Source organism: Typopeltis vanoorti, chromosome 24 (assembly GCF_054136105.1).
Source record: "Typopeltis vanoorti isolate ZY-2024b chromosome 24, IOZ_Tvanoo_1.0, whole genome shotgun sequence".
NCBI classification, from domain to species: domain Eukaryota; kingdom Metazoa; phylum Arthropoda; class Arachnida; order Uropygi; family Thelyphonidae; genus Typopeltis; species Typopeltis vanoorti.
In genome coordinates this window covers 52,920,782-53,180,794 of record NC_143572.1, presented here as the reverse complement: position 1 = coordinate 53,180,794, position 260,013 = coordinate 52,920,782, and the positions used below count along the sequence as shown (strand labels likewise).

Here is a 260,013-nt window from a genome sequence, read left to right as displayed (position 1 = left end):
GAGAGTTTTACGTTTGATGACGATACGACCATCAATTCATTACAGAAATTCATTGGAGCGTTTGCCAAAGGCGCCTGTGTTAGAAGGGTCCAAGTTGTAAGATATCCAATTATCGAAATTGTCACACTATAAAAGGCGTGGTCAAGTTAACTCGGGTTTTCGTCAGCAAAATAGGCAACCAGCCAGAAAAACATTCTCAGTTAACAAATATAATGCACTGGCCTTGTATCCTTAAATGTTTCTGGCGTAATTCAAAAACAACGCAACGTGATGAAATATCAATTTCTCGCCAGTAAACAAACCAAGTATGGTTTTGTGGTAAGCAAGAGCGGCTCGTGCATAGGCACTGCGGAACTGCAGCACCCCCAATTTTTCTCGATATATAAATATATTTATTAATTTATTTATATTTGCTTGTAATATTTCATTTTATCATCAACAATCCTATACAATTCTCTTATTTTGTATAAAAAATAATAAAATCCCATCTTGTAGCACTTAGGAAGGCGAAGGACGCTAGCAGCACTCTGTTTACCATAGTGTCATATTGCTACGCGCGCAAGCATATGCACGTCATGGTGAGATGCGAGCTATTAGCGTAATGCGACACTGTCCGTCGCACAGTTCCACTGTTGTTTATATGCAGTTTGTGCCAGTAGTAGAGTGTTCGTAGTGCTTATCGTGTTAACTCCGTCTCTTTAAATATTTGGACATTACAATTAAAGGATTTAATTGTAATATCCGAAAATTGTAAATCCATTCTTTTAATTACAATTAAAGGAATGGATTTTAATTTTAAGTAATTTTGAATTATATCAAACTGTATAATTTTATCGATAATAAACAATATTTTTTCATGTTTAATTTTTTTTTAATTTTTACCCATAATTTTGATACTTTATCCAAACACACTGTACTTATAGTGTGTATGTATGTTTCGACCGTTGCAGCACCCTTAATTTCAAGCCATGAGCCGCCACTGATACTGTTGCTAGTGGCAGTGCTGTGAAAAGAACCGCGTTACTGCATTAAAACAGCTGATACCATTTAATCTGTTATTTCATGATAATGCGAACGGTATCAGCTGTTTTAATGCAATGCGAATTGAGCTCCTCAGTTATTTATAAACGGAAAATTATCATGACACTTGCAAGGAATCTGACAACTTATCACAGGTTAGCACTACGTCTTCACTACTTAAATCCTCCATCTACTGCCCACCAATAATATTTTTGTGTAACTTGCGCGTGTTCTCTGGTCAATTTGTCTGTATATTGAATAAAAGGCATTGCTATGTCTGTACGAAATCCTAACTCACCTTTGGTTGTAAAAGTCCATATAAAGATTCCTCTTACGAGGAATCTTTATATGGACTTTATATGAAACGAGAATCGAACTCATCTCTCCCATTTGAAGAGCACAATGTCCCATCATTCTTCCAGTTGTGCTACGATGGAGCTTAATATCTAAATATTATATTATAAATGCATACCCAAACCAATAAAAATAATTTTAAAAATTTGAATAATCAGAGTATGCAGTTAAAGATTAATCAAATTCTACAAGTGGACAATAGCATAGTAAAACAATACACATAGTAGTGCCTACGTTGTGCAATTGGAAGGATAAAGCAATACTTTCTCAGACCGTCAAGTTTCGATCTCGTCATCACAAGAGGAATCGTATTTTTTTTTTTTATAATATATACAGGGTGTCCCAAAATTCACGCAAGAAGTAATTTTGATAGAAAACACAAGTTTTTAATTAAAAATTGTAATTTCTTATTAATTCATAACGTATACAGTATAGGGTTATGCATGGAATAGCATATAGGGTAAATGGCCTCCAAGGCTTTGCTGGCACATACGCACGCTTTTGTCGAAATTTTCCATGACCGTTTTGCATAAATGTGGCTGAATTTTGTTGATACAGCGCTCAATTTCCTCCTTCAAGGCGTGTGTGTGGTCGTGGGCTTGTTGGTATAAACCTTAGACTTCAAAAAAACCCAAAGAAAAAAGTCTAACGGCATTAAGTCACATGATCTGGGCGGCCAATTCTGATCACCAAAACGGGAAATTACACGACCAGGAAATGACTCATGCAGTAATTGAATTGTTTCTCGGGCTGTATGGCATGTGGCACCGTCTTGTCGAAACAACATGTCGTCCACACCCATATCTTGCAATTTAGGCACAAAAAACTGGATTATCATGTCGCGATAGCGAGCACCATTAACTGTTATTGCCTTACCAGCCGCATTTTCGAAGAAGAATGGACCGATGATGCCTCCAGCCCAAAATCCGCATCAAACAGTGACATGTTGTGGATGCATTTGTTTCTCAACAATCACTCGTGGATTTTGTGAAGCCCAAATGCGACAATTTTGTCGATTAACGAAGCCATCAAGATGAAAATGAGCCTCATCGCTGAAGATGATTTTGTTCGAAAAATAAGCATCCACTTGTTGTTGTTCCATAATCCATTCAACGAACTCTCTTCGCTGTGTGTGGTCAGTAGGCTTCAGTTCTTGAGTCAATTGAACTTTGTAAGCATAAAGATGCAAATCTTTCGCGAGAATACGCTGTAGAGAGCTTCTCGAAATGCCAAATTCAAGACCATGGTGCGGAATTGATGTTCCTGGACTCTCAGCAACACTCTCACGAACTAATTCGATTTTTTCTGTTGAACGAGTTGTCGAAGGACGGCCAGAGTGTATAAGATCACCAATTGATCCGGTTTCCTTGAATTTTTTAATTAATCTTTTCACAGAACTGATACAGAAGCAGCATTTTTTTTTATCTTGGACACATCAGCCAGAGAATACACGTAATTTACAGAGAAAAATACTATTTATGGTGGGCAGTAGATGCCGTTATATATGAATGGTACCATTGCAGCTGCGTAAATATCGAAACTCAATAGGTCGTATTAATTCTTGTATACTAAAAAAATCTGAACTGGCACTAATAAACGGTATTATCTCAGAAATGTAAAAGTTTTACACACCTGTTTCTCTTAAAGTTGGACAAGTAGAAAAGGGTCACACATTTCTTTTAGAAATTGTCATATAAAAATTTGCTTCTACAAACCCTTTATCCACAGCTCATTGTAGAGCACGTTTTCAGTGGTGTTATATCCATAAATATTGGACAAGAGTGTATATAAAGAGTGCACCTTATTTTATACAATTGTGTGTGTGTGTGTGTGTGTGTGTCATTAAGCTTGTTTTTCTAGGCTTGAACATTCTGGGTCATGATAACAGATACATCTTTTATGCTATTTTATGGGAATTTCTGTGGACCTTTCAGCCTGATGTAAAAAAATACAGTAACAAGCACTGAAATGCATTAATTAGCGACCTAAGACAATGGATGTCATTTGTCTTTATAAATGTAAGGAGTAAATATAATTTTAATATTGGTTAGAATATACTACATAAGTTGGTGTTTCTTCTAATTCTAGTGGATCGTTCTGAGAAACCACGAACCTAACATAATGAGATAAGTCGAAAGCCATATTTTCTTGAACAGTGTTCATTACTAATTACTATTAATTTCATTTAAAAACCCTAATTTCAAGGTCATTGGACTCGAGTTACCTTCATTGCCTTACGATAACGTTCATGATGGCTACATCGTCAGGAAAAAAAAACTTTATATGATCGACTGTAGCCAAAGACTAGAAAATCTTCTTCTGGTTAAGAACTTTTTAGCTAGTTCTCTAGTTGTTCGACTTTTGGGATATGTAAATAGTGTTCACCCCAGAAACTCAGGTTTGTAACCCTACAACTTCGAAAATAAAACTAGAATTTATACCGTTTCAAACAAGAATGCCAATTAGGATTAAGGACAAAATCGCGTCAGTTGTCTGTCGTATCATCCTACTCTTTCGCTAATGGCTATGGATCTCATGAATCTTTGCGGAGATTAAATCCTGTAACACCAATTTCCACAAATAGTTACGATCATAGAGTGCTGCTATCGCTTTGAGTTATAAAAAATAGGCATAAAGGGTTTATGGTTATTTATTTATCTATTGGCTCTGAGCTCTTACAACTGCATAGCATGCATTAACAAGCTATATGTATCATTAGTGTTATTTTATCCTCAATCACCACTGTTTACCTTCAAATTGAATATTGCCGAAGTGAATGAATAAATGATTTTTTATTTTATTTTATTTTTATTTTCAGTATTCGTAGAAATTAGGAGTGATGATGATTCACTCGGAGATAAGCCGATTGAATTGAATGTTGCTTAAAAAATAAATAAAATAAATTTAAAAAATGTTAACCTCCGCTTTCTATAACAGGTCTTATAATTTTAAGGAATTGGATTGTGGTTATTTGTAATAAGGCTATAGTACTAGTGTATTAAGTTAATTGTCTTCTTTTGGCCAGTTTGCCTGTTTTTCGCGATTTAAAATTACAGTTTTTCTAGAAGAAGAACAGACCAACTAATTTATGCTCAGATTAAAAAACAAAAACAAAAAATTATACCCCTGCCACAGCCAGCAACATCCTACAAAGGTATTTCCGAATTATTCCTTCTATATATATTCTTCATATATCTGTCTATATAAAACATCAGTAATGCCCTAAAATTTGAGTAAAAAGCCAATGACATTATAAAAGGGGAACTCCTAAACAAAAATAGGCTAAATAGCCATAAAAATAATATTTGCTTAGAGGAGTAACATGGGAATTTTCCCAGAATAATACTTTTGTAAAGATTCTTCGAACGGAATTGGATCCCAGGTATTTCCATTTAAAGGGCATCGTTTTTCATTTACTTTTGATAATGTTAGGAGATAATGACTTTATTTCATTTAAATGAATATTTAATGGTAACGCCTCCATACATGGCCTCTTAGCATGGCATCAATTAGAAAATGACGAAATTTGTAAATATGTATTCTTTTAATAAAATCGAAATTGTATACCTTTGATAACAAATAAATATTATACATGAACTCCAAATCACTTATACATTTATGTTATTTCATAGCATTAATTAAATCAATAAAAATCAAATAATTTTCCAATTAAAAGCACGTAATCATTGGTACGAGATGAATCACGCAGTGTGATTAGAGGGCGCTAATATGCAAGCATCTGCGGGGAAAAAAAAAACACTTAAACTTTATTAACAATGGGATTTATGTCTTTTGTACCTCGTTGCATTTAAGAAGTATACAATATTCAGGTGGGTAAATATTACATACTTCATTATTAAGCAGTCTTTTGCAGACCCCCCCCCCCCCCACACTCCCTCTCATAATCCAGAATAAACAACATATTTTTGATCGCGAACTAAAGGAAAATGCCCAACTTTTCATAAAAAAAGTGATAAAAGCCAGCATACATGTGCATATGTTTAAATATTAATTCTTATGATTAGTGACAGCAATAACTGATTTATAGCAGAGTAAATTATAATAATAATAATATAACGTGCACCTTTCTTATTAATGACTGAGAGTTTTTTTATGTCTCTTAGACAAAACTGAGTATAATATCTTTTTTAGCAACCTAAATATGACGTGACAAACATTGGAAATGGAAAATAGTTCGGCAAGTCATTGGTTAACAACACCAGTCTTAGCCTGTTTGGGAACCTTTATTCTCGGAAGTGATAATAACCATACCAATAACACCCCGAGAGCTAGGTGGGTCCAGCGATGCCTTTCAAGTGATTCCAACAAAAATTTTCAATCTCAAATGCATTGGAGTTGGAAAAGAATAACATAATGATATACTGCAGATTATAATTTACTAAGAATATCTCAAGGAAATACCCTTCCCCCCCCCCTTTCGCTGCTGTTGAAACTTTTACGAATCGTTTCCAGCAACTAAACATTTTTTTTTAAATCGAAGGATTATTACTCAAGCACATATGGTCAACTCTGATAATTTATCAGCTATATCAATAATGACTCTTGCATTTGACATCGCTAATGTAGTTTAATTGTCGTTATTCCTTAAGCTATTTGTAATGCACTGTATGTCGGGCATAATTTTATTTTTATTTTTTGTAAACTTTTATAAAAGAAACAGTCCAAACGGGTCTGTGAAACGATTGGTTTAATTTTATATAGCTTATGTAGATATGTTAATTATATTTGAAACAGGAAGATAACCACAGAAGCTTACAAATGACACACATTTTACCGAACTGTATTTATTTATATAACACACTGTAGTAATTATAACATGCGAACTTTAGAACATTGAACGGCAAATGATTATTATCATTTTAAAAAAGTCATCATAAGATGTTTGCATTTTATAAACTTCGAAAACATTTTTATGCGAAATAATAAATGACTTAGCACTTGTGTTATTTTATTTATTTATTTTTTTTTTCTATAGAGTCACTCAAATGTGTAAGTGAGCACACTCCATTTAATGATATTAATTTTTAACTTTTCAGAACGTTATAACATTCTGAAATACACTTTACTTTGATAATATATTTTTCTGAATAACTTTATTTTTTTATTTTTATTATTTATTTATTCTTTTGTCCCGCAGATGCCAGAAATAAAAATTTTGCTTTGATCTTTTGTTAACACTTCAAAGCCTCTGTTATTAGCAGTGGAGTATAATAGAGGTATCACGCATGCGTAACTAAGTACTGTTCCGTTGTTTACTTTTCGCTTCCTTCAGCTAATAAAACCGGATGTAGACAGAGTTGAAAACAACTTGATATTGAATTGGCAGCTTATACTGCATGCTCCAAGTGTCAACAAGGCAGCAAATATGTAGAGCTATTTGTCCAAAAGGGGAGAACCGCTGATACTGTACAAGGAGCCATTGTAAAGAGGGTAGAGCGTATTAAGGAAATCACTGTCATCTCTAATTACGATCGTATGCAGACTTCATTACGTTCTTCTCTTAATGCTACATTTAAAACAGCAGCAATTTTGGAAAAAATGCTCCACCTTCTGGGAGTGTCCAATCAGGCCTCAAATAAGACATTTACAATTTTGGAAGATTTTGCTGTACAAAATGAATTAATGAAACAAAATGAATTTAGGTTCTAAATCGTACAAAATTTTTGTATGATTTAGAACCATCGGTTATAACCTAGTCTGTAACCTTCATTTTGTGCTTACTGATTTGTATTCCCTGAGGATGCCAATAGAAACAGATTGACGAAACATGTAGGAGGATAAAAATAAAGCTACTTGATAAAGATTTTATAAAAAAGTGTAATAGTCTTAAAAAAGTTTCGTATCAATAACAATGACAAGTGCAAACGAATATCGTCATTAGATCGCAGTGCATTTGTTTCGTGTAACGATAATTGAAAAAATATAATTCTTTTCATATTTTCAACAGTGACACTCGTCATAATTCAGTCTTGTGTCTATAATAAATAAATAATTATATGTTATTTTAACAAAATAAAATAAGATTTACAAAAAAAAAAAGTTCACCACGAACATGCGCCAATAATAAACGTTTCATATCTCACAGAAATAACGAGTGCAGGCATAAGATACACTGCCCAAGCGGCAGTGTATCTAATGACGTAACGTGCAACTACAAGCCAAACGAATATCAGCGTTAGATCGCAGTGCATTTGTTTCCTGTAACGATAATTGAAAAAATATTATTATTTTCAACAGTGACACTCGTCATAATTCAGCCTTGTATCTATAATAAATAAATAATTATGTTATTTTAACAAAATAAAATAAGATTTACAAAAAATAGTTCACCACGCACACGCACTGCTGTTTGAGGAGTTACAGTTGGGAATGATGTAACCTACAATGACAAGAGCAAACGAATATCGGAGTTAGATCGCAGTGCATTTGTTTCGTAATCTGAAGCGTTAATCGAACAATTGCAATTATTAACTATTCAATCAATGTCAAAACATAAGCTGTAATAACCTTTAACATGTTGTATTGCATTTATATAATGTTGTAAGCATTGTTATTATTTATAAACACAAACAAAATTGAATTTTTTCATTTTTTCCTTGGGGTGCTGCAGTGTCGCAGTGCTTATGTACGGGCCGCCACTGATAGAAATAGAAGACACGATACAACATAAATAAAAAAAAAAAGGAATTTTAATTAGGAAAAGATTTTTCTATTTTCTAATAGAAAATAGGGAAAAAATTTCCTATTTTTTTTCTTTTTCTTTAGGGGGGGGGGACAAGTCCCCTGTCTTTCCCTCTATGTGCTCCACTGATATGAATCGTTACATAACTAAAAATACTGAATGCGTAGTAACCGTTACACAAAAATACAAGTAAAACAGAAACACGTGGAGCGTGGAAGCTGAATTAACATCCATTCTTTACTCAAAACTGAAGGAACTTTGGGGAAGAGATTAAATTGGAATAGCGATAGTTTGGGCTTCAACGCGATGCATTCTATAGTGAAGGAGTGATGAAAATGTTTGGTCTAAAAAAGTCACGAAACTATAGATTGCAGGCGTGATTATATTGAGGAATAATTGGGTAAAATTTCAGAATCAATTCAAAGTAAGTATCCATTTTTGTTTTCATCAAATACTTACTCTCAACACCGGAAAGCAATAGGCATTCTCCAAAATAATCACAAAGTAAATAAATAAAAAAATGGTTGAAGACAATCATAAAATGATGCGTTTCACAATTGTGTTTTTTGTATTATCATAATTTTGATGCAACTTTTTCCAGATTTTACAAATGCAGTGTTCTGATTGAATATCGTTCATTTCTTGTAATCTTTTCAAGTACCGAATTTCAACCTTCTCTAGCCAGAGTCGAGGAATAAGTTGTTTTCCGGATGGACGGACTAATAATCAAATAAATAATATGCATGACAGTTGATGAACACATGAATCCATACAGAAATGCACGTCCATGAATGAATTTCTAATTATTTATTATTATTACGTGACACCTCCAAGGGCTCATCGTGGAAGGACGATCCATTCCACCCCGCCACACACACATCTAATCTTTCCTACTACTAATTAATTTTCCTATTATACACGACTGTGTACTATCAACGCCATCTACCGCCCTATTTAGTTAGTGCGTTTGGTAAACTACTAGATTCATCTTTGACCATTCGTCTGTACGTAAATTATTTTTTGGAATTCTACCCGAATGGAATTTTTTTTTTTTTTTTTTTTGAGAAAATTTTGAGAAAAATTCAATTTTAGTTTCAGTCGGATCATTTTTTATTGGCAATACGACTCCATTCGATATTAATAATTTCAATGTGGCTATATACAATTTAATAAAATTTGGTATTTATGATCATGGGCACGCCAAGGGTATTTGCCGCCCTGGTGCAAACTTTTATCGGCCGCCGTATAATTGTACCGCGACAACCTCGGGTTGGCGCGGCCCTGTTTATGATCTCTATTAAAATTTGTTGAGTCGTTTCAAATCAACCATTTAAATCAGAAAATTAGACGAAATTACTATTACTTTAGTAATCATGCCCATTACTTCATTATGTCTACAATCCTTTCCTTATTTGTTTGTAAAAAGAGTGGGTATTAGACAGTGGTTCTTATCAATAGCATTTTAAAACGATTCTACTAGTAAAGATTAGAATTATGAGACGGCTCAGTTGCAGATATTAGCATATCAGCGTTGTATAATTACGTCAGCTAGAACGACAGTGAAATGGTTTCTGCAAGAACAAAGGGTGGAGATGAGAGATTAATATATTGCCAAGCGTTAGAGCTAAACAAAAAACAAAAGTCGTTAGAGTGTTTTTTTTTTTTTGCTTTTTTTTAATTTTTATTTTTATAAATGACTACGAAATTATTACATTATTAAATCTCCACTTCGCTTACTATTAGGTCGAGTGACTTGTTATAAAACTTATGATTAGAAATTGGGGGAATGTTAATTCTTTTCTCCATAATCTGATATGATTTCCATTTGCGTATATTCTCCGGTCGGTTTTTCATTTTTGTTTCTATGCGAATGAGAAAATAAGGAAACGTGAGTTTCCAGGAAGAAACCTTGGCTTTCCTATTAGATTCAAATCTACGCCTTCCTAACTAAAGGGCAATATTTATTCCCACTGTGCACCGGACACGGTTAAATTCTTGACAGCAATAATTAATTGCTTCTCCATCCTTCAATAATTAATTGGATTACATTTCACCACATAGTGTCGCTAGTGGTCTGTAGATCTAGACGTTTAATGTATCAGTCAGACAGACATTATCTATGAAATTATCCTTCTATAGATACAGAAGGCTGAAATAGAATACAACCGATATTTTAGTATTCCACAATTGTTTCTATACATCTAAACTGAATGGAGTAGTTGCTTCGATTTTAACGGTATGATATATTATTTTGTTGCATTTTCAACATTAAACATCTGTGGAAAACAAGAGCGAAATATCCTTACTATAATCAATAGTACAACTAATGACCATAATATGAAGTAGGAGCGAAATAAGAGAGGAGTTGGAGATTAATTGAATACGAATTGGATTCCCGAAAGCGTTGTGAGGTAATTCCTTCTCATTAGCATTTGTTTTGTACGAAATCCGAAGGCTGTGAACAGAGAAACCGAGGAAGTTATAAGGCACGTATTGTAGAAGCTTGGCGTCACACGCTGGGGATCGCACTGCAGAAGGTAACCTTGAAAGAGAAAAAAAAATGCTGTTTCAGTAATCGGTGTTTCAGTAAGGTATTTTATTGGTAATCCTTGAAAGATAGAGACAATAATGAATGGGTAATGATTCACTGTTATAAACGGATAAAGTGGGCGAAAGCTGATTTTTGTGCAACGCCCTCATAAGATGAATCGACGCTTGGGCTAAAGCGTTGAATCAGTTATTGTGAAATTTGGACAAGAGCTTTGAGAAGAAATTACGTAATATTTAGATAGCAAAACAACTCATTCACTGATATATATCTATGATGTATCTAGTTTCTTCATCCATTATTTGGAAAAAAAAAAAGCAACCCGTGTGTTTGAAATCTCGTTTCTAATGACTATTTTGTGTTTGGTAATGTAAAAATAATGGTTGAGCCACAAATTCTTTTGAAAGTTTCTTTGTGAAAAGTTCTAATTGTTTAGAATTTTGTAAACGAAAGTTACCAAAAAGTATACGATCAGAGCTAATAATCAGTGAAATAATAATAAATAACTATTTATTTGTGGTGCCATATGAAGTAATCTAAGAAGAAGAAGAAGAAGAATGAAGGAAAACGATAATGAAAAATCGACAGTGGGTGAAAAATACGAATTTTCAGTTATCATTGCTATAATTGATGTACAATTTCTTTTGAATAAGAGTTCATATTTATTTCCTAAAGAAATTTGTATTTCTGATGGAATTAGTGTAAGATATGCAGTGACAAAATCACCGTGTAGTTGGAAAGAATTACCTGAAAGAGTTAAAAAACAGAATTCTTGGTTAATAAAATATAACCATCAGCTGAAGTGGGAAATTGGTTCACTATCTTTGGACAAACTAAGAAATTGGATGATAGAATCAACGTGGAAATATCATATATTACTTGCTAAAGGAAGAGAAAAATAAAAAACATTAATGATGTTAATAGGGAGGCCTGTTCTTGATTTAAATGAAATTGGATGCCCGAAACGTGAAAACATAACGTGTACTTTTAAATGCTTTTGGAGACATAACGAAAGATTCTGTGCTTTTAATAATTCTCAGAAGTATATGTATTGGATTCGATAATATAAATATGCAACCCTTAATTTTACTACAGTAATAAATTCCCAACGTTCACCAAATGAAAAATTAACTTTCAGATGAGAGTCACATTGTCAAAACCATATGATGGCAATTCCACAAACATGGAAGAACCTTTGATGTATTTTTCAATTTATTTATTTTCTGTATTGTTAGATTCAGTTAATACAATTTGTAAAAAATATTTTATTCAAATAAAATGTGTAAATTTAAATGAACACTTGGGTGTCGTTGATGTGTTATATACAACTTTAAGAAGGAGGATAACATTTTTTTTTCCTTGTGAAATTTCATGCCACAAAGTAACCAGAGGATTTTTTTTTGATTCATTGAATTAAAAGTCTTATTTGTTCATGCAAGCCCTCAAATATTTCAAGAAACTAACAAATCTTGGAAGCAAAAGGAATAATCGGGTATTAAATTAATAGCTAGAATTTTAGTGGTGAAGATTTCACCTGAAAAGTCACAATACTGTTAGAGTTTGGTTATTTTACAGAGCCATTAGATATTTAAAACCAACGACACGTTACAAAAACTCTTAAAAGATTGCTGTAGAAAAACGCTGCGGAGAGTTCAAAACCTTGTTTGTCTCATATCAGTTACTTAAAATTTACTAATACTAAAGAAAAAAAATAAATCAAATAAATAAATTCCACTTACAGAAATAGGTTAAAAGCACAAGGAATCGAAGGTAAAATTAATAGTTATATTGGTAATTTCCCAACGGAAACCACGAGTTCAAACCAAAACACACGATTTCTCACCTACGTGCAACAAATGGCGACCGGATAAGAGAGATATCTTTAAGATAAAACTTAATGAGAAATATAGTGTTGGAAAATAAATTCACATGCACTTTATATATTTATTAATTCTGCTCAGTTATTCTGTTAGAATATGACCTTTAAAAGTAAAATACAGAAAATAACGAATCAATTTGAAAAAAAAAAAAATTTCTCTTGTCAGAATTCCATACTCTAACAGCAATCGGAATTGGAAACCGGAAATAACACTTACCCTAAACAAAACGGCGCATAGACTTTCCCACCAAGCTTGGGCAACAGTGGGAAAGAATTAATACAGAGAACCAATCAGATAGTAATCTAAATTAAAATTAAATGTAAGCATTAATTTACTACACCAATAAATGCCAACGGTAACGAAGAATGAATAATTTAGGATGTGTGTCATCCAAACATGTGAATACTAATCCCTTAGTCATATGTAAGTATTTGAGAAATATCCAAACTTAAGGAAATGTTACCTTTTGAACAATACCACAATTTACGGATGTGACTCATGTCATCTTCATGAAAGACCCCTTTGAAGAAAACCGCTCGCTGGGGGATATTGCAAATGACGAAACCACAGCATCTACGGTCTGTAATCTAAAGGATGAAGTACTTAACTAGCTCAGGTTACAGTATTTACAGAAATTTCATTCTTTGTGGTTTTGTGTTTGTGTTGTGTTGTGGATATAAAATTCAACTCTTTTGGAATATTCGTATTTAGAAGAGTCATCTGGAAAGCTGTAAGTACTTTTTTAACTTAAACATAACTGCTCGTATGTTTTTGGTAAGCGTAATTCTAATACTGAATAGTTTTTTTTCCCATAAGAATAATCATAGGGTATATATTAGAGTATCAACATGGATACATTAGTGATTTTTTTATGTCTAATGTGTATGTGTGTGTGTGTTTAAGGGACACCAGTACATAATTAATTATTCAGAAAAATTCGAAACACGACAGCCATCACGACTTTCTCTAAGAATTCCCACACTTTAACAGGAAAGAAATACCCAAAATGTATTGGAAAATTAGTACAGCCATCTATAGAAGAAAAAAAAAAAGTGCGTGTGTTTAAGTGACATAGCATATAATTAAATTATTCAGAAAACCTCAAAACTGTGAATTTCCAATCTCTAATATATCTTCCTTTCCATTCAAAACAATAACGTCACTTATTTACAACTAACAACAAACATTCACATTACGATTCCTTATCTTATCTTGATCTTGTTTAAAGTGTCCATCAATCACGACACGATTCCTTATTCACTAATATATCTCCCTTTCCTTTCAAAACAAAAACGTCATTTATTTGCAACTAACAATGACGTCACTGATATTCATCTGACAACAAACATTCACGTCACGATTCCTTATCTTATCTTGATCTGGTTTAAAGTGTCCTACCAATGACGACACGATTCTTTATCTCTAATATATCTCTCTTTTCCATTCAAAACAATAACGTCACTTATTTGCAACTAACAAATGACGTCACTTATCTACTTCTGAAAACAACACACACTCACGATACAATTCCTTATTTTATCTTGATCTTCATCTTGTCACTAGTGCACCATCAATCACAACACGAATCCTTATCTCTACCATTACCCATAATTCCATACGCTAACCAAAACACAAGAACTGAAGCCATTGACACATATGCCCACAGGGAAATTCCAAACATCCCATACCCATGATGTCACACGCAATGACGTCATCAACCAACACGTCACGATTCCTTATCTTATCTTGATCTCAGAGAAGTGCCACCCTACTACTTACGTAGAAGATACACAATGCAGAAAATAATCGTCTATGGGAAAGTGGCTGAAAAGAGTCTGTAAGAGAAGTGTCATTGATCCTGGAGACGTTTTTGCAAAGAATCGGCCCGTCCTAAATATTTCAATGTAATATGAATTGTTTATTCTGGAAAATCTTTGTACTGCTGCTATCGAAGGGGGCAATTAATTCTCTTGTTGATTTGGGACTAAGTAATACAAAAAGAAAAAAAAACATAGCTTTTTATTTCAAATAGTCTTTTACACGCTGAAAAACAATACGATGTAAAAACTGCCACACCACTTACCTCAGATAATGCAGAATTCCGCGACGAAGTCCTGTCTGAAAAGCTTTTCAAGTTTATCATACAGATATTATTTATAGATGGTAATATTATTTAATGAATGGTGTTTATCAGTCCAATTCCTAACACATTACAGGAACTACAAACAAACAGCTAATAGACGTGATGGGTTTAATATTTCATGTTACATGCTATAGATCAACGGTGATTTACATCAAATTACTGCGACGTTTTTTCTGTGATTTCACAAGTTTTAAAATTTTTTGCTATTTCTATGTTCATAACCACATTTTAAATGACCATCAATCATTCTGTGTAGTGTATTAAGCGAAATGTAGGATATACTAATGAGAAAATGGTTCGGTGGTATTGTGAGTGCTTTGGCAGAGAGTAATGTTTGCAATTTCCACGGACTATTCTGCTCAATTAGTGTTAATTAATCTTGCTAATGATAATCGGAATAAGGGGCAGTGCTACATTCAGTGCAGGCTGAGGCTAAGATGAGGACGAATTTATAAATATGAAATTTAGGCTTATGAGATTATTAGCAGATTTAGCAGTCACTTACGGAACACCTCAATGAGGCTTATGAGATTATTAGCAGTAATCGGAAATGGTTGAGATGGTTGTAGTTCAAGAATAAAGACGTTTTTTTTTTAAATATATATATATATATATATATATATATTCTTGAACTGCAACCATCTCATTATTTCCATTATATTCCTATATATATGATGTTCCGTAACAATACTTACGGAACACCTCAATGGAGTCGACTTATCATGAAAAGGCACTGCACTACGCATATCTCACTTTTATCCGTACTTAATCCTCCAATTATCAAGAACACCATTACCATCAACATCTACCGTCCACCAAGAGAATGTTTTGTCTGTAAATGTCGTGTGTAGGCCTCAGTAGCTCAGTCAGTCTAGACCAGTGTTTCTCAACGTTTTTTGGATCATGCCCCACCTCAACGTCTCAAAGATTTGGATACCCTCGCCCCCCTCTAGCAGCCAAGTTCTGAAAAAGTATAATATTAATATGTATAAATATGTGCATGTACATTTTCTAATTGCTCCCCAAAATATTCAAATTGTCCCCCTGTGGGGCCGTTGAGAAACACTGGTCTAAACGAAGCCCTTTGGTCGGAAAGACCTGGGTTCGATTCCCGTCCATGACGTGAGGAACCTTTACTGGTCTCTTTCAACTAAAGGTGAGTTAACTGGTCTCATACGGAGGTAGAAGTTTTTTCACCCAGAAACTCGGATTTTTCGTCTCTTAGAACAGGCAAACCGGCCCCGTGAACATACGCATCTACAGGCATAGGGCCAATCACCTCATCCTCGAGACGGTCGCGATTGTGAAGTCCACAATCGCGACAACAAAGAACTTCAATGGTTCGTGAAAAGCTTAAGACAAGATTTCGGCCTATTTGCCTGTATATGAAAAAAAAAAAAAAAAAAAACCGGATGGAACGATTTTCTGGGAGAAATTTGCGCGTTGTAGAGTCAATTTTGACTCTACAACGCGCAACTTTGAGTTGAAAAAAAAAAAAACTCCATAATAATGAAAATAAAACCTGCTGTCTGTACCTAACTTAGCTTTGTTTGAAAAAATAAATAAATAAAAATAAATAAAGAGTTATTTAGTCATGGACAGAATTTGAGCGCGTCTGTTTTTTTTAGAGAAGTGATGACTGACAATATAACTCAACCGTGGAGATGTCATAAAATGCTACCGACGATGGAGCCCTAGTAATACAATATAAATGTTTCTAGGAACTCGATTCCGTCGGCGTTTGATCTCCAGTCCTGCAGACAATCAAGAAATTCGTTATTGACTTCTAGTGGGGATTATGCTTAAAAAAAAAAAAAAAAAAAAAAAAAAAAAAAAAACATCTTCAACAATTTTTCGTTAAAGGAAAAATATAACTTATTTTTTTTAGGAAATTCAGAATTGTTTGGCTGCTATGCACGCTGAAAAATTTCGAGTTTTTGTATATTTCCTATTCGCGATACCAAAAACTACATCTTTGTGCAAAATTTTCGATTCCTTCAATGCGAAGTTGCTGAACATTTTGATCGTTCAGCTAGTCACCATTCCCCACCCTCACCTACACTCACTCATACATAAAGGAACTGTAAATTGATTCCAAATGTGATTGAATATTCGGTTTTTATTTATTTTTTTATGGTACTATCTATGTTATTTGTGTTTTAGTAACTTTAAATGTGTTTTATGTTATTTAATATATGATCTAGTGAAATCATACATTATATAACATAAAACTTCTCTCCCCTAACTTCCAGTGATTTCGTTTCAAGGACGCAAATAATTTTGAAGAAAGTAACTATACTTCGTATATATTCGATATTAACCTCATTAACTGCTGAAAATAACCACCTTTTCATTATTCTTAGATGCGTTTTGTTTAAACTTATGCAGCTTTCCATTTTTTTTTTAAAATTCATTTTCTGATATAAAAGCTCAGATGCCAAAAGACAGCAGCTGCAGTGGAAAGCCAGTAGTGAAAGTTGTTGATGACATCGCTATGCCGTAAGTGAATGAATTTCTTCATGATCTGGGAGACGCTGTCATCTTCGGTTTAACTGCAAGGTTATTAGATTTGGTCCATAAAAATTCGGCGATAACCAATAAGCAAATATCTCGCTCTGTGATCTTTCGTAAATATGCATGATAAATCTTGCACTTTTTCTCTACTTAATGATAGGGAACTTTTGGCATTTAATGAAAAGAAAAATTATGCCACTCAATTTATATAGCAAGGACTTGAAACTGTGTGTCGCTAAAGTTGCTTATTTCAGATTTCTAATTTACGTCGTCATTTCAGTATCATCTATTTCAAGTCTTTTTTTTTTAAAATAAATAAATAAAAGTTTTAATTGAAAATAAATAGTCTGGATTAGTAAAATAATCAGCAAAATTTAAAATTCAGAAGGATTCAAAAAATAAATAAATAAATAAAATAAAAATAAAATAAAATGACACATACACATTATGTGCCTTATTTCATTAATTATTATTTATTATTAATTCTTCATTCATTGTCTGCATGATATTCCGTAGAATACTTTTAGCTGTATAGTATATCGTTCTCAAGTTAAAAACTTTATGTGAATACTCTGATAGTTCGTTTTGTATTCATTTTTAATTGGGAGAACTGGTATGACAACTGTATCGAAGTCGTTCATAAGCAGCTACTGATTAACTTCCCTTCAGCACAAAATTAACTGATCTTAAGTATGTAGCTGCGTATAACTGAAAGGAATATTTATATATTTATATTCATAAAAGCAGACGAGAAGAATAGATATGCCAACAAGTTATCATTTCATTTCTCTCGGAAATATATGCCAATATAATTGAAAGATATGTTGCAGGAGAATATCGATATTCCATTCGGGAAAAAAAAAAAAAAGTTAACATACTTTCAAAACCAACTGTAGTTTAAATATAATACTGAATTACATTGTTTTATGTTGGAAAAAATTAACCATCTTTTTAGAAATGTTGTAAGTGTATTTCCCCCCCCCCTCAATATCATCACAGTTTGTGTATATTTTCCAGCAGTGTGCAAGGTGAAGAAGGCAGATATTTTTTGTTTGTTTGCTATTATTGCTTTCTAAAAGGTTTTTTGCATTGCTACTCGAACAGTTTGCATTTCTTCCCCCTAAGAATTCGCTGAAATTATTTTAAATATTGAAATAACATAAGCAATGGTAAATATTATACGGTGCCGCCCATAAAATATTGTATACAATCTAATAATAACTAGATACTAAGCTGACTTCTTCATTCAGCGCTAATAATTTTATCAGTATGTAATTATTATTATTATTATATGATACTTTCATGCAGTCTAAGAATCATTGCAGAAGATCACTCAACAATTCACGATCTAACATCCCCCGTAACACTGCATACTTCACCGCCTGACTACGCCATCTAACGGCCATGCGGTAATTTTGTATTAATTGCAGTATTCTCTGGCCAATTTGCATGTTTTGTGGTACGAAAAACTCAACTATAATCCAATTTTAAAAAGTATAGAAATGACAGGATTATAAAGCGTCTTTATTTATTGTTACTGCTTGGCATTTCCATGGAGTTGAGAGCTCAAACAAAATTAATTTTAGAAGCAAACAGATAGCACATCACTGTAACAAATTTGCAAACTGCTATCAATCCAAATATTACACAAACGGCTAAAACAATACGTAAATCTTCTCTCACTAGTAATACTTGTAATTTCGTTTATTATTAAGCCAAGGGTTTCGAGTAAAGTCTATTTCAAAACAATATACATAGCGAATATCAACTCCAGAATCTCTAAAACATTAAAGAAGAGTTCATCAACTCAGATAAATTCCAGCCGGCTTCAACGGTAACATGGTTCTTATGTCATTTGAGAACATTTCACCAGCTCCAACTTGAACTTGTTTCCGAAAGTAGGAAAACATCACATTCCAGGATATCCACCACTAATGGTTACTCTGGAGAGAACGCAAGGAAATTATCCCAGCAATGACCACACGCTCATCTGAGCGTTCTCACAAAGTTAGAAAAAAAGTTGGAGCCTTCATAAACAAACTTAATGGAAACCGATCAAGTCGCAAAAGGCAAGCATGGTGACCAAAGGTGAAGGTGTAAAACATCTCGAAGCACAAAAACATACTGAAAGGATATTTGTGATTAAATGAACTAAATAGATGAGCTAAATGGTTGGTTTAGCATGAAACGATTTAAGCTTATTAGTAATTTCTTTGATACAAGAATTTTAATTAAATAATTTTTAACATAATATAGTTTTTGCTATATTTTATTTGATTCATTATTGCTGGATCACTACTCTTATTTTGCTTTGGTTACGAAAAATCTTTTCATTGCTGTATAAATTTTCAAGAGATATAATTTCTCTTTCTGTAATCTGTAATATTGACTTGAGTCTTGGAGAATGTTAGCCACCTCCAAAGAATGTTGTTAGCAAAAGTAGATAGGAGGTAATTTGGAAATTCTTGTTCCTATTTCTTTTGTTCTTATATAGTGTTGCGAGTTATTACAGTTATTTTTTATTTTATTTTATATAAGACCTACAAACGAATGGTCGCAAGACCTATAGTACATCAGTACCAAGAGTGGTTAAGAAGGAAAGAATTTGCTGTCATGTTTTTTTTTTTTTTAATAGTTAAGGCTTGTGGTCTTTGGGAAAAACAGATGAGGTTGTTACAAAGGATAGAAGGAATGAAAGAGGAGAAGTCAGTTCAATAAGTTTGGAGGTTGATGGTAGATGGAGGATGACTGGCAGCTACTCTTAGTTTTGGAATAACATGGCAGAATGATAGTAGCCAATTCAGCAGAGCATTCACCATGAAAATACCTCTAGAAAATGAATAAGGTAAAAACAACGCGTGTGTGTGTGTACATGAGAGAGTGAGGTCATCAGTTAATCTGCTTGCCCTCTCTTTAGGCTATGTCTGAAGCTTTGGATATACTATACCAAATGTGTGAACAATATTACATGTTTGGGCGGATTGGCCGTTTATATATAGGATGAATAGTTGTGTAGAAAAGTAGTGCTGATGCATTATGTGGAAGAGTACATCGAGTTTTCGGCAGGGGTAGGAACTACAGCTGAGATGTTTGTTCCTGGAGAAATTTAATCGTGTGAAAGTAAGAGGAAGATTACTTTCTTGAGGGAAATTATATAGGGTTGTATTTGGTAAGATTGAAGTTGACAAGATTATCCTCATCCCAACTGAAATATAGTGAGATCAGAATTCGAAGAGTTCATTATAGGAGATCTTGAGGCTTCTAATGATTGGGCACTATATGATTTGTCAAAATGAGAAGGAACAATAGTGTGTCATCAACATAGCTATGGATAGGATTTGATGTAAGTGAGAATATTTGTACACAGGAGAAAGACAGTGGATGAAGTACAGGCACCTGGGATATACTCAATGGTATGCTGCAGCTGGCTCTCACGAGTCGGTTTTTAAACCGACAATGTCTATAAAGTGTAGAGCAGCACTCCCTTCAGACCACAATGGCTAGTAGAATTTGGGCGACATGGGAAAATTCAGTAGGGTGCGCTTATTGCAGCGGCTTTTGTGCTACTTTTTCTGTTTCTTTCCCTACCCAGCACCCTGTATAGGGATTATTTCTAATAATTTTACAATAATGTTATTTTTCAACAAACATTCACTTAATTTTGCCTGGGCTGCTGCTTCTTAAGGCAATAACATTCCCATGCTCAATATCTATCAAAAATATCGCACTTCTAGAATTGCTATAAATCTTATTACCCTAAGAAGCCCAGATAAAATTATGTGGATGCTTGCTGATAATGGAATTCATTTATACTTTCAGGGGGAAGTTGGAATTTTCACAAAGGGAGGTTTTTATTGTTATTATTATTATAGCGAGTCAGTTGTCAAAAATTACCAGCGTGCCACTGGTTACACTCCTGCTTTGGTAGGGAAATCTGAGGAGAGGAAAATTAAAAGCATGATGGGTATTGAAAAACTGGGCAGGAAGTTGGTGACCCAATTTGCAAATGTCGAGAGCGACCAAGTGGATTTCTCCAAACCTTTTCATGGCTTGTCCAGAGGTGGGGTGTATTTCTAGTAGATGAGCTGTGGTTGAGAGATGGAATCCATATTGCTGGTCACTAATTACCTGATGGGTCTCTAGGTGATGCAGATGACTTCCAGTAAAGTGGGAGCAACTGGATGATAGTTTGTTCACTTGATTTTATCTCTATTCTTTAGAATAGACTGGATGTTACAAACATCAAAAAGGAAAGACTGGAGAGGTGATATAGAATAGGTGCTGATTTAAAAAAAAATAGCATAATAGGTGATATGGCTCAGGATGCCATGTTCAAGTTATTTAGGATTCTTCTGATTTCTTTCTGGTAGGCAACTAGAGGAGACATGGAGTGAGTAGTTCTCGATAGAATGAAGGATACTCTGTCACTGATGAACAAATTAACAGAGAATAACGATGCCAATAGGTCAGTTGTCTCTTTGGGTAATTTTATAATAGTACCATCTGGATGTGAGAATGATGAAAGCATAGGTGAAAAAAAAGTTGCACTCGATGACCCTGGATAAAAACCAGAAATCTCGACTACCATTTGTCGAAAATGAGATTTAGGAATCGTCAAATGCCACATTATCTCACCCGGCCTATATATTTATTTTTTCTGTTGCTAACTGCGATATAGGCTAAGTGTGATGCTGAAGTTTTAATTTCAACGATTTGTGATGTGCCTGAATTTTTGTTCATGGACTCCCTTGGAACATTTGGAGAACCAAATGCTTGTCTGATTGAGAATCTTGGGTGGAATGAGGGATGAAAGTCAATTGTAATCATTTTTTCTGAGCAGGTGTTTGGTTCAGGAGAACTGCAGCAGTAATCAATGGAAAGGAATAAAGTCAGTTGTCCAATTTGGTACCTTTGTAACACCGTAGGACACAATACCGATAATGGCTAGGTGTAAGTTGTGCTAAAGTGTAGGAAAATTGAATCAGGTTGTGGTCTCAGTTCCCAAGCACAGAACTAATATCCATAGTGTATTTGGAAGGAGAGCTTGTTAGGAACAGGTCAACACCCTTGACCTGTTCCAAGGGTCAACACCCTTGACCCTTACCATACACTGTATGGTATTCTGCTAGGAAGGGTGACTGTGTTGAGTCATTGCTAAGGGGAAGCCAACTTGAGTGGTGGATATTGAAGTTCCCAACGTAGATGATTTCGCTCCGAGTATTTTGACTTCAGAAAATGAAGCTTTTCAGTCTTTGAACTGATCACAGTGGTTCAGAATTTGAGATGGGATAGACAGAAGTGAATGCAACAGGTAGTTGGTAAGGTAATTTTGAGCCAAAACAAATGAGAGGATATTACATTGTATCTCCTTGTGATCGTTGATTCCCTTTCTTGTACTCTTCCATTTCTATGAATTCTTAGCAGAGTCCAATAACAATCTGCCAAGAAATTTCATATTAATTTTGCAATCTTTACTAAAAAATGTGCCTAATTAGCTGAAATACTTTGCTTCTTCTATAGGTTTTCCATTTAGGAAGCAGTGGATGTTTTCAATATATGCCAAAAGTGTCATACTTGATGTTCAATTTAGTCATGAAAAATCCTTCGGACTTGTGCTGAATTTAAGCCTAACATTTTTCTGTATAGAGTTAAGATTAGCATCGCAAATTTTGATATCAAATTTAATGCCACTTTCATCCACAATGTGAACTATATAAATAAATAAGAGTGGAGATAGGGTGCACTTTCCTCTTACACCCGATCTGTCAATTTTATTTCACACTAGATCAGTTTCTCAAAGTACACAACAATTTTATGTTTGTTGCCGTATTTTTGTATAAGTGCATAATATCTGTTTTCTATTTAAGTTCTCAATAACTAAAAAAATTGAAGTTTTAAATAGAATGTGTCTTGGCACATATCGACGGATGTCTCTTAGGACAGTGTCTGGCACAGGGTACGATCGCATTTGAACTGCTTGGTTCACATTGTTTGCATTAAAGACTTAAATTCAAAATACACTATTTCTGAAGATTACAAATTCAGACGAATTAGCTTTTGGTAATTTGTATAACTGAGAATTTTCAGTAGAAAGCAGGTATACATTCAAATTTTCGAATCGCGCGCAATGGGATCACGTCTTAGCACTCAATCAGAATGTTCTTGAATTGTGTTTGAAGAAGTTCGTTTTGTGAAGGAATCAAGTCGCAAACCTGAATGTCTTGTCTCAAAGACATCATCTAGATGATTTCACACGGGGAAATTATTGGAAAGCTTTAAAGCTACAGAATTACTGATACTGTCAGAGAGATCGAATCTTACATAGCGTTGCAAACCAATGGAAGGTGTACCATTTACGTTTGTTAAGGTGTTGCTCTCGCTCTACCACGGAGTCTAAAGACCGATGTTTGGTTATAACAGCAAAACGTAATCGATGCACCATGGCAGGTCGGTTCCATTCAAGCACAGGTATGTGGATATCTCAACAAACTGTGGCAAGACGTCCACGACAAGTAGGCCTATATGCCCAAAGTCCTGTAGTCTGTGTCCCTTTATCCACAACTCATCATAGAGCACGTTTTCAGTGTTGTATCCATAAAAATTGGACAAGACACCAATAGGTTAATGTACTCTTTACAGATGACAGTCGTTTTAGTCTTTCCTCCGATTCTAGATGACACTTTATCTGGCGGAAAGTGGTACTGCTTACCATTGTGAGAATGTTCTTGAAAGGGATAGATAGGGTGGTGGGGGTCATGGTGTGGAGAGGCATTATGTTTAATGGATGCAGCAAGTGCTGGGAAAAGGGACTGACTGGTGAGCAATATTGTAATGAAGTTCTTCAATGTCATGTTCGATTGTTCCGTGGGGCTGTAGGAGAATTCATTTTTATGGATGACAATGTCATACCGCATCGTACATGAGCAGTGGAGATACTTCTGTAGATCGATATTAATAGAATTGAGTGGCCAATACGCTCCCCATATCTCAATCTCATACAGGGATGCAATAGGGAGGCGCATTGCTACTCGAAATTCCCCTCCAGAAAACAAACAAGGCCTTATCCTTACTCTGACGGAGGAGTGGGCAGTTTGCCTCAAGAATTCCTGAATCACTTGGTGCTAAGCATGATACGTCATGAGAGCTGCATCTCAGTTCGGGATGGACATATTCCACACTGAAATGTTTCTCTGCATAGTTTTCTGGAAGCAATGTACATTAAATCCCTTAACTATATATCCATTGTAACTTTTGGCAAAAACGTATTGCAATTTAATTTATACGAATTTTATAACACATTTTTGTGTAATATGTCTTATCGGTATGCTAGCAATGAATTTATGTCCCCATTTGGTTATAGTCATTAAAAGTTTTTTTCATATACAGGTAAACATGTAGTTCATCCTTAGCTTTGGTTTGCTTGCTTACTGTTTAGAAAGATCTAACTTAACCTTTATCATAGTAGCATCATTAATGTTGAATAGATATTTTGATGTTCTTTTGCGATCCCTTCCTGCTTTCAGAAACGAAGAATGCACCGAAAGATGTTTTGTTGATAATTAGATGCACACTGATAGGCCAGCAATGTAGGGAAGTCTGAGTTTGAAAGAGGTTCTCAGTTGTCTCACCATATAGTGAATGTATCTGAACTAAGGACAAATAAAACTTACAAATTCATGTTGCATACTGTGATGTAATCTGAAGCATTAGAAGACTAAGTTAATGTTGAAGGTTTTCAAGTTTGTTGATCCAAACATATTTGCAACAACAAAAGATTAGGTGATGCTTAGAGCAACTGCAAAATTTCAGGGGCAGTTTATAAAAGTAAAAGAATTGTTAAAGCACTGACTAATTGATGGGGAAAGTATGTTGATTTTCATAAATAAATTAAAAAAAAAAAAAAAAAAAAAAAAAAAAAAAAAAAATTCAGCCAAGAAATTTTTTCCGATGCAATAAATTAAGATCAATGGCTGGCTGACCTGGAAAACTATATTATACAAACCTCTACCTATACATACTGTTGAGGAGGTAATAACAGAAAACCAGACTTAACCACTTCAAATTTCGTTACCTCTCAATTTCCTAAATGAAAAAAGGTGTGTAACCCATAGACATACAAGAATGAAACTTAGATTACCTGGAGCTTTTGACAGCTGTTTTAATCACTGCTGCACATTACTGAAAAAAAATTGCTTCCAATTTTTTTTCAGTAATATTTGCATAGTTGAGTCTACAGTTTACCTGTAGACCCAACTGCTTTTTATGTAAAACAGTACGTAAAAATTCAAAAACGTTTTACATAATGTGATATTCAGTTTTTTCCTGCTTAAAACTAAGTGGTCACTTTCAATTTCAAATCCTCTGTACATTGCATCTTGAACCAGCATGATAAACAATAACATACTTAATGAGGCTTTTCTTATTTCTTGTGTCTTCTATCCACATGAACTTGTGCACATCTTTATATCAGAGCATGGTGTTAGTAATGACTAGTCCATATCCTGAGCAGAAATCAGGATATGGACTAGTCATTGTAATAATGGTAATCCAGCGGTTACCATTATTATTATTCTTTCCCTTCTCTCCAAATTTCCCCAAAACATTTCTATATGGCTAGTGGGATTCACCTTCTTACTGTGCTATTTAGTCCTCCAACAAGTACCACTTTTTCTATTTTCTTTAGTCACTAGAGCAGTCAGCTGCCTGTTCTAGGTGACCCAAATTCCTCCACTTCTTTCTAGAACCTTCTGTGGCCATAGGCACAAATAAGTTTCTGTCCACTTCTCCACTTGGAAGTTTGACCACATAACTGTACTTGAACTGCCTTCCATTTATCTTCATGTTTGCTATTGTTACTCCTTCCTTTTCTGATCATCATTGTCCAAATATAACATCATATACATATATTGTTTGGTAAGATTTCACCTTCCCCCCACTTCATTTCAGTGATGACAATTATGTTGACATGGTACTTTTCCAGTTTTTTGCAAGCTAGATTTCCTTTCCATTAATACTCCTTATAGTGTTTTTCTTCTGCTCTTCTAGATGTTGAGCCTGAGTCTGTTTCCATTAGCTGATTTTTCACTGCCTCATGGAACTGTAGGGAACTAGGGCCTTGTTTAATAAATAAGGCCCTAGCCTGTGATGCCCCAGCCAGCATGAAATCTCATGTTGCACCATGTTATTTGTGGTTTAAGCCAATAGAGTACAGTTTTGTCAGCTAAGTCTCATCCTCATTTGTTTGGTACCCAGTGGATGCCTATTAATGGTGCACACCACATGAAGATGTGGATTGGTCATTAGGTCAGAAGCCCCAGTTGGTTCTCCACATTCCTTAAAAGTGATATGGAGGTCTCTTCCCAGTAATTTGGTTTTGACCCTTAAGTGATCCCCAAGAAAATAAACATCTATACTGTTAAGAATTTAGCATGAAAATCAGCATCAAAAAAGAAAAACTATGAAAAGATAAGAAAACACAAAACATGAACTAAATTATTAGTCATAATGAGCAACATTTTTAACTATTACAATTCTTTAGTATAGATGGCAAATTAAAACATGGGAATACATTAAATTACAGAATAAGTAAGGTTAGTACTGTGTACAGCACAGCCATAATAAATAAATAAACTGAATAAATAAATAAATACATATATGTATATTATTTCTGGGAAAACTCCCATGTTACTCCTCTTTATAAACTATTATAATTACAGCTATTTTGCCTGCTTCAGTTTAGGAGTACCCCTGTTTAAATGTCATTGGCTATTTACTCATGGATTCTTAGGGCATTCTGAGTGTAGATGTACTAAAAAGTATATGTAGCCTAAGGAATAGAAAATTGCACATACCTTTTTCTGGGTGTTGTGGCTTTTCCTCAGTCTGCAATGTCAAAAACTGCAGAATGTGTGTGTGTGGGGGGGGGGGGGTAGGCAGTTTGGTAGAATAAGTTAGAATGTTAGAACGTGTTTTTTATCATGAAGTTAGACGTTGTGGTTAAAGGTTTGAGGAGTTTCGCTATGAATTTTGATAAAGGGGCTGTGGTGGTATTTTTGTAGGAGGATTCTAACTTATTCTACCAAACTGCCTAACCCCCCCCCCCCACACACACTGCAGTTTTCGACATCGCAGACTGAGGAAAAGCCACAACACCCAGAAAAAGGTATGTGCAATTTTCTATTCCTTAGGCTACATATACTTTTTAGTACATCTACACTCAGAATGCCCTAAGAATCTATGAGTAAATAGCCAATGACATTTAAACAGGGGTACTCCTAAACTGAAGCAGGCAAAATAGCTGTAATTATAATAAATACATATATATATTATATAGGACATGAAGGAAATCAGTCCAGAATTCATAGATTTTAAAACAGGACCTCAGGAGCAGACTTAAAAATAAAACTGCTCAGCAAAAACTAGACTAGTTATTCAATTACAGCTGAAGCAGTCAAGGCAATGGGATCAGTGTTTTATGTCAGTGCATTGCAGATGTTCTGATTTGTTTGAGTGCTCTGTGGGTAGATAAACCTGAATTTCCAGGAGGGAAAACATTTTCATATGAAGTCAAGACTGAATATTAAAGATAACAAAGTTTATTAGGAAAATTAGGAGTTAACAGGTGGAATGAATGGCAGTACCATATTACAGTTTAAAATATTAAAAGATACCAATGGTATACAATTGAAGAATGTGTAAACAGAAGTAACTTAAGATATAGTCACAAACAAAATAAGAGATGAATGATTATAAAAAAAAAAGTGAAGTAAGAGACTTCACAAATAATATAATAGACAAATTTGGTGGTTGTATGCACACACACACATACAACTATTATTTAAAAATCAATCATTCAACCCTGCCAAGTGGTACTCATATGGTAAAAGCACTATACATGATATTGAAGATGTTGAGATGTTAATTTGAAGGTTTCTAATCAACATAGGTAAAGAATGTCACCTGACAGAATGCAAAAAAAAAGTATAATTATAGGGAACCAATTGAAGAATGGCAGTATTCCAAGAGTAAAAAGATAAAAGGAACAGCACTTACCAGCCAATGGTAGGTGTCCACACCTCATCAATACTCATGGTGAAATAAAGGTGGTTGTGCCTTGCAAAATTCCATAAATGAAAACTGTGGAATGGCTGATCGTGGAATTTAAGCAGGGAACAAATGGCAATGTTTCCCAGACTATAATCCATGCCTATCATTGATGACTGTCTACAAATTTTCATTTGAGCAGTATCACTGGACAAGTGAAGATAGGAAAACATTTGCCTTTTCAGATTAATACTACTTCTAGCTATGCTGTATGGATGGCAGGTTAGGTGAAAATCTGGAGGGAGAGAGAGAGGAATAATGCCAATGTCATGGTCCAGCAGAAAAAGGTAAAAGGTGGCAGCATAATGGTATGGGAAATTTTCTCTGAAAATCTCTTGGGGATCTGATATTCATAACCCATACTATGAGTGCTACAATGTACCTATCCATTGTTGCTAATCAGGTACACAACTTCATGATAAATGTCTTCCCAGATGGCACAAGATGTGTTTCAATAGGATAATGCATCATGCCACCAGTACCGTTCAGAGTGGTTTGTGGCACATGACAGCAACTTCGTATTATATAGATTGAGCAAACTGGCATATGAATCCTTCTTGAAAACTAACAAATCTATGGGAAGCAATGAGAACACGACACAACATGCTTCCTGCAATGTTTCAAGGTTTTACAAAGACCATGCCACATCACATAACAGCAATTCTGGCAGCAAGCCTAAAAGGACAGCGGTCATAATAGTTTAACTGGACTGTGTGTGTAATATCATAGTTAAGTAAACCATAACCCACACTTCATTTCCAATTTCTGTTCTCTCTAAACTGCAATGCTCTTTCCTTCTAATACTGCATGCAGCAGCAGCCTAAACAGTTAGAATTGTATCTCATGCATTTCCATTCATTTGGCTTTTAAACGTAATACTTTCAAATTGTATTCACCCCGAGGATGCTTGTATGCTGAACAGAATATCAGTATGCATTATATCCCCCCCCCCCCCCACTACAGCCATAGTGGCACTTTGCAATACACACTGCTACATTATGGCCCCTCAAGGCTTAGATAAAGTCTAGGCAGGGGAACTTGGTATATGTAGCAGTCCTTATATAAGAGTGCTATTTATGTCTAGTAAAACACATTTATTCCAAGTCTAAAGACTTGAGAATAGTTTTAACTTTTATTCTTTACAAAACTTCTGATTGCAGGTTAAAAATATTTTATTTTTTTATAGTAAATAAAATACATTTTTTAATAAACAGCTCATTAAATTAAATTAACAAGCTGGAATATATATATATACACATATAAAATATTTTATTTTGGAAGTGAGAACAAAAAATGAAAAACAATAAAATTTACTATGAATATGCAAACAATTTTTTTTTTCCATGAAATATTTATAAATATTAATATTTACATTTACCTGTAAAATTGATTTAACAAAATATACTGCTGAGATATTGGCAAATAGAACCTTTTATAAGCAATTCTCACTTTGGAGGGAAGGGGAGAGCCCACTCATCACATACTTTAACTATCAAAAGTCTCAGAGATCACTGTTTCTAGACATGCTTCTGGATCTCCCTCTCTTCATTTTTGTGAATAATAAATTGTATCGACTACAACTTATTAAAAAGAGGTAATTACAAATAAACAAGGGGCAAAAAAAACTCTCATTTGATATTATATACACATTTCACCCAGAACAGATGATAGATAAAAGCTACTTTATTTTTTTGATTGATTAATTTAAACAAATTAAAAAATTAATTATCACAAAGAAGCATGATTACTTTGTGATTCACAATCTGCATATATGACACAGCTATAGAAATTTGTCTGATATTGCTTTTGTAATCACAAAAATTTACAAAAAAAAGTTTGCATATATGAAAAATTATATTAAATAAGACTTCTAAATTTCAAAAAAGCATTTAGGAGGCCAAACTCAACATAAATCAATAATTTATAACTTTACTTATCTGAAAAATCCAATGCTTATTATATAAAAAGAAATATATAAAATATCTCTTGGCAGTAGTGCTCGGTAATTCTACTATTCAGGAATGAAATTCATATTTTAGATTGTAAGCAGGTTTGACAATTACTGTAATTGCATAATACATAGCATTCTCTTTTTACTGCATAACCTGCAATCAATACATGCAGCAAGTGGATATTGTATGTATCTAACATGCCATTAAATTTGTAGTTCAAGAAGGAAAGTAAACATCCAAATTGGCAGCTGCTATTTTCTATCAACTAACATGCTTAAAAGTAACATAAAACATTTGTAATTTCCATGACAGACAAAAATTCTGCAGAATTACATATTTCAATTTAACAGCAAAATTGTAATAAAGAGTTCTCAATGATAAGACCTTAATCCTACATATCCAAGCTGCAAGCACAAATTTGTCTAAAAATTACTAATAAAATTATATTCAAACTTTTTTAATAACTATAAAGAAGCAAGCAATATTCTAAAAATTATATTTAATGTTTCAAAAATCAAACGTCTCAAAAAAAAAAAAAAGCAACAAGTTTGTTATGCATGAATCTTGTCATATCAAATCTGTTCACTAGAAATTATACCAGTGCCAGTAAAAATACACCAGTCATTATGAGACATACTAGGTGAAAGTACATTATAGTTAACTGAGGTAGAAACATTCTTTTGCTCTGCATTTATTCCCAATTATCACAAAAATTCAAATAACAAAACAAGGCAAAAACAATCTTAACAGTTAAAACAATCCAATTATGAATTCTTCAGAAGCAGTTAGTATCAATCTAAATCACTGCCAGAGTCAGCTTAAAAACTTAATGCCTGCAAGCAGTATTCTTTTCTTGTTGTAATAGAAACTGCATAACACAATGTGTAAAGAAAAATATTCTGATAAAAAACAAAACCACAATTCACAATAAAAAGCACTGCTAATAACAAGGCTTTTACAGCTAATGTCAATAACATTTTATCTTTCTGAAGGAGTGCAGAAATAATCTGAGCACTGGAATGTATGAGTGAAAAAACACTTCAAAATGATAATTCAGAATTTTGCATATAAATAATTTTCCATTTAATGATAATCGTGACATTTTTTTTTTTATCCTCATTAATTTGAAGTTTTCAGCCTATCAGATACTTAGAGAATGGAAATTGAACATTAGGCCTGAGCTTTGAGAAGAAAAGAGGAACATGGATAGCTAACAATTTTTATAAGCCCTAGGATAAGAAATAAATATCAGGAAATATATATAGTGCAATAATCTAACAATGGAAGAAAAGAGAGAGAAAGAGAAATTGCAAATATTAATACCTGTGGTTCTAGGTATTCTGGGATATCCTTACACCTCCAAAAATACACAAACCTCCCCAAGATGTGCTTAATGAAAGCAAAGTAATAATAATAATACAAAAGATGAATAGCTAGGAAGAGGATGAAAGTATAATGTGTATTATGAAATGAAATGTTTTATGAAAAGTATTATGAAATGTTACATAATAACTACTGCATTTACAGTGATAGTGCTTAGAAATGGATATTAGTCACATTTCTCAAACTGTGATCTCATAAGACATTTAAATTTCATGGAAGTAATAACAAATGTCATGGTTTTTCTAAAAATTTTAATAATACAAAATAAATCACATTTTTAAACAAAAAAAAAATGCGTAACAAATAATGAAATAAGTGCCTGCTAATGTATGTTGATTTATAATAGTTTTTAAAACAGAATTTTTCCCCTCTCTTCAAATTAAAATGAAGACTGTTTATTTGGAAGTAGTTATCTATGAGAAGACAGGTTCAAGAACTAAATACCGATATAATGATGAAATAAAATGAAATTAAAATAAAGCTATTCTGAAATGCATGTAAAATTTACTTTGAAACTGCTCTTTGTATGATACACATTAATATACATACAGTAAACTCTCATTACAGCAAAACTGCAGGGACCCGAAAAATAATTGATGATGGTTACTATAGTAAATTTCCTTTAAAAAAGCACTTACACCTATGGAAATTTGATAAGGATTTATTTAGTAGTTGGTTCCTAGTTGCCAAGAAATAATTTAATAAAATTATTTCATTTATAACCAAGGGAAAAAACTTTCTACAATATAGATTTGTTTGTTTTGTTTCACAGTGCAACCAATGAAATATTAAAGATCAACTTAACTTTCCATTAGAACCCTTTTAAATGAACAATTCTGAAAGGAATATGATTCCAATTTATTTATGAACTGAAGGTAATTTGTGATCAAATATCAAATTAAAAATATAGAAGAAAAATAAATAAAAAAGTTGCAAGTCTTCTGGAAAAGCAGACTCTTCTTTCATTTGATAATTATAAGAAATAAGGAAAAATGGAATAACAGAGAATTCCAGAAGTGAAGACATTCATGAAAAATATGCTATTCATTTAGAGTAAGATGAAATGTGTGACTGAATTTGAAAGATACAGTTTATTGGAGACCAAAATGTTTATTTTTGTCAGCCAAGGGAGTAAAAGATGCATATTTTACTGGAGAAAAAGAGAACAGAACAAAATAGATATTTTTAACAGAAATGCTGATACTACATTCACATATATAAAGTGGATATGACTTGAAGCCAAAATGAGATAAATCCAAATAATTACTGTGACACATAATTACTTGCGACATGCAAGTGTTTGTTTGGTCCTGTATGTATGTGTGTGTGTGTGTGTTTATATATCAGAGGCATATATTCTGGGTGTGCTAGGTGTGCAGTGCACACACCCACAGTGTAGCAATATCACCTATATTATATTTTTGCATTTATTCCTGTTAAAGACTTCTAATTGTTTCCTGGCTTCGCGCAATTCCTAAATTTAAACGCAATATACTAATGCTTCATGAAGAGGACACTTTGACCCGTAAACATTGCATCACATTCACATTAATATCCCGAGTGTGTGTGGGGTCAAAATATGGACACCTTTGAGTCCTTTGAACAGACATACAGATGGCGCAGCAGGTGAAATTCTTGACGTTCCAGTGGTTTTAAATTTGTAGTATTGTGATCCACCCAGAAGGCAAGGCAGGGTTTGCACTGAGACAACAGCACCCAGAAATCAGTGGCTGTGTCCACCAATCCAATTGAACGTTGTCATTTGTCATGAGTTACTGTTTTTGTTTTCTGAGTTTCATCTGTTTTGCATGTGTGAACTGATGTGTTTAGGACACAGATATAGCCAACTTATAATTTTCTATATATAATTTAGAACTTTTTTTGTCCATATTTACAATGAGAAACAGTGTTGATGATCTACTGAATGTCCCATTTTCTGCCAGAGCTTTTGTGGATTGTATGATTGTAAATGAAGGAAATAAGCTTCATCCTCCTCTTCCAAATTTTACAACTTGGAGTAATTCAAATATACCAACCAAATATAGCATTCTCATTCATTATTGTTTTCTAATATATCCTAAAACAAACACAGCCATCCCCCATGCAGATTTGATTACAATTAATTGATAAATTAAAGTATTCAAAGTTATCTTACAATTAATTACATTGGACCAATTAAGATGAGAGCTTATACGCTGTACACTCTTAAATCTTTCGTCCATCAATAAAAATGCAACCATGCAGTACAACTGATGTGAATTTTGTACTGCGGGTTTCCTAAGCCACATGACAGCACATCCAACCGAAATTGGCATGCGATGCCACTGATATATCAGTGCAATATATTATATATATATCTTGCAAAAATATTTTTTTTTTTTTTTTTGCAAGAGAAAATGTTACAACCTGGACTGACATGAAAATGCATATATTTTTTTCCTGTGCACAAAGCATGATAAAACTAATATCACAGAGTAGTTAGTTCTTGTGTTAGTTCAACAAAAATGGAATAATCTTTGGATAAGCAATCTGTGGAATGAGAAGGAAAAAAAAAAAAATTCTGATTAATGAAAGAAGTTAGTCTTTCATTAATCAGATATTAAATACATTATTTAATATTTTTTTTATTTATGATCTGAATTAATTGAAAATTCCTTAATTGACTATATTTCTACCAATACTTTATTTGAACATTCTTATAATATCATGATTTATGGGATATTTCATTCCTACATCACAAAAATAGAAAAATATTCAAATATGATAATCACAAAAAAAAAGGAATGTAGGAGTCATACAGCTAAACATAAGTAATCTCAAAAAATATCACTTACATTCAGTTCTAAGTAACCAAAACTGAAAAAGTTCATTAACTGAATACCATGATATAAAATTTTGAATCATATAAAAATGCAACAAATTTACTGGATTAAGACTTAATGCATAAATAATCATCATCATCAAATTCCTGACATGTACCCTCAAGGGGTGTACAGGATATGAAATAATAGAATGCAAAATGTGCCAACTTTCATGACCAGGACAAAGGAAATATATTCTGATAATAATTAAACTGGTAGAAACTGAATTCATAAAAAAAAAAAAAAAAAAAAAAGTAAATATAATTTGGAGTGCAGAGAGACTAAGATTGATTTTCAGAGAAGTCAATATTTAAATCTTCTGGACAGATCATTATAGCTCAATGAAAAGAATCATTCTAAAGAATGGTTCATTTAGCTATTCAGCCTATTTAAATGAAGCTATGAGGACCATGCATTATGTCTGTTAATTATAGGTGTTTTTCTAGCCAGTTTGTGTTTTGCAATGGAACTTTACTTCAGCAATTTCTTGCATAAAAACCTCAGTGATAAATTTCGAATAAAAGGACATTATAATTGGAAGCTCCTACACTGGATTTTAATTGAATGTAATTTTTTAAATATACATTTATTTTATATTCAGTGATCTCCACACAAAAACTTGTAATGCTTATACTGATTCAACTACCTTAGACTACTAAACAGTTTAGGTGATAGATGATTTTTACCATCTGAAAAGATCATCATCACTTAATGGAAACTTGATGCTGCATGAAAAAAGTCCCTTGTTTGTTCTCTAGAGTGGAATTCCCAAATTACTTAACCCATAAGCCTGCCCACAGTACTATACTGATTCTTTCATGAGTTTTTACTGATATTAAAAAAAAAAAAAAAAAAAAAAATCAGCAATTCAAAAATAATTCAATCGGCTAATAATTAACACTTATTATTTTGAGTAAGTACTTGCATAAGATTTTTTGTGAATGTAAATTAGAGTGAACATGGATTTAGTGACAGAAGACGAGAGAGAGAGAGGAGTATGGCACCATTTTTTTTTTGTTCCCCCCTGCCACTTCAGTGTTTACAAGGTAGTATAATAAGCAGTTGAAAATTCAAAATCAGTACCATGAATAAAAGATATATTACGATGCTTCACTTTATGACAATCCACTTACACGATGCTGCATTTGCTCATATGACACTTTTCAATTCTTATCAAATGCTCATTAATACAATGCTGCATTGATTCATACAGCAGTCTTAGCAACTGGACACTCCCACGAATCAAATGATGCAGTTTTCATGATATGTTTGTTTACAATATTAATGCTCACTACATATCCCATGTTTTGCTGTGAATTATAAACTGTTTTATAACTATTACTTTATTTCACTGTTGTTAATAATGGCAGATAAAATTCAAATTAAGGGTGCTGAAAAGAAGACTGGTAGACCTATTACATTACATACTATGATTAAAATTATTAAATTTTGTGAAGATAAAGTATCGAACACTGAGACAAGCTGGATCTTCAAAAATCTTTGCTGAAATGGAAAAAAAATTTTGATGGTGTAAACTGATGAACCAAACTGGTTGGCATGTTCCCTTAAGCCAAGCTATTGGGTAACAATTTGTTTGTGAAAATTATTCTAAATTTTTCATCTGCATATCTGACATAAATAAATTCATTTAATAATGTTTAAAAACATTATTAAACCATTACATGTACCTATAAGTTAAAAAAAGTGGGGGCAATATTTGCTATATAATAGTGGACTGGAATCTGATGTGCCAATACGACTAGGGTATGACTGTATATATATCTTATAGGTATAATGAAAATAATGATGACCCCCAAGTGATTAAGAGTGGTAAATACTGAGTGTAATCTCAGTATTACTTGTTTGGATTAAAGATTAGATTTAGTTCAGTTTGCATTGTGAACTGTTTCACACCAAAAATGATTCATATAGCACATTGTGACAAACTGTTTTATACTAATCAGTCCAATTATTGACCACTAATCAGGTATATACAACCTCTTGAGATTCAACTACCTGGGAACAGTTCAATGTTTCTGATAGACAACAGGGATCTATCCACAACACTATACAGGCTAACTTTCAAGTGTCCCAATTAAAAATATTTAAAATATTGTCACTTTGATTTTTTAAATAAAAACTGGTTAACTCCTCCCCCTCCTGCCAAAAAAAAAAAAAAAAAGTGATAAGGAGTAAGATGCTGTTCAAACGTGTAGAATAAAGTGAGACATAAGATGAGCAAATGCCATGCTTTTTCAAGCTAATGGTCTCAGTAATTCTAATATTCTTCATCAGATCCATGCTATAAACTCCTAGCAGTGCAAACCATGAATAATCATTATGTTGAATAGCTATTCAAAGTCATTTGCATAAAAATTTTATTAAGATGGAAAAGTTAAAAGGCTATATTTGTTTATTTTTAAGCTGTCAAAAATTTTAGCAGAAAATTAAAAAAAACTTGTAAATTAAATGAAATTTACTTAACAAAGCCATTAGCTATTTAGTTTTCTTGTTTCTAAAGCTCTAAGAAGCTCGATTTTTATTTTTTATTTTTTTAAATTTCTGAAATGCCGATACTGTTGTAACAAAATATATGCAAGTATTAATCTTCTTCTTCTTCCTGTCATGGATTTTAGGCCAGGTGGCCTGTTCTGGTCTCATGCCATCTCTTATTAATTACACTACTAATTAATATTTCATGTTATATATTAATATATTTTATTTATTTATTTTTACAGTTAAGCCTGTTCTGAATAACAGGTCCATTTGATTTGTGTTTAGTGTACTTTTATGTAAGAAAACAATCATGTCAAATTACCATGTTGTTGGTCAATTTTGCATACTCCTGCTCCCAATAACTTCCAAATCTGCAAACTATCTTTATGAAACTTTGTATCTTGCTACAAAGGAACACCCTCATGAAATGTTGGATGAATATCACACCAACCTATAGAGGCCATTACAATGCTATATACATCTTCATTCTTTATAGTCACTGTCAATGAAGAATTGAAATTTGAATTCAGTACACATAACAGCTTCAGAAAAAACATTAAATTCTGTAAAAATAGTTATGAGGAATACTGCATGCTTACCTATTTGTTATAATATTTCCAGTTGAACCAGAGATCTGAAATCTGTATACAAAAAAGATAGTACAACAGCACTTAAAAATATGCTAAAACTTCAAACATTGGCATGATGCCAAAAATAGTATCTGGTCCACTTTTCAAAAAGTCTGTAGGCATCTGTTTTCATCGATTCATTATTATCCAACTTGCAGTCATTTAATCAATGTCAAAATGCTTGCTACTATTGCTGAAATAGTATATGACACTGCAGTTACAGGCTACTTATATTTTTTTAAAAATGGCTATACATTAAAATAGCTTTATTTAAATTAAGGGGATATTAAATCCCACATTGTTTTAAAACCGAATAAGAAACTCAAAGATCGGAATCAGAGAGTTTCATGTTGAATATAGTAAACTATAAAAGTATCAGCGATTACTAGTGTGAGCTAATGCAAGTAGTCCTAGTACGCAGTACAAACTCGGGCAACACGCAGCAAAGGTAAAGTTCTGATCGCTATTCTTGATATTTTCCATAATGTAAAAACACATTTCCTAGGAAATGCATGCTGTTATTACATTATGGTGGGAGGTCACTACCCAGACCGGTTTCAGCCTTCATTGAGGCTTCATCAGTGAGTAGCTAGACCAAAATTAATACCAAAGGGTGTAGCGAAAAGAGCTTATGTACTCTGCTATACGAGTTGTCAAAAAGGTGCAACCCATTAAGTTACTTAAATATAGAGAGCCAATATAAACATTATTTAAATTAAGGGGATATTAAATCCCACATTGTCTTAAAACCAAATAAGAAACTCAAAGATCGGAATCAGAGAGTTTCATGCCGAATATAGTAAACTATAAAAGTATCGGCGATTACTAGCATGAGCTAATGCAAGTAGTCCTAGTACGTAGTACAAACACATTTTCCACAATCCATAATGTAGAAACACATTTCCTAGGAAATGTGTTTCTACATTATGGAAAATACCAAGAATAGCGATCAGAACTTTACCACCTTTGCCTGCGTGTTGCCCGAGTTTGTACTACGTACTAGGACTACTTGCATTAGCTCACGTTAGTAATCGCTGATACTTTTATAGTTTGCTATATTCAGCATGAAACTCTCCGATTCCGATCTTTGAGTTTCTTATTCAGTTTTAAAACAATGTGGGATTTAATATCCCCTTAACTTAAATAATGTTTATATCGCTGAAATGAAGCCTGTTGGCTCTTTATATTTAAGTAACTTAATGGGTTGCACCTTTTCGACAACTCGTATAGCAGAGTATGTAAGCTCTTTTCGCTATACCCTTTGGTATTAATTTTGGTCTAGCTACTCACTGATGAAGCCTCAATAAAGGCTGAAACTGGTGCAATTGCTAATATGAGTTAGCTCTCTTAAGGTTTTCCTTAAGGGAGCAATTTGAGTCTCCGGGGAAAGTGTTTTCTGGCACGGCCCGTGAGGGGCTTTGTCGGTGAATGCTTTTCTTTGGAGTTTGAGTGGTTCTGATCGGTGGTGGTGGGTGGAAGGTCATCACTGAGTGAAGCCAACGCTGAGATGGACGGTCTTTCGTCCACAATTGAGTGGCCTAGGGATCGTCCGAATTTTTAGAGACGGTTTTACTTATTCATAAGGCTGAAAACGGTCTGGGTAGTGACCTCCCACCATAATGTAATAACAGCATACATTTCCTAGGAAATGTGTTTTTACATTATGGAAAATACCAAGAATAGCAACCAGCCACTTTACCACTAAACAACTTTACCACCTTTGCTGTGTGTTGCCCAAGTTTGTACTACGTACTAGGACTACTTGCATTAGCTTACGTTAGTAATCGCCGATACTTTTATAGTTTGCTATATTCGGCATGAAACTCTCTGGTTCCGATCTTTGAGTTTCTTATTCAGTTTGAAAACAATGTGGGATTTAATATCCCCTTAATTTAAATAATGTTTATATCGCTGAAGTGAAGCCTGTTGGCTCTTTATATTTAAGTAATAAAATAGCTTTATGAGAAACATCTGTGTTACTCACACATCCTAGAAATTAAATAATATAATGCCAACACTGATTTAATTTTTTTCTCTTTTTCCTAAAATTTACTATTAAAAATTATTTAGCTATTAAAGCACATTTTATGGCTTTGATGTTTCACTAGCATAGTACTAACTTATTTAGAGATTAACAATAAAACATATAGAATTAATAAGATTAATGTATGCACTTGTAAAAAAAATGAGTAAGATTAGATAATGAAGAATGTGCATACAATAATTCAACCTGGTTGCTTATGGTTTTGTGCTGATCTGTTTTTTCAATTCTTAAGTTTTTCAAATCCTGAAAGTAGGATAGCAGTCACAGGTGGCTTTGTGGGTATGCAACATGCGTTTAGGAGGACTCCATGCACAACACAGAATATATATATGAAAAATTCATGAATGCCATTGTGCTAAATTATGTTTTTTTTTTTTTTTACAAAGCAAACAAAAGAAGTTAAGAGCTATTCATTTTCAAATTCCAGAATTTTTAAAAGTGCCGAAAGACCTCAATGAAACAGTTTCCGATGCAAATGGAAATATATTCTATATATGAATACATACGCATTTGAATTTATTCCTATCTTAGTAGCATGGCATGCACTTTTGCTAAAATTAAACATCATAAGTAAATTATAACAAAATAAAAGCATATTCAAGGAAAACTAATAAAACATATCATATCAGAGTTTGTATTTGCTCTCACTCAATTATATCAAGTGAAAATGAAGTAACTAAAAATGTAAATTTTGAGGATGCAATAACTGATTATGCAAAAAAAAAAAAAAAAAAAAAAAAAATGAGTAAGACTAAGTAAAACCATTTAACTCTTTTCAAGCTAACACACCTAGAAGAAAATGCAACTTTTTTGGTCCATAAAATTTCGAGAGCTTCACAAAATATGCAGCTGGTACTGGCAGTCACTTTTCTTCAGAACCAAATAAGGTGGTTTAAGGAAATCATAAAGAACTTTATGATTTCCTTAATCCTTAAAAAGGGCCTTGTCAATTAAAACTCATCCCGGAAGCATTCTGGCCTTCAGTTGTTTTAGACTGTGAAATTACTGCTAATCAACAAATCAAATGGAAGAACATAACATGCTTTGCAGATGTCAGAGTTAAACAATTTTATTAATCCTTAACTCTGGACAAAAACGAATGACGTCATATTTTCAAGTATTGAGACACCTCTCAAAATGAGAGGTGTTCACACAATTTATGTGCAGTGATTAAACTATCAAGAAGTTTATTTATACATTCTTCCTTGTTGTTTAGGTCTACCAACTGTGCATGCAATTACCTTGATAATGCTAAGTTTTTCATGGTTAATCTTTGAGGATGCTAGTAATATGTTGATGAGACAATGGAGCCATTAACCCCTTCTTTCATATGACTTAAAACTTTAGTCTAAAAATATGCAAGTGAATAGAATGCTTTGCTATTTAATCAGCATGACAAAGATCAACATGAATCTTTATTTACTCCCACCCTTTTTTTTTAAAGTCTGAAATCTTTTTTTTTCCCTTATCAGTGTTCCAAAATGCAAAATGATAAAATAGGAGGAGACAGCAAAAATTCAAAGCAAGAAACCACACTTATATGAAATGTATAACATTAAGAATGGTTTTCAGGAATAAGAGCTATGAACACATGGTAGTTTCTCAGTATACCTTTTCCTAAAATGCAGGTAAATTTTAGATTTTCAATAAACCATTTTTATCTATCTTATCCCTTTTCACCTCTTTTAGTTTTATTATATAGCTAAAAGGTTCTTGATATGTCCTAGATAAAACTTAATGAAGTTTTATATACTTCATACAGGCAAGTATAATGGAAGACATTGTGCTTTTTCTATTTAAAAAAGCATTTAACTATATCAAAGTTTTTTTTTTCCCACATGAAAGGAGACAGACTAAAATGATCCTCTTTTCATGGATGCAACAAAATATATGTTTGAAGCATGACACTTTCAAAAATTAAGCCAAGGACAATTATACATTTAAAATATTTCACAGACCATAATATATATCTCTTAACAATAATAATGAATTAGTTGCTACACACAACTTCACAAAACTACCTTTTAAGAAAATACTGGCAAAGGAAGAGTCTCAACATAGACAATATAGTTAATTCCTAACTGTTGCTACAATGGAAAAGAATTACATTTTTGAGGTTTGAACATCAAAGCTGCAGAAATCTTTTTTGTCTTTTATATGAATTATTTAACGCACACAATTCAAACAGAATTCCATATCTTATCTATGTTTTGCAAAATATTAATAACAGCATTCAAGAGAGGAACCACAAGATGATACACATATTAGGAAATAATTATAGACAAACATTTGTCACCTGTTAAAGACAGAGTATTTTTACATCACCATAAAACATTCTAGACTAATGATCTATTATTCTTGACAGTGCTGCTAAGTATTCTATTTAAATGTAAAACTAAAATACATTTACATATGAAATAGTGATAATTTAATTCCATATAGATGGCCCAATATCTAAAATTATCCAAAAAAATTTAAAGAAACTAAATAATTCCGAAGAGTAGTTTGCTTAATAATTAATGTAAATCACCAGAAAACTTATTTTAACAGTGTTGCAAATCTAAAAATGTAAACAATAAAAGCAAGTAACTTCTCTCTCTCTCTCTCTTTTTTTTTTTTTTTTCAAATTAGTTTTTAAATCGCATGAAATGAGAGGTGCAAAACTGAATGAAAACTGAAAGGAAAATAATCCAGAAGTTCCAATTTTAATTCAGAATTACACTATCAAATTATTATCTGACTGAAAATGAAAATAATGATATTCCATTTAAAAAGAAAAAAAAATTACAAAAATCAATGTACTAGGTAGTTATCTAGATTATATGTATAAAGAAAACACAAAGTTTTATTGCAGGTATCACCTATTTTTTTCTTTAACATTGTAAAAAAAATTAAGATTAAAAAATTAAGTGCAGTTTTTTAATGGTTAATCAGTTGCTTATATCAATTTCAGTCAAACAGAGGATCAACAGAGAATGGTACTTATTGTTCTAAAAAGTATGTGAGTATACCAACATCTTTAAAATGCAACTTTACATAATTATACTAAAATATTCCATTATAATTAAATTACATAATATTTATAAAAATGAATAATGTTTCAAAGAACTCAAAATAGTTTTTCTCTTTCATCTCAGCGTTCTTGTTTAACTGACTGATAATTACTTAAAATATAATCTATCCTTAAATTTACCCAGTGGGTTAATATAAAACATGAGCACTGTTTTATACTGTCCTGAAATGTTAAATCATCATCTAAAGTATGATATAAAATTTCTCAGATCAAATTTGACTTATTAACCATAAGAAAATGGAATACCCTAAATAAAGTAATGTAATTTAAAAACACTCTTAACTAAGGTAAATATCAGAAGCTGAGTGATTATCACAAATATTAATAATAATCTTAAATTAGAAACCACACAAGCAATATTTGTCTAACTTACAAACATTCTAAAAGCATTAAAGAGAATGGCTGATTTATCATTTTTTTTTAATGCAGGACATTCTATTAATTACTAATATTAAATGATCTTGTATTTGTTTTTATCCACGATCCCTTTAAAATAATCATGTAATCATTGCATTTTCATGCTTGATGTTTATTTCTGCAATGAACTACATAAATATAGAATGAAAGGTTCTAGTATATAATAATTTCAATAGTTCTATAAAAATATTTAATTTATTCATTGTTTATCAATATTTGCTGTGACTCACAGTATGTAATAGCATAAAATATATATGAAGTATATGTAAATTTCAAATAAACATGATAAAAAAAATTAACTACTATTTGCATTCCAAAAATTCGATAATTAAATTTCTCCCAGCATATACACGAATTCAAATTGCCTAAAGTTACATATTTTAAATACATAGACATACATATTCAGCTAAACTGAGTGCAAATATCACATCTCTAATTCTATTTTTCCAGCTTTTTTTTGGTAAAATAATAACAAACAATTTAATGAACTTTAAATTTAGCTATACAAATCTAGCATACAGCTCTATTTCAAGCAACATTGCATGTCTGAATTAAATTTATGCTACATTTATACACATCTTGCATTCCATATATTACATTGCCAGTGTCCTTAAAGTATTTGATTTCCATAAATTATGACAATTCAATATAATTTTTATGCTAAAACCGTTTTAAACTTAAAAAAATTACAAAAAGAGCATTATATACATCCTAAGTTTGTTATTTATTATTTTTATTTTGAAACACAAATGTAAGTAGCATTTCTCAACCTTTTATAGTAATATGAACTAGGTTATCCACAAGAACACTTTCATGATCCCTCAAAACCATAAAAAATTTTCACAACTGATAAGTTATACACTTAACAAAACATCCCAATATTGCAAAAAACGGAATTTTTAAGTATTAAATGTTCAGGTTTAGAAGAAAGAGCAACAGAATTATAAATACTGTAAAAATGGGAAAAAATATAGAATCTATGTTTATTAGAATTAGTCTTATCCCCCACTCTTTAAAATGTCTAGGCTTTGCTTTAAATGCTCGAAGAGTGGAATGAGAAACCCCAGCCTAAAGATATTAAACAAAAACACAAGAACTGACCTGAAGTCAAACATTAGGAATTTTGACGAATACATATGTAGAATTGATTTTCTCCATTTCAAACATCATCCACAATGTGAGAAAGAAATTCAATTGTCTGATTAACATTAAATGTTTAAAGTGATCACTGATATTATAACCAAAAAGAGAAGCAGTATAAAATTAGTATTTAAGCATTATAAAAAAAAAAAAAAGAAGTAAATAACACTGAACATTATTTCAATTTCTTCAAACTATTAATATTTTATCATATTAATAGTTTGAATTATACATTTTGTTGAAAAACAAAAGGAGAAAGGGTGGGAGGGAGGAAAAAATCCCACTCTAAAATGAAAACAAACATAACAACATGCCTTCAAACAATTTTTTCTAATTTATATATAACCATTAAAGAGGAATATTTGCATGTTTTTTCCATGGATTGGAAAGTTTTTTGTTTTGTAGAACATCAAGATCTCGGCACATACGATATCTAGTGGTCCTGGGTTCGATAATATCATCCACAAATCCTATTAAAATAAAAAATTTCATTAGTGGTTTAAAATTATTTAAAACAAAAAAAAAATTTTTTTAATATCTTCTTATAATACATTATAAAAGGTTCATTTTTTATAAATATAAATTAGAACTAAGTCAGTAAACTCACTGGGATCAAAGGAATACTTTGATATAATGGAAGGCTCACTATAATGAATTTCCTTTCACACAGAATTTAAGCTATGACACTGTAAAAATTTTTTACAGTGTCATAGCTTTGGTCAATTGCTGTTTGACAAGGAAGTACTATTTTTGTCTGTACAAGTCATCTCCAACGATCTCATTCCTGAAAGACTGTCTTAGGACCACATTTATGCCTCTGAGACAAACAATGTGGGTTATTTTTTCACTAATTAAACACCAGGGATATCTCACCTTTTGAAAAAACAGTCAGTTCTGCTGTTTTTCAAAATCGTGGCTCCAGCCAAACGGCATCCATGATAAGTTCTTTATCAAACTCCAAAAGATCCTTTGTTTTTCCCATTGTGATCAAATACTATTGACGATTACTGGCCAGCAGCATTCTTAAATAGTTGTCTAGAACACATGGTGGCACATGTGACCAAGTATTTTGCATATGCACTGCATAAATAATGTTTACATACATCTGAATAAAGGTTTCTAATTCACTGGCCAGTATGTGTACTAATTTAGCAATTTGTTCGCTGTTTAATATAGCAGAGAGTCCACAGTACTAATGCACTATAAAACTAAACCATTCATAAGTGGGATTCATAAAATAAATAAATAAATGGTTTGAAAATTCAATACAGTTGTGACAGTTTACTGTGAAATTACATCATGAGGTAGTTAAAATCGCTTATTTAACTACCTACTTATTTAACTTTACTCTTGCAAAGCAAGAATGTATTTCATTATGTCATGTCATCTTCCTTATACCCTCTTTTACCTTGCGGTGTCGAGGGTCCATTGATCATTGGACCTCACTCCGTTTACAGTATAAGGTGGTCAGCCTTATGCCCCGGTGTATCCTATGGCCTGTAGTGTTGAGTTCTCAAGGCCAGTTTGCCTGCTTTGTGGGATGAAAAACTCCAGAATAAACTGGGGGAAAAAACCCTGCTGTCCACGCCCAAGACTGGCTAACTTGGCTATGGCTGAGGAAGATCCTTCAGCTCCTCACGTCACTGACGGGAATCGAACCTAGGACACTCCTTCCCCAGGCATATGGTTGTGAAGCGCATAGCCACTAGGCTAACCGCGCGGACCGTATTTCATTATATATATATATATATATATAATAAAATTAAACCCAATATATTTAAATGTAGGGTTGCTCAAGGGTCAAAGTTAAATAACTGGGAAGAGACCTCTATATAGCCATAAAGCAATGCAGAGAAATCCACTAGTGCTTCTGATTAAAAATCCAATATAACTTTCTTGTGGCATGCTCCATCATTAGGTATCTACGTGGATATAAATGAATGAATGAGGATAGACATGAGATTTGGGACTGAGCTGGATAAACTGTATTCTATATTAGCTTAAACCAAAAACAAAATGTGATGAAATGTCATGCTGGTTGGGGTATCACCTGGTTACACAAGACCCTTATTGTTTTTGTCCAAGAACTGGGCAAACATCAGAATTAAAGAAAGGTGCTATCAAAGTATCAAAGAAAAAGAAGTGGAACTAGAGAAGTATTAGAGAAGCACCATACCGAAATAATGCATATTACTAAGATAAAGACTAAAACAGATGAGATACTGCTAAATAATAACAATAAGATATATTTGAGCAATTATGATTAGGGAAAGGAAGCAGCAGTATAGCATTCACATTAAACATCAAGATAAGTTTCTTGAAGAATAGAAGGAGAAATGGACAAAAACTTATTTGTTCTTATGATTCTGCAAAACTTTCTCCTAAGAAAGAAACACATGAATTTTTTCAGGCCATTTAGAAAAGGTTGTTGTTGGAAATCTAAACAGCAAAGCAGAAAACGAATACAAGACAACTGTTTTGGGAAAATTTGGAACAACAAAAGCTAATAATAATAATGTAAGTACTTGCTGGATTTCTGTTCAATACATGGACTAGTCATCACCATGTTTCAACATAAGTTATGCACAAATTCATGTGGAAAGATAATACACGAAATAATTAGAAGTCTTCTGGATAAAAGTTAACCTTTTTGATAAAAATGAATATTATAAAAAAAAATAATAATAATAAATACAAAAGTTTTACAAAGAATCAGAGTCGAGCAGCTTTCAGAAGCAAGTTGTAGACTTGCTTTTGAAAGCTGTTTAAATCTGATTAACTCATTCAATTTGCACAATCTCATTTATAGTTTTGACCACTAGAATATATTGCAATCACATGTGCAACTTTTGAGGTGGGTGACAGCAGTTTTCGTGTGGCAACCATTGAAGCATGTGGGTAGAGTGTGTCAGAAGTTATGTCATGGAGCAAAGAGCTGTGATAAAATTTTACTGTAAATTAAAAAAATTGCTACAGAAATGTACCAGGACCTAAAATAAATAGTTTATGGTGATGACTGTCTGAGCCGTGCACGGATTTTTCGCTGGTTTTCAACATTTAAAGAAGGGAGGGAGTCCCTGGAGGATGAACCATGCTGTGGATGGCCAGTTTATGCATAGACAAATGAAAATATGGTTCAAGCTAGGGAAATAGTTGCCCATGACAGGTGAATAACCACTAGGCTACTCGCTGTACAGCTTGGTATTGGTAAGGAAATGGCCAGATTTTTAGAAAGAGATTTTGCACAAGAGAAAGATTTGTCCGAGGTTTGTGCCACACACACATTGACACATGAACAGAAAGAGCACTGGGTTGCATACTATCAAAATTTCATCCATGCAGTCGATCAAGATTGTGATCTGTTGCAAAGAACTGCTACCAGTGATGAAAGTTGGTGTTTTCAGTTTGATCCAGAAACAAAATGCAAGAGCATGGAATGGCACAAGAAAGTCAGGTTGCAAAAAAAATCGGTCAAAACAATGGTCATTGTTTTTTTTAATGCTGCTGGAATTATCCACTGCAAATTTGTTCCTGAGGACACCACAGTGAACGGTCAGTATTATTTAGGAGTAATGCAACGTCTGTAGGCCCGAATGCAATGTGTCAGGACAGAACTGTTCCACAACAACTGGTTTCTGTTGTGCACGGGCATGTGCCGTGCACTGCCTGTTAAGTACTTTCTGGCTTTGAAGTCGATCTGTGTGATTGAACATCTTCTCTCTCCTTTCCTAGATTTGGCTCCGGCAGACTTTTTTCCTCTTCTCAAAGAAGAAGTGTGTCTTGAAAGGGGGAGCACTTCAGCGACACTGACATCTAATGCTGTGTGACTCAGACACTGAAGGAGGTTCCCATTCAGGACTTCCATCCATGCCTTCAAACACCTGTACAACAGATGTAAATGTTGTGTAGTTGGAGTGAGATTTTGAATGTGTGTAATTGACAATTCCAAATGTAGTTCTTTGTTTTGATATAATAATTGTTGTTGAAAGAATCCCCTATCATTCATCATATTTTCTAAAAGATGCCATGTAGCTTTAGCAATTTATATTATTTGGTTAATAAACTCTTGTAGATAATTTTAATATACAAAGATAGAGATCTATGTGCCATAAGATAAAAATGGAATCCAACAATAAAGAAAATAAATATTCGAACCATCCACATGAATTGTCGAAGTTGCTTTAAATGCCACAGGCACAATGTCTGACAATAAACAAATACATCTTTCACATCAGTATGCAAGAATTATTCTTGCTTTTGAAATTTAGCATGAAAATGGCTAAATGAGAGTTTATTTAGCCATTTTCATGTTGCATACAAATGGAGACAAGTGATTCTACATTAACTTGAACTTGAAGAATAATTTGTCTCCCACCACCAGAGAGAGAGAATAAAAGTAGAGGATGAGAAGTTGGTTTGATAAGTTTGGAAAAAAAAACTGTATGAATGTTGACCAACATTGCTCAGGTTTGTACATGATTAGAAGAAAGCAGAAGAATGGTGATGTGCCAATTCAGTGGAGCAGTATTCCATGGAAATATGTATAAAAAAAGACAATCAAAAACAGAGCATCTGCTAAGGAGGGAGTTGTCTTCTAGATACAATCAGGCATTTTGAGGGAGTTTTGGGGGCATCCCAAATGTGATAACAATATTCTAAAGTTGGTAAGATTTGTGATTTATAAAGTATCACAAATTGAGCAGAAGAAAAGCAATGTTTAAAATGAAAATACTCAGTTTTTTGGAGACTGAAGAGACTAGAGGTTACATGTTTGTGCCAGAATAAGCTAGATGTGAAAGTCAACCCAGGAAGGAAAATGTTGAAAGGATTAAACTAAATTTATTATACCAGGAAGGAAAAAAACTGACCCTGGTTGACAATGGAATATTATCAGAAATAAGGGAAAGTTACCCATGATCTTTCTTTTGAGAAATAAGAATTATGTTTTGGTAGCACTGAAATTCATCAGATTGCCTTCACTCCATTTGAGAATAGCAAAGAGATCAGTTTAATTGTGAAGATTAAAGAATTTGAGCATTACAAGGTTTGTTTTGTGCATGAATAAGAAGACTGGAGTGTACTGTCATCAGCAAAATTATGAATAGGATTTAATGTAAGTGAAAGTCATTGATTAGAGGAGTAAGATTCTAGGTGAAAACACAAAGTCATGGTAGATCAGCACTGAGAAAAAATCTGATGAAAGGAAAATGAAGTAGAGAGGAAACTGGCAACCCACTTGCAAAGGCAGTTTGAGGGAGACCATACAACATCAGCTAGGTAAGAAGAGTACGATACCAGACATAATCAAATGCCTTGAAAATATTGGATAATCAAATCATGTGAGTTTCTCCAAACTTTTCCATGGCTTGCATCCAAAGGCAGGTAAGCTAAAAGGTCTGCTGCAGAGTGAGTGGCAAAATCTATATTGGTGATCACTAATTAACAGGTGGGTCTCTAAGTAGCAAAGCAGTTGGTCATTAATGACCTTTTTGTTTTCGAGGGTATTGAGGTGAAAGCATTTAATGGCTGTCAATTTTATCTCCCTTTCTAAGAATGAACACTCTGCATAAAAGCTTACGTCCATACCACCAAGTAAATGCTGAATGAGTGTAAAGCAGTGGCGGCCCATGAAGGTTTAAGCGGGGGTGCTGCCTATACAAAATAATTTTTAAAAAATTCTTTTTTCCTAATTAGTAACCAATTTATTAATAAACAAATGTACAGATTTATTAATTAATCAATTGGTTACTAATTAAGAAAAAAAGAATTTTTTTAATTATTTTGTATAGGCAGTACCCTCACTTAAAACTTCACGGGCTGCCACTGGTGTAAAGGCAATACAGGATGGATGTTTATTCTGGAGTACAAGCTTTGTACAACTGGAGAAATACCATCTGGACAAGATGACTTTTTAATATCAAGACTGAGTAGTTTTCTGATGTCCTTTTGATGATAGATCAGAGGCATGCTGTGGATATTTGTGGTATAGTGGAAGGAGATTTGCCTTGATCATTTAGCAAGAGTTGTAGGAAAAGACTGATGCAAAGAGATCTGTCTTATCTTTAGGTGATGTTACCATTGTACCATCGGGATAGCAGAAACTTCTCACAAAATTATGAAGAAGCAGAAGATTCTCACATCCCAATGTGAAAAGGGCAGAAGTTGCACCCAACAGCTTTGGCAAGAGACCAGAAAGCTAGAGTGTCATTTGAACAAGAAGTAACCATTTTGCATTTGGCACTTATGAATCTGATCGAATTTGTTGTTTTTTGTTTTTTTGCGGTTTTCTGAACTGTAGCATAATATGAGTGAGAAGCTGGAGTTTGATATTAAAAGGTGAATCCTGCCACTTGAATCCCCTCCCCAAAAAAATAAACAAATAAATCAAGTACCTAGAAGCCTTTGGCTCTTCATATAATTAATAATCAAATACTAATTTATTTCAAGTGACACTACTAATTAAATTAAGACTTTTCCATTAAAATTCAAAAACGAAGAAACTATGACCCCAAGAAGTATGCATTAAACTTTTAATATTATTATTATTTTGTTGCAGTAACATTCAGAAATTTATAGCATACCATATTATATTATATTTACCTCTAACAGCTGCAGGAAAAGGATTACCAAATTTATCCATGTATTCCTGAACATATTTCTCTACATCTTGTTTCCCTCTATAAATAATAGAAACGGCTCCTTTAGCTCCCATCACTGCTATTTCAGCAGTTGGCCAGGCATAATTTATATCCCCTCTTAAATGCTTAGAACTCATTACATCATATGCTCCACCATATGCCTAAAAGTGAAATAAAGTCATTTTAAGCAAAAAGTGTTATTCATCAGGTAGAGAATAAACTTAAGTCTATAGTTTTATCTGTCATCACCTGTACATGTGCTAGCATTATTTTTCTTTCTCCTCCCTTTCATGCAGTGGGCCTAATGTCCTATCACAGCCAAGTCATAATTCCAAGTTTTGATAGAAACAGGCTAATACATAACCAATTACTGAGATGAGGTCAACAATTGTGTGAATTTTTAGACAAACTGCCTGAGAATACAAGTGTACGACAACATCCTATCCCTAGCAGATTATATTGGCCTGACTTAACAAAAAAAAAAAAATTCTCATGTCACAAGGATCTGAAACTAGATTTTTTTCATAACCAAAGTGATATACTATAACTGCAAAATTACTCTGAAATAGAGATGTCTCATTATTCAAAGGTTCAAATGCTCCAGATTTTTCTATGGGCTGGAAAGAAGATGATTTCCAACAAGTCTCTCCTTAACTACATGATGAAGACATTTTTTAAAAATGTGTACTTAGCTAAGGCTAATTCTAGTCATACAATTCAAATGCTATTAAGTTTTATTTATTTAGCATGTGGCATAATAAAGACACATGACATCAGAACATATAAATACATATTTGTGCAGACAATAAAAATGAGACAAATAATGCACATGTACAAATATCAGGTAAAAAAAAAAGTCTAAAATTTTAAGTCTAGTTCAGATAGCCAATCAAGAGCTGAAGGATCTGCCTCAAAAAAGTCTCTCAGGTCACCAGGGTAGGCTCTTATGCTGCAGTCCTGCACAATGTGCCGGATGGTTTGGTTTATGGCCCCACAGTCGCATTGGGGCATAGGTGATCTTCCCCACTTGTGTAAGCTGTCTGCGTAGATACCATGCTATTAAGAAACTTTCTATAGCTCAGAATGACATGAAATTTTTAAAAAAGTTCCTCAACCTCTAGATATGCCTTTTAAAAAAATATAGACACTTCCTTTACTTACAGATTCAAGGCTTTATCTTAATTTTTGAGATGTGCTGAATATGACATTGAAGCAATTTCAATGATAGATTTTCACTTAAAGGTAGAGAGGCAAGGACAAAACTGCAAAAACTCATGTGGCTACTGTTAATAGATTGTTTTTAAAAAAACATGGTAAATTTTATATATTTACCATGTTTTTTTAAATATTTTAAAGATATTTTTAGTTTTTTTTAGATATTTTTTTAATATAAAAACAAATACAATATGAAACCATGAGTCTGAGTGAATCTTTTATGTTGGCTGATTTATAAATCATTAAATTCATGGCTCAGTCAGAAATAAAATCTGACTTATTCAGTTTGTTTGAATAATAAAGATGAAAAGTATAAATACACTAGCATTTAAGAAAAACACTTCAATGGAAATATTTAATAAAAATAAATTACAAATTGTGTATATCTGACAGATACTAGAAGAGTAACAATTAGATACTATTTTTTTCTATAATTAGAATTAGCAAAAATAACATTATACCCCCCCGCCCATTAAAAAGGAGATGCCGCCCAAGGGCCAAACCTAGATAACTAAAATAGAATTCCTATAGACTAGAAAAGAATGATGATTTCTTCTAGATATATTCAAGAATGACGAAGTGACTAAAGCTTCCTAACTCAACGCACGATCTTACATAACCGATGCCTTATTCTTATTCCTTTGATATTATTCAGTGGGTGAAGTAACCTTTGAACTTTAATGCCACCAAAACAGAAGCCTGTCTTATTTCTCACAAGAAAGATCTCTTTTCACTTCCTCTTAATTTTTGATAATACTGAGATCTCCAAACATAATCAAATTTGTCTTCTTGGGCTGAGTGACATACTTCATGCCTTTCCTGGCACAACACATTGCAACCATAGCATAGTGTTGGTACAACTGCTAACACTATTATCAAATCTGCCTAACCTTGAAATACTATTTACACATTTGGAAAGGTGAACCTAAAATCTCTCTATCTCATACACACTCAATTCACTCTCCAATAGAATGCTCTTACAAAAAGAGCATGTTTTTTCTAAGGGTATTTGCATGAACAATGTTCTGCTGAATTGAGCCCTATCATTCCTTCATTTTCTCTGAAGATTTAAAGAACATGACCAGCTGCTGGTTAACAACTATTTACTGCCTAGCTTCAAAAGCTACCAAATCAGCTTCTCTTCTTTCCCTTGCTCTATATTTTCCTAAAGACTACAACTTTCATCTCTTCAAGAAATTCCTTCCTTCTTCTTGCCCACATAACAATAATGTGATTTAGGTTTTGCAACCTTTCATGTATGGAAATGATAAATAAGAAGAAAAATTATTAATTACCTTTAAGAAATATTTATCTGGTCATTCAAATTATGATGTAAAAAAAAAAAACATACAAGTATTATGAGTTTTTACAAAACCACCTTAAAATACTTATGCAGTAAGATGTATGCCTACCTTTCTTGTTATAACAGTTATTTTTGGAACTGTGGCTTCTGCAAAAGCATAGAGCAACTTGGCACCATGGCGTATGATGCCTCCATATTCTTGAGCAGTACCTACAAAAAACATCAAGATCTCAGAATTCAAATGCACATCAAATTAGGTAATTTTAAAAGCAATACAAGGAGAAAAAAAAAGTTTCTTACAGCACTAACCAGTCAGTATTGTAAGGTCAAATAAAAAAAAGATGATTCTACATAAAAACAATGTTTATGCACTCAAGTGTAAAAACCTAACTGGCATGCTCCTTTTCCCATAGCATGAAACTATGTATTTAAATGCCCTCTAGTCATACTTGATTTTTGGTGGTAAATGTGAACACTCTCCATCTCAATCTTATTTCTTCTTTCAGCAGCTGTAATTTCATACTGATAATTTCCAGACAATTTGTCTGCTACCATCCTTGCCTTTTCATGCTGATAATATGGTCTAATAAAACATCATCTATACTAAATAATATCTGCTTTAAATCATGGTTCATTCCCAACCAATACAACCATATCATCAGCAAGGCACATCACATGTATCTACACTCCACCTACAGTTACCCCCTTCATTCCTTCTTATATTGCTTTTGTTGCATTTTCTATATACAGATTAAAAAGTAAGTGTGCACAATCTTGTCTTACATTCTTTTTTACTCTTATTTTTTTTTTTTTTACATTACTCTCACACACAAGAGGCAGAAGGGCCTATAGCAAATAAATACCACATGTAGACAGAGGTAAGGAACAGGGTATTCTGTTGACATTTTTCTTAAACTGCTGGAGGTTGGAGTACTTTGGAAACGCTTCATAGGGGAATATAGGGAAATATTAATAGAATGGACTCAATAAATAACAGTTAAATTAGCAAGAAACCAAATACGAAAAGATCAGTTGGTAGACCAAGAAAATGATGAACTGACTACCTGCACTGAATATTGTAGAAATAACATGCTAAAGCTTAAAGCAAGAAGGAATGAAAGATGACTGGGAGTAGCAGGTTTGGTGAGCATGCAGTTTAACTGCAAAGGGATATCAAGCAGCTGTTGCTTGAGTTTCTGCAAATTTGGCAGAAATGGGAGGTATAATGGATGCTAGTTTTGCTGAACAGTGGCCATGGAAATATCTGTAGAACAGACACAAATCAGAAACTGATCTTTTATAAGAAAGCAGCTGAAGAGAGTCTGTAAGAGATATGTCATTAATCAATCCAACTGCCCTTTCTTGAACATCAAGAGATTTCTGCAGTCACTTCATTTCCCTGTATTTGTACCTTTCTTTTCTGAGCAGTTAGCCTAGTGGCTATGCACTTCGCAACCATATGCTTGGGGAAGGAGAGTCCTAGGTTCGATTCCCATCGGAGACGTGAGGAGCTCAAGGATCTTCCTCAGCCACAGCCAAGTTAGCCTGTCTTGGGCATAGACAGTAGGGTTTTTCACCCAGTTTATTCTGGGGGTTTTCATTACACAAACAGCAAACCAGATCCATGAATACACACACACAGGATACAGCCATAGGATATAGTATGGCAAGGAAGGCAACAGGAAACCACCTTGCTCATAGTCACTTCCCTAGTATGGTAGCATAGCTGCCCCTACCATCCGTATGGATAAAAGGAAACTAATCATCATCATATTTTGATTAAGATTCAATTAAGAAAAAATTGCTAGTGGAACTGTGCAGTATCCCAAAAGAAGCATTCCAAAAATGTTTTAAAGGATGGAAGAAACACTGGCAGCATTGTATACAAAGTGGAGGAAAGTACTTTGAAGGTGACAAGGCCAAATAGCTTCTAAGTTAGACAGGAAAATTTTTATCTCAAAAGTTTGGGAATTTCCCAGACAACCCTTGTAATCTCAAATTGACTCAACCCTAAAATACTGTTCTTGCATTTGGTCTGGTGCCAAGAATCTTCCTTAGAATGCTTGACTATACTTAGGAGAAGCTATTTGCTTAATTGGCAACCTGGCTGGCTGAATGGTTAGTGCGTCTGGTTTTGAATCCTTCCATGGGCATGCATGTTTGTGATTGTCCATAGATGGGAAGATTAATTTCTTCACTTTGCGTGAGGCCGCTACTACTACCATCACCACCACCAGCCTGCTTATTGGATGCCTGAAGTGGCTCGAAAAAGAATAAAATTAATAAGAACAGGAAAAAAAAATTCTTAGTCCACTCATGGTACTTTTGTACTATAGGTTTACAAAAAACCTTTTATGGAGTGTCATATATATATATATACTGTATTTAGAGGTGTATAAGATGCAGCCCCTTTTTGTACACATTTTTTAGGAAAAAAAACTTTATCCAAGTTCTTATCATTTTCCCAGTTGGGGGTGGCCCGAAATGCCTCTCTGCAGTCCTGTTTCAATGTTCTTTAGCATACGCAATCACATGTAGCTTGTATGCAATAATGTAGCAATGCCGACATTTTTCAGCCATAATTTGCCAAGAAATTTAGAGAAAATTTAATGGCAGAAATTCATCACTGCTCACAACAACTGGAAAGTTTAAACGAACAGGAACACACCTGTGATCATCGATGACAGCACATGCGCATCCACTGAACTCTATGTAACTGGAATGCTCTCACACACACACACACGCACCACAAGAAAGAAATCGCATAACTCAGAACAGAGAAAATTTCCAGAAATGAAAGTAATAAAAAACTGAGTACAGCCATATAAGATGCACCCTCTTTTTCAGACCTATTTTCAAAGGAAAAAACTGTGTCTTACAAGTTGGCAAATACAGTATATATAAAATAAACCCTTCTCTCACCAATTCTCTCAGTCATTTTTTCACAGATGTTCTGTTTTTGCATTTTGTTTTCTATAGGCATTTCCATGGATGCTGTTTGACTGAACTGGCCAGCTGCTGGTTAACATCCATATATGGTTCAGCTCCAAACTCAGAGAACCAATTTCTCATCCTTTTCCTTCATTGTACATACCTTTGACCACTGGAATAGTCTTCTCCATACTGTTTTCTTCTAATGAATACCACTCTTTCTCTTCAAGAAACACATTAACAGATGTCTTTCCTTTCTGTAATCACTTGCTCATGCACACACCACTGTTGTGTTACAGGTCATGAGCAAGTTTAACACACACACACACACACACACACACACACACACACACACACACACACACACACACACACACACACACACACACACACACACACACACACACACACACACACACACACACAAGTTATTCTGTAATAAATAATTTAAAACAAGCACTTAAAATTCTATTATTTGTTTTTATAAGAAAGATTGATTATTTTTTTTTGGTTAAATTTTTAAAAATTTCTATGACAACTTACCAGGCAGAAATCCAGGAACATCAACAAATGTTATGATGGGTATATTGAATGCATCACAAAAACGGACAAACCGAGCACCTTTTACTGATGCATTTATATCAAGACAACCTTAAAAATAATTTATATATGATACTAAACATTTACACTGCACAATGAAAACTTTGGTGATAAATGAATGCAAATCAAAACATTGCAAGACAATAAAATAATGCACATTTTGAGCTTATTAACAAATTATAAGCAATTATTTATTTAAGAGGGGAAAAAAAAGATCAATTTGTTAAACTTAATTCATTATTCTTAGATAGGCTTATACGGTAACACATGACTATTACATTATTTCAGGAATTTACAATGTATACTGGAATATTAATTAAAAGAAACTTTAATAAATACTTCTTATATTTCAGCAATGTCACATTGTCATCTTCATGGGAACATACAACTATGTTCCTACCTGGAGTATACCAGGTCTCTTGCAGCTTAAACTGTCCTACTTTGACCAAACAGGCATGACAGCAAATGTCAGGATATTGAAACACAAAGACTACATACATCCGGTTTCACCAATACAGCCACTCTGGGCTTGCAGACCATGCTCTGGATAGCTGGCACAGAATAAGTTGGAAGAAAGCCACGTTATTGCACCACAGAAAATTTAAATACGAAAGATTGTTCATGGAATCAGCCTCAGGTTCTAAAAAAAATTTCCAAACCTCAACAAATTTGGGAAGCTTGCATCTTGAGAAATTCAGCCTAACAGTCAAGACAACCTAATACAGTCATACCCCGATTTACGCGAATCCGATTTCTTATATGTATTCCCGCCCTGCTTCACGCCTCACCACTAGTCGTATCTTTTCGGCACTGGCTGCATTCGCCAGTAATCCAAAAGCTCTAAAAAATAAATCTAAAGCTGGCTTGCCAGCGATATTTGGAAGTCAAATTCTAAAGCTTGGGTGACAGCTTCTATTTTTGAAGACTGGTTTGGTCACCACTTCATACCTGAAGTTGAAGGTTATTGCCAGTTAAAAAAAATTCCATTTAAAGTTATGCTCATTATTGATAATGCACCTGGTCACCCTTCTGCAACTTTAATTGATTTTGATCCACATGTAAAAGTTATTTTCTTGCCTCCAAATACAACCTGCTTATTTCAACCGATTGACCAAGGAATCAATCGGTTGAAATATTCAAAGTGTACTACACACGGCGTTCATTTGCGAGTCTGAATGAACCTATGAGGCAAAATGAACAACTGTCTGTTAAAGAGTTTTGGAAACAGTTTAATGTTTTAGATGCTGTAAGGATTATCGGAGATTCTTGGGATGAAATTTCCCAATAAACCTTGAATGGTGTCTGGAAAAAATTTTGTCCATCCTTTTTTAAATGCGAAACAGAAATGTTGCCAGAAACTGATCAAGTTGCTGAGGCAATAGAAGAAGTTGTCAACCTTGCAAGGCAATTAGATTTAGAAGTCGACAGTGAAGATGTCAGCGAGCTGTTAGACTCACATGGAGCTTACAATTGACAAGCTCATAGAGATGCGTGAGCAAAGCGCTACTGAAGAGACCAAAACCTCAGATCCAGTTCTACCAGAAAAGCACATGACAATTGCAAAATTAACAGAAGGTCTCAGCTTAATTAAAAAAGGTTTACAGATTTTGGATGACATAAATTCTAACGGGGAAAGAATTGTAGCCACAAGGGAAGGAATAAAAAAATCATTGGCTTGCTATGAAGAAATTTTGCTTCACAAGAAAAAGACATTATGCCGTCAGACGAATCTATAAGATTTCATGAAACCATCAACATCGAAATAACTTTCTTTTTTTTATGTATGAAAAACTATAATTATGATTATATTTCTTAAAAAATATAGGTGTTTTTGTAAACCTTTGGTCCCAATTAACTAATATTTTGTATATATAAATTGTGTATATATATATATATATATATATATGTGCAAAATTATACCCAGAGTTACACGAATTCGACTTACGCGCTTTTTGTTGGTCCCACCTACTGCATAACTTCGGTGTATGACTGTATAGCCTGCTAAGGGGCACCTTTAGGACTCTAGAAACAACGTTAGTTATCTCTCTTCTGCCTCATTTGCTTTTTGTAGTGCCTGTATGCACATGTCATAGTTGTATGCTCCCATGAAGATGGCAATGTGACATTGCCAAAATATAGGAAGTATTTATTAAAGTTTCTTTTAATTAATATTCCAGTATACGTTGTAAATTCCTGAAATAATTTAATTAATTATAATTACAACGTAATAATTACATTGTTTATTGTAATTATTATTATTATTCACCTCCAGGGAGTGTCCAAAGACTCATCGAGAGAGGGCATCTGCTCTACAACTCTGCTTCCACCACTCACAATTCATCAACTGATCGCACCTACACCAACGCCATCTACTGCCGACCACCACCACTGGTATTTCCACAGACAATCATAAACATCCATGTCCACGGTGGGATTCGAACCTGCAGCCTCTTGACTGGAGAGCGGACACACTAACCACTCAGCCAGCCAGGCTAGCTATATATATTATAATGAATTAAATTATTCCAGGAATTTACAATGTATACTGGAATATTAATTAAAAGAAACTTTAATAAATACTTCCTATATTTTGGCAATGTCACATCGTATAATAAAATATTTTTTATTATACATGAAAAGAAATATAAAAACGGAGAAAATTCCTGTAATAAATTATTTTAATGTAGAATTTTATCATAGGCATGAATACAGGATCACAGAACAGCAATTAAACAATAACAGAAAAATTATTTTACATCTACTGTGATCAACCCATCACTTAAATTACTAAAAGTTCAACTACGAAACTGCTCTATGAACATTAAACTTCGAATGACTATGCTTGTTACTGAGGGAAAAAAAAAAAAAAGTATTACTTTTTCTAGAGCAACAAATGCCACAACTGCAGTTCATCATGCACATTGGACTAAATACCCAATTAAAACAATCCAGAAGGGGATGATCATTCATTGGCATTCAATGTCCATGTGGCTGGGTGAGTGGATAGCATCTCTGTTTTACAACCAAATGGAAGTTTGGTTGCAAAACAGATGTGAGATGTTATCCATTCAAAACAAAAACTTCCACAACATGCATTTGTTGTGGAAGTTTGTAGGTTGAAGACAAGTTACAACACCCAGTAAGATCACCACTCTGCCTCACTGAACACATCTGAAGTGGCTTGAAAAAGTGCAATGTTTGGTCACTAGATAAGGGTTCCCACCCACTGTACTAATTAAGCTCTAGGTTACCAACCTTTAACCACGCTACTGGCCAGGACGTATATATATGTCCAAGTAAACATGGATGTGAAGTGCATATTAAAATTGTAATACCACTGATATTACATTGAAATATATGATGGATACAAAGCGTATTTGATCAATAATGGCCAGTAAGGTGGTTAACCGACGAATCTCAAAAACTCATTTAGTATATCAAAACAGTAAGTATTACCATTACAAGAGTGAATTGCAGTTGCATCAGTAGAACTTATTGTGGAACTATAGGTACAAATAATCTCAATGTCCAATTTCCCATTATGAAATCTGCTCGCATCATTATACTTGAATGGGAACATAACTGGCAAAAAGATTTCCCAATTAGTTATTTTGAATGTGTACAGTTAGAGTGATTTCTCTTGGAATAAGGTTTATATGCTAACCAATCCTAGGACCAGTTATATGTGGGTTTGGTTATCTGAAGGTCAGATAATTAGATAGATAGATATATCACTGTATAAAGCTTGAATAATAAATTTTTGAACAGGAAAATTGTTTCAGTTGCCCATTAAAGCCGTTTGATAAGCATAGCTAATGAGCACTGCTAATGCTTTTAGCATTAACGTAAATATTTTCCAGCACTTTCATAAATTTGTTGTGCATGTTTATCATGTATCTAACGTAGGAATTAAATTTGACATATGACTTTCATGTTTCATGAAGTTTATTTAGAACACTTTTTTAATTGATAACATCTGAATTTTGCTAATTATTATTATAATTATGATTCAGGCCTCCATGGAGTTGAGACTCATCGTGGGAGGGCCTAGAATTAAATGTTTTCTTTTAATATCTTTTTCTACCAGTTATGATGAAAAATTTAAAAATTATCTGCCAGTCTGGTTGGCTAAGTGGATAACATCAGTGCTCTCCAACTAATAGCAACCTATCGGTTGGAGAGCAAATGCTATCTTCTGCTTCTTTTTTTCTTCTAGGGATAATTCAAGTATGATGCTTGTTTTTATGTAATAGCATTTCAAATGTTTTCATACCAAATTAAATTTTTTTTAAATTTGGTATAAAATTTTAAGTAGCTGCATTCTTAATAATTTTTTACAATATTTTCCCCATTCATTTTCAGATCATTTTAGTATTTTCCCTTCTAAAATTTATTATTTTCTTCGTTGGTCAATGTTTCTAATGTTATCTTCTTTCTTTCTTTCTTTTTTTTTTTTTTTTTTGGTAGGAGTTCTTCTTGGTGCTAATTTCTTTCATCTTGTCAACATTTTTATTTTTGAGTCTACTAAGAAGTGATCAGACAAATATCATCTTGTTTAATTACCATATTATCCAACTTTTTTTTTTTTTTTTAAACAAATAACATACTTAAACACGGAATCACCCAATCTAATCAAACTTTCCTTCAGATGGCATTCCATCACTTTCTTCCTTCTGCTTAAAGCAACCAAACTGCAAATAGGCAAGTCTAGTTTTGTGCTAGGGTTGCAAATTCACATAAACTTACCAACTTTTTAAACAACCCTTTCTTTGTTTTTATTTACTACTTGCCACATTTTTGCTCAACCTTAAAGCAATCACTACCAGACTTGTTTAAGTTTTCATCATGGGTCGACTCCCACTACAGTATGATATTTTTGAATAGTATTAGGTATGAGATAAATTCATTGCCCGATATTAGCCATTCACACTGCATATTTGAAGGCCTGATGTTTTATATTTTTTTATAAAAACATAAAATATAAATAAAATTATTATTATTATACAGTTATCTCCACGGTGTCAGAAGACTCACTGCAAAAAAATTATGTAAATATTAAATATTTATATAATTAGCAAAAAACTCATGGGTATAAATACTACCCATTTTATTGGAAGTTTATTTTCCACTTGGTTAGACTATAATAAATTTAGTTTAATCCTTTACCCAAGTGTAGGCAAAAAAAGTTTGCACCTGAAGTAGTTCAGGACTGAGGCAACTCGTATAGAGGTATCTCCCATAATGCAAAGCACATCTCCTTGCAGACGTCTGCAAGTAGATGTGCTTTGCATTATGGGAGATACTGAGACAAGGAATGATGAGAGCTTGGTCCACCTTTACTACGAGTTGCCTCAATCCTGAACTACTTCAGGCGCAAACTTTGTTTGCCTACACTTGGGTAAAGGATTAAACTAAATTTATTATACTACAGGTTTATATAAATTGTATATAAGTGTAAGTCATATTAAAAACTATTTTAACCTGCATCAATTCCAAAATATCCAACTAACAACTATGGAATGTTTAATTAAGTTTAGTAATAAACAGTAATTCATAATAATTCATAGATGGTGATAGTATGCATAAACAAATTGATGAAATGAGTGGAAGGAGGGTAATTATTATAGGGGATTTCAACTATGATAATATTGATTGGAAGGAGGAGAGGACACATGTGAGGAAGGAAATGGATTTTATTCAATTATTAAGGGATAACTATCTGAGACAGCATGTAATTGAAAATACTAGGAGTGTGAGAGTGCTTGACCTGGTAATAGCATCTCAGAATTTGACTGTAATGAATATGACCATGTTGCCACCTATTGGTGAGAGCAATCATAAGGTCTTAACCTGGGAGGTGGCTAAAGGTGTAGAATTTTCGATTAACACAGCGTGTATGTGGAATTACCATGCTGGCAAGTATGACAAGATTAGGAGATTGCTTGGATCAGTGCCATGGCATGTACAACTGCAAGGGCTGGATGTCCATAGAGCATAGGAAGTGGTCAAGGAGCATTTACAGAAGGTTATGGCTGATTGTATACCCAGGATCCAAATAGTAAAACAAGTAGGGGTTAAATGGATGAATAACACCATTAAGCTTGAGCCGTAAAAAAAGAAACAACTGTGGAGGGAATTTAAAGAAAGGGGTGACCTGCAGGCACATGAACGGTATAAAGTGCAGGCCAGAAGGGTAACGAGTGTGGTAAAAAAAAGCAAAAGTGGATTATGAAAGGAAACTAACTATGCAAGCTAAAGAGAATCCCAAACAGTTCTTTCAATATGCTGCAAGCAAGAAAAAACTGTACACGGCAAAATGATTTTAAGGAATGATGATAGTAAGGAGGTCACTGAATCAGTCGATATAGTGGAGTTACTGAGCGTGCACTTTGCAAAAGTATATCATCCAGGTGGTGACATTGAAAAAATGAAGGAACATTAATTTATACGAGAATTGTGATGAATGAAGTGGAGGTGAATAGTATATTACAGAACCTTAATGTGAATACATCTGTGGGATTGGATAGTATACCGGCACGGGTCTTGCGTGAAGCAGCTAAGGAATTATCAGTGCCCTTGACCATGTTGTTTAATCTGAGTCTCAGGTCTGGTTTAGTCCCAAAGGTGTGGAAAGAGGAGAAAATAGTTTCACTGTATAAAGGAGGATCCAAGACTATGGTTGCAAATTACCAACCGATCAGCATATCAGGAGTCGTTGTTAAGGTCTTGGAGAAAGTAGTCAAGGGAAAAATACAGGAATGGATTGATGAAAATGAGATACTGTACAGGGGACAGCATGGTTTTGTGAAGGGTAGATCATGCTTCAGTAACTTGCTCAAGTTTTATAACAAGGTGACGGCTGAACTGGATAAGGGTAATGGGTTTACAGTGATACTGTTGGACCTGGCAAAGGAGTTTGACAGGATACCACATGGAATTCTAATCTGTAAACTACAACATATGGGAATGGATATAGGTTTGGTGAGTGGATAGGTGGATGGTTGATGGAGAGATATCAAAGAGTAGTTTATTCAGGAGTAGAGTCCAAAAGACGGCCTGTGACTAGTGGTGTGCCACAGGGTTCTGTTCTTGGACCACTGCTGTTTAATCTGTTCATTAACGATATAGGGAAGGATCTAAGAAGAACAGTTCTATTTGTTCGCTGATGATGCAAAGTTGGGTAGGGCGATAGTGAATGCAGAAGATGTCAAAATCTTGCAGGATGACTTGGACAGATTGGAGTTCTGGGCTAAGAAGAATGATGTCAATTTAATGTGACAAAATGTAAGGTTATGCATTTTGGGGTGAAAAGATTAGCAGCAGTATACCACATTGCAGAACTGTGCTCCAGGAGATTGATGAGGCCAGGGACTTGGGAGTGTTGGTGGATAGGGAAATGAAGTTTAGGGAGCACATTTCAAAAGTAGCTAAATCAGCTCATCAACTCACTTGGTTGTGGAAAAATACCTTGACGAGCAGAGACAAGCAAGTTATTGTACCTCTGTACCGAGCCTTGATAAGACCTCATCTCGACTACTGTGCCCAGATTTGGACACCTCGGTTCTTTCTTGATGGGGAGGAGGCGGAGAGGATCCAGAGGAGAGTGACTAAGATGATAGCGGGTCTATGGAATGAACCATATGAGAACAGGTTGAAGATTTGTGGGTTGCAGAAATTAGTTGATAGCTGGAAAAGGTGAGATATGAAGGTGAGATTCAAACTGCTAAAGGGATTCTATAGGATTAATTCAGAGGATATTTTTGAGATAAGGACTGGTGGTGGGAGAAAAAGGGGACACCTATGAAAGCTGGGCAAGAGTGTGGTTAGCAGGGGTGTTAGAGCTGGGTTCTTTACTTTTAGAGTGGTAAATGAGTGGAATAAGCTGCCAGAGTCTGTTGTGGGTGCTATGATGGTGAGTGAGTTCAAGGCAAGATATGATAGATACTGTGAGAATATCGTATAGTTGTGTGGACATGATGTTTGGGGCCTCCCTTGATGAGTCTAAGGACTCCCTGGAGTCGCCCGTAATAATAATAATAAAACATACTAAAATTAGAAACTTCTATACAACTACATAGCAAGCTTAATATTTTACAGAGTAATTATGTAATTTTCCTTAAGGCTACTTTCAAATATACATCATTAAAGGCATAAGGTTATAGTTGAGTATTAATAAGTATTCATGGTTAGAAAAGTTGAAGTTGAATCATTGATACATACATACATACACATATTGAAGGATAATATAAAAGAAAGGACCCACCTTCAAGGATTGTAGTTAGTAAGTGTGGTCAAGCCTTTGCTTCTTTTGTTTATAGTTACATGAGAATGGAGAACCATACAATTATAGTTTAAAAATCGAGATGTAAATGAAAGAATTCATCATAAAATATTATTACCAGAATCACTTACATTTATTTATTTTTTTTTGTAAAATTTTTAGCTAAGTTTCAAAGCCATTGTCAATACAGCTATAGGAAAACTAAAAAGAACAACAATTTAATTGAAAGCACGTGATATTATATGCACTGCTCTGCATTAATAGATATTCAAAATAAATTACAATAAATTAATTTAGTTAATTATTTTTAAATATAAACAAAATGTAATTATAATTAAGGAACACATGAATGGTGAGTATTAATTAATATAACTTCCCAAAATTAAGAATGTATTAACTAATATTTATATTAACTTTAAGATAATTAAATAGTTTATACTTTAATTAATACTTTAATATTGACTAATACTCACCATTCATGTGTTCCTTAATTATAATTACATTTTGTTCATATTTAAAAATAATTAACTAAATTAATTTATTGTAATTTATTTGGAATATCTATTCTCCTGCAGCCAATAGCGCACATAATATCATGTGCTTTCAATTAAATTCTTGTTCTTTTAAGCGTTTTCCTATAACTGTATTGACAATAATATTGTCAATACAGTTAAAGAAAGGGGTGACCTGCAGGCACATGAACGGTATAAAGTGCAGGCCAGAAGGGTAACGAGTGTGGTAAAAACAACAAAAGTCGATTATGAAAGGAAACTAGCTATGCAAGCAAAAGAGAATCCCAAACAGTTCTTTCAATATGCTGCAAGCAAGAAAAAAACTGTACATGGCAAAATGATTTTAAGGAATGACGATGGTAAGGAGGTCACTGAATCAGTCGATATAGTGGAGTTATTGAGCGTGCACTTTGCAAAAGTATATCATCCAGGTGGTGACATTGAAAAAACGAAGGAACCATTAGTTTATACGAGAATTGTGATGAATGAAGTGGAGGTGAATAGTATATTACAGAACCTTAATGTGAATACATCTGTGGGATTGGATGGTATACCGGCACGGGTCTTGCGTGAAGCGGCTAAGGAATTATCAGTGGTGCCCTTGACCATGTTGTGTAATCTGAGTCTCAGGTCTGGTTTAGTGCCAAAGGTGTGGAAAGAGGGGAAAATAGTTTCACTGCATAAACGAGGATCCAAGACTATGGTTGCAAATTACCGACCGATCAGCATATCAGGAGTCGTTGTCAAGGTCTTGGAGAAAGTAGTCAAGGGAAAAATACAGGAATGGATTGATGAAAATGAGATATTGTACAGGGGACAGCATGGCTTTGTGAAGGGTAGATCATGTTTCAGTAACTTGCTCAAGTTTTATAACAAGGTGACGGCTGAACTGGATAAGGGAAATGGGTTTACAGTGATACTGCTGGACCTGGCAAAGGCGTTTGACAGGATACCACATGGAATTCTAATCCGTAAACTACAACATATGGGAATGGATATAGGGTTGGTGAGATGGATAGGTGGGTGGTTGATGGAGAGATATCAAAGAGTAGTTTATTTAGGAGTAGAGTCCAAAAGACGGCCTGTGACTAGTGGTGTGCCACAGGGTTCTGTTCTTGGACCACTGCTGTTTAATCTGTTCATTAACGATATAAGGAAGGATCTAAGAAGAACAGTTCATTTGTTCGCTGATGATGATGCAAAGTTGGGTAGGGCGATAGTGAATGCAGAAGGTGTCAAAGTCTTGCAGGATGACTTAGATAGATTGGAGTTCTGGGCTAAGGAGAATGGATGTCAATTTAATGTGACAAAATGTAAGGTTATGCATTTTGGGGTGAAAAGATTAGCAGCAGTATACCACATTGGTGGAACTGTACTCCAATAGATTGATGAGGCTAGGGACTTGGGAGTATTGTTGGATAGGGAGATGAAGTTTAGGGAGCACATTGCGAAAGTAGCTAAATCAGCTCATCAACTCACTTGGTTGTTGAAATATACCTTGATGAGCAGAGACAAGCAAGTTATTGTACCTCTGTACCGAGCCTTGATAAGACCTCATCTCGACTACTGTGCCCAGATTTGGTCACCTCGGTTCCTTCTTGATGGGGAGGAGGTGGAGAGGATCCAGAGGCGAGTGACTAAGATGATAGCAGGTCTATGGAATGAACCATATGAGAACAGGTTGAAGATTTGTGGGTTGCAGAAACTACTTGATAGGCGGAAAAGGGGAGATATGATTGAGACATTCAAATTGCTAAAGGGATTCTATAGGATTAATTCAGAGGATATTTTTGAGATTAGGACTGGTGGTGGGAGAACTAGGGGACACCTATGGAAGCTGGGCAAGAGTGTGGTTAGCAGGGGTGTTAGAGCTGGGTTCTTTACTTTTAGAGTGGTAAATGAGTGGAATAAGCTGCCAGAGTCTGTTGTGGGTGCTATGACGGTGAGTGAGTTCAAGGCAAGGTATGATAGATACTGTGAGAATGTCGTATAGTTGTGTGGACGTGATGTTTAGGGCCTCCCTTGATGAGTCTAAGGACTCCCTGGAGTAGCCCGAAAAAAAAATAATAATAACAACAAAGGCTTTGAATGAATTCACTAATTTCTGGTTGGTTGTAAACATGTCTTTAAAATATGTATGCTTGAAGTTATATTTTAATGCTCTACAGAAAAAGTTTCTTTGTTATAAGGGGAAGTTGCAAAAGTGTTTACTAAGGTATTAACATAATTGATTAGTTGTTGTGGATATAATCAGTTTAGGAAGATCTTTTTTTAAGTACAGTAGATTCTGGTTAATTGGACCACATGGAGAATAGCATAATTTGGCCAAATTAAGCAGATGCCCCAATTAAATGAAATTACACATCATGAGTTTAAAGGATGCATGTACATAAGACAAATTACAGGTTAAGACAAGTTTTTCATTAATAGTACAAAATTATTGACTTATAGATGAACTTAAACAATTAGCTTTAACTGAAATAAAATATTTGCTATAAAAATAATTTTAGTTATATACAATATACGTATTAAACATACGCGGGTCTCAGCAGTTAACCCTGAGGAGGTCGAAGTTAAAAAAATTGCAGTGTAGGTCGCGTGTACCTGAGAGATATATTCATTACTAGTATGTGTTAAAATGCGATAAAAAAATATATATATATATTAAAAAAAAAAAACCACTGCAAATATAATACATAATGGTATATTTATTTTCATTTACAATCAAAAAATTATTGAACAAATAAACAAAGAAAACAACAACTAAACCAATACTATACTGACATCAGAGTTTGCAGCATCTCTCAGATACAATTTACTATCAAATATCACTTTCACTTTTGCATTTGACTCAATCATTCTCATCATCGGACTTGAGTAACATTCGCTGAATCTCTTCAAAATCTGATGGATTATCCAATTGATATATTTTTCCATCCATTTTCAACAGTAAATAAAAAAAAAACTAAAAACCAACAATATACTGACATCAGAGTTCGAGGTATCTCTCAGATACAATTTTACTATCAAATATCACACCTTTACATAAAATGTGTTAAACCAAAACTGACTGCATAAACAGTGTGGAATATCACTCGTAATATATATCCATACGCAGCTAGTCAGTGATGACCTCTAGGCTATACACTGGATATGTGTAAGATATTTATATTAAACAATTTGTTTGCATCTGTCTGATCAGCCATGACCTCCACAGGATTAATGGTGTCTCCTAGGAATTAAAGTGTAATCTATTGTTTTTGACTGACTGAAATGAAACAAAATCCACATGAGTATTTAGTGAAGATAGTATTGTCTTTCTGCATGAAACAGAGTCATAATCCTTTATGACTCTGTTTCATGCAGAGTCAAATATTTAAACTTGCTGCGAAAATACGAAAGATTATTCAAGGAATCTTCAGCAGCTCTAAAAAATGTTCCTAACCTCAACAAATTTGGGTGCATGAAACTACCCTAAATTTGGGAGACTTACATTTTGAGAACTTCAGCCCAACTGCCAAGACAACCGAATTATCCTGCCAGAGGGCACCATTAGGACTTTAGGAACAATATTAGTTTCTTGCTTTCTTCCTCATTTGCTTGTGTTAGTGCCTGCGTGCACATACCATATCTTTATGTTCCTGAAGATGGCAACGTGACGTTGCCGAAATATAGAAGTTATTTATTAGTTTCCTTTAATTAATATACTTTATATGCGTTGTTAATTCCGTAAACTAATTACCAGTTATGTATGACCAACGTATAAGCCTTGCTACTAGAACCAATCACTTATTGTTTATCATAGGTAATTTTATACTTTTATTTAATCTTTTATTCTACGATAAACAACTGGTATAGGTTTTAAATACTGTTCAATGACATGTGGGTTATTCTACATGGTCTATTTTATTTTACCTTATTTATATACCTGCAGTTTTTATGTTCATAATTGTCTATTACCACCTAATTTTACATAGAAGTAATAAAAGTCATTAACCATACTTACTCATTACTATCTGAAGGTAGGGCCACTCGTTCTATTATCCTTTGATATACATATATCAATGATTCAACCATTCCTACCTTGAATGCTTATTAACACTCAGCTAAAATTCTATGCCTTAATCATGTCTATTTGAAAGCAGCCATAAGGAAAATGATTTAGAAGTACCCTGTAAGATATTAAAGCTTGCTATCATTGTATAGAGCTACCAAATATACTATATTTGGTATAGAGTACCAAATAGAAGCTACATGAACTTTATATTCAAAAAATAAAATATCTATCAAAAACTTCTTTCTACTTGCCTGCAGCATACTTTGGATTATTGCCCACTATTCCTACAGTACGACCATTCATTCTAGCAAACCCAACAGTGAGATTTTTGGCATAAGTTGGCATAATTTCAAAATAGTCTCGCTCATCAACAATCTAAAAGAAGGTAGCAGCTTATTTAATGTATATAATTTCAGGACAAAAATTAAGAAATATTTGACAAAACATATGTAACAGTCTTTAGATAAAGTAGATTTCATTTACATTATCTAAAGACTACTGCACCATTTAAGAGTAACATTATCAACTCAAATAGCAATGTCTTAGCTTCATTTTGATTAATTTGAACATAAATGAATTTCTCTCTCACACAAATATATTTATTCCATTGACTATTGTTGAAGATCAAAACAGCAAAGCAGGAATTGAATTCCACCAAGCATACAAACATTTTGAGAAAATTTGGAGAAAAAGGGCAAGGCTAATAATTATAAGTATCTACTGGATTTTTGCTCAGGATACAGACTGGTCATTACTAATACCATTTTCTAACATAAAGATGTGCACAAGTTCAAGTGGAGAGGAAACAAGAAATAAGAAGGCCTCATTGACTATGTTATTGTTGATAGCGATAACTTCACACTAGTTCAAGATACAAAAGTATATACAAAGGATTTGAAATTGGAAGTGACGATCACCTCATTTTAAGTGGGATAAAAATGAATATCACACTGAAAAGAGCAATATGTAAGAGTTTTAAAAATAATTAAACTTCAGTGGCTTTTACAGGTAAATTGTAGACCCAACTGAACAGACATTATCTGAGGAAAAATGAAACAATTTGAAAACAGGAACCAATCTCGAAGTCCTAGTGGCAAACCGAAGAAAACAAAAAATTGATCAATTCAGCTAGGGAGGCACATGGTGAAGTTGTCAGCAAGGATAGGAAAATAAGAATGCCATGATGGACACAAGAAGTTGAAAAAAAGCAGTTCCTAGAAAAGAAGAAAGCATACCAAAAACTTAGAAAATAAGTCATCAGATGTCCTAAAAGAGCACAGAGAAAAAAATGTAAGAGAGCTTTTCTATATGTAAAGATAGCAAAAAAAAAAGTCATGGGAAGACTGGTAAGTATATAAAAGATAAATATCAGGAAGGTGGCAAAATGTTCTGGAGATTATTGAAAAAGCTTAGAAATGGAAGAAAGAATAATGTAAAAGGAATCAAAGATGATTGACATGAAAACTGAAGATAAGAATATCTTTCATGTTTGGAGTAAATTACTTTGAAAGACTTAACTGAAACAGGTGGTGACAGAACAGCAGTACAAAATATTCAAGAAGAATGCAAAGAGGAGTACTACTTGGGGTAGTACTCCTCTTTGCTATCAAAAACCTGAAATGTAGAAAGATAACTGAAGCATGATATTCAACCCAAAATGCTCAAATATGGAAGTATAAAAGTTCAGTGGCTCAGAAGGTAAAATTCCAGATGATTGGAGTAGAGCTCTCGTATTTCCTATCTACACAAAAAGGAAAATAAAGCTGAGTGTGAGAATTACAGAGAATTTTCTCTACTATGCATTCCAAGCGAGATTCATGTAAACATACTTGAGAAAAGGCTTAAGAGTAAAATTCTGGAAGAAATTTTTGGAGAACAAGCTTTAGGCCAAATAGGTTGTCAAGATCAGATTTTCACTTTACAAACAAATAGTTATTATATTCCAATGAGAAATCTTCAGAATATAACAAGGATCTGTACTAAAGTTTTGCAGAACTGGAAAAGGCATGTGACAAGATGTCCAGAGAAAAGCTTTTAAACTCTAGTTATATGGGATAAATGAAAGAACTGTATACAGAGCAATACATAATCTATATTTAAGCTGTAAGTCAGCAGTTAGAATTAAAGGAAATATATTTGATGTAAAATCAGGTGTAAGACAAGGATGCAACACTATCTCCACTCTTATTCATATGGATCACGTTATGAAAGAAAGTGACATTACACGTGATACTGGAATTAGAAATATTAAACTTAGTGCTTTGCTTTATGCATATGAGTTGTACTCTTAAAACGTATCCAGTGCAAGTCTTCAAGATTATCTGACTAAATTGAATAACATCTGTAACAAAGCTGTGACAGTGTTCAAACTAATTTAAACTTGTGGATCTGAAAACTGGGTTAGAAATAAAACTCTTGATCAAAGACTGGAAACCTCAGATATGAGTCCTGAGAAAAATTCAAGGACGGAACAGATGGCATCATGCAGAATCATATTAAAAGCAAAAATATTTGGAAGGAAGTTGGCACTGTTAGCATTCAAGAATGTGTGAGGAGGCTAATCTAAGGCTGTTTGGTCACTTAAACAGAATGGGAGTGGAAAAGTTAGTGAAACAAGTTGATGTCAAAATGGTAGGTAAAAGACCCTGAGGAAGACCAAGTTCTAGACTGAACTAATTCAGTTAGAAGTGCTTTAGAAGGCTGAAGTGTTAGGCATGATAATATTGAAGTGCTGACAAGTAACAGGCTAATTTGGAGGAAAACTGTTAACAGAGATTAGTAATAATGCAAACTTAATATTGTCACAGTAGCCTACATCCCTTGAGGGGCCCAATTCAAATGCACAGCAATAAAATGTAAGAGAAACATTTGATTGCTTTAATACTGAATGAGAGTTGTTGCTCTATTAAGGTTTCTGTCTGGTCTCTGAGGAGAACCAACCAGTTCGAAACAGGTGTCAGGCCAGTGAAAACTTTATCAAATGCACTAATAAAAGTGCGAATATACAAATGCTTGGGCAGCAGTCAGATTCTTTTAAGTAGTATAAGCTAAGGCAATTCTGATGCTGAGGGGGTTGTATTCTCATAAGCTCTCTGGTCAAAATTACAAAATTTTCATAGGTTCTACATACATTCAGTTTTGAAATAATGTAGGATCTTTAATATTCACTATTTCCATATAATTTACATTGTCTAAATTTATTTATTTATTCATATGGCCAAATACATCAAAATAGGGCTATTTACATATATTACAAATCAAGTTTTAAATTGGACAACCTTTAAACTGCTTCCTCTGTAGCCTGATGAGTTCCACTATTCCTCTCAGGAAATGGGAAATTGGACAGGATTCCACTATATGAGACATGGTTTGCAGATAAGACCATTCAAAATTTAGCTAATTGGCAATTTTAGATTTATGATGTAGATATTTATATCTTCCATGGCCCATCCTAATCCTGTTTATGGAGGACCACTCTTTGTGTGGCAGATCAAATCCAGGAGGCTCAGAACAGGGATCATCAATAAGTAATCAATTGGTAATGTTAGAATTGTTCCAACGATCCCTCCATTCATCCTCAGGAGTAAAGTTGTGAATTTTCAATAACTGTCCCTTAGACCAAAAGGGAGTACGTGATCAGAATCAGGTTGGTGGCAGGTCGTTTATAGTATATTTGAGATTGGTAGTAGAGGATCAGATTTAAGTTTTTTATATTTTTTCAAAGTTGCAGTCTGTCTTCTAAGATCTGGTGGAGTGAAATTTGTTATGATTTTAGAGTACCTAATAAGCAAGGCTTGGTTCAATTTTATATCTATTAACTTAGCATGAGTACTTCTATTCCAAACCAGAGCAGACACCCTAAGTGTGGAGGCACTGCATCCCCAGCCAGTTTAGAGATAATATTGTTTCTAGCCTTCAATCTGGTTTCCTAGTTGTTGTATATGCTTTTTGTAGGTTGAGTTCTGTCTAGAGTGAATCCTAGATATTTTGGGTAAACTTTATGGTTTATGACTTTATTACAAAAATTAAAGTTTAGTGTGCAGTTGGCTTCAGAATTGAGCAGGTGGAATGCAGATGAGACAGATTTTGTTGGATTAGGTCTTAGATACACCAGGAGTTGACATACTTTTCTGGTTGTATTAGGTCATTATCAATGGATTTCTCCACTTTGCCAAAAGTAGGCATGTGACTAAATAGTTAGGTTATCTGCATCCATAAACTTGTGGGAGTCTATGGAAGGTAAGTCAAATATATAAACAATGAAGAGAGCAGGAGACAAGACATCTCTGGGGTAGGCAATTTTGGAGGAATGTTGTCCTACTTTTTCTTGCATCAAGTTGCACATGAATGAGTTTAGAAGATTACTGTATATGTCGGCGTATAAAACTGATGTATAAAACCTAAAAATAGCCTAAATTTAGGCTATTTTTAGGTTTTAAGCTTATGTCGGTTGTATAAGATGACCCCAATTTCTTCTTTCTTGTATTAATACAACGTTAGGTATTGTTGTTATATCCATTATTTTTATATCTATGCATATCCATTATTTTTTTGAATAGATAGATTTAGTATTTATGCAAATTACCCTAATTAAAAGTGATTAGTCCCAATTTTAATTAATATTAATTTTGTATTTTTTTTTAATTTTAGGATTATTAAAATTGTTATTTAAAATCATGGAACCAGGGACAAAACAAAGAAAGTATGAAGCTCGATTTAAAATAAGGGTAATTGAAATGGCAACGCAAACTAATAACTGTGCTGCTGCAAGAAAGTTTGACATAACCGAAAAGATGTTGAGAAAATGAAGGAAGAAAGAAGATATTTTAAAAAAATTGCCAAAGAAAAATGTGCGATGAGAATGGAGATCACCCGCTAGCTGCAACTGGAAAATCATGTTGCAGAATGGGTATTTGAACAAAGGCAGAATGATTATCTTGTTACAAGAAATATGATTAGAGCATATGCACTAAAATAGTCAAGACTGAATCTAGATGAAAGTATAGAATTTCAAACTACTTCAGGATGGTGTAATCGTTTTATGAACAAACAAAATCTGGTAATACGACAAAAAACAAAAATTGCTCAAAAACTACCAGCAGATCCTCAGCACAAACTTACCAGTTTCCATAAATTTATTATTCAGTTGAGACAAGAACATAAATTTCTATTGTCAAATATTGGAAATATGGATGAAACTCCTACGAGCTTTGATATGATAAGCAATAAAACGGTGGCGTCTAAAGGTAATCAGAGTGTGCTAGTTCGAAGTACAGGTAATGAAAAAACAAGGTTTATGGTTGTATTGTCATGTTTTGCTGATGGAACCAAGTTAAAACCAATGATCATCTTCAAACATAAAACTAAACATAAGATAAAATTTCCTTCAGGTGTTTTTGTACATTTTCAAGAAAAAGGATGGATGGACGAAAATGGTGTGAAATTATGGATAAATAATGTGTGGAACACACGACAATGAAGAAACGCAGTTTATTGGTGTTGAAAGTTTATTTTTCACTTGGTCAGAGAATAATAAATTTAGTTTAATCCTTTATCCAAGTGTGTGCAAACAAAGTTTGTGCCTGAAAGTATCTTCAGGACTGGGATAAAGGATTAAACTAAATTTATTATAGTCTAACCAAGTGAAAAATAAACTTTCAACATCTTTCTCTAAATCCAGAGTAATTTATTAAAAAGGTGGCACACCGTTTGGCAGCTCCTATAGGAGGAGATGACCTTGCTAATACTTCTGCATGGTATCTCCACTTGGGTCTGGCTCCCACTGAAGAGACCTCAATAAAGGTCAAAACTAGTTTGGGTAGTGCACTTCCCTTAATGCATAACATTATACATATCCGCAAGGAGATGTGTTTTGCAATATGGGAGATACTGAGATAGGAGTGTTGGTGGCTTGCTCCACCATTGCAAGGAGTTGCACCACTTTACCCCAGTCCTGAAGATACTTTCAGGCACAAACTTTGTTTGCACACCTTGGATAAAGGATTAAACTAAATTTATTACAGTTTATTAGTATGGGATATGTTTCATAGTCATTTAACTGAGAATACTAAAAGTCTTCTAGAAAAAAATAACACAAAAATTGCTGTTATACCAGGTGGTCTTACTTCTATATTGCAACCACTAGATGTCTGTTTGAACAAACCATTTAAAGATCACATGCAAGAAAAGTGGAACAATTGGATGTTGACTGGTATAAAATCATTTACAAATGGTGGATCTATGTGTGCTGCATCACTTGATATTGTACAATTTTGTGATCAAAGCATGGAATAAAGTAAAAGTAGAGACTATAATAAAATCATTTAAAAAGTGTGGTATCTTTAATCTTATGGATGGTACGGAAGAGGATCTGTTGTGGGACACTGATGACGATGAAAACGAAATCAATTCACCGGATTCGAACTAGGATCCATATGACGATCATTTAAATAATGAATCTCAAGAACAATTTTCAACAGATGATGAAGAAAATTAACATGAAAATTGAGGTTAATAATTATTATTTGTTTACATCTATTATAATATTTTAAATAAATTTATGTAACAAAAAATTAATCTGATTTGTTTATAAACACTGCTTACTTTCTTATATAACAATGTATTGTAACAAATGTTCATCAAAGAAATTAAGCTTCCCTTTTTATACTCGCCGTATAAGACGACCCATGATTTAGAGGGTTTTTCTGTAATATTTGAGAGTAGTCTTATATGCCGACATATATGGTAATTATCTTTCTGCATTGGAGAATATTTACTAATTTAAATAAAAGTCCTTTTTTTCCATACAGTATCATAGGCAGATGTAAGATAAAGACAGCTCCTGTTTTCTGGTTTTCCTGGAACGCTTTTTCAATATGTGCTGTAATTGAAAGGACCTGGTCACAGCATTCTCGTCCAGGTCTGAAACCCGCCTGTTCTTTCCTGGGGGTAATTCTTCTGAGGATTACTCTTTTAAAGAGTTTGTAAGAAGTGCAAAGAAGAGAAATAGGTTGGAAGTTCTTTGGATCGAATCGTTAGGCTTTTTCCCAGGTTTTAAAATGGCCAGGATATTTCATTCTTTCCACTGTTTAGAAAGTTTACCAGACTGAATTATTGTGGAATAAAGCGCTGCAAATCAGCCCTGTGCATGTTCACCCAGGTTTTTTTAGGAACTCTGGGAAGATACCATCAATATCAGAGGCACAGCTATTTTTTGTTAATTTTAATGCTTCTTTTATTTCTTTTGTTGTGATCTGATCAGCTAGGTGAGATGATTCTTGACTAGAGGCTAACATACTCCTCAGGACTTATTTCTCTTTTGGAGTTTTTACTGGGCTTTATTTATGAGGTTTTCAGTAAACATGAAGCTATACTATTTGCTGTGACTTCAGATTCGTGAGGTGCAGTCATAGAGGCTGGCCCCAGTTTTCTAACAAGGTTCCAGCTTTTCCTACTGGATTTTGTGAAATCTAAATTCTCCACAGTTTTGTTCCATCTTCGATTTCTTCTTCTTCTTGCATCGAGTGGCCCTAACAACTGTTGCACTATTTGAAGGTCTAGGCGTTCTTCATGTTTAAGGAGGTCAATCACATTCCTTATTCCAGCATGGAATGTATTCTTTACAGTACCTGCAAGGGATACTCTACTCTTTTTAGCAGTTGAAATTAGTAGTTTGGTAATTATTTGGTAATTATCCCAGTCCTGTAGTTTTCAGGTATGGGATATATATTAACTATTTCTTCCTCTATTATATTCCTATGTTTTCCCCAGTCTTCCTTGCTTGAAAGTGAGAGGATGACACCTATTTCAAGTATAATGAAGAAATGTTGGCTTTCCAGAAACTGCTTCAAAACTGTTATAGTGGCAGGAATTGGAAAATCCTGATTGTCCCTTGTTAAAAAGCAAATCAGGAGCGTAACTCCTATTCCATCTGGCCGAGTTGAAAGTACTTGGCTGTTTTGCATCAAACACCAGATGCAGTCCAGCTCTCTCTCTCCCTCATATTGTTTAAATGAAGTCGTATGACTCTTTATTAATAAATAACTATTATGGTAACTGTTTAAACCTTTGGTGTAGCTAGGAATTAATAGCTATTTTATTTATTTATTAACAGGAAGGTTAAAGGGGAACTTCAGCAAAACTTGTTAACCTCTTCATAGCACTCCTAGAACAAACATGCTTCATGTACATTCTAGAGTAGCTCACCAATCTCCTACTATGGTCACTATGCTGATGACATACTTGATCAACAAATAAAAACATCTCTTTGACAGTAGCATTTTTTGTTCAAAACTGACACTAACAGCCCAATTAAGTTCCTTATGCTTACCAATACCTTCCATAACCAAGTCCTCAGCTTCCATTGCCACAAAAAACTACTGACATTGGCAATTACTTCTACTAGGATTCCATCCATTCCTCTGTCATCTACAATCAGTGAAGTCTCAATCTCACAACACCTTCAACACAAAACTAAAATAGTGGTTTCTTCCACACACACGAGTTACACAGCATACTCAATACTTTCCATAACACTGAATACTCCAATGTCTTCTCCATGAAATACATCTAAACACCTCATAACAAGCAGGTCCCAATCCACTCTCATGGAATAATAAATTTAGTTTAATCCTTTATCCAAGTGTGAGCAAACAAAGTTTGCGCCTGAAAGTATCTTCAGGACTGGGGTAAGGTGGTACAACACCAGGACAACTCGTTGTAAAGGTGGAGCAAGCTACCAACACTCCTGTCTCGGTATCTCCTATAATGCAAAACACATCTCCTTGTGCATATGTCTAATGTTATGCATTAAAGGAAGGGCCACTACCCAGACTAGTTTCGACCTTTATTGAGGTCTCTTCAGTGGAAGCCAGGCCCAAGAGACCTCAATAAAGGTCGAAATTGAAGAGGCCTCAATAAAGGTTGAAACTAGTCTGGGTAGTGGCCCTTCCCTTAATGCATAACATTAGACATATCCGCAAGGAGATGTGTTTTGCATTATAGGAGATACCGAGACAGGAGTGTTGGTAGCTTGCTCCACCTTTACAACGAGTTTCCCTGGTGTTGTACCACCTTACCCCAGTCCTGAAGATACTTTCAGGCGCAAACTTTGAACTTTGTTTGCTCACACTTGGATAAAGGATTAAACTAAATTTATTATACTCTAACCAAGTGAAAAATAAACTTTCAACACTCTCATGGAAACAAACATCTACTGCAACAATGCCATTTATAAAATAAGTTTCTGAGAAAGGCTCTCATATACATTGGCTCAACTCAACAGGCATTTTTTTTTCTGAGTCACAGAGCTCTTTATGGAATCCATAACAATTAAGTAAGAATCAGAATCCAGAAACATCAGATGCCCCATTTCAAATAATGACAATATCAGTAGGCAATCCCCAAAGTAGAAGAAGAATAACCCATCTTTCCTCCATACCTAGTGTCCTCTTCTCAGTTACCAAGTTACAGAGATTATCCAATTCCTTTTCCAATTATGCCTAGGTCTGATGTAGTTAAAATGCAAAGGAATCCCTCTCACCAAGTCCTATATTTTCATGCAACAACATTCTGCTTTTCCTCCTCCTCTTATTTTTGCCTATACCACTTCCAATCTCTTCAATACTACCTTCCAATTAATGTATAACCAGTCTCTCACCTCAGTTGCTGCTGAAATAAGCTGGCAGGAAATGTCCAATTTAAAGCAAGATATCACTTTCACTCCTCTTTTACTGATGTTCTACTTTAGTGATTAGACTTGGTGCTGAGGAGTCAGCTATTGTATACAAAAATAGTATAAATAAATTTCAGGAACTTTTTCATTTATTAACAGTTTACCAAACACACATGCTCATTAATTAACTAAATAAAGAAAGGAAAATAAAGGGGGGGGGGAAATGCTAACCAAGTAATAGGGATAAAAATGTTCCCACAAAACAATTCTTTAGGTTGCAGGCGTAAACTTCTGTGGCTAATTGGTTCAAAAGACATATTTCGGTGATTACACCACATTTTTTTATTATTATTCAGTTCTATAAAACACTGAAATAATAGTTCCCGACAAGTTTCGTAAATCGTAGGATTTACATCTTCAGGGGTAAATAGTATAACTTAAAGTTTAAACAAGAGAATTAATAAATACAAATCATAACCGCCTGGCTATTCATAAAACTCAAATAACAGAATGCAGATATATAACGTTATTCACTTTGAACAATACTGGCCGATGTCACGTGTGCTTGTTCTCGTTCATACAGTCCGAGCTCAGATTGAGGTAGATTTTTTATTAGAGCTGACCACACTTGATGGAGAATTAAACCTTGATTTTTATTGCATTGGGTTGGGTTTTTTTAGCATATTAGCAGCTTCTTTAAATTTTCTTATATAACTGTTGTTTTCTATGTATGACATCATCGTTTTTTACCAGAGTACATCGTGTCCAGTGGAAGTGGTATGGAAAGCAAGACCCGTTTTTTTGTTCTCTTTTGTATTTTTCAAATCCCTAGGATGTGAAGAATGCTTATCAACTGAAGGCAAGTAAGACAGTCTAACATTGAGGTGGCAGGGTTTTCCCCTCTTAGAAACTCAGGTTTTCCATTTAGCAAAAAGACGTACAATACAAAAGAGAACAAAAAATTCGCCTTGCTTTCCATACCACTTCCACTGGACACGATGTACTCTGGCAAAAAACGACGATGTCATACATAGAAAACAACAGTTATATAAGAAAATTTAAAGAAGCTGCTAATATGCTAAAAAAACCCAACCCAATGCAATAAAAATCAAGGTTTAATTCTCCATCAAGTGTGGTCAGCTCTAATAAAAAATCTACCTCAATCTGAGCTCGGACTGTATGAACGAGAACAAGCACACGTGACATCGGCCAGTATTGTTCAAAGTGAATAACGTTATATATCTGCATTCTGCTATTTGAGTTTTATGAATAGCCAGGCGGTTATGATTTGTATTTATTAATTCTCTTGTTTAAACTTTAAGTTATACTATTTACCCCTGAAGATGTAAATCCTACGATTTACGAAACTTGTCGGGAACTATTATTTCAGTGTTTTATAGAACTGAATAATAATAAAAAAATGTGGTGTAATCACCGAAATATGTCTTTTGAATTCTTTAGGTTATTAATAGTATTAACATTTACTAAATTTCATACGTTAAAGTCCTCAACATAGACAACTCTTCATGACCTTTGTTACTCAGTCAGTATAGACAAAGCCATCTGACTGGAAAGACCTGGGTTTAAATCCCTAGGATGTGAAGAATGCTTATCAACTGAATTAATAGTATCAACATTTACTAAATTTTATACGTTAAAGTCCTCAACATAGACAACTCTTCATGACTTTTGTTACTCAGTCAGTATAGACAAAGCCATCTGACTGGAAAGACCTGGGTTTAAATCCCTAGGATGTGAAGAATGCTTATCAACTGAAGGCAAGTAAGACAGTCTAACATTGAGGTGGCAGGGTTTTCCCTCTTAGAAACTCAGGTTTTCCATTTAGTAACCAGTCAAACTGGCCAGCAGAAAGCACGTAATTTACAAACAAAAATACATTACAACTAATATGTGACTGTAGGAAGAAGAGGCAAACCAAAAACCCTTGATTGAAACCAAATGCAGACATCAACCAAGACATCCTCCTTCTCCATACTTTGACATTTTAATTTTATATGCTCTCTCAAATGGACAAAGACAGAGAGGAAGACCAACTAAACAATTCTTGCAGTATATTAACCACCTTAACAGCACAAATTCTCTCTCTCTCCATGAGAAATAACTCAACTAATATTGGTTTCAAAAGATGGTGACGGATGTGGGTATTCTGACCATTGTATCATCATACAATAAATAAATAATACTCTATGTTTCTCTGAAAATAAACAAATTTGCAGTATATCAAATGATAGCTACAGAAATAATCCAAGATCATTATAAAAAGAGTACACTTCATGCTTAAGCTTGAACTCGTTATCTCTTTGCTTATTGATTTTCTTCAATATTCTATACCATATTTTTTAAAAATAAATTTAACCAAAAATTATGGCATGCAGCTTATTCATGATTTACATTTTTATTAGCTCATGCTCTTATCATTAGATCTTCCTTCTATGTGCCAACACAGCAGATTACCATCCACTCAAACAACTGTGGTGTGCAAGTGAATGTTAATCTGTGAGGTTTTATGTAATATGCTCACCATAACTACTTAGAGGATGCATTTACCATCCTTCCCCAACAGAAAAAAACTGAAGATAATTAAAGCAGAAACAAATAGAAAATGTGTTACTGATAAGAAGTATGATGCCAGTGAAATCTGAATATGAGACTGTAGGAAGAAGAGGCAAACCAAAAACCCTTGATTGAAACTAAATGCAGACATCAACCAAGACATCCTCCTTCTCCATACTTTGACATTTTAATTTTATATGCTCTCTCAAATGGACAAAGACAGAGAGGAAGACCAACTAAACAATTCTGGCAGTATATTAACCACCTTAACAGCACAAATTCTCTCTCTCTCCATGAGAAATAACTCAACTGGCTCAAAACATAGAAGGCTGAAAAGCTACATATAATAATTAACCTTTTCTTATTCCTATGTATTTAGTTTGTTTCCCTACTTACAAATTGTAAAAATTGTAAATAAACTATGATGAGGAAGAAAAAGAATTCTTATTGCAAGCTACTTAAAGAGGCTTCTCTGACTTGACATTAGGGATTTCAAGTCAGCCAGAGATGGATTACAAAGTATTTTGTAAGAAACAATTTCAATATTAACAGCTTCCAAAGTTAAAACAGGAATGTACATTATGGTACATTGTTGTACAAACAACAATGTACCATAATACTGTGCATGATGGCACAGCAAAAACTACCACCATATAGTATTCTCAAAACAAAGACTGTAAAACCAACATAATGCACAACTATTTATACCAAAATGGACTATTTACCACAACTATTTACACTTCTATCACAAGTTACACAGTCTGTTACATGTTGCTATGTTTTTACACATGTAGCAAATTAATCATTAAGGTTGTTGAGGATCTGGTCTGTTAAATTTCTGAAGTATGTTCATGTTGGAAAGCTTTCATGGGTATACCACTATAGAAGTGAAAGAAATCACCCAAAAAGTGGGAAAGTGGGTGTCTCACTGAAGGAGTCACATCAAGTCTGCATAAATAAGCCTTTCAAAGGCTTCTCTCATGAGAAGAGTATAAGTTCTTGTCAACAAGAAAAATCAAAAAACAGCAAAACGTGTCAAGAATAATAAAAAAAAAAAAAAAAAAAAAAAAAAAAACTCAATGGTACAGGACAGTGATCCTGATGACATGAGCTCAGCTAACAACTTTGCTGGTGGAAAAGAGTAATAAGCACAATACTTTTTCTTGATCTTGAATAATTTTATGTTTGATTAAAAGAAATGCAAGGTTTTTTAGCTATAATTAAAAATATAACATTCATATTTCAATACTATACTTGAAGTATGAAAGTATATACTTTCATGCTTCAATAAAATCACATTATAACAAGATATAATTGTTACATAATTTTAGTACATCGCTGTCAATTATATAGTAAATCATGTTCTCTAGCTTCATTTGTCTGCGTAGATAGATAGTATCACCATTCTTGAACCAAATAGTTGTGGATTTGAAACCCACTATTGGGATAGGTTTACGAAAGCCTTTAAGTGGTAGATGATTTTAGTTGCCCAATATGAGACTACAGCCCTGCTTATTGGTATTATTATTATTATTATTAATAATCAAGGTTTCTAGATTATCTAACCAGTAGAATACCAGAGATTATTAAATGTAATTAGGTTTATCACCTTTTGTGTGTGGGATCAAGAAAATCTATAAATTTTTATATAAATTAAATTAACAAATTCAGTCAGTGTTTTATATAAACTAATAAATAATGCAAAGTATCTTGTATAGCAGTATCATTAATTAATGTAAATTGAATTAAGAATTGTTTTTTGGCCTATAAATTATAGACAGTGTATTTATTGTTCTTTGTAGCATATAATTTGGTATCACTTTAAATCATTTGTTAACTTTAAAGCAAAAATTAGTCTCATTAAACCAAAATTGAGACAGTGCAACAAATTTTAGTAAAGTTACCATCCAAATACCATATTTTATCAAAATTCAACAAGCCAGAGAGGAGATATTATGTGCATATTGATGGATGAGAGTAATAACAATACTTGGGAAAAAAAAATGAATGTAAAAAAAGTGAATAGATGCAGTTAATCAATTTTAAAACACCCATCACAATGAAACAATATTTATGAAATTATTCCGGAATCATGGAACCAAGCTAAATCATCGTAAGTGATTTGTATTATATACTTTTTTTTTATTTTCATTTTAATTACTTAGCAAGTATTAACTCAACAGTACAAGAACAAATTAAATATGATAATTTATTTAGAAGCTGATATTGGAAACAATTTAAAATTGCAATGCACCAAAAATTAATTCTACTATCATGGTGGTCACTCTGGGACCAGACTTTAAGCAATTTGAGGCGTGAGAAATGTTTCACTGCTGATGCTAATTCCAAAAATAGTCTTCAGACTTGTAACTAGTATTCTTTATTTAATTCTGTATGAAGACATGTCCTATGCAGAGTTTGGAAGTCCTTGGGTCAGGATGCTAAATAAATACACTTATGACACTACTTTTAAACCACACATCAAACTAGACATCTGCTTTGAAGAATATCTGAAATACAAATGCATTCAATTGTGGCTAGTCAGGAATGGCAGACCATGCACTGGACATTGCTTAACAGAGTATTATTCAGGAACAGAGGGAAAAAACTACAGTATTACACAGAAACCATTATAAGTCTAAGAGATGATTTTTGGAGCATCAAAAATGAAATACTACCTGAATCTCAAGCAGTATGGCTGCAATAATTTAAAAAACCTTGAGAGACAGTCATTTCAAGATTGCCTTCAAATTAATAAGTTATTAAAGTATAAACTATGACAGTAAACTGCTACAGCCCAGCTACTTCAAATATAGTGCCACAGAGTGCCATAATCAGATTTTAAATTTTTCTGACCATTGGCATTTATTCATAAGATACATAGACAATACCAAAAGAATAAAATCAACTGGCTTTAAAACCATTATCTTCAGAATGCAAATATAATAACACTGCTATGCACAAGGCACTAAATCAGATAGCTGGAAGCATTTCAAATTGGAAGAACAATTCTGTATACTGTGTTTTTGTATATGTGAGCACTTCAAGTATGCTAAAATCTAGTAAAATATCAGCATAATAAATTATTCATTTTAATTATTTTGTTCTATGATGGTGCAAGCACCATTACAGAACAAAATAATTAAAATGAATCATTTCCAACTTTACTTAATTTACATGTATACTCAAGTTCATTGTAAAAAAATCATCTGGGGGCTGAGAATCTAGAGAAGATAGTAGCCAGGTGTTATTTACTATATTATTACACAGTAAAACTATATATGTGGTAGATAATCATATTTTCTCAAGAGTAACTCAGAATATTTTGAAGGCAGCACTAAATGCTAAATCAATTTAAAACAGAAATACAGGGTTAAAAATTATGAGCAGTTTCAAAATTTTAATAATAATAAAAACTGAAAGATAACCTCAAAGTTTAACATCTTACATGGAAAAAATGACAATTCCAACATTTAGTAGTAAAAGTGCAATAGCTGATATGGCAGTAAAATGCTACTCAATGAAAAGTGCTTGGTGTGTTTGATTTCCATTCAATAATTGGTGACTAATAGATAATAGGATTTATTTAAATTAAGGGGATATTAAAATCCCACATTATTTCAAAGCCGAATAAGAAACTCAAAGATCGGAATCAAAGAGTTTCAAAGAGTTTTATAGTAAACTATAAAAATTTTGGCAGTTTGTAGCGCAAGCTAAAGCACATAGTTCAACACTAGGGCATCTCGTTGCAAAGGTGGGTAAAGTTCTGATCACTATTCTCAGTAATACCCATAATGTAGAACCCATCTCCTAGGAGATGTATGATGTTATACATTATGATGGAAGGTCACTACCCAGACCGGTTTCAACCTTTATTGAGGTCTCATCAGTGAGTAAGTAGACCAGGTAATACTGAGATTATAGCAAAAAGAACTTATATACTTTGCTATACGAGTTGTCAAAAATTATGCATGCACCTTTTTTTGACAACTCGCATAGCAAAGTATATAAGTTCTTTTCGCTATAACCTCAGTATTACCTGGTCTACCTACTCACTGATGAGACCTCAATAAAGGTTGAAACCAGTCTGGGTAGTAACCTTCCACCATAATGTATACCATCATACATCTCATAGGAGATGGGTTCTACATTATGGGTAATACTGAGAATAGTGATCAGAACTTTACCCATCTTTGCAATGAGATGCCCTGGTGTTGAACTATGTGCTTTAGCTTACGCTACAACCTGCCGAAATTTTTACAGTTTACTATATTCAGCATGAAACTCTTTGATTCCGATCTTTGAGTTTCTTATTCGGCTTTGAAATAATGTGGGATTTAATATCCCCTTAATTTAAATGATGTTGCATCACCAAAGTGAAGCCTATTGGCTCTTTTATTTAAGGATAATAGGGTTTTTAGAAGATCTATAAAAATCCTCTAAGTGCAACTTCAGTTCAAGAATGATACAAATTTCAAAACACCAGCTTTGGGCTGGCCAGTCAGTAGCATAAAAAGTTGAAGTTTTTGTCAGTCCTTTCTAATGAGCCCTCATTCATCATCAATTTCCTGATATTTATCTAAAAGGGGTGTTCAGTTTACTATGACAGCACTACATGATTAAGTTTACATTATTTTTCATCTGCTATTCATAATTTACTTCAAATTAGTCAATTACAGGATAGCACTTATATCTAATATTTTTGTGCTTCTATGGCACTTCTGACTGAATCAATCCACCTAGATATGTTTTCCTCTTGGTCTCGTTCCTGCCATTTGGCATCAAACACGTTTTACTAACTTTTCTTCACCCATTCTATTTAAGTGGCCATACCACCTTAGATTAGCTCTGTTGACACATTCTTTAATGCTAATAATGTTAAGTTCCTTTCTAATATCTTCATTTTTAATATGATTCTGTTATTGATAGTTCACTCATCTAATTTTTTCAGAACCCTCATATCTGTAGTTGGTCTCTAGTCTTTGTTCAAATGCTTTATTTCTAACCCAACTCTCAGATCCATGACTTAAAACTGGTTTTGAACACCTTGTATACGTCTAGTTTGGTGTTTTTGCTAATTTCTCTGTTATTCCATATAAATTTATTCAGCTGGCTACCCACCTTTGCTTATTCTGTTGTCTATTTCCAGATTTAACTTGCCATCCTCATTAAATCATCATGAAGTCTTTCCATGCCTACTGGCACGTAAGGCTGCAATGCTGGTTTTCCATCTGCCCCTGTCCCTCACAGCTGCTCTTGCTTCTGCCCGACTTGCTCATCTTGCCTCCTTTAATTCGGATTCCATCATTCTTCTCCATGTTAATTTTGGGAGACACCTAGCACGTCTCCCTTCTGGAGCCCAACTCAGTGTTACTTGGGGAATTCTGTTTATCCCCATGTGAAGAATATGTCCAGTCCATTTCCATCTTCTTAGGGGCAAATCTCTTCATCTATTGACTTGGAGAAGGTTTTCTTCAAAAGTTCTTTATTAGTGATTGTATTTGGCCAGGAGATTTTAAAATTATTCTTAAACATTTGTTTTGGAAAAATGTCCAATTTATTACTTTGTGCCTTGATAAGTTTCCAAGTTTCAGAGCCATATAGCAGTACTGCTCGCACAATAAATTTATAGATATTAATTTTCACTTTAACTGTAATATCTGATGCTTTCCATAATTTATTTATTGACTTGAAATAATTTTGTGCTTTAGCAATTCTTTATAAAATCTTCATCGGTGCCACCTTGTTTATTTATTACTGATCCAAGGTATGTATAAGTATCAACATCTTCAATTGTTTAATTTTTTTAACTTAATTTATTTATTTCAGGAATAAGAAAAGTCTCATTGACTATGTTATTGTTGATAGTGATGTTTTCTCCCTGGTGCAGGACACCAGAGTGTACAGAGGATTTGAAATTGGAAGTGATCACTATTTAGTCTTGAGCAGGATAAAATTGAATTTCATATTGAAAAGAATAACATGTAAGAAAGTTTTAAAGCGAATAAAAGTTGAGCAGCTCTCAGATGTTAACTGTAGACTAAAATACAGAAAGATTATTGAAAAGAAAATGAAAGAGTTTGAGAACAAGAATCAAACCTTGGAGATTCAGTGGCAAACTCTGAAGAAAACATTGATTGATTCTGCCAGAGAGGCATGTGGCGAGGTTGTGTGTAAGGATAAAAAAATCAGAACTCCCTGGCGGACACAGGAAGTTAAAGAGGCAGTGAAGGAAAAGAAGAAAGCATATCAAAAGTTCCTGTGTCCGCCAGGGAGTTCTGATTATAGAATACAGAGACAAATGTAAGAAAGCTAAACAGTGTGTAAAACTAGCTAAACAAAAGTCATGGGAGGACTTTGGCAAGAATATAGAAAATAAATATCAAGAAGGTGGCAAAATATTCTGGAGGTTGTTGAAGAAGCTTAGGAATGGAGGAAAGAGTGCTGTAAAAGGAGTTAGAGATGATAAAGGTGACATGAAAACAGGAGAAAAAGATATCCTTGAAGTATGGAGTAATTACTTTGAAAAACTGCTAAATGAAACAAGCAGTGATGACCGCACAGTGATAAAAAACACTGACCAGGCATGCAGTCAGGAATACATATCCATACTTGATAGAAAAAGCCATCAAAGGCTTGAAATGTAGAAAGGCAGCAGGAGTAGATGATATTCGACCAGAAATGCTGAAGTATGGTGGTATAAAAGTCTTACAGTGGCTGCACTGCATAGTTCAGAAAGCCTGGACAGAGGGACGAATTCCCGATGATTGGAGTAGAGCTCTCATAGTACCCATATATAAAAAGGGAAATAAAACTGAATGTGAGAATTACAGAGGTATTTCCCTACTGAGTGTTCCTGGCAAGATCTACGCAAGTATACTTGAGAAACAGTTGAGAAGAATTGTGGAAGAAAAGCTTGCTGAAGAACAAGCTGGATTCAGGCCAAATAGAAGCTGTCAGGATCAGATCTTCACTTTACGACAAATAGTCGAGAAAGCATGGGAATATAACAAAGATCTGTATTTAAGTTTTGTCGATTTGGAAAAGGCATATGACAAGGTGCCAAGAGAGAAGCTATTCAATATGCTGCAGTTATATGGTGTCAATGGGGCATTATATCAAGCAATACTTAGTCTTTATTTGAGTTGTAAGTCAGCAGTTAGAATTGAAGTAAGTACAGGAAGATGGTTTAATGTTAAATCTGGTGTGAGACAAGGATGTACATTATCCCCCTCTGTTATTCATTATCTATATGGATCACATTATGAAGGAAAGTGGTATTAAACCTGATATCAAAATTGGAGATGTTAATGTCAGCTCTTTGCTTTATGCTGATGATGTTATACTTCTAAATAAATCCACTACAAGTCTGCAAGATTCTCTGACTAAATTGAATAGCTGTTGTAATAGATATGGTATGAAGGTCAGCAATAAAAAGACAAAGACAATGAAAATAGGCAGAATCATTGAAAATGTCAACTGTGTTGTGAATGGAGAACCTGTGGAACAAGTAAAACATTTCAGCTACTTAGGCACAATTTTTACCAAAGATGGTAAATTAAATATAGAAATAGACAACAGAATCAGCAAAGCTGGTATGGTGGGAAGTCAATTGAATAAATTCATATGGAATAAGAGAGAAATTAGTCGGAACACTAAATTAGCTGTATACAAGACAGTGTTCAAACCAGTTTTAACTTATGGATCTGAGAGCTGGGTCAGAAGTAAAACACTTGACCAAAGACTAGAGACCGCAGATATGAGAGTCCTGAGAAAGATTAGAGGCGTGAACAGATGGCATCAATGGCAATATCATATTAAAAATGAGGATATTAGGAAAGAATTTGACATTGTCAGCATCCAGGAATGCATTAGCAGAGCTAATCTCAGGTGGTATGGTCACTTAAATAGAATGGGAGAGGAAAGATTAGCAAAACAAGTGTTCTCTGCCAGGTTCGCAGGAAAACGACCCAGAGGAAGACCAAGATATAGATGGATTGATACGTTACAAAGTGCCTTAGATGAGAGAAATATAAGATCTGATAATGTTGGAGTCTTGACAAGTAACAGACTGATTTGGAGGAAAATTGTAGATAGGAAGTTAGTAATGATGTAATTTTTTCATGTAGTACTGTCATATCCTGTACACCCCTTGAGGGTACATGGCAGGAATTTGATGATGATGATGATTTATTTATTTCATTTTTCATTTACAGGTATTCCTCGATTAATGCGGTTAATTAATCCTTCGATGTTACCGTGTATATCAAAATCGTGTTAATCAAATCTAATAATCAATGGTAAAAATTACAATTCATCCATGATCGATTACTGTATTAATAATTCGTTTTATACAGTACTCTTTTAGGAAAGATAAAAATTGAATGCAAAGTAAATGTTTAATAAATACTTGCACCTACATTATTTACTGCAATTTTTTTATCAAAAGAAGTTATCAAGAGTCAATTGAACAGTTTTAGTTTTTTCTTATCAGCATAAATTCTACGATAACAAGCAAAATGACTCTCCAGACCTCGGCAAACAAGCAATAAAACATAAAGAAAAAACATTGCAAATATAATACGTGATGTACTAAATCACTTAAGGAATTGAACAATGTAGATAAGAATATAAATTTAATTACACTTTAATAAATATTTCCAATATATCGGCAATGTCACGTTGCCATCTTCAAACGGGAACTTACAAAAAAAGGCACGTGCACATAGGCACCACAACACAGTAACTGAGAATGAAGAGATGAAGCTATTTCTCCTAAAAGTCCTGATGGTGCCCTCTAGTTGCTAAGTAGGTGTTCTTGGCTGTTGGGCTGAAGGTCTGCTGATGTAAGCCTCCCAAATTTGGGGCAGTCGCATACAACCAAATTTGTTGAGGTTTGGAGAGTTTCTTAGGGCTGAGGCTGATTCCATAAATAGTCTTTCGAATTTGTATTTGCTACGGTGTATTACTGTAGCTTTCTTCCACCGTATTCTGTGGCATGTATCCAGAGCATGGTCTGCAAGACCAGAATAGCTGTACTTGTGAAAACGGATGTAGTCCTTGTGTTCAGAAATTCTGATATTCGCTGTCCTGCCTGTTTGGCCAAAGTAAGACAGTTTACAGCTTCAAGGGACCTGGTATGTCTAGGGGAAGTGGTTGGTCTTTAGTGGAGCGGATAAGGGATGCCAATTTTCTGTATGGCCTGTAACAGGAGGTCAGGTCATGTTTTTTTTAAGATTTTGGTAATTTTTTCCGAGGTGCCTAGGATGTAGGGAATGGTGATGGATTTGGAGTAATCCTTGTTGTGGAGGGGGGGGGGTTGTAGGTTTTAATATTTTTTTGGATTTTTTTTTTTTGGGGGGGGGGCAGCCATTGGCTGAGAATGTGTTGAGGATGTGATTTAGTTCAGTGTTTAGGGCCATGTCGTTAGAACAGATTAGTTTAGCCCTGTTGTATAGTGTTTTCACCACTCAATATTGTTGTGAGGGGGGGGGGGAATTGTTGGTGAATGTACCTGCCTGTATGAGTAGGTTTTCTATAAACTGAGAAAACCAAGATTCCATCAGGCTGGTGGGTGACCAGTGTGTCTAGGAAAGGGGAAGCTGCTTTTTTCCTCTTTTTCCAGGGTGAACTTGATTCTGGGGGTGTTGGTTGTTTAAGTGTGTTAAGAAGGAGAGGAGTGTTTCAGAGCCATGTGGCCAAATAGTGAACACATCATCGACGTAGCGAAGCCATATGGTTGGTTTTTGTGGGGTAAAGGCTAAGGCTTTTTCTTCAAAGGTCTCCATAAAGAAATTGGCCAAGGATAGGGAGAGTGGTGAACCCATGGCTGTCCCCTCTATTTGTTTGTAGAATTTTCCCTGCCAAACGAAATAGCCTGAATTCATTGTGAACTGAAATAGGGCTGAGATATTGGGAGAAAATTGGCAACGTGACGTTGCCGAAATATCAGAAATATTTATTAAAGTGTAATTTAATTTATATTATTATCCACGTTGTTCAATTCCTTAAGTGATTTAGTAATGCATAACCAACGTATAAGCCTTTCTACGAGAATAATACATGATGGTAGAAATTAAGTGGATATTGAATCCAACATTATTTCATAGCCAAATATAGAAACTACAAGAGTTTTGTGCCGAATATATAGAAACTAAAAGTTTCGGCGGATACAAGCAACCTTATGGGCAATTCGTAGTAAAGGTGGAGTAAGCTCCAGATCACTTTCCTTAGTATTTTCCATAATGTAAAGCACATCTAGAGGACATGTATGATCAATAAGCCTTTGGCTCTTTATTTCAGTAATACATGATGGTTTATTTATTTTCAGTTACAATCTAGAAATTATTGAACAAAGAATCAAATAAAAAACAACTAAACCATACTGACATCGGAGGTTGCGGTATATCTCTCAGATACAATTTACTGTCAAATATCACAAACCTTTACATAATGTGTTAAACCGAACTGATGGCAAAAAACAGTGCGGAATATCACTCGTAACATATGAATGCACAGCTACTCATGACCTCCAAGCTATACACTGAATTGTGTAAGAATATTTCTATTAAACATTTTGCATGTATCTGTCAGATCAGCTGCGAGCTCCGCAGGGTTAAAGGCATGTTAATCAAAACTCTTGCCGCATATATCAAGGGATACCTGCATTCCTTGGTTTTCTTCTTGTTTATATGAAGACCCACAGTTTCTGCACAGCGAGCAAAGTCATCAGTTTTTAACTGAAAGTCATTTAACTTGGAGGACAGGAGCTATGTCATCAGCAAAATCAAGGTCTTCCAGTGTGGATGTAAAGTCCCAATGTATTCCTCTCTTTCAATGATTAATTGAGTTTTTCATAATCCAATCAATTAAAATGATAAATAATAGACCAGACAGAACACAACCCTGCCTAACTCCAGTCTTAATGATAAAGAAGTCTGCAAGTTTTCCATCTATTTCCATGCAAGACTTGCTACCATTATACATATTCTTAATAATGTTGAGAAATTTATTAGGTATTCAGCATTCTTCTAATATTTTCCAAAGTTTCTCTCTATCTACTGAGTCGAATGCTTTACTAAAATCGATGAAGTTTAGGTAAAGTGAGGCTTGAAATTCTATAAATTATTCGATTATATTTCTAAGAGTGAATATTTGTTGGATGGTTCCGCAACTAGTTCAGAAGCCTGTTGTTCTCCTCTTAATAAATTTCCGATTTCCTTTTTTAATCTATCATATAAATTTTTTTTAAAAACTATTGCAGGAATTGAAAGCAAACTTATTCCTCTCCAATTTTCACACTTGGTCAAATCTCCCTTTTTTGGGTTTTTTATAATTACTGCTTCTTTCCATTATTGAGGAATTTTTTCTGTCTTCCATATTTCATTGTATAACCATTGTAATTTGGTTGTAGTTGTGTTAAGATCAGCTTTTAACATTTCAGTGTTGATATCATTTCTGCATGCTTTGTTATAATAGATTTTAGTGCCTTCAGGGCATCTTTGACTTTGCTCAATGACATCTCATCTCTGGAAATGTTCAAGGTGGGTATTACACTAGTTGTAATATTTTGTACATGTTGAGATCCTGTATCTACCTTTACATTCAAAGTTTTATCAAAATATTCTCTCTCTCTCTCTCTATCTTGCTTCGATTTTGGAGTCAATTGTCAATAACTTTCCTTGTTTGTCTCTAATGGAGGAGGGGATTGCTTTTTTTGTTACCACTGATTCATTTTATAATCTGATAAAGTTGTCCATTTTCTGCAGCATGTTGTGCTACTTTTGTTAATTCATCAATATATTTTCTCTTGTCAGCTCTTGCAGCTCTCTTTACACTTTTATTTAGTTCATTAATGATTTTATCTTTTTTCTCTCTTCAATGATATTCCAAGTTTCTGCAGTTAACCATTCTTTATTTTTCCTCGTTTACCAATTACATCTTCAGCAACTTCATTGTAGGTATTCCTGAAGTTTTCCAATATTCTTCTACTTTGTTTTCTTCTGTTACATCTGGATTTTCCTCTATTTCTAATATACCGAACCTGTTCTGTCTGTGCGGTTAGCCTAGTGGTTATGCGCTTTGCAACCATATGCCTGGGGAAGGAGTGTCCTAGGTTCGATTCCCATCGGTGATGTGAGGAGCTGAAGGATCTTCCTCAGCCATAGCCAAGTTAGCCAGTCTTGGGCGTGGGCAGTAGGATTTTTTCCTCAGTTTATTCTGGGATTTTTCATCCCGCAAAGCAGGCAAACTGGCCTTGAGAACTTAACACTACAGGCCATAGGATATACCGGGGCATAGGGCTGACTACCTTATCCTGTAAACGGATTGAAGTCCAATGATCAATGGACCCTCGACACCGCAAGGTAAAAGAGGGTATAAAGAAGATGAGATGAGATGAACCTGTTCTTTATCTCCAAAGCAAACTTTTCTCTTGTTTCTTTAATTTTTCAATATCAAATGCAGTTCTTGAACTTTTTTTCTTTCTTAATACACTTTGAAGTTTTAATTTCAACTTCATCACTAACAAGAAGTGATCAGAATCAACATCAGCACCACGTTTGACTCTCACATCAAGCATGGATCTTACGAATTTACTATTGATAGCAACATGATCGATTTGGTTTCTTGTACTACTGTCCAGTGCGATCCAAGTATTTATGTTATGTATTTCTTTATGCTTGAATTTACTTCCTCCAATAACAAAGTTGTTCACTTCACAAAAGGATACAAACATCATTGGCCACCACTGCTTGTCATATTCCCATGATTTCTCAACTATCTGTGTGATTGACTCATCTATGTGATTGACTTTAGATGGAAGATGAACGTCATTGCCTGGTGTGAGACCACTGCCCCACTTACTTGAGGCCTGAAGTGGGTTGATAAAGTTCCATGTTTGGTCTCTAGAGCAGGGTTTCCAGACTACATAAAAAAAATAAAATAAATAAATGAAAAATACAAAAAATATATATATTTTTTGTATTTTTCATTTCACAGTTCACACCTTTCCATCTTAACAACATGGAGGCAAACTGCCAACTCAACCTAATTTTCTGTAGCAGTCCAGGCAAGCATGATCCACATCTGCAATACCAGGGAGTGAACCTGGATAGATGTCTGACCTATAAAAACCATATGTAAAGTAAAAAAACAAAATAAAAACGAGAAACATCATATCAAGACTAAGTGGAACTAACTGGGGTTGCAGAGCCAAGGCATTTTAGGATCTCAGGCCTGGCCCTTGTCTACTCTGCTGCAAAGTACTGTGCACCAATATGGGAAAGAAGTGCTCACACAAGCATTATTGACTTCCAACTGAATATAACCATGCACATGATTATCAGGACCCTACCGCCCCTCTGCCATGGCTACCAGTGCTTTCCAACATAGCCCCATCAAATATATGAAGAAGGCAGGCTTCACTAAAAGAAGAAAAGAAAATCACAAATAATTTCTTACCCTCTTCACTCAACCATTATATACTGCAAGGAATTTTTTATTTTTTTTCCCCAAAAAATTTGGCATGAAAAATGTGATGCATCCAATGCAACAGTGTGTCTTATAAGACACACTGTTGCATTGTGTCTTATAAGGCAAAAAATACGACAATTTGGAAGAAAATTGTCAATTGGAAGTTATTAATGATGTAACCTTTTCATGTAGCAATCATAATATCCTGGATATTATTTTCTGAGGGTACATGGAAGAAATTTGATGACGATTCTTACATTCAGTTTGATTTCCTTTTAATATATAGGTACTATGGGAGCTCTACTCCAGTCATCTGAAATTGACTTTTTGATCATGTGAATTATGCAGTGCAGTCTATGTCAAACTTTTACACCTCCATAGGATAAAGTGGGTACTCAATGAAGTCAAAAGACTTATTGTAGGAGAGTCTTTTGACTCTCCTACAATAAGTCTTTTGACTTCTAATAATAAGTTCAAATATTATTTATATGGGAGTACCCATATAAATAATATTTGAACATTTCCAGTTGGATATCATCTATTCCAACTGCTTTCCTAGGTTTTTGGTGGCATTTTCCACCTCACTGTTATGTGCTCCTGATTTCATCCTTTTCAAATATTTTCTACTATTGTTCTATCCCTTCTTGTTTCATTTGACAATATAACAATAATTATTTAATTACTCAAAACAACTAAGATATCTGAATCTTCAGTTTTCATGTTACCTTTATCATCTCTAATTCCTTTCACAGTACTCTTTCCTCCATTTCTAAACTTTTTATTAGCCTCCATAACATTTTTTTTCACCTTCTTGATATTTCATTTACTATATTCTTAAGTCTTCCTAAGACTTTTGTTTACCTATTTTTACACAATGCTTTGATTTCTTACATTTTTCTCTGTATTCTTTCAAGAACACAGGCTGACTTACTTGCTAGGAACTTTTGATACACTTTCCACTGCCTAACTTGATTTTTCTATCTTTGCAGACAACTTTAACCCAAGCTTCTCTGGTTGAACCAATCAGTATTTTTTTTCAAAGTCCACCAATGAGTCTCCAAGGTTTGATTATTGTTTTCAAACTCTTTCGTTAACTTAAGCCTACATTCGCTGCAAAGCTGTTCAACTTTGATGTTTTTTTCAATATGTTATTCAATTTCATTCTGTTCAAAATGAAATGGTTACCACTTTCTATTTCAAATCTCCTGTATACTCCTGTGACCTGAACTAACTTATGAAGATATCACTGTCAATAAGCCTTTTCTTACTTCTTGCATCTTTTTTCCATGTAAATTTGTGCATATCTTTATTTGGAACTGGTGTTAGTGATCACTAGTCTGTGTCCAAACAGTAAGCCAAGAGGTACTTACTATTATTAATAGCTTTGCCTTTTTCTCCAAATCTGAATATATTTCTATATTATCTGGTATTCATTTCCTACTTTGCTGTTTAGATTTATTTATTTATTATTATTTTTTTTTTTTTATGTGACTACCACCCATGAAAAGTTATTAACCTATGGTACATTTGTACTAAGAAACATATTATTCCTTAGCTAGTGGACTAAGGAATTTTTTTTTCCATTTTTAGCCACTTAAGATAAACATTCTTATTTTATGTTATTTAAACCAAGTCAGAAAATCTTGCTCTAGAGACGAAACATGGAAATTTTTCAAGCTGCTCACACTAAGCAATGAAGTTCATCTCTTACATAAAGACAGTCACAAACATTCATGCTGATGGCATGATTCGCATCAGCAGCCTGCTGGTTGGAAAGCAGATGTGCTAACAACTTGGCGAAGTTGTTAGGTGGCAAAGGACCAATTTTTTTATTTATGTCAGAAGATTTCTCTTTTCTTCCTTTGAAGAACCTTTAGTGGAACTAGAGGCATAAATAAGTCCCATTGTTGAATTCCACATTCTGATGTTTGTCCACATCACTCTACTTGATAATCGCTTGCCATTCAAGATTATCCTCATATTTAGTGTTGATTACTATAGCTATTCCTTCTTTTCCCTGATCATTAGTGCCTGAATATATAACATCTTGTACTTGTTTAGGTGAATTCCAGTGTTGCTTTTATTTTCTTTGTTTCAGTAGTATCTATTATGTCAGCATGGTATTTCTTCAATTCTTCTGCCAGTTCCACTTCTTTTCTAATGTTATCTCTTATGTTTATGATATCTATCTTGAGCTCTGCTGATGTCAAGCTTGATTTTATTCTAATAGCTGACTTTACACCGTTCACTCTGATTCCCTCATGAAATCTGTGGGGGACCCCTGATGAAAACATCCTCGTCATTCAGTATCTAGGTAGACCTACAGTTGGGTGTACCACAAGACAGCAAGGACTGACATTAAGTCAGAAAACCCTGGTTGGTTCTCCACATTCTTTACATGAGATTCACCTCACAGTTATTTAGTGTTGACCCTTAACTGACTTCCTCTTCCAATAGTACAAGTTTCATTTCTAAAGGCCATTTAATTTTTTTTTTTTTTTTTTACAATAAATTTTTAAAACTACTCAGATCATCTGATGTTCATCTTGTATGCTTGCTAAATTATTTGTTGCAGAAATGGGAAAATCTGGATCATTTGTTGTCTAAACTGGGAAATTCAGTTTAATATTTTTCCAACTAATGAAAAACTTGAAACCAAAAAAGAGAAAGCATCATAACAAAATGAATGGCTAAGTTTTATAACAGCAATGATTTTTTTTTGGGGGGGGGGGCAAGAAAAAAACTCATGCAGTAGATAAAATTAGATGAACTGAATATTAGCAATCACCATTTATGGACAACAGATCGAGTGCAATTAGAAAAAATGTAATACTGAATAGCATTCTTTCTAAAAATAAGCACTTACATCCAAAATTACATCTAACATATTATATGCAGCAGTACTTTCCAGTGGTATCACAGTATCTAGACTATCAACCATTCGGTCCCTGAAAAAAAAAAATTAATTTATTAATATTTTGATTGAAAACATAATTTTAAAAGAATTTATTCCAAAAAAGAAAAAATACACTACCAACATCTAAATGATGCTGCACTCAGAGAAAGGGTTGCATTGTATCTGCAGACTTAAAATTTTCATCTACAATTATGTCTCTGTGGCTGTGTAGATTTGCTGTGCACTAGCTGGAAAGATAAATGGATAGATTCTATCTCTGATTTCTAGGCCTTTTTCAGGAAAGAGTAGGTTATGCAGTCTTAGAGGTGCCAAGGTTTATCCTCTTCTTTAAAATGCAAAACCTATCCATGGATACATATATTCAAAACACAGCACACAATGAGGATTAAACTAACTATCTCATCCTGCTAAAATTATGTTTCAAATATCACCAACTTGATTGTCACAGGGATGACACTGTATAAATCAGAAAGGATCATGTTACAGATACCATCTCAGGATTATAATTTATTGCTTGTGTAAAGGGTGAAATTCAGTGATATTAATATTAAAATTCATCTAACTGAATTATTTTAAACAAATTATATTTTAAGAGTTAATTGGCTTATTCATCACCAATTTAATAAAGCCGTTTCAATGTAAAACCTATCATAATTTTACTGAGTCATTTATTTAAAACTGCGAAATTATCTTTTATCCCCCTGATTAGATAAAACTTTTAATCTCTTAATGTACAAAATTAGCACGATGCAAGCATGATCGTAATTAATATGCATAACTAAGAATAACAGTTATATTTCAATATTTTATCAATAATACTAATACAAACACAGAGTATTTCATAGACAGCAATTTTGCTAATGTGAGAGAGAGCACATAAACTTCCACATCAGTTTGAGTATAAAAGCAACTAAGGCTATAGCACCAACATATTATGTCTGTTAATTAAATGAGTTCTCTAGCCATATAGCACAATTAAGGCTCTAGAGTTAACACTATATGGGTGAATTGCTACAATTACTAGGTAACTGGACTCAGTGGTGCACTCAGGATTTAATCTTGAGGGGGGGGGGCTGAGTTGAGTAGACGATTTGAGATACACACTACGCATCGTATGACTGAGCATGTACAATGATCGCCAATACACGATACCCATGATATCCTCTGGCCCAGTTTGGATATCATGGGTATCATGATATCCAAGCCAGGCCAGATGAAAAATGAAGTAGCGCTCAGTCCACCCAAGCATTACTTCATTTCCAAAGTTCAGAGCAGCCATGATTCCCGAGAGCTATAGGGTATTCCCACCTTATGTGACTGCTAATTCATTAGTATAGAAATAGAAGAAAGGACACAACATAAGTAAAAAAATGAATTTTAATTAGGAAAAGATTTCTGAAAGATTTTCTAGTGTTTTTTCCCCCTTTTTCTTTCCAGGACCCCTTGCACCCCCCCCCCCCTCTGGGTGCACCACTGACTGGACTAGTGGGCCATGTTTTGGAATAAAAAAATAATCAATCACAGTTCTTCAGAATCTTGAGAAGTTTTAACATCTGTGCTCATTAATGTTGACTGGAAGTCTTTCAGACTAGGGTTGACTTTATTTATCTATTTATTTTTATTTTTTTTATGGCATTCTGATTTAAAATCTGTTTTTGTTTATAATTGTGGTCTTTGATTTTATTTTACAAAGGATGTTCAATGCATGGTTGAATTAGATAAATTTCAAATCAAACATGTGCTAGCCTTAGTGGCACAGCACTAAAACAATCATTACTTCACTCTCAAATGGCTACAGATCTGATTCCTATTTCATGAATGTTATAGTGTTCTCTATACAAGATAAACAGCTTAAAAATTTATATACATTATCGGTCTTAAAACATGAAAGAAAAAAGAAAAAATGTAATGCATCCAAAGTGGGGGGGGGGGGGCATGAGTGTGTGTATTGCTTAGTCATTGCTAATGTTTTAAGACCGATAAGCAATGACATTGCTAATGTCATTGCTTATCGGTCTTAAAACATGAAAGAAAAAGAAAAAATGTAATGCATCCAAAGTGGAGGGGGGGGCATGAGTGTGTGTATTGCTTAGTCATTGCTAATGGAGAAAGCAAGCTTACATTTGCAGAATGTTTCTGTTTGTCAAAGCTCAAATTGCAACTTCTCCAACTTGAACTTAAGCATAATGTGAGAGAAGAGAATATGCTTAACAAGGACTTTTCTTGAGATGAGGTAGATAATGGTTTATGAAGAGAAGCCACTGATGGCATAACAGTAAAGGAGAGATAGCCTGAAAATAAAAGGGTAAGGATGTGGGGTTTAGAAGGAATGACAAAGGATTGTGCAAAGGAAGGGGAGTGAGAAGATAGTTGGTCACGTTTTTTTTTTTTTTTTTTTTTTTTTTTTTTTTTAAAATAACAAGGAAGAAAATGTTTTCAGTCATTCATCATCTCAAGATAAACTGGAATATAATGTGTTGCAACTACAATGCATTGTGCTCTCTTATTTCAGCTTAAGGTTTAAATATAAGTAGTTATTATTAGTAGACCTTGCAAACTAGAAAAAATAATAAAATAAAAACTGAAACTGTTCATTTGCTTTAAAATACAAAACAATTTCAAATAAGTAAAACAAACAAGAAAAATCTATGTCTATGAAAAATATTAACAAGAAAAAAATTACTTAAAAATTTTCTTACTGAAAAAAACTATTCAGATTATTATTAATTGTGCATTTTATTTTTTTTAATGTGACTCTTGCCCATGAATGGCTGAAAATCTATTGTTTCTTAGTACTGGGTGGTGGCATATTGAGTAGCATATTCACCATGAGTGAATTATATAAAACATTAACAAGAAGAGAGAGAGAGAGAGAGAGAAAATTCTATAAACCCATTGTACATAATGAGGATAGCAGCATACTATGCTATATAAAATATTAACAAGAAAAAGAAGATAGGGAAAAAAAGCACTTAAAATTTTCTTATTCCTGCAACTTAAGATTATTATTTTTGTCCACATAAGATTGTAAATCTATTGTGCATTAGTACAGATTAAGGGTTATATATCTGGAAACCCTGCTGTGCCCTGCAAATAAACAAGACAACGTCATGTTTTTTTTTTTTTCGACTCACTTTTGACCTCCACTTTTGGAGGTCAAATGAACAAGGGGGGTCTCACATGGCAATGCAATTCACCTACCACCTAAGAATTCTGATCAGATCATGGAAACAAAGTAAAATGACTTACCAGGAATCATCACACTTTCGTATAGGTGGAGGGACTTTATTGCTAAGAGGCAAAAAATTATAAAACTTCCGAAGATTAAGAAGACAATCCACATCATTTTCAAAGGCATTATGAGCCACACCTAAGAATTAAATTGTAAACAGTTTTAAAGATTCCATATATATATATATATATATATATATATATATATATATATATATATATATAAAAACACACACACACACACACACATATATATACACACACACACACACACACACCTGGTCATTGACTTACGACTGTCTGCACTTACGACCACAAAAAAAAAAAAAAATAATAATAATAATAATAAATCAGGCAGCTGCGTGTATGGTAACTATGGGATGCAATAGTTATTGTACGATAATTATTTCTCACATACACTCAGTCGCTTTCAAGCATCTGTTGCGTGTGGTGTATTAATTAAAATTCTACTGAAATACTACCCATAAAATTTCTAGTAAAAGGAAAATGCCTTCATCTACAGATATGCCAGCTAAGAAGTCAAGGAAAACTATTGATTTAGAGTGTAAAATGAAAGTTATCCAGAAGTATGAAGGGGGAAAGAAAGTGAATACGATAGCATGACTTGAAGTTATCACATTCCACGATACTTAAGGACAAAGAAAGAATTCGGGAAGCTGTGAAAGGTTCCGCACCTATGAAGTCTACAATTTTAACCAAACAACGACAGGGACCCATCCATGAAATGGAGAAATTGTTGTTTATGTGGATGAAAGATTTCATACAGAAAAATTCACCCATGAGCCTTTGCACAGTGCAAGCGAAGGCTAGAGGTCTGTTTCAGAGTTTAAAATCATGCGGCGGAGACAATTACACAGATTTTCAGGCAAGTAAGTACTGGATGGTTTAAGTGTTTTAAAAAAAGATTTGCTTTGCATAATGTACGTGTCACAGGAGAAGCAGGAAGTGCAAATGAAGATGAAGCCCAAAAATTCGTTGATAGTTTTGACTCTTTAATCAAAGAAGAAGGTTATCTGCTGGAACAAATATTTAACGTAGATGAAACCGGCTTGTAACGGAAACGCATGCCTGATTGTACGTACATACACTGAGAAGCAAAAAGGATGCCAGAATTCAAAGCTTTTAAGGATCGGTTGACTTTGTTGCTTGGTGGAAATGCCGCGGGTTTTAAGCTGAAGCCTTTTCTCATTTATTGTTCAGAAAACCCTCGTGCATTTAAGCACATCAACAAGCACACACACACTGCCCGTTTACTACCGTTCAAACCCTAAAGCTTAGATGACTCAAACACTGTTCAAAGACTGGTTCACGAACTGCTTTATTCCCCAGGCTCGTGAATATTGTACGGAGAGAGGTATCCCTTTCAAGATTTTATTGATTATGGACAATGCCCCTGGCCACCCTCCTCATCTGGACGACCTTCAACATGATGTTAGAGTGGTTTTTATGCCACCTAACACAACCACTCTCATTCAACCCATGGATCAGGGTGCTATTTCAGCATTCAAGGCTTACTACCTCAGAACGATATTTGCACAAGCCATCGAAACGATAGATTCTGATGCTGATTTATCTTTGCAAGACTTTTGGAAGCAGTACAACATTCTGTATCAAGAATATTTCGAACGCATGGGAATGTGTAACAAAGAATTGTATGTTGGGAATTTGGAAAAAGTGTCTAAAATGTTATGCGAATACATTTGAAGGATTTGAAAAAGGAGAGGAACTGGAAGTGATTAGAGAAAAAATAGTTAAACTTGCAAAAAATCTTAAATTGTTGTTGTTGTTGTCATGTCCTTTGAAGAGTTTTAGATGTTTCCATGTGCTCCTTGTACTGCTTTGGCTATGACGATGATTTTGTTTGTATAGAGCTGTTGTTCAGGATTAGGATCTATTTCTTGCAAGGCTGATGTAATTGCTGGACAGGTAAAGATGCGAGAGGGTGTCAGTTCAGTATTGGGGCAGTTGTTGCAGTTTCTATATGTTCTTGTATCATCTGTATTGATTTCATTCCTCTATAATGTCCTGTTCGTAGTCTTGCTATCGTGGTGGAGGTCTTTCTGTCAGCACTGATTTCAGGAATTTGATGTTGTATCACTGATTTCAGTGGAATTAGTTTAGCTTTTGCTAATGCATTGGCATCAGCAAGAGTTATCATGTGAGTTTCTTGGTTGAGTTCTCTGGCCTCTTTTGCTAATTTATCAGCTGCTTCATTGTAATATGCCTACATGAGCAGGAATCCATTGTAAAATGCAACTTTTTCCTAAACACTTTAGTTGATTTAAGAGTTTATGGATGTCTTGTATGAACTTGGTATTGCCATTTTTGATTGCCTCCATAGCTGATCTTGAGTCACTGTAAATTATAATTCCTTCAGATTGTTGAGATGATGATAGTTTTTAAGTAGGCTTCTAGTGCTTTATTTATTGCATAGAGTTCGCTGGTAAAATTGGAAGCGATTCTCCCAGATACAACTTTTATTGAAGGTTTTTCACCTTTCAGGAGTAGAAGGAGAACACCAGCACCTTCATTAATCATATTGGTGTCTGACAATTCATCGGTATAACAAATATCTGTTTGGAGGATGAAAGAAGGTTGATGGTATTTAGGCCTTTTTCTTTGAGCATTTCTTTTGGTTCTTTTTTTGTACAGAGTTTGGTAAGGTTTAGATTATGGAGGTATTTGAAGGTAAAGGACTGGAAAATAGAGGTTCTTTGTTTATGTGGGCATTTAGCTGATCAAGACCTATTTCTTTCCTGATAGTGTCATCATATTGTAAAGTTGATGATCTGTGAAGTCTGCATTTTTGGTTCCAATGTTCATAAGTTTTTAGGGAGATATGATCGCTTTGGTAGCTTCCGATATTATTTATGAATTTTATGGTGGCAAATTTTCGTCTGTCCTCCAGCAGGTCAAGCACACATTCCTGTTGGGCTCTGATGTTGTTAGTGGATGAGACTGCAACAATGATAATCTTGGATACTTTTGCTTGTATTTTGTCTAATTTTTTCTTTACCGATGAGGCCGAAGGTGACCAGATAGGTGCTGTATATTCCATTATTGGCCTTATTAGTGTAGTGTAAGTAGTTTTGAGGATTTTTGGCTTTGCGCCCCAATTTGTTCCACAAAGCCTTTTGAGTATATTTAATTTTTTTAGAGCTCTGTTGGAAGTGTTAGAGATGTGTTGTGCAAAACGTAATTCCTGATCAAGCGTAATACCAAGGTATTTTGGATTTGTGACTTTTTCAATTAGCTTGTTGTTGATCATGACTTTGGGATTGTAGGAATGTCTATTTTTCCTGTCTGTACTAAAGGTGCTTAGTTTTGTTTTGTCTGGGTTGATTTTGAGTTTAATTTCATCTGACCATTTTTCTAATCCTCTCATGGATTTGTTTAGAATCTCCTCTGATTCTTTGATTTTAGCACTAGTGTGCCAGATGGCTATATCATCTGCATAGCAAGTTACTTTTGTGTCTTCTGTAAGGTAGGAATGAATGTTATTGACATAGTAGGAATAGTAAGGGACTGAGTACTGAGCCCTGGAGAACACCAGCCCAGGTTCTTCGCTCTTTTGATATTGCTGCATTGATTCTGACTTTGATCTTTCTTCCTCTAATGAAATCAGCAATCCAGATTAAGGAGTTTCCTCTAATTCCAATATCATGTACTGTTTGTATTAATTTTTTGATTCAAACACGATCAAAAGCAGCAGTCATATCAAGGAATATGGCAGTTGTCTTTTTTGTTGGTTTTTCCTGAAATGAGTCTATTATTGTTTGGCAGAAGTGGAATAATTGATCTGTTGTCGAATGACAGGTTCTATAGGCAGTTTGGTAGTAGTTGATTTTCTTAATTTTTGTCAGCCGGTGCATAAGCTTGGAGTGTATAATTCTTTCAGTAATTTTACAAAGTATGCTAGTTAATGCGATAGGTCTATAACTTTGACATTCTGTAGCATTTCTGTCAGGTTTCAGGATGGGTACAATAACTGATTTTTTCCATTCTTTTGGAAGTATGCCTGTATGCCAAGGTGTTTGACCATATGATCAAAGATAAGATCTTTGGTCATATGGGAGATTTATTAGGTGCAGTTTTCTCAATCGATGAATTTAGTTCACTTAGTGTAAATTCTTCGGAGAAGATGTCATTAGTTTGGTATGTTCTTGCTTGTTTTAGTATTTTACTTGTGAGTTTATTGAGGGTCTTGTCCTCTCTGCTATACTGAAGTTTGGAGTTATTTGAATAGGTTTTTGCCAGTGTTTGCAATTTCTTGATCTGTAATAGCTTGTTTCCCAGCATTTATGATGAAGTTTGTTTTCTGTTGGTTCTCTTTTTTGATATTGTTGTCTAGGATTCTAATAATTCTAATAAATCTTAAATTAGAATGTGAAATAGAAGACGTAGAGGAGTTGCTAGATTGTGAAATAAAAGAACTTTTGGATGAAGAGTTGATTGAATTGGAAGCACAGAGAGTGTCAGAAGAAAAAACAAGAGAGAAAGAAGAGGAAAAAAAAAAGAAGAGCCAGAAAAGAAATTCACTGCAAAGAGTTTAACAGATTCTTTTTCGCAACTGAATAAAACTCTCGCCAGTTTCGAAGCAACGGACCCTAATGTCGAAAGATTCACAAAGGTTGAACGTATCATTCAAGATGCTGTGCATTGTTATCATGAGATATATAAAGAAAAAAAGAAACAAACTGTTCAAACAAAGCTCAGCATGTTCCTCATCAAGAGAACATCTCCTATCTCAACCCAAGAACATGACCTTGACGATTCACAACCCAGCACAAGCAAAGATTAAAAATTGATTTTGTAAATTTCATTTGTATTAATTTTTACATTAATTTTAGATTGTAGTTTTGTGTTTACAGTACAGTATGTACAGTATTATTTTTCACATTATGTACAATATACATAATTATAAATTTAAAAGATTATAAAAATAAATTATAAAGATGATAAAACGATTAGAAAGGTTAAAGAATACTGTTAACAAATATATGGCTGACATACGACAGATCGACTTACGACCTGTCAGCCAGAACAGAAGTTGGTCGTAAGTCGACGACCAAGTGTATATAAATTAAATTATTATTCTTAAAATATATTATATTTACATAAAAGTGGACAAAGAAAATTACTCATGTACAAAACTATGCATACATGTTTTCTCCCAGGACAAAATAACTGATTCCAAAAAAGCATATATACATCTGTAAGAGCAAACAATGATATAATAAACTTGCTCAATATATACAACTACTAAAAAGGTATGATCAAAGCACCACAGGTACAATGCTTTTCTGAAGGAAATTCATCATAGGCTATCTAATGAAACTATTCCTGCAGTCTCTACCCGTTTGCTATACAATAAAAGTCAACTGTACATTCACCTATGGGGACGTCAGCTGTACAAGTGCAAGCGTTTGAGATTCTCCACCCCCAAATTGGTTCAACTCATTGAAATAATTCTGATTATAAATACAGTAAATCCCCATTAATCCAGATCAATGGGGAGGAATACAGATTTGTGAAGTTTTTCAAATTTTCCACCATGACCCACAATAAAAAATACATTTTACATCTTGGTCCAGCATTCATGCAGGCATGCATGCAAAATACTCCGAGGGGACTGAGGCTGTAGATACCAAGAAACTCATGGCAAAGATGGAGCAAGCTCCAAGTACTTTGCCACCTTCCAAAAATGAGTTTAATATCTTGTTGTTAGTATCAGATATTAAACTCATAAGAACAGACACTATGTTCTTATCTTAGCCAAAAGGCTCTTTCAATCAGGAAGAAATGAAAAACATTATATATATATATATACACACACTCAACTTAAACAAAAGTTTCAAAAAACCATACGCATCCTTAATCTGTTTATTTCTGTAATAATAAAATAACAAGAAAAATGTAACAAAGTTAATATCAACATAAGTGACTCTGTAGCACAAATGGAAAAACAACTGAATATTACACCCTTTGACTGGAAGAGACAGAGCTTAATTCTCATCACGATGAGAGGAATCTTTGTATAGGCTTTTTCAATTGAATTTGAGTTAGCCAATCTCATACAGATGTAGCAGGATGCAGGGTTTTTTCTCCCATAAACTCAGATTTTTCATCTGCATACAGGCAAATCATCAAAAGGACACATGCAATTTAGATAAAATACTATTGGTAATGGTGGGTGCTGGTGGTAGTAGTGTCGTAGCATGTAGTAATAGGAGGTTTAAGTAGGGGAGACGATGGATTGTGTGGTGGAGTGGTGTGTCCTCCCACAATGAGTCCAAGGATATTGAACTCATCATGGATGAGCACAAACTCAAAAATATTTCCTAACAGATATCAAGAAATATTTTATTTAATACCATGGATATGCTTGCCATCAAAGAGAGAAGGATTCATTTTTATCCATAGGAATAAACATACTTTTGTCATTGTACCAATTCTTTGGGAAGTATTGCTAAATTTACACATAGAGACATCTGGAATGAAAACGACCCAACTCTTCATGATGATAAATAGTTCTCCTCATGCAGACAATATCATAACAATAATAAGACAATAATAATTTTACAATTAAAATTCAATCAAAAAACATTTAACCTAGCATGTATGTTTAATCAAAAAACATTTAACCTAGCGTGTATGTTTAAAACCTTGCAAAAATGTATGTGCCTGCTCAATGCAGAAGGGACATAACATGCTGTCAAGCGAGTTCCCTTTTGAAGGGAAATGAAGGATGTGACACTGCATGCCATGAATGTGTTAAAGCTATGAAATCTATGAGATGCACTCTGATATTTTCTATTATATTTTAAAAAAATATTGGTCACAATCCATTAAACTGATTTCACAGCCACTAATGGGTCATGACCTGCAGAGATTGAAAAACGCTGGATTAGTGAATAATTGGGTAATTGACTGTTGTTTCAAAGACAAGAAGTTTTGTTTTAATAATAAATTCTTCTTATTCATCTGTTTCATTTAGTACTTCATTATGTGATCCTTCTTCCATAGCAGAAGACAGCAACGTTTAAAGCAATTTCTCCCCAGTCAAATGCTAAAATCCAGGGTCTCCATCCAGCTCAAATTAATTTTGGATATTTTCTTGTGGTCTCACTCTTGTAAGTTGCCTTTATTATTCAAAGCTCTCTCTCTGACAAATCTTTCAAAGTTGTTGTTGTTGCCATTTGTGCTCTGCAAGTTTTTTTTTTTTTTTTTTCCAGCAACTGGCTAAAGTTTCCTTTTTAACATTCTTCAATGCACTGAAAAATAGAAGACTCGATATTATATGACATCAAATACAAACTTTACTTAAATTAAGGGGATATTAAATCCCACATAGTTTTAAAACCGAATAAGAAACTCAAAGATTGGAATCAGAGAGTTTCTTGCCGAATATAGTAAACTATAAAGTATCGGCGACACTAGCGCTAGCCAATGCAAGTGATCCTAGTACGTAGTACAATACCGGGCGACTCGTTGCAAAGGTGGGGGGAGTTCTTTGCCGCAAGTTCTTTGATGACATTTCTAACAATTTAGAATATACCATATGGAATCAATTAGATCAAATGATACAACGCAGTTATGAAAAAACTTTCAAACTTTGTAAGGACAAACAAATTAGGAAATTGAATGAACTTTAGAAGAAAAAATATCGGACACGAAACAACCTCCCAGACAACAAAGTGATTTTTGATTTGTCAAATCATAGTCTCACAAAAAAATTAATCTGACATTCTCAAAAAAGATTTTAACTTTGCGATTACGCTCAAACACATTCCTAAAATGGATTTCATGTGTGGGATTGAAAAAGGCCTATATCCACTACCGCAAAACGTAGCCAGCACTATTAGATTCAAAAGTACGATAATCCTAGCCAAAGTCAAACAACCTATTCTCAACATGTCTCCTTATGATAGGCAATTCTCAACTTGAAGAAAAACAAAGATATTATTATTACAAAAGGTGATAATGGAAATTCTACAGTTATCCTTAACTATAAAGATTATTATGATAAGTTAAACGTATTATATCAGACAACTCCACTTATAAGATCCTAGACAGAGACCCCACAATAAAAAATCATAACGAAACAAACCAACTAATCAGAAATTGTAACATTTGGCCAGAAGAAGCGAAGAGAACACTAAAATCCTCACATCCTATCACTCCAAGACTATATGGGACACCTAAAATACACAAAGAGGATATACCTCTCCATCCCATCGTTGATGGAAGATCATCACCAACCTACCTTTTGGCAAAGCATCTTGCAAACTTATTAAATAATACAATAAGATCAACAGAATCCTATATCAAGAATAGTCAACATTTTGTAAATAAACTCCGAGCCATGAAGATTGCACCAACAGACATGCTAGCCAGTCTAGATTTGTATCCCTTTTCACCAATGTACCAGTAGAAGAGGTAATAAACTTCATCCAAGATCTCTTTCCTCTAGACATCACACAGATGTTTAGAGACTGCCTTCAATCTAATTTCTTCAAGGTTAACAACACCATATACCAACAATTAGAAGGCCTAGCAATGGGAAGCCCACTATCACCATCTTGTGCAGACCTTTCCATGGAAAAACTTGAAAAAGAAATTCTCTCCACAATCTTCCCTAGACCATCTATATGGTGGAGATATGTTGACGATATCTTCATTATATGGCAAGACAGCTTAGAAAACCTAAAATCGTTTGTGGATAAAATCAACACAATACATAACAAGATAAAATTCACTCTGGAAGTGGAAAACAACAGCCAACTGCATTTTTTAGACATCTTGATAAAGAAACAATCAAATAGTGTCAAATTATCTATTTACAGAAAACCCACAGATACTGGAAGTTATCTTCATTATACTTCAAACCATCACAAGACACACAAACTGAGCATTATCCACATGTTGAAATATAGGGCCAGAAAGTTTATATCAGAAGAGTAGGATACACAGACTGAACTCTCACTAATAGCCAACACATTATCACAAAATGGATATCCTCCAAACATCATGAAAAAATATCTATACGGTGACGACCCCAGACAAGAAGAATCACGCTCCTAGCACATTTCTATTGTAGTGATCCCTTATATCAAATAGCCAGAATACTAAGAGCCTACAACATCAGAGTTGGTCTTCAAACCAACCACCAGCATCAGACAAGTTTTAGGATCACCAAAAGATAAGGTGCCATTCTACAAATATCCAGGAGTATATTGCATTCCTTGCTCCTGTGGTCTTGCCTACATTGGACAAACTTCACGGAGTTTAGAAATCAGACAAAAAGAACATGTTAGTGATGTAAACCACAACAGAAGTATCTCTTCCGGCTTAGCACATCATTTCTGTATGTCCAACCACACAATAGAGTGGCAAAACAGCTCCATGCCATATCCGGATGACGACTGCAGACATCATTTATTCAAGGAAGCCACAATAGTGTTAATAATCGATAGAAACCTCAACAGAAATCAGGGTGCAATCCTAAACAGCTCGTGGAAAAACCTGATCCTCTCTCTCTAAATCAATCTGAACTACAGCTAGGCAGTAATCACATCACATGTTTACAACAAACATGCATGTATGATAATGAATAAGAACAATAAGTCCTCTCTGTCATGCGAACACGTAACCCTATCTAGTAGTTGGTTTACAACGTTTTTTGTGTTCCTTTCAATTTGCATTTACTAGTTTTTATGTCTTTCTGTAAACGCCTTGAAAAAGCCAGACAGTTTGCTGGCGAAACTGGAAGGTATAATGTAAGTTTGTTTGTAAATGGACAGTATTAAATAAGTTTGTATTTTAATTATAAAACGTGTTTAGTTTAAACCAAATATGTTTAGTTTAAACATTATATGACATAATATTTTTTAGTATTCTTCTTCATCTTTTTTCATAAATTTCATCAAACATTATTATCACTTCATCAAGAAACTTGCAATTGCAGAGGCTCTTGGAGGCCGAAATTATGCTTTGATCGATTTGCTATAATAAGGCAGTTGTTTTGGGTAGTAAAGTCAGTACTTTATTTTACCATATTTGCAGGACAGATTTGCAATATGCAAGAATCAGATGTGCCTTAATCTGGTCATTTAAAATTTTTAACATCCTTTTTTGATATCTCCTGACTTCAGCAACAGTGTTTGTGGAACCAGTCTTTTACGATGTTGCAAACAAGGCAATATTATGTGCATGAAGTGTTCACAAGATAATTGCATTATAGTTTTCCATCACCATACATCACTCACCCTATTTGATAGTTCTCCATTTATGTTTTAACATAACTTCATAGGTGCTCTGTCCCTCTACCTGTTTCTTGAAAAGAAATGACCACATGCAAAGCAGAAGCAAGGAAGGAAGTAGAAGAAATATTAATAAATGCTATAAGTTGAACTTAAGGCTACACTGAGTAAGGATGGATGTTTATTGCAAACATAAAACATGTGGGTTTTTTTTGTTTTATTGAATGTTTTCTTAGATTAATTAATGCATTTTAGTATATTACTGTAGTTTTTAGTGTAACAAATCCAATGGTATAAGAATCTAGAGAGTAAGGATGTTAGTAGTACATGGGAGATAGTTAAGGGAAGTTTGAAGGAAGCACTATCTGACTGTATGAACCAGAATGATAAATCAGGTAAGTGTTAGATGGATGAACAGCATCATTAAGCAGGAGTTAAAGAACAAGAAAAGTTATGAAGGGTATATAAAGCAAAACGGTGAACAAAAAGTTCATGAGCAGTACAAGGCACAGGCAAGAAGGGTGACCAGCAGGAGAAGGAAAGCAAAAGGTGACTGAGGATGCCAGCTGAGCAGGTGAAAGAAAATCCCAAAGAATTCTTTCACTATGTGGCAAGTAAAAAGAGGAACAACTATGGAAGGATGACTTAAACAAGCATTGACAGCAGAGAAGTAACAGAGGCAAACAAAAAGAGTTACTGGGTGATAATTTTGCCAGTGTGTACAGTACAGGTGGAGATATTGCAATTGCAGATGTCACATTGACCAATGTGAGAATAGAGGTAGATGAATTAGAGGTGATTGGGATAATGCAGAATCTTAATGAAAATACAGCCATGGGATTAGATGAATTATCAGCCCATGTATTATAAGAATATGCAAGGGAATTGTCAACTTCCCTAACCAAGCTGCTTAAGGTCTAGGGAAGTGACAGAGGAGAGTAGAACAAGAGCAAAACAGTTCTGTTCATAAACGAGACTCTGAGAGAGAGAGAGAGAGAGAGAGAAGTAGCAAATTATAGACCAATCAGTATCTCAGGATTGATGATTAAGATATTGGAGAAGTAGTAAAGGGGCAGAATTCAGGAATGGGTGGTCAGAAATTTGGTACTCTATGGGGAGGGGAAGCATGGTTTTATGAAGGATAGGGCCTGCCTTAGTAATCTGCAAACTTTTTATAAATAAAATGACAATTGAGGTAGATAAAAGAAATGCTACACAGTGATGCTGCTGGACTTTGCTATGGATTTTGACAGGATACCCACAGAACTTTATCACCTAAAGTGGAGCAAATGCAATTGGATATGAAGCTGGTGACGTGGATAAGAAAGTGGCTGATGGACAGATATCAAAGAGTAGAGTAGCATATAGGGAAAAGTGAATCCAGGAGAATACGGGTGACTCGCAGTGCAGCACAGGTTTCTGAACTTGGGTTGCTGCTGCTATTTAATTTACACATCGATTATATAGGAAATGATTTAAGAGGAAATATTCAGTTGCTTGCATCTGATACATCTGTCGTAAGCATTCATGTGAAACTGAAAGTCATTCTATCAAGTAGTTTGTTTTATACAGGTGTCTGAAGCAAAAGTGTTGTTTGTATCCCTTGAAATGAATAAATTTGAGTATAGTGCGGTTATAAAATTCTTTGTAAAAGAAGGGTTAATGGCAAAAAACTCATTCGAAGTTCATAAAAGTTTATGGGCACTGTTCTCCTTCATTTTCAACAATTAAGAAATGGACTGCTGAGTTTAAACCAGCCTTGAAGATGATCCACTTGAAGGACGTCCAAAAAGTGTAAAATCATACATCAGACTACCTGAATGTAGGGATAGGACGAAATTATTATTCCAGAAATCATTGATCAAGTGCACGGTATGGTATTGGATGATCGGAGAGTCGAAGTGCATGAAATTGCTGAGACTGTAGGCATTTCAAAAGAATGTGTAGGATATATTTTGCATGAAGAATTGCAAATGAAAAAGCTATGTGCAAGATGGGTACAGCTCACAGCAGATATCAAAAACGCCCTTGCATGAAAATCTCTGAACAGTGCTTGGAGCGTTTTAACAAGAATAAAACTGATTTTGTGAGTCGGTTTATTACTATGGATGAGACTTGGATTCACCATTACACACCAGAATCCAAACAACAGTCAAAACAATGGACTGAAGCCGGCTGTTCAGTGCCAAAGGAGACAAAGTTGGTTCCATCAGCAGGAAAGGTCATGGCATCAGTGTTTAGGGATGCTAAAGGCATTTTGTTTATTAATTATCTTGAAAAGGGTAAAACAATAACCCAGGAATATTATTTCGATCTTTTAACCAGACTAGACAAAAAAATTTGTGAGAAAAGACCCAGTTTGCAGAAGAAAAAATCATCTTTCATCAGGACAATGCACCTGCCCACAAAGGTGTTTTGGCAATAGGAAAATTAAGGGATCTGCACTATGAATTGTTGGAACATCCACCTTATTCCCCAGATTTGGATCCCTCTGACTTCTATCTCTTCCCAAAACAAAAACTCTTCCTCACTGGTCACTGTTTTTCTTCAAATCAAGAGGTGATTACAGCTATAGAGGGGTATTTTGCAGATCTTACTGAGAACCACTACAGGGGTGGGATAATGGCACTGGAATAAACGTATTAGTCTTAAGGGAGATTATGTTGAAAAATAAAAATAATTTTGAAATTATAAATTGGTTTTTTCATTGTTAGGCCAAGAACTTTTCAGACCACCCTTGAAGATCCTGAAAGATGACTTAAATAGGCTGGTAGTATGGGCAAAGAATAACATATATATCAGTTTAATGTAGCAAATAATAAAGTTATGCACTTTGGAAAGAAGAGATCACAAGCTACATACTACACCCATGAAACTGAACTGATGAGACAAGGGATTTTGGGGTTAATATGTGGACAGGGAGTTTAGGGCACATTGTGAAGGTGGCCAAAATCACACATCAGACTACCTGAATGTATGGATAGGACGAAATTATTATTCCCCCTTATATTTAATAAGGCCACATTTCAGCTGCACACAGACCTGACTGCCTGTTTTTGCTAGAGATGGGGGGGGGGAGAGATGAGCAACTAAGATTGTGATAGGTCTGGGAAATGCTCTCTATGAGGAGAGAGGTTTGTGGAATTATAAAGGCTTGATGATAAGCAGAAAAGAGGATTAAGGATATGACAGAAACATACAAAAATTAAGGATATGATAGAAACATATAAGATGTTAAAGGGATTTTATAGGATTGGCAAAGAAGACTTTTTTTCAATACATTGTAGGACATGAGAAAACATGTTCTAACCTCTGGAAATTATGCAAGAGTATGGTTAGCAAGGGTGTGAGGACAAGATTTTTTTTTGGTTGAAATGGGTTGCCAGAGATAGTTGTGAATGCATTAATAAATGAGTTCAAGGAGAAGTATATAGGTATTGTGTGAATAATGATTACTGCAAGCCTCTCTCAATGAATGTCTCCTTGGAGATGCTCAAGGAAATTGTTATTATTATTATTATTAATAGATTTGTAGATATATGATAAATTAAGGTACTACATAAAAATGGCACCCAAAACCCTTCAAAAACAACAGAGTGGAGTCAAAAGCAAAGACTAAAGCTGGCGACGAGAACCTCTGTCCCACTGAAAAAAAAAATGACATCAATACTAATGAAAATAATGAAGGTATAACAAATAATTTGATGTATGAAATTCTAGCTTGAAACTAATTATTAGATAATCGAAGTAGAAAGAGCAAAGAAATGTCTAGAAAAACTCAGACAGAATAAGAAAAATAAGCAGAAAGGTAAGTCAAGTAGATGCAAGAAAAGATGTAATATGGTATAGATTTGCTCATTAAATCTATGCTTCATAATAAAATGACTTCAATCACAAAATTAAGGATGTGATGAATGCAACTGACGAACAAAAAAGAAAAGGGATGATATGGCTCATAGGAATAAATGATTTAAGTAGTGAGAAATACAGTATGAAAGCAGATATGAAAGGATTGCTGCAACTGACAAACAAAAAAGAAAAAGGGATGGTATGGCTCATAGGAATAAATGATTTAAGTAGTGAGAAATACAGTATGAAGGCAGATATGAAAGGGTTGCTGAAGGAAGTGATGGAACACATCACTTCCTTCAGCAATACAATAGAACATTACCTAGCTGATAAGGTAATATTCTAGAAACATTACCTTATCAGACAGGAAAGAGAAAGACACCAAATTGAGGCAAACAGACTGCACATATAAGTATATAAAAAAAAAAAGCCAAGAAGTAACTTGTTATGTCTATACACAAATGCTAGGAGCATCCAGAACAATGGTCTCAAGTTTGTATTGCATTGTTGAATACATTGTGGCCTAACATTATTGGAATTACTGAATGTTGGCACTTAGTCAGATGTAGTAACTGGAACTGAGTGTAAATAGTACAGTATTTTCAGGAAGGACAGAAGAGATAGGATACTTACTAATGATAACAGATGATTTGAGTCCAGTAAGAGTAGAAACTCATGAAAACAAGAACAATGAAATGTTCCATGCAGCAGTGAGCTTGAGGCTAACAGGATGACAAGTACTAATGCAGTAATCCTTCTGTCTGAAGCAGACACAATTGTTTAAATAATGAGTACTCACTTTGCTAAAATCTATCAACCTGGTATATGTAACATGAAGCACAATGCTACCACTACTGGATAGTGAGAGATATAGGTGCACGAGGAGGAGGTATTATGTATACTAACTAAAATAATGGCAGTAAAGTACTTTTTTCTTAATTTCAGGCAAAGTACTTCATTTTTTTACTTATGCAATGTTTTTTATTACTTTTTTTTTATCACTTTGTCCTTTTTTTTTTTTTTTTTTTTTAACTTATACAAGTCAACATCTACACACCTACTTGGGGGGCTGCAATCAGAAATTAAGACATAAACTTGATTCCAGTTAATAGATCTCACCCAGATAGAACAGGTTTCACTAATGCCAATAATCTTAGGCCAAAACACTGATGAAGGTAACAAGCTTACTCCTTTGTTTCTGATGCTCCTGACCTTTCATATTATGCAAACATAACAAGTTACTCTCTCCTGGCTTTTTCATATACTTACATCTATAGTTTACTTGGCCCGGTTAGGCAACTTTTCCATTCACAGACAACTCAAAAAGTGTGATCCCAAAGCATAAATTTATACCCCTTTGCCAGATTCATAATCATACTCAATGGCGTTCATATCACTGTCATGTTTGCATATATAGATGAATTTACAAATTTTCACCATTCCTGCCATGATCTAGTTTCCATGACTCTCTGCATTAGGTCTCGACCCAATTAACAATTTCACCAGCTTACTGATGCCAAATCCATTAATATGCAGGCCATCTCTCTTAAACAAATATTTTCTAACATCAAACTCAGTCCACAGATATAATATTCCAAATCTGTTCATAAGTGGTTGAAGAATTGTAGAGGTTTCTACAGAGAAAGGTGACCTTCCTCTGCATCCATTTATTTTAGTCTAATTAGGCTAAATTTTTCAGATTTTTTTTTAGCAATATAAGAAACAACTATATTCCAATTTTGGTTCAACTCAGTTAATCAGTTTCATTCATATTTTATCAGAGTGTAAATAAACAATAAAAATTTGTATGTTAAATATCATCATGAGTAGCTTTTTCATATGACAGCAGTTAGCATTACTACAAGTTGTCTTCAGTATCCCAGACCAGTTTCAATTTCTTGTGAGATCTAAAAACGCAATATGCACATCCCAAAATTCATGTTCAGCATCACAGGAGGTAAGAACAACTTGTAATGAGTCAATCAGCATAAAACAAGGATGAACATAATACAATTTCTTATCAAGTATAACATACTCTGCTGAATAGATAATTAAAAAATCATACATGATCTCTGTAAATTTTAATAAGAAACTACCTGAGATAGTTGTATGTGTTTTTGCTCCACCCAGCTCCTCTTGAGTCACATCTTCATTTGTTACTGACTAAAAATAAAAAAAATGTAATTTTATAGATTCTTCAAAGCCATGCTTATTTTATAACCATTTATAACCAATAACGTATTTTATAACTGGTTCTAATATGTAAAGGAAACTTGGAATACTTATTTTATATGAACTTTTTTGTGTTATTTTTTTTCAATTTTATGCAAAGAACTTTCATCTTGAAGAGATATTTATACCAACATTTAACTATAAACATGCTTAAACCAAAACATCTAACATACTGCAAGATTTGCATGCTGCCTAGTAAAATTAAATATCAGTAATGGATACATCTAATATCATATAATGATCCTTATAAAAGCCGGTTTTAATATAGTTATAATCAATATTACTGTCTCTTGGTTGCTGCTTGAATAAGATAGTGGTGTACATATTTTAACACAAGAAATGATTGTAAACTTAATAGTACATTAGTATTATAGGTGGACTAAGGGTCAGGACCTCTTCTCTAGGGAATAAAGTATTACTATGATGAATATGTAGACTTTCAATCAGTAAAATCAATTATAAGGAAAATATACTGGTTTTATTTGGCTGTAATATAAAAGATGAAACCAACTAGTTTCACAGCAGCTACTTGTGGCTTCTTCTGGGTTAAGATAAAAAAATAAAATAAAATAAAAGGCTAACATGAACCATAACATTACTGAAATACAGAATATAGGAACGGTTACAACATAAGTTGAAAATGGAAACTATATGGAGTGCGGGAGCTAGCACAGATTAGCTATTGTTCAGTGATGCGTACAAGATAGTTGGCTGAAAAGTTCAAGTCTGACATGTGGAATGATCTAATGAGCGATCTCCAAATATAACACAGAATCATTCTTTGGTTCCTACTGAGTGTGCCTTGTGAATGGATAACCATAGCAGATTCTTTTATGTTGCAAGAAGTAAAGTTGTCCTGTGTGTAAGGCATGGAGCTCTTATCCTATTTAATGTTATGATGAGTATGGGAGAAGTGAAAAGCTAGGCCCTGAGCTGTTTTCTCTGTTGTTATTAATGTCTCCAATATGCTCTTTATGTCTAATTTCTAAACTTCTAGATGTCTGCTCTGTGAAGAAAGGCCATGAGAACATGGAATAGTATATTCTACAAACTCTGGAATGTTTGTAGAAAGAGTCGTAGTCTTTAGGCAAATGCAATAAACTTTGTAAAGCCAAAATAGGCTTGAAAGCCACTCTTATATCATAAGGTTTGAGGAGATTAGCAATCTTCAGAGAAAGTTGATTGAAACAGAAGTTCTGTAGAGAATGTTGGGATATGGTTATGGAGCAGGAGTAGAGAATAGTAGTAGGATAGAGACTTAATTCTTTCTTTAGTTTTTCTTCATTTCTTGTGATAGAGATCACCCTTTTTTTTTTTGAGTGCATGTATAATACCTAGTTTTGCGATATATAGTGTAATGACGATGAGCATAGATAATGGCCTGCATTTTAATTTTTTGGTGGAAGGAGGTGATAGATGAAAGAAAATCATGCAACTCAGTAACACTATTTCCAGATGATAAAGATGTCAATCTACATATTGTCACCAAATTGAGGAGTTTTTTTTTTTCTTTTTGTTTGTAGATGTGAGGAAAGGTTTTTCCAAATTTTCCACAAATAAGTTGGAACATGGAGGAGACAGAGAGCTTCCCATTGCTGTTTGTAAATTTTCTTATTTCATTTGAAATAACAGGAGTGGAAACAATGCCTAAAAAGTTGATATGTCGTGAAAGAACAGACTTAAAAGTTCCATGACTTTGTTCACTGAAACATTAGTGAACAAAGATACAATATCTAGACCAGCTAGAATATCCGATGGCAAATTGACATTTCCCATAGTTTTTGTACAAAGTGTTGTAAGTTTTTAATGAAAGAGTCGATGCATCTGATGTGGTTCTTTAGAAGATTTGCAAAATATTTTGATAACAGATAAGTAGGTGAACTAATGCCATCTACAATTGGCTGAAGGGAATGCCAGTCTTGTGTATCTTAGGTGCTCCTTACATTTGTGGAGTTAAAACGTGCATAGATTTCAACAGATCTAAAGAAAAAGTTGAAATCTATGCACCTTTTAATCTAGGGAAACAACTTGGCTTTTAATAACCATAATTTTGATAACAACAGGATTAAAAGTTTTATCATGTATCAGCCTATCACCTGCAAAATAGAGCCTCCCACACACACACCCAGCCACTGAGGCTGACTCAACTATTTCATATTATAAACTTGAGTTTTATAAACTAAGTTTATAAAAACATGCTTCTGATTTTTTTTTTTTTTAAATGAACTAACAATGGGGAAAAAAAATTATCAATCACACTTACCTTAACAACATCTGGTCCAGTAATAAACAAATATGATGTATTCTAGAAATTGAAAAATAGTTAAATTTTTTAATGCCATAGCTGACATAATACTACAATAGTGATATATCACATATAATGATATTACTATTATACAGGGTGTTCGGGATAAATTTGACAGTTTCGTAAGGAAAAAGAAAATCTTCTTTGTATCTATTAAATTTAATGAATTGACAAAAAAACATTACAGGCAGAGTTAATTACAATACTATCAACAAGAGTTACTCAAAATAACCACCATTAGCATCGATCACAGCTTCAATTCTGCTTCGGAACCTCGAACAAGCTGATGCTACAGTCTCCCTGGGAAGGGCCGCAAAAACTGTTTTAATTTTATCCATTAACTGGGTTTTTGTATTACTGGAAGTGCGATTGGTGTCTTTTTCAACTGCGCCCCATACAAAATAATCCATGGAGTTAAGATCTGGGGAGTTTGGAGGCCAAACATTTGGACTGGTGAAGTCGTAGAAATTTTCAGACAACCATTTTTGACTTTTCCCAGAGGTGTGGCAAGGGGCCGAATCCTGCTGCCATACATACGGCCTACCATTGGCTACCCTTGTTATCCAGGGCTTGACTACAGTTAGCAACTCCACGAACAAAGCCCGAATTCCAATGCCAGGGTTCTTCAACACCTGTTCCTGCAGATTTGCGAGGAATTCTGCTGTACGAACGCAATCAGATCGTCTGCTAGGGATCTTTCTTCTTGCTACATCCTCGTAGTCACCATTGCAAGTCTCTAGTTCATGCCTGATTGTTTTTACTGTATTCAGGGAGCATTGGGCAGCAGTCGTAATATCCTTATTTTGATGGCGGGCACGAATCATCATGATACAAGTTATTCTCTTCCATGATTCAGGTGGGTTCCAGCTATCCATCCTTTCTGACATCTTGTATATGAATGAAGAAGGGTCCAAACTTTTAAATGAAGAGAAGTGTGGGTTAATACATGTAACTTACGGAAAAATATAATTAATTATAAATATGTCAAATTTATCCCGAACACCCTGTATAACATATTTAGAAGGGCTTTTGCAAAAGCAGCTTAATTAAAAAAAAAGATATGAATGGCAGATATTATTCACTATAATGCTTACCTTTACCATAAATACAAAATCTGTCAGTGCAGGTGAATACACAGCACCTCCAGCACAGGGTCCCATAATAACAGAAATCTGTGGCACAACACCTGAAGATAAAACATTCCGTTGAAATATATCTGCGTATCCTGCAAGTGATTCAACTCCTTCCTGAATACGGGCTCCACCAGAATCATTGAGACCTATTACAGGTACACCGACCATCACAGCCTGATCCATAATCTTAATGAAAACAAAAAACCATGATACATATTTTCTCACTCTAAAAATACTTAATTCTATATTATTTTAAAAATGCATCATATATATAGGAAATTTCTCATAATCTGAATAAATAGGTCAAGATAAAAAAGAACATGCTATGTATAATTTAAAGATGTCCTCATCAAATTCCTGATATATATGTTATCAAGGGATATACAGAATATTATGATAGTACTACATGAAAAATTTACATTAGTAACTTCCTGTTAACTCACAATTTTTCACTGAAATATAAAATCTGACATAACTGAAGGAAATTTGGAGAAAAATTGTCAATCAACAAGAAGTTAGTAACATAAATTTTTCATAGTAGTATCATAATATCCTTTATACCCTTCATCTTGGTCTTTTTCTGGTCTGCTTTGTTAATCTTTACTCTCCTATTCAGTGGTTATACAACCTGACATTATTTCTGCTCACCAATTCCTGAATACCAACAATGTCACGTTCCTTCTCAATATCTTAATTTTTAATATAATTCTACCATACTTCTGAGAAAAATGAACAGATGCTATCTGTTCATTTTTCTCAGAAGTCTTTTATATATACACACACATATATAATTTTTAAAAAAATATTTAAAAAGGAAGACATTTAACCAGCGTATACTTCCAGTCATCACATATGGTTGTGAAACTTGGTCTCTAACAAAAGCACTGACAAATTAACTAGCAACAAATCAAAGAAAAATGGAGAGGCTGATGCTAGGCATCACATTAAAAGATAAGAAGCCAGACTCGCATCACTGACATCATTCTTCACCACAAGCAACAAAAATGGAAATGGGCTGGACAGAAGAAAAGATGAGCAATGGACCACTATGCTAACAAACTGGATTCCAAAAGAGGGAAATGAGGCCAAGGATGTCCTATGAACACACACACACATCTACAGACACAGGATACTAACTGCAAGATGAAAGAGATTAGAGCCTAACTATCTTATCTTTCTATTGCACATTATGGATCTCAGGTAAAGATCCATAATAGTCAATCTCCTGGATGGAAATGACACTTGACAGGACAGAACAGCCCTACAAGTTAATACTGGACTGAATGCTGTCTTGCACAAAGCTAGTTTAGTGTTTTTACTAATATCTTTCTTTTTCCATATAAATTTATTTAGTTGACTTCTCACCAAACTAGCTTTGATTCCATTTCCATATTTAGCTTTCTCATCTTCATTAAAGATCTTGTACTATCCATCACTGTCACCCAGTTACACAAGGTTCCTCCCCATTGTTATCATCAAAAAATCAGGCTGAACAGCAAAAAGTTAGCTACTGAAATGAATCCCAAAACATATTTCAACTCAAGATTCACAGAATTCAAAATTAACATACAACATAAACATCAATGTAAAAAGAAATGGAATTAGCAGAAGAATTAAGTATGAGGGTGGTCTGAGAAGTTCTTGCTTTGACCATAGATGGCAAACTATTGGCACGTTTTTTTTAATAAGTTGGTACATCTATTGTAAGCATCCAGGTGAAATTTCAAGTCATTCTATCAAGTAGTTTGTCTTATACAGCTGTCTGAAGCAAAAGTGTTGTCTGTATCCCTTGAAATGGATAAAACCGAGTATCTTGCAGTTATAAAATTCTTTGTAAACGAAGGGTTAACGCCAAAAGAAATTCGTTCGAAGTTCATAAAAGTTTATGAGCACTGTTCTCCTTTGGTTTCGACAATTAAGAAATGGGCTGCCGAGTTTAAACATGGGTGTACCAGCTTTGAAGATGATCCATGTGAAGAACGTTCAAAAAGTATAACACCAGAAATCATTGATCAAGTGCACGATATGGTATTGGATGACTGGCAAGTCAGCGAGTGAAATTGCTAAGACTATAGGCATTTCAAAAGAACATGTAGGATATATTGTGCATGAAGAATTGCAAATAAAAAAGCTTTGCACAAGATGGGTGCCGGACTTGCTCACAGCAGATATCAAAAACGCCCTTGCATGAAAATCTCTAAACAGTGCTTGGAGCGTTTTAACAAGAATAAAACTGATTTTGTGAGTCGGTTTATTACTATGGATGAGACTTGAATTCACCATTCCACACCAGAATCCAAACAGCAGTCAAAATGGTGGACTGAAGCCGGTTGTTCAGCACCAAAGAAGACAAAGTCGGTTCCATCAGCAGGAAAGGTCATGGCATCGGTGTTTGGGGATGCTAAAGGCATTTTGTTTATTAATTATCTTGAAAAGGATAAAACAATAACCGGGGAATATTATTCCGATGTTTTAACCAGACTAGATGAAAAAATTCATGAGAAAAGACCCAGTTTGTAGAAGAAAAAAAATCAACTTTCATCAGGACAATACAAAACAAGTTTGGCAATGGGAAAATTAAAGGATCTGCACTATGAATTGTTGGAATGTTCACCCTATTCCCCAGATTTGGCTCCCTCTGACTTCTATCTCTTCCTGAAACTAAAGACTTTTCCTCGCTGGTCAGCACTTTTCTTCGAATCAAGAGGTGATTGCAGCCGTAGAGGGGTATTTTGCAGATCTTACTGAGAACCACTACAGGGATGGGATAATGGTGCTGGAGCATCGTTGGAATAAATGTATTAGTCTTAAGGAAGATTATGTTGAAAAATAAAAATAATTTTGAAATTATAAATTTGTTTTTTCATTGTTAGGCCGAGAACGTTTCAGACAACCCTCGTAAGTACGACTGACATCTTCTTTTTCAGCCATTTTCTGTCCACTGCTGGACGAAGGCCTCCTCCAATTCTTTCCACCTTTCTCTGTTCTTGGCAATGGTTGACCAATTTTCCCCAACAAAAATTAACAATTCATCACTCCACCTTCTTTTAGGATGTCCTCAGCCTCGTTTTCCCTTCTTTAGGAATCCAGTTTGTTAGTATGGTGGTCCATCGTTCATCTTCTTTTCTGGATAGATGCCCGGCCCATTTCCATTTTAGTCGCTTGTAGTGAAGAATGTGGTGAAGCGATGAGAGTCTGGCTTCTTATCCAGGTGTTTCACTTCTTATCCTTTAATGTGATGCCTGGCATCAACCTCTCCATTTTTCTTTGAGTTGTTGTTAATTTATTTGCCAGTGCTTTTGTTAGCAACCAAGTTTCACAACCATATGAGATGACTGGAAGTATACACTGGTTAAACCTTCCTTTTTAAACAGAGTGGGACATCATTGTTTTGAAAAATGCTTTTCAATTTTCTGAATGCACTCCAGGTAAGTTAAATTCTTCTATTTATTTCCTTTTGCAGTCCACAGTTTAGATCAATGAGATGACCTAAGTATATATATGAAGAGACTCTTTCCAAGAAATTGTTTTCTATTATTATGTTTTTTGGTGTTACATAATGATTAAACATGATTTTAGTTTTTTTCTCTGTTTATTTTTAGACTGATTTTTCTGCTTTCATGATATAGGTTTTCTATCATTATATTAATATTTTCTGGAGTGTTTGCAAAAATTATGATATCATCTGCATATCTTAGGTGTGTTAAGTTTCTGTTATTAATTTTTATACCAAGGTTTGTCCAGTTCATATTATTAAATATAAAATATATTATTAAATATATATATATTATTAAAAATATATACCGTATTTGCTGGCATATAAGACGCACCCCCTTTTTTGTACACATTTTTTAGGAAAAAAAGATCTTTTAGATCCTCTTCCTGATTCTGCCAAGTTCTTATCATTTTCTCAGTTAGAGATGGCCCGAAATGCCTCTCCGCAGCCCTGTTTCCATGTTCTTTAGCATATGCAATCATACGTAGCTTGTATGCAATATTGTAGCAATGCTGACATTTTTCAGCCATAATTTGCTAAGAAATTTAGAGAAAATTTAATGGCAGAAATTTATCACCGTCCACAACAACAATTGGAAAGTTTAAACGAACAGGAACATAGCTGTGATCTTTGATGACAGCGCATGCGCATCCACTGAACTTTATGTAACTGGAATGCTCTCACACACCGCAAGGAAGCAAGAAAGAAATCGCATAACTCGAACAGAGAAAATTTCCAGAAATGAAAGTAATAAAAAACCGAGTACCGGTGTATAAGACGTACCCTGTTTTTCAGACCTATTTTCAAAGAAAAAAAGTGCGTCTTATACGCCAGCAAATACGGTATATATATTATTAAATATTTCTGCTGTAAAGATTTTGGGTGATAGTCATCTTGTCGGACACCTTTTTCAATTGATATTTTATTGCCACTCATGTCAAGTTGGATTGTTGTTGTAGCAGTGAGGTATATTGCCTGGAGGAGGTCCATATATTCTCCAGGAATAATCAAAGTACTCCAGAATCTCTGATTCTGGAGTGCTTTGATTATTGCATTCGTTTTGATGGAATCAAATGCTTTTTCATAATCAATGAAGGCTATACAGAGAGGCAATTTTCTATTTGCTTTTTCTATTATTTGTTTTACTGCATGAATATGATCGTGTTAAAGCCTTTACGGAATCCTGCTTGTTCTACTGGTAGATTTGAGTCTAGAAGAGATGTTAGCCTGTTTGCTACTACTTTTATGAGAATTTTGTACAGATTAGAGAGAATACTAATTGGACTATAGTTCTTTGTCCTCTTTTTAAATAACAGTATCAGAGTAGCATTTTTCCAATTTTCTGGTATCTTCCCCTCTTCTAGGTATAGATTTCGTAAGTTTGTGACATGGTGAATTATATTGTTTCCTCCCCATTTAATTAATTCTATGTGAATTAGGTCTTCACCAGGACATTTCCCATTTTTCATTTGTTTTAATGCTTGTTTTATTTCATCTGAAGTGAATGGGGGGATGAATTCCATATGCGATGGAGAAGAGTTATTTATATTTGATTTATCTATTGAAGGATCACTATAGAGTTCTTTATAAAATTCTTCTAGCCTGCTTAGGATATGTTCTTGGTTCCTTATTGTAGCTCCATTCTTATCTTTTATTGCAGTTATTTGATATTTGCCAACTGATAAATGTTTTCTTAGTATTTTCATATTTTTATTGTTTTCAATTGTTTCTTTTATTTTTTCAGTTTTATAAGATCTTATTTCATTTCTCATCTTTTTCCATATTGTTTTGCATAGTTCTGCATATTCTATTTTAGAAATTAAGTTTCTTTTCTTGACATAACAGGTGTTATATTCAGGCAATAACGATCAGGGAAAAGAAGCAGGGCTATAGTATTCAACACTAAATACAAGGTATAATAAATTTAGTTTAATCCTTTATCCAAGTGTAAGCAAACAAAGTTTGCACCTGAAAGTAACTTCAGGACTGGTGTAAGGTGGTACAACACCAGGGCACTCCTTGCAAAGGTGGAGCAAGATACCAAACACTCCTAACTCAGTATCTCCCATAATGCAAAACACATCTCCTTGCGGATATGTCTAATGTTATGCATTAAGGGAAGGGCCACAACCCAGACTAGTTTCGACTTTTATTGAGGTCTCTTCAGTGGGAGCCAGGCCCAAGTGGAAACACCAGGCAGAAGCATTAGCAGGTCATCTCTACCTATAGGAGTTGCCAAATGGTGTGCCACCCTTTTTTAATAAATTACTCTGGATTTAGAGGAAGATGTTGAAAGTTTATTTTTCACTTGGTTAGAGTATAATAAATTAAGGGAAGGGTTGTGGCCCTTCCCTTAATGCATAACATTAGACATATCCGCAAGGAGATGTGTTTTGCATTAAGGGAGATACTGAGTTAGGAGTGTTGGTAGCTTGCTCCACCTTTGCAAGGAGTGCCCTGGTGGTGTACCACCTTACCCCAGTCCTGAAGATACTTTCAGGTGCAAACTTTGTTTGCTCACACTTGGATAAAGGATTAAACTAAATTTATTATACTCTAACCAAGTGAAAAATAAACTTTCAACATCTTTCTCTAAATCCAGAGTAATTTATTAAAAAAGGGTGGCACACCATTTGGCAACTCCTATAGGTAGAGATGACCTGCTAATGCTTCTGCCTGGTGTCTCCACTTGGGCCTGGCTCCCACTGACAAGACCTCAATAAAGGTCGAAACTAGTCTGGGTTGTGGCCCTTCCCTTAATGCATAACATTAGACATATCCGCAAGGAGATGTGTTTTGCATTATGGGAGATACTGAGTTAGGAGTGTTGGTAGCTTGCTCTGCCTTTGCAAGGAGTGCTCTCGTGTTGTACAACCTTACCCCAGTCCTGAAGATACTTTCAGGCGCAAACTTTGTTTGCTCACACTTGGATAAAGGATTAAACTAAATTTATTATACTCTAACCAAGTGAAAAATAAACTTTCAACTAAATACAAGGGTGATTTCTTGAATGACAGACAATATTGAGTAGAGTGATGTGGGCAAATATCAGAATGAGGAACTGAACAATGACACTTATTTGTGTCTATAGTTCAATTTTCTATTACACCATAATCAGAAATAAGTTCTACTAAGGAAGCTGACACAATAAAAAAAGAGAAAAGTTGGTCCTTGTTGGAGATCTAAACAGCAGAGTAAGTAAGAAATGATTATCAGACACATAAAAAATTTTTGGGAAAATTTGAAGTAAAAAGTTAATAATAATGGCAACTACCACCTGGATTTTTAATCAGGACACGGACTAGCATTTAGTAACACCAAGTTCCAACATAAAGATGTGCAGAAATTGATATGGAGAAAAGATACGAAGAATTAGAAGTCTCACTAATGTTATTGTTGATAGCAATATCTTTACACTGGTTTTCAGGAAACAAGAGTACACAGAAGATATGAAATTGGAAGTGATCGCCATTTAATTTTGAACAGGATAAAATTGAATATCATACTGAAAAGAAGATTATGTAAGAGAGTTTTAAAACAAATCAATGTTTGAGTAGCTTTCAGATAAACTATACACTCAAATATAGAAATATTATTCAGGAAAACATGAAAGAGTTTGAAAACAAGAACCAAACCTTGGAGATTCAGTAGGAATCCTGAATAAAACATTGATTCAGCCAGAGAGGCATTATTGAGGGTTGTGTGCAAGGATAGGAATATCTGAACTCCAAGGTGGATTCAGGAAGTTAAAGAGGCAGTCAAGAAAAAGAAAGAAGCATGTTGAAAATTCTTGATAAGTAAGTCAGCATGTGCTCTAAAAGACAAAAGGATTGTGCAAAACTGGCTAAACAAAAGTCATGGGAAGAGTTTGATAAGAATATGGAAAATAAATATCAGGAAGGTGACAAAATATTCTGCAGGCTATTAAAAAAACTTAGATAGGGAGGAAAGAATACTGTAAAAGAAATCAGAGATGATAAAGGTAACACGAAAACTGAAGATATTCTAGATGTCTAGAGTAATTATTTTTCTACTTCAATACTTGAAGTAGAAAAGCCATCAAAACCCTGAAATTTGGGAAGGCATGCTCAAATATCGAGTATAAAACTTTTACAGTGGCTACTCTGCATAATTCTGAAGTTAGAGGGCTGAATTCCAGATGATTGGAGTAGAGTTCTCATAGCATCCATCTATAAAACAGGAAATAAAACAATGTGAAAATTACAGAGGAATTTCCCTGAGTGTTCCTGGCAAGACTGATGCAAGTATACTCAAGAAAAGGTTAAGAAAATGGTGGAAGGGAAACTTGGAGAAGAACAAGCTGGGTTCAGGTCAAGTACAGATTGACAGGATCAGATTTTCACTTTAAGACAAAGAGCTGAGAAATCATAGGAATATAACAGGGATCTGTATTTAAGTTTTGTAGATCTGGAAAAGGCATATGAAAAAGGTACCGAGAGAAAAGCTATTCAAAACACGATGGTGTAAATAGGATAGAATATATTGAGCAATACATAGTCAATATTTGAGTTGAAAGTCAGCAGTCAGAATTGAAGAAGGTACAGGTAGATGATTTGATGTTACATCAGGTGTGAGACAAAGATGTACATTATCTCCATTGTTATTCATCTTCTTCATAACGGATCACAATATGAAGGAAAGCTTGGTTTGGCCAGCCTGGTTGGTCAAGTGGTTAGCATACCCACTCTCCAGCCAATAGGTTGAGGGTTCGAATCCCACTATGGGCACGCATGCTTGTAGCTGTCCTATTAACTCTGTGTGGAAAGGATATCTGTGACCCCCACTTCTAGCAGAAGACTTCACTTCCAAAACTCTATGAGGTATGGAAGTAACCATACAGTACCCAGTGACATCAAATGTGAATAACTAACTATAAAGGAAAGTGGTATTAAACCTGATATCAAAATTGGAGATGTTAATCTTGCCCCTTTAATTTATCAGATGATGTTATACCCTGAAATAAATTCAGTACAAGTCTGCAGAATATCCTGACTAAATCAAATAATTGCTGTAATACATTTGGTATAAATATCAGCAATAAAAATAGGCAGAAACACTGAAAACATCAACTGCATCCTGAGATGGCAAATTAAATATGGACACAGACAGCACAATTAGTAAAGCTGGTATGGTAGGAAGTCAAATGAATAAATTTATATGGAATAAGAGTGAAATTAGTGTCTGAGAGCTGGATTATACATAAATAAATAAAAAAAAAACTTCAATTGGAGACATGATGTTATGAGAGCTCTCAGAAAGATTAAAGATTAGGAGAGTGAACAAATGCCATCAGTGGCAGTGTTATATTAAAAACAAGGATATTAGAAAATAATTTGACGTTAGCATTCAGGAATGCATTAGCAGAGCTAATATCAGGTGATAAGGTCACTTAAACAGAATGAAAGAGGGAAGGTTAGCAAATCAAGATTTCTTTAACTGGATGCAGGAAAAAGACCTAGATCTAGGTTGGCTGATAGTAAGAAGTGCCTTAGAAGATAGAAATGTAAAGTCTGATAATACTGGAGTCTTGACAGATAACAGATTAATTTGGAGGAAAATATTTGATAAGAAGTTAGTAATAATGTAACTTTTTCATGTAATAGTATAATAATACCTTGTATACTGCTTAGAGTACAAGGAATTTGATGATGAAGAAAAGAACAAACTTAGAGAATTTATATCAGACTTTGCTAATGATTCAGCCAACATCAACAAATCTGAAAGAACATTTTCAGTTTTGCAACAAATGTTTGCACAGTTTGTTCTAAATTATCAGACATCTTTGAACACATTAGTTTTACTTAAATGTTATTTTTTAAATAAAAAGCATGGGATAGAGATGTAATCATAATGATTGTGTTTCTTTCCCTGCTTTTTATTTTGTACTTTGGTCCTTAAGTGATCTCTAGATGGTTTATAGGCAGGACTTGAAAAATTTTCTGCTGGCTAATTCATCAGGAAAATATCTCACTGCCTGGGTGTACTCTGCCATGGTTGTCTAACATATCATAGTCACATGTTTATTCCCTTTTATAAACTTTTGTTAATGTTATATTTAATTTTAACCCTGTATCAGATGTATAACAACTACCAGTTTTGAATCCAAGTGTGTTTATCAGTCTGTAAAGGAAAAAAAAACATGCATAAGTGATTCAAGATAATTTATTATTATTTTTTTTATTTTATTAATAATACCATTTTTTTGCAATGTTTTCACTTTTAACACTTATGTCTTGAATCACTTTTATGGAAAAAAAAAAGCAAACAATTTCTTCTCTGCCATTATAACCAATTATGAAAACATTCAGTACCATAAAAACTCAATAACATAAAACCCTTAGATCCATACACATGACTGCATTTAGTTCATTTCTGAATTATAATTGGCTCCAATTGTCAGATGAACAGGGTCAGTGATATTGTGATTCAGCAACCACTCAAACAAGTGAAAATAATTTAGGTTAGAATCAATATAATGAAATATTTTTGAAAAATAAATACTTCTTTCTTAACTTTCCAAAGTTTTAATATTCACTATTAAGGGTCAAATTCTGCATATTGCATCACTTGTAAGAAATAAGGTAATTATGGCTGTCTGCTGTGTATCCATTTTAGGTTTCCAAGTCGTGATTAACTGGTTACCTCCCAACATGGCTGAGCACTCTCAATAAAATGATACATGCATATCCTATCCTATTATTGGTCACATTCCATTATGACAAAATAAGTGATAATAAACAAACCAGGTATTTGTAATGACCAGCATTCTCCAATAGATGCAATAAGTAAGGTAAACATACAAAAAACTATTTACAACACACAGAATCACTATTACATAAATAAAACTGATGATTAACTGAAATTCTTTTGATTTTTTTGAATTGTCAACTAAAAATTTTCACTTGTCATGGATGAACAGATGAACACATTTTTTTAAGCCCTGGTTATAGGTCTACATAAACTGATATGTCTCTCAATGTGCCCATGGGAGAAGAGGATCCTTGGAAATGTAAACTCCACTTTTCAGTTTTGCGAAGGATTTAAACAGTGGCATTTGGTTTTTGACAAGAATTTGCTAGCCTCTCAGCTGCTCCTTATATGTAAGGAACATTGTGTATTCTCAAGAAGAATAAAGAATGTTATCTGCAGCATGGTTCCAAAATTCTTTTTGAGAATTTTGCTAATCATCTTTTACAAATGCCTAATTTTCGTTTCTTTTTGCTCTCTCTCTCTCTCTCTCTCTCTGTACCATTATTGGCTTTTGGTAGATAATGAAAGACAGCCGAGGGAAGGTATGTGATAAGTGTATCCAGAAAACAAAGTGTTATATATATTTTTTGATTTTAGTGATGCTTCTGATTGCATCTGCTTCTGTTTAAGCAGCTGAGTGTTTCAGATTTGGTAGCTATGAAGCCAATTATGAATATTTTGTTAACATATCTGAGTCAAACCTTTGGTTTCAGAGGGACAGAATCTAGGAAATATAATAAGAAATTATATTTCATTGAATTTCAAACAAAAAATGTTTGAAATCCAGAAAACATCAGCAGTTTAATAAACCTTTTATTTTGCTTTTGCAGTGTTGATCCAATATCACTAAAAAGTTAGTATTTATAACTGCTTACAATTAAGCCATTTTACACTACTCAGTATTTTATCAAGAATTCATATATTATATTTTCATGCACAGACAATTTCTAGTTTTTTTCCAAGTCAATTAGCACTTCAAGACATTTGAAGATTTAATTTTAGATATGAGAAACATATATGCCATAGTATATAATGATTAATTCACACAAAAGAACTGCATGCTGGCTTGAAAAAACAACAGAAGAAACCAGAAATTATTTCTGCTTAAAAACTAAAATGGTTTTTGAAAATATTTAACTTTTTTTTTAAACTCTAAAAACTTATCCACACTACTGGAACATAGTACAAATGGCACACACTTTTTAATCAGAAAAACCCTATGTTCAAATCTCATCTATGATGCAAAAACATTAATTCAACTGAAGGTAAGTTGAGTCGGTCAAAATACAGGGGGTGGCACGACCTCCCCTTCTGGAACTTTCACCCTCCTACACAAAAAAAAACACATGCAACTGACAGATAACATCTATGTTAACTGTTCTAGTTGTGTAAAAATTAGGTTTACGAAAAGTCAAGTTAAGTTACTTGTCTATAATATTGAAGCCAAATATTTGAATTTAATTCATGAATAAAGATGAGATTCTGAAAGGATTAAGTATTAAAATATTTTTAGTTATTTTTTACTTGAGCAAAAATAAAAAATACATTAAAATTCAATTTTAATTGTTTAAGATTACCTTGCAAATTTTCTTAGCATGAACACTGGAAAGACTTCCACCAAATACAGTGAAATCCTGTAAGACATTTTAAAATCTTTTCAACTATATTTGTTTATTTAATTAACAAGCAGATATGTTAATTATCACCTCAAATTGAACATTTTTAATTAAAAATAACTTGAAAATAAAATTTAAATCTAATTAACTGTAATCAAAAGATGCTGAGATAAATTGCAAATGCAAAGCAGGTAAATTATAATAATACTCTGGCTTAAAAAAACCTCTATAAATATTTCTGATTAAATCTGATATATGAACTAGCATTCATTATATTTTGCTTATATCCATCAATACTAATTATATTTTAATACTTAAATTATTTCATCTGAATGGTTCTTCATTATAGAACTGTTAATCCCTATGTTGCATTAATTATGTCTGCATATATTCACAGAATTATCAAGCTAATTTGGTGGATAATTAGCTTGATAACTGGTAGGAGAGATCTCTCCCAGTTAAAGCTCTGAGTTAAGCAACTACAATATATCATATTTCATTTAAAAACTCTATAATTGTCTTATTTACCCCTATTTTTTTTTTAACTTATCAAATTTTCATTTATTCTTCTTTACACATCTACTGCTGCTTACTTCAATCCACTATCCCAATACAGAGCTGGGCAACATGGTAAAAATAACTTATAAAGCTATATTATGACTTGCAAAAATAAGTATACATACATACAAATTTGCTGTATATCACTTACTTTTTATCAATACTTTACTGTGTGTGTCTGTGCATGCAAAATAAATGCTGACAACCCAGTTCAAAGTAACTAATGAAGGAAAATTATTCTAAAAATTTTCAATGATCTTATATCCTATTCTTCGATTCTTTTATCCCCCAAAAAAGAAAGGACTTTTTTTTTTTAGTTTATTTCCAAGGAAAATTTGCCTAATACTCTAATCTTTTTTTTATATAAGGTTTTGAAAATTATCAAGGATAAAAAAAGGTGGAATACGATTAGCTCCACTCTAATTATGCAGTCAAATTCCAGATGAATGGAGTAGCTACCATACTACCCATCTATGAAAAGAGAAATTAAACAATGTGAGAATTACAAATGAATTTTCCTAGTGAGGATTCTGGGTAAGATTTATACAAGCATACTAGAAAAGAGGCTAAGAAAAGTTCTTGAAGAGAAATATGGGGAAGAGCAAGCTGGGTTCAGACTAATAAGGTATGCCAGGATCAGATTTTCACTTTAAGACAAAGAGTAGAGAAATCATGGAAATATAACAAAGACCTGTATTTAAGTTTTGTGGATCTGGAAAAGGCTAAAAGAAATGCCATTCAAAATGCTAGAAATATATTGTGTAAACAGGGCATGAACAAACAATGCCTAGTCTATCTGAGGTATAATTCACTAGTTTGAACTGAAGGAGGTACAAGATGATGTTTGTTGTAAAATCACGTATAAGGTAAGGATGCAATATAATCATATAACCTCCAATATTATTCTTCATCTATATGGAACATATCATGAAAGAAAGTAGCAAACCAAACCAAATCAAAATTGAAGAAATCCAACTTATCTATTTACTTCAAGCAGAAGATATTACATTCCTTAGTAAATAGAGTAAAATCTTTAGGATTCTTTCAACGGACTGAATAACTGCTATAACAAATGTGTTATGAAATGAAAATTAGCAATAAAAAAATGAAAACAGGCAGGAACATTGAAAACATCAATTGCATCCCAAATAAAGAACCTATAGAACAAGTAAAATATTTCAACTATTTAGGCACAATTTTAGTGAAGATAGCAAATTAAATATGGAAATAAATAACAGATAAGTAACAAAGTCAGAATGGTGGTAAGTCAACTGAATAAAGTTTTATGGAATAAGACAGCAATCAGTTAACTAAATTAGCTGTGCATAACTGTTGATCAAAGACTAGAGATCACAGATATGAGTATTCTGAGAAAAATTAGAAAAACAAGCAGTGGTATCGATGACAGATATCATATTAAAAAATTAAGATATTAAGAAAGAATCTTATAGCATTAGTATTCAGGAATGTGCAAGCAGTTAAAAGTGCCTTACTGACCAGAAATATAAGGTTAGACAATATTGGAGTCCTGATTTATAAACTGATTTATAGGAAAATTGTTGATAGGTAAGCAATAATGTAAACTTTTCATGTAGTACTATTCTTCCTTGAAGGTACATATCAGCAGTGCGCTTTTTTCTGGCAGTACGCAACGGTACACAGTACCGGCACTTTTTCCTTAAGTTTTTAAAAATTTGCAATGTATTGACAGCAAAATGTATTATAAATATTCCGGTAGATGGTACTGTGTTCACGAATTGAATTTTCAGTTTTGATTACTCATAAGTTGGCACCTTGCTTTTCATAGGTTGGTATGCAACCAGAAACAGGAAGTTGTGTTCACTTCCGATTGCTTCCAATTTCAGTTTATCAGTTCTATATTCACTATGCAACAGGCAGGTTCACTTCAGTTTTGAATTAATCTAAGTTAAATCAGTGCAATCATTGTTCAAAATGAGTAAAATAAATAGTTACTTTATGCCAATGAGTAAAAAAAGGAAGTCTGAAGAAGCAGAAATTGTTGAGTCTACTTGTGATCCTGTAAAACAGAAAACTAGCATCAAAAATACACTTGGTGAAGAGGATCATGAAACCAAGACCGAAGATCCACGTGGTCAAAAGAAAACAGATTCCGATAATGACTGGCATGAATGTTGGACACTTTTGCAGAAAAATGACTTCTGCGAGAGAAACGAGTGGCTGTATGTCAATAATAAAATGCTGGGCTGAAAAGTGTGTCGTGATGTCGGAAGTCTTGCTGTCGATAAACACATGGGAACGAAAATTTCAGCAAAGTGGACAAATGGTAAAATCAGTCATTTTAGAGAATCTTGCAAACAACAGTTAAGTCATTAAGAAAAAATGATATTTATGATCATAAGGAGAGTGCAGCGCACAAAGCATGCCAAAAAAAAAATAAAATCTGAAGCAAAAAACAAAACATAAACATTAGAGAAAGTTTTCCTAAATACTTTGTCTCATAATAAAGACGTAACAGGAAAAGTGCTTCGAACCGCTTAGAATGTTGCAAGGAGAAAGCAATCATTTAACAGCTTTGAAGAAGAAATGGCCTAGACAATGGCCTAGACTTCATTCTGCTTGCCTTAACATTGTGAGCCATATTGCAAATGAATGAGAAAAACATTAATAAACAATATAGTGAACTCCAAGAACAAAATATCGTTACTTATCGATGAATTGACAACTGTGATTAACACAACAACATTGATTGTTATTGTTTGTGTAGTTCTTCCTGAACTTTCGGCTTCTGTCCTAAATTTGATCGAATTATCAGATATAACTGCTAGAGGAATTCTAAACTCTTTAATTAGTCATCTTGAGTGTTTAGGATTATCTGAAGATTACTTAAAGGAGTATTTCTTGTCTGTAACTTGTGATGGTGCAGCCATGTTGTTTGGTGTGCATAATGGTGTAAGGAGGCTAATGCAAGAGAAGTTTCCTAGTGTTATTTTCTGGCACTGTGCTAGCCATCACTTTGAATTGTCTGTTAGTGACACAGTCGAACAATGCGCCAGGAGTGAAATGCTTTAAGAGTTTCATAGACAAACTTTATGTGACTTATCATGCTTCACCTAAGAATGCTAGGGAACTACAGGAATGTGTAACGACTCGAGAACTTCAACTTCTTAAAATTGGCAGAATTTTAAGCACTCGCTGGGTTGCATGTAGCTTTCGCACTGTTTCTGCAGTGTGGCAAGACTTTGAAGCCCTTGTCCATTACTTTCTGGAGGCAAAAGAAGACAGCAGAAGAGGCAAAACAGATTGCTTTCTTTATGAGTGCCTTTTATGAAAAATAAAGTCATGCGAGTTCGTTCTTGATTTGGGCCTTATGTGTGATGCTCTCCAAGAACTTAGTGAACTAAGTCTAGATTTACAAGAGAGAAATATTAACTTGTACAAAGCAGGCAGGAAGATAAAGAATACAGTTCAATTCTTTGAAGAAAGAATTGAAAATCCTGGTCCGTACGTATTTCTCTTCAAAGTCAGAAGAACATGAAGTTTAAAGGGATTGAGCTCCACAAAAATGAAAGACTCAGTCCTGCAATAAGTTCATCTGCTTTCTATAAAAGTCTGAAAGAAGCTGTTGGAAAGCATCTACTTGAAGAAGATGATGCTGATTTGTCTGAATGTGCTAAGATTTTAGATTCAAAGTATTGGCCAGAAAATCATGGGAAGCATCTGATATTTGGTGAAGCTGAAATTAAAAGGTTAGCACGCAAATTTCACTTAAACGAAAGAGAAGAAGTTTGTGGTTTCCGTGAATATCTTCAAGAAAATTAAGTCCCGGACATAGTACTTCCTCTAACGCACGCACACTTTGGGCACAATTGCAATATCTTCCAGTGAATGTGAAAGGGGTTTCTCTCAGATGAATCTTATAGTAACCTCATCTAGGTCATCTCTGCTTGTACAGCTTCTGCACTGATGTTCATCAGGATAGTAGGACCTCCTCTCACTTAGTTAAACCCTAGCAAATACGTGGACTCATGGCTGCTCCAAGATCATCATTCTGCAGTTGATACCAAAAGCAATAAGCGATCTAGAGTTGACGAGGGCATATTGGAGGATATGTTAAAAGTGTGGAAGTTGCTGTAATAACATCTTCATGGTGAGTACCGGCACCTTTTTTTCCAGAAAAAAAAAAAAAAAACTGCATATCAGTAATTTGATGAATGAAATAAAAAAAAAAAAACTGATTCTTTTAAGTAACAGAAGCTATGGAGTTCTGTTTTTGCATATGATGTTTGATTTATTTTCAAATACTATGAAAGGTGTGTGTGTGTGGAGGGTGAATAAGAATGGAAATTCTACTCCCCAGTTTAAGATAGGTTCTGAATGCTTATGGTAAACTGGAGAGTAGAATTTCCATTCTACTCTCCCTTAAATAATAATAAATTTTTGAAAAATCTTCAGTTGTAGAAAATATATTATTATTATTACGTGATACCTCCAAGGAGTCCAAAGATTCATCATGGGAGGGCACTTACTCTACAACTCTGTCTTCACCACTCAATCCACCAACTACAATGAACCACAATTACCATCATCATCATCTACACTAACGCCGTTTATTGCCCATCACCACCACCACTATTATTTTCACAGACAATCACAAACATCCATGCCCACGACAGTATTCTAACCCGTAGCCTTTTGGCTGGAGAGCGGACATGTTAACCACACGGCCAACCAGGCCATCAAAAAAAACATATAGCCACTGATGAGATTCGAACTCATGACCCCCTGGTTTACGAGACCAGTGCTCTTTCCACTGAGCTACAGTGGCTTGTATACTCATATCCTCTCAGAATTTCAGCTAACTAGTATATGCTTAATACAACTGGGGGGGGAGGATACTAATTATAATTTATATATTTAGTTTAATCCTTTATCAAAGAGTAAGCAAACAAAATTTGCACCTGAAGTATCTTCAGGACTGAGGCAACTCGTGGCAAAGGCGGACTGAATTCTGATCACTTTCCTTAGTATCCCACAACGCAAAACACATCTCCTTGTGGACATGCATAATGCTATGCATTATGGGAAGGGTCACTACCCAGACCGGTTTCGACCTTTATTGAGGTCTCTTCGGTGGGAGCCAGACCCAGAGGTGATACCAAGGTTGAAGCAATGCAGAAGTCATATTTCCATATGCCAGTTGCCAAAAGGTATCACACCTTATTATTAAATTACTCTGGATTAGAGAAAGATGTTGGAAGGTTTTTTTTTTTCACTTGGTTAGACTATAAATTATATATTTAGTTTAACTCTTTATCCAGGTGTGAGCAAACAAAGTTTGCGCCTGAAGTATCTTCAGTATGATCAGAACTCAATCCACCTTTGCACGAGTTGCCGCAGCCCTGTAGATACTTCAGGCGCAAACTTTGTTTACTTACACTTGGATAAAGGATTACACTAAATATACTTTTGGCAACTGGCATATGGAAATATGACTTCTGCACTGCTTCAACCTTGGTATCTCCTCTGGGTCTGGTTCCCACTGAAGAGACCTCAATAAAAGTCGAAACTGGTCTGGGTAGTGACCCTTTCCATAATGCATAGTATCATACATGTCCACAAGGAGATGTGCTTTGCATTGTGGGATACTAAGGAAAGTGATCAGAACTCAGTCCACCTTTGCCACAAGTTGCCCCAGTCCTGAAGATACTTCAGGCACAAATTTTGTTTGCTTACACTTGGATAAAGGATTAAACTAAATATATAAATTATAGTCTAACCAATGAAAAAAAAAAAAAAAAGAAAAAACTTCCAATACTAATTATAATGATTGCCCTTTTATTTATTTATTCATATGGAGTTTCCTCCCTTTTCTCCCCCGTCCCTGAAGATACTTCAGGCACAAATTTTGTTTGCTTACACTTGGATAAAGGATTAAACTAAATATATAAATTATAGTCTAACCAATGAAAAAAAAAAAAAAAAGAAAAAACTTCCAATACTAATTATAATGATTGCCCTTTTATTTATTTATTCATATGGAGTTTCCTCCCTTTTCTCCCCCGTCCCTATTGGGGCGTTAAGTATTTATGACTGTAGTCCGTGTGTTCAGGGGGGCCGGTTTGCCTGCTTGCGGGATGAAAACCCCCAGAAAAACTGGGGGGGGGGGGGGAAACCCTGTTGCCCACGCCCAAGACCGGCTAACTTGGCTATGGCTGAGGAAGATCCTAAGCTCCTCATGATGGCAACGGGAATCAAACCCAGGACCTTCCCCAGGCATATGGTTGCGAAGCGCACAGCCACTAGGCTAACCGCACGGACAATGATTGCCCTGATTTTCTCTCATTGCTTTTGTAAATTATGCAGCCTTCTATAATCATAGAAACATGGTGGTGAAATATGACCACTAAGCACAGAGGGGAAAAACAAATCCACTGAGGGATGAAGTTGTAAAGGCAGTAAAACATGAAAAACCATAAGCCCTGGGAATGATGAAATCACTGGAGAGATACTGAAGCATGGTGGTGAGGTGATCACAGATTAACTATACCGGTTGTGTAACATGGCATGGGATGAAGGCAAAGCACCAAAAGAATGGACAAGATCAATCCTAATATCATTTACAAAAAAAAGGAAGCAAAACGAACTTCAAAAACTACAGAACAACTGTCTAACGCATCATATGGGAAAAATACTTATGATATTAACAGAAAGAATAAGGAAACTAATAGATGAAAATCTGGTAGATGAGCAGGCAGGATTTAAAAGAGAAGACAAAAGTTCTGTCCACCAAATATTAAAGTTAAGATTAATTGTGGAGAAAGGTTGATGTAAAAATAAAAATGTTTATATCTGTTTTGTTGACTTTTTTTCAGAAAGCATTTGACAGTATAGATCAGAAAGTGTCACGAGCTGCACTCGAATCTTATGGAGTGGATAGGAATCCGATATGTCTATTGCAGAACATCAATGACAATGCAGATGAGAAAATATGGAGAAATAGGAAGATGGTTCTAGACAACAAGAGGCACAAGACAAAGAGACCCAATATCCCCAAGCATCTTTATCATGCTTTTGGAAAGAACCATGGATATTATAGAGGAATTTCAATTCAAGGTACAAAAATAAATAATTTACAATTTGCAGATGATACAGCTATTATTAAAAAAGATAAAGAGGAACTAGAAAGAACAGTGCTGAAATTAAGTGAAGAAGAAAAGGGATATGGATTGATAATGAACATTGATAAAACAAAAATGATATTCAGAGAGCAGAAGACAAAAAAGCAAATAGAGGTCAATGGACAAGAGCTAGAAGAGGTTAGGAACTTCACATACCTAGGGAGCAACATGATGCACAATTTACACTGTAAAAAAAAAAAGAAAAAAAAAAAAGATAAGATCTCGGATAACAAAAACAAAAGTAAACCTGCAGGCAATGGACAAAATATGGAAAAGTAAATCAGTGAGTCTTCCAATAAAAGCAAGACTGCCGGAAACATGCATATTAACAAGTACTCTCTATGGATGTAAGACATGGGTAATGGTCAAAAACTCTGATAGATGAATGTTGGCATTCGAAAGAACATGCTACTGAAAGATTCTACAAATTGGAATTGCAAAAGGTAACAAATGAACTGTTTAGTAAAATAAACTGCAAAGAGAATCTATTGCAGAAAATAATTCTAAGGACATTAAAGCTTTTTGAACATATGTACAGAATGGATAACAGTAGAAAGATCAAATTCTTAATGCTTGGTACAATGGATAGTATAAATAGAAGAGGACAACCAAGGCAAGAGTGGGTAGATGATGTGAAAAAGTTTTCAGGATATGAGTCACCTGGCAATGGACATTGGACCCATGGACAACGATGATGATGATTCATATATACTTCACTACATGCAGAAATCATTAATGTAATGCATAAGATTTTAAAAAGCACATACTAGTTTATTTATTTTTAATGATTTCAAATAAGGTAACATTACTTTTGCAATTTTCTATGGGAAAAAAAAAGTTTAAGATAATTACTTGTTATCCTAAAAATGTAAACATATTTATATACTTACCTGGCTGAAGACAAACACTTGCCTACCATTGATGAGACCATGTCCTGTTATAACACTATCACCAGTATACTGCAAATAAATAAATCTAGTTTACAGAATCATTTTAAAATGACTTCTCAACAGGTTACATATATATATATATATATATATATAAAAACATAGACACTGTTCTTACAATATGCTCTATCCCAAACATAGACTTTTCACAAAACAATTCATTATTATTATTAACATCTCACCTCCATGGAGTCAGAGACTCATCGTGGTATGAATTATATGAATGACAATCAATGACTGAGATTTATATGAATGACTTAATCTGTAATTTTAATTTTTTAAACAACCAGCCGAGTAGTGCAAGCATGATATCAATGCATTTATGGTAATTCTTCAAAAGACAAAGAAAGAAAGCAAAACTGGTATATAAATCAATTTGTGAATCTATATAAACACTGGTGCATAAATGATAGGGGTGCTTAAGGGTCAAAGCTGTATAATTGAGAGGAGACCTCCACATAGCCTTTAAAGGAATGGGGAGAACCGACCAGGGCTTCTGACCTAATGTCCAATCCTCACCTTCTCGTGGTGCACCCTGTTGGGTATCTACTTTCATACTGAACGAACGAGGATGGGCTGGCAATTTGGGATTTAGCCGAACAAACTGTATTCTTATTGGTTAAACCAAAATAAAAAATGATGGTACAAAATGACAAAATTTCATGCTGGCTGGGGCGCCGCCCGGTTAAACAAGGCCCCAATTGTTTTCGCTAGGGAACCAGGACGAACAGCGAAAAGTCAGCTACTGGAACAAATCTGAAAACAAACCCCAACTCAACATCACCAGAGTTAAAGATCGGTACTATCAACATAAGAAGCCTGAATGGCAAAGAAATGGAGCTAGCCGAAGAATTAGATAAGTACCAGATCGACATAATAGGGGTGACTGAAACAAAAAAGACCAAAACTGGTGAGATCTTTCTGAGCAATAAATACAAAATGTTATATTCAGGCAATGACAATCAAGGAAAAGAAGGAGCAGCCATAGTATTCAATACAAAATACGAGGCTAATCTTCTTGAATGGCAGTCAGTCTCAAGTAGAGTAATGTGGGCAAATATGAGAATGGGGAACTGGACAAATGAGACTTATTTGTGCCTATAGTCAAACAGAAGGTTCTACAAAGGTAGAAGTGAAGGAATTTTTTGAGGCTTTAGAAAAAGCAACTGACACAATGAAAAAGGAAAAGTTGGTCCTTGTTGGGGATCTAAATAGCAGAGTAGGAAATGATTGTGAGACATACAAAAATATTTTGTGAAAATTTGAAGAAAAGAGCAAAGTTAATAATAATGGCAAATACCTGTTGGATTTCTGCTCAGGACATGGACTGGTTATTACTGACACCATGTTCCAACATAAAAATGTGCACAAATTCAGATGGAGAGAAGAGGCTAGGAATAAGAAAAGTCTCATTGACTATGTTATTGTTGATAGTGATGTTTCCTCCTTGGTGCAGGACACCAGAGTGTACAGAGGATTTGAAATTGGAAGTGATCACTATTTAGTCTTGAGCAGGATAAAATTGAATTTCATATTGAAAAGAATAACATGTAAGAAAGTTTTAAAGCGAATAAAAGTTGAACAGCTCTCAGATGTGAACTGTAGACTAAAATACACAAAGATTATTGAAGAAAAAATGAAAGAGTTTGAGAACAGGAATCAAACCTTGGAGATTCAGTGGCGAACTCTGAAGAAAACATTGATCGATTCTGCCAGAGAGGCATGTGGTGAGATTGTCTGCAAGGTTAAAAAAATCAGAACTCCCTGGTGGACACAGGAAGTTAAAGAGGCAGTGAAGGAAAAGAAGAAAGCATATCAAAAGTTCCTGTCAAATAAGTCAGCTTGTGTTCTTAGAGAATATAGAGACAAATGCAAGAATGCTAAACACTGTGTAAAACTAGCTAAACAAAAGTCATGGGAGGACTTTGGCAAAAATATAGAAAATAAATATCAAGAAGGTGACAAAATATTCTGGAGGTTGTTGAAGAAGCTTAGGAATGGAGGAAAGAGTGCTGTAAAAGGAGTTAGAGATGATAAAGGTGACATGAAAACTGGAGAAAAAGATATCCTTGAAGTATGGAGTAATTACTTTGAAAAACTGCTAAACGAAACAAGCAGTGATGACAGCACAGTGGTAAAAAACACTGACCAGGCATGCAGTCAGGAATACATATCCATACTTGAAGAAGAAAAAGCCATCAAAGGCTTGAAATGTGGAAAGGCAGCAGGAGTAGATGATATTCGACCAGAAATGTTGAAGTATGGTGGCATAAGAGTCTTACAGTGGTTGCACTGCATAGTTCAGAAAGCCTGGACAGAGGGACGAATTCCCGATGATTGGAGTAGAGCTCTCATAGTACCCATATATAAAAAGGGAAATAAAACTGAATGTGAGAATTACAGAGGTATTTCCCTACTGAGTGTTCCTGGCAAGATCTATGCAAGTATACTTGAGAAACGATTGAGAAAAATTGTGGAAGATAAGATTGGTGAAGAACAAGCTGGATTCAGGCCAAACAGAGGCTGTCAGGATCAGATCTTCACTTTACGACAAATAGTCGAGAAAGCATGGGAATATAACAAAGATCTGTATTTAAGTTTTGTCGATTTGGAAAAGGCATATGATAAGGTGCCAAGAGAGAAGCTATTCAATACGCTGCAGTTATATGGTGTCAATAGGGCATTATATCAAGCAATACTTAGTCTTTATTTGAGTTGTAAGTCAGCAGTTAGAACTGAAGGAAGTACAGGAAGATGGTTTAATGTTAAATCTGGTGTCAGACAAGGATGTACATTATCCCCTCTGTTATTCATTATCTATATGGATCACATTATGAAGGAAAGTGGTATTAAACATGATATCAAAATTGGAGATGTTAATGTCAGCTCTCTCCTTTATGCAGATGATGTTATACTTCTAAATAAATCCACTACAAGTCAGCAAGATTCTCTGACTAAATTGAATAGCTGTTGTAATAGCTATGGTATGAAGGTTAACAATAAAAAGACAATCATCATCATCATCATCATCAAATTCCTGCCATCTACCCTTAAGGGGTGTACAGGATATGATAGAACTACATGAAAAAAATTACATCGTTATTAATTTCCTATATACAATTTTCCTCCAAATCAGTCTGTTACTTGTCAACACTCCAACATTATCAGATCTTATATTTCTATCGTCTAAAGCACTTTGTACCGTATCAATCCACCTATATCTTGGTCTTTCTCTGGGTCGTTTTGCTGCCAATCTGGCAGAGAACACTTGTTTTGCTAATCTTTCCTCGTCCATTCTGTTTAAGTGACCATACCACCTGAGATTAGCTCTGCTAACGCATTCCTGGATGCTGACAATGTCAAGTTCTTTCCCAATATCCTCATTTTTAATATGATACTGCCATTGATGCCATCTGTTCATGCCTATAATCTTTCTCAGGACGCTCATATCTGCGGTCTCTAGTCTTTGGTCAAGTGTTTTACTTCTGACCCAGCTCTCAGATCCATAAGTTAAAACTGGTTTGAACACTGTCTTGTATACAGCTAATTTAGTGTTCCGACTAATTTTTCTCTTATTCCATATGAATTGATTCAATTGACTTCCCACCATACCAGCTTTGTTGATTCTGTTGTCTATCTCCATATTTAATTTACCATCTTCGCTAAAAATCGTGCCTAAGTAGCTGAAATGTTTTACTTGTTCCACAGGTTCTTCACAACACAGTTGACATTTTCAATGATTCTGCCTACTTTCATTGTCTTTGTCTTTTTATTGCTGACCTTCATACCATATCTATTACAACAGTTATTCAATTTAGTCAGAGAATCTTGCAAACTTGTAGCGGATTTATTTAGAAGTATAACATCATCCGCATAAAGCAAAGAGCAGACATTAACATCTCCAATTTTGATATCATGTTTAATACCACTTTCCTTCATAATGTGATCCATATAGATAATGAATAACAGAGGGGATAATGTACATCCTTGTCTCACACCACATTTAACATTAAACCATCTTCCTGTACTTCCTTCAATTCTTACTGCTGACTTACAACTCAAATAAAGACTAAGTATTGCTTGATATAATGCCCTATTGACATCATATAACTGCAGCGTATTGAATAGCTTCTCTCTTGGCACCTTATCATATGCCTTTTCCAAATCGACAAAACTTAAATACAGATCTTTGTTATATTCCCATGCTTTCTCGACTACTTGTCGTAAAGTGAAGATCTGATCCTGACAGCCTCTATTTGGCCTGAATCCAGCTTGTTCTTTACGAAGCTTTTCTTCCACAATTCTTCTCAACTGTTTCTGAAGTATGCTTGCATAGATCTTGCCAGGAACAGGGAAATACCTCTGTAATTCTCACATTCAATTTTATTTCCCTTTTTATATATGGGCACTATTAGAGCTCTACTCCAATTATCGGGAATTCGTCCCTCTGTCCAGGCTTTCTGAACTATGCAGTGCAGCCACTGTAAGACTTTTATACCACCATACTTCAGCATTTCTGGTCGAATATTATCTACTCCTGCTGCCTTTCCACATTTCAAGCCTTTGATGGCTTTTTCTTCTTCAAATATAATATGTATTCCTGACTGCATTCCTGGTCAGTGTTTTTTACCACTGTGCTGTCATCACTGCTTGTTTCATTTAGTAGTTTTTCAAAGCAATTACTCCATACTTCAAGGATATCTTTTTCTCCCATTTTCATGTCACCTTTATCATCTCTAACTCCTTTTATAGGACTCTTTCCTCCATTCTTAAGCTTCTTCAACAACCTCCAGAATATTTTGCCACCTTCTTGATATTTATTTTCTATATTCTTGCCAAAGTCCTCCCATGACTTTTGTTTAGCTAGTTTTACACAGTGTTTAGCATTCTTGCATTTGTCTCTATATTCTCTAAGAGCACAAGCTGACTTATTTGACAGTAACTTTTGATATGCTTTCTTCTTTTCCTTCACTGCCTCTTTAACTTCCTGTGTCCACCAGGGAGTTCTGATTTTTTTATCCTTACAGACAACCTCACCACATGCCTCTCTGGCAGAATCAATCAATGTTTTCTTCAGAGTTTGCCACTGAATCTCCAAGGTTTGATTCCTGTTCTCAAACTCTTTCATTTTTTCTTCAATAATCTTTGTGTATTTTAGTCTACAGCTCACATCTGAGAGCTGCTCAACTTTTATTCGCTTTAAAACTTTCTTACATGTTATTCTTTTCAATATGAAATTCAATTTTATCCTGCTCAAGACTAAATAGTGATCACTTCCAATTTTAAATTCTCTGTACACTCTGGGGTCCTGCACCAGGGAGAAAACATCACTATCAACAATAACATAGTCAATGAGACTTTTCTTATTCCTAGCCTCTTCTCTCCATGTGAATTTGTGCACATTTTTATGTTGGAACATGGTGTCAGTAATAACCAGTCCATGTCCTGAGCAGAAATCCAACAGATATTTGCCATTATTATTAGTTTTGCTCTTTTCTCCAAATTTTCCCAAAATATTTTTGTATGTCTCACAATTATTTCCTACTCTGCTATTTAGATCCCCAACAAGGACCAACTTTTCATTTTTCATTGTGTCTGTTGCTTTTTCTAAAGCCTCAATTCCTCCACTTCTACCTTAGTAGAACCTTCTGTGGGACCATAGGCACAAATAAGTCTCATTGTCCAGTTCCCCATTCTCATATTTGCCCATAAAAAGACAAAGACAATGAAAATAGGCAGAATCATTGAAAATGTCAACTGTGTTGTGAATGGACAACCTGTGGAACAAGTAAAACATTTCAGCTACTTAGACATGATTTTTAGTGAAGATGGTAAATTAAATACGGAAATAGACAACACAATCAACAAAGCTGGTATGGCGGGAAGTCAATTGAATCAATTCATATGGAATAAGAGAGAAATTAGTCGGAACACTAAATTATCTGTATACAAGACAGTGTTCAAACCAGTTTTAACTTATGGATCTGAGAGCTGGGTCAGAAGTAAAACACTTGACCAAAGACTAGAGACCGCAGATATGAGCGTCCTGAGAAAGATTATAGGCATGAACAGATGGCATCAATGGCAATATCATATTAAAAACGAGGATATTAGGAAAGAACTTGACATTGTCAGTATCCAGGAATGCATTAGCAGAGCTAATCTCAGGTGGTATGGTCACCTAAACAGAATGGGCGAGGAAAGATTAGCAAAACAAGTGTTCTCTGCCAGGTTGGCAGCAAAATGACCCAGAGGGAGACCAAGATATAGGTGGATTGATACGGTACAAAGTGCCTTAGACGATAGAAATATAAGATCTGATAATGTTGGAGTCTTGACAAGTAACAGACTGATATGGAGGAAAATTGTAGATAGGAAGTTAGTAATGATATAATTTTTTCATGTAGTACTATCATATCCTGTACATCCCTTGTGGGTACATGGCAGGAATTTGATGATGATGAATAAATGATTTGTGAATTGGCCAAAAAGTTTGCAGCTGCTCTCAAAATTTATCATAATCTGAATAAATATGGTTACATAAAACTTGCAAAAATATGGGAAAACACCAATACTTCAAGATCCCAGTTTACATCCTGGGATGCCAACCAGGATGTAAACTGGGCAAAAGAACAGCATATATGTCTATATCTTATCCCTCTCCTCCAACTATCAACTAGATGCTGAAATTGCATTTTCTCAACCTTTCTTCCTAATCAGATACCAGCATCTGTTCAATTTTGCCTTCCGTTTACTCCTTTGAAACGTGGCCTATGTTAAATAAGTATGAGGTAGATGTCAACTTCCTCATACATTCCCTCAATACACAATGATATATAATCAAGTCTGACAGACTTGGAGTATATATATATATATATATTGGTATTTCAATAATTAAGTTCTAATTATTTTACACTGTGTACTTTTTTTTTTGTGTGAATTAAAGATATTACTTTAGTTATAAAGATATCTGAAGATTATCTCTGTAATGAGTTAAATGGTTAAAAAGGATATAATTAGTTGTATACATGATATCTTACTGGTCTGGTTAGCAGAGTGGTTAGTATATCAGCTTTCCAGTCAAAAGGCTAGAGTTCAAATCTTGCCTTGGACATGGGTGTTTGTGAGTGTCTTTCACCTTCACACATTCATTCATACAAATATATATATATATGACTACTACTATTAACTCAGGGTTGGGATATGTTCATTTTTAATATAAACTGACTAAAAATCTGAGAATTATAACAAATTGAGATTTATTTGAAAACGCAACATGTTTCGTCGAGATTGACTTCATCAGGCGCGTTAAGAACATAGAAAGATATTAAAAGACACTGAAAATAACATTGAGACACTCTAAAGCTATACAATTATAAAGTTATGATATTTGACTGTAAATTACAGTTATTATGAACTTGTGCTATAGTCCGTGTTAAAGTTCTATTGTTGTACACTTGTGCGTGTGTGGAACCACGCGATCTCCAGTATCTGATAGTACAGCTGAAAGAGTCAGGCAAATTATAGCTGAGATTATTGTTCGTATGAAGAGGGTCCAAGGTGATTTCTTTTGACTCTACAATGCAGCGTTCTACCTCATCATGGCAATGATGAGGTAGAACGCTCATCATTGCCATGATGAGCGTTCTACCTCAGCATGGTAGGTTTGAAGTTGTTGTCCAATTTACTTTCATTGTTCGTGTTTATTGAAAACAGGACATGGCCTGATAGGGCAGTTGCTCTGGTTCTCTTATACGCAATGTCTCTCTGGGTGTTCCTTGAGACGTAGGAGGATAGATTTCTCCGTTTGGCCATAGTAAGGTTTTCCGCACTCACACGTGACTTTGTATACACCTGGAAATTGTAGAAGGTTGTGAGATTGTTTATAGTTGCTGAAACTTGATCTTATTTTTGGAAGAGTTGAGAAGCATGTTTGTATGTTGAATTTCTTTAAGATTCTACTCAGTTTTTTGGATAGTGTACTGATATATGGCAAGGAGATATAACCTTTGGAGTCGTTCTGTGTCTCTACATTGCTACGTTGACGGTGGAATAATTGTTTGTTGATACTTTTTAAAGAGTAGCTATTGCTTTTGAAGATCCATTTAAGAACTAAAAAAAGAACTACAACATCTTAAATGGACCTTTAAAAGCAATGGCTACTCTTTTTTCTGTGTCTCTACATCTATACTCAGATGTCAGTTTCATTTCTAAATTAGTCATATTGAGGTTGAAAATTACCTGTTTTATTATCATTTGTCATTTACAAATTACCATTTGTAAATAACAAATGATTAAATATAAAATTCTGAATTCATCATCATCATTTCAGAATATGTATCCAGAAGAGGTTTATGGGATATTATGATAGTCCAACAAAATTAAGTTTTTATGACTGTTTGTCAGGTGTTAAGAATTTTTCCTTAACACCTTTATGCATGCAATCCGATCTTTTGCACAATTTGTAAGTTACTCTTTTAATTCTGAGTGGATTAACTATTAACCTCAACAATGAAGATTTGAATGGAAATTATAAATCAACCTTCTATTATCACACTGCACACAGATTTGTATCCTAGGATGATATTCAGCCTGTTCCATTGCAAGAGGGTTCGATTTACTTTTTCCATGGAGTCCTAGTTCATTTTTGGAGCGTGTATGTGTGTATTCATTTGTAATATAAACTGACTAAAAACCCAAGAATTAAAACAAATTGAGATTTATTTGAAAACGCAACATGTTTCGTCGAGATTGACTTCATCATAGTTAGGTGTGTACATAAGCAAAAACAACAATGACTGTAGACAATCATAAAACTTCATAACATTCTTGTACAGTGACAATACCACAACAATTTTACGAAATATATTAAAATTAGTTTAATCCTTTATCCAAGTGTGAGCAAACAAAGTTTGCGCCTGAAAGTATCTTCAGGACTCGGGTAAGGTGGTACAACACCAGGGTAACTTGTCGCAAAGGTGGAGCAAGAAACCAACACTCCCATCTCAGTATCTCCTATAATGCAAAACACATCTCCTTGCAGATATGTCTAATGTTATGCATTAAGGGAAGGGCCACTACCCAGACTAGTTTTGACCTTTATTGAGGTCTCTTCAGTGGGAGCCAGGCCCAAGTGGAGATACCAGGCAGAAGCATTAGCAGGTCATCTCTACCTATAGGAGTTGCCAAATGGTGTGCCACCATTTTTTAATAAATTACTCTGGATTTAAAAAAGATGTTGAAAGTTTATTTTTCACTTGGTTAGCATATAATAAAATTAGTTTAATCCTTTATCCAAGTGTGAGCAAACAAAGTTTGTGCCTGAAAGTATCTTCAGGACTGGGGTAAGGTGGTACAACACCAGGCCAACTCATTGCAAAGGTGGAGCAAGATACCTGGTGTTGTACCACCTTACCCCAGTCCTGAAGATACTTTCAGGCACAAACTTTGTTTGCTCACACTTGGATAAAGGATTAAACTAATTTTATTATATGCTAACCAAGTGAAAAATAAACTTTCAACATCTTTTTTAAATCCAGAGTAGTTTATTAAAAAAGGGTGGCACACCATAAAAAAAAAATAAAAAAAAAAATATAAACATAAATGGATGGAACACGTTCAAAGAATGAAAACAGAAAGATTACCAAAACAAGCCTTAAAGTACAAGCCATTAGGAAAAAGAAAACCAGGACGTCTTCTTAAACGATTCAACGATGACTTCTAAGGCTGGAACAGGCCATGCTAGGCCTAAATCCTTGATACGTATGATGATGATGACACCATTTGGCAACTCCTATAGGTAGAGATGACCTGCTAATGCTTCTGCCTGGTATCTCCACTTGGGCCTGGCTCCCACTGAAGAGACCTCAATAAAGGTCGAAACTAGTCTGGGTAGTGGCCCTTCCCTTAATGCATAACATTAGACATATCCGCAAGGAGATACTGAGATGGGAGTGTTGGTATCTTGCTCCACCTTTGCAACGAGTTGCCCTGGTGTTGTACCACCTTACCCTAGTCCTGAAGATACTTTCAGGCGCAAACTTTGTTTGCTCACACTTGGATAAAGGATTAAACTAATTTTATTATACGCTAACCAATTGAAAAATAAACTTTCAAAATTTTACAAAAGACAAATTTTGATGAAAGATTATTGGAACTAAAACTGAAATTACTGATGAATTGTAATAGAACTAAAACACAAAATTTCATTAATTTCATGCAGCAAGAGAGGAATCATAATTTTGAATTGTTCTGTTGTTAAAATTCACCTAACAAAACAACCTAAACATACACATCTAGTCAGAATATATATATAGCATATTACCAATTGTTTACTTATAAAACATTCTGAAATTGTTCAGAGCTGAAGTTTTGGTCAATATTTATGTTGTCTTCATGATGTCTGTGACAAAGAAAAAATCCAAGTAAATTATACTTGCCAAAAATTATATTCTTGTTCAATCCTTTATCCACATATAAACAAAGTTTGTGCATGAAGCATCTTTACGACTAGGCTACATGCACAGGAGAAAGAGGGGGTGATATGATTGAGACTTACAGACTTCTGAAAGAATCATACAGGATTTCAATTGAGTTCAGACATGAGTAATACTATGTATTATAGCAGGGTCACTACCTATACCAGTTTCTACCTTTATTGAGGTACTGTTAAAGTGCAGGATTATCTCTCGAAAAACTCTGAGTGATCTAAAAGATCACTCTAAATCTCAATGAGTAATCCAAAAGGATCACTAAATTTCAATGAGCAACCCAAAAGGATTACTTCTAACCTCTTCAAAATCTCATAGGTGGTTCTACTCAATGACAGGCAAAAACCTACCACCAAGAAGCAGAACTGCTCTAAGCCCAAAGAGCCAGACTCAGAGGTTCCCTCAATGGGAGCTAGACCTAGGAAGATACCAAGATTAATGTAGAAATTGTATATTTTCGATATGGAAGAAGTAAAAATGTATAACCTTATTATTAAAAAACATTGCAGGCATTTGTTGAAATGTTTTTTTTTTTCACTTGTTTACAAAGTAAATTATACTTGCCAAGAAATTATAGTTTTGTGTAATCATTTATCCAAGATTAAGAAAAAAAAAAGCAAAAATTCAATGGCTAAGTCAAAAGTTAAAGCACAGCTTATAAAATTTACACCTGTTTTTGTCTTATATACTATAAATATAATTCTGTTTTGTCCAATTTTGCCACTGTAAATTTTCAATAAATTTTAAAATTTATTGAACATTTAAATTAAGTGTCAAATATTATTGCACTCCAACCAACTATCTAGCGGAACATTCTAAATCCCAAATTATATTGAATTCTAATAGGACAAAGTAAAATACTGCAATGAAATACTTCTAAATGAAAGAAACTGAGATTTGGGATTACTTGTCAAATTTTTGTAAGGATTCCAAATACAAAATTTTAATAAAATTTTGTAATTGGATAGATGGACAAAATGAAGCTAATAGTCACCTATGAATTTTGATGCATCTAAAAACCAATCAGCAGAGGGAAAAAAACTTATATCATCACTGTTAAACAGAATTTTGTTCCCTAAATTTGTTCTTTTCCACAAATTTTAAAACCGTAAATTTTTGAAAAAAATTTACTATTTTTTTTTTCTCTCCAAGATAACTAAAGCTAAAACAAATATGCTTATTAAAATTTTTCATCATCTGATGTAATATATACACTTTATTTTATGAATCCAGACTTATTAAACCATTCAGACCATAATAGTGATAGTGGTCATGTACGTACATGTATGTGTGAGTTAGTGGATGGGGGGGGGATAGAGAAAGGGTCCTGCATTGTTGCGTAGACCACCACATCGTCTTTCAAGTCATTTTTGATGTACAGTTATAAGCCAAATACTGGTGAAGATCCTTAGATAAGAACAGGACTACAGCACTATTCTGAGGGGAGGAATCAAAGGCTTATATAGTTAACACTAATAATTTTAATTAACAATATAATTAGACATAAAGTTATTAAACATCATTCAGTTATGTTATGAATGAGAGATTGTTTTCATACTGGGTGTGAAATCATTTTAAAATGGAATTTGTCAAATTCTGTGAATTTAATTTACAACTAATTAACTGCCAAATAAAAAGAATTACAATGAACTCATAATTATTGCCTATATTGTTCAAAAACTTAATTCATAAACATTACCTTTTCTTTATCCATGTCAAAATCTGTACAGGTGTGTTCCATAAACATGTCATATTCTACAAAAGTGCCGGGATCCAACAGAAGCCGGATTCTTTCTCGTGCTGTTAATTTTCCCTTAAAAAAATAATAAATACATAATTAAAAAATTAAATAATAACGTGTGCGCACATGTGTGTTAAGTGCAAGCAATTTTCTGCATATGCATGCAGAAACGCACACATGTGAACACAAAAATACAGTGGCATGTGCACAGAAAAACATAAAAGAAATTACCAAAACAAACCTGATGCTTACTGATTTACATCAAATATAAAAAATTACTCCTGGGAACATAGACAAGAAGAGGAATGGATACACAAGAGGAAGGAAATGAAATTTATGCAGTTACTAATAAATAATGTGTAAACAGTGTGTAAGAAGAGCTCCAGATTGAGATAAGTATTCTTGGAATAATTAAGTATATATGAGTGTTTGTTTGAATAAGAGCTGCTGTAAAAGTTGTGTACTACCATTATTATTAGTGTGGGGGATTTTGTTTTGCTTAAACTTAATTACGAATTCGTTGTTATTATTAGACTTTAGAGTGGTAACCAGCAGATTAAACATGGCGGTGGCTTTGTCATTCCATGACTTTAACTTAGACTTCAGTCTTTTCGTTAAGTGCGAGTGGTGTTATATGTATTCTTTCGATTACATAAACAATTTGTGGATGTTTAGGGCAGATGGAAGGAGGGTGTGGGTGCGAAGTGTGACCTGAAGGAATTGATGAATACAAATATGAAATTGATGACAGAAAGTGTTAGTAGCGAGATTTGTCGCAGGGAAAATGAGTGCACGTTCGAAAGACAGGAGAAAGATTGTTAAAAAAATTAGTAAAAAAAGAAAACAAGTGATTTAAAAACCGTAACAGATGTTAATAAGGATGAAAGTGAGGAGAGAGTGGCGGAAGGAAAAAACGAAATTGAGAGAACGAATGAAACTGGAAATGGCGTGATGCAGGAATCAAAAGTGGAAAAAATCGAAAGAATGAATGATAGTGAAAGTCAGACGCATGTTGGACCGAAAGTACGGATGCACAGAAGTGTGACTGAGAGTGAAAGTAAGAAGAGTGAAAGTTCGAGAGTTAGAAAATTAGAAAGACTGAATGATAGAGAGAATGTGACGCGAGATTCGGAAGTTGAATTGGATTGGAAAGAGATCAAATGGATGTGGAATGAAATTAAGAAAATTCAGATAAAAACTATTAAAACTAATCATGATGGCACGAATGATGAGTGGAATGCGTTTGAAGGAAGAAGTGAACTGTATGGGAGCAGTGGACTGCATTTGAGTGGTTATGGTGCGAGTCGCTTGGAGAGAGTGCTGCTGGAAGGTAGAGAAGTGAGCAGAGTGAGAAAGAATGAAATAGATCAAGAGGGAAGTGATGTGGAAGAGCAGGAGAGTAAGACAGGAGAGAAGAGGTGGTTATGAATGAGAAAGTGAGTGGTATGAGTATAGAAAATGAGAGAATGGGTGTGCAAGAGGAGCAGGGAAACGGAGAGGCTCAGGCTGCACAGGGGTACACAGCGTGAGAAAGGTGGATGCTCCGAGAGGAGGTGAGAGCATGCATAGACAGGAAAGAAATGGGATGACCTGGGATCAAGAGGAAAGAGTTGGAATTGAAAAGGGTTTTAAAATGAATAAGCAGAGAGGGAAATGGCCCTAGTCAAGCATGGAGAGATCACATCGAGTGAGTGGTATCAGTGGAACTAGCTGTAGATCCAGAAATGAGCTGTTGTGTTTTTATACAAATGCTAGAAGTATAAGAAACAAGACATATGAAATGGTTGCATTGATTGCGTCTATTCACCCAAAGATTGGCGGAATAAGTGAGACATGGTTGGAAGAGGATGACATCCTGACAGGAATAGAGATGGAAGGGTATGATGTGTATCGTGAGGATAGAAGGGGTAAAAAGGGAGGGGGAGTGCTATAGTGCCACTTCATTACAGAGAAAGAGTTATGTCCATACAAAGTAGAGATGCAAGAGAGAAATAGTGCCAGTAGTTTTGAGGCAGTATGGTGTGATATAGAGGTGAATGGAATCAAATACTTGGTTGGATGTTGTTCATAATGAAATGTATAATCAAATTAGTCAAGCAAATAAGAAAAGGGTGATCATTATAGGCGATTTTAATTATGGCAATATAGACTGGAATGATAAGATAGCAATTGGAAGTAAAGAAAATGAGTTGCTTGAGTTTTTGAGGAATAACTACTTCAGACAGTATGTAACAGAGGGCATACGAGGATTGAGGGTCTTGGATTTGGTCATTTCATCAGAGGATATAATTATAAATGAGGTGTCAAATCATCCACCAATTGGTGAGAGTTACCATGAGGTGATTACCTGGGTGGCTGTCAGCAGTGTGAGAACCTCTGTGAGAAAAGGTATACGTGGAACTATAAGGTGGGTGATTATGAAGAGCTCAGGAGACAGCTTGCAGGTGTAGCATGGAATGAGGAGTCAGCTGGAAAAGAGATCAATGCAGCTTGGGGGATTTTCAAAAACTATCTAGTAGATGCAATGTCTAAGTGTATTCCAAGGGTGAGAAGGTTAAATAAGGTAGGTGTGACATGGATGAATAAAGAGATTAAGCATGTGATACAGAGAAAGAGGGCATTGTGGAGGCAGCATAAGAGAAGTAAGTGGAAATAACCAATTCCATGAGGTCTACAAAGACCAGGCAAGGAGAGTGAGTTGGTTGGTGAGGGTAGCTAAAGAGAGGTATGAACAGCAGTTAGCTAATGAAGCCAAAAAGAATCCTAAGGAGTTCTTTAGATATGTAGCCAGCAAAAGAAAGAAAGATTATGAAAGGATGACACTGATAGGAGAAAATGGTATAAGGACAGCTGTTGCAGAATGTGTGGTGGAGATACTTAATGAGCAATTCATAAAGGTCTTTCAATCTTGTGAATGTGACTTCATGGAGAGCTTGAGAGCAGTAGATGATGAGGAGGAGAGACTGACTGTAAGTGAGCAAGAGGTGTATGGGGAGCTGAGTACACTAGATGTTAATAAGGCTGTGGGACTTGATAATATATCACCACGTATTCTGAAGGAATGTGCCAGGGAGTTGACACCTGTCGTGACATATTTTTTTTTAAAATGAGTCTTGCACTCGGTCAAGTCCTTAAGGAGTGCATTCCTTAAAATGATTTCCCCCAAGAAGAGATAGTGCCACTTCATAAAAGGAGTGATCGAACTCAAGCATCAAACTATAGGTCTATCTGTGTGTCAGGTGTTGTGGTTAAGTTGTTGGAGAAGCTTGAGAGAACTACGATCCAAAGTTGGGTTGACAACAATGGTATTATCTTTGATAGACAGAATGGATTTGCTAAAGGGAGGTCATGTTTTAGTAATCTACTTACTTATTACAATAAAGTGACTGCTTCTTTGGACAGAGGAGAAGGATACACAGTAATATACTTGGATTTCCCAAAGGCTTTTCATAGAGTAGCTCATGATAAGTTGACAGTCAAACTAGAGAAGATGGGGTTGTATATTAGATTAGTGCATTGGATTGGAGACTGGCTATCTGATAGGCATCAACAAGTTGTGTATGAGGGGAGCGATATCCAGGAAAAGGAAAGTCACTAGTGGAGTGCCTCAGGGGTCTGTTTTGTGGCCAATAATGTTTAACTTGTATATTAGTGAAATTGAAGATTTGGATGGAGATATTCAGTTGTTTGCAGATGATGCAAAGTTGGGATGAACCATGAAGAGTAGTGAAGATGTTGTAGTCTTACAAGAAGACTTGAATAAATTGAGTGATTGGGCAAAGAAATGGAAATGCGAGTTCAATGTTACAAAATGTAAGGTTTTAAAATTTGGAAAACAAAGATGGGATGCAGAATTTATGTTTGGTAAGGATAGTGGTTAAGGATCTGAAATTTAGGGGACACATAGCCAAAATTGTGAAGACAACACAAAGGCTTCTGGGAATGATGCAGAGGACACTGATGTGTAGAAGTAGGGAGATTCTTGTTCCATTGTATAATGCTTTGATTAGGCTGCACATGGACTATTGTGGCCAGATTTGGTCACCTGGTTTTCAGAAGGATGAAGAGATGTTGGAAAGGGTCCAAAGGCGATTGACTAAGGTAGTTTCTGACCTCTGGAATGCAAGCATGAGGAAAGATTGAGAAGATGTAATTTGTAGAGTCTGGTGGACATGAAGAAGAAGAGGGGAGATATGATAGAGACCTACAAGTTGGTAAGGGGTTGTTATAGGATCAATGCTGGAGAAGTTCTACAGAAAATAGTGGGAGATCGGTGGAGAACCAGAGGTCATCCCTGGAAACTGTATAAAGAGAGTGTGAGTAGGGGAGTGAGGGGAAGGTTTTTTCGTGCAGAGTTGTAAATGACTGGAATGCCTTGCCTGAGAGTGTGGTGTCTGCAAGGTGTTTGAATGTGTTCAAGGCATGGGATGATGAACTGTGTGTGTGTGATTAAAGGACCTCCCAGATGAGTCTTTGACTCCGTGAGGTCATCATCAAATTCCTGAAGGGGTGTACAGGATATGATAGTACAACGTGAAAAATATACATCATTACTAACTTCCTATCTACAATTCTCCTCCAAATCAATCTGTTACTTGTCAAGATTCCAACATTATCTTACATTTCTATTGCCTAAGGCACTTTGTACTGTATCAATCCACCTATATCTTGGTCTTCTGCTGGGTCGTTTTCCTGCCAACCTGGCAGAAAACACTTGTTTTGCTAATCTTTCCTCGCCCGTTCTGTTTAAGTGACCATACCACCTGAGATTAGCCCCCTAACACATTCCTGGATGCTGACAATGTCAAGTTCTTTCCTAATACCCTTGTTTTTAATATGATATTGCCATTGATGTCATCTGTTCAAGCCTCTAATCTTTCTCAGGACTCTCATATCAGCAGTCTCTAGTCTTTGGTCAAGTGTTTTACTTCTGACCTAGCTCTCAGATCCATAAGTTAAAATTGGCTTGAACACTGTCTTGTATACAGCTAACTTAGTGTTCCGATTAATTTCTCTCTTATTCCATATGAATTTATTTCATTCACTTCCCACCATACCAGCTTTGCTGATTCTGTTGTCTATTTTTATATTTAATTTATCATCTTCAGTAAAAATCGTGCCTAAGTAGCTGAAAAGTTTTACTTGTTCCACAGGTTCTCCTTTCAAAACACAGCTGACATTTTCAACGATTCTGCCTATTTTCATTCTATGATCTATAAAACTTAAATATAGATCTTTGTTATATTTCCATGATTTCGCAACTATTTGTGATAAAGTGAAAATCTGATCCTGACAGCCTCTATTTGGCCTGAATCCAGCTTGTTCTTCATCAAACATCTCTTCCACAATCCTTCTCAACCGTTTCTCAAGTATACTGGCATAAATCTTAACAAGAACACTCAGTAGAGAAATACCTCTATAATTCTAACATTCAGTTTTTTTTCCCTTTTTATATATGGGTACTATGAGAGCTCTACTCCAATCATCTGGAATTCGTCCCTATAAATTATGCAGTGCAGCCACAGTAAGACTTTTATACCTTCATACTCGAGCATTTTTGGTCGAATATCATCTATTCCAGCTGTCTTTCCACATTTCTGACTTTTGATGACTTTTTCTACTTCAAGTATGGATATGTATTCCTGATTACATGCCTGGGCAGTGTTTCTTTTTTTTATCAGCGTGCTGTCATCACTGCTAGTGTCATTTAGCAATTTTTCAAAAGTAATTACTCCATACTTCAAGGATAGCTTTCTGATTCAGTGTAATGAAAACCCACTGAGACTGGTAGACTGCCATGATTCTTCTTACAACCACTACCCCTTTGCAGAAGGTATGAATAATCAAAACACTAAATGACAGTGTGTACGTCTTCAGCAGCACAGAGAAAAGAAATAAAGAACTTCATTACCTCATGTGTACTTTTTCTCTTAATGGGTATGGGTGCAAGTTAGTGAACATGATTTTACATCCTACTCCCAAAGACATTGCCAAATAAGACTTCAAAGGAACAGTTGCCCTTCTTTATATCTGCAATGTTTCTAACAAAATTTTTCAGTTGCTCTAAAGTCATAATATATAAGTGGCTTTCACTTCACTATATAACATCCAGATTCTTACAGCCTCTGAAGTCTCCTCATCCTCTCCTCAGGAAGTCAGGTATTTACAAGATTCACAATTTGTAAAGATGTTGAAAAGAAAACATAAATCTGATTTAGCTTTTTCTTTTTAACATTATTACTTCCCTCAAACACCCTTTACCACTTTCCATGTGCTATCAACATCCAACCCTTATAATTTCTAATTTCTCATGACATTACATTACACCAAACAGTTTCCTCAGTTCTTACCAGCTCTGTAGTTATTTAATTGAAAATTCCACACATTTAGCCACCTTCCAAGTCAAGACAACACAATCACTCTCACCAGTTTGCAACAATGTGGTCTTTGTAGTTACAGGTAAATCCTCTGATGCACTCTCAAACTCCTGGTAAGATAATTATTACCCCAAGACCTAATGAAGGGGGTGCTTAAGGGTCAAAGCTGTATAACTGAGAGGAGACCTCCACATAGCCCTTTAAAGGAATATGGAGAACCGATCAGGGCTTCTGACCTAATATCCAATCCTCACCTTCTCGTGGTGCACCCTGTTGGGTATCTACCTGGATACTGAACGAACAAGGATGGACTGGCAATTTGGGATTTAGCCGACCAAATTGGATCCTTTATTGGCTACAATTTGGATAAAGGGAAACCAATATAAAAGACAAAAAAAAGGGAAACCAATATAAAAAATGATGGTACAACATGACAAAATTTCATACCGGCTGGGGCATCACCCGGTTAAACAAGGCTCCTGTTGTTTTCGCCAGAGAACCAGGGCGAACAGCGAAAAATCAGCTACTGGAAAGAATCTGAAATCACACCTCAACTCAACATTACCAGAGTTAAAGATCGGTACTATCAACATAAGAAGCCTGAATGGCAAAGAAATGAAGTTAGCTGAGGAATTAGATAAGTACCAGATCAAAATAATAAGGGTGATTAAAACAAAAAAGACAAAAACTGGTGAGATCTTTCTGAGCAATAAATACAAAATGTTATATTCAGGCAATGAATGAAAATCAAGGAAAAGGAGTAGCCATAGTATTCAACACAAAATATGAGGCTAATCTTCTTGAGTGACAGGCAGTCTCAAGCAGAGTAATGTGGGCAAATATCAGAATGGGGAACTGGACAATGAGACTTATTTGTGCCTATGGTCCCACAGAAGGCTCTACTAAGGTAGAAGTGGAGGAATTTTTTGAGGCTCTAGAGAAAGCTAACTGACACAATGAAAAAGGAAAAGTTGGTCCTTCTTGGTGATATTAATAGCAGAGTAGGAAGTGATTGTCAGACATACAAAAATATTTTGTGAAAATTTGGAGAAAAGAGCAAAGCTAATAATAATGGCAAATACCTGTTGGATTTCTGCTCAGGACATGGACAGGTTAGTACTAACACCATGTTTCAACATAAAAATGTGCACAAATTCACATGGAGAGAAGAGGCAAGGAATAAGAAAAGTCTCTTGGACTATGTTATTGTTGATAGTCATGTTTTCTCCCTGGTGCAGGACACCAGAGTGTACAGAGGATTTGATATTGAAAGTGATCACCATTTAGTCTTGAGCAGGATAAAACTGAATTTCATATTGAAAAGAATAACATGTAAGAAAGTTTTAAAGCAAATAAAAGTTGAGCAGCTTTCAGATGTGAACTGTAGACTAAAATACACAAAGATTATTGAAGAAAAAATGAAAGAGTTTGAGAACAAGAACCAAACCTTGAAGAAAACCCTTGAGGAAAGATTGCTGTAAAAGGAGTTAGAGATGATAAAGGTTACATGAAAACAGGAGAAAAAGATATCCTTGAAGTATGAAGTAATTACTTCGAAAAATTGCTAAATGAAACAAGCAGTGATAGCACAGTGGTAAAAAACACTCAACAGGCATACAGTCAGGAATACATATTATTATTATTATTACCACGGGCTACTCCAGGAGTCCTTAGACTCATCGAGGGAGGCCCTAAACATCATGTTCACACAGCTGTTCAACATTCTCACAGTATCTATCATACCTTGCCTTGAACTCGCTCACTGTCATAGCACCCACAACAGACTCTGGCAGCTTATTCCACTCATTTACCACTCTAAAAGTAAAGAACCCAGCTCTAACACCCCTGCTAACCACGCTCTTGCCCAGCTTCCATGGGTGTCCCCTAGTTCTCCCACCACCAGTCCTGATCTCAAAAATATCACCTGAATTAATCCTATAGAATCCTTTTAGCAATTTGAATGTCTCAATCATATCTCCCCTTTTTCGCCTATCAACTAGTTTCTGCAACCCACAAATCTTCAACCTGTTCTCATATGGTGCATTCCATAGACCTGCTATCATCTTAGTCACTCGCCTCTGGATCCTCTCAACCTCCTCCCCATCAAGAAGGAACCGAGGTGACCAAATCTGGGCACAGTAGTCGAGATGAGGTCTTATCAGGGCTCGGTACAGAGGTACAATAACTTGTTTTTCTCTGCTCGTCAAGGTATTTTTCAACAACCAAGTGAGTTGATGAGCTGATTTAGCTACTTTCGCAATGTGCCCCCTAAACTTCATCTCCCTATCCACCAACACTCCCAAGTCCCTGGCCTCATCAATCTCTTGGAGTACAGTTCCACCAATGTGGTATACTGCTGCTAATCTTTTCACTCCGAAATGCATAACCTTACATTTTGTCACATTAAATTGACATCCATTCTCCTTAGTCCAGAACTCCAATCTATCTAAGTCATCTTGCAAGACTTTGACATCTTCTGCATTCACTATCGTCCTACCCAACTTTGCATCATCAGCGAACAAATGAACTGTCCCACTTAGACCATTCCCTATATCGTTAATGAACAGATTAAACAGCAGTGGTCCAAGAACAGAACCCTGTGGCACACCACTAGTCACAGGCCGTCTTTTGGACTCTACTCCTGAATAAACTACTCTTTGATATCTCTCCATCAACCACCCAGCTATCCATCTCACCAACCCTATATCCATTCCCATATGTTGTAGTTTACGGATTAGAATTCCATGTGGTATCCTGTCAAATGCCTTTGCCAGGTCCAGCAGTATCACTGTAAACCCGTTTCCCTTATCCAGTTCAGCCGTCACCCTGTTATAAAACTTGAGCAAGTTACTGAGGCATGATCTACCCTTCACAAAGCCATGCTGTCCTCTGTACAGTATCTCATTTTCATCAATCCATTTCTGTATTTTTCCCTTGACTACTTTCTCCAAGACCTTGACAACGACTCCTGATATGCTGATCGGTCGGTAATTTGCAACCATAGTCTTGGATCCTCCTTTATGCAGTGGAACTATTTTCCCCTCTTTCCACGCCTTCGGGACTAAGCCAGACCTGAGACTCAGATTAAACAACATGGTCAAGGGCACTGATAATTCATTAGCCGCTTCATGCAAGACCCGTGCCGGTATACCATCCAATCCCACAGATGTATTCACATTAAGGTTCTGTAATAGACTATTCACCTCCACTTCATTCATCACAATTCCCATATAAACTAATGGTTCCTTCATTTTTTCAACGTCACCACCTGGATGATATACCTTTGCAAAGTGCGCGCTCAGTAACTCCACTATATCGACTGGTTCAGTGAACTCTTTACCATCGTCATTCCTTAAAATCATTTTGCCATGTACAGTTTTTTTCTTGCTTGCAGCATATTGAAAGAACTGTTTGGGATTCTCTTTTGCTTGCATAGCTAGTTTCCTTTCATAATCGGCTTTTGCTGTTTTTACCACACTCGTTACCCTTCTAGCCTGTACTTTATACCGTTCGTGTGCCTGCAGGTCACCCCTTTCTTTAAATTCCCTCCATAGTTGTTTCTTTTTTTGCAGCTCAAGCTTAATGGTGTTATTCATCCATTTAACCCCTCCTTGTTTCACTATTCGGACCTTAGGTATACAATCAGCCATAACCTCTTGTAAATGCTCTTTGATCACTTCCCATGCTCTATCGACGTCCAGCCCTTGCAGTTGTACATGCCATGGCACTGATCCAAGCAATCTCCTAAGCTTGTCATACTTGCCAGCACGGTAATTCCACATATACCCTGTCTTAATCACAAATTTCACACCTTTAGCCACCTCCCAGGTCAAGACCTTATGATCACTCTCACCAATAGGTGACAACATGGTCATATTCATTACAGTCAAATTCTCAGATACTATTACCAGGTCAAGCACTCTCACCCCCCTAGTATTTTCAATTACATGCTGTTTCAGATAGTTATCCCTTAATAATTGAATAAAATCCATTTCCTTCCTCACATGTGTCCTCTCCTCCTTCCAATCAATGTTACCATAGTTGAAATCCCCCATAATAATTACCCTCCTTCCACTCATTTCATCAATTTGTTTATGCATACCATCTCCACCATCTATTCCATCACCTGGTCTATAGCAGCACCCAACTGTATATTTTATTCTGCCAGTATCAATCTCACACCAAATAACCTCAAATGAGCTCCTTTCACTATCCTGCAATACTTCAATTCTCCTTGGCTGCAGTTCATCAGCTATCATCAATAACACCCCTCCCCCAATTTTATTCTCTCTGTCCCTCCTAAACATACTATAACCTACACATTCTATCCCACTAACTATATCATCTTCCGTCAGCCATGTTTCACTAATGCCAATAACCTGTGGCCAGGAAGAGCCAATCAAGGCCAAAAATTCTTCCTTCTTGTTCCTAATACTCCTGGCATTAGTATACATGAATTGCAGTGTTCCCTTTGTCCCACCCCTATCTTGATGCGTTATTCTAAATATCCCATTCCCATTTTTTGTCCTTATTGCTGGCTCAGGTACATTATATACATTTTTACACTCAACTGTCTCACTGATGTCTGGATATCCACTTCCCCCCCTCCTTGGTAGTTCTAGTTTCCCTGGTTCTGCACATCCATTTTCACTTCATTCAGCAACACTTTTTCCAGTCTCCGCACACCAAGTCCATTCAAATGCAGTCCATCCATCTTGTATAAGTCCTTTCGCCCATCAAACTCATTCCATACGTCCACAAATTCCACACCACACCGTCCGCATAACCTGCGCATAATATCATTTGCGATTATGGCCCTCCTTCTAAACTCCTCTCTGTCATACCGCGGTAACAGACTCACCATTCTAACTCTGTCACTCTTTTCTTTCGCTACCTTTAACAATACTTTCAAGTCCTCTCTCATAAAAAATTTATCACCTTTCAATTCATTCGTACCAGCCACAATTGTTATTTCTTTCACCCTCTGTTTTTGCACTCTAATGCTCTCACTTACATCCTTAAATTTCGCACCCGTACTTCAAGTATATCCATACTTGAAGTAGAAAAAGCCATCAGAGGCTTGAAATGTGGAAAGGCAGTAGGAGTAGATGATATTTGACCAGAAATGCTGAAATATTGTGGTATAAAAGTCTTACAGCGGCTGCACTGCATAGTTCAGAAGGCCTGGATAAAAGAACAAATTCCTGATGATTGGCGTAGAGCTCTAATAGTACCCATATATAAAAAGGGAAAAAAAAAAATGAATGTGAGAATTACAGAGGTATTTCCATACTGAGTGTTCCGGCAAGATTTATGCCATTATACTTGAGAAACGGTTGAGAAGAATTGCGGAAGAAAAGCTTGGTGAAGAACAACCTGAATTCAGGCCAAATAGAGGCTGTCAGGATCAGATCTTCATTTTACGACAAATAGTTAAGAAAGCATGGGAATATAACAAAGATCTGTATTTAAGTGTTGTCGATGTGGAAAAGGCATATGACAAGGTTCCAAGAGAGAAGCTATTAAATACGCACAGTTATATGGTGTCAATGGGGCATTACATCAAGCAATACTTAGTCTTTATTTGAGTTGTAAGTCAGCAGTTAGAATTGATACAGGAAGATGGTTTAATGTTAAATCTGGTGTGAGACAAAGATGTACATTATCCCCTCTGTTATTCATTATCTATGGATCACATTATGAAGGAAAGTGGTATTAAACATGATATCAAAATTAGGGATGTTAAAGTCAGCTCTTTGCTTTATGCAGACGATGTTATACTTCTAAATAAATCTGCTACAAGTCTGCAAAATTCCCTTACTAAATTGAATAACTGTTGTAATAGATATGGTATGAATGTAAGCAATAACAAGACAAAGACAGTGAAAATAGGCAGAAGCGTTGAAAATATCAACTTCATCGTGAATGGAGAAACTATAAAACAAGGAAAACATTTCAGCTACTTTGGCAAGATTTTTAGTGACGATGGTAAATTAAATATGGAAATAGAACACAGGATCAACAAAGCTGGTATGGTAGGAAGTCAACTGAATAAATTAATATGGAACAAGAGAGAAATTAGTCAAAACACTAAATCAGGCTGTATACAAGACAGTATTCAAACCAGTTTTAACTAATGGATCTGAGAGCTGGGTTAGAACTAAAACACTTGACCAAAGACTAGAAACCACAGATATGAGAGTCCAGAGAAAGATTAGGGGGCATGAACAGATGGCATCAATGGCAATATCATATTAAAAACGACGATATTAGAAAAGAACTTGACATTGTCAGAATCCAGGAATGTGTTAGAAGAACTAATCTCAGGTGGTATGGTCACTTAAACAGAATGGGAGAGGAAGACCAAGATATATGTGGATTGATAGAGTAAAAAGTGCCTTAGAAGATAGAAAGATAAGATCTGACAATGAAAGTTTATTTTTCACTTGGTTAGACTATAATAAATTTAGTTTAATCCTTTATCCAAGTGTGAGCAAACAAAATTTGCACCTGAAAGTATCTTCAGGACTGGGGTAAGGTGGTACAACACCGGGCAACTCGTTGCAAAGGTGGAGCAAGCTAACATCACTCCTATCTCAGTATCTCTCATAATGCAAACACACATCTCCTTGGGGATATGTATAATGTTATGCATTAAGGGAAGAGCAACTACCCAGACTAGTTTTGACCTTTATTGAGGTCTCTTCAGCGGGAGCCAAGCTCAAGTGGAGATACCAGGCAGAAGGATTAGCAAGGTTTTCGCCACCTATAGCAGTTGACAAACGGTGTGCCACCTCCACTAACTGCTATAGGTGGAGAAGACCTTGCTAATGCTTCTGCCTGGTATCTCCACTTGGGCCTGGCTCCCACTGAAGAGACCTCAATAAAGGTCGAAACTAGTCTGAGTAGTGGCCCTTCCCCTTAATGCATAACATTATACATATCCGCAAGGAGATGTGTTTTGCATTATGAGAGATATTGAGATAGGAGTGATGTTAGTTTGCTCTACCTTTGCAACGAGTTTCCCGGTGTTGTACCACCTTACCCCAGTCCTGAAGATACTTTCAGTGCAAACTTTGTTTGCTCACACTTGGATAAAGGATTAAACTAAATTTATTAAAGATCTGACAATGTTGGAGTCTTGAGAGTAATAGATTGATTTGGAGGAAAATTTAGATAGGAAGTTAGTAATGATGTAAATTTTTCATGTAGCACTATCATATCCTGTACAACCCATTGAGGGTAAATGTCAGAATGTATTATGTCTACACACAAATTCCAGGAGAATTAGAAACAAAGTGGTTGAGTTTGTTGCTTTATTGAATACGATGTGGCCTATGATTGTTGGCATTAGTGAAACCTGGCTATCAGAAGATATGGTAAGTGGGATCGAGTGTAACAGATATACTATTTTTAGGAATAACAGAAGAGATAGGAGGAGGAGTGCTTCTAATGATATCAGATGACTTAAGTCCAGTCAGGGTATAAATACAAGAAAACAATGATAGTAACAATGTCCCATATTATGAGTTTGAGTCTATCTGTTAACAGAATGAAATATATGGTGGGGTGTTGTTACAGACCTGGCGGCTCAGTTGTAGGGATGAAGAAATGCATCGCCAATTTAGCCTTATGGATACTAAGTGAATGATCATTATGGGTGACTCTTTCTCTTCTACCTAATCAAACATTGATTAGGTAGAAGAGAAATATCATGATAAGAAAGAACAGGAATTTATTGAATTGTTGTGAGACAACTTTCTCAAGCAGCATGTCAAAGAAGGAACTCGAGGTCAAAGAGTATTGGATTTGATCATCGCGTCAGAAGGGATCTCGGTCAAGAATATGGCTATTTTGCCACTAATTGGTGACAGTGTTCATGCTGTTCTTTCTTGGAAAGTATCTACTTGTATTGAAGCTCAGATTAAAACAGGCTACATGGTGAACTACAAAGCTGGAAATTACGATTGACTTAGAAGAATACTATCTTTGGTCCTATGGAATCAGTTACTGAATGAAAAAATGTCAGCAATGCATGGGAATCGTTGAAAAAGTGCTTAAATGAGGCAGTATCTCAATGTATCCCTAGTGTTCAAAGAATAAATAGGTTGGGAGTGAAATGGATGTGCAGCCTTATTAAGCAAGAGATCCACAAGAAGAAGATGATGTGGAAAGAATATTGTGAGAATAAGAGTGAGAGGAGTTATGAAATATATAAAGCTCAGGCCAGAAAAGTAACTCGTATTGTGAAAAAAGCTAAAACGGAGTATGAAAAGAAATTGGCCATGCAAGCTAAAGGCAATCCAAAAGAATTTTATCGTTATGCCGCAAGCAAAAGAAAGAATGAATGTGGAAGAATAACATTATTGAATTCAGATGGTACAAGAGTGTTGGAAGCTAAGGAGATTGTTCAGTTAATGAGTGCTCACTTTGCTATGATATATTAACCAGGTGTATGTAGCATGATGCACAGTGCTATTGCTACATTGGATGAAGAGTTAGAGGTTCATGAAAATGAGGTTAAAGAGCTGTTGCATAACCTGGATAAGAATTTGTCAATAGGGACAGATGGAATATCAGCCCGTTTGCTAAAGGAATGTTCAGCTGAATTGGCTAGGCTTTTCACGCATTTGTATAACTTGAGTCTCAGCTCAGGAATGATACCACAGGAATGGAATGAATGTATGATAGTTCCATTGCATTAGCAGGATTATACTACAAGAAACTGAAGAGGCAAGGGATCTTGGTGTATTGGTGGATAAGAATTTAAAGTTCAAAGGTCACAGCAAAAGTTGCAACTCAGAGAATAACTGCTATGTTGAAGCGAACCTTGACAAGGATAAGGAAGTAATTTTGCTTCTTTATATGGCTTTGATAAGACCACACCTAAATTATTGTGCACAGATTTGGTCTCCCGGGTTCCAACAGAATAGAGAAGCTGTGGAAAGGGTGCAAAGAAGAGTTACAAATATTATATCTGGATTATGGGATTTAGATTACGAGAACAGATTGGAGTATGTGGATTGCAATCCACATACTCACAAAGAAAGAGGGGTGATATAATAGAGGTCTATAAACTTTTGAATGGGTGCTATAGAATTTCAAATGATAAAATTTTTCATTATATGGAAGGCAGGGAGAGAACACGGGGACATTCATGGAAGAGGTTGTTCTCAGTCAAGAAAGGGGTAAGAGCTAGGTTTTTCTCCCAGAGAGCAGTGAGTGCATCTAGTGTAAATGAATTTAAGGGAAGGTATGATAGCTGAGTTGGGTAATTTACAGCTTCCTTCGATGAGTCCTTGACTCCCTGGAGGTTCTCAGATAATAATAATAATTTGATGATGATGAATCAGAAAGCCTTTTTATTTCAGACTTTTAGGAGAATGACAGGATAAGGTAACGTTCTACCATTTTCATGGTATGTGTGGATGTGGATAGATAAGAAGCTGGTGATTTGAATAAGATGGTGGCTGATGGACATATATCAAAGAGTGGTGTATGGGAAGTTGAGTCCAGGAGAAGGCAGGTGACTAGTGGACTACAGGTTCGTACTTGATCTTCTGCTGTTTAATTTTCTTACATCAAATATAAGAAAATTTAAGGGAGAATATTCAGCTGTTTATTGATGATGCAAAGCTAGGAAGAACAATAATCAATGACAAGATGTAGCAATCCTGCAACAACTTAAACAGATTGGCCATATGGACAAAGTAAATGGCTTCCAGTTTAATGCGGCACCTTGAGCACAACATCTCATTTTTGGAATGAAAATAGCACTAGTTGTGTGCGATACTGATTCTGCAAAAGGTGGACAAAATAGCACATTAAACTAGGTGTTGTTGAAGACCACACTGATAAGCAGGGATACAGCAGTTATTGCTCTTTAAAAGTAAGGGTATCAGGACTAGATTTTTTGCCTGCCTGGGTGGTGAATGGGTTGCCAGGGGGTAGATGTGAGTGCTTCATCAGTGAATGAGTTCAAGGAGAAGTATGATAGGTATTGTGTGAACAACAATGGTGACAGGGTCTCCCTCAATGAGTCTAACTGCATGGAAATAACCAAGAAATAATAATGATAAAAGTGTACAAGCAGAAATTAGCCAATCGGGCAAAGAAAATACTTTCTTTGAAAGAAGAGTTCTTTCAATATGTGGCAAGCAGAAGAAAGAATGATTGTGGAAGAAGGATGATAGTTGATAAAAATGACAGATTGATACCTGCTGCAGAGGATACAGGTATTTCATCCTCATGAACAAGAGATCGTACGGAGTTTGAGCACAGAGGATATGGTGGAAGAGGACTGATGGTGAGCAAGCAGAAGATATATGAGGAATTAGTAAGTCTGATGTTAATGAGGCAACAGAACTTGACAACATATTACATATGCCACAAAGAAATGCTCTAGGGAGTAATGGCATCCTTGGCATACCAGTTTAACAAATCTAGCAGCAGAGCAAGTTCTAAAGGTGTGGGAAAAGGGTAAAATGTACCACTTCATAAAGTGTTTGTGGGGGTGATAAGATGAATGCTTACAAATTATAAGCTAATCCCATCTGGGATTGAAGTTAAGGTAATGGAGAGATTGTCAAGGGCCAAGATTCAGAACTTGGTAGATAACAGCAGTATTCTCTGTGATAGTTTGGCCCCACAGTCGAGACACATTTGATAGATTTTTGGCACATCTTTACAGCCAATACCCTAAAATAAAATTCATCACAGAAAAAGAAAGCTACAATTGTCTTCTCTTTTTAGATCACTAGTGACACGACTTTGTAATGGCTCATTATCCTTTTCCATTTAATAACAGGAAGGCATTTACATAAACAATCACATGATTCTTCCAAATGATATCCTCAAAACACTCACCAATACAAGATTATTTGTTCAAATGACACAGCCCTTGAAACTGAGCTTGGAAAACTTTGCAACATCTTTTGACAAAATATTACATGCATCTCCCCCCATCCCTCCTACACCCAACACACTGGATCACAGCAAAACTATTCCCATCCCATATGTTAAGGATACATCAGAAAAAATAGCCAAAGTTCTCTACAAATATGATCTTCATGCAAACTTTCAAATCTTTCATTCAGCTAGCTACCTCTGAAAGATCAACTGGATTTTCCTGAACACCCCAGAGTGTATAAAGTTCCTTGTGTCTGCGGTTTGGCCTACTTTGGACAGACTGGCGACAAACATTAAGATGATCTGTGATCATCTATATGGCAAGTCAGGATTGGCATACCATGCTCTAGTTCAGCGTTTCCAAGATTTTTCCTACTACAGAATACTTCATAAATCCTGAAATTTTCATGGAACACCTTGGTTATTTTGTAATGTATTAATAAATAATTATGGCATAATCATAAAGAGTATTAGTACACTTATGTATAAGGTGTGACATGTTGACAAATATAAAATTACATTTAAATCAGTTATTGTTGTGTCCTGAATAAGCTGTGAAATGTTTATTATAAAATATTCAGGTCACAACTTTAATATAACTATAGGCAGAGAATATGGAACGTTGGCAATTGAAAAATATAAGCAGTTTACAAGTGCAAAACTATTAAAATTTAGGAAATGTATAAAATTGTATAATGAGCCTTTATATGTAATCTGTATTAAGTGTGGGCCAGATATAGAGATCCAAGTAAGCTGGCAAATCCACATAAGAAAACCAGTTTCTTGTACTGAAATAGTAAAGCCTGTGAGTCAGGGTTCAAGGGTCGCTTTTGCCATCCTGCATTATGAAAAGGTAGGGAGAGAGAGAAGTACTGGGAAAGGAAATCTAAGCATTTTCCTGGAAAGGAAAGCGGGCACACATGCGATTTAAAATAGAGGGAGCTAAGGAGGTCAACGTTAGCTCACGTGACCGCATTGCCGTGTGTGACAAAGATCGAGATTTGCCGCGAGAAAAAATTGAGCAAAAAGGTCAAGCAAGTCTTGGTTCCAGTATCCTGAGTCGGACGTGGATCGAGTCCCGCTCCTACGGAGGTCCAGGAGGCCGTCGGAGGTATGAGTTCTGTCGCAGCATACCTAAGGGGGCTAGCTATTTCCTTGGATTAGGAAGGCTATGTTTTTTCATGCGACGGAGGAACTAAATTGCTGCCGTCCATTCAAGGCGACGTTACCGTGCTGCCTCCCAAGTTTCCCATGGAGATTCTACTCGCACAGATCTATGGAAGATACCCTCTAAAGCGACGATATTTGAAGGACTTGATGACTAGACAAGGCTGGGACAAGTCTTAAGAATTCAAGGACAGAAATGGTAATGTAGACTTTTGAAATACTAATTCCAGTTGTAGAAGAGAGTGAATTTCCTGTGTGAACATTTATATTGGACTGAACTTAAAGGACTGTAAGAGTAAACTACAACTAGGTATATGTTCGAAACGGTGTCAAGAATTGTTTGCCCATGAGGCCGAATTGGTATCTGATTATGTTAAACTTAATGTGTAATTTGTGCTGGTGTGTTCACTGATGGCCACGTGTATCTGAATGGCATAATGATAACCTATGAATTTTACTTTATAATTGTATTTAAGGTTATTGCAACTTAATATGTGTGATTAGTACAAATTAATTAGAGCCTTTGATCTAAGTTGAGTGCAACCATATTAACCTGTTTGAAATGTATTATAGTGTATCACCTTAAAGCTCATTAAATTGTTTCTTTCATGTACTTGCCTGATCTGCCTATGCTATATGAATTCAAAACTACCGCTCATAAAATTAACAACGAGCCAAGCGGGATAAACCCATGAGTACTAGTGCATTAAGTGAGCCGCGACTGCAAGAAAGAAAAAGACAAGCGGGAGGGGATAAGTTTATGCTTGATCAAATTATCATTGACACTCTGAAAGGGTTACCCTGAACAAGAATCCTTTCTATCCCAGGTATTAGCTGGTGCAGTAAAAAAATAAATGTGTTAATACTTACAGGGTGAACTTCATCAGATTGTTGTGTGATAAATCGATGTTCAGGACATAGAGAGGTCAATAGGACTGCTAAGCACTTAAGGAAAGAATATTTGATAGAAAAGTTTAAGTTAGAGGGAATAAATATGTAAAAGTAAGGTACAGTGTTAGACGATTTATAAATTAACGAAAGCAAGAATAAGGAGTGTAAGCACGACAAGTGGCGTATCCGATAAGATATGAAATAATAAGAAATTAAATAGAAACAATAGGAACGTGCATAACAAATAGTGCAGCCGACAAGAATTTGATAGAATAGAGGTTTAGGTAAGAAAGGATAGGAAATAGGTAAAACAACTAATTAAGTAAAGAAATAGCAAGGAGGTAAGAAAAAGCATATAACAAACGGTGCATTTGAGAGGATAAAAGAAAAATTATAAAGAATAAGGAATCTAATCTAAACGATTAGAATAAAGAAAACAAATATAACATTATCAATCACTGGACTAATGAAATCTTGTAGCATATTGTAGTTTCCTCAGGCCAACATCATTAAATTAATTTGTGCTGATTTTCATTGACATATCCCATTCTGATCACCAAAAATTTATAATATTATTACACGTACTTACGAGTGAATGCAGACTTTTTCTCCTGTGTGCTGGTAGTTTTCCCCTCCTTTTTGTACATCCTGGAGATTGCTTTGTAGGCTGGAGGTGGATGAATTACTATCTGTTGGATCACAAACACCTTCAATGAGAGATTTCTTAACACCAAAATTAAACAAAGTCCCCTGTCTCTTATTCATATTAAAATTTAAATCTGTAGGCCTATTACTTTTAAAAAATCACGGAACTACGGTTTCGAAACAAACACTTTCGCCCTACAATACGAACTTGCGAAGAAAGTATTCAGTATTACTAGATTTGAGAACCAGATACAGACTACCTTGATATTCAATTTCAGTGGAAAATTTCTTTATACTTCCTTGCTGATTGGTCACTAACATTTGCAACACAGATGTTATTTCGTTCAGTTTTGAGAACAGAGGATATGCTGCCAATTGTTGTAATCGGCTTGCAGGCAATTTTTTATGACCAGTCATAAACAGTGGCATTCCCTTTCCCAAATGTTGAAAGATTTTGATGTGTGAAAATGAACAATAATTCATGAATATTTCCATGTTTAAAAATATGAGGCTTGGTCACTCATTTACAACACAAATGTTATTTCGTTCAGTTTTGAGAACAGAGGATTATGCCACCTACTGTTGTAATCGGCTTGCAGGTAATTTTTATGACCAGTCATAAACAACGATATTCCCTTTCCTGAATTACTTCCCTGTTTAAAAATACACGGCTTGGTCATTGACATCACAGAACACTTATCCTGCTCTAGTCCTTCACATATCCTTCACATAAAATCAGATGGAGGAAAACATCTTTATTACATGAAGGCCATTTTTAAAATTCTCTAACCTCTCCAAGTGTGGTTACACTAACAAAAGATCTGGGAGACTGTCATTTTAAGATCTGATGGCCTGACTTCTCTAAATTAACTTTGTAGTTATCTGGCCCATAGAGGGCACATTTAAGGGAATTAATTCTGTTGTCAGTTAAAGTGTTTTTCCTCAAATATGTAGTTTAGTGCCATGTGTCTATCACAGTTATAATTGTGATCTGATGATGCTAGTTAGAAAGCCAACAAAATATTAGTGAGTTTAATAAATATATTTTTCCTCTCTTGGTGTTGTTTATGCCGTTAAACACTATCATGAATGAGAAAACTTATTATTATTAAGAGAACCCTCCAGGGAGTAAGAGACTCATTGAGGGAGGCCATATACTACATACACCAGCTATCATACTTATTCTTGAATTCATTCACACTGCTTGCACACACAACATCCAATGGCAACCCATTCCAATCACGCACCACCCTATAAGAGAAACCTCGCCCCCTTCATAGCAGCATTCATACTCAGCTTCCAAGGAATCTGAGAAGGAATCTCTTGTCGTTTTCCCACCCTCCATAAATTGAAAAATTCCATCAATTGAAATCCTGTATGACCCTTTCAAAAGTTTGTAAGTCTCAATCACATCACCCTTCTTTCTCCTGTTTGCTAGTTTCTGCAGTCTACAAATTCTCGATCTGTCTTCATAATCAGTATTCCACAATCCTGATATCATTTTTGACACTCTCCTTTACACTCTCTCCACTGTATTAGAATCACCACAGAAACCAGACCTGCACGCAATAGTCTAAGTGAGGTCTTATCAAGGCCTTGTAAACAGGCAAAATGACATCCCTTTCTTTACATGTGAAAGTTCATTTCAGCATTGCAATTAATTTGCAATCTTTGCTACATGGTCCCTGAACTTCAATTTGCTATCCACTAACACTCAAAGATCCCTATCCTGGTCAGTTTCTTCTAGCATAAACCCCACCAATATAATATGTTGGAATGTTATTCTTATTTAAATTATCTGTTTTTTTATTATCTTAATTAATTGTTGGTTGATTCCTAATCCAAATATAGAGAAATTTATATTATCCTGCACCACCCTATATTTAGATTAGTCTATATAATATTGTGGAATCAACTAACTTTAGCACTCTCACTTTTCTACAGGCTGAGTTTAAAATTAATATTTAAGGCTTCCGCAAGGTACTGGGGTAAGGTGGTACCACCTTACCCCAGTCCTGAAGATACTTTCAGGCGCAAACTTTGTTTGCTCACACTTGGATAAAGAATTAAACTAAATTTATTATATTCTAACCAAGTGAAAAATAAACTTTCAACATCTTTCTCTAAATCCAGAGTAATTTATTAAAAAGGTGGCACACCATTTGGCAACTCCTATAGGTAGAGATGACCTGCTAATGCTTCTGACTGGTATCTCCACTTGGACCTGGCTCCCACTGAAGAGACCTCAATAAAGGTCGAAACTAGTCTGGGTAGTGGCCCTTCCCTTAATGCATAACATTAGACATATCCACAAGGAGGTGTGTTTTGCATTATGGGCTGAGATAGGAGTGTTGGTTTCTTGCTCCACCTTTGCAAGGAGTCGCCCTGGTTGTGTATCACCTTACCCCAGTCCTGAAGATCCTGAAGATACTTTCAGGCGCAAACTTTGTTTGCTCACACTTGGATAAAGGATTAAACTAAATTTATTATATTATATTCTAACCAAGTGAAAAATAAACTTTCAATGTCTAATACTTCTTTTTCTGTTCATCAGGGATATTTCTCCCCTTGAAAAATCACATGAAAAGTGATACTTTTCATGAAGTTAGTTCCCAAGATGATATGAGAATCTGGGTTAAATGTTGAAAGAATAACCAGTAAATTCTGCCAGACACTTAGTCCAAAATTTGGTAGATAAATTCTTGCACGAACCTTCTCATAAGCTATAAATTTGGAGTCAGACAGAGTGGTAATTCTCACATTTCTCCTTAATTGAGCTATATGTTTCCTTAATCTATGCTTTATTTGTAGGAAACAGTCTCTACTAATAGTTGAAGCATTACAGCCTATGTCTAATAAAATATTACAATGGAATCCTTGGATATTTCCTTTAATCTTCATCATTGACTCATCTGATTTGAGGGAATTTTGATAACTACTGTATTTTCTGTGAGGGATATATCCAAAATTAGAATTCCATGTGTTTTGGAGTATTTTCCTCTAATATAAGATCAATTTCTGGCAATGTGTCCAGTTTTGTAGCACCTGAAACATTTAGGAGGATCTCTAAGGGTTGAGAAATATTCCTTCCTTTCTTGAGATTGAGAGACAATTGGCACTTGTTGATTAATATCCTCTAATTTTTGCGCATCACCTTATCCAGACTTGTTAACATGGGCAGATTTTGTCTTTGTACTTCCTGCTCTATTATCTCGTTGACTTTATCTGTTGAGAGGTTGTGGAGATTTTAAGGTAATATTTGCTAGTTGTGTCACCACTTGATCAAGACGATTTATTATTAGTTGCTGCAATCTCTCCACTTCATGGTGAACCAGAGTTTTCACTTCCTTCATTAATTTCTCTTTGCTAGATTGATCTTCACTGTCCAACACTTGATTAAGATATATAGAATTTTCCTCAATACCTTTCTTCTTTCCTTTCTCCTTTATATTCTCCCTTTTAGTTTCAATTATGTTAGAGGAACAATCAATTCTTTCTAAGAGATTTACAATGCTTAGATTGGATGAGGGAGAAAAATCTCCTATCATTTGCTCTTTTTCCTTCACAGCTTTAAAACACTCTTCTAATGTGGTAATTCTCTTCTTGTAGGCTGTTTCCCTTAATTCTTGTCTAATACCTTGGCGGAATTGCTGGAACACAGCCCAATCTAAGTGAGGTTTATCTTCATTAGTCACATTTAAACTATTGGATAGTGTCAACAAATGATTGTAGAAATCTGTGACAGTTTTGCTATCTTTTTGTGAGCCTCTCTGTAGTTTCCACAAGTTGGGGCCAATACTTCTTAATTTGGAATACTGCAAAATTAAAACATCCTTAAATTTCTGAATAATCTAATGTTTCCTTGAGAATTGGGGATGAATATAAAAATGTCCTTGCTTTACCAGTCAACTTACTTCGTAGTAATATTGAACCTTGAACCTTGATGGACCTGTGGTTTCAGTCAGGATTTCTCCATGACTGCAGGTCATAAAGAGTCCAGCTATTCCTGTCTTGGGCTTTTCTTCTCCATTTTCTTCCAAATTTCTGTGTGTCTTATGTGGTCTATTTTGTTTATATTGCATATTCTTCTTTCTATTGCACATTGAGTTGTTATTAAGCTTTGTTCTTCTTTTAAAGTTGTGTTCCATGTTTCACTGCCAAAAGTTAATGCTGGTAAGATGTCTTCTAAAAACTATTGGAAAGATGGGCTCTTATGTCTATATCTATGTTTTGGCTGGTAATTGTTGATTTTATTTTGTTGAAGGCTATCTAAGCAGCTCTTTTTCTCCTTGTTATTTCATTTGATATATCATTATTCGTTTTTAGGACTGGCCAAGGTAGATGTATTCTTCAACTTTTTTGATGGTGTGAGATTCTAGAGTGATTGTATGATCTTTACAGTATTTGTTTTTCAATCCAAGTGTATTATCGAGGATGTATTTCCAATCCAATCGTAGTAATATTAGTAACTGGAAATCAGTCCAGTTTGCTATTTCCCTAAGTTTTTCAACAAAAATAAAGAAAGACAGCACATCATCTGATTCCTCACCCGAAAACTGAAGAAAGACCTGTTGTGGGTTCACTGTACAAAAAAATTCACTATCTTCCATTCTTGAACTAGATGAAACTGCCATATTAATATATCAGATACAAACTTAAATTTAAAAATCTGAATCCAAAAATAACTTCTTTCTTTGCCTGATTTTGGTTCACAACCTGCTCACTGTGATTCACTTAATTTTTTTTATTTATTAAGGTTTTAATAATTACTTCTTCTTCCACAATAGCACAAAAAAATTTAATTACTCAATTTACACTAGTGAATTCACATCCTGTCGGCTGCGCCATTTTGTTGGAACGTTATTCTTATTTAAATTATCTGTTTTTTGAAAAGAAGTATTAACAATTTTCATTTCTCTTCATTTAGAATCCAACAAATACGACATTGAATATCTAATCATGCCAAAGTGCATTACTTTGCATTTACTGACATCCATTTTCCCATGTCCACAATTCCAGCCTGTTCAAATCATTCTGCAAATATTGCATATCAGCAGCATTCCTGATTACCTTACCTATCTTTGCATCATCAGCAAATAGCTATGTGTCATGGGTCAAATCCTTCCCAAATCATTAATGTATAGATTGAATAACAGTGGACCATGATACAACATTGGTTAGCTTAAATCTTGCAGACTCACATCCCCCATATGACACTTTTTGATATCTGTCAGTCAGCCAGCCATCTCCTCTTATCCATGCTAATATTTTATAATCCAAACCCATATTCTCCACTTTATGCCACAGCTTTAGCAATCTGCTATATATTACAACAAGGTTATATAAACCTCAATAAACAAGGCAGATGCATATATATATATATATATATATATATATATATATATATATATATATACTTGGATACATATATATAAGCATCCCAAAAGCTTTTGATACACATACATTATAAGCTTTAAATAAATTGGATAAATTAGAACAGGTGACACTGGATAATAGATTATCAAGTTGGATAAAATAGGTGATTAGCTGTCAGACAGGTACGGCAATTTGTATATAAGGGAGTGGCATCCCAAAAGCAGAAGGTCAGTTGTGGTGTGTGTGATGTTTTGGGACCATTATTGTTCAACTTTGTATGTTAATACATTATTAATTAATAATGTATTAATACATTATTAACATTATTGTATGTTAATAATACCTGAACAAGCCTAAACTGGAGATTTACAGATGATGAAAAATTAGGAAGAACTATGAGAAGTAGAGCAGATGTAGTCTTATAGGAGGAGGATCTGAATAGACTGTGGGTGAACAAATGATTGGAGCTACCAGTTCAATGTTGCAAAGTGCAAGGTCTTGAAATTTGGTAGGCAAGGGGATGTAGAGTACACAATGCAGAAATTTGGTGGTGAACAAAGACTTGAAGTTTAGGGGTTACAACAGATTATGACAATGATATGGATATGACACTAACATGTAGAAAAACAGGTTGTAGATCTTTTATAAGGCCTTATCAGACTGCATTATGGACTATTGTGCATAGATCTGGCCACCTGATTTTCAAGAGGATAAGATATCTTAGAGAGAGTGTTCAGAGAAGATTCACTAAGACTGATTGAGAGAATGCAATATGCAGCCTTCTAATAAAAATAGTGGGGAAACTAATGGAGGTCTAACATTAACAATAAAGAGGTAGATGGAATGAAGGAAGAAGAAGCTGGTTTAACTGATGTGGAGTTGAATTGTGTCTAGATGTTGGCCAGTGGCTGCTTGTGTTGTTAGAAGAAAACAGAGGAATGGTAGTGACCAGTTCAGTGAAGCTATGACCACATAATCAGATCTAAGGTTCTCAATCCTCATGTTCTTCCATTACATGTTGCCTAAGATAGATGTCCTCAAATTTGTTTCCCTTGAGACATAAGTTGGTGAGCGGTTGTTACCGGATTAATGTGGATGAGATTTTTATAGAATTGGGTAGAGAGGAAATAGGAGTAGAATAAGAGGCTATCCCTAGAAGTTGTATAAGTAGAGTGTGAGCAAAGAAGTAAGGAGCAGATGGGGAATGCATTGCCAGAGTGTAGCAGAAAACATGGGAGTGAATACAGAAACTGAATAGGTCTGACCACAGATGCAAGACCTCTCAACACTTCTGCGCATGGCAGAAGGCAAATTCATTCCGATAATAAGGTAATCAATGAGTGTTTATTATTATACTTCAGAAAAGTAGCTTTTCTTTTATGAAAATTCTAGTTTTTAAAGTGGTAACTATTTTGCTTGTACAATGACTGGAAAATTTTACATATAAAGTACGTGATTTCGTGTGTTGGTGATGAATTCATATATTGCCTTATTCCTTCCTCCCCTTCAACATGAACTGACTGTTTGGCAATGTGCCAACCATTCTCGCATCTGTGGTTGGACAGTATATTGCCATAATTAAAATAAACCATAACAATCACCCTTTCCTTGTTCCAGAAATTGAAACAGTTTTGAACCAAAATCAAATGTTCCTCTTGGAACAATTCAAAAGGAACTTTTATTTTTTTCCCTAATTGTGAATTAATAATCCCAGATAGAAATTTTTATTTTGCTATCGTGAATTTTTTATATATTCAGATAGCTATCCAAATTGGAACAATTTACTTTCAAAAGGAATGGAGCAAAAAATTTCGCTCCCAAAAAAATAATGTTCCACCTGGGGAAGAAAAAAAAAATTATTTACTGTTCAGGATTAATTTAAGAATTATGACAGTGGGAAAAAAAAAAAAAAGATACAAAATAGTATTTCTTTATTTATTGTTACTATTAACAAAGAAAAACAATATTGATAATTTAAATTGAAATACAAAATGGAAAGAAAAGAAACATTTTATTTATAGATAAGATAAGCAACGTGTGTGTTTTGTAATGGATTAAATAAATAAATAAACAAATAAATAAATATATATATATATATATATATATATATATATATATATATATATATATATATATATATATATAATGTGTGTGTGTGTGTGTGTGTTTATTTCAGACTGAGCATTATTTTCTGAGACTGAAATTGTTTGCTCAAAACCAGACAATTTACCAGGAACAAAAAGAAAAATCACTCTTCTGGATGAAATTCTCAAAGATAGATATCCTGGAGCCTAAATATCAATTGCTTCAGTAGGATAGAAATATATATACAAAAAATTTTTGTTCTACTCCAAAATAATTGTCTGAAGATTAAAAAGATGTTCTTTGAATATTTATTTCAACCCCTGCCTTGCTCACTAAGCCAATTTACCTATAAATTTCTTTGTCTCCACCCTCCACATTCCCTGGCCTATAGCAACATTCAACTAAATATCTCATCCTGTCAACTTTCATCTCACACCAATACTGCCTCAAAATCACCACCGCTATTTCCTCTTTGTATCTCAACCCTGTGTGGGCTAATTTCTCTGCTATCATTAATAATATGCCCCTCCCTTTTTTTCTCCAGTGAATATGACCCCAGATTTTCAAGAAACTCGAAAAAGCTTCTTGAAAGTTAACAGATTACTTCTTTCTCATGTTAGAAGTTTAATGGAGTGAAACAGTACTGAACAATACTTAATTATTTCAACATTCCATCTCAGTTACAGAGACATCATCAGGGAGTGCAATATGAGAGTTAACATATGAAGGCAACAATAAAACACATATATGAAAGATTAGAGTCATAACTAGGTGAGGACACCTCTATGGACATATGTCAGTGGCCATGACAGAATCTGGCCTTGCAGACCATGCTTTGGATAAGACTCATAGAATCAATTGGAAGACCACCATGCTCCATCACAGCAAATTTAAAAGAGAAACACTATTTTTAGAATCTGTTGCCACTCTCAAAAATCAGCCTAATTTGAATAAACATGGTTGCATAATACTTCTCAAAATATGGGAAACACGAATAGAGTTGATGTTGTGGCCTTACAAGAAGACTTGAATAGATTGAGTGAATGGGCATGGGATTCGGGATGCCAGTTCAAAGTGCAAAATGTAATTTTGCAGCATTGAAAAATTTGGAAAACAAAGATGGGATGTAGAATTTATTCTTGGTGGGGATCTATTGTTGGAGGTAGAGGAAATAAGCGATCTTGGGTAATGGTGGATATGGATCTAAAATTTAAGGATCCACTGCCAAAATAGCGAGGATAACACAACGAACTCTGGCAAAGATGTGGAGGACATCTTTGCCAGAGTTGTAGAAGTAAGGAGATTCTGGTTCCATTGTATAAGTCTTGATCAGGCTTCATATAGACTATTATGCGCAGATTTAGCTACATGGTTTTCAAAAGTATAAAGCGATATTGGAAAGGGTCCAGAGGTGATTGACTAAGGTGGTCTCTAGAATGTTAAGTATGAAGAAAGGTTAAGAAGATGCAATGGATTGGAGGAAGAGGGACATACAAATTGGTAAGGAGTTATAGGATTATGTTTAAGAGATTTTTCACAAAATGGTGGGAGATGGGGAGGGAACAGTAGGTCATCCCTGGAAGTGGTATAAAGAGGGTGTGAACAAGGGAGTGAGAAGCAGGTTTTTCGCATGGAGAGTAATGAATCAGGAATTAAGATAGCCTTTCAATATGAGACAGGCATGATGATGATGATAATAATACTTCCAGATCCTGTCTGCTGACAGGCATCCATAGAGGGCACCCCACCTAGTTAGGATGCTAGTCTTTCATTCATGTGTTTCACTTAGTTCTGTATTGCCTTTGTATGCAAGTGTTTCAAGTCTCATATTATACTCCCTGATGTCAGTAAAAGATGAAATATTGGAAGAATTAAATATTATTTTTAGTTTTCTCAGTGTTATTTCGCTCCATTAAACTTTTAACATGGGTTTCTCCCAGCAGTTAGGCCTTAACACACAAATTCCTTCTTTCTTCTTGACCACTTGCCTGCACATAGCACTACTGTGTTATAGGCGTTGTGACCTCTCGTATGTGGGATTAATATAAGATGTATATACACACCCAGCTAATTTTCAATCATCTTACTTACTGCAAATGGGAAAGAAATATACAGTGATTATAATGAAATCAATTGTAATGATATTGAATACTGAATTTATTGGATACTAAACTAACTTATCCTTGATAAATATCAACTGCTACATTCCAATAAATCATCACAGTGATGTAATTCAACATTTCATAAAATGCAACGAACATATTTGAATACTTGATTTTTATTTTATTTTAATTATAAAATAAAAATCAAGATGGAATTCACAGTAACTGATCAACTATTATTTTATATAATTCGTTTTCTCATTTGTACTTTGGCATATGCATTTAATACTGTATCAAACTGAAGGCAAACTTATACATACAAAAAAGTGCAGATTCTCTGAACTGATCAAAGTAGCCAAGCCCACAGATGCATGACGCTTTACTAATCTGGAGTAATTATATATTTTATAACGGTTATTTAGTCATATAAATGGTTACTCATTTACGTATTACTCAATATCCAAAAATACAGAGCTACAAATATAAGCCATAATATTCAGATCTAAAAGCAAAATTAAACCTATAAACTAAAGATTAACATCCTGTGAATTCTCAAATAATAACCAATACCCACTTATAGTGAATAGCATTTTACGTAGCACCCAGAAAACCAGTTTACAATCAAAAATATCACATGATAATTCTATAATTTCACCCCCATTTCTCTTTAGTTAGTTCATATTTATTTGCAAGCTATAAGGAGAAAAGGAAAATATGGATAAAGGGGGGGGGTCTAAAAATGTTCTCTCAACTACATTGATAGCTCCTGAGAGAGTTCAAGAGGCTCTCCGGGCACCAAAGACAGGGATAGGGATGAGGGAGTTGACATTAACTGTATGGCAATCAATAAAGACCTAATCGTTAAATTTCTTTAGACCAGTAAACAACAATCTGGGTATACTCAGCAAGTTAAACTGCAAGCAGAATTTTTAGTGTAATTCGAGCATATATATGACTATTCGGCATTGATACTATATAATTACAGTAGTCTAACGGAATTCAAATACATCAGAGGCCAAATCAGTCTACCTTTTTATGTTGAGCATTAATACGCTGAATGCCCCCTCCTAACAGGGCATCGTTTCTTTTACTATCTATTTGTTGTTTCACTGAAAGAGCATGAGCAACTGTGCACCATCTTCTCTGGTCGTAATGGTTACTACTCATTACTTTGGGATGAATATTACTGTATATTACACGACCGATTCTTAACAGTTTCGATTCCATCATGTGCACTTAAGTTCAGTAGTAATATTTACAGAAACTTTGAATAAACAACACTTCTATCTATAACTTCCACAAGGCCACCAGTAGCACAAGGTGCAGAATTGCGACTAGCCTAAGCAGGAAGTAATTCTTAGTGAACTATCGCCACCTATTTTAACAAAAGTGAGTTTCAAAACAGTTCCCGGGCTAATTCGAAGTTTAAGGCAGTAGAGTCTATATTTATTTATATATTTATAGAGTCGATTATATATGTAGAACACTAAAATTACAAGGTTCCTAAAATCAATTTTCTTATTTTCCTTTGCAGCAGAACTGACATTCAAGAATACGCTTTACAATTTAGATGTTATTGTATTAAGACCGAATACATAACTGCTAATTTCTTGCTAATCTCTTAAGCACCATCTCTTCCAATCTATTACCAGTTTAGTTCTGGTCAGGAGTAGGCACTTACGAGTAATATGGGCAGTTTGCTATTATTCTGTTATATCCATTGAAAGCCAGTATATTATGTGTGCAGTATTATTATTATTTTTTTTTTTGACAGAGTTCGCTTTTGTGTCAAAGAAAAATGGTCAAATTAGGTATAACTGAAGGAATGCTCATTTAATATAATTTGTAACTAAATAAGCATCCTTAAGTTATACCTAATTTGACCATTTTTGTTCGACACAAAAGCGGACACTTTACACAAGACACACTACTCTCCACCAAAATATTTTTCATAATAAAAAAGAAAACATATACTTATATTTTGAAGCTTTACGATAATGTTTAATAAGTTTTATTTATTTATTTTTTCGTATGGGGTTCTCCCCATTCCTCCACTGTCCCTCAGGACTGGTGAGTCCTCCTAGTAAGGGATTAAGTATGTATTTTATGATTGTAGATCCGTGTGTGTGTGTCACGGGCTGATTTGCCTGTCTGAGGGACGGAAAAAACCCGAGCTTTTGGTCCCTCAGAACAGGCAAGAAGTCAAAACTTTTGCTAATAAAATTACGTTTTTCACATTGAAAATACAATAACTTGATATATTTAAATAACATTAAACATCATTAAAAAAAAAAAAACTACCAAAGAAAAACAAACAGTATATATATATATATATATCAGCGTTCATATTTACTCGGTAGATAATGTTCTGAAAAATAAATTAGTTTGAATGACTATAATACCGAGAATAAAAAAGAATACAGTTTAATATTGAGATACTACTAGTTTCGTTGAAAAAATCAACTTCTTCAGGTATAATAATGTGAATTCCATTGTAAACTTAGTATAATTAATAGAGTGGGTGGAGTAAGGGTTAGGTTCCCATGCTCTAAGAAATCAAGAATGACACTACTTAAATTAAGGGGATATTAAATCCCACATAGTTTTAAAACCGAATAAGAAACTCAAAGATTGGAATCAGAGAGTTTCTTGCCGAATATAGTAAACTATAAAGTATCGGCGATCACACAGCGTGAGCTAATGCAAGTGACCCTAGTACGTAGTACAATACCGGAAGACTCGTTGCAAAGGTGGGGAAAGTTCAGACACATTTCCTAGGAAATGTGTTTTTACATTATGGAAAATACCTAAGAATAGCGATCTGAACTTTCCCCACCTTTGCAACGAGTCGTCCGGTATTGTACTACGTACTAGGGTCACTTGCATTAGCTCACGCTGTGTGATCGCCGATACTTTATAGTTTACTATATTCGGCAAGAAACTCTCTGATTCCAATCTTTGAGTTTCTTATTCGGTTTTAAAACTATGTGGGATTTAATATCCCCTTAATTTAAGTAATGTTTTCATTGCCGAAATGAAGCTTATTAGCTCTTTATACTTAAGTCAAGAATGACACTTTTTCCAAAGCTGCACAGATCCATAAAAATAATCGTTTAACAGCTAATTTCAAAACATTCTGGCATTGTTATAGCTTTGTCGAGATAATCTGAAAGTAGTAATTTTCTTTTTAAGGAAATTTATTAATTAAGGAAGTTTATTCGCGGCATATAGCGGCGCTGTCTTACAGTCGCCTTTGTATACTAAAAATGGAATATACGAAGCATGGAGCACACAACTGGTTAATTTGTAACAATGTGCAAAATATTTTGTCAGCTTAAAAGTGCATTTTGATACTTAATTTCAGATTCCAAATTATCAGAATGAGGATTTGGGACAAACAGGAGAAAAGAAACGGCTGTTTAGTTTACAAACTAAACAATAATTTATTTCTACCTAATAAAGTAGTAATAAATTACTACTTCATTTAAGCTAGTGACTTTGGTGATTAAATAAATTTTATGAATTTATTTTATTTATTTATTTATTGAAGCAATGAAATTAAATAAAGTGATTAAACTAATTTAATAAAGTAATTTCGTTTTAATATAAGTGCATTTTGGTGGCTTTCTTTATTGAACAGAGGATCCCTCCTCAATAAAATAAAATAAAATAAAATAAAAATTAATAAATAAATACTTCAAAATTAAGGACTCCTGAGAAATAGCAATCTTCACTTGTATAACTTTCCGAATGACTTAAAAAAAAAAAAAAAAGACAGAGGGGAGAGTTTATCAATTATGCCACAATACTGGTTTTAAAGAACGTTTTAAAGATGTTAAAACTATAAACTTTATTTTGGCAGTTTCTAATGAAGTTTGTATTTTCAATCTGCATAAAAATATGCCTGCTAAGTAATATATTTAATGTTCAGCTTGGACTAAAGTCGAATACATCATCATTATTATTGAGCCTCCATAGCTCAGTCGGTAGACGAAGTCCTTTGGGCGGAAAGACTTGTCTCGATTCTCGTCTATGATGTGAGGAACCTTTATCTGGTCTCTTTCGACTAAAGGTGAGTTAACCGGTCTCATACGAAGGTAGAGGAAGTGTTTTTCTCCCGGTAACTCTGGTTTTTTCATAGTCATAAATATACTCATACATAAATATTTATGACTATAGTCATAAATACTTGCTCATAATCATCTCCCTAGTACGTTGAATGATAAATGCACGTAAACACAAGAAAGATATTTAATTAATCAAATATTTCGGTCTGGAAATAGCAGATCATCTTCAGTGGTATTACAAGAACAGTTTTTTTTTTTTTAAGTATTTTTTAAAACTGTTCTTGTAATACCACTGAAGATGGTCTGCTATTTCCAGACCGAAATATTTGGTTAATTAAATATCTTTCTTGTGTTTACGTGCATTTATCATTCAGTCTTATGTCACAAGTATCCTTAAAACAGCAAATCCCTAGTACGTTAATATATGGCTAACCCCACCAGCCGTATGGCTGAGGGAATAGGAAAGAATTTTATTATTATTATTATTATTATTATTATTATTATTATTACATGATACCTCCACGGAGGTCCAAGGAAGCATCGCTATTCGACTTTATGTTTTTTATTTTAAATGGCAATTTTATTTTGTATGATTTTATATAACTATATTTACATTATGAATATACTGTATATAAAGATCTTCTATACAAGTTTAATTAATATTCGTCATTGTCGGATTTTCTGATCACCTCCTCTCGTAAGATAAGGTTGCTAAAGACAGATAAAATAAACAAAACACGCATTATTTACCGCAAGGCTTCTGTTTATTATGATTTGCTAGAAACGACTGGAAAAAAAATAAAATATAATAAAGCATAAATCACCAGAGTAAGTTTTACTGACATAGTTTCAAGGCCGCGACATCATTACGTAACCTTAAACGTAATACATTCCGAAAAAAAAAAATGGCACTTCGTTATGGGTGTTTATTCTCAGAAAGCGTTACGAACTCACTGAAAGCAAGTCGTGAGGTATATATCTTTCATTGTACTTACAAAAATTTAAACCAGAGTTCACTAACTTCGAATTTTAACTGAGAATCATTAACACCCCACCCCCCCATTCATTAATACTTATATTTTCATTAGATATTTATTACTTTATATATTTCTAATAAATGGTTTACTCATTTCAATACACATTACTTTTAGGTCCTAGCAAACAATTTAAACTGTGAAAGTTTATTTACTTTATTTATTATTATTATTTTTTTAATTTTCATATTTATGAAAATAAGGATCACCTATGTATCCAAGAAACACAGAGTGTATATAATTATTATTAATTATTTATTAATTCGTAATTATCTTTAATTATTCTATAATTAAACTGTAAAGTATAATTGATTTCTAGTTCTTATCAGAAACTGTCAGTAGTGGCTTGACAATCTAATTTTTATGTATGCAAGCATTTTTGGGTAGGAAACACGATAGGCTCATCAACAGTAACGATTCATTCGAAAACTTATAAGGCCATTATCCTCTTTGCACAAAATCGTGATTACATTAAAAATGTTAGTTCTTTATCGCATGACACAATTCTGATGGCAATGTTTTTACAAATATAATGAAATAGCACTGAATGCTTGTGTGTGTGTGGTTTCGCTGTTCAACATAATCTGTGGCCTCATGGGATCTCACTGGAACAATGTTTTTTTATTATTATTATTTTTTTTATTTTTTTTTATATTTAATGAAAGATCCTCTCACCTGTCGGCTCCAGATTCGATCCACTACGAAACACTCTTTTCGGTTTTGTAATAATAATAAAAAAAAAATAGCTAACTGTTGGAAAAAAAAACAAACAAACTCTGAATTATTTTGTAAAATTGTAAAATACACCAGGGCGTAGATAGTAGAAAAACTTCTAATCATTAATAAATACCATATTCCCAAGAAAATGGTTAATTATATATCTTAATGACAGAAAGATTAACAATTGGAAAGCATTATTATTATTATTATTATTATTATTATTATTATTATTATTATACGTGATCCTCTCCAAGGACTTATCGCTGGAGGGTACCCCCATACAATCTGTCGTCTACTTATACATAACTAAGCTATTATAACTATATATTATAACTACATATTATAACTATATCTACACACAAAGTATATTAATAGTATTTTTTTGTCTGTAAATTGGATGTGTTCTCTGACCGATTGCCGGTCATATGTGGAATGAAAAGCCAAGTTTTCGGGAGAAAAAAAAAATTGCTGGAATAAAACTTACTATCTCCATATGAAATCAAAATAGAATGTGAACGTCTAGTTCAACGGAATCTTTTCGAACTGCTTTTCGAACATTATTTGAACTGAATGAACTGCATTATCATCCTGAAACATTTCTGCCATTTTCTGTAAGAAAATGGATCATTATAGGTTCAATTTGTCTTTGTTTGGAATGGTATAACTAACTTTTTCTATCTCCATGAGAAATGAATGCCTATCACATGCATTTCTGAATGCATGAGATAAGGAGGCTCTTGAACCAGGGGCAGCTCGTGCATAGGCACTGCGGAACTGCAGCACCCCCAATTTTTTTGATATATAAATATATTTATTAATTTATTTAGATTTGCTTGTAATATTTAATTTTATCATCAACAATCTTATACAATTCTCTTATTTTGTATAAAAAATCATAAAAATCCATCTTGTAGCACTTAGGAGGGCGAAGGACGCTAGCAGCACTGTGTTTACCACAGTGCCATATTGCTATGCGCGCAAGCATATGCACCTCATAATGAAATGCGAGCTATTAGCATAATGCGGCACTGTCCGCCACACAGTTCCACTTTTTGTTTATATGCAGTTTGCGCCAGTAGTAGAGTGTTCGTAGTGCTTATCGTGTTTACTCCGTCTCTTTAAATATTTGGACACTACAATTAAAGACATAACATTTGTTATAGTTAATTAATTGACTTTTAAGTAATTTTGAAGTATACCAAACGGTATAATGTTATCGATAATAAACAATAGTTTTTCATGTTTAATTTTTATTTTTTTTTATTTTTACCATAATTTTGATATTTTATACAAAGGTATACACTGTACTTACAGTGTGTATGTATATTTTGAAAGCTGTAGCATCCCCATGATTTCAAGCCACGAGCCGCCACTGCTCATAGTAGACAGTTATGGTCAGCAACCTATATGTTTAAAAGGCATTTAGTACAATGCTGCGCTTATTAATTAAATAAAGAATGCAAAAAATTGAAAATTCTACAGCATTAGTTATATTCGTCAGCCTTGTAGGCAAAGCGGATAGCGTATCCGCTGTTCAACAGGTTGTGGGTTCGAATCCAGCAGTGGACATAGATGATTGTGATTACCTTTAGATGAATTTCATCGCCCTGCTTATTGGATATTTGAAGTAGCTTGAAAAAATGTTTCATGCTTAGTTTCCGGAGCAGTATTTCCGGCCTATGTAAAAAAAAAAATATATATATAAAACTAATAAAAAAATAAAAATCCTTAACCCAGGCATGATACTAATATACTTATAGGCTTACAACCTTTCGCGAATGGGAGTCAGAAAAAATACTCTTTGGGCATCAAATTTCTCGTTACAAATGTTCAAGTCGGTGAAGCATTACGAATTACAGAAGAAAAAGTCCCTCTGGATATTACAAGACTTTTTAGACATTGTCTCTCTGCATTTTTTCTTTCTTTTTTAATGGAAAAATAATATTTAGAGAAAATTCTTGGTTGGCTATTGGAAGTATTGCCGCCTTGCAGAGCCAGTGGAGAAGTTTGCGTCAGCTTTGGAGGATGCCACCCAAGTTTGGTATTCTATACATTGACTACATCATTATTAAAAAAAAAAAAAATAATAATTAATTAATTAATGTTTTCCCCTATCTCCATCAAAGGCATTGCAGAATTCAGTTTAAAATGAAAATACAAAGCGTGATATATTGCCGTTTCAAACGTCATGATTAAAAACTCTGTGGTCTATAGATAACACTCCATCGTTTTGGATATATAGTTTGCTGTATATCCAAAACGATGGAGTGTTATTTTGAGGGTGAGTAGGCTCAACAGCCTACTCACCCGGAAACTATTTAGAGTACATCTCCTCATAAGACATCATAACGAAATACTGCACCAGAAACAAGATCGAACAAAATTTCCTTGTTAAGAAGTACAACTCAACGGCTACAGGAAGAATATTTCATTAAAAATACTTTTGAAATAGCCATATGAATGACACTCGTAATACATACAATGTTATAACAGCCATTCTTTTGCAGAAATGTTTCTATTTACACTGCAAAGGCCCTCAAACATAATATAAACGTCACCTTTTGTGTTCAAACGACCCTTAAAATTACGAGCGCTATCATGATTTCCTCAAACTTCCCACTATTGAGAAAAATACCTAGGAGTCTACAAAATCGATTTCATATATGAGAAGAGGTATGTTGGACGACTGGCAGATCGTTAGCGATCAGCCAGTCGTCCAACTTATTTTTAGTAACACAATACAAACGTGGATAGATCAGACTTTTAAGCGTCTCACTCAAACGTAATGAAGTCGACCGAATGACATCTCCAGAAGACTACATAATGTGGATAAAGTTCTGACTCAAGTCAGAACACGACACGTGCGTTCGTTCATGTGTAATACCGCTGGTTAAAAAAAAAAAGAAAAAAAGGTAACGATTTTGAAGACGTGCAAGATAGTTGACAGGATTGTGTGTGTGTGTGTGTATGTGTGAGAGAGAAAGAGAGAGAGAGAGAGAGAGAGAGAGAAGCCACAAAGTTTAATCTATCACAGTTGTTTTTTCCAGATGTTTTTTAACGTAAAAAATTCTGCAGACCAATCCCATAATTTCTATTCATGTATCTGAGCATTGGCCAACCGGTAATTCATAAATTTTGCTGTCTATCTGTTTCTTTCTTTTCTGTCTAAAAGAATTATTATGATTACCTAATTAACTCGACAGCCATCGCTCTTTTAATACATTTGCAAATAAAGAAACTTGCCTGTTTTCATTGATATTATTCCTTTGTTATGCAAGTGTTTGTTTTCCCTTATCACTCTTCACTCCTAATGCATTAACAAACAGGGCCTTGCCAGTTTTCTTTAGTGCTGTAAGAGCCCACTATTTGTATTATATAATTGTTTATATTTGTTCTTGGTCGTTTACATCAGTGCTTCCCAAACTTATGGATGTAAAGGCCCCTTTGGAAAAATTAAAATACAGGGTGTTTCAAAAACAATGTCCCGATTTGAAAATTGTATATCTCTGTAACCACGAGCCACAAATGAATGCGACTTGTACCGTGTGCCATATTATACCATATTTTATTATATCATAATAAAATATATTATATTATATTTTATTTTATTATATTATACCGTATCATACTATATTATACCCAATTACCATTCATTCTTTGTGAAACACCCTGTATTTCACGGCCCCCATCGAAAAAAAAAAAAATTGTGATACACACATATATTATTATAATATTATTGTATTTATATTCAATACAAAACGTACACAGCGAATATTGCAAAAATCAAATGCAAATATTACATTTTTAGAATCGTACATACACATTTGACATTATCTTATATTTTTATATAGATAGATATATTTTGAAATGAAATTTATATGAATAAGCATATATTTACTAATATTCATTAAGCGCCGAAATACGCAGGAAGCAAAATTTGTGAACCAACACCAATGTGTGATTTTTTCCATTAAAATATAAAAAAAGAACAAAAAAGAAATAATAAAAATTAAATACGTTTCTTTTAAGATAACAAAAATCTACTTAGTCTTAAACATTTTAAATTTGTTTTCATTATTTCACTGCCCTCCTCAACAAAACTAACGGACCCCAAGGAGACCGTGGCCCACTTTTTGGGAACCTGATTTATGATGTAATCCAGTGGTTTGAGAACCACTGGTTTACATCATAACTCAAAACTCCGACTGGTAATGTACCAAGTACTGGATCGACTAGGTCTCTATTATTTATTTATTTATTTATTTTTGTTAGGAGTGTATTTTGAACCAGATTTAATTCAAGAAATTAAAAAAAAAATTGACTAACTCAATATTCTCCATGCTTATTAAAAAATCATTTCTCGTGGAATCAGCATTCGAGATAGGCCAGGAAGGATTATTAAGCCATCGTGTTTTTTAATAATTTATTTTTATTAATATAATTTGCAGCAATTTTTCCTTAATAACATTTATTTAAAAATTTTAATTTTAATTATAATTCTTACATATCTGTGAATTAATTGATTCTTCCCCCTCCCCCCCTCTCTAAAGGTGACGATCGCTCTTTCCTAATCACGCCACTGTTCAAAATATCATTTTGTAGTATCGCTTCTGCGCAAACGATATTTGAGGATTGTTAATGCAGTAATTTGGAGAAAATCAATCCTTCAAGTATCATTAATAAAACTGTATCCAATGACGATAAATGGTCTCTAAAGTTTCATGACATGAATTTACAATTTCTATAAACTTACATTAATTTTACTTAGTATTCAGTTCTTAGTGCTAAAAGAAAATGATTTGTGATAGCTTTAATTTCATTATTTATCTGTTACAATACCACAAAAAATACTGTTTTGTAGTATTGGAACATAAAAGCTAGTAACTAAAATAAAAAAATTCTTCAAATTACGATCAAATGTCAAATATCCCATATTTTAATATAATAATAATAATAATAATAATAATAATAATAATAATAATAATAATAATAATAATAATAATAATAAATGTCTGAAATACAGAAGCCTATTGCATCTCACATTTATTGGAAAATTGCCAACCAATGAAATGAACCGGTTTATAAGCTGTGAGGCTCTGTATAGGGGTTCAAAAGCAGAGTCGTTTAGTAGCATTCTTTGTTCCTGCCTTAGTGATGCCTAACTGCGCAAAGATTTTTGACGGAAAATTGTTGATATACATTTTTATGTGGACTAATTGTGGTGAATACTAACCTCACAAAACATAACAGGATTCCTGCGGGCTTGAAAGTTAGATTCCTCTCACAGGGCCATAACTTAGGATATTTTCCACAATTTCTGAACATATATAATTCAGTTTTAAAGTTTTTGTAAACACGTAACATGCATGCCTAAACTTTCATGCATAAGAAAAGTATTTAGACATAAAAAAACGAAATATCATTCGGATACATTTTCTAAGCGATCCTGGAACTTTTCATTGATTCTGAAAAACAGTATGCCGTTTCCATTTTAATTTCCTAATTCAAACTTTCTGTCCTTCATTGCTATCTCTGCTTGTCGTTTTAAATAGAATAATGGGATGATACTGAGTATTTTATATAAATGTTACTGAATAAATATGAGTCAGTACAAATAAAATGCAATTATAAGCTACACCATTAAATACAGAACTTCCCACCCATCTAATGGTCACATTCCATTATTTGACCATTAATTGGGACATAGCACGCTATTCCAAATATAAGAGTTTCTCCTTCAAAACGTAAACAGTACTGTCTCGCTCAAAGCTCGGATGACTTTTTTTTTTCTTTTTTTAAAGTTGAAAAAGTAATTCATTTCATAATGATAGTTGTCAGGTGAATTTGTTTTTGCGTATTAGCACCTGAACACGATGAACTTTATTATTTTTCTTGTGCTGAGCTGCTCACGCGAATGCATATAATTTTTTCCTTTTTTTAATTTATTATTTTTAAAGTAAGATCCTGTCTTCCGTAACGGTAAATATTACACACTTTGAGATGCGAAGGCCTCAACGGAGCGAGACTATAGATTAATGATGGTGGTAAAGCCACAAAAATAAATAAATAAATAATCTTTTCCAGCTCGCGTGCTGAAGCACACACATTTCGCACTGTTATATGTCGCATTTAAAGGAAATTTATTCAGTTCTTCTTGTATATATATTTTTAATTAAATTTTATTATAAGTTAATTTATATAAATTAAATATATTTAATATATTTAATTTATATAAACATATATAATATAACGACTTTAATTTATATACATATAAAATTTAATTCTTAAAAAGTTACATTTTTTTTTAATTGCAAGCTACTTATTATTATAAAAATGCAAACAAAGGAAAAATATATTCACAAGACTTTTTTGAGTCAATTTAGAAAACTGAATCGAATGCTTTACCGTCATGTATAAATTTAGTTTAACAAGTTTGTCAGTTAAAACAATGACCTTATGTTTTTCACGTTTCCATGGGAACAGTAGGTTCGTTTTTCTCACAGGAATCAGTGCACACTTCCGCTGTCATCAAAAAAGATATTCCCAATAAACTTTCATGTTGTTGTTGTTTAATTTGGTTGTTTGCACTTGAAAGCTTGCCAATTGCTTGAGTTTTGTTTGATTTGCAGCCAAAGCAACCAAAGCTTAAGAGGTCAGTGTATTTATTGCTGCGTGTTTTTCTAGTATGTATATATATATATACACACAGTATATATATGGATGCTTAAATGGTTATTTATTTATTTATAGAAATAAATAGAAAAAAAGCGATTAAAAATGATTTTCTGGACGAAAAACCTTGCTTTCTCCACATGATAGTTTTTCGCGTCCTAGATGACGACATTTAAGCCTATTATAACCTAAGGTTGGTTTAGTATTATGCAGTGGCGGCGCGTGAAGTTTTAAGTGGGGGTGCTGCAGCACCCCACTTAAAACTTGACGGGTCGCCACTGGTATTATGTAATCAGGGCTTGCTCTAGAGACCAAAATTGTAGTTTTTCGAGCACCCTGTCTGCAATAAGTAAGATAATAGTGACATTCATAAATATCCATATAGTTCGCCCACCACTTCTAGGTCCTTTCTTGGCTTTGTGCCAAGAATAGTCGATTCATGCTGAAGGGGAGAAAGAAATGAAGGATGTACGAATTGGTCGCCAACATGCGAAATCACGTGCTTTCTTGTCTGTCGCTGTACTAGCTTGATTTTTGTTGTTCTCTTTTTGCATTATTTTTTTATTATTAATTTGTATGATGGATCCAGTACAGTCAACAAGTTCTATTGTTACACGTTTCAGTAGCTCTTGCAAAAGAATATTGAATAATGTGCTGACATTCTGCGAAAAAGAATCGTCAGAAGGCCGTCTTCTTGTTCCCCTTTCTCAAGTCATAAAACGTGCAAGTGCAATTGCGGGCGTATCGGGGTCGACTGTTAAAAGAATTCGTAGGGAATCAAAAGGTGAAGGTAAGCCAAAATTTAATCTCCTAAAAAAAAAAAAAAAAAGCGCCAGAGTAAAACCATCGAAACCGTAGCTTTGAATGATTTTGATGTAGACGTTATAAGAAGAGCTATTCACGAATTTTACGTATTCGAGAAAAGAGTGCCAACTGTTCCGAAATTGATTCCTGTGCTTAAAGAAAAAATTAATTTTCCTTGGAAAAGAGAAACTTTAAGGAAAATACTTCATGAAATCGGATTTTGTTTTAAAAAGTCCCATGAAAAGGAAACTTATCATGGAGCGAAGTGACATTGTTTTATGTAGAACGCAGTATTTGCACGTATTAACACTCTACACTCTAACACTAACACTCTACGTACATTTTTCCAACTGTTATACAAGCAAAATAGTTACACTTTAAAAACAACAATGTTCGTAAAAGAAAAGCTAAATTTTCCGACCTGTAATAATAAACAAACTCAGTTTGTTTATTATTACCTCCCAGAAGACAGACTTATTACCCTATTATCGGAATGGATTCTCCTTTTTCTGACATGCGCAGTAGTTTCGAGGGACCTCAAATCGGTGGGCGAACTATACCACAGTGTGATTTGAATCCTCAGCCTGTTGGCTGGAGGGAAGAAACACTATCCACTAGGCTAAACAGACTGGCATGTTTCGTTGTAATTTTGCTAACAATTATTTTCTCGCGTACCACTTTTGGCATGTCCCATAGATTCGCCACATGCGTTCTAGTTAGCCCTCGTAGAAACTTCGAAGACTAAATGTGCCTTCATCCAGAGGCGCGTCGGCAATATGTGGAATGTGTGCAACGCACACAGGCGCCAGGATAGTAAAGGTGCCAAAGATTTCAGGCGAGAAGGAAATACTTTAAAAAAAAATATTATTCATTAATTATATCAAAATAAATTACATTTTTGTTTAAATTTTAATTATATTTTATAGATTTGTCTTAAACAAATTATTTATAATCACTTATTTGTTATTATTCCTTAAGATCTTATTTTATTCTGATCCTAGTTCTAACAAGTAGTTTAGCGTAAACAAGTAAAAACTTGAATTTGCGTGAGTTTACTGTTTTTATAGGATAACGCGAGTTTGAATTTGTTTAATCTTGTTCACACTCGCATTTGCTCTAAACATATATAAGAAAATCTGCTGCAATTTTTAACTTTATTCTATATTCTGTTGTAATCAGCAGAATATAGGCAACATCTTGCAATGTACCTGAATCGTCATGAGAAAAATTTAAATCATTTGAACAATTGCAAAAAATAGACAGAATTAATTACATCCTTGAAAAATAAAACTTGTATTGATCATTTGCAACAAACAGTTTTAGATAATGAAAGGAAACGTTGGGATGAAGTTATAAAAAGAATAATGTTTGTAGTACAGTTTTTAGGCAAACAAAATCTAGCTCTTCGTGGTAAAAGTAATAAACTTTAAGATCGCAACAATGGCAATTTTTTAAAATGCATTGAGATGTTAGAAAAGTTTGATCCTTGTATATCGGAATACACGCGACGTGTAGCTAATGATCCTGACTTTAAAATGCCATCCTATTTAGGAGATAAAATTCAAAATGAAATACTCACTTGATTGACATCAAATATGAAAAATAACGTTTTTATGAAGTGTTTTTTTTTATTGGGGAAACAGGGGCGCCAACTAAAGTTTTGCACACAGCTGTCGGATACTACTGGCCCGTCCCTGCCTTCATCGTGCAGCGCGATATCTTCCTTTTGGATGAAAGCCCCAGGTTCGAAATGAGTCGAACGGTTAATCGCAACTCAACTGTACATGGGTTTTCTTTTTAAAAAGAAAACTAGACTATCAAAATCTTGAGTTTCCAGTTCAAAATATTAATTTTTCCAATCCATAATGCAATAATGAATCGCATACGACGTTATCTTCATTGTTCTTTATCTCGACCACAAAAACATCGTTTTATTATTTTATAAAAAATTTTATATATTTTCTTGAATTTAGAGAGGTACAAAATAGAACTTGCCTAGGTGGGGCATATACCCTAACAACGGTCCTGCACCTGATACAGCAAGGATAAAGATTAAGGCTACATTTAATAACTGAACTGCGGCATACATCGTAAATAGAAAGTGATTAATTCAGAGTTTATCAACTTCTATATTAGTCATCGGTCAGTGTTCATGCAACTGCAGCACAGTTAAAGAATCAGAGGTCATTAAGAACAGAAACATGATGGTAAAAAAAAACGCAAGAAACGATCAGACCACACTGATAAAAAAGAATAGGAGAGAAATTAAAAGAATTATGGATTTCTCCCTTCATACATCAGTGAATTCTTTTCATCAGGAGAAAATTGAACTCCAAAATCTATAACCTTGATTTTCTTAGAAAAGCTGTCGTGTACAAGCCGAATATCATCAATGCTTGAGTTCGACCTATATGGTGCAGAGTTCCGGACCACCACAATACACACTCTTAAGATTGAAAGTGTTGGTATAACGGGTTCCAGAAAGTTATTTACTACTATGAGTGCCAGATGTTATACTGATATTTTGGACAACTATGTTGCTAAAACTGGTAGCTGTATAAAAAATGATCGGTTGAAGATCGTTATTATAAGGGATGTGGTGACATGGTTTTGGGGCTACGAGTGAAAATGTTAGACTTGTTAAAGCAAAATCACAGTCTGACCAGTATGGGATGTTTTCATGCAAGTTTAAATGTCGGCAGAGCGAGATCAACACATCCAACTACAGGATTAGTTGATTGTTCGGAATTTCTTTCAAAGCAGCTAAGGCTATGAGGCCTGCGTGATCTATCTGTAAATTGCATTTGTGCTTTCTATTTGCCTATTTTGCGGGATGAGAGACCTGAATTTTCGGGAGGGAAACCCCTCTCCCTCGTATGTGACCAGAACAAAAAAAAACCCTTATAAGTTTCTAGACTGCATTCGAACCCAGGTCATCAAGTGCATCGTCAGTACCGACTGAGCTACGGAGTCTCACCTTTCCAGAAGAGACCCCCCCCCGTATAAGATGGGCTAACTCGTCTACATTTGAAAAGCTAACTAATATTATTCGCGTCCTAAATGGGAACCTAACCTCTGTTTTCCAGCCAAAGAACTGTCATGATTGCCTAAGCTATGACCTTTACACTATAGGAACTGATTGCCATTTTGGTAGAAGAACTGGACTGAAAATTGTCCTTTTAGTTTTCAGGAGACACCACTTCATATCAGATCATTTCAGTCGTGATTACGAATACTCCATAAAACTCAGCGAAAGTCGACAGAAGTATGTGAACCACGGAGATGGTGTTCAGAAATATTATTATTATTATTATTATTATTATTATAAAAACCTCCATAGACTCAAAGACTCATCGTGGGAGGTCCACTGTTATATACGCAGTTTATCATACCGCACCTTAAATATATTTACTATCTCTGTGCTCACCACACTCTCGGGCAATACATACTAATCACTCACCACTCTCCATGCAAAAATCCTGCTCCTCACTCCCTTGCTCACACCCTCCTTATACAGCTTTCAGGGATGACCTCGTCTTCTCTCCCAATCTTCACCCATCTTGTGCAAAACCTCCCCGACATTAATTTGGCAATAACCTCTTAACAGCTTATGTCTCGATCATATCCCCCCTCCTCCTTCTATCCACCAATTTCTGCAAATGGCATTTTGTCAATCTGTCTTCATACTCTACATTCCAGAGACCAGAAACCACCTTTGTCGATCGCCTATGAACTTTTTCCAACGCATCTTCATCTTTTAGAAAACCAGATGACCAGATCTGTGCACAATAATCCATATGTGGCCTGATCAAATCCTTATACAAAGGGACCATAACATCCTTACTTCTACAAGTCAGTGTCCTCCGCATCATTCCTATTATACGCTGTGTTGTCTTCACAATTTTAGTAAAATGCCTCCGAAATTTTAGGTACTTGTCTACAATCACTCCCAGATCTCTTATATGCTCTACCTCTTCCAAGATATTTCCACCGATTGTGTACTTTATATCCCATGTCTGCTTCCCAATTTCAAAACCTTACAATTTGAAACATTGAATTGACATTCCTGCTCATTTATTCCTTCAGTCAGTGTATTCAAGTCCTCTTGCAAAGCTACAGCATCCGCTCTACTCCTGATAGCCCTCCTCAACTTTGCATCATTTGCAAACAACTGCATATCACCATTCAGACCTCTCCAAATATCATTTATATATAAATTAAACAGCAATGGACCCAAAACAGACCCTTGAGGTGCACCACTAGTAACTTTCCTCTTCTGGAATATATCTCCTCCATAGACAGCTCGATGATACCTATCAGACAGCTAATCTCCAATCCAGCGAACTAATCTACTGTTCATCCCCATCCGTTCCAATTTAATTACCAGCTTGTCATGTGGCAATTTATCAAACGCCTTTGCAAAATCTAAATATACGACTGTATATGCAGTCGTATATTTCGATTTTGCAACCCTTATCCAACGCATTTGTCACTTTATTATAAAAAGTAAGCAGGTTGCTAAAGCACGATTTTTCCTTTAGTAAATCCACGATGGCCGCCAAAGAGCATTTTTCTGTTGTCAACCCAATTCTGAACTTTATTCCTAACTAACTTCTCTAATACCTTGACCACAACTCCAGACACAGACTGGTCTATAATTCAAAGCCTTACTCTTATCACCTCCCTTATGAATTGGAACAATTTTACCCTCTTTCCACTCTTTTGGAACTTGACCCAATGAGAGACTCATGTTGAAGAAATATGCAAAAGCTGTTGTTAACTCTCTGGCATATTCCCTCAAGACACGTAGTGAGATAGCATCAAGTTCTATAGTCTTATTTTCATCAAGTTTATTAATTCCTCATATGCCTCCTATTCACTTACTAACTTCCTTCTCCTCTTTCTTTCCCACTGCTTTCAAGTTCTGCATGATGTCACATTCACAAGAATAAAATACCTTTATAAATTGCTCATTAAATATCTCAACTATATCCTCTGCAGCGGTTATCATTCCTCCGTTTTCATCAATCAGTCCCATCTTACCATGATCATTCTGTCTTCTACTGGCCACATATAGAAAAAACTCCTTAGGATTTTTTTAGCCGCTTTAGCTAACTGCTACGCATACTGCTTTTTTGCTACCCCTATCAAGCTAGTCAACTTCCTCGCCTGCTCTTTGTGCTTTTCATGCAACTGGTTGTTATAAATACTCATTTTGTGTTTCTTCCACAATACTTTCTTCTTCCAGATTGCATACCTTATCTCTTGATTCATCCATTTTACACCTACTCTATTTACCCTCTTAACCTTTAGAATACATTGTGATATTGCCTCCACCAAAGAATTCTTGAGTAGGGCCCAAACAGCATTGATATACTTTCATCCAGTTCCTCTTTCCAATTTATTATCGCAAGCTCTTTCCTGAGCTTTTCATAATCACCTGTCCTATAATTCCACATGTATCCCTTTCTAACAGACGTCCTCGAATGACTGGTCACCCTGCATGTGATCACCTCGTGTTCAATCTCGCTAGCTGGTGGAAGATTTGACACCTCATTTATAATAACATCATCTGATGAGATGATCAAATCGAATACTCTTGATCCTCCTCTGCCCTCCGTTACGTGCTGCCTAAGGTAAGTGTCTTTCAAAAACTCCAAAAATTCATTTTCTTTACCCCTAGATGCAGTTTCTTGCTTCCAGTCTATATTACCATAATTAAAGTCGCCTATAATGATAACTCGTTTCTTGCTAGCTTGGCCAATTTGCCTATACATTTCCTTCTCATTACCCTCCATATTACCAGGTCTATAGCAACACCCAACTAAATATTTCATCCTGTTTACTTCTACCTCACACCATACTGCCTCAAAATCGTGGCCACTATTTGCACCTTGCAAATCTAACTTAGATGGGCACAACTCATCTGCTACCATCAACAGCACTCCTCCTCCCTTTCTTTCCTGTCTATCTTCACGAAAAATATCATATCCGTTCATCTCTATTCCTGTCAGGATGTCATCGTCATCTAACCACGTCTCACTTATACCAACAATTTAGGGACGAATAAACTCAATTAAAGTAACAATTTCGTTCCCCTTATTTCGAATATTTCTAGCATTGGTGAATAAACATAAGAAATCATTACTGCTTCTAAATAGCTGTGTAAAACTGAAGAATGAAGTTGAGAAAAATCATCCAACTTTGTTTCGATGATATATCTAAACTTTGCTAAACATTCTGGAACCAAATGCCATCATCAACTTACAACTTGCAAGCACTATTTTGCTTCTGAAAATTTTCTGTGAACATTTCGCGTCAAAATGCACTTCTGTAATGCTAATTCTTCTAAGAAACGAGTAGAAACTGCTGCCATCTATGAGTAAATATTTCATCATCACTTTCTTTAACACAATTAGAGTACAAATAAATACAGTATAGGTAAAAACGTCTTGATGAATACTTTCACTGTAACAGTGAGATTTTCATTTCAATTTATTTACAGTTCCATTAAAGAAAATAATGGCGAAAATGATATGTTTGCTATTCTTTGCTATAAACCTAATAATAGGGTCATTAGGGAAAAAAAAAAATTTAAATGTTAGCAACGTGGTGAATAATTTTGCGTAGGAAACTTAGCATCATATTAACCAACTATATTCGAAGCGGAAGTCTATAGACGGCGCTACTGCAGAGGTTAAGTGGAAGCATCTGAAAAAAAAAAATAATAATAAGTATTGCATAATTGTTATAATAAATCTATTTTTATATTTATTTCCAATCTTTGCGTTTCACAAAAGAAGAGAATCTAGATTATAAAAAAAAAAAAAAATCACACAGTAGATGTCCTTATGCTTTACACATTAACAAAATATATTATGTTTATTTAAATATACATTTTGCTTTAATTTTTGTTTAATTTAAATTTTACCAATCCCTGAAAAGAAATCCAAACCAACATATCTTCGTGAGCTCCAAGTATAAACAAACTCATTTCGCAGTAAGCGTGATCTAGCACAGTGGTCCCAAACTGGCGGCCCGCGGGCCGCATCTGGCCCGCGAATACATTTTCAATTATGTATTTGTTGTAAATACGGTGCTTATAGTTTTAGAGACATACAGATATGGACTGAGCTTATGTGCGCATAAGTATGGCTTATAAAACCTGTTTATTTGTGCTTGTTGTTAGATCTACATTATATCAATACCTATCGTTTAGAATTGTGCATAACTTTTGAGTGTTGCTTTCATACAAAAATTCATCTTGTTGAATTAAAGTTGTAAATAAAATTATAATAGTGATTTTAATTAAGAGATTAAACTGCAAGCCATGTCCTTAACAAAGAGTAAAAGAAAAATGGACGAAGAAGGACGTGTTTTTCAAGATAAATGGGAAATCATGTACTTTTGTGGTGTTGTGCGCAATAAAATTGTATGTTTTATTTGTAATAAGGGAATATCAGTTCCAAAAGAATATAATTTACGTCGCCATTACGAAACGAATCATGAAAAAAAATTTGAAATGTTGGAAGGCAAATTGAGGGAAGAAAAATTACAGTTTCTGAAATCTGGCTTACAACGACAACAAAATTTTTTTACTGAAGCAAATAAATCCAGTGAAGCAACAGTTCATGCAAGTTTTGCTCTCGCGCACATCATTGCAAAACGATCAGAACCATTTACTGATGGCGAATTCCTTAAAGATTGTTTGATTAAGTCTGCTGAACTTCTTTGTCTTGACAAACAACAATTATTTTAAAATATTAGTTTGTCAGCCACGTTAGCGGAATGTATTAACGAATCGCTAGTGATTTACGATGTCAGTTAAAAGAAAAAAGTATAGATTTTGCAGCATTCTCAATAGCAGTTGATGAGAGTACTGACATCACAGATATAGCACAACTTGCCGTTTTCGTACGAGGTGTTACTGATGAATTTGAAGTAATTGAGGAATTATTCGAAATAATTCCTATGAAAGGAAAAACTGGTGCACAAGATATTTTTTCTGAAATAAAAATTGTAATAGATAAATATAAATTAAGTTGGGATAAAATGGTTGGATTTGCAAGTGATGGTGCAGCTGCTATGGTTGGTAAAAAAAAAAAATGGAGTAGCGGTAAAATTAAGAAATATAGTGAAAGAAGAAAAATTTCAGAATAAATTTTGCACTAAGCATTGCATTATTCATCAAGAAGCACTTTGTGCCAAAAGTCTGCAGATGGATAATGTTATGGAAACAGTAACTAAAACAGTAAACTTTATCCGTGGACTAGCTCCGAATCATCGAGAATTTGTTGCATTGCTTGAAGAAATTGAAAGTGAGTACGGAGAAATGATTTATTATAACGAGGTGAGGTGGTTAAGTCGAGGAGCTGTATTAAAACGGTCTTTTGATTTAATAAATGAAATCAAAATTTTCATGACACAAAAAAAAAAACTGTCGACGAGCTACGTAATGATACATGGATAACAGATTTAGCACATCCTGTTGACTTAACCGGCCATTTAAATATTCTCAATAAAGAGCTGCAAGGAAAGAATAAACTTATCACTGATATGTACGCTTGTATTAAAGATTTTAAAATTAAATTGAAATTATAGGAAACACAACTGGAAGCAAAAAATTTCGTACATTTCCTACATCTTAAATCGTGCCCTATTATTACAAATGAAAAATCTCAAGAATATGCGAGAAAAATAGCATTATTACGACAAGAATTTGAAGAAAGATTTAAAGATTTTAATGATTTGGAGTCCGATTTTACATTATTTTCATTACCATTAAAAACGAACGTGAATAACGCAACAGAAAATTTACAAATGGAGCTAATTAATTTACAGTGTGATATAAATCTTATTCAAAGATTTGAAGATACAGATCTGATTAACTTTTATTCGTACTTGTCAAAAGATAAATACCCTCAGTTACGAATTTTTGCAATAAGAATAATCGCTTTGTTTGGGAGTACATTTATATGTGAACAGTTTTTTTCCGCAGTTGAAAATTAATAAGTCTAAGAAAAGAACCCGATTGACCGATGAGCATCTGCAATCCGTGATGAAGATAGTTTCTAGTAATTTTTCTCCAAGGCTACAAACTTTATCAGAATCGAAGCGCCATCAAGTGTCAAGTTGCAGTAAGAAATAAAGAAGTTTATAATTATTTACATACACACATATGTATTTTTTCTGTATGTGTCGAAGAAAAATTTAATAAATAAAAGAAAGAGAATAGGTTGCTATTATTTATTCTCAAGTTATAAAGGTTATAAAGATTATAAAAGGGTTTCATCATTATAAAGGTTATAAAGGGGTGGTATCCATGCGTTAGGGGTAAGTACGGTTCAATATATATATATATATATATATATTGAACCGTAATATTACCTTATTATCCTTATTACCTCTTATCCCACGCATCTATGGAGTTCCAAAAATTCATAAAGAAAACATCCCTCTTCGCCCAATTGTGGAAGGAATTGATTCACCTACATATAAACTTTCAAAATATTTAGCAAAGTACCTCAAGTGTTTCTCCGATAAATCTTCATCTTTCATCAAAAACACCACAGATTTTGTTTCTCATATTAAAGATATTCCCATCGATGATAATGATATTCTAGCTAGTTTGGACATTATATCTTTATTTACTAACGTTCCTACGGACGAGGTACTTACATTACTACAGGATAAATTATCCAAAAAAATGTTCACTTTATTAAAACATTGCATTCATTCTGGTTACTTCAGATATAAGGACTCCATTTACCAACAAAAACAAGGCCTGGCAATGGGCAACCCTTTGTCCCCTGTGCTAGCTAACATCTTCCTTGAAGACTTTGAAAAGAAAGCCATATCTTCCTTCTCATTTAAACCAAAAGTTTGGAAAAGATATGTTGATGATATATTCATTATTTGGAATCACGGGCACACAGCTCTCACAGATTTTCTTCGTCATCTAAACATCCAACATCCTAATATAAAATTTACTGCTGATATAGAAAATAATAACTCTTTACCTTTTTTGGATGTTATGCTTACACGATACTCTGAAAGATTAAAAATCTCTATGTACAGAAAACCTACGCATACCAATAGATATCTGCATAATCTTTCTCATCATTTTCCACCACAAAAACTTGGAATTATATCTACCTTAGGACACAGAGCACGTTCTCTCTTAAATGAACAAGATGAACTACAAAAAGAAATGAATCACCTCACTCTTATTTTTAAACAAAATGGATACTCTGAAAAAACAATTAAGAAACTTCTTCTGAACCCTCCTAAGCAGTGCACAACAGAGACTATTAATTTTAAAGGTAGCATCTCTATTCCATACATTAGCACAGTCTCTAAGAAAATAGCTAAAGTCCTTAAAAAATATAATATCAGGACCTTCTTCACCACACTTCCAAAAATCCGCTCTCTAATCAGCCATCCAAAACCTACTCATCACAACCTTAAGTACCCTGGAGTATATAAATTGTGGTGTGATTGCAATATCCCATACTTTGGTCAAACTAACAAATCTATTGAACAACGCATAGAAGAGCATAAGAGAGACATCTCATACAAAAGATCTCATGCAACTGCTTTATCCAGTCATGTTCTTTTTTCAAATAATCCTAATGATGACCAACAAAGCCACTCTGTATGCTGGAATAGATCAGAAAATATTTTTCGCTGTGAAGATGAGTTTGAAAGAAAAATCGTAGAATCACGGGAAATCCTACTGAACCCGGTCCACTTAAATAATAATTTAAGTTATAACATCCCAGATAGCCATGCTGCAGTTATTCAATATTGGCGTTCACGTGAACTTGCACGCACAATTGCAACAAACAATGGCACGCCAGTTGGAACAACTTGAAAAATACAACGTTTTTATGTATCGATTATGTGAGGCAATTTGTACCTGTAATTTCCAGTTTGTTTATTTAAATAATTCAATGTTTATTAGTATTCCTTTCCTTTATAAATACCTGAAGAAGGCTGCTATATGCCGAAACTAGTAGTATTTATCATTAAAATCTTTATATGTTATCTCGGTCTTGGAGTCATTAAATCTATTTTTTGAAATATATATATATATATATATATATATATATATATATATATATATATATATATATATATATATAATGAGAGTGAATATATATATATATATATATATATATATATATATATATTCACTCTCATTTTGTTTAAAAAAAAAGAAAAAAATTCCGGCCGTCAGCTGCTTTCACATCGTGCATTCGGCCCGCATGCAATTTGAGTTTGAGACCACTGATCTAGCATATCCCAATAGGCTGAGGTTCAAATCCCTCCGTGGATATGGATGTTTGTGCTTGTTTTTAGATGAAAGATAAATTTCATCGCTCGATGCGAGACCTTGACTTGACACCTGAAGTAGCTTAAAAAAGGTTCAGTGTTTGTTAGCTAGAGTAGGATCTCCAGACTATATAAAAATAAATAAAAAAGATACATAATTAATAATAGTAAAAAATTATGAACTTGGACATGGTACTGATGTACTACAGGTTTATAACCTTTCGTAGGCGGAGTCACATAAAAATTCATTTTTTTATTATTTATTTATTTAAAAAATTAATTTCACTTCCAGAGACGAGGGGCTACAAGGCCTATTAGCAAATAAATGCCGTGTGTGGACTGGGCAAAAGCAAAATAATCTGTTGATATTCTTTTAGAATAGCAGTAGATTGAAGTCTTTGGAAGATACCTTAATGGGTGGAGGTTGTTCCACAGCACTGAGGTCAGTGGCGCAGCTAGAGCTGTTGCTGCCCGGTGAGATCCCTGAGTTTGCCGCCCCTCTTAATACACACCAAAAAAAAAAAAAAAAAAAAAAAAAAAAATCAAAACGACGTATACGGAAATTAATTAAAACGCTATGTTTATTTTTGAATCAAAACTTTAATTTCAACATTCCAAAATGTTATTTTTCTTGCTTTTCAGTTAGCAAAATCGTCGATGACATTGGCGAAGTCTATTTCATAGTAATGTAGGTAATTCTTAATCAATTTTATTTAGAAAAACTCCTCTCACAACTAGCAACACTTACAGCAATTGCGAAGAAAATTCGCAGTAGTATTACAATATTTGGAAATGAGTTCTCGAGACTGTATTTTAGAATTAATTGCAAAAGTTCAAAAAGGTTCCACGTGCCACCCGGAGCGGACTCCCCCCCCCCTCCGCACCCCCCTAGCTACGCCACTGACTGAGGTTGATGAAATGAAAGATGAATGGGAATAGTATGTTGGTGGTGAGTCAACAGTTCAACTGTAAAAGGATTCTGGTGAGCTGTTGCTTGTTACTGCAGGTTTAGTAGAAATTGTGGAGGGTAGAGATGATGGATGTCAGTTCTACTGAAAAGCGACGATGGAAATATCCGTAGAGATAATTCGGAAACCGACGGTCTGTGACATAGTAGCTGATGAGAGTCTATGAGAGATGGTCGTCAATTCGCTGAAAAGTCCTCTTCTCAACAACAACATCAAGAATTTTTAGACTAGTTTTAGGTGAATCACTGTGAGAGCAGCATTCCAAGGTTGAGTGGATTTAAGATGATTTTTACATAGCAAGTAACTGGACAAATGAAAAGTAACAGAGCGAAAAAGGATGCCAAGTGTTTTAGAATACGAGGATGTTATAGAAATGACGTGACTATGCCAGACTAGGCTAGGAGTGGGAGTCAGTTCGAGAAGAGAGAGATATTTGGTCTTGGCTGTTAAACACCGGGACATGTCCCGTGCTATCAGACATAACAGGAGAAAGAATAAAGTCTTTTTTTGTAATAAAAAAGACAAAGAACGGTGTTTTGGAAGCATTGAATGTGACTAGGTTGATATCATCCCACTGAAGGATGATGTGGAGATCAGTTTTAAGGACAACTATTATAGATGATCTTGAAATTGATTCCCTTCAAACGAACAACTTCACGACTAGCCGTGTCTGCTTACTTACGTTGCGCCAGAATAGCAATTGGCTGTATACAAGTCTTCAAAAAGTTAGGACTAAACTTCCTCGTCTACTCCCTTGAGAATAAAATGTTTGCGAACAGTTAAACAGTTGCTGGAGTAAATTATTGACAGCACTTAGGAGACCTTCAGGCCAATTAGGCATGATCTGCGAAGCTTCTGCAAATGGGTTCGAATACTGTCTTGGAAGTGAAGAAACCTCTATACAGAAGTCGTATTGGTTTTCCTCCCCAAAACTTGGGTTGGGTTTTTCATCCCGAAAATGGCCAATAGAATACATGCAATTAAAAGACGTAATATACTGGCCTTGTAGCCTTAGTTGTTTAATTATAATTTCAACAGCCTAATCCCAATCCACTACTTTTTTTCAGTTGTGCTTCGAGAAATCCGTACTGATATATGGAACCACTGAAGACGCCATAAGTCGGGGTGGAAATGGATGAATTTCGTCTTGTGATTTCCTCGTTATTGAGAAAGGTTCATCACACTACTTATTTCATGCAACTCTCAACATGTTATTTACAGCAATTATGAATTATGCTTTATAGATAAAATTTCCCAACTGTTATACAAGCAAAATGGTTACCATTTTAAAAACTACAATGATCATAAAAGAGAAGTTAATTTCTCGACGTGTAATAATAAACAACTCATCCCAGAAGACGGATTGATTACCCTATTATCGGAATGGATTCTCCTTTTTGTGACATGCGCAGAAGTGTCGAAGGGTCTCGAATCTGTGGGCATACTATAGCAGACGACATAAATATTGGCGGTAAATTTTGGAACATAGTATACATAGTGTGCATGGAAGTAGTGTAGTAGGCCATTAAAAATAACTTTGTAAAATGTTTTAAATCGGTAACTAAATTATTTCATTCTGGTGAGTGATTTTTTAAAATAGTTAGCCATAAAAAATATATAGATCGAAAATTTTTAAAATCTGTAACATTTATTTTTAAGATGCATATATAGGCGCACTAATCGAGTTTTAGAGGCGCACTAATCGAATTTGGGTATCGAAAAAAAAAAGACGCACTAATCGAGGGATTACTGTACTTGGTTTGTCCAATTCTCCCCAAGCTATTGTATCAAACATCATGACGTGGCCATTGTGTTAACCTAAAGTGCGAAGTATAACGACTTTCAGTTGCTGTGTGCATTCTCTACAAATATTTCTGTAGTCAGTATTCATCACAATTTATATTTGTAATTATTCCTTCTCTCCACTCTCCTGATTAAGGTACTTACGACCAGCACATTCATCCGACGTCAACTCGCAAAAAATAATTCTTCATTTTGGTTCATCCATCTACTTCCTCTCCCATATTTTTTTATGCACGTACATTAAGCAATATTGCATTTAAAGTATTTGTTAAATAATGTCTCTTGGTTCTTCACACCCTTCCATAGTAATAACCAGTGGCAGCTCGTGACTTGAAATCGTGGGGGTGCTGCAACTTTCGAAATATACATACACATTGTAAGTACAGTGTATACGTGTTTGGATAAAATATCAAAATTATGGAAAAAATTTAAAAAAAAATTAAACATGAAAAAAATAATTGTTTATTATCGATAAAATTATACAGTTTAGTATAATTCAAAATTACTTAAAAATAAAATCCATTCCTTTAATTGTAATTAAAGGAATGGATTTACAATTTTTGGACATTACAATTAAATCCTTTAATTGTATGTCCAAATATTTAAAGAGACGGAGTAAACACGATACGCCCTACGAACACTCTACTACTGGTGCAAACTGCATATAAACAACAGTGGAACTGCGCGACGGACAGTGCCGCATTACGCTAAAAGCTCGCATCTCACTATGACGTGCATATGCTTGCGCGCGTAGCAATATGGCACTGTGGTAAACACAGTGCTGCTAGCGTCCTTCGCACTCCTAAGTGCTACAAGATTGATATTTATTATTTTTAATAAAAAATAAGAGAATTGTATAGGATTGTTGATGATAAAATGAAATATTACAAACAAATATAAATAAATTAATAAATATATTTATATATCGAGAAAAATTGGGGATGCTGCAGTTCCGTAGTGCCTATGCACTAGTCTCCCTTGGTAATAACTAAAGAGAATCGTTATCGTGTACACTAAAAATTTGTACAGCGTCAAGTTCCGAAATTTGCCATTCTTAATTTTGAACCCGCTTTATCATTTGTGACATAAGCTGCTTCCAAAAGTGTTGGAATACTAAGAATAAACAGTAAAGAGTAAATTGGTTTACACTATCAGTACAATGCACAGTAGCCTGAATCGTTGATCGAGAATAAGAATTAATGATAGAACGACTACTTTGAAAATTATTGAACGCTTCTAAGTAAAAGTTTAGTCAGCCCGTAAAAGCTAAAATTGAATTCAAGGAAGATAACGGATTTTAAGAACTAGGTGCGCACGGAATAGTGTGTAGATGACACACCTTTACTAGAAGCAAAAGACAGGAAAGATTGCGAAGAACGATGACAACCAAACTTTTCTTGCATTCTGGCAATTTGAAATTGTTAACGATATTCATGTGGTGCTAATAAAATGCATTGCATTTTAATTACAGTAGGCTGGAGAAAGATGAGAAAGACATTTTATGGATGTAACGAAAATGTGATATGATCTAGAACGAAAAACAATGTGACACCTTTCTTACCAGTGGAGCACTCAGGATTTAATCTTGAGAGGGGGGGGAGTTGAGTAGACGATTTGAGAATACACACTACGCATCGCATACGACCTATGACTGAGCATTTGCAATGATCGCTAATTCGTAAGTAGTATAGAAATAGAACAGACGACACAACATAAATAAAACAAAATGAATTTTAATTTCGTTGGGGGTGCCAAGGCCCCCTTTCCCCCTCTGGGTGCGCCACTGGACAGCATATGTAAAAAAGATTTAAAAGACAAAATACTTCAACACCGCTACGCAAATTATGGGAACTGTGCTCTTTCTGTAGTCATAAGATGCAACTGGCACATTGAACTGGGTCACATTTAAAACCCGTTTTTTTGCATGGAAATGTCCACTGTATTGTAACCATCAAATTCTTCGTCTCATTGTTTTCGATTTCCACAGTGACTCATCAATAATACTCATCAGTATTGACAGGAAGTCAATAAACTGATTTTCCGTTTTTTTGCTGTTGAATTTCACACCTTTATATTTCTTTTTGCCTTTTAATGTTGAGCATTGTTTTGACCGATTTTCCTTTTTTTTTTTTTTTTTCCTCACAAAGTGCTTCATCGATGGTCTGAAATATGAGTTTTCGATATCCGCCGTGGAGGAGCATGCACATTCAAGACAGCACAGCTCAGATTGAGATCAAAACGATCCACTTCTCAATCCTCTAGCTACTAGCTAGAGGATTGAGAAGTGGATCGTTTTGTTTCACATATGAAAAGAAGGATCGCATCCGTACCATGATTAGTACAGTGAACATGTGAACCAGTATCTTCAGGCTCACTTCATTCCATGCTAAATGTAGCAACATGCACGCAATACGCGCTGATCACTAAAATGTTCTGAAAAATTATCTTCCTAAAGGCAGTAAATTTTGGCATCACCTGGAAGCCATAGTTGTACGAAGTTGTTATCTGAAGCGAAATCAAGTATTTGAATATTCAAAACAATTGTGACAATCTAAGATCAGCAAAACTTGTTCAGGTTCTTGTAATATGAAAACCTTTACGGCCAGTCCATCTCTGTTGACGTATTCTACTGAGATTTCATCCGTAGTGTATGAATAATGGAGGCATCCTATCTTCGAAATCGATCGTTTTTATGTTTAAAAATACAGTAAGAGGACGGAAATTCTATACTGTATCGATAAACTTAGTTTAAAATAGAGTTCCTCTGGGCGGACGTTAAGTATGAAACGCAGAATATTATAATAATATTTAGCTCATCTTGTATACACAAAATTCAGCACGAACACCAGAATAAAGGATGAAGCACGTGCCTTTAAATATCTTCGTTTTGTAAGCGACTGTCTGCATATGGTAAAACTACCGCTAGGACGCTTCTTTCCCAGCTGACATTTTCTCATGGTACTTGAAAAATATTTTACATGCGAATAGAATAAATAATCACAACATAATAAAATCGGCACAATACAAGAAAATGTGGCAATTATAATAAATAATATTTATTTTAGATATTTTTAAAACTAAACATTACATATATTGTATTTGAAAAAAAAAAAAATATATATATATGGCTATCAATAAAATATATAATAAAATAAATAAAAAGTTATTTAAGTAGTACCACGAGGCAATTCCTATGCCAAAGGTTATATTCAGACAAATCGGTCCCTCAGAACACACCCAATTTACAGACCAAAAATACTAGTAGTGGTGATGGACAGTAGATGGCGTTGATGTAGATGATGGTAGTAGAAGTTCGGTGTAGTTGGTGGATGGAGTGGTGGAGACGAAGAGCTTTAGAGTAGGTGTCTCCCTCGATGAGTCTTTGGACTCCTTGGAGGTGTCACGAAGTAATAATAATATTCTCATAAACTCTCTGGTAAATTTCAACTTTTTAACTTTCTATCTTATCTATAATCTTATCTTATCTTTCTATAACATCAATGGATTGATAATATCCTTAATAATTATATAATAATATAAGCTCAAATTATTTTGAACTTATATTATTACGTTCAACAACTGTTCTGGTTCAGCTGGTCACATATATATCGGGACAAGTCTCGATCGTTTTTTATTATTACTATAAAATGTCGTAATGAGAAATTGTTAAGTAATCTGCAGGAATGTTAAAAATATATAAAATTAGAAATAATTGAATATACTTTTAGAAATTAGCGGTGATGTTTCATAAGATGTACCATGTTATTAACGTTTCCCATAGCGAAAATTTGCTGGATTAGAAAATTTTTTATGTACAAAATGTCTTATTCCTTTAGAGACTTAAAACTTAAGACTTAAACTTGAAACTTAAGACTTAACTTAGACTTAACTTAACTAAAACACGCTGATTATTGTGCAAACACTTGATTGGGGTATTATTTCGCGGGGGAAAAAACAAAAACAAAAACAAAAAAAAACACCACGAATTGGCATTCCTTCTCAACATACCAGCTACTAAATTAGAAACGTTTATTTAATATTGTGTTAGACCTCATTTAGCCTTAATTACAGGCACATATACGGTGTTGGATTGTATCTACGTCTACAACATACCAGATAGTCCTTAACTGCTCAGATTTGACGGAAAACGATCCCATATATACTGTACGGGGGGCAGCATGCCTTTGTGAAGGGTAGATCATACCTCAGTAACTTGCTCAAGTTTTATAACAAGGTGACGGCTGAACTGGATAAGGGAAATGGGTTTACAGTGATACTGCTGGACCTGGCAAAGGCGTTTGACAGGATACCACATGGAATTCTAATTCGTAAACTACAGCATATGGGAATGGATATAGGGTTGATGAGATGGATAGGCGGGTGGTTGATGAAGAGATATCAAAGAGTAGTTTATTCAGGAGCAGAGTCCAAAAGACGGTCTGTGACTAGTGGTGTGCCGCAGAGTTCTGTTCTTGGACCACTGCTGTTTAATTTGTTCATTAACGATATAGGGAAGGATCTAAGAGGAGCAGTTCATTTGTTCGCTGATGATGCAAAGTTGGGTAGGGCGATAGTGAATGCAGAAGGTATCAAAATCTTGCAGGATGACTTGGATAGATTGAAGTTCCTGGCTAAGGAGAATGGATGTCAATTTAATGTGACAAAATGTAAAGTTATGCATTTTGGGGTGATAAGATTAGTAGCAGTATACGACATTGGTGGAACTGTACTCCTGGAGATTGATGAGGCTAGGGACTTGGGAGTGTTGGTGGATAGGGAGATGAAGTTTAGGGGGCACATTGCAAAAGCAGCTAAATCAGCTCATCAACTCACTTGGTTGTTGAAAAATACCTTGACGAGCCGAGACAAGCAAGTTATTGTACCTCTGTACCGAGCCCTGATAAGACCTCATCTCGACTACTGTGCCCAGATTTGGTAAACTAGGTTCCTTCTTGATAGGGTAGGAGGTGGAGAGGATCCAGAGGCGAGTGACTAAGATGATAGCGGGTCTATGGAATGCAACCTGTTCTTATATGGTTCATATAAGAACAGGTTGCATTTGTGGGTTGCAGTGATTTGTGGGTTGCAGAAATTAGTTGATAGGCAGAAAAGGGGAGATATGATATGAGACATTCAAATTGCTAAAGGGTTTCTATAGGATTAATTCAGAGGATATTTTTGAGAACAGGGCTGGTTGTGGGAGGACTAGGGGACATTCATGGAAACTGGGCAAAAGTGTGGTTAGTAAAGGTGTTAGAGCTGGGTTCTTTACTTTTAGAGTGGTGAATGAGTGGAATAAGCTGCCAGAGTCTGTTGTGGGTGCAATGATGGTGAGTGAGTTCAAGGCAAGGTATGATAGATACTGTGAGAATGTCGTATAGTTGTGTGGACATGATGTTTAGGGCCTCCCTCGATGAGTCTAAGGACTCCCTGGATAAGGACGCCCGTAATAATAATAATTTTTTTGCCTCTTTATTATGTATTTAAAACACATGTTCTTCTAATATTTACAATAAAGATTATACAGAATTTTTGAATATAGAATATACATAATAATAATAATAATAATAATATTTATTATTATTATTATTTATTTATTTATTTATTATTTTATTTATTTATTTATTTATTTTATTTTATTGTTATTTTTTTATGTCTCAGATAAATTGCATACATAGATGCTGTAATAATTATATATATATATAATATTTATAACACATTACAATTGTGAATAACAGATACTTGCAAGTTAATAATTTTCTTCCTCGAAGCTTAGCAGAGCTTATCTGAGGAAGATAATAGATGAGATTGTGGTGTTTTCATGATTATGTTCCTATACTGGTCACAAGCCAGGTGTTGATTTTACTGTTTGTTGGTACGTGCTTGGAAGACTTCGACTACTGTTACAGTTTAACTTTTTTTTTTTGTGCAATAGGGTTGGATTTAGACATGGTGTGTTTGTTTCTTTGTGTTCTTGTAGTGATGGTTTTTGAGAGGGGGTTTGTCATAGGTTGTGGGGAGGGGGAGTAGAGAGAGAAACAGGAATTTCTCTAATTTTCATTCTCGCTATAATATTTATATAACGCCTGTTTCAGCTCTCTGCATGTTCCTAGGTTTCTGTTGTCGAAAGGCAGTTTATTTATCATGTCAGGTACATAGAAGTTTCGGGTGGCTTTGCCGTAATGATTGTTGTATTTATATGTTATGTAGTTTGTTGACTGTGGTCTCGTTATTTGATATGTTGTTCTGGTTACTCTATAGGTTGGGCTGTAGTAATGTTTTAACATGACTGTGTAGTGACATAAGTGTTTCACCTTAAATATTTTGTGTTTTGTCCGTGCTTCCTGCATAAGAGTGGGTTGTTCCCAGAATATCAGTTTTACCATTTTATCTTGCAACCATTGTAGCCTGTTAAGTCTGTAGTCTGTGCAGAATGCGTATGATGTGATTGCATATCTTAAAATGCTTTCACATAATGCTTTATAGATTAGTATTTTTATGTGGGTTGGGGCACTGTCTTTTAATCTGTATAGTTTGCTTGCTATTATCCTAAGCTTGGTATGTAGGTAGTTTGTATGGCCATTCCAACTTTGATCAGCATCGAAGTGAAGTCCGAGATAGCGTGTTGTTTTCACCTGTGTGATGGTTGTGATTTTAGGTTCTGCGCTTTGTGTATAGGAGGATGAATGTTGGACAGTGAGATATTTAGTTTCTATGGGCAGGGTTTGGGGGTTTTTGAATACCATTAGCTTTGTTTTCCCTGGGTTTATATATATGCCGTTTTCGGTTAACCAGTTAGTGATTTGATTGATGTCGTGTTGCATATTTGTGTAAGCGATATTTGCATTGTTGTGAATGGATACTATGGCCGTGTCGTCTGCGTACTGGAAGATTTTACTTTTTAGGGGGAGTTGGCTTATGTCGTGTGTGTGTGTGTGTGTGTGTGTGTGTGTGTGTGTGTGTGTGTGTGTGTGTGTGTGTGTGTGTGTGTGTGTGTGTGTGTGTGTGTGTGTTAAATAGAATGGGAGATAGGACAGCTCCTTGCGGTACTCCACAGGTTACATGTACCTCTTTGCTGTATGCTGATCCTATACGTGTGGTGTGCTTTCTGTTTTTCGTGTATGCTTTAAACCACTGGAGTAGACGACCTCCAATTCCGATATGGGTAAGTTTCGTTAGCAAGGTTTTGTGTGTTAATGTGTCAAATGCTTTTGTTAGGTCACTGAATACCACTAATGTTATTCTGTTTTTATCTAATGCAGCGTTTATTAGATCTGTGAAATCTTCCAGGAGTGTTGCTGTTCCTTTATTTTTTTGAAAGCCGTATTGTGTTTTGGGTGACTTGAAATTTTTCAACGTATGTGGAGAGCTTCTGATGCACGATGCGTTCCATGATTTGGTTGATTACAGACAACGTGGCGATGGGTCTGTAATTACTTATAATTTTTCTTTTTCCCTGTTTGTGTATGGGTGTGATTAATGCAGTCTTCAGTTTTTCTGGTATGTGTCCCGTTTCGAAACTGGGTTCATTGTTTCATTGGACTCCCGACAAACGTTTTGCCTACCGGTACAAAACAAGGTGTACTGTGACTCGTCTGAACCATGACTTTTTTTCCCCAGTCTTCCAGTGTCTAGTCATTGTGTTCCTGACACCACTGCAGACGAACTTTCCTGTTCGTCTACAGTGGTATCTTATATCTCAGAAATCAGTGATTTCCATATAGGCATGCAACTGCTACTATCGATTATCTTCAATTACCTGGCATAGTTCGGTGAGATATCGGTCGTGAATAGCCTTCATTAAATGCTTCGGTTAGTTACTGATCACTGAATCAAACGGGAAGTTCTGTTTATCCGTACAAGTCTTCTCTGACAAGGCGATCTCGTTCATGACAGACTTGTCTTAGGTCCACAATTATGTCTCATAGACAAGCAATGTGAGTTATTCTTCCACTGATTCAACACCTGGTATATTTCACCTTTTGAAACACCAGTCAGTTGTGCTATTTTCAAAATCTTGGCTCCAGCCAGACGGGCACCTATAATAAGTCCTTTATGGAACTTCGAAAGATCTTTTGTGTTTCCCATTGTGATCAACACTATTGAAGATTGCTGACCAGCAGCGTTAAATAGTTGCCCAGAACACGTGGTGACGCGCGTGATCAAGTATTTTGCATATAAAGTGACGTTTACGTACATCCGCATAAAGGTTTTTAATTCAGTGGCCAGCATGTGTAATAATGTCACTTTGATATTCCACAAACTAACAAAACTGCTTAATTTACGGGCACATTGAATTAAGTTAAATTTTCTCAATTCCGAAAGCACCGTTTCTTATCTAAAATACTATTATAAGCAAGAAAGTGGGAGGATACTAAATAAAGATGAAAATATTCCTTGATGTACCTCATCACGCACGCGCGCGCACACACGCACACACACACACACACACACACACACACACACACACACACACACACACACACACACACACACACACACACACACACACACACACACACACACACACACGCGCGCGCGCGCGCTCGCGCGCATTCTTTTCTGGAATAGGTGAGATTATAGTTAGAAAAATAACGGCTCTGAAGAACGAATCTAAATGGAATAGAAAAGGAGATTGATCACGAGTGGATGATAGAGGGGGAAAAACTGGAAGAATGATAGGGAATAGTTCAACACTGTAAACCTTAGAAGAGGCATTAGGTAAAAACAAAATTGTATGTGAGAAGGTTGTTATTGTGAGTATTTGTGAGAAAAAGATGTAATCAGTTAAGAGAATTGTCCTCTTCTGAAAGCATTTTTAGGATCCACTCCAAATGTGAGAATATTGTTCTAAATTTGGGTGGATTTGGGGTTTGTTTGGGATTAGCAACTGTACATGTGCGAAGTGGCATCTTCTCTAGCAAAAACATACCAAGTTTTTTGTAAGTTGAGATGACAGCAGTAATTTATTGTACTCTCATCTCTCGTTACCCGAAGTACTCAAAATCATCGAAAGTCATGAACTCAGATATCGATAAATATAACGGTGGAGAACCATTTACTTACTGATTTCCAGAAAAGTTAGTTAAGACTAAAAGAATAAAATACATCAGAGGGTTTATTTATTTTTCTATTTATAAGCAATCACCCTTAAGATTGTATTTTGCAGTATACTGCTTTTTTTTCTGAGTTTATTAGATTTTGATCTCATAGTCATTCATACCTCACCTAATGGTAGCACTGCTTCTGGTTGCCGTTTCAGCTGAAAGAGAGATCTGAACTCATATGAAGGCGAAGGATTTCCTTCTGGAAACTATTTTATTATACACAAAATACAAAACCAGATGCAACCCAATCACAATTAACAAATGTAATATATCGACCTGACAGTCTTGCAAGTTGTTATAGGTGATCAATACATCTTTTGGCTCAAAAGATTGAATAGGAAAAAAAAGTTGCGAATTTACAGTTACAGCAACTATTTAAAAGAATAAAACGTATTTAATAATTGAATATTGTAGAAACAAAGATTCGGTGCTTGCCTTTAGGATTTTGTTTGATTTATTGATTGTTCATGGACGGGGGTGGGGGAAAGATAATTACTTCATTATAGAAATAATTATCTCGCAGGGGTATTTTTCTAACGAAAGAGAATGAATAATTGAAAGCAAACACGCGGTTTTATATGTGTACACGAAGAAAATAGAGTGATGTGACTTTCACCTGATGTTATTCATATTCCGGTAATAATATTTCAAAAGATATACATTTTATAAATTCAGCGCTTCATTGTTTCACTGTCATAGTTTTTTGTTCATTGAATTATTTAAATTAGCAAATAATAAATTCTGAATAAATTCAGCGGTGATAAACTTGTACAAGAAAAAAAAAATCCTTAATCTTTTGGCTCAAAAGATCCTGAATAGAAACATTAATAAGGAAAAGAATAGAGTGGAAAGACACGATTGATATCCTATATATACTGGAACCAAGCTGCGTACATAAAAATCAACGTGAACTGTCAGAAACATTGCGAATACAAAAACGCTTCAAGTATTGTTGTTATGTGTGCTTTTTTCCTCTTTTGTTCATTCTCTATAATGAAGAAGATGTTTTTGAAAGTATGGAAGAACTGGAGAGGAAGTAAAAATAGGAGGAAGACGTATAAATAGTATTCGTCATGCAGATGACTTTGGGGTGAGGGGGTAATATAGACTTATATTACTCCCTCAAAAAAAAAAAAAAGACTTACTAAAGTCATAATAGTAAGCGGAGGAAAATATAACCCAAAGTTAAAAATCAAGTAGATAACTAAGTTATAGAATAAGTCGAATATTATACTTATTTAGGACATTTAATTACAGAGAATATAAGATGCAAACGAAAGAGATTAAGAGAAAACAAAAATTGGAAAATTAACTATTAACAGAATGAAAAACTTACTGACATCAACAGAAGTGTGAAAAAATAACTAGATTAAAATAAATAAATGATTATTTGGGCACTTTTCTCTGTGGAGCAGGAACATAGAGAATAAGACAATGAATAGGCAAGGAAGACAGTACAATGATGCACGCTTTTGAGATATGAACGCACAAAAGAGCAATGAAGATCTTATAGATCCAGAAGATGAGGGATGGAGAAGGTTTAGAGATGAGGGGTACTAAAATGGAACTAATATAAACTAATACAGAACATACAGAAAAGAAAATATCATCTGCGGGTCATATTGTGAGGCTGAAAGTCTTCATTTATTAGAAGGAAGAAGAGGAGAAACGAAAGAAAGGCTATGTATAGAGTAAGAGAGAGAGAGAGAGAGAGAGAGAGAGAGAGAGAGAGAGAGAGAGTAACCCCAAGACAGAAATATATGAGATTCATAATAATCAACTACGTGGAAGGATATAACACTTGATAGCATAAGATAAATAGAGAAAACGTTAATTGTGTCTGTTATATTAAATACTAAAAATGCATGCCGGTATTTTGCCGTTATCAACATCGAATTTACGTAGAAATTATCACAGTGTGTTCTATCTTGGGCGAGACCAGATGAAAACTAGTAGGACACGAAAGTCAAGGGTGTAATAATTTATACAGCAATACATTTTTTTTAAAAAATAAGTTTTTCCTTGAAATTTTACGTATTCGTGTTTATTGAAGTATTGCGTTTTGATGAAATGATCTTTAATAATAATAATAATAATAATAATAATAATAATAACAACAACTTAAAAGGTTTTGTTCGGTTAGAGGAAACGTACATTAATATTTTGTCTCGGAACAGAAAAAAACATAGTAGGGGGCGCATAATTAGAAGGCATAATTATAATTAAAATTTCTTCCGTGCACAAAAATTCTTACTCGCGACATTGCTTCCAATTATATACGTGTATCACGCACTACAGCACTTCCACACAATTTCGTGAATCACTTTTCTTTTTAGTCACATCATGAAATTAGTGGAATTTTCTTTTCCTTTTTACGCAAATCTTTTGAAAGTTTAGCACTACGATATGGTATACTGTAGTGCTAAACAAAGAGATAAGCGTCAATCTCGGATTCTGACATCAGGTTTAATTACACTTTCTTTCATAACGTAATCATATAGATGATAAATAAGAATTAAGATGGAGTACATTTGTCTCACACCTGATTTTACACAAAACCACCATCCTGTACTTTCAGTTCTAAACTTCGGAGTTTGAACTTACATATGGACTGCATTGCTCTGTATAATGTTTCATTTACCCTATAAATGCAGGGTTCTAAACGATTTACTCTTGACACCTTATTGTATGCTTTATAAAACTTAAATACAGATCCCTGTTACATTCTCACGATTTCTTGACTATTTATCTTAAATTGAAAATCTGATCCCAGCAACCTGTATTTAGCCTGAACTCAACTTGTTCTTCTTGAAGTTCCCCTTTCATAATTTTCTTAGCCTTTTAGTAAGTAAATCTTAGAAGAAATTCCTCTTCCAATTCTCACATTCACTTTTATTTCTCTTTTTATAGATGAGAACTATGAGAGCTCTGTTTCAATCAACTGGAATTCGGTTGCCCGACTAGCCTTATCCTGTGAACGGTTTGAGGTCCAATGATTAATAAATCCTCGACATCGCAAGGTAAAAGGAAGATGAGATGAGGCTTTTATATCGCTTAACTCACATTTTCCTCTGTATTCTCTCAGGACATCTGCTGACTTGTTAGGAACTTTCAATATGCTTTTTTTTTTCCCTTTTCAGGACTTCTCCTTTTATCCTATTTTTCTATTTTTGCAGACACATTCACTATATGCCTCCTTGGCTGAATCAATCGATGTTTTTTTTTTTTTTTTTTTCAGAGTTTCCCACTGAGACACAAACTAAAGTTTGGTTCTTGTTTTCGAACTCATTTTTTTTTTTTTTTTTTTTTGAATAATATTTGGACAGTTGAGTGGCCGGCCTGGTTGGCCGGTGATTATCATATCTACCTCTCCAGTCAAAAGGCTGCGAGTTTGAATCCTGCTTTTTGGGCATAGATATTTGTGATGTCATTCACGCACTCATATGTATTCATACATACAAATAGACACTCTCCCAAGATGGACTGGGTCACCATGGGAAAAATAAACCTAACGTTCACAATTAAGGGAGAGGCCCTGGCCCTCCCCAGCAATAAGTATTCTCCGGGTGGAATATCGTCAAAAATCATACTTATGTCTATAGTTTACTTGATTTTACTCTTTTTAAACTTTTTACATATATTTTTGTCAATATGATGTTCATTTTATTTTTCTTAATAAGAGGCGATCACTTACTATTTCAAATCCCCTGCACATTCTTGTTTCCTGAATCAGTGTAAATATATCACTCTCAACGATGATATAGTCAATAAAAATTCATTTTGTTCCCCTCTTATATGTGACTTTCTGCATATTTTTATGTTGAAACATGGTGTCAGTGATTATTAATACGTGTCTGAACAGAAATCCAGCAGGTACTTTATTCTTCGATTCATTCCCTGATTTCTATTTTGATGGCCAACACGGAGTAGCGTTTCTGTTTCATGTCAGCTACCCTCTCTTTCTAATGACTCGAAAAATTCCTTCACTTATTTCTTCAGAGAACCTTCTGTAGAATAGTACGCAGGACTGACTTTCGTTTTCCAATTCACCATTTTGAAATTTGACCTCATAACTCCATTTGAAACAACTTGCCAATCAAGACATTTATCTTCATGTTTGTTGTTAAATTCTATCAGTACTCCTTTTTCTGATCACTATTGCCTGACGGATCTCACCTGTTTTATCGTGAAAGAACTAAATAAATTCTTTAGTTCTTTGACCGCTCAGTTTATTTATTTATTTTTCATTGATACTTCTTATGGTGATAGTGTCCGTCTTCAATTCTTCTGACGTTGAATTATTCCGATAGCTAACTTTTCACTTTTCTCCTGTTTCTCAGATAAAAACAACAGGAGTCTTGTTAACCAGGTAATGCCCCAGCTGGCATGAAATTCATCATGTATGGTCATGTTTTATTTCTTCTTTAATCCAATACAGAATACAATTTGTTCAGCTAAGTTCCAAATTACAAGCCTATCATCGTTCGTTCCGTATCTCGTAGATGCACCATATGAAGGCGATGATTGGACATTAGGCCAGAAGCCCAGTCAGCATTCTGCATTACTTAAAGGCTATGTGGAAATATCCTTCCAATTACCTATCTTCAACCCCCTCAAGCGATTTGAGAATCTCTTCAGTGTATCTCTTGTAAATCCATTCATCAATTCAGTCGCCACCTGCCTGTTCCACGTTTACCTTATACGATATAGTGCACCAAGAATGTTGCTTACAAAAGTATTAAATTGCCGCAGAAGTTATTAGCAAGCGATAAACCTAACTGAACACGTTCGTACTGGAATGTTATTAGATAAATAATGACAGCAGTTCCAGACTGCACTTCCTTTCATGTTTTTGATAATGTGTGTCGACTCAGTTGTCGAAATGAAGAAGTGTAAACCCACACGTTTTAATAAAACAGAAGTCTGACAGCCAAATCTAAATATAGTTAGTATGTCCTCGCTCAGAGATTGGATTGTTCACTGCAGTGCGACAAAAACCGAAGGGAAATACACTATCTATCAATAATTGTTCCGGACACCCCTGTTAATTGAAGTTATGGAACATTCCATGTTTGTTAATAACATAAAGACCAGTGTACTGATAGTAGGAAGCAATGTTTCATTATAGCAGTTGAATACAGGTGGTATGGCAACACGATGCGAATTGATGCACTATAGATGCATCTTCACATGCATCTATAGTGAGTGCATACACTCGATATGATTTTATTCTGATTAGGAGTATTCTGTCAGAATAATCCTACTCAAGTAATCCAAAATATATTTTCTATATTCTCTTCTAACTATGAATGATACTCTATTTCTTTGAATGTTTTCATGTCCAGAGTAATACATCATGAAATCATCGGTATCAAATTGATCCATTCCTGTCCATTTCAGTTCACTGATTCCTAACATCTTAATTCGGGTTCTCATTTATTTCTTCACTACTTCCAGTTTTCCTTGATGCATACCGCTTGCATTCCATGTTCCTATTTTATGTAAATCCGTAAAGCGAAGGCGTCTTTCCTCTGAGATTAGCTCTGTCAGAAGTTAAACTTCCAGAAGGCTTTGATCCAGCTACATCATTCTTGTTAATTTCATTCCCATTTAGAGTACTAGAAATATTGAAAGAAAAAAAGCTCTTTTTATAGTATAAGTAAGAACACTGTTATTTGTGCAAGTATTGTCAATCACCAAATCCCTGTAGGTGGATAATGAGTGTATCTGTACTCGTTGATACACTCACGTATGTCCATTCTCGTGGATGTAAATGAGTGTGTCCAAGAGAATGGCTTAGTTGTGGCATCTTTGCTTTCCAGCCTACTGTGATGAATGTTTGTGGATGTTTTTATATATAGTAGATGATTTTATCGTCCGGAGTGATATCGCCATCTTTTTTTTTATTAAAGGCTTGAAATGGTTTGAAAAAAAAAAGGTCCCATAGTTAGGCTCTAGAATAGAGTTTAGAAATAATCTAACATTATTACTTAGCTGACCCACAGCTAATACTGTGTAGGTTTACAATCATTTCGCAACCATCGATCAAACAACTATAGTATTAAAATCAAATCGCACAAGTCTCAAACAGAAGACGTAACCTACTCACCACTGTGTGTGTGTGTGTGAGAGAGAGAGAGAGAGAGAGAGAGAGAACAAGAATCTTTGAGCGATCCAGCATCTTAGAGATAATGCTACAGAAATATTGATGCAGTGGCACTTGATTTACCTAACTTACTAAGCAGTCCGCGCGTTTTTTTAAATAAATAAATAAATCTTTGTTTATTTATTTATTTATTAGTATTCTCAGCATCCTTGAGAATAGCAAATAAAGAAATAGCGAACCGAGAAGTAAACTGAATTTGCCTTTCAAAGGCAATATGTTCCACAAATTTATTCGGAAAATCTCTCTCTTACTTCAAATTTTTTTTCCTCGCTGTTTTTATTCATTTTAGAGAACCTCAGAAATCGCATTAAACAACAGAATGTGGGAATTTTCTAAACAGTGCTTTTCATGAATTTTATAAAGATCGCGAGCAGAAGTGCGTGTGTTGCATGCAATTTGGAACGCACCGTTGTTAAGACCGTTTTAGGACGCTTTTATCAACAAATGATATTTTTACTAGAGTAAGAATCTCCCAACAACTCAGATTATTCCTTCGTAAAGAGACCAGAGAATACAAACGACACGTAGTTTACAGACACAGTATCGGTCCGTCTTGGACCGATTGTAATTATTCAGTTAAGCCAATATTAAAAAAGTCATTCCTTAACCAGTTAACTTTCAGGCTAGAGTATATTATGTATGCTAATTGCGTATGCAATCAGTTTGTTTATTTTGTGGAAGAAAAGCCCAAATTTTCAAGAGGAAAACCCTCCTTATGAGATTGGCCAACTCATTCACCGTTGAAAACATTTTAGGAAGATTTTGGTATCCAGAATAGATGGGATTCGAGATTAGGTCTTTCCAACAAAAATTAAATGTCTCTCACTGCGAATGGGCCTAAGGGTGATTAACAACATATAGCCTCTTCCATTCCAAGCAACTGTTCCCGCGCAACGAACTTGGTGAGTACTGCCTCCAGAAAAGATAGATGAATATTATCACCCAGTAAAGGTTTAGGAGACTTCATTCCGAGTAAGGCTTGGTTTTTTTTCTCCCTCTTTCTCCTCATAAATGTAATGCCATCCACATGACACCCTTCCAAGACATTTAAAACACACTAACCCCACAGAACCACGGCTTATTCTAGAGTAGTAAAGTACTTCCTAATGTCAGACAGTATATGGGGCATGAACTTGATAGTAACGGATCAGGAAGTTTTCCCGACGAGATTACGAATAATCTTACCTGCACTCATTCTGCCAGATCTTGCTGAGGGTCTCAAATTATGGAAGAATGCATGGAAAAACTCTCAATCACGAATCTCTCCTTCTCCCGTCCCTCGCACTGCATGCGCCTACTCTTTAAACTTCATCGTCATCACAACTACAAAAAAAAAAAAAAAATCACAAATAACTGTAGCATCACTGCCGATCAAAAATAAAACAATAGAAAAAAACAACAAAAGTATATTCACACAAAAATCAAAAATCATTGCGCTGACCAAAAAAACAAAAGTCTCCAATATAAAAATAATAAAAAAATCCAACGTAAAAATAAATAAAAAACAAACAAAAACGCAACAAAAACACTTCGCTTCATTGTCCACGTTCTAATATTAACCTAATATAAACTAACATTTAAAGTATTAACACAAACCATGTGTCCCCACTATCAAACATCCAATCCCAGTTTGATATTTCTCAACACAAATAGTGTCTACCCAAACTTTCTCTGATATTCTCAATCCGGATAAACTGTGGATGTCAGCTCTCCTCTTAGCAAATCATACCACAGTCTCGTCCACGTTTCCTTTTCAATGGGACTCCCCTTCTTCCAGGTAACCTGTCTCATGTCACCCCTTACCACAATGGCGAAAAATCGGATGGTCCATGATATCCATAGTATGATTACTGTTTCTTGTGATTCAAACATTACGCTGACCAAATAGCTGAAATAATTCTTGCTAGAATGCAAGTCTTCATTTTCATTGCACCCATAATCTTCCGACCATTGTCCAACCCATTATTCTCTAGCAAGTGTACCAAGGCGGTCCAAGAAAAAGAAAAAAAAATATGCCAAATTTTTTTGTTTCCATCAAGCGACTTGTGCCGAAATAGGTAATAACAACTCCAGCTTCATAATTGGCCCACATGGCTGCTCACGAGAGCCGCACGAATCCTACTAACAAATCCAAATCCGACTTTGAAAAGACCAATAGAAGACCCGACTCTTAATCCAATGGCAGTCGAACCTTCTGGTCTCTCGCCAAAGCCAGTGGTTGCAAGTTCTGCTCATCCATGCAACTGCCTCTGTCATATCTAGATGGTGCCAAACTAACATTGTCTCCTTTCATCGTTCTTCTCTTCCAACTCCTGTGCAGATGGCCAAGGTAAATCCCATTCCACTATGCCAGAAATATTTCTTCCGATTTTTTATCAGAAAGAAATCAGCAACAAGTCTTAAAGTAATATGTCTTCTTTCGTTGTGATAGTAGCCTTCCAATTGTGCTTCAGAGAGAATTAACGACTGTCCTCTTCATCTTAGTTCTCTCAAAAATAATGAAGACCATCAGCAGCCAACTTTTCCATCACCTTTAAACTCAACAGTTAATGACCGTCGATGTAGATTTAGTCACACTCGATTCACAGCTATCTCCTGGTAATCCCTATCCACCTTTGTATATAAGCCTGGAGAAATTAGTGTGGTTGTTGTTAACATTTCCAAAGCATTTAGGTCTTGCTTAGAGGTGTACTTACCAAACTACAATCTCAACATCTGCTTTCCATCTATTGCAATTAGACCATAAGATTTCTCGGTCGCTTGCTAAATGTCATGATAGATACTGTAGTCTCCTCTTCACCTCGTGGCTTAGATTTCAATCTATAGCTGGCAGACAGGATTGTAAAGAGATTGAACAGTATTTCAATCCATAGATTGAAGGATTATCGCATTGTACCATTTCCAAGTGAAGAGGATTTCAAACAACATAAACCAGCAGTCTCCGATTGGTCCAAATATTGTTATCAATATAAACGACGTTAGGGGAGGGGGGTGGGTTAAAGAGCTAACAAAAATAAATAAGATAAATAAATAAAATTGAATTGGAAAATCGGTCATTGGTATAGGGATGTAGTAGCAACATATACATTTGACATGTTCGTGGACACACACACACGCACACTACGGATCCAAGGCACTACATAATTTTGATTGAGGGAAAAAATATCAGAAGAAAACGAAATTTAAATCGATTATGAATCCTGGATAGGAATATTTTCCTGGCGTTTAATACGTTCACTTTTTTTTTTTTTTTAAACGTGTGGATGTATGTGTGGAAAAAAAAGTAAAGATATGGATTCATTTTTCAAAAGAATTGAAGAAATAATAAACACTAAAATACGAAATAATCATTAATTAAATTACTGATTAAAAAAAGCAGACGAATAACATGAACAGGCACGAACTTGACGCTCAAATAATGAAAAGAAATAGCAGAGAAAAAAAAATAATTAAAGCGACAAAAAAAAAAGCTGGATTAAAAATAAACGCGTGATAATTAACCAGAAAAATTGTGATTAGGAAAGAGATTTGCATGGGCAACTAACTCACTCTGTAATACTCGATTTTGAAAGGCTGTTTCATTTCCCTTTTGCTGCAGGTGGAACGGTAACGTTATGAAGGCGAGAAGGCAGTAAACAGATCGATAAAAAAAAGGGTATTACGGGAAATGGGTTGAAGAGAGTGCGGGGAGGTTGATTCGACATCGTACGGGGTGTGTGAGCGAGTGTTAAAAAAAAAAAAAAAGATGTGCAGCAAAATAGTGCATGAAAAGCAAGCATGCCATCGCTTTGTTTCTACTATAGCCGCGTTTAAAGCAACACCGTAAATCCCATGACGCCACACTTGTTTTCTCTGCTACAAGCCGAAGTAACGTATCGCAGGTTCTCGGCTGCCGCGATACCGTGATCCTCTGCTAGCACACATCAAACAGTTAGTTCGTATTGCCCGAATTAATGTAATTCTAATAGCTAACAGTCGGCACCGACTTGCCGGCATTTCAGCTGCGCTCGTGTACCGTAGTTGAATGTAGTGTAGACATATCGCAGACCTACCGGGAAGTAATAACTCCTGTTTGACAATACAATTTGCCCTAAAGCCACCATGTAGTCTTTGCTCAACTACTATCCTTTAACTTGTCACATTTACTGATAGCGTCACTTCTGAAAGAAGGTAAGTGTCTATTCTTATAGTTAAACAAGGTGGGGGAGAAAGAAAAACAAAAAAGCAGATTGGCTACTTTTTTGCTTAACTTGAACCATTTGTCCTAGTTAGTTAAAAATATATCGAACTTGTAAACAAATTCCGAACGTGAAATTAGTACCGATAAAAGCAACAATACCTTAACTCCTTTCCTATCGCAAATCACTAGCACGAGATTAAATTACGTCATCGGTATCAATATTTTAAATTGCTAGATATTCCCGGATGTCTTCGTATTTGCGTATGTAAATACATAATTTTAGTTTACGTTTTAATATATGGATTTAGTAAGCAGTGTTGTGAACGATTTAATAGCCCTGCTACAAAATAAATTCTGCCGTTTGTTATTTTGATTTAAGTCGCTTTGCAACTTACAATCGCGGTGTTATGAAAACATATGCTAAACTGAATTGTTAGTGTATACAAGATTTTATTATGTATATTCAAGAATTCGGATGATTCCACAGTATTTACATGGATCTCAAGAAGCCATTGGTCATGAATTAAAAATAGAAAAAAAAGTAATATAAATAAATTACAAAACGAGGTATATTATTATATAGTGGGAATCTTTATAAGGGATTTTCAAATGAAGGTGAGTTAGCTGGGAGATACTGCAGAAATAAATTTAAACAAGGAAACCATGTTTTTTTATTATTTATTTTTTTATGTTCTTATTATGCTAAATATGTTCGGATTCAACACAAAAAAAAATTCTTTAGAAATTTCTGGGTTGCCAGTTTAATGATTCGTTTCATAATGTTAATTCTACTATTCTTTCCACCAGATTCATTTTGTTATAGCTATTTAATTATAGTATAATTGTAATTATATATATATATATATATATATATATATATATAACAGTTGAGGATAAAATGAAAAATAAATATATAATCATTTTTTTTTTAATTTTGAAAATTTGAAGTATTTTTTATTTATTTTTGTATTACCTTCTGACGACCAACTCTGGTTTAAAACTAATTGATTTTAACCCTTATTGTTATTTATAGTTTATTCCAGAATTTTTTTAGATCATCCGTGAAGTTTTATTTATTTATTTTTTCAACCTTTCTGTCGTCTTAGAACACTTAACTTCTCTTTTCAATTTGATACGTAAAGTAAGTAATGATATGTTAGAGACTGTTATGATAATTTAGACAAACAGGTATACGTTTTTATTCCATCAATTATATTCGAAATTATATGACTAGTTTCCATGAGAGGAATATTCTTCTATTTCTCAGAAATTAGTCTCACAAAGATTTTATTTATTTCTCTTCTTTCGAGTGAATATATGAGGGGTGTTTCCGTTTTATCCACTTGAGTTGTTTCCGTTCGCACGAAAACAACTCAAGTGGATAAAGTAATTTTGAAGAAACAATATTGAAGCTGGAGGGGAAAACACTATTCGCATTTAATTTTTTCTCTTTTTTAAATCGGACCATAAGAACTACCACTACACAATGACCAAAATCCATTTTTCGCTTACTAGAATGGCACGCGACACACTGGAGTTACTCTTGCGTCCTGACGATGTTAATATCTTCCTGAGGATATTGTCCCTCCTAGTGAACGTAATCTTGCACTCATCTTGACTTTTTTGTTTATTTATTACTAAGGATAGCCATTAAGTAACATAACTAAATATCAAAAACTCTCGGATTGCATTCGTAGTATTTCTTCCGTAAGCTTCCATGACAAAATCTTGCTTTGTGTTCGGTGCAATCACGTATAAACTTGCTCTCGAGACAACCTTCTCGATAGGATATTTCATCCCACTCCAAGTTCAGAAACTAGATCAAGAGACTGCACTGATATTAATCCTTATTCAAAGATGTTGCACGTATGTGAGCGAAAGCAGATCATATATGTAATCAAGCTAAGTCAACACGAAGCTATTGACACTACCCTTGATGGCAAATTAATAAGGCAATGGAACGAAAAGATTATTTGAAAAGACGAGATGTTATATGCAGCTGTTCATTTATCTTTTCCTTCCACCGTTTGAATCGCAAACACTTGAGTCATTCGAGATTTTAGTGAAAGTCTAGACTGCCAGAAGCCTAAAGGCATATTCTAGTAGTTATTCTTTGGGCAAGCTGCCTGTACACAATCTAGTATCAGCTTTTCAGCTGATACGCAGGCAAAATACTTTCTGAATTGGTCAAAAATTATTACAGCACTAGTTTAAGATGTTCTTTTCTGAGATAACAAATTTCACAAGCTTCAAAATACATCACGGATGTGCCACAGAGCTCTGTACTCGGGCTACCAGTAGGCTTAACTGTATTAGTTAAGCCTACTGGTGTAACGAATACAGTTAGCTTAGCTCACTATATTAGTTACATGCTGGACAATACGGATTTAAAACAAGAGCTCATTTCGCATTTATGCTTAGAAAATAAGGTATAAAAACTGCTTTCCTCTTTTCCAGTAATGGAGTAATAGCAGAAGTAGAATATTCAATATAAGTAGGAATGATTTTGTTACAAATATTTTTTAATCATTAAAGTGTGGAACGATAAGTTACACTGTTAAAAAATAAAAAAATTACGCGTAGCAGAAATCACATTAAATATCTGGTGCAGGCGCTCACGTGTTGCCATGGCTACAGTACATTTAAGTTCATTCTTGACGTCATACAATCAGTTAGCCAGTAGAACCCAAAAACGTTAGGTATTGATCGAATCTTACCACTTTATGGGCGACAGAAACATAGAAACTGAATGGAACCTGTCTTTTGGCCTCATAATAAAACTGTGACGTCATTTAATATCGGTAAAGTTAATAAAAAATAAAACTCATAACTCTTATCTGCACACAAATCTATACTTTTAATATAGGTTTTTCTTTAAAAGATTATAAAACATTATCGAAATTGTAAAAAAAAAACTTAAATTTACGTTAAACGAACGATCGTGTATGCTGTATGAAAAAAGTATATAAAATTAATCAAGAAAGAACAAATAAAATTTATTAAAATAACCGAACGCTAAAATATTAACTTAATTATACATATTTATTTATTAGCGTTTTTTTTTTAATTTATTTATAAAATGGAGATTTTATAAATAAATAAAACTCCGCTCCGCTTCTTCGACATAACGGCTCCAGAATAATCTTAAACACCTTAAATATACCAACAGTAAGTCCTGGTCGTGATGATATCCCCCGAAATGTGCTCAAAAACGTATGCCGTAAAACTAACTTATAATATGTCAAGTGGACGCTTTTATTTTCATCTGGCATTCTACCCTACAGCATAGAAATAATCTTAAGTAGTGTGTAGGTGGTTAGCTTTATTAGCTTTAGACTGTGTAGCGTGGAGTCGCTTCGTTCCAAGAACTCATCCAGGAGTCCGTGGAGATGTCACGTAGTAATACTTAGGCATTTCAGAAAAACAGGAAATAGGTCTGCCAGAAACATGAACATAAAGAAGAGAGAAAAAAGCAATCACCAGTATGAATTTCTTTGCTTTCGATCCACGTCAGCCCGCATTATCAATCTTTGAGCACAAGTGACGGAAACAGTTGGAGAAACTTGTGTTGTCACTTTGACATTTCCAAGGTATTTGATCTGTTGGGTATAGCGAATGAATTTAGAGGAAACTGGCCCTCTCTCCATATTTCCTTACCAATAAGTGCCCCAAGGCTTCGTACTTTTGCGCATCCTCTTCATCTTACACACTAATTGCTCTCTTTCAGTTACTGATCTCATTTCTATTATTGATCTCAAACCCATTCATTGTTTTGCCGATAAGAGCACACTCTGTTCAATACTCTTTATTTGACAAACGGTGATGCTCAAATATTTAAGGTTTTAACATATTTCATAACCAATGTCTTAAACGCTGATCTTCATGCTGTTCTTCTATGGGTCTTGGACAATTTAGTCAACTTCAATCCTACTAAATCAGTCTTACCTTCTTTCTCTCAAGAAGATCTTATGACCTTTCCTTAAGTTTGATAATACCCAGATAACAAGACAAGATCAGATTTATTTTTATGGGCTAACACGCACCTCTAGTATTTCCCGACGTAAGCATCACATGTATAGCGTATATCCTGCTCAGTTTACAAAAGCTTCTTGTCTTTTTTCCGTTCTCAAGACGCTTACTTAGGGCTAAGTATTTCTAACAATGTCTCACCTGTACATCTGCTAACATTATATAAATCCCAAGTCCTTCCAACCTTTGAATATCGTTCTCACATCTTAGGCAGCATATCAAACAAAACCCCATAAACATGCTTGATTCCTTCTGAAAGAGTTTGGTTAAGTGTTTATCCTTCTCACATAAATTGCTTGCACCTGTTGGTCAACATCGATTCCCATTCCCTGCATCAACCAACCAACCAAATTGATCTTTTCTTTCCATAAATTTAAGTTTTTCATCCTGCAAAAAAGGGTAAATCCCCCCAGGGGACTTGCCGAATGGTAGATCAGCGTCTACCATTTCTATATGCCAGGTTGCTTATGATATGAAACATTCGCCTTCAGAGACGCCGTCAAAAAATAAAATATGTTTAACAATACAACGTAAAGGTTATGAAGGCGAATGTTTCATATCATAAGCAACCTAGCATATAGAAATGGTAGACGCTGATCTACCATTCAGCAAGTCCCCCAGGGGCGGCTCGTGCATAGGCACTGCGGAACTGCAGCACCCCCAATTTTTCTCGATATATAAATATATTTATTAATTTATTTAGATTTGCTTGTAATATTCAATTTTATCATCAACAATCCTATACAATTCTCTTATTTTGTATAAAAAATAATAAAAATCCATCTTGTAGCACTTAGGAGGGCGAAGGACGATGGCAGCACTGTGTCTTGCACAGTGTCATATTGCTACGCGCGCAAGCATATGCACGTCATAGTGAGATGAGCTATTAGCGTAATGCGGCACTGTCCGTCGCGCAGTTCCACTGTTGTTTATATGCAGTTTGCGCCAGTGGTAGAGTGTTTGTAGTGCTTATCGTGTTTACTCCGTCTCTTTAAATATTTGGGCATTACAATTAAATGATTTAATTGTAATGTCGAAAAATTGCAAATCCATTCCTTTAATTATAATTTAAGGAATGGATTTTATTTTTAAGTAATTTTGAATTATACCAAACTGTATAATTTTATCGATAATAAACAATATTTTTTCATGTTTGTTTATTTATTTATTTTTTTAATTTTTACCATAATTTTGATATTTTATCCAAACACGTTTACGCTGTACTTACAGTGTGTATGTATATTTCGAAAGTTGCAGCACCCACGAGCTGCCACCGAAATCCGCACAAAATGCAGATTATTCATACCTATAAACACACGGGTTGCGACCATATCACTTCATTCTCTGCCTTTTTGTTTACTCAGTGGGTTAGTCACATTTACAGTACCCTAAGGATGGCATGTCATCCTTAGGGTACTAGAAGTTTATTAGAGACATGCGTGTTAGACATAATATAATTTTTAAATACCGGCTACACACATGTAAGTGAAAACCAAATATAATTTATTACTCCTATATATTTCGCTCAATGTCATGAGCTTTCTCAGGGAGAAAGCAGGACTGACAACAGCATTTAGATTCTGAATACAAGAACGAATCATACAGTATGAATGCATCACGTGTCTCGGTCGCAGCTGTACAGTGTTAGATCCTACTTTCTACTCCGTTGTATATTGTAGCTGTTGACTGACTCCACATTCGAACACAGAGAATATTTATTTTTAACTGCGCCACTCTATGTTCTAATTTGCATAAGCAACGTTGTGAAATCAACCATCAGTTAGCACAAATTGTTATCAACTTAATTCAGGCCGAAATTCTCCTTATTATACATATAGGGTTCCCGCTAAGATTCGAACTATTTTAATGAGCGGTGCAATGAAAGAAATCAGGCAAACACAAGATTCAACTCAAATAAAAATATTTATTGTTTTAACCCATAAATTTACATTAAAACAAGGATTTCTAGTAAGGATAATACAATTAAGAATGAATAAGTTCTCATTAAGACATTAGCAATTTACTCAGCTGAGTATATCATTTACGATTATAATTTATGCATATAAATTCCTCTCTTCTTATCATCAAGATTTCCAAACACAATTTCACTCTGAACAAAGTTATCATTCAATGTACTGTACTTAAATATTGACTCAGCTTAACTATTCAGAACAATCACAAAGCACAAGTCATCAGACATTCTTTCAGCAACTTGAAAGTTTATCAATCTAACACAATAGTCTTCAGAAAATCCAATTTCGATTTTACATTACGTTCTCATGTAACAGGCTTCACTCTATCACACATTCAAATACAAACTATTAATCCAGAGTTACTTTTTATATCACGTTTACGAGGAAATGTTTCACTATATCACACATTCAATCTTGACTGTTAATTTCAGCAATACGAACTATATATCATGTTCTCCAGAAACAAGCTTCGCTACTTCACACGAGGCATAGAAAAGATATCCTTACTGGTATAAACAGTATAGCTTCCTCATTATCGAGAATCCTAGAAACACTCCTTGGCTCTTGAATACTTTCGCTTTTAGATCACACAAATATTATAGAATCCTGGGTTTCAGTAACTGATTAGTTAACTCGGGAGAATTTATCTTCTTGCTCGTAATTGCCTAACTTTTAATACATAGTTTTTACAACTGCACTTCATATAAAAATAATAAATGAACAAATAAATATTAATAAGCATAACTTGAAAGAAATCATATAAATAGCATACTATTAATAAGGGATTATTAGCCTGATAAGCAAATTTGGCTTAGGGAATGACAGATTATGCTGGACTCTGAATGAAGTATTAATAATTTACAATTCTCCTCATTTAGAATCCAACAACAGTAAGAGAGACACTATTAGAGTTCAGAGACATGGGAATAGATGATTAATTAAAAAAATATAACAACAGCAATCACTTCCCAAAACTTAGAGATAGACGTGCAATCTATCCGATTAAGATTAGGACGGTGCCGTAGGGCTACCATCTTGTTGTTACCTTCTCTCTGAAAAAATTGCTGACATAATGAGCGAAATATATAGGAGTAATAAATTACATTTAGTTTTTATCTTACATCTGTGAAGCCGTCATTTAAAAACTATTATGCTTCTTAGGGATGGCGGACCGTTGAAGACAGCTTGAAACCAGACAGAGGCAAAAGTGAGACGTCGACTTAAAATGCGCCACTAAGTATTGTCTTGGCACTATGGACGTAGTTTTCATAGAAATCATTACAAGAAGAGCTGGCCAAGTTCGCCCGAGGGCTACGTCAACCAGAATCGACTACTATCTGTTCTAATAGTAAGACGGAATCCAACGATGTCTTGTCAGCAACTATTCTCTTGAGGTTGGTGCGGCCACAGGTGAAGACATTTCCAACCGGTCTGTGTTAAGAAGGCTTAATTCAAGTGGATTCTATGTAATGAGTTTGTATTCCATTAACCACAAAACACCACTACAGAGTTCATCGAAACTGGTACCATGAACATGGGATTCGGAGTCCTGACAAATGGGGTACAGTTCTATTCTTTAATGAGTCGCGATTTACCTTACAAACGGATTCCAGACATTGTGTAAGTTGAAGGGAACGAGAAATGCGGTATCATCTCTCCAACATCAGCGAACGGAACACTTACGTTGGAGGCAGTATTCGTGTTGTGTGGAATAATGATCAACAGGCTGCCTCCCCCACCTCTTCATATTTTTGATAGGGATGCCGTAACTGCGCAGAGGTACCGAGAACAGATTTCCAAACCCTATGTGCGACTTTGTAGGGATGCGGCTGGCCCAGATTTTATTCTCATGCATGCCAATGCTACTACCATAAGGCTCAAGTGGTGGGTATCTTGAAACTGACGATATCTAAGAAGTACCGTGGCCAGCACAATCATCAGTGTAGGACGCCCGTAGGCGTCGCTTTGCACGCGAACAGCCACCGCCTCGGTCACTCAGTGAGCTAAAATCTGCTGTAAGTAGAAGAATGGAATTTGTTGCCACAAATCTTAAAGATCCTTATATAGAGTATGGTGTTTAGCCATTAAAGGGGATGATCCCACTTAATGCATGATGCTGATGTTACTGATATGCGACCACATTTTCGAGTATGTCGACTTCTCCAATATGATCTTTTTTCTGTGATTTGTTAATTTTGTTAATCAGTGTAATTACATAGTTCGTAATGTGCCTTTCTATGTACAAATATTTTTCGAAGTACAATGTACATTCTCGCATACTCCCCTTGGCATGTTTTCGCGAATGTCTAGCTGGAAAGACTGGATTAGAATCTCGTCTAGGACGCGAACAACCTGAATTTTATTTAGCAGATCTCATATGGCGGCAGTCGTTTTCCCTTTCGGAAACTCGGCTTTTCTCCATCCTACAAAATAGGGCAAACCAGCCAGAATATACTCTGTTAATAGACTTGCCATTTAGCTTTGTTTCTTTAGCCATAATTCCAAAATAACCAACCAACCCTTCCCGAATATCATTTACATTTAAGCAGATATTTGAGTTAATTTTCCAGTGAAAGCAGTCTAGTTAAGAAAGCATCTTTGTTTTACATGCTCACCCCAACCAGTTTCTCACAGAAGTCCCGTTTTTGCTTTATGTATACTTCCATCTCTCTCTGTTTAGCTCAGTAATCAACGACTGTGCCCTGTGGTTTGAAAGGCGGGTTAACCCGTCTCATTCTGTGTAGGTTTCCCTTTCAGGAAGGTCGAATTTTTCATCTTGCAAAATAGGCGAACTGGTACAAGAAACGTGCAACTAGTAGACGACTTCTCAGGTTTACTTGCTTTGTCCATAAATCCAAACAACAACAACAATAAGTAAAATGATTTATTAACAAAAAAAGATCTCGAATTTGCACAACTTTTTAACTTTTTCATTTTATTTCTAAGCATTCTCTTCGAAACTCTTGGCTTGCGAAACTAATTTCCTAAGAAATTGATTTTGACGCCTTCTGATCCGCATCTTTGATGGAATCTTCACTTCCTGTTTTCTCTATAGTCTCGAAAGTTTGTAAAGCAACCTCTCATTGCATCGAGAATGAATTATACTTATCCCATCTGCTACTTTGACTGAACGGTCTGCAAATGGATGAGTAGTCACACTACATAAAAGATTAGCTTCACTGACTTTGACAGATCACGTTGGTTGGCAGTAAAATATAAAATCTGTAGGAGAGCCAATTTTCGTAGACGTGGCTTACGCTATAGGGAGTTTGTAAACAGTACTGCAAATAGGAATCGATCGGCAAAGAATATATACATTCTATGGTTGTAGCAAAAGATTTATTTAAAACTGATACCGATGTTTCATAGCTGGGCCCACTTTAAAACAGCATCTGTCAGCGCAGAATTCTGATTTGATTCACTTTTTAGGCACGTTTCTCAAAAATTGAAGCGCCTATTATTTTCACTATAGTTTGTCAATGTGCATATAGCAAGCCGTGATCTGAATTGAAGCATTTCATGAAATTTGATTTGCTCATGTAAGCCAGTTATTTGCTGTATTACTGTACTGGAAAAAAGCTATTATGCTAATGTTCATACAGATTGTAAAGAGTATTTTATACGGCAAGAATACAGTGGTTATGCCGAAGGTGTTTCAGAGATGGAACACCGTATTATCCAAGATAATCACTTCATTCCATGATCAAATCATTTGAGTTTAAAAAATCAAATACAAAGATTCTTGTGTAATCTCTGCGGAAGTACTGCGTCCATAGCGCTAATACGCTAAGTCCTTAAACATACAGAATCTTCGGCCTACACGGGATCAGAACCAAAGTCTCTCCAGTGGAAGGATGATAGGAACATGGTGGTGGTGATACTGATGCTTTGCTATACTGGAAAGTTTGTCTTCTGTGCCTCTTCTGACAGTAGGTTGAAAAATTTCTGTTTTCATATGGTAGTTTGTCTAATAGGCTTCGATTAATAGACATTTAGGATGTAAGTTTTCCCTAGCGATTGTATATACAATAGCGAACAAATTAATCCGACCAAGACGAATTTTCGTCCAGTTTTTAGTTTTAGTTCACTATTTGGTTGAGTGCTGAAAGTTTATTTTTCACTTGGTCAGACTATAATAAATTTAGTTTAATCCTTTATCCAAGTGTGTGCAAACAAAGTTTGCGCCTGAAAGTATCTTCAAGACTGGGGTAAAGTGGTACAACACCGGGAAACTCCTTGCAAAGGTGGAGCAAGCTACCAACACTCCTATCTCAGTATCTCCCATAATTCAAAACACATCTCCTTACGGATATGTATAATGTTATGCATTAAGGGAAAGGTCAGACTAGTTTCGACCTTTATTGAGGTCTCTTCAGTGGGAGCCACGCCCAAGTGGAGATACCAAGGCAGAAGCATTAGCAAGGTCATCTCCTCCTATAGAAGCTGCCATATTGGCAGCTCCTGTAGGAGGAGATGACCATATTGGCAGCTCCTGTAGGAGGAGATGACCATATTGGCAGCTCATGTAGGAGGAGATGACCATATTGGCACCTCCTATAGGAGGAGATGACCATATTGGCATTGGCAGCTCCTATAGGAGGAGATGACCTTGCTAATGCTTCTGCCTTGGTATCTCCACTTGGGCCTGGCTCCCACTGAAGAGACCTCAATAAAGGTCGAAATTAGTCTGGGTAGTGGCCCTTCCCTTAATGCATAACATTAGACATATCCACAAGGAGATGTGTTTTGCATTATAGGAGATACTGAGATAGGCGTGTTGGTAGCTTGCTCCACCTTTGCACGGAGTCGCCCGGTGTTGTACCACTTTACCCGAGTCCTGAAGATACTTTCAGGCGCAAACTTTGTTTGCACACACTTGGATAAAGGATTAAACTAAACTTATTATTGGTTGAGTGCTGTGTGTTTTAAACTGTCTCAGTGTGGTGCATTTTTAATAGTGTAGAAAATTTGATATTCTTAGTGTTTTATTCATTTTATGTAGCTATAAAATGGATATATCTCCAAGAAAGTGAAAAATATGTAGTCTTTCTTAGCACACATCCATGACTCAAAGACAAATTGCCGATGAGTGGTGTTAGTTTGGGTACTGTTAATGCGATTTTAAAGAGGTTTTAGGGAGACAGGTACCATTTCTCCTGACAGAAACGGAAAATGTGGGTGAAAAATGAAAACTACACTTACTCAAGATCGTTTACTACTTAGGAAAAGCAAAAGGAATCCAAGATTGTCTACTGTAGGCTTAAATAGAGCTTGGCAGATAGTGGGATTAATGTTTCTGACATTACAGTCCGTCGAAGATTGTTGGAAGCAGGGAGGACTGCTCACAGACCAAAAAAGAAACAACTATGGCTATGCAGAAAAAGAGGTTGCAGTGTACAAAGATTGGATTGTTGAGAAGTGAAAGGTCATATTCTCAGATGAGAGCCATTTCTTTGTCCAAGGAGAGCGAGTACCCTATGTTCGCAAATCAGCCGCTGAGAAGACTTCTCCCGCCCATTTTCTACAAGCTCCTAAACACCCAGCTAAAAAGATGTTCTGAGGTTGTTTTACGCATGACGTTCCAGGATCATTTGTGCCTATTGACGGCATGATGAAAAGTGACCAATACGTAAAAATATCGGAGAAAGGAGTGGTCTCACAGATCCAGAAACACAAAGAACTCATCTTCCAACAGGACTCGCTCCATGCCACACTTAAAAAAAAAAAAAAAGCGAAAGTTTTTTTACTCAAAAAGCACAGCATCCAGTGCTTCGGAGCTTGGGTAACTCTCCTGACATTAATCTAATAGAATACATGTGGGTCATAGTGAAAAAGACACTTGGAAAATTAAATTTTGATAGAAAGGATAACTTAATACAATCCATTATAAAAGTATGGTTTTGAGATGTAGAAATAAGAAAAATGTGTTCTACTTTGGTAGAGTCCATGCCTAAGAGAATTAATGAACTTATTAGGAACAGAGGAGCACATATAAATTATTAGGTAAAGTTGGAGTTTAATTTTTGTTCTTATTTTCTTGCTAAATTAAATTAAAAAGTACCTTAAGTTCTATCTTTGTCGTGCAAAAACTAACATCATGGCTTTGCTTTCAGAAGACTCATAGCAATTATAGTGATATTAATCTATTCCGTTTGAGGTTATCATGGAATGCATATATAAATAAAGTATATTTCCAGATATTTTCACATATTCCAAGCAATATAATTGTTGAAACCTGTGTGTTGGTCGTACTAGCGTATGCATCTTAGGTACAGGATGGTGGATATGTGATTGTTAAGTACTTAATACCAGCAGCAGGCTAGACGTTGGATTACTGAATATTATTAACATTATTATATCGAAGCTTATGTGGATAGAGTTTGAGTATGCTTGCGTGGGGAATGATTTACGTCATTATCAATGGATACTATGATTATATGTCATCTGCATGTTCGAAGATCTTTCCTATTACCAATGGGTGATTAAAATCAGGCTCTCTCGTGAATGATCCGATTCACCTGATGTGTTTTATATTCAAAAACCACAAAGACTTTTTTTTTTTTACCACTTCGGTTAAGAACTCGATCTGGAACTCAAAAGAGCGTAAAATGCCATCAATAACTGTACGCATGCGCAACAAAGTAATGTTTATAACACGGCAAAGCAGAGAGGCATTCAATTCAGCTAGCTATATTACTCGTTTTAAGTCAACAACAGTATGGCAAAACGTGGCATTGTTTCCTGTCATCAGCGCTCTTTGAACCTTTAATGAGTTTGCTCCAGATGGTTTGGAGCTGCGCATTACTAGCGCCCAAATGTGCCTTGCCCGGCTTTATAATATCTAGGCGTCAGCTAGGTCTGTACTCTACATTGGTATAAATGAGTTTATCGATCGAGTTAACTCATTCAAACCACTATGGAAGCTCCAAGAATGCAGATCGGTGAACTAGTCAGTTTTTCATCTTTTTTTTTTGTCATCTTTTTTTTTTTTTTTTTTTACATGAAGGAAGAAAAGCTAACTACTTCCCAGGGAATAATCGTCTGCATCCATACAGAATCTTGTTTAATGTGAAAGATGATATCTGTTGGAACCGATGATTAGTTCCCATTGAAGAGAAGAAACAACATAAATAACTGTATTTGCTAACTTGAATTGCTTGTAATAATGTTTTTCGGCAAAAACATACAAAAAATACTTTGCGTAAGATGTATCACTTTGCGCAGAGCACATTTAGTGTAGGCTACGTATCGGTTGATCTATGCATTATATTAGGAAAAAATACACTGTAGACTGTGTTGGAATTACCTCCGGATCAACTAAGGCTATGTTGCCAACCTATTATTTTGTTAAAATTGCATCTGTTCTTCTGGTTGGTATGTCAGTTTTTGTGAGATGAAAAACCCAAATTTCTGGGTTTTTTTTATCTAAAAAAATTTGGGTGGGGGGAATATGTATCCTAGAGGAAGTTAACTAATAACGACACTGATTGATTACATATCTTGCTCCAGGTGGATTAACTTTAATCTTTTTTATTTGGAATTACGTATATTCTTCTGGCAGGTTTTCCTGTTTGCTTTCAGCGATGAAAAACCCCGGTTTCCAGGCGAAACCCTACCACTTTAAGTCGACAAGCTCTTATAAAAGTTCTTTGCTTATTTTTTTTTTAGTAGCGAGCTGTAAAAATCAAAAAGGTTGTGATTGATTGGCCGAGGGAATCAATCACAACCTTCTGATTCAACCTACGAATTCAATCCCATCACGACATGAATGTTTGTCTCCTGATGGGATTGAATTCACAGTTTAGAGCTTCAAAAGCCGAGACGCTATTCATTCATTTCGATTCAGGCCATTGCTCTTGTGTGAGAATCCCTACTTTGCTTATTGATAGCCTGATTGAGCCGTCCTGTTTTTGTTTTATTGTGGCAACGTAATCAAATCTTTGGCCTCTCATGGTCAAGTTGACAAACGAGATAAAAGCAGCCATTCATCCTTATCTATTTTTATGATGAGTGCAAATTCATAAAAATATTGTACTAAATGCTTCGTCAAAAATTATAGTACAAGTCGGGACTAACGTCTAGGCAAGTTAGGCTGAAGTTTTCGTTTGCCGAATATCCTAACATGTAGAAATTCCTATTTCTTCAGATATTTCATTGGTAATCAGTCTTCTGTAATTTTCTTACTAAATTCCGCATTTTTTGCTCTAAATCCTTCGTGTGTGTGTATATATATATATATATATATATAATAGTTACAAGTCATTAGAATTCTCGAAATTCTTTTCTTTATCTATGCTATAGTACGCCCACAGATACGAGACCCTTCGACACTACTGCGCATGTCAAAAGAAAAATAATCCATTCCGATAATAGAATAATCAGTCCGTATTGTGGGATGAGTTGTTTATTATTACACGTCAGAAAATTAACTTCTCTTTTATGATCATTGTAGTTTTTAAAGTGGTAACTATTTTGCTTGTCTAACAGTTGGAAAATTTTACGCGCGTGATTTCGCGTGTTGGTGACCGATTCGTACATCGCCTTATTTCTTTTCCCCCTTCAATGTGAATTGACTCTTCTTGGCAGTCTGTCAACGAGGGCTCTCGCTTCTGTGGTCGGACTATACGTACATTGATGCATGAGTTTCTAGAGCCTCAATCGATATCGACAACGCCGTTGTTGGATTGAAAAGATCTGAGTCTGAATCCCTTGTCGGATGCGAAAAACCTATATAAGAGCTTTTCAACTTAAAGGTGGGTTATCCCGTCTCATACTGATGCGAAGGGATTTTTTCTTCCAGAATTTTTTTTTTTTTTTTTTTAAATCCTGCGAAACAAACAAACCGGCCAGAAGATAACAATTTAGAGACACGACACATTCGTCTTATAGCCTCAGCTGCTTCGTCCATAACTTCCAGCTATTAGTTACTTTTTTTTTTTTTTTTTTCTTTCATAAAGTCCGCTTACTCACTTTTGGGAATAAAGAACTGTTAGAAAACTTATTTATTATTATTATTTTTAAATTTCACGCTTTTCATAATAATAACGAACTTATTCGAAATTAGTTTTTTGGAAAACAAAATGAAGTAAAAGCTCAACAAATTATGAGCGTTTCTGGACTTTTTTTTTTTTTTTTTTTTTTGCACACGTTCTTCTCAATATTCTCTAAAGACGAGCTAATGAAACAGGATACTTTTATCCCTAATACAGTAAGTAGTACGCAAATGCAATTAATTCCATAAGGTAATAAAAGTCTCATAATTATCCATTATTTTCTACTTTCCTTAATTACTCTAAAGAAAATTTTTGGCTAATAATGGTACTCTAATTTTCCACATTATGGTTGTAGACAACCAGTCGTATTTGCTTTGCTGCAACGACATTTTGTCAGAAAGAATCCACGTTTGATTAATCGCGAGATTAGCAGCGAAATTCTTTTCGTTGTGTTTCTTATATCGGAGGGGAGAAAAAGACACGTGACTTAGTCAAATGGCATTTCAGGGAAGTAAAAAAAAATAAAATTCACACTTGAGAATATAATATTCTGGCGAGAAATAACTTTTTTTCTCAGTACGTAAACATCTAAATGATAAATTACATGAACCATTAATTGTCGTACAAATATTTGCCAATTTTTCAATTACATTCTTTTGAACACTCACCGAAATATTCTGACAGCAAAAATTTATTTCTTGAATTTTAAAACTATATATTTCTCTCTCTCTCTCTCTCTCTCTTTCTCTCTCTCTCTCTCTATATATATATATATTACTATTATTACTATTACTATTATTACGGTCAACTCCAGGGAGTCATTAGACTCATCGAGGGAGGCCCCAAATCATATTCATCACAACTATTTCACATTCATACAGTATCTATCATACCTCGCCTTAAACTCATTCACTGTCACAGCATCCACCACAGACTCAGGGAGCGCATTCCACTCATTCACTACTCTAAAAGTAAAGAACCCAGCTCTAACACCTTTACTAACCACACTTTTGCCCAGTTTCCATGGATGTCCCCTAGTCCTCCCACAACCAGCCCTGTTCTCAAAAATATCTTCTGAATTAATTTTATAGAAACCCTTCAGTAATTTGAATGTCTCAATCATATCTCCCCTCCTCCACCTATCAACCAATTTTTGCAACCGACAAATCCTCAACCTGTTCTCATACGGTTCATTCCACAGACCTGCTATCATCTTGGTCACTCGCCTCTGGATCCTCTCCACCTCCTCCCCATCAAGAAGAAACCTAGGTGACCAAATCTGAGCACAGTAGTCTAGACGGGGTCTTATCAAGGCTCGATACAGAGGAACAATAACCTGCTTGTCAACGTATTCTTCAGCAACCAAGTGATTTGATGAGCTGATTTGGCCACTTTTGCAATGTGTCCCCTAAATTTCAATTCCTTATCCACCAACACTCCTAAATCTCATGCCTCATCAATTTCCTGGAGCACGGTTCCACCAATGCAGTAAACTGCCGCCAATCTTTTCACCCCAAAATGCATAACCTTACATTTTGCACATTAAACTGACATCCATTTTCCTTAGCCCAGACCTCCAATCTATCCAAATCATCCTGCGAAATTTTGACGTCATCTGCATTCACTATTGCCCTACCCAACTTCGCATCATCTGCAAACAAATGAACTGTTCCCCTCAGATCCTTTCCTATATCATTTATGAACAAATTAAACAGCAGTGGTCCAAGAACAGATCCTTGTGGCACACCACTAGTCACAGGCCGTCTTGTGGACTCTACTCCTGAGTAAACCACTCTCTGATATCTCTCCGTCAACCACCCTCCTATCCATCTCACCAACCCTATGTCCATTCCCATATGCTGCAATTTACTGATTAGAATTCCATGTGGTATCCTGTCAAAGGCCTTGGCAAGGTCCAGTAGAATCACCGTAAACCCATTACCCTTATCCAGTTCAGCCGTCACTGTGTTATAATACGTGAGCAGGTTACTGAGGCATGACCTACCCTTCACAAAACCATGCTGTCCCCGATACAGTATCCCATTTTCTTCTATCCAATCTTGTATTTTCCTCTTGACTATTTTCTCTAAGACCTTGATAATGATTCCTGTTATGCTGATTGGCCGGTAATTTTCAACAGCAGCCTTGGAACCACCTTTGTGCAGTGGAACTATTTTACCCTCTTTCCACCCCCTTGGGACTGACCCAGTACTGAGGCTCAAATTAAACAAAATGGTCAAGGGCACTGACAATTCTTTGGCCGCTTCAAGTACGACACGAGCTGGTATACCATCCAATCCCACAGATGTATTGACCTTGAGGTTCTGTAATAGACTAGTTACCTCTACTTCATGCATCACAATATATACAATTTCATTAAATACAATTTCATTCAATAAATAAAATTCATCACAATATATACACACACACACACGCACACACACACAGGGTGGCCATAAAATAACTTCCCCTCTTTGGAGGTATCTGTAGCTAAAACCAATAAAGGGAATGAGACCAAATTTTATATTGAGACTTTTGAAGGCATGGGGAGATGATTTCCGCGAAAAAAAGATTTAGTACCAAAAGTCGCCGATAGGGGAAGTTGGCGCTGGCGGAGCCGAAAGCAGTCAAATATGTGCAGCAAACGCAGGTAAAAAGGATTATGCAAATTTTACTGTACGTACGTGACAGCTGCGCCACGTTCCCAATCCCTTTTCCACTTAAAAGTTCGAACGTTCCCAATCTCCCTTTTCCACTTAAAAAGGGATTGGGAACGTTCAGGCACTTATTGGAATGGCTGACGAATTGTGCTCAATATATGTACCCTACCTTGCATCAGCGTGCTTTACTTGTTAAGTTGTTTTACCTTAAACTGTGCAATGCCGTAGTGGCCCTGGCGGGAATTTAGAATACTTCATGTTGGTGACGTTCCCAACTTGCATGTCTTGAAAGAGCACATAAAACGGGCTGTTATGAACATCCAATCCGACTCCGTACGCTCAGCTGTAGAGCATGTCGCACATCGGATGCAATTTGTTGTACAGAAGCAAGGTCAGCACATTGAAAATCGTGTATGTGGTCCAGGGGACCCTGATTCTGATGAATAAAACATTATTTCCTGCAAGTCCAATCACTACATTAATTTCTGTCTCTCTTGCAAGTTGTTTTAGTTTAATTATTCTTATTATCATTGTAACGCGCCACATATCCAGCTGGAATGAGTGACGCGGCTGTCGCTTAAGCCGTCGAAATGTTATTATTCCATTTTATCTGCTTTTAATATAATTATCCGCTAGTTTTAGGCTCCACCAGCGCCAAAATTACCCCTATCGGCGACTTTTAATACTAAATCTTTTTTTTCGCGGAAATCATCTCTCCATGTCTTTAAAAGTCTCGATATAAAATTTGGTCTCATTCCGTTTATTGGTTTTAGCTACAGATGTCTGCAAAGAGGGAAAGTTATTTTATGGCCACCCTGTGTTTATACACACACACACACACACACACGTTAGAGATACCAAGAAATTTTATACTTGGTTTTAATCCTTTTCCCAAGTAAGCAAAACAAAGGTTTGCGCGTGAAAGATATTCACGTCTGAGCTACTTGTATATAGAGGCTAATGACTTGATATCACTTGCCTTAGTATGTATCTCATAATGCAAAGCACCCCCCTTTCAGGCATGTATAATGCAATGCATAATGGGAAGGGACACTACCCAGACAGGTTTCGACCTTTATTGAGTGTTTAAGTACAGGTCATTCCCCAAAACTCGTGCCACCCCCCCCCCCCAGATCACCCAACAATGAGCAACCCGAAGGACCAAAACCTCAGCGTTGTTCCTCTCCGTAACAGGCTCACCCCACCACCGAGAAGAGCCACTCATATTTCATCTGAAGGGTAACAGCAACAGCCATGCTTCAGTTAGCTTCATGGGCTACAATATTGCTATCCACCACCCAGGCATCCAATCGGTTTCGACCTAGAGGTCTCTTCAGTAGGAGCCAGACCCGGGAGAGAGAGATTTGAAATAATGCAGAAGTATATATATCTCATATACAAGTAGACAAAAGATGCTTGACCTTCTTTATAAAAATCTCTGGATGAGAGAAAGATGTAGAAAGTTTTTTACCTTGGGTGTAATATACGTTAAAGATACCAAGAAATTTTATACTTTTATACTTGGTTTTAATACTTTTCCCAAGTAAGAAAAACAAAGTCAGACGTAAATATATTTCATGCGCAAAACTTTTTTTGCTTACTTGGGAAAAGGATTAAAACCGAGTATAAAATTTCTTGGTATCTTTAACGTGTATATATATATATATATACACGTTAAAGTGTAAAATATAAACAAAATATAAACGCGTATATATATATATATATATATATATATATATACACGAAGGTTATTTGAAAAGTTTGGTAAAAAAATAAGTTAAACGCGTTTTTTTTTTTGGAAAACCACCTTTATTTATCAACATAGTCCCATCGAGATCTACACATCTGGTCCACCGAGTTTCCAATTTTTTCATCCCATCTAAAAAGTAGGATTTGTCAAATTGTGCAAAATAGTCGTTGACAGCCTTGATGACATCCTCGTTCGAAGAAAATTTTTTCCCACCGAGCCAAATGTTTAAGTTTGGGAACAAGAAGTCACACACGGCCAAGTCCGGAGAATACTGTGGATGTGGAATCAATTCGTGCAGTTTTACCATTGTGACGGCCACTGTGTGGGATGGTGCAATGTCTTGATGAAAGAGCACTTTTTTTGTGCGCCAAAAAAAAATTTTTTTTCTTCAGTTCTTCTTTCAAACGGTCCAAAAATGATGCATAATAGATTCTTGTTATTGTCTTACTCTTTTCCAAATAGTCTATCATGATAATTCCTTGGGAATCCCAAAGAACAGTGGCCATAACCTTCCCAGCTAACAAAACGGTCTTCGCATTTTTCGGTGCTCTTTCACCGGCCATTGTCCACTGTTTTGACTGCTGCTTGGACTCAGGTGTGTAGTGGTGGATTCAAATTTCGTCTACAGTCACGAATCGATGCAAAAAATCCTGCGAATTACGATTAAACATCGCCAAACACTGCATTGATGCATTGAAATATCTTTTCGCATGTGTTTTTGATTGAATCGTGGCACCCATCGTGCACACAGCGTTTTCATTTGCAATTTTTTGTGCAGGGTATTATACACCCGTTCAGTTAAGATGCCTGCAATCTCATGCATTTTCACTCGGCAGTCTTCCATAATGATACCATGGATTTTGTCAAGTATTTCCTTTCTAGTGACCTCAGTCAGGCGTCCGGAGAGTGCTTCATCTTCAATGGACTTACGACCACGTTTAAACTCGTTTAACTCAAAATAAGTAGTCTTTAATGCTGGTGCAGAGTCCCCATGAACTGCATCTAACTCGGCTTTGATCTGCACAGCTGTCCACTTCTTCAAATAAAAGTGCTTTATGCACGAAACTCGTTTTTCTCCAATTTTATGAAAAAATGCGAAAACCGGTCATTTTAAATGTTTGCGCCAAACGAGAACTACGCTTCGCACATGCTAAAATTTTGCCACAAGTCATGGAAAAAGATGATACTTGCCGACACTGGTATATGTAGGAAGATTGATTTACTCGGTCGATATACATTTTTTTTAAAAATATTGAATGACTAGGAACCGAGAAAAATGAAAACAAAGTTTAATAGCACAACTAGTTTCAGCTTGTATCAGTCTGCGCATTCAAAACTGCGCAGACTTCAACGTTTCTACGTTGATTATATATACACTAACTTTCCGTGTTGTTTACAGTTATTTCCTTTATGTTTTACTGGTTATTTCTTTTGTAATGTGCACCTGAAGAAGGCTGATACAAGCTGAAACTAGTTGTGCTATTAAACTTTGTTTTCATTTTTCTCGGTTTCTAATAATTCAATATTATATATATACAGTATATTCATTATCATAAATTCCTGATATGTACCCTCAAAGGGCTTACGGCTGGTGGAACAACCAGGGTGGTTAGCGTATCTACTTTCCACCCAAAAAAGGCTGCGGGTTTAGATCCCCACGGGCATGGATGTTTGTGTGACTGTCCTAACTCTTTGTGGAGTTATGCGCATCTGTGACCCTACGTTCTCTAGCAAAAGACTTCACTCCCAAAACTCTGAGGTACGAGTGACCATACTGCGTCACAGTGACGTCACATGTGAATAACCAACTAAGGGCATACACGGATACTATAATAGTACTACTTGATAAGTGTGCATTATTGCTAACTTCCTATCGACAGTTTTCCTTCAAATTAATCTATTATTTGTCAGGAATCCTATATGGTCGGATCTTATGCTTCAGTCTTGTAAAGCGCTTCTTACTGCATCAGTCTACCGAGATCCTGTTCTTCCTCTCCCATTCTGTTTAAGTGATTTACCACCCTGGATTAACTCTGCTCACACATTCCTGAATGTTAACAATGTTATGTTCTTTCCTAATATCTTTATTTTTAATATGATTCTATCATCGATGACATCTGCTCAGTCTAATTTTTTCTCAGAGCTCTCATATCCAGACAGATCCCCAGTCTTTGATTGTTTTTATTTCTGACTCAGTCTTGTATGCAGTTACTTTGGTGGTTTGACTAATTTCTTTCTTATTCCATATAACTTTATTCATCTAGCTCCCCGAAATATGAGCTTTGCTTGTTGTATTGTCTATTTCCATATTTGATTTGTGATCTTTGCTCAAAATTGTGCTTAAGTAGTGGAAGTTCTACTTGTATAGGTTCGTTCGGATACAGCTGATATACAGCAACTTATTCAGCTTATTCGTCGCATTCCATGAAACGAATCTGGACTGCACATGCTTCCTGACTGCTCTGTTTCTTTTCTTTTAGAAATGACTTCAAGTTTTTTCTTCCACCACTCTATTGAAGTCACATTCATTAATATATAGAATCAGTCTATTCAAGATAGTCTGCAAGGATTCTGTATCAAATATGACCCTTATCATTCGACCCAACGTTTGCACATACGCTTATTATTATTTATTATCATCATCATCATTAAGAGAGACACCCAGGGAGCCAGGGACTTATCGAAGGAGGCCATACTACATGCACCAGCTATCATACCTGTCCTTCAATTCATTCACACTGCTTGCACACACAACATCCAATGGAAATCCATTCCAATCATTCACACCACCCTATAAGAGAAAAATCTAGATCTCATTCCCTTCTTAGCAGCCTTCATTCTCAGCTTCCAAGAATGCCCTCTCGTTCTTTTCCCACACTCCATAAATTGAAAAATTCCATCAATTGAAATCCTGTATGACCCTTTCAGAAGTTTGTAAGTCTCAATCATATCACCCCTCTTTCTGCTGTTTGTTAGTGTCTGTAGTCTACAAATTCTCAATCTGTCTTCATGATCAGTATTCCACAATCCTGATATCATTTTTGATACTCCTTTGCTCTCTCTCTCTCTCTCTCTCTCTCTCTCTCTCTCTCTCTCTCTCTCTCTTTCTCCAATATATCAGAATCACAACGGAAACCAGACCTTCGCACAATAGTCTAAATGAGCAAGGCCTCACTTATATAATTGAATGTTTCCCTCTAGACCATCCACAATGTTATTAATATAAAAATTAAGCCAAATCTGCGCACATCATTCCAAATTCAGTCGAATCAGTGCTTTATATTTAAGATCACGGTTCCTTTTCTTTGTCGCCACTGACTAGTGTCTTTTTTTATTATTCTAGCAATCTTCTCAATCATACTTCAGGGGACATATAGTAAAACCATGTATCCGCTGAACTTCTCTCCACCATCACTCCGAAAAGTGTCATGTGCTTCCTCTGCATTGAATTCCCACTAATACAGTACACTGCACTTAATCTCTCTAGTCTAAAGCACGAACGTCTTACTTGACGATATTGAAGCGTATCTCCACTCTTCTCAAACGGCACTAACGTGTCTACATTTTCTTAATATGGTCAGTTAAATAACACTGACCCCAGCATAGAATACTACAGCATCTCACATGTCACACTTCCTCTCTGTGATATTATCTCATATGCAACAAGTTAATATCTACTTGTCCATTGCATGTCACCAATCTATTAACAATCCATATTCCTCGCAGTTTACGTACTTACTTATCGTACTGAATTAAACTTTGTAAAGGCATTTGAACCTTGTCATGTGTTTTGCGAAATCAAAAATATTACGCTATGCATACGGAATGCTTTGTTTTGCTAGGTTTTCAATGAACATAACCCAATTCTGTTAAAATATATGCAAGACTACGCAGAATTCTATGTTATTAGAGACAAAAGTGTTCTCAATAGCGTAAATACTTCCACGCTGTTATTTTCTTCTTCCACCCGTGTACTCAATGGCAACACATTTTTTTTTTTGATGTTGCTCCCATACACAAGAGGTTGGTTGATCAATCTGTAGCACATTAGTACAGTGTATAGGTAGTGGGGTGGGAAAGGAGCAACTTGTTTACATTTGATTTAAATGACTGTCAATTGTATTCTTTGGGAAATACAGCAGGGGGGGGAGACTGTTCCACAGTGCAGCAGTTGCAGGGATGAAGGAGGAGGGAAAGAAACTTGTTCTGTTTGTTTCTAGGTGTACTATGAAGGGATGTTAAGCAGAAACTGCACATATTCCAACGAGCTTAGTACTGAGTGCAGGAATTACAAATGTTATTTCAGATGAGCATTTCCCATGGGAATATTTATAGAATATACATATTGCAGAAACAAAACGTTTGTGCGAAAGTGGGAGGAGAGAGTTGGTAAGAGATGGGTCATTAATAAGTCTAACCGTTCTCCTCTGTATTGAGTCAAGCATTTTGAGGGAGCTTTTAGGGGCCCCCACCCCATATATAGGAGAAGTATTCAATAGCTGGGTGGATTTGTGATTTTTATAATGTTAACAGCTGTTAAGGTGTGAAGTAACGTCTTGAGCGAAAGAGAAATCCTAGTTTTTTTGAAGCTGAGGATGCAATGGTTATGATGTGTTTATGCCAGGAGGGGTTTGATGTGAGGGTAATTCCAAGAGGAGAGATTTCAAACTATCTGTAAATTTGCATATCGTCAAAAAGAATACCGAAAAAAATGGTTCTTTTTTATGGGAAATAGGACAGAACTGGGTTTTTATTAGCATTGAAATTTCCACCAGCATTAAATACACTTACAAAAGATTAATTGAATATTTATATCTTCTGCCTTATTTATTTTGCTGCCGTCTTTAGCATACGCTGCCAATCTTCTTTCATATACCAATTTCTTCTTTCCTAGAAATAGAGTTTATTCATCATGCAACTGTTATCACCATGTGCAATGTTAGAATTATAATATCTCTCTGTGAGAAAGAGAGAGAGAGAGAGAGAGAGATTGTTCTCGCTAATCAAAGTTAAAATCGTCTTCATTAATTATCACATCTTGTGATGTCATCATTAAATCTAACACTCGATACCTCGTGTCCTTTCTATACATAATCTACCACATTTTGTGGTAAGTAATGGTCTTTTAGCAACACACGAAACTCATTTTTTCTACTTCTGTGTGTCAGAAGTAGAAAAAATGTTCTTATTCTTAATCAATGTTTATTTTATAAACATTGTTCAACTTAATCATTATTATTATTATTATGTGACACCTCCAGGGAGTCCCAAGACTCATCCAGGGAGAGTGTGCCAACAGCATCGAACGAATGAATCCTTCCAACTACTAACTGCGCTCAAACTTGCTTAACTTTTTGCTGAGCCATTAGTAGCAGAGGCTCTACCAATCGACCAACCTTTGCTGGCATGTTATATAATATTTAAGTAATTATAGTATTAATTATAAAATTACTTTAGACAATTAACAGTATTAATTAAATATATTAATATATATTTTATTATTAGAAGTACAAAGTAATTATTATTCTTTATTGTTAAAATGTATCCGAGTGGAAATACATATTATTTACATGCTGTTCTCAACTATCTTACTTCTTGCCTTGTGAATATGGCCACTGAAATAAATCATATTTTCAAGAAACCAGAGGAATAATATATGTGGGAAGTACAAATAATTTAACCATTTATAGCATGATTTGTATCTGTTTTCTTTAAAATTTCTTATGAGCTGTGCAATGAATAGGTATAAAATAAATAGTAATAAAATAAAAATGTTTTATTTATTTATTTTTGTTTTACTTTTTATTTTATTAAATATTTTATTCAAAATTCGTCAGTGGTATCTTGGAGCCTACAATCCCAGAAATTCATTTTTGATTAATTAATACAAGCCGTGATGCAAAAGTGGGCTCAACTGTAGCTTCGAAGTGAAATAATATTTGTATAATTATTTTCTGTTCTCGCATTAGATTATTCCTATTTGAGATAACGTCATCAAGCAACCACCTACCAGAAACATAATGTGCATATAAGTATTCTCCTACGACTACAACGTCATCTGCACGTATTTCCCAGAATAGTATCAATATAACTTGTGAAACCTAGGAAATGTTGCTAAATTAGTGGCTTTATGCGTTCATTATCCTATTCTTAGTGGGCATTGCTATGGCTACCACTGTTTAAATGATGTTCATAAGTGCGTAATTCATTCATAATGTGACAAAAGTCATTATTCTCAAATGTCAAAATTTTACCGTAATCTCTGTTCTGAAAAAAAAGTTGATCTGTGAATATCTTTAGGCGATAGTAGTTTAAAATTGCTGTATTTTAATACCAGTACAGGAAAACTTAAACTAAAATGGAGTCCCTTTATTATGGTAAATAAAATAGATATATCTAGGTCGTTTGGACAGTGCTTTCAGCGGATTGGATTGTTTGGACGAAATCAGGCCCCGCGCTATGGATGAAGCAGAATCTAACATTTGATAATAATTCGGAAGATTTTGCTGAATAAGAAACCAGGAAAATTTCTTATAATTAATTTTTCTTTTGTAAAAAATAAGTATCATCAGTAAATATATTATTTAAATTTTAAAAATATTTAACAACATATATCCCCAATAAATAATTATCTTAAATTAGGAACTCCACCAAAATGATCCCAATTTGTTATGGCATGGAAGGTGTTTGGATATGGATTTCTATAATCATATTTCTTTAAAAAATGACTAAACGGGGCTTGCTACTTCCTTCTTAGAGAATTAAAAGTGGTTAGAGAATTTTTTTAAATGGTAAGATAAAAAAAATAGCATTACTTTAGCATGCTTTTCATCTGTTATACCTTCTTTCTTTTAACTTACCATTTAAAAAAATTCTCTAACCACTTTTAATTATTGCAAAACTTGCAATAATTGCAATGATTATAAATCATTGCAATTATTGCAAGTTGTAATAATTGCAATGATTTATAATCCATTATCTATGAAGAGGAAAAGTTTATTAATATTTTAAATAGAATTGGTCATAGAAATGAAATTTAATCATCTTAAAAAGCTACTTTATAATAATGTTATATAGTTTTAGACCAATCATGTGAAATTTCCGCAAACATCATAGAAAACCTTGGCACAGCTTATTATTGTTTAGAAGAGTGAGTTGCTCTACTGTCAATGTTTTGAGAAACGGGATTAAAAACCTGAGTTCCGGAAGAAAAAACTAATTTCCCATTTCAAAAAGGCCAACTCGGGAACCACCATAGGAAGGCTTAGAAAAAGTTCCTTTTGGGCGACTGGTTTCGAACCTATAACGGTCTTTCTTCGGGCATCGTAGTGCCACAGGCATAGGAATGCTTCAGCATTTGAGAAGATGCCAAGGACGCCGGCGTCATAAGGGCACCAGAGGTAAGATATTTTACCAGTTGTCGAAATGGTCACATTGTTAAAGGTATTTAGTTACGAATTTGCCAAGGTGCAAAAAACCCAGCTATGCTTCTGCTTAATGTACAAACACAGGGCATCTCTATTACAAAGTAATGCACCACAGCTTTATCGCACAGAAAACTTTTGACTCTATTTGGCATGATGCTCTTTGGAAAATTCCACATGATTGTGGAATAGATATTAATGCGATTGATTTAATCCCTTTATTCATCTGAAATGGTGGTTGCAATCAAATCAATGCAGTCCCTTCCTCGTGGAGCGTGGAGTGAGATAAAGATGCAGGCTATCGCAAAGCTTATTTAACTGCCTCGTTACATACGTCGTAAACAAGGTACTGGAGAATTCTGATGCCGGAGTGGCAGCTGAGGAAGATCCCATAGCAGACATTATCAGACCTTCAGAAAATTACCAGAAATACAGATCATACTCTTAGAATGTTCTCCTTGATCAAAAAATCTAAACCAATGACAAATATCCGTGACTGGGAGGGAAATGCTATAGCATAAGCTGAAATATCCTATTTGAGGGCAGTATAATATAAAAAAGGAACATCATTAAAAACACTATTAACAGATAAAATAATTACAGTCCAAGTAGATCATGTCTTATTGACACTTGTTAATTCAGTATTCCTTTATGGAAGTGAAATTTGATTTTTTTTTTTTTTCATATCACAAATTCAGAAGTGAGACAAAGAACAGATTCTTTCGCTAGTCTAAGAGATAACATAAAAACAAAGATTCGATGGAAACAACTAATCTGGCTTGTCGCATCAGCAGATCTAACGGCCTCCCAGTGCAAGTCCTTGGGGGATTTATTCTAAGAACTCGAAAAAAAAAGAAAAAAAAAAAAGGAAGACCCAGAATAAATTGGGCTGATAAATAAAAAAAAGGAAATAAACACTTCATTTATAGAACTAAAAGCCATGTGTAGATTAAAAAATTAGTGGTGGACTTTCTTGTCTCCTGACATTTGCTCGAACCGCCTTATTATTTAAAAAGAAGACGATTTGTCTTATTTGTAAATTTATAAGTGCCGTAAGTGTTTAGCTGTTCCATTATTATTCGAAACCAAATATACTATTAATTAACACAAATGCACAATAATTTTGAAGAAGTTAATATAGTACCAATTTCTCTCATTCTGATTTCTTGTAATTAGATCGCGTTTTGTTTGTAATAGTTTCTTTGAAATAAAGACATTTTTGATAATTTGCTACTTTTATTAAGTTGTTCAATTAGAATATTTCTTCTCAATAATAATGAGCAGCATAGTCTATTTCAGCGTATGCCTTTTATTAGCCATATTTGTTATTGAATTAACGCTGTTACTGATTTTTTTTTTTTTTTTTTTTTTTTTTTTTTTTGTAGTCGGTGATCATTTTTTAACCATTAATTCTTTCATTCGAAACAGTTGTCACTTTAAGAAAACAATTTCATGCTAAAATCCAAGCATAAATTTTAAAATAAATATATTTTTTGTTTATATTTTACTTGTTATTACAAAATTTATTAATAGGTTGAAAGTAAAAATGAAAAACACTGCATATTATAATTTTTGAAATGTTTTTATTTAATTGCATGGAATTTATTTAAAAAAATTACAAATCAACACACACACACACACACACACACACACACACACACACACACACACACACACACACACACACACACACACACACACACACACACACACACACACACAAACAAACAATCCAAAGTTTCTGAAAAATAACATATCGATATAATGCGCACGTGGCTTCCGAAGCGTCTGATTTACTTTTGTTACAAGTTTCCTCGACATGCAGCAGTAGTAGAGAAAACTCCCAACTATGATTAAGAAGGGAATTCCTGAACACATGTACACTGTCCGAAAACTTTGATATTTTAGTATGAACTTTCGTTTGCCTTTACTTGATTCATAAATACAAATTTTTGTTAGTATTTATGATATATAGCAAGCTCTAGTGATTCGAGGCGGAAGCTATTTTGAAATTTATGCTGGACATCATGTTATCGAAATAAAATAACTAAAATTCAAACTGAAAAGCGGATTTTATTATTATTATGGCAGTACTACGTGGCAGTGTTTGTGGTACAAGGTTCGAGTAAAATACACAAAAAAGGTACGAAAGAATCCAACTATACTGCAAAATACGTGTATGATAAATGTATAGATGTTTAACATAGACGTCAAAATAGACGTTTAAAATAGACGTCATTTTGGAGAGATAGCACGAATGCGTAACATATAGATAATTAGGATATATTAACTTTCTCCTAAGTAAGAATTAGTTTGAAAGTGCAAACATTGAGTATTCAAAATTCGGGAAAACGATAACACGCTTGTTGCATCTTGTTTTATAGATCAGTATCTCTATAAAAGTGACTCAGCAGAATATTTGCGAAGATACTTTAACCTTCAACACTACGAACATTTTCTGTTTTTATTCATACTTTTTGGTTTCGAGACTGTTATTGAAATCGACAGTAACGACTTTCAAAGTTAATACAG

At 34.8% G+C, this 260,013-nt stretch overlaps 1 protein-coding gene, 1 non-coding gene and 1 pseudogene across 3 annotated transcripts; all 3 read right to left on the bottom strand.

Moving 5' to 3' along the window:
* Nucleotides 1-43,220: 43,220 nt before the first annotated feature.
* Nucleotides 43,221-185,116, bottom strand: LOC150093201 (propionyl-CoA carboxylase beta chain, mitochondrial-like). Of its 2 annotated transcripts, XM_090414013.1 has the most exons (14): nucleotides 184,827-185,116; nucleotides 154,205-154,318; nucleotides 141,959-142,027; nucleotides 133,312-133,368; nucleotides 121,429-121,653; nucleotides 120,293-120,334; nucleotides 117,894-117,960; nucleotides 101,684-101,804; nucleotides 98,384-98,465; nucleotides 70,049-70,172; nucleotides 56,891-56,998; nucleotides 53,526-53,626; nucleotides 50,861-51,059; nucleotides 43,221-44,730 (listed from the first exon to the last, which is right to left on the bottom strand). In XM_090414013.1, the coding sequence occupies exons 1-14, from the start codon at nucleotides 185,025-185,027 to the stop codon at nucleotides 44,609-44,611; spliced, it is 1,632 nt and encodes a 543-aa protein (XP_090270139.1). In that variant the 5' UTR covers nucleotides 185,028-185,116; the 3' UTR covers nucleotides 43,221-44,608. The 2 variants fall into 2 exon arrangements, with proteins under 2 accessions (XP_090270139.1, XP_090270140.1); XM_090414014.1 differs by lacking the exon at nucleotides 133,312-133,368.
* LOC150093203 (U2 spliceosomal RNA) lies at nucleotides 107,314-107,479 on the bottom strand (annotated as a pseudogene).
* On the bottom strand, nucleotides 138,642-138,715 carry TRNAT-CGU (transfer RNA threonine (anticodon CGU)). Its single transcript has one exon. It is a non-coding gene; the product is annotated as a tRNA-Thr (tRNA).
* Nucleotides 185,117-260,013: the final 74,897 nt, after the last annotated feature.

Excerpts from the sequence above, each read along its gene's own strand:
- LOC150093201 (XM_090414013.1), bottom strand. The coding sequence starts at position 185,027 with ATGATGGAATCGAAACTGTTAAGAATCGGTCGTGTAATATACAGTAAT. Across the intron at positions 120,335-121,428 it reads ATTTTGTATTTATGGTAAAG|AATACATCATATTTGTTTAT; the intron begins GTAAGCATTATA and ends TTCAATTTCTAG. Across the intron at positions 98,466-101,683 it reads CGAAAGTGTGATGATTCCTG|GGACCGAATGGTTGATAGTC; the intron begins GTAAGTCATTTT and ends TTTTTTTTTCAG.